This window comes from Caenorhabditis remanei, chromosome X (genome assembly GCF_010183535.1).
Source record: "Caenorhabditis remanei strain PX506 chromosome X, whole genome shotgun sequence".
NCBI lineage: Eukaryota > Metazoa > Nematoda > Chromadorea > Rhabditida > Rhabditidae > Caenorhabditis > Caenorhabditis remanei.
The window spans coordinates 10161078-10409364 of NC_071333.1; the positions used below are offsets into that span (position 1 = coordinate 10161078).

At 38.1% G+C, this 248287-nt stretch overlaps 61 protein-coding genes across 61 annotated transcripts; 24 read left to right on the forward strand and 37 right to left on the reverse strand.

Moving 5' to 3' along the window:
• Positions 1-8398: 8398 nt before the first annotated feature.
• On the forward strand, positions 8399-12486 carry GCK72_023990 (uncharacterized protein; the record flags this gene model as incomplete). Its single annotated transcript, XM_053735670.1, has 10 exons — positions 8399-8514; positions 8900-8981; positions 9591-9740; positions 9788-10079; positions 10271-10592; positions 10645-10895; positions 11149-11593; positions 11640-11832; positions 11882-12202; positions 12250-12486. The coding sequence occupies 10 exons, from the start codon at positions 8399-8401 to the stop codon at positions 12484-12486; spliced, it is 2409 nt and encodes an 802-aa protein (XP_053579236.1).
• Positions 12487-14970: 2484 nt separating this feature from the next.
• GCK72_023991 (uncharacterized protein) lies at positions 14971-15330 on the forward strand (the record flags this gene model as incomplete). Its single annotated transcript, XM_053735671.1, has 1 exon — positions 14971-15330. The coding sequence occupies one exon, from the start codon at positions 14971-14973 to the stop codon at positions 15328-15330; it is 360 nt and encodes a 119-aa protein (XP_053579237.1).
• Positions 15331-15404: 74 nt separating this feature from the next.
• Positions 15405-16641, forward strand: GCK72_023992 (uncharacterized protein; the record flags this gene model as incomplete). The annotated part of the gene is made up of 7 exons (XM_053735672.1): positions 15405-15520; positions 15566-15694; positions 15741-15876; positions 15919-15969; positions 16042-16119; positions 16164-16388; positions 16510-16641. 7 exons carry the CDS (start codon positions 15405-15407, stop codon positions 16639-16641), a joined length of 867 nt encoding a protein of 288 aa, XP_053579238.1.
• A 524-nt stretch (positions 16642-17165) lies between these two features.
• GCK72_023993 (uncharacterized protein) lies at positions 17166-19993 on the forward strand (the record flags this gene model as incomplete). Its single annotated transcript, XM_003117887.2, has 10 exons — positions 17166-17235; positions 17289-17491; positions 17535-17717; positions 17760-17957; positions 18034-18115; positions 19075-19205; positions 19251-19386; positions 19434-19597; positions 19650-19767; positions 19812-19993. The coding sequence occupies 10 exons, from the start codon at positions 17166-17168 to the stop codon at positions 19991-19993; spliced, it is 1467 nt and encodes a 488-aa protein (XP_003117935.2).
• A 1589-nt stretch (positions 19994-21582) lies between these two features.
• On the forward strand, positions 21583-22856 carry GCK72_023994 (uncharacterized protein; the record flags this gene model as incomplete). Its single annotated transcript, XM_003117793.2, has 6 exons — positions 21583-21689; positions 21745-21886; positions 21934-22096; positions 22145-22269; positions 22316-22617; positions 22667-22856. The coding sequence occupies 6 exons, from the start codon at positions 21583-21585 to the stop codon at positions 22854-22856; spliced, it is 1029 nt and encodes a 342-aa protein (XP_003117841.1).
• Positions 22857-23549: 693 nt separating this feature from the next.
• Positions 23550-25647, reverse strand: GCK72_023995 (uncharacterized protein; the record flags this gene model as incomplete). Its single annotated transcript, XM_053735673.1, has 9 exons — positions 23550-23726; positions 23781-23917; positions 23968-24078; positions 24128-24278; positions 24431-24548; positions 24596-24734; positions 24779-25172; positions 25219-25338; positions 25528-25647. 9 exons carry the CDS (start codon positions 25645-25647, stop codon positions 23550-23552), a joined length of 1467 nt encoding a protein of 488 aa, XP_053579239.1.
• A 1943-nt stretch (positions 25648-27590) lies between these two features.
• On the reverse strand, positions 27591-28558 carry GCK72_023996 (uncharacterized protein; the record flags this gene model as incomplete). The annotated part of the gene is made up of 3 exons (XM_003118406.2): positions 27591-27740; positions 27812-27881; positions 28416-28558. 3 exons carry the CDS (start codon positions 28556-28558, stop codon positions 27591-27593), a joined length of 363 nt encoding a protein of 120 aa, XP_003118454.2.
• Positions 28559-34879: 6321 nt separating this feature from the next.
• Positions 34880-35407, forward strand: GCK72_023997 (uncharacterized protein; the record flags this gene model as incomplete). The annotated part of the gene is made up of 3 exons (XM_003117674.2): positions 34880-34954; positions 34998-35215; positions 35263-35407. The coding sequence occupies 3 exons, from the start codon at positions 34880-34882 to the stop codon at positions 35405-35407; spliced, it is 438 nt and encodes a 145-aa protein (XP_003117722.2).
• Positions 35408-35666: 259 nt separating this feature from the next.
• GCK72_023998 (uncharacterized protein) lies at positions 35667-36123 on the forward strand (the record flags this gene model as incomplete). The annotated part of the gene is made up of 2 exons (XM_003117698.2): positions 35667-35842; positions 35889-36123. 2 exons carry the CDS (start codon positions 35667-35669, stop codon positions 36121-36123), a joined length of 411 nt encoding a protein of 136 aa, XP_003117746.2.
• A 258-nt stretch (positions 36124-36381) lies between these two features.
• GCK72_023999 (uncharacterized protein) lies at positions 36382-40363 on the reverse strand (the record flags this gene model as incomplete). Its single annotated transcript, XM_053735674.1, has 8 exons — positions 36382-36522; positions 36928-37830; positions 37914-38214; positions 38261-38608; positions 38659-39002; positions 39102-39750; positions 39818-39923; positions 39967-40363. 8 exons carry the CDS (start codon positions 40361-40363, stop codon positions 36382-36384), a joined length of 3189 nt encoding a protein of 1062 aa, XP_053579240.1.
• A 3165-nt stretch (positions 40364-43528) lies between these two features.
• On the reverse strand, positions 43529-46806 carry GCK72_024000 (uncharacterized protein; the record flags this gene model as incomplete). The annotated part of the gene is made up of 10 exons (XM_053735675.1): positions 43529-43633; positions 43680-43775; positions 43853-43961; positions 44072-44248; positions 44294-44389; positions 44441-44524; positions 44974-45130; positions 45179-45284; positions 45341-45481; positions 46648-46806. The coding sequence occupies 10 exons, from the start codon at positions 46804-46806 to the stop codon at positions 43529-43531; spliced, it is 1230 nt and encodes a 409-aa protein (XP_053579241.1).
• Positions 46807-49223: 2417 nt separating this feature from the next.
• GCK72_024001 (uncharacterized protein) lies at positions 49224-49959 on the reverse strand (the record flags this gene model as incomplete). Its single annotated transcript, XM_053735676.1, has 4 exons — positions 49224-49461; positions 49507-49576; positions 49628-49726; positions 49854-49959. 4 exons carry the CDS (start codon positions 49957-49959, stop codon positions 49224-49226), a joined length of 513 nt encoding a protein of 170 aa, XP_053579242.1.
• A 669-nt stretch (positions 49960-50628) lies between these two features.
• GCK72_024002 (uncharacterized protein) lies at positions 50629-51045 on the reverse strand (the record flags this gene model as incomplete). The annotated part of the gene is made up of 3 exons (XM_003117778.2): positions 50629-50732; positions 50778-50875; positions 50945-51045. 3 exons carry the CDS (start codon positions 51043-51045, stop codon positions 50629-50631), a joined length of 303 nt encoding a protein of 100 aa, XP_003117826.2.
• Positions 51046-52188: 1143 nt separating this feature from the next.
• On the reverse strand, positions 52189-52724 carry GCK72_024003 (uncharacterized protein; the record flags this gene model as incomplete). Its single annotated transcript, XM_003117633.2, has 2 exons — positions 52189-52414; positions 52552-52724. The coding sequence occupies 2 exons, from the start codon at positions 52722-52724 to the stop codon at positions 52189-52191; spliced, it is 399 nt and encodes a 132-aa protein (XP_003117681.2).
• A 1675-nt stretch (positions 52725-54399) lies between these two features.
• On the reverse strand, positions 54400-55334 carry GCK72_024004 (uncharacterized protein; the record flags this gene model as incomplete). Its single annotated transcript, XM_003117586.2, has 4 exons — positions 54400-54417; positions 54475-54595; positions 54650-54764; positions 55205-55334. The coding sequence occupies 4 exons, from the start codon at positions 55332-55334 to the stop codon at positions 54400-54402; spliced, it is 384 nt and encodes a 127-aa protein (XP_003117634.2).
• A 2703-nt stretch (positions 55335-58037) lies between these two features.
• On the reverse strand, positions 58038-64354 carry GCK72_024005 (uncharacterized protein; the record flags this gene model as incomplete). Its single annotated transcript, XM_003118259.2, has 8 exons — positions 58038-58187; positions 58235-58291; positions 58634-58711; positions 58775-58902; positions 58954-59106; positions 59157-59270; positions 59323-59404; positions 64139-64354. The coding sequence occupies 8 exons, from the start codon at positions 64352-64354 to the stop codon at positions 58038-58040; spliced, it is 978 nt and encodes a 325-aa protein (XP_003118307.2).
• GCK72_024006 (uncharacterized protein) lies at positions 62785-65777 on the forward strand (the record flags this gene model as incomplete). The annotated part of the gene is made up of 10 exons (XM_003117765.2): positions 62785-62937; positions 63204-63504; positions 63632-63694; positions 64107-64344; positions 64404-64553; positions 64608-65007; positions 65057-65358; positions 65408-65484; positions 65536-65616; positions 65671-65777. 10 exons carry the CDS (start codon positions 62785-62787, stop codon positions 65775-65777), a joined length of 1872 nt encoding a protein of 623 aa, XP_003117813.2.
• A 453-nt stretch (positions 65778-66230) lies between these two features.
• On the reverse strand, positions 66231-66850 carry GCK72_024007 (uncharacterized protein; the record flags this gene model as incomplete). The annotated part of the gene is made up of 4 exons (XM_003118364.2): positions 66231-66308; positions 66376-66480; positions 66526-66582; positions 66632-66850. The coding sequence occupies 4 exons, from the start codon at positions 66848-66850 to the stop codon at positions 66231-66233; spliced, it is 459 nt and encodes a 152-aa protein (XP_003118412.2).
• A 2802-nt stretch (positions 66851-69652) lies between these two features.
• On the forward strand, positions 69653-70882 carry GCK72_024008 (uncharacterized protein; the record flags this gene model as incomplete). Its single annotated transcript, XM_003117935.2, has 4 exons — positions 69653-69778; positions 70527-70583; positions 70636-70740; positions 70787-70882. The coding sequence occupies 4 exons, from the start codon at positions 69653-69655 to the stop codon at positions 70880-70882; spliced, it is 384 nt and encodes a 127-aa protein (XP_003117983.2).
• Positions 70883-73527: 2645 nt separating this feature from the next.
• GCK72_024009 (uncharacterized protein) lies at positions 73528-76246 on the reverse strand (the record flags this gene model as incomplete). The annotated part of the gene is made up of 15 exons (XM_053735677.1): positions 73528-73674; positions 73754-73885; positions 73931-74155; positions 74351-74470; positions 74563-74664; positions 74769-74966; positions 75066-75248; positions 75294-75392; positions 75438-75497; positions 75543-75617; positions 75663-75713; positions 75758-75832; positions 75878-76015; positions 76059-76122; positions 76230-76246. The coding sequence occupies 15 exons, from the start codon at positions 76244-76246 to the stop codon at positions 73528-73530; spliced, it is 1686 nt and encodes a 561-aa protein (XP_053579243.1).
• Positions 76247-80124: 3878 nt separating this feature from the next.
• Positions 80125-80442, reverse strand: GCK72_024010 (uncharacterized protein; the record flags this gene model as incomplete). Its single annotated transcript, XM_003117554.2, has 1 exon — positions 80125-80442. One exon carries the CDS (start codon positions 80440-80442, stop codon positions 80125-80127), a length of 318 nt encoding a protein of 105 aa, XP_003117602.2.
• A 2363-nt stretch (positions 80443-82805) lies between these two features.
• GCK72_024011 (uncharacterized protein) lies at positions 82806-86837 on the reverse strand (the record flags this gene model as incomplete). The annotated part of the gene is made up of 13 exons (XM_003117531.2): positions 82806-83053; positions 83130-83319; positions 83364-83582; positions 83632-83757; positions 83804-84112; positions 84170-84931; positions 84979-85458; positions 85507-86166; positions 86212-86299; positions 86347-86456; positions 86503-86585; positions 86635-86758; positions 86805-86837. 13 exons carry the CDS (start codon positions 86835-86837, stop codon positions 82806-82808), a joined length of 3432 nt encoding a protein of 1143 aa, XP_003117579.2.
• Positions 86838-88104: 1267 nt separating this feature from the next.
• On the reverse strand, positions 88105-89829 carry GCK72_024012 (uncharacterized protein; the record flags this gene model as incomplete). The annotated part of the gene is made up of 7 exons (XM_053735678.1): positions 88105-88659; positions 88710-88931; positions 88980-89036; positions 89079-89186; positions 89231-89305; positions 89349-89523; positions 89759-89829. The coding sequence occupies 7 exons, from the start codon at positions 89827-89829 to the stop codon at positions 88105-88107; spliced, it is 1263 nt and encodes a 420-aa protein (XP_053579244.1).
• Positions 89830-93425: 3596 nt separating this feature from the next.
• GCK72_024013 (uncharacterized protein) lies at positions 93426-93776 on the reverse strand (the record flags this gene model as incomplete). Its single annotated transcript, XM_003117979.2, has 1 exon — positions 93426-93776. One exon carries the CDS (start codon positions 93774-93776, stop codon positions 93426-93428), a length of 351 nt encoding a protein of 116 aa, XP_003118027.2.
• A 4582-nt stretch (positions 93777-98358) lies between these two features.
• Positions 98359-99379, reverse strand: GCK72_024014 (uncharacterized protein; the record flags this gene model as incomplete). The annotated part of the gene is made up of 4 exons (XM_053735679.1): positions 98359-98395; positions 98453-98606; positions 98651-99259; positions 99310-99379. 4 exons carry the CDS (start codon positions 99377-99379, stop codon positions 98359-98361), a joined length of 870 nt encoding a protein of 289 aa, XP_053579245.1.
• A 954-nt stretch (positions 99380-100333) lies between these two features.
• On the reverse strand, positions 100334-102069 carry GCK72_024015 (uncharacterized protein; the record flags this gene model as incomplete). Its single annotated transcript, XM_003117643.2, has 6 exons — positions 100334-100421; positions 100478-100640; positions 100690-100743; positions 100790-100939; positions 101045-101137; positions 101994-102069. 6 exons carry the CDS (start codon positions 102067-102069, stop codon positions 100334-100336), a joined length of 624 nt encoding a protein of 207 aa, XP_003117691.1.
• An 8126-nt stretch (positions 102070-110195) lies between these two features.
• GCK72_024016 (uncharacterized protein) lies at positions 110196-111598 on the forward strand (the record flags this gene model as incomplete). Its single annotated transcript, XM_003117931.2, has 5 exons — positions 110196-110228; positions 110595-110768; positions 110815-111013; positions 111059-111177; positions 111224-111598. 5 exons carry the CDS (start codon positions 110196-110198, stop codon positions 111596-111598), a joined length of 900 nt encoding a protein of 299 aa, XP_003117979.2.
• Positions 111599-113022: 1424 nt separating this feature from the next.
• On the forward strand, positions 113023-114344 carry GCK72_024017 (uncharacterized protein; the record flags this gene model as incomplete). Its single annotated transcript, XM_003118087.2, has 8 exons — positions 113023-113126; positions 113171-113307; positions 113354-113452; positions 113526-113714; positions 113760-113818; positions 113864-113966; positions 114016-114194; positions 114243-114344. The coding sequence occupies 8 exons, from the start codon at positions 113023-113025 to the stop codon at positions 114342-114344; spliced, it is 972 nt and encodes a 323-aa protein (XP_003118135.2).
• A 728-nt stretch (positions 114345-115072) lies between these two features.
• On the reverse strand, positions 115073-120771 carry GCK72_024018 (uncharacterized protein; the record flags this gene model as incomplete). The annotated part of the gene is made up of 14 exons (XM_003117579.2): positions 115073-115228; positions 115601-115664; positions 115709-115821; positions 116134-116415; positions 116479-116646; positions 118097-118279; positions 118359-118525; positions 118575-118869; positions 118923-119010; positions 119072-119394; positions 119630-119774; positions 119820-120005; positions 120052-120233; positions 120691-120771. 14 exons carry the CDS (start codon positions 120769-120771, stop codon positions 115073-115075), a joined length of 2433 nt encoding a protein of 810 aa, XP_003117627.2.
• A 3664-nt stretch (positions 120772-124435) lies between these two features.
• Positions 124436-126588, reverse strand: GCK72_024019 (uncharacterized protein; the record flags this gene model as incomplete). Its single annotated transcript, XM_003118388.2, has 12 exons — positions 124436-124511; positions 124619-124806; positions 124889-125026; positions 125075-125251; positions 125302-125387; positions 125437-125579; positions 125629-125782; positions 125827-125971; positions 126016-126138; positions 126186-126328; positions 126374-126506; positions 126571-126588. The coding sequence occupies 12 exons, from the start codon at positions 126586-126588 to the stop codon at positions 124436-124438; spliced, it is 1524 nt and encodes a 507-aa protein (XP_003118436.2).
• A 1148-nt stretch (positions 126589-127736) lies between these two features.
• GCK72_024020 (uncharacterized protein) lies at positions 127737-130319 on the reverse strand (the record flags this gene model as incomplete). Its single annotated transcript, XM_053735680.1, has 13 exons — positions 127737-127842; positions 127898-127974; positions 128030-128470; positions 128519-128589; positions 128633-128835; positions 128882-128942; positions 128988-129123; positions 129167-129331; positions 129375-129465; positions 129601-129750; positions 129797-129983; positions 130031-130133; positions 130212-130319. 13 exons carry the CDS (start codon positions 130317-130319, stop codon positions 127737-127739), a joined length of 1899 nt encoding a protein of 632 aa, XP_053579246.1.
• Positions 130320-133446: 3127 nt separating this feature from the next.
• On the forward strand, positions 133447-135095 carry GCK72_024021 (uncharacterized protein; the record flags this gene model as incomplete). The annotated part of the gene is made up of 3 exons (XM_003118144.2): positions 133447-133621; positions 133910-134168; positions 134816-135095. 3 exons carry the CDS (start codon positions 133447-133449, stop codon positions 135093-135095), a joined length of 714 nt encoding a protein of 237 aa, XP_003118192.2.
• A 3177-nt stretch (positions 135096-138272) lies between these two features.
• On the reverse strand, positions 138273-139722 carry GCK72_024022 (uncharacterized protein; the record flags this gene model as incomplete). The annotated part of the gene is made up of 3 exons (XM_003118037.2): positions 138273-138621; positions 139002-139272; positions 139542-139722. The coding sequence occupies 3 exons, from the start codon at positions 139720-139722 to the stop codon at positions 138273-138275; spliced, it is 801 nt and encodes a 266-aa protein (XP_003118085.2).
• Positions 139723-144008: 4286 nt separating this feature from the next.
• On the reverse strand, positions 144009-144951 carry GCK72_024023 (uncharacterized protein; the record flags this gene model as incomplete). The annotated part of the gene is made up of 2 exons (XM_003118432.2): positions 144009-144834; positions 144881-144951. 2 exons carry the CDS (start codon positions 144949-144951, stop codon positions 144009-144011), a joined length of 897 nt encoding a protein of 298 aa, XP_003118480.2.
• A 2915-nt stretch (positions 144952-147866) lies between these two features.
• GCK72_024024 (uncharacterized protein) lies at positions 147867-150215 on the forward strand (the record flags this gene model as incomplete). The annotated part of the gene is made up of 12 exons (XM_053735681.1): positions 147867-148112; positions 148272-148360; positions 148404-148471; positions 148523-148665; positions 148713-148775; positions 148820-149060; positions 149110-149200; positions 149258-149369; positions 149420-149571; positions 149620-149894; positions 149945-150053; positions 150098-150215. The coding sequence occupies 12 exons, from the start codon at positions 147867-147869 to the stop codon at positions 150213-150215; spliced, it is 1707 nt and encodes a 568-aa protein (XP_053579247.1).
• A 157-nt stretch (positions 150216-150372) lies between these two features.
• Positions 150373-151549, reverse strand: GCK72_024025 (uncharacterized protein; the record flags this gene model as incomplete). The annotated part of the gene is made up of 5 exons (XM_003117872.2): positions 150373-150810; positions 150857-151051; positions 151103-151255; positions 151299-151399; positions 151447-151549. 5 exons carry the CDS (start codon positions 151547-151549, stop codon positions 150373-150375), a joined length of 990 nt encoding a protein of 329 aa, XP_003117920.2.
• Positions 151550-153687: 2138 nt separating this feature from the next.
• Positions 153688-155450, forward strand: GCK72_024026 (uncharacterized protein; the record flags this gene model as incomplete). The annotated part of the gene is made up of 4 exons (XM_003118230.2): positions 153688-153744; positions 153795-153914; positions 153964-154972; positions 155026-155450. 4 exons carry the CDS (start codon positions 153688-153690, stop codon positions 155448-155450), a joined length of 1611 nt encoding a protein of 536 aa, XP_003118278.1.
• GCK72_024027 (uncharacterized protein) lies at positions 154177-155477 on the reverse strand (the record flags this gene model as incomplete). Its single annotated transcript, XM_053735682.1, has 2 exons — positions 154177-154964; positions 155198-155477. 2 exons carry the CDS (start codon positions 155475-155477, stop codon positions 154177-154179), a joined length of 1068 nt encoding a protein of 355 aa, XP_053579248.1.
• A 279-nt stretch (positions 155478-155756) lies between these two features.
• GCK72_024028 (uncharacterized protein) lies at positions 155757-157521 on the reverse strand (the record flags this gene model as incomplete). The annotated part of the gene is made up of 8 exons (XM_003117810.2): positions 155757-156160; positions 156208-156315; positions 156362-156626; positions 156677-156752; positions 156839-157002; positions 157051-157146; positions 157193-157384; positions 157432-157521. 8 exons carry the CDS (start codon positions 157519-157521, stop codon positions 155757-155759), a joined length of 1395 nt encoding a protein of 464 aa, XP_003117858.2.
• Positions 157522-158293: 772 nt separating this feature from the next.
• Positions 158294-161586, reverse strand: GCK72_024029 (uncharacterized protein; the record flags this gene model as incomplete). Its single annotated transcript, XM_003118111.2, has 13 exons — positions 158294-158545; positions 158597-158695; positions 158762-158886; positions 158937-159198; positions 159245-159371; positions 159421-159778; positions 159828-160074; positions 160178-160349; positions 160437-160609; positions 160661-161038; positions 161085-161183; positions 161275-161402; positions 161457-161586. 13 exons carry the CDS (start codon positions 161584-161586, stop codon positions 158294-158296), a joined length of 2550 nt encoding a protein of 849 aa, XP_003118159.2.
• Positions 161587-162163: 577 nt separating this feature from the next.
• GCK72_024030 (uncharacterized protein) lies at positions 162164-163469 on the reverse strand (the record flags this gene model as incomplete). Its single annotated transcript, XM_003118043.2, has 4 exons — positions 162164-162298; positions 162380-162664; positions 162712-162933; positions 162984-163469. 4 exons carry the CDS (start codon positions 163467-163469, stop codon positions 162164-162166), a joined length of 1128 nt encoding a protein of 375 aa, XP_003118091.2.
• Positions 163470-164754: 1285 nt separating this feature from the next.
• On the reverse strand, positions 164755-166964 carry GCK72_024031 (uncharacterized protein; the record flags this gene model as incomplete). The annotated part of the gene is made up of 6 exons (XM_053735683.1): positions 164755-164805; positions 164854-165124; positions 165201-165391; positions 165443-165640; positions 165733-165902; positions 165947-166964. The coding sequence occupies 6 exons, from the start codon at positions 166962-166964 to the stop codon at positions 164755-164757; spliced, it is 1899 nt and encodes a 632-aa protein (XP_053579249.1).
• A 926-nt stretch (positions 166965-167890) lies between these two features.
• Positions 167891-170874, reverse strand: GCK72_024032 (uncharacterized protein; the record flags this gene model as incomplete). Its single annotated transcript, XM_003117879.2, has 16 exons — positions 167891-168026; positions 168100-168230; positions 168278-168370; positions 168420-168495; positions 168541-168671; positions 168715-168930; positions 168984-169106; positions 169186-169279; positions 169327-169471; positions 169518-169656; positions 169705-169818; positions 169864-169932; positions 170183-170340; positions 170411-170508; positions 170555-170680; positions 170729-170874. 16 exons carry the CDS (start codon positions 170872-170874, stop codon positions 167891-167893), a joined length of 1995 nt encoding a protein of 664 aa, XP_003117927.2.
• A 1485-nt stretch (positions 170875-172359) lies between these two features.
• GCK72_024033 (uncharacterized protein) lies at positions 172360-173480 on the reverse strand (the record flags this gene model as incomplete). The annotated part of the gene is made up of 3 exons (XM_003117517.2): positions 172360-173016; positions 173063-173191; positions 173241-173480. The coding sequence occupies 3 exons, from the start codon at positions 173478-173480 to the stop codon at positions 172360-172362; spliced, it is 1026 nt and encodes a 341-aa protein (XP_003117565.2).
• On the forward strand, positions 173295-173537 carry GCK72_024034 (uncharacterized protein; the record flags this gene model as incomplete). The annotated part of the gene is made up of 1 exon (XM_053735684.1): positions 173295-173537. The coding sequence occupies one exon, from the start codon at positions 173295-173297 to the stop codon at positions 173535-173537; it is 243 nt and encodes an 80-aa protein (XP_053579250.1).
• A 204-nt stretch (positions 173538-173741) lies between these two features.
• Positions 173742-174857, reverse strand: GCK72_024035 (uncharacterized protein; the record flags this gene model as incomplete). The annotated part of the gene is made up of 3 exons (XM_003117614.2): positions 173742-174398; positions 174445-174573; positions 174618-174857. 3 exons carry the CDS (start codon positions 174855-174857, stop codon positions 173742-173744), a joined length of 1026 nt encoding a protein of 341 aa, XP_003117662.2.
• On the forward strand, positions 174627-174863 carry GCK72_024036 (uncharacterized protein; the record flags this gene model as incomplete). Its single annotated transcript, XM_053735685.1, has 1 exon — positions 174627-174863. One exon carries the CDS (start codon positions 174627-174629, stop codon positions 174861-174863), a length of 237 nt encoding a protein of 78 aa, XP_053579251.1.
• Positions 174864-175176: 313 nt separating this feature from the next.
• GCK72_024037 (uncharacterized protein) lies at positions 175177-175750 on the reverse strand (the record flags this gene model as incomplete). Its single annotated transcript, XM_003118139.2, has 2 exons — positions 175177-175239; positions 175541-175750. The coding sequence occupies 2 exons, from the start codon at positions 175748-175750 to the stop codon at positions 175177-175179; spliced, it is 273 nt and encodes a 90-aa protein (XP_003118187.2).
• A 619-nt stretch (positions 175751-176369) lies between these two features.
• GCK72_024038 (uncharacterized protein) lies at positions 176370-176672 on the reverse strand (the record flags this gene model as incomplete). The annotated part of the gene is made up of 1 exon (XM_053735686.1): positions 176370-176672. The coding sequence occupies one exon, from the start codon at positions 176670-176672 to the stop codon at positions 176370-176372; it is 303 nt and encodes a 100-aa protein (XP_053579252.1).
• A 1490-nt stretch (positions 176673-178162) lies between these two features.
• Positions 178163-187336, reverse strand: GCK72_024039 (uncharacterized protein; the record flags this gene model as incomplete). Its single annotated transcript, XM_053735687.1, has 14 exons — positions 178163-178291; positions 178341-178488; positions 178539-178841; positions 178893-179035; positions 179085-179661; positions 179709-182174; positions 182224-182429; positions 182727-182741; positions 182790-182945; positions 182992-184152; positions 184205-185785; positions 185832-185957; positions 186998-187082; positions 187134-187336. 14 exons carry the CDS (start codon positions 187334-187336, stop codon positions 178163-178165), a joined length of 7299 nt encoding a protein of 2432 aa, XP_053579253.1.
• A 5910-nt stretch (positions 187337-193246) lies between these two features.
• On the forward strand, positions 193247-193909 carry GCK72_024040 (uncharacterized protein; the record flags this gene model as incomplete). Its single annotated transcript, XM_003118392.2, has 3 exons — positions 193247-193347; positions 193438-193788; positions 193834-193909. 3 exons carry the CDS (start codon positions 193247-193249, stop codon positions 193907-193909), a joined length of 528 nt encoding a protein of 175 aa, XP_003118440.2.
• Positions 193910-198977: 5068 nt separating this feature from the next.
• GCK72_024041 (uncharacterized protein) lies at positions 198978-199629 on the forward strand (the record flags this gene model as incomplete). The annotated part of the gene is made up of 3 exons (XM_003117858.1): positions 198978-199052; positions 199100-199159; positions 199534-199629. The coding sequence occupies 3 exons, from the start codon at positions 198978-198980 to the stop codon at positions 199627-199629; spliced, it is 231 nt and encodes a 76-aa protein (XP_003117906.1).
• Positions 199630-207896: 8267 nt separating this feature from the next.
• On the forward strand, positions 207897-208675 carry GCK72_024042 (uncharacterized protein; the record flags this gene model as incomplete). Its single annotated transcript, XM_003118431.2, has 3 exons — positions 207897-208021; positions 208073-208448; positions 208505-208675. 3 exons carry the CDS (start codon positions 207897-207899, stop codon positions 208673-208675), a joined length of 672 nt encoding a protein of 223 aa, XP_003118479.1.
• Positions 208676-213523: 4848 nt separating this feature from the next.
• On the reverse strand, positions 213524-214202 carry GCK72_024043 (uncharacterized protein; the record flags this gene model as incomplete). Its single annotated transcript, XM_003117892.1, has 3 exons — positions 213524-213619; positions 213868-214016; positions 214070-214202. The coding sequence occupies 3 exons, from the start codon at positions 214200-214202 to the stop codon at positions 213524-213526; spliced, it is 378 nt and encodes a 125-aa protein (XP_003117940.1).
• A 5420-nt stretch (positions 214203-219622) lies between these two features.
• Positions 219623-222337, forward strand: GCK72_024044 (uncharacterized protein; the record flags this gene model as incomplete). Its single annotated transcript, XM_053735688.1, has 12 exons — positions 219623-219701; positions 219746-219831; positions 219886-219990; positions 220049-220258; positions 220409-220600; positions 220648-220755; positions 220945-221059; positions 221105-221214; positions 221263-221531; positions 221584-221808; positions 221998-222116; positions 222165-222337. 12 exons carry the CDS (start codon positions 219623-219625, stop codon positions 222335-222337), a joined length of 1791 nt encoding a protein of 596 aa, XP_053579254.1.
• Positions 222338-222685: 348 nt separating this feature from the next.
• On the forward strand, positions 222686-223445 carry GCK72_024045 (uncharacterized protein; the record flags this gene model as incomplete). The annotated part of the gene is made up of 3 exons (XM_053735689.1): positions 222686-222778; positions 222827-222933; positions 223262-223445. The coding sequence occupies 3 exons, from the start codon at positions 222686-222688 to the stop codon at positions 223443-223445; spliced, it is 384 nt and encodes a 127-aa protein (XP_053579255.1).
• An 83-nt stretch (positions 223446-223528) lies between these two features.
• GCK72_024046 (uncharacterized protein) lies at positions 223529-223838 on the forward strand (the record flags this gene model as incomplete). Its single annotated transcript, XM_053735690.1, has 2 exons — positions 223529-223703; positions 223765-223838. The coding sequence occupies 2 exons, from the start codon at positions 223529-223531 to the stop codon at positions 223836-223838; spliced, it is 249 nt and encodes an 82-aa protein (XP_053579256.1).
• A 382-nt stretch (positions 223839-224220) lies between these two features.
• On the forward strand, positions 224221-225710 carry GCK72_024047 (uncharacterized protein; the record flags this gene model as incomplete). The annotated part of the gene is made up of 7 exons (XM_053735691.1): positions 224221-224329; positions 224383-224492; positions 224541-224664; positions 224713-225098; positions 225153-225290; positions 225363-225464; positions 225516-225710. 7 exons carry the CDS (start codon positions 224221-224223, stop codon positions 225708-225710), a joined length of 1164 nt encoding a protein of 387 aa, XP_053579257.1.
• A 102-nt stretch (positions 225711-225812) lies between these two features.
• Positions 225813-227415, reverse strand: GCK72_024048 (uncharacterized protein; the record flags this gene model as incomplete). Its single annotated transcript, XM_003118261.2, has 8 exons — positions 225813-226073; positions 226118-226249; positions 226298-226447; positions 226492-226608; positions 226658-226807; positions 226857-227089; positions 227133-227245; positions 227312-227415. The coding sequence occupies 8 exons, from the start codon at positions 227413-227415 to the stop codon at positions 225813-225815; spliced, it is 1260 nt and encodes a 419-aa protein (XP_003118309.2).
• A 1026-nt stretch (positions 227416-228441) lies between these two features.
• Positions 228442-229020, forward strand: GCK72_024049 (uncharacterized protein; the record flags this gene model as incomplete). The annotated part of the gene is made up of 3 exons (XM_003117555.2): positions 228442-228555; positions 228678-228787; positions 228837-229020. 3 exons carry the CDS (start codon positions 228442-228444, stop codon positions 229018-229020), a joined length of 408 nt encoding a protein of 135 aa, XP_003117603.2.
• Positions 229021-230336: 1316 nt separating this feature from the next.
• On the reverse strand, positions 230337-236989 carry GCK72_024050 (uncharacterized protein; the record flags this gene model as incomplete). The annotated part of the gene is made up of 25 exons (XM_053735692.1): positions 230337-230365; positions 230411-230546; positions 230593-230655; positions 230706-230779; positions 231661-231721; positions 231770-231937; positions 231983-232153; positions 232203-232376; positions 232423-232614; positions 232658-232748; positions 232796-233445; positions 233492-233791; positions 233836-234019; positions 234066-234386; positions 234431-234645; positions 234691-235049; positions 235098-235197; positions 235244-235483; positions 235532-235862; positions 235910-236157; positions 236204-236291; positions 236365-236474; positions 236521-236755; positions 236801-236873; positions 236923-236989. 25 exons carry the CDS (start codon positions 236987-236989, stop codon positions 230337-230339), a joined length of 4680 nt encoding a protein of 1559 aa, XP_053579258.1.
• Positions 236990-248287: the final 11298 nt, after the last annotated feature.

The following is a 248287-nucleotide window of genomic DNA, read 5'->3' on the forward strand; positions in this document are numbered from 1 at the left end:
AAGGACGTTGTAGTGACCTTCTGTTTTGCATAAGAAATATGAGAAACCTTTTTCATAATAACATTTTTCTTTTTCTAGTGACGTCAATCCTCCTACCTTTATGAACACTGTTTGATAAACGAACGAAAAAACATTCTCTTGGGATGATTTTCGGTTTAAATGCGTATTATCATTACGAAATCTGTCTCAGGATGATATCTAGTTTCGCTACACCTTTATATGTCACTTGTCAAGTCATAAATCCTTTTAAATCTTCGTAAATTTCCAGTTCCAGTGGTTTCTTTTTGGAGTAGTTACTTACTGAAGAAAAACTATTCGTAGATATAAAATGATAGCTAATAACACTTTTAGACTCTCAAGTTCATTCAGGACAAGAATAGTATCCATTCAATGGAAAATACGAGAAAATAATTGCAGCTTATTTCCCGTTTTTAACAAAGAACTGACATGAATAGGAGCCAATTACATGGATGTGTAAAAGACATGAAGATGCTAATTTAACTCCGTTTTTTGTGCACCCGTCGGTTGACACCATTTGGAAGAAAAAAAACTAGAAATCGATGAGAAGTAGTGTGTCACAAAGATGTGCGAATTGAGGGAGAGGGCACTCAAGAGACCCAGATACATCTAGTGACCACAGCGCATAGACAAAATTTGCCTCTTCTTCTTGTCTCGGCGGCCCCATCTTCGCCCCCATTTTTGCGCTTCTTTTACGTGTAATCGAGGACTTGCCGTAATACGGATGTAATTCGGGACCATTATCCGCCCAGGTTTTTCTTCATCTTTTGTCTTCATTTTCTTTCGGAGACGTGAGTCGATTTGATCCTCCCAAGATTATCATAAATCCCTGTCAAACAAGATTTCTGTCACTTAAATCGCGGCAAGAACCCTTGTTTGACGTGTTTTGTTTATCTTTCCACAATATAATATCATTGATGTTCTTATTTGGTTTTGCAAAACGTTGTCAGCGAACACGCGTCGATGTAGCAACATTCGAAGGCAAAAGTGTGATAAATTACCCGATCTATTGCGTCTCCCCTTCATCTCATTCTGTTAATGATTTTAAACTTCCTGAATCTACTGACTCATTCCTCCTCCATTCAGATCTTACATTTAGTTAACATCAAGACGAATTACATCTCAAACTGTTATTCTCAAGTTTTTCTTTATTTATTTTCAGTTTCTCATCCACTTCTAAGAAAAAAAGACCTAGACATATCACGAAATGTATCGAATTTCAATTCTCCTTCATTTGGTTTCAAATTCAATATTTTCTTCTCCGCAAGAAAAATATCTCTCTTATGAAGTCTCTAACCACAAAACATCACCATCATTGCTATAAATTCGTTGTTCTGTGAGTAACATAACAAAAACTTTCTTAGCTTCTCCAATGAGTGGTAAAAAGAAAACAAAAAGAAAAAAGCATTACTTCTCAAGCAATAATCCGTGTAGTTTGTTAGTTGCCAGTCACAACAGCAGTGAAGTTTTTTTTCAAGTGGGTGCGCTTTCCCCATTTTACTATTTTTTATTTTGATAAGTATTTAGTTCACTTGAAAAACTCTGTAAAAATAGTAGTTTGTAGTTGAATTTGTTCCAACACCATTTTCGTTCACTATAAGTTCTAAATTCCTATCTGGGGAAAATGTTGATTTAGCAATGTGACTCACCTTATATATCTGATTCATATTCCGCCATCGATTCCGATTTGAATTCCAAGCTACTTTTTGGTGTCTGATCGTTAGGTCCCCCTTCTTTATATTCCAAACTTTTATACGACATCATATGAAGCGGAAACACATGTTCTCAACATTGATTCTCTTCAGGAAAAAACTGCGAGTGATCAAATCTGATCTCTCAAGTGCTCCTCTCCTCACTTGACTTTTTCAAGAAAATAAGGGTCCCTTGAAGAAAACATGCGAGGATTTTCGAATCGAATTGAACTTTTCACTGCTTTCTCATCATGTCGCCATTTCCTGCTCCTCCACGACAGTTGTTGTTCGGTCCCTCCCTATCTCATCAGTTTTCTAACTGATATCGTTTGTCTTTTTCGTGATTTTTTTGCTTGTTTTCTCTTTTTTTTCGTGAAAAGATCAAGAATATAAAGACGAAAAAAACATTCGGTCAACTATGCAAATGTTCAATCGCTTGTATTGAAATCCGAACACAATAGAGACCTAACCTTGACACCTTCTGGCGACATTCGTTTTTCCGGCGCTCATAGATAGTAAAAATAGAAATATACCTGATTGACCTATTCCGAAAACTGAAAATTTGGTATTAAAACAGTAGTATATGTTTATGAACTTTGATTTTTCACGTTTTTTGCAAATTTTGGAGCGGTGTTTCGAAATAGACGCATTTGCAGCACACTTCTAAAATTTGACTAATCTGCTCTCGTCATATTCGCTCTTTGTTGCACTATTTTTTTAAACTTGCATCATTTCCAATACTCCAAAATTGAAATTCAATTTCAAAAACAGACAGACAGCCGGACGATTGAATTTTTATTGTACACCAGTTTACCACTACTCCGGCAGCCGTAAATGCCATTTTAATAGCCACCCTGGCATGTCTATGAGCGATAGTCCTATCTGACCTTGGTTTTGGTGCAACGCAACCTTTTCCTCATCCTACTTCCCGATTTATCTACATCGGACCATTATATGTTCTCAAAAAATTCAGTTTCCTGATGACTTTTGCTGTTTTCAGTCTATTTCAAGTCTCATCAGATAATCCACTTAAATCAATCTAACAAATCTATTTTAAAATTCTGAATTCACACTGAAAATTCTTGATCTCTCCCATTCTCACCCTTCACCCCTCTTTTTCGTTTTGTCCTCAATCCACACATTTTGTTTGATTTCTGTTCTGCCACCACATACAATCCAAATAGTATTTGTGACATTCGTGTGGCTGTCCACCCCAAATTTGGAATAAAGCAACCAGTGGTGGTAATTGGAAAACGATTGAACAACCAAACACAAAAAAATATTGCATTTTCTGAAAATATGGCTAGGTTATGACTTGTATCAGATTGCTGTTTTTCACTATTTCTTGCGGTTTTGTTTGCCATTTGCTTCATATTTTTTCTTTATTTTTGCTTCCAAGTAGATTGAGTGTCTATGCCACTGCCCATTTTCCATCAAAGAAAAATCTAATTTCTTCCTACTATGGCAACCTCTCGCTCCCTTATTCACCGCTCGAATGTTTTTCGTCCATTTTGTCGACCAACCACTTCTGCTTCTTTTTCTTTTCCTTCTCAACTTTAAATTCTCGGTTTCGCATTTGGTTTAACGAATTCCATCATGAAATCCTAATTTTCTGTTGGCTCCGGATTTGCAGGAGAAATATCGTGAGAAACTGCCATCTTGGCTTTTTGTGTTTTTCTTTAAATGTCTTTTTTTTTAAGATTTTCAAAATGTTTAGGAAATTTGAGAAGTGAAATTCAAATGAGTAACTCTCAAAACCAGACAGGTCCTTCAGAACCTTTGTTTGATGAGAAATTTCTGTTGGTATTACTTCAAGTGAGTGTCTCTTTTCATGCTCTCTTTCCACTTCATTAAATTAGAGACCATCTTTCAATAAAGAGAAAAAGAGAATAGACGCTTCCACGCAATTGTTTATGTGGCACAGATTCATCAGCTGAAAATTTGATACTTTCGAGTATTTTGCTCCGTCACTTTTTGCGTTTCTCGCGCTTTCTTTTCATTTTGTTCTCTCATTGTTTACTTTTTGTTACTCTCTTCATTCGATTATATTTCTATAAACTGTGTTTTTGCATTGGTCTGCAAATGATGAGCAATAGTTTCCGGCTGTCTCGGAGCTTCCTCTTGCATTGATGGACTTTACTGATCTGAAGTGAATTTTTCTCTTTCCCATAGCATTAGAATCGTTGGCATTTGACAGGTGAATGTTCTTAACTCATAACCACAAGGAATATTTCCAAAACATATTTCCAACATGACTAAGAATTTAACCAAGTTTATGCATCTTCAAATCAAACTTCCTCTTTTCATAGACTAAATTTTAGTCTTCATTCAACAAAACTGAACGCCCGGAGTGCGTTTAATAGTCCTAGACATTGAATGCTGCCCCTTCTCTTGTGAAGACTCAAGGGACCACCTCAACAAGCGTTGCAAATTCATTTCTTTCCGACATCCGGCTCTCAATCCAATAGAGAGAAACTAGGATCCGTCATTTTCAGACTTTTCTTCTTTTTTTGCTTTTCAGTGATTCATCTCTCCATTTATCTCTATTTTTCCATTGTCTCTTGTCGGCTGGTATAAGTTTTTTTCAGTTTGCGAATGAAAACAAAACTATTTTTTGTCTAGTGGAATTTCAAGAATCCTAGAAAACATTAACACTGAGGTTTGAGATTTGAGATTCGAGATTCGAGAATTTGCCAATTAGCGAATTCCCAAATTCGATGCGCTCTTCCTCCGCTTCTCATCTTCCTCCCAGACATCGTTGGATTCTGATGTTTGATTGCGCAGTTTTTTTTTCGTTGTTTGACCGTTTCGGGGAGTATTCTCTCCCACACCCCCAATAACCCCACCCCGTCTCAACAGTTCTCCCCAAGAAAACCGATACCATATGTTTGCCCTCTCGTCACCTTTCCCTCTTTTATTTTTTCTTCTCCTTCTCCTCAATTAACTGTCACTTTGCATGTCCTGGTTATCTTCTCCGTTCATTTTTTCCTCTCCTTTCTTTGGTTGATCTGTTTTCACGTGAAATATATATTTTGAATCCAGTTTCAAACCCTTGTGACTCATTCTCGGTCTGGAAATGCAATAAGGAAGGGTGAAAATAAGTTTTTTCCGTATAATTTTCTAACAATCATTGCCAATTCCTACAATCCCAAAGGCCAACGGTTGTAAATCATGTTCCCCTTCTGCCAACGGCCATCGTCCATTATTCAACCTTACACCTCCTCCTGCAGGCAATCTATCCGGAGAACAGTGTAAAACACACGTGGTCTATAGTAATATTCTTGTATTTCTCTAAAGTTTTTATACTTAAAAATCAAAATCTAGAAATTTAAATTTAAAAAAAATCCTTTTTAGCACAATACTAAAAAACTTTTTTTTTAAAGTATTTCATATTCCACTATGTTGTTTTAGCAACCGGACAGTTGTTTATTTTTTAGTTCGTGATTTTATTTTTTATGATAAAATTGGTCACTGTCCACCAAACTTTTCAATAGTATTTATTTCGAAATTCCGCCTGATTCATAGGTGTGAGTACTCGCGTCATTGAATACGCCAGTGTTATTTCCGATGATATTACTTGTTTTTTTTTTTTTTTGTTGCCTTAACCTGGCTGCTGTTCGCTGGGATTACCATGCAACAATGACTGAATTTTGTCACTCTTCATAGCGGATTATATGACCTAGCCTGAGGCGATTCTTCTCTTCTTTTTTGAATATCTCTTTCTCGACCTTCTTCCTCCGTTTTTTTCTCTGACAAAACGTTAACCTAGAAGCAATATTTCCTAATGTTTCCACCTCACTGAGTTTAGTCTCTTTTTGCCCCCGCAACATCCAACTCAAAAGGAAACGCGACGACAAAGATACAAGAAAAAATTGAGAATAGTCAAAAGACAAGGGAGCGAAAAACTCAAAGTCTACAGGAGTCGCTCAATAATGAATAAATGAGCTTCCACCTCACTACTTTTTCTAGATGTGTTTTTCTGCCAAAGGCTGAGCTCATCTGATGTGCAACAAGACATCAACAAAAGAGTGAGTATGATCGATTCTGTCGGTATAAGTACATTGGGAGACCTCCTTTTCCGCGTAAGTAGCTGCGGTCTTTTCCTCGCTCCGCATTTTCCGCTTTCCTCTTTTGCCACACTTTTTGCAGCTCGCTGAGCATTCATTTGTGCCGCGGATTCTCAATTTTCTTATACCCTATCCCATTTCGGATCGACTTTTTATTTAGTTTTTTTTCACAACTAAAACCTCATTTTGTGAAAAAAAGGTAGTCGTTTTCCCATTACTTCCGCAATCACTAACCGTAGAAGGCATAGATTCCTATGTTGATTAGATTCTTTTTATTTTAGTTTTGTTCCTTGTTTTTCTGAAATTTACTGAGAATTTTCATTTGTTTTGTGGACAGCTTCAGTAATTAGAAAAAATCTGAAAGAATTCTCTTAGGATACGCCTACTGTTGTTTTGAACGTTATTTGAACGGAGCCGGCGACAAGAATTGAGGTTACCAAGAAATAATTAATAGGGTAAAAATAAAAATACAATATCGTGTTTTTCTAGACATGGATTCAAACACCATATAAATAAAATAGAATCTAGAATTGCTTCATAAATTCAGATACCTATTTTTTGTTGAGTTTAAAAATATTTTTTTCAATCTGAACCTATTTTTGAAAAAACAGTTCAAGAAATCAATTTTCTTTCCGCAAAAAACTTACCACTGTGAACATACGGTTTATTCATAATATTCTATTGTTGTGATTCTTATTCGGCAGGTTTGTTTGCCTATACGGCCGCATCAAAAAGCTGAACTCTCTTTTTCTTTCCATTTTCGATTGAACTAAGAATTAAATTGATTTGCTTTTGACCATCACATTGTTTTCATTTTTCCATACATTTTAAAGATTTCTTAGGTTTTCAAAATTCAATGTTCTCTCTTTTCTTTTTTCTTCATTTTCTTTTCTCTTTGTTTCTTTCATTTCCGACGTGTTAGTCGTTGACTCTTTGTGATCGAGGACAAAAAAGAGAACAAAGAATATTCCAGCCAAAAAGTATTCGAGCATACATGTGGTATGGAGTTGAGTGAAGATTCTGTTTTTCTATGCTTTCGTGTTTTTTTGTGTTACTTGTTTGTGGGGGTGTCGACGAAAGAAATCGGAGCGACGCAAAAAAAGAGAGAAATCCATGAATTTTTGAAGCTTTGTAGCAAATCTCGGTCTACTTCAAGAAGTACTTTTAAAAATCGTGAGAGAATATTTTGGTTTCTGGTTTCCGAGTTACTCAAGCAATTACAGTTTTGTTCTGTTTGTGATCTTTTTTTTTCGCTTCTTCATAACCAACAGTGCTGAAAAATCATTATCAACAATTTTAGTTAAAGTAGTGACAAAAACGCTTTTGCATAAAATGAAAAATCATGGTGATGAGTTGTTTTTGAATAGTTTATCTGATTGAATGATTTTCGTGGCATATCACTTTTGATCTTTCCAAATTTTGTGGCTTTTACATCATTCATTTCTATTCTCTAAACAACAAATCTGACCTATTGTTTCTGTGAAATATCAATAGTAAACTTCCACAGCTTCTCACGGTAAATCTTTTTTTAAAGTTTTCGTCCACAGACAAAAGGAAAAAGCAGGAAGAAATCATTGACAAAAAAAGCGCTAAGAAAGTGGGTTCTCACAGTAAATCCATTCGAAACGTGCCTTTTCGGTTCAGTTTTTCGATCGAAATTCCATAAATCTCGTGACCAAATGGCCATCCTCAGCTTCATCCATTTTTTCCGGAAAACCCACAGGACATGTCCCAAGTTTTTTAATGCGCCCTCCGGCCTCCCTAGCTGTTTCCATCCGTTGCTCCCATTTCCCCTTCTTCCGTTTTCTTCTTCTTGTCTCCAGAACTATGACCACCGCTTTTGGCTCCAAACACAACCGCCACAAGCCTTTTTGTCTTAGGCCCAAAGAAGAAGAAAACGAAGCGGAGAAGATGACTGCCATCCAAACAACGGCACCACCACAGAAAACGACAACGAGGAGCGCCTCATCTGTAAGAATTTCATTTTGCATCTCATGACGGATTCTGTTCGGGAATACTCTAGATAAACTGGATCTAGGAGTTGTGCAAACATCTCTTTCATCTCACGTTGAATCGTAAATTTTCTCCTACCACAGTTTTGCACTTTTCAAGCTTTGTTTTCTGTTCTATCTATCAAGAATCTTGGATGACGTGAGCCAGTGACTCTTATCCATAGAAAATCTTTTTATATTTCAGTCTTGACAGACTACGGTAGAACGATCAATTATTTCGCGTTCCTTCCATCGAAGTGATATTTCTGCAAATTCGCATTACAATTTCTTTTTCTGGAATAATTTTCTAGAATAATGAGTTGTTGCTCACTTCTGTCCTCTCGCTATACTTCCGGCCTTTTTCTGTCCTTCGTCACTCCCGGTTTTTCTCGAGTCTTTCTTCTTTTCACCCTTCACTCTTTAAAATTGAACTCATTATCTTTTCTTCTTCTCCCCCTTCGTTTCCTCTCTACTACTTTCAGAAATTAGCATCATGAAAAGTAAAACCCAATTTGCCACCTCTTCTTTGCAAACTCTTACACCCACGATTTCTTGCAAACTTTTCCGTTTTTTTAGATGTATTAAATTTTTATCGGGTCGATAAAACACACAGTGACATTTCATTCAAAAAATGGGTGACCGAAGCGTCGACGAAGCAACAGTCGGTTGCTCAGACGATGCAGAAACACGCTCATGTCCCGGTGATTTGCGATCAGATCATTCATCAAAACCAACGAGGAGTAAATGGTAATTCAATGTTCTGTGAATTTGAAAAATTATGTTTATATTAGAAAAAACCAAACATTCTAAAAGCTATTCTGATTCAAAAGTGTTAAAATCCAAGGTTATGATAGAATTTTATGTTTAGAAAGATACTGATAGTCGAGTATCATATTTCTAAACAGTGAAGTTCGTCGGAAAACTATCAGTTCAGCTTCATTCCACTCCAGAAGGTATTACGGTACTTGTTCACTTTCACAGAAATTCATTTCTGTGTACGCGTACTTTGTTCTCGGGTTAGTGACATCCCAAATAACTCCCACTTCAAATTTTTTGGGGAGGCCAAAATACCCTATCATGTTCTTCAAATCCACTTTTCTCGGATGTTTTATGAACTTTCAAAACTTTTCAGGAGCCACATGCGACAAGCGTCCCAAGGAGTACCACCCCGACATATGGAAAAGGCTCTCCGAAGGAAAGAATTCCAATTGCCAGTAAGTTTTTTTTGTTTATTCTCTCTTTTCCAGAAGAAAATTCGACGAAATTCTGTCGAGCAAAGGTCTTCTTCCTCGAGAACAGTATTTTTTCTCTTTTTTCTGAACCCCCCTCTCCCCCATTTCTAGAGTGAGAGTATCTCATGAAGAGGAAAAAGACCATTTCTTCTTTTCATGCATCTTTTGTGTTTTGTTTATGATGATATCCTTTTGAATAAAAAATAGAATGCTCGCAACATTGGGTTAATTGGTTTTTTCTTCAAATGAGGTTATCGGGGGCACTTTTCTATTTTCTATGGTCCAATAAACAATAATTTATTCTTCATTTTTGGAATTTTTCCTTTTTCCGGAGCATTCTAATTAGTTTTTTGATCGAATATTTTTAGGTTAGGTTGTTATTCACTTCTCATTTATAATAATTATTCCAAAAGTTATGAGAATGTTTCTACAGTTTGTATGTTTAGTATGATTCTAAATTTTGTAAGATGTGTCATACATTCACTGAAAATATGTAGGCGGGAGTTATTTTCATCTATTCATTTCTCCCCTCATGTTGACCTCCCGTTCATCATGTATCTTCCTTTATACTATTTTTTTTGTATATTTCAGCCTCAACAACACGAAATTATCGAACGAGAAATGACGGTTCTCACTGAAGAATCTCAATGTGGAATTGGCAAGTACCGACCGCGATGGTTACAATGGCTTGGAAAACAGTTTCCGATGATTGTCTTGCTCTGTGTATACTGTAGTATACAGGTATAAACTAATATTGAGGAAGCGAATTCAAGTATATTCTATTTCAGGGTCTGATTGTCAACGGCTTGGTTCCATCTGCCATTTCCTCAATAGAACGACGTTTCAAGTTCAGTACAAGTCACATGGGAAGAATTGTGCAGTTCTACGATTTTGGCTACGTGCTGTTCTGCATCCCTGTGTCTTATTTCGGAGGTCGTCACAGTAAACCGGCAGTTCTAGCCGCCGGACTTGCCTGCATGGCATTAGGATCTCTAATCTTTTCTCTTCCCCATGTCATGTCAGATTCGTACTCAGCTTCCCAATCCAATATGTCCTACGGCACATGTTCAATTGAAAGTTGTAAGTTATGTTTTGATGGGTTTGACGTTTCAATTCGTCGAGTATTCAAGTATTGTACAAACACATCAACTAAAAAAAGTTGTCCATTGTGACTCATCAGATTTGTTTGATGTTCGAGAAGTTGTTATAAAATGGTTTACAAACATTTCTGGAAGTAGCAATGAGTCACAAACCAGATTACAATTTTACAGTCCTTCAAAATGACATGACGTCACCAAAAGCCTTGGCTCAAACCGCATGCCAAAGTGAAAGAGAGATTCAACATGCGGCAACAAACTTCTACTTCTACCTGTTCTGCTTCGCTCATTTCCTTCATGGTATTGGTGCAACTCCACTGTTCACAATCGGTGTCTCCTACATCGATGAGAATGTGGGAACTGCTAAATCATCTCTCTTCGTTGGAATTTTCTATTCATTTGCTGTTTTCGGACCAGCTATCGGATTTCTTGGCGCATCAGTATCCTTACAATACCATACTGATTTTTGGCATCTGCCACCAGAGCAGATTTTGAAGTAAGAAATGACTGAAACGAAGGAGAAAACATATAAATGACCTGATTTCCAGAGTTTCTTCAGGAGAGACTGATCCGACATGGGTTGGAGCATGGTGGTTGTCATTTATAGTGGCTTCATTCGTTGGATTTGTGGCTGTTGTCCCACTTGCTTCACTTCCTAAAGTACTCCCAGCATCATTGAAGTTCCATCGCACTCGTCTTCACGATGCTGCAGTGGCAAACCGACGCAGGACCCCAGAATGTTGTGGAATGCCAGGTTCAAATAAGACTGCTGCAATCAATAGTGATGCTCCACTACCAGGTAATCATCCACCCCCATGAGGCATTTTGACATTTATCATTGAGTCTTACTGCTCTCCGAACACGCGTTCAATATCTAATGTCGCGTATAAAAATTGTATATGAGATGTAGTTAGAAAACGATGAAATTGTACCAATCTAGTGTCTGCGGACAAGATTTACGTACAGAGTTCTTCCTGAACTGTAATGACTGATGTTTTAAATATAACACTTAAAAAAACAAGAATAAACTAACATAAGAATGCTACTTTCAGAACAAGCTTCGTTGCTTTACTCTTCAATCCCAGCACGTGGAAGTGGACCACTGTGGTACAAAATTTGGCTGGATGTCCGCCATATCCCAATTGCCATCTACCGTATCTTGACTAACTGGCTGTTCATGATCATTACTTTAGCTATGGCAATTGATAGTTTGGTTGTCACTGGAGCCTCTTCGTTCATGTCCAAATATCTTGAGAGACAGTTCAGCGTACGTCCAAGCAAAGCCAACTTGTTGATTGGTTGTGTGATGGTTCCAATGGCCGGATTAGGATGTATGGTTACTGGAGGAATAGTGAATCACTTCCGATTGAATAGCAGCAAGATGCTCAAGTTTGCAATTGGCCTCATTTTCCTTTCTCTTCTCTTCTCTCCAATGTATTTGATCTATTGTCCACATGCTCCACTAGTAGGAGTTGATTCCGAGTACCCAGAATTCGAGTGAGTTATTGTTTTTGTAACTGAAAACTAAATCTTCAAATTTCAGTGGATCCATTCCTGACTACCACAATGAAACCTATAGCAAAGACCCTGAACTTGTGAATACATGCAACAAACAATGCACATGTGACCCATCGGAATATAGACCGGTGTGTGCCGAATTGGATGATGGTCGACAGTTTACTTACTATTCTCCGTGTTATGCAGGATGTACTGAGTCGTATTCGGCTTCCCTGAAGGTTTGCTTTTGTGAGATTTTACAATTTATCAAAAAATATATACTTTCAGGAGTACACCCAGTGTACCTGCGTTCCAAATAACACGAAAAACCATCCAAGGATTGTCAAAAAAGGAGTATGCGAACCACAGTGTACTGAACTATTATGGTTCCTCTTGCTGTTTGCACCACTCTCTTTCTGTACCTTCGCCGTTGCCGTACCTATCATCTCAGTCATTCTGAGAACAGTTGACTATAATGAGAGGTCATTTGCCCTGGGTATTCAGTGGATCATGATCAGAGTGATTGGAACCATCCCAGCTCCAGTGGTGTTTGGATGGATGTTCGATGTCTCTTGCATCAAATATCAATCTGATTCTTGTGGAAGCTCGGTAAGCTAGTGCCTACCAATTGTCGGGAAACAAGCTATTTCTTTTAGAGCGGTGGATGCCTAATGTACTCAAACCAGTATCTTGCCAATCTCTTCCTCACTTTCACTATCAGTGGCCAGATCATCACTTTAGCTATCCTCATTGTGGTCTTAATGATTTTCGGAGCGACGCTTAACGATGATGCACATCTTGGAGCACCTCCATTAGAACATCAGTTGGAGGAGGCTAGTCTTGTTGAACGAAAAGAATTGGAGCCGGAAGAAAAAACAAATCTTACGCAGTAATATTCTTCTAATTTCTCTCACCTTAACATTTTTCTCTTCATTTTTGCTTTTCCCCCACTGTTTTGCCATTTTACCCATTTACGTATTTTCTCGAGTTCCCAATCACTTTCTAGGCGCAGAAATGTGTACTTGCCTATCCGAAACCTTCTCTATCCTAATTTTCTTTAATCGTTTTCATACGGGCATTTCCATGCCGTCATATGAGCGACACCATCCTAGTCATGGCGGCTCCAGTTTTGTTTGCCAAAAAACTCTTTACAAAAACGTTGTCATTTTTCTTTGTCGCATTCTTGCTATCTTTTACTCTTTTCTTTTTTTGTTTCGTTTCATGTCACTCATCTTTAGCACTATTTCATATGTTCCCCTTGAAAATCCGTTCTCAAAGGCTGGTATCCTTTCAACAACTTGTTTCATCACTTTTCTCCGGTCCTAGAGTAGATTTCTATCATTTTGTTCAATTTTATATTTTCTCTCATTCATCCAATTCCATCCACCATCCGGTCTTAAGATCTTTTCTTAGTGAGTAAGTTTTTCGATAGCTTTAAAGCTTCGGTGCTGTACGGCAATTCGACGCTTTAAGTTTTCATTTCGAACTGTTTCTCATATCGAAACCCCCCGTTTTTCTTTTCCCATGCTTGATAAATACTGTGACTTTTGAATTGTTGACAAAAAATGATCGGAAATGCACCAACCACTGAAATGCGAACCAAATGAAACATAAACGTTTCAGTACAGGTTTAACGTAATTATTCAAAAACCCAAATCTTGTTATACCGGTTCCAATGGTTTGAGTTCTATGCTTTTATCGGGGTTTGGATGTAATGAAATTCAGTTTAAGAAAAGGATTTCACTAATCTTGAAACCATTTTAAGATTTTTGAACGTCTGTACGACAAAACACGACCAGTCTATTGACGTGGGTATCTTCTGGTATTGTATTTTCGGTGCTCTTCGTGATATGTGAGGTTTATTCTGATGACGCCATCACATTCGTCGACCGTATAATTTGTTTTCCAGATTTTGCCGTCTTCTATTGTACTTTCAGAGCCTTGAAAATACAATAATAGTTAGACAGAAGACTAATGATACAAAACAACTGTTCTGAGTGTCTTGTCGATTGTATTCGTGCGCCTACAAACACGGAACTCGAAGTCTTAGACTTCTGTTAACCTCATTGAGCTTTTAATTTTGATTGATAATCCGAGGGGAACACAAGACTAAGAACGAAGATTATGAACGATTTTGGGGTTGAATAAATTGCAGACACTAAAAAAGTGAGATTATCGAAAATGAACTTGTGAATGCAAAATATTCGCTTGGAAGAATGTCTGAGACTTTGAGACATAAAAGAATGTTCTAGCAAACTAGTGTTCATTATTCACTTCTACAGGTGAACACACTTTTTAGATCTGCAACTGCAGCAAGTACTATTTTCTCTGGAAATTGGCCCCCTATCTCTTTTGAATTATTTTTCTGAAGAGCATGTATTCTTATGTCGTCACATGAATAAAATTCTTGATTCTACAATATTCCAATGCTAAAAGTTCTTCTGCACTATTCTTTGTGTGGCATCAGAACAGAGTGTCCTTTTACCTCTATTTTCGCGGATGATACAATTTAAACATCCACTCTGCCAGCCGACACCGTCGAACACGGCTCCACCCATCTGAAATTCCAAAAGAAGAGGCAGAGCCAGGCACCGAAGTCTGAGTGGGCGGAGTCGGAGCCATCTCAATCCTATCAGCTATTCGTCTTCATTATCTTATTCAGTCCAAGTACTTTTTCCACCCTTTTCGACTTTACTCCTCTTCTCTGTTTTTTTCTCTCTGAAGCTGTTCAATTTCTTTTGTTCTTTTTTAGAGGCTTAATGCCTTTCCAACTTTCTGAGATTCGATTGTTCCGACCAATTGTTTTATTTCTGGACATATACAAATCATAGCTACTACTGTCAAACAAATAACTTTTCTGTTGTAGAAACTTTTTCTGGCGGGTCTCATACCGTATTCTCAAACTCTCCATGTGTGTTTTCTTTATTCTTCTTTTCGCTGTCATTCAAATCATGCAACTGTCTCATAATTATATTTTGTACGGACCATAGCCATTTTAATTCTTTAATTGACTTTACCAGTATTTCATATCATATCATAATTCATATTATGTTATTTTCTCCAAAAGGCGAAGCAGCTCGTTAGTCTCACATTTCAATCAGCACGCTGATTGCCTTTTTATTAAAATCGTGAAGACTACGTTCTCCTTTTCAGTTTATATGTGAAAGTTAAAAGACACCTCCAGAAACTTTAATAAACAATCCGGTCGTATCTTTTAAAAATGCACAAATATCGTCAGGCTGACTTTTCGTTTTTTTTTCTTGAGAAATATTCTTGAAATCTGTTCCCATTCATTCGGAGCACTACTTCCACTCAACTGATTTGTATACCAACCAGACTCAATTTCAGTTTTACCGTATAATAAAATAAGAAAAAAGATGGGTCTAGCATCGTGTAAGCCCGAACGCGACGCGGAGCGCCAGAACCGTCAGATTGAGTCTCAAATCCGGATGGAAAACCAGGCCAACAAACGGAAAGTAAAAATGCTTCTTCTCGGAATTTCTGACTCTGGAAAGAGTACCATAGTCAAACAAATGAGGTTTTTCAAGAACTCGCGTCTAGTAGACAAACAGAACACGTATTGTAGAGTCAATTATCTCGATGGATTCAACGAGACGGAGGTTGTCAATGCTATCTTTGTCATTCGAAACAACATCATTGACGCGTTCAAAAATATTTCTAACATCATACTCCATTCTGACATCAATGTCCATCCAGATGAGAAGGAATGTTTTTAGTTTAGGATTAGCTTAAGAAATTTAAATTTTAGAGTGTCATCAAACTTTTCGCTCATGAGTCCGGGAAAATTGAAATGATGCAAGAAGTGGACGAGCTTAAAATCATCAACACCGTCCGTGACTATACTTGTATCAAGGAGTTCTTCGAGCGTTTTTCTTGTCATCCAGCGGTTCCAGATCATATTCATTAGTATGAAAAAATGTCACCTGATTGTATGATCACTTGGAATTTCAGTTTCTTTCCAAACCTGGACAGAATTGCGGTTGCGAACTACATTCCAACACCGGAAGATCTTATTCACATGAGACAAACTACTCTCGGAGTTCATGAGATATCGTTTGACTATACCAAACATACAATTCGGTTGGTTTGCTGTCTGTAGTACTGTAGCTTTCCGTTTGATTTTCAGTCTCATCGATGTTGGGGGTCAAAAAACCGAACGTCGTAAATGGATTCACTTCTTCGAGGGAGTTACCGCGGTCATGTTCACATGCTCGTTGGCTTCGTTCAACCAAACGACCGAGGAAGAGCCAAAATCTTTTGTGGTAAGCTAGGCTGGGATGCATGTAAAATGAAGAGTTTCTCAGGAGGGAAACGGTCTACGAAAACAGTCGATACCTGCTGTTCTTGTATCATCGGTATGTGTCTCCTTGAGACATTCTGTCTAATCTCTCCTATTCTAGTCCTTAGAGTAAGATTTGTTATTTTAGTGGGAATCGTCACTGAACAAAGTTCAAAACCGAATAATGGTCCGTTCTTCTGGCAAAGCGAGAGTCGAGAAACCAGGGGTAGGGACTTGGAGTAATTTTCAGATGATCAATCGTTATTTCAGATGATCAACCGTCTTGATGAGGCCGTTGAGTTGTTCCGATCGATCCGCGAGAACCATTTCCTCCGCACGTCAACCTTCATGCTTTTTCTCAACAAAGTTGATCTTCTGGCCAAGAAACTTTCGATAATCAGATTCTCGGAATACTTCCCGGACTACAAAAAATGGATCAACGGCGACAATTCGGTGGCGTCTGTTGCTGAGTTCATAGAAAGCATGTTCCGCGAGGTGATTACAAAAATAGGATTCTTACGATAGCACAGAAAATGTAAAAGTCGTGTAAAAGTGCAAACTTCCGTTGCACTTTTGACTCAAAAAATGTCTGCCCAGACTAAATTTGTATTTTCAGGGACTTGAACCGGATCAGAAGATTTACGCACACTTAATCCAGGCTACTGTAACCACCAACGTCGAATTCACCTTTGCCTTGTGCTGTGACGTCATATTTGAGAGGAACCTTGAAGGAACAACTCTTGAATAGTTCTACTGCAGCTCATATTCGAAACTTTCAAATAATCAAATGTAACCTATCTGTCTCCAGCACAGTCCTCTCAATTTTCAATATATATTTTTTAAACCTAATTCTGACTGTGCTCATCGTGTTATTTTATAGTTTCCCGTCTTAATTTTTATCTGGCAATTCAGTTTTCTAATCTTGTCATAATTTTCATTTTCTTCTTGTTGTTAATTCAATCATTTCATGTTCTCCATTTTCCAACCGCGCCCCGTAACTGTTCTTGATGCTCCGCTTTACTCATCCCCATACATCTAATACAGTAACAATTCTCGAAAGTCATTCTCAATTGCCCGAGAAAATCGTCATACTCTCGGTTTGTAGTCAAGTATTTCCCGGACACCAATGAGTGTATGTTCTTGACAAAAGTGTGTCGGCCCGATCAAACGAGGTCATTCAATGAGGGAAAACGGAAAACACGCGTTCTCTCACCTTTTGATGAGTCAAATTTTCTTGCGAAAAACTTGAAGCGTTACCAATTTGACTATGAAATGAAATGCGTTTTTATTCTCCATCTGATCCCCACCTTTATCGTTTATTCTACACATGCCACCGATTATAGTATGTTTCACACTTTCATTTTTTCTTCCAATAAAGTTTTCATCTCTTTACAGTAATCTCGAAGCAAGATTTGAAGCAGTTAGATGAGTGGGAACTCAAAGTTTTGCGAGATTTTGTAAGAGGAAGAGGTCGTCCGATTGTAGAAAGAATTCCATTGGACTTAGAAGATGGTCCCGATTTTGATATGCCTGGGACAGGGTCCGGATTAATAAATCTTAATGATCCGTCGATTGTCAGCCAGGGAGGATTGATTTCAGTATGTTTCAAAATTGTGTTTATAACTTAATTTCCAATTTCAGTCACCAGACAAAAAGAAGGCTGAACCGTTTTTGATGTCTTTAACACCTCCTCAACCGATAACCCAGATTATTACTCCTGCATCCAAGAAGAAACCGAAGCCTTCATCCAAACCACCACAGGTCCAAATAACAGATGATAAACCTTCTGTGGAGGATTACGAGCAACTTGCGAGTATGATTCAAGTAAGTTTCGATACAATATTCCCCGTCCACGGCCTGTTTTAGATGTTCATCGACCGACGATCTCATAAACAAAATGGTGTGAAAACTCAGAAATCATCTAAAACCCATTCAAAAGCTAGGAAGAAATCGGGAGAAGTTATGCAGAAACACCGGGCACCTGTATCTACCCAAAGTGCACTGCCTGATCAAATTATAACAGCATCCAAGGAAAATCAAGATGTGACGTTTGACACGGACTCTGTGAGTTTTATAGTTTTGCACTTTGTGTCTACTTCCCTGTCCGATTTCATACAATATTTTGAGTACCTATTTTCAGAATAACTCAAACAAATGGAAACCGATGCAGAGATTCACTAGCGAAGAAAAAACTGCACCCAAGAAATCAAAAACAAACATCAGTAAGTGTACTACTCAGCGTTTCTGTAAATGAAAACATTCCGATCCCTGCAAGATTTTGATCCATGAAACGGAACAGATCGAAAGATTGAATAGTTTGCCAGAAACATCATTCCGGTTTATACTTGAAAAAAATGAAATAAGATTGCTATCTATTTCGCTTTTTCGTTAGCTGGTTCCCTGTCTGAAACAAATATTTCTCGTCTGGTTCACTCTATTTTAGCGTAAACATTATCTTGAAGCATTTCACTTTTCATTGGCAGAGTCAAGACAAAGAGACGACGGCATTACGCGATTGAGGGCCGTTTTGTAGGGGGTAATCTTTGTTGGCGGGGATAAGAAGATCCAATGAGAAACGAAAAGAAAAAAAGAAAGAGATGAAGAGAAAATAGAGACAACCGATCGCCCGCCGGTTTTCCACAACGCATCCGCATTTCTTCTCCGTTGCTTCAGACGAAACCAGAAGTCCTTCAAATGAAGTCGTCGTCGGCCGACGACGGTCTTCACTATCCATAAAAACTTGCTCTCTTCGAAAAGGCGCATCTCGTGGATGTACGTTGACGTGAAAGAAGATGAGAGGCAAAAGAAAAGAGAAGCTAACGTAAAAAAAAGAGAAAAAGACAGTAAGACTCGTTTTTATATAAAGCAGGAATCATGAGATTGTCTTGCGCAGAGGTGTTTTGAACATGTACGTCACTTTGACGATCATCGAAAATGAATCCCTCGATTTATTACGTAAAGCACAAAGCATGTTGAATATCAACGAAACAGATCTTCGTAAGGAGATCATTTTGGACACTTGATCGGAAAATAGAGTTGCACTTTTATCTGAATAGAAATAGAATATTAAAAAAAAATGTAGGTAAAGGACATTTAGTTGTATCACAGAAAAAAAGTAATCTTGGTTTAGTTTACATGAATAAGACTATTATTCTCTGTCGAGACGGACTACATTTTTCAGATTTGCCGCCAAAATCTCGAGAGGTATATGAGACACGGATGAAAGAATTGAGCACTGAACTTACGAAAATACTCAAACAACTGGAGACATCGAAAAGCGATCAACAACCTCAGATTTTTGTGTTACGAAACGTAAAGATAACACTGTTGCTGACAACGAATGAAATGATAATTTAGGGTTCGGCAGAACAAACCGTTGATGGACAGTATACATTTATTGCAACGATCACATTGGTCAAAGATGGAGTTAAAAGTATTCTTGTGGATACTGGACTGGGAACTAATATCAATGCGAGAACTGAACTAATTCAATGTAAACCACAATAAGGTTTATTCAGTAGCCTCAATTGTTTATTCCAGCGTTAGAATCCCATGGATTAAGCCCTGCATCTGTTGATATTGTGGTAAGCACACATGGTCATCCAGATCATGTTGGAGGTGTTCATGATTTTCCCGATGCTGTTCATTACCATGGATGGTACTCTCATCAGAGAACAAAGTTCAATTTAACTGCGTTGTTTGAGGTAAGTGTATCCTGTTTTGTAAGAGGTAGTTCCATATTTTAAACAATTTTAGAATGATACAATGAGTTTATCTGAAAATGTGATGCTAGTCAAGTGTCGTGGACATACATCAGATGATATTGGAGTTGTTGTTCGAGATGTGAAAGGGCGTGGTGACGTACTTGTATCAGGCTAGTCATTCTGAATACTGTCTGAGAAATATCATTGTTTTTAGGAGATTTATTTATGCGAGAGGAAGATATCGACCACCCAATGATGTGGCAACCATTATCAGCGGATGTTATTGCGCAAAGAGACTCGAGAAGGCGCTACGGCTGCATAGTGGATTGGATTGTTCCGGGCCATGGCACCATTTTTCATGTCACAGAAAATATTAAAAAGGCTTTGAAGTGCTGATAAAATTATTTTATTATATTTTTTCAAATCATCTAATAGTTTATTAATAACATATTAGTTTTACTTTACCTGTTTTTTGTTTCTTTTTCGAAAATTAACACGCTGAAACTTTTTCCAAGAAAAAATGCATTGAACACAATAGGTATGTGAATGAAAAACAGAATCAGAGTAGGACAGATTCAGTCTTCTCAACCGATGTCCTTTTTTCGATTTGTACGCAGAAATCTGGATTGCCACTTGACTTTTGATAAGGGATAAGAAACGAAAAAGACAAAAGGGTGGATGCCACGGATAATGCCATCCGAAACCTGGTGCCTCAGTATAAAAGATCAGCACTAGATTTTATTTTCACCATTTTGTTGCTTTTACGACGTTTTTTCTAAGAATTTTCCTGAGAATAGGGTATCGTAAGTTTTTTTTTTTGATTTTATAGGAGTCTGACGAGACACAGTTTTGAAAAAAAAAGAGTGGCCTGTTAGACTATTAGTCTCTCGACTCTTTACGAATTCGGTGAAAGTTCTGACCCGCATCTCGAATTGATTACCCATTGAAGACTTAGTTTATTACCCGCTGTGGCGTCTTCCTACCCTTGTTTTCATTCTTCCTCTCATTGAACAGAATTTTCGTTGGTTACTTCCATTTATAGCTTTTTCACTGTTTTTAACAGTATTGTTTGTTGATATTATTTATCATTGTAGTGCAAAGTTCGAAGTGAATGCTGTAAGTTTTTAATTGCTGAAAACAAAGTTGAACACAATGCCTTATTCCTAGTGTCACAATTTTTAGAACAGTGGTGACTGGTCCCTGTAGTTCAATCCTAGTTGGATAATCCCCTCATCTAATCAGAAAAAATCTTCTCCGATACCCCATATTTTTCGGTTGAATAATCTTCGAATGCAATCACTATGTATCTAATTGCGCGGTAGTGGCAAAAACTTGATTGTCTGCGCCTTCCACACTATTAGCAAAAAACGTTTCGGCAAGTGATAAGTCGAATCCACTTTTGTGGATGTGGTGACCATCGCCGCCAATGAACCCGCTAGGCAGACAGACAAAATCCAGTTTCGGGGACTTTGCCTCCTAACTTAGGATCTGCCATCATTTGTTTCGTTCCATCCTCATTTATTGCGTTGTTCTTCTCGGCGAAATGTGGTCTACTCATTTCTCAGGTGCTTCTGCTATGGCGCCATTTTTGAAACACAATAATATTTAATGATGCCTTTTGTTTTTTTTTTTTTGAAAGAGACATCACCAAGGCATACATCGAGTTCATAGACTGCGTATACAAAGAAAATTCTTCATTACATGAATTCAAATTGTTGTTATTATTCGCATTGTTTTGAAACGAGATAATTTCTTTCTCAAGATCATTCTCTCATCTAGTAATCTGAAACAAGTTTATATCCACTCTAAATCTCCGTTCTTGTCTCGCGGTCGCCGAGAATCGGCTACATTTGTCGTCATCAATTATATTACCAAACTTCTCCCCACTGTTCACTCTCATTTTGCCTCTAGTCTTCTCTTGACAATGTCGTATTCCATTTGGCACCGCTTAAAACCACATCTCTTCAGATCCGCCGCCAAGTGAGATGGGTTCCGCGTGGGATGAACCAAAGTGCGTTTTGATAACCGGTGGCTGTGGATTTATTGGGTCCAACTACATCAACTTCACTTTCAATAAATGGAAAAACACAAAGTAAACAATGATTTGAAAGAACTTGAGCATTTAACTATTTTTCATATAATTACAGATTTATTAACTATGACAAATTGGCATTTGGAGCTTCCCCATTGCATGTTGAGAAAGAGATCAGAGAATCGCCAAGATACATCTTTGTCGAGGCTAAACTTGAGGATCAACCAACTTTGATCAAAACTCTTCAAGAGAATGAGGTTGGTTCTTATTCTCCAAGTATGAAAAATAATTCTAAAATTTTCAGGTTGATATGGTTATCCACTTTGCTGCCATCACTCACGTCGATGAGTCTTACAGCGACAGAATTGGTACCATTCAGGACAACATAATCTCCACCACCACTCTCCTTGAGAGCATTGTCAACAGCCCATACAAGGGAGTTAAGAAGCTCGTCCATATCAGCACAGGTATCAGAAAATGGAAATTTTGGAACTTCACTAAAAACCAAAATTTAGATGAGGTCTACGGAGATTCATTCGAGGACACTACTCCAAAGTCGGAATCAGCTTCTCTTCCGAACCCAACTAACCCATATGCTGCTAGCAAAGCTGCTTGCGAGATGGTCATTAGATCTTACTGGGTAACCTTTGAAATAGTCACGATAGTCGTCAAAAAGTATTTTTCAGCACTCTTACAAGCTTCCATACGTGATGGTCCGCATGAACAATGTCTACGGACCACGTCAAATCCACACCAAGCTCATTCCAAAGTTCACGAAACTTGCTTTGGATGGACAACCGTACCCACTTATGGGAGATGGACTTCACACCAGAAGCTGGATGTATGTTGAGGACTGCTCTGAGGCTATTACCAGAGTTGCTCTCGAAGGAAAATTAGGAGAAATTTACAATATTGGAACTGATTTCGAAATGACTAACATTGAGCTGACCAAAATGATTCACAGCACTGTCAGCAAACTTTTGAACAGGTAAGCTTCTTATTTTTAAGAATGCATTAACTCACGAGGGATGTTTCAGAGAACCAACGGCTCCAACATTCGCCCCGATTCCGGATAGACCGTATCATGATCGTCGTTATTACATCGATTTCTCCAAGATTCGCAACGCAATGGGATGGCAATGCACCACTCCGTTCAGCGAAGGACTCATGAAGACGATTGAGTATTATGTGAAGTTGCATGTGGCAACAGCTCGCCTCCAGGGTTAAAATCGGACATGTCAATTGTTCCGATCTCACTATCACTGACTTTGTTCATACTGCAAAACAATTGGAATTATTAACCGTCAATTAATATACATTTATTCCGTAGTACTTTCACTTATCTCTATTTTTATTGAAACTGCTCGTTTCCAACCCGTTCCCCAAACCTACAGTTCAATAATCGTCCTATTTATATGTAAGCGCTTTCTGTGATCTTAATTTGCAAGTTGTCTTTCTTTTTTAATTTTGTTTTTCTAACATTTCATACCTCTAACTTATATAATCCTCTACTTTATTCATTAATTTACTTGTCTGAAAGCAGATATTCTGATAATTGGTCCCCTTCTGTGTAATTTCATTAAATTTGAGTGCAATTCATAATTTATTGTCTAAATGAAGTGCGTATAAAAGAGATTTTCTCACAAGCAATACGAGAATAAGTCAAGTAGAATCATTGATTCAAAAAAACCGAAAAGTAGAATTTTGTGACTATGCAACAAAGATTGTCGAAACCGAACAATAATAAAATACGGGGATGGAGACGAGAAAGGGGGATGCGAGAGCCAAAGGAAGTACCCATAAACTGTTAAACTTTTGAGAGAAAGAGCAATAACAACCTAGGAACCCGAAAACTGCACAGGAATTATGTTGGGGTGAGAGAAGGAGAGAAAATTGACTAATAGATGACGAAAAACGTGTCTAATTGTGTTTTTTGGAATGGTGTTTGCAGTTTCCATTGCCGTTTTGTTTCACAGAAACCACTGATTTCTTCCGACTCGGTTCCGACTTGGGTGAGAGCTTTGGATCCTCGGTCTTGGTGAAGAAAATGCGTCGAGGGATTCGGATGTTGATTGGGAGGCTGAACTCGTTCTCAACCTTAAAAGTATATGTTACTAGATTATCTAATTCCAAGATTCAAGTAATACTTACCTTTCCCTGTGATCCGTACTCAAAGAACCATCCAAGGGGGAACCATGTTCGCATACGGTAGTCGGTTGCAGTGATTCCAGCATGGTTGTAGGCGTAGGCATGGTAGTAGAGGAACATACGAGAGCTGATGTAGAATGCTGAAAGAAACATAGCAATTAGCTCAAAAACCAACTCATTTTATTCTTACCAATAAAGACATCAATACTGTAATGCTCATGAGCAGCAAGAATGAGGAAGATTGCAAAGCAGTTAAGAACCCAAGTAAAGGTATGAAGACCAGTCCAATCCGCTGGTGTGTCTGAAATCAAATATGAATTTGTTTTGCAAGCCCCACAGAAATAACTCACATTCGGTTATGAAGTGAGAGATGATGGTGATGACAGTGGTATGGCCGCTGAACATGTAGTCTCCACAACTTCGAACACCATGCAATGACATTCCGAGGTTACTCCAGATATGGAATGCTTTGTGCAGTTTCTCTTGCATTGTAGTGTTGGGCTAAAATATATTTTTAATTCGGTAAATGGTTCAGACAATTTTTTTCAAGGCTATTACGGAAATTAGCTTAGTTATCACAAATATTGCTATTTTGGGCACGAGTGAATCATCATAGCGTCTTACATAAGGTTTCTTGAAACAGTATTACTTACCCTTGCTTCACACTGCAAATGGATACCAGGGACAGATAATGAAGTGATGAGCATGGTGAAACAACGGAGAAGGAAAACTGTGCCAAGTAGTGAGAACATTCGCCGGGCAATGATCACTCTGAAAATCTTCAGGTTTTTTATTTGAACTACTTCTCGAAGTTATACCTCTCTTTGTGAAAGAAGAGCACAGTGAACCAAACGACGGCAAGCACCAATCCAATTGTTTCACACATATCGAAAGCCCATGGAATGTGAGGAACGTTGTCGAGAACAATATCTGGCAGAGGTGGGTACGTCTTCGTATCTGTAAACCAAACATTTGAACTTTCAACGTGATATTTCTTCTACCTGGAACTCTGTCATGAACCAAAACCATAACAAATGACGTGGCAAGGAACGACAACGAGGAGTATGCAAAAGCGATAAGGAGTTTAGCAACCGATTTGAAATACGTATCGGGTCTCTCGACTTGTCGGATTATCTCCTCCCGTGAGATCAGTTGTACCGTGGACGTTCCATCCGACGATTTTGCAAGTGTATCCAACAACGTCTCTTCATCCTGAACAATTTCGGCTCGACGAGTGGTTGTGACGACATCCTCTCCAGAAATTGACAAATGATTTTGTTCGTTGTATTCCACCAACAACCCATCTTTTGAGCCCTTCCACGCTTGTGTGTGTCCGTTTGAAGGAGATGGACGATGATGTGGACGAGAGACCGGAGAACTGCTGATTTCCACAGACTTAAAACACAGTAATTATTGAAAACATTTCAAAATATCTACTCACTTTCTGACTCAGCTTCTCGATTCCAAACAAAATTTTCTTGATATCTCCGAGACAGTTGATCGAAACTGGAGGGTCCTTCAAATCGGTGTCTGTGAGAGCAAGGAGGCATTTGCCGTCGACCTGCAAAATCAATAATTATTCTATTGCGCAGGGCACAAACCAATTTAGGCGAGGAGGGTGAGGGTAATTGGACTTTATTGAGTTTGAAGTTTCGCTTGTTAATTATTTTAAAAACTAGATGATTGGGTCAGTTTAAGATTCTTTAATATTTTCCCGCTTACAGCATTTCTATACAAAGGAAAATCTAACCTTATGTTTAATTGCAATCAAATCAGCATACTTTGCCATTCCAATCTTCCTCAACCAAACTGCCACATCTTCGCATCGCCAATCGCTTGGATCCGCTGGAAGCGGTTTGGCATCCAACATCTGAAAAATAAAAGTTTTATAGGGAATGAATGCGGGTGCATTTTAGAAAATGAAGAGCTTGTGTACGAGAAGACGAAAAGAAGATTAGTTGAAGAAAAAAAGAAGAAAGAAGGGAAAAGAGCATAGGAAACCCTTTTTCCAAGGCGCATAAATAAGAGTAACCGGCCAGTCTGAATAAGGGAAAAATCGGATCGGCTGAATTTGAATAATGCGATGAGAGTGCGGACGGAGTTGTGAGAGACGAATGAAAAGAGAAAAGGGTATCAAATGTACTCTCGACTCGTACAGCATGAGCGCTTGTTTTTTTTGTTGCTTGCTGCAATGCCGTTCTGCTATAAAAAATTTCTTTCGTCCATTTCTCTCTTTTGATTGTCAATATTGAACGACAGCTGTTACCTATTACTACATCAGATTGATAAAGTATCAATAAGAAGGGATACAAGACAGAGATCAGTTGAAGCGAAAAAAATTGAGAATAATTTTTCGAAAAAATAGAAGAAAATAAGAAGTTACTGAGTGACTAACAGAAATATGACTAACTGGTTACCAATCTGCGCAGTAAAACACGCCGCGTACTAGTTTTCTCTCCTTCCTCGGCCACGGCCGTGTGTATGCAACGTGGCCATCACCACTATTTTACGCGCAAACCCTCGTGAGTGCGCCCCTCATTTTATTATTTCATAATGTGAGAAAGGGTTAAAGTTGGAAGAATACTCTACAAATACTTTGATAACTATGCTGATAAGTTGTAATGCATATCGTGATGATAAGACTCTAGCGTGGGCGAAGTGTAACACGGAAAAAAAAAACGAATTAATAATTTGCAGATGCGAGAGGGCAAATGTTGCGTTGTAATGCAAAAGAAGATATGTCGGACTGAGAGTCAGTTTCTTATTTTCTAACCGAATGAAGAAGAAATTGGCTCGATTACACGGAAAAAAAGAATCGTTAGAAGACATAAAGGGACATGTAAATGGAGAAGCAACTAGGGAAACCTCGAGTCGCTTGTTACCATGAGTGACTAAGCCCGGAGAGAAAGAACAAATTTGGATAGGGCTTGCTTCAAACGTAAAGAATAAAGTTTCTGTCAATACACCAAGGTGGCACTTTTGAAACTACGTGTTGTTTCTGTTTGGGAAATGTCAAAGCTTTGTTGGGGGACAACAAAAAAAGTTTGAAAGAAATTGCTCTTGGTTAGACTATATTTTCCTTATGAAAAGTGAAAAGCAAGGTCATTCAACTTGATTTGACATATGATTACTCAAAACTGATAACTTTGATTTTAAAACGCCTCTTCGAAGGGTCTGACATTATTTGTATTGTTTTTTGTTAATGAAGAGATAGTAAGTAAGAAAATTGTTTATTATCTGAGAAATATTTAGAAAAAAAAAGATTATTGAAATAATAAAATAATCACCGGAACCCATAAAAAGATCACAACTAGGAAACATTCAAAGAAAAGAAACTGCTCGTGTCGACAAAGTTATTGGAAGTCGAAGAAATGTAGAAGACTACTTGTTGATACAACAAGACAGAGGCGATAATAGTATTACATTACAGCATGTACTTTCTAACTGATGAATCAAGAAATTACTGGTTTTTTTAACAAGAAAAGAACATTAATGAGGGAAAAGGGAAAGAAAAGGAAATTGACAGGTGCACTTGGTAAAAGTGCATTTTCGATGGGGACTAGAAATGACGGATAATCAATGAGGATTTGTGCTATGTGCTTAGAGAGTAGCTTTAACTGGAAAAGTATATTGAATATTGAATATGAAACAGGTTTTTGAGGTTTTTCATAAGTCTTAAAGTGTGAGTTAGAAAGGATTTCAATCCGGATGTAAGATTGTGAGTATACTATTGCTTAATTAGCTTTTTACTCATAGAATTCACTCATTTTCCCATGAGACTTCAGTTAGAAATGTAGAGGAAGTGCGAAGTGATTAGTAGTCGTTTCGACAGAATCGTTGCATCGCCGACACACAGAAGAACAAAAACAGAAGGGAACCAAATATGACGCAAGGGACAATGATGAGCATTTTTCCTCCGAGCGACGTCTTCTCCTCTTCTTCCACATCGTTCTCGTCTTCTTCCTGAAGAAATAAAAATGAAATTGGTTGGAGAAATGAGGAAATGAGGGAGAAAGGGAGAAGAAAAGTCAAACCTGCAGAGGGCAGTGCCAGCGTGGCATCATTAGGTCTTCTGAATGTTGTTGAGTGCAACCGATGCGGCATCTAAAAAGTAGGAAATTAGGAAGTAACCAATTTTAAATATTGTAGTAGCTCACAAGTATTTATATTTCCATTTTCATAAAGATTATAATTCCTGCTGAAATGTATTTCTGGTAAACACTGAAAGCTTAGCGATGCAAAATTGTGAGGTAAGGAATAATAAGCAATAAATGTCAAAGACTATGTGTTTTACGAAAAATGAGCTATCTGAATAGTTTTAAATCATATTCCAGAGCAACCGTGAAAACGCTACCAGTTCTAACAATTCAAACTAATTTTATAGGCGTTTTTTCACCATTTTGAATTAGAAAAGTACAATGTTTTAAAAATCTCCAATAAGATAGTATTTTCCTTAAAACATGACATTGCTCGCTATATACAAAAGTGCCAGATTCCATAAGTGGAGAATCAGATTGTTCATTAATTTTCACTGGTATTTTCTTCCAATTTTGTGATAACTTATTCGTTGTATGGATGCAGTTTCAGAATTCAATATTTTTTCAATGTTGTCTACGTCTTCCAATCTTTTCTTCTTACCTTGACATGCACATCTCTTTTGTATCAAACGTGTGAACAAATGCCAAATCATGCCGTACTGGATGAACTGCGTTTCTGGTTAAGACAACATCTGAGTTCCAAGCTAAAACCAACATTAAAGCGAGCAGGTGAACGAATTCCATACTGGAGTGATGTCTGGAACAAATTAGAAACCGAATTAGAATTGAAAAATAGACGTTGGGTAATTAGGTATTACGAAAAAAAGAGAGACAGCAAAACCTATATTTTTGACAACTAATCACCAGGTTTATGTTGCTTTTTCTTAGAAAACAATGGAACAAACAAAAAAACGAGAACGGCAAAACGAGTAGTTTCATATCAAAGAAACAGAGTCAGCATAAGAAATAGTGAAACACGAAGAAAACCATTGCAGTGGTGAAAAGCTCCTATCACCAAACTGCTCTATTCACAAAGATTGATGTTCAACCAGAAGAAAAAATTGCTTCGAACATGTGTAGGACCGCAATAAATAATCAAGAAGGATGTACGGCACAGGAGGATGGCCGTAAAAATTGCGGGATAGGGAGGTGCCGTTTGTCAGAGGATCCACCACACCACAATATGACAAATTTTATGGGGCGGTGGAGAATAAAAATTTTGAGAATGAGAAAGAAGGAATATGAAGTTTAAATAGAATTCAATTGTTTTCATCTAGCGTTATTGAGTTTTCAGAGCTAGAAAAGATTGAGCGTTTAATGATCGATTAATAAATTAATTTGATAAATGTTGTTACAGTTATAGGAACATCCGCCTACTCCAAAACGCTAAGCTTGCCCTTACGTGATTTGAGAAGAGGGAGTTTGGTGTTTCATTTCTTGATTTCACAATCTTTAAAATCAGAAGCAGCTTAAAGTGAAAATCCGTCAACAGCTGAAAACTTCAACATTGATAATGTTAGTCCCGATGAGAAAGTGTAGAGTATTTCAGAATAGAACATTGTACAACAAAACGAAGGAAAAGAGAAAAGACAAGTTGCTTTTGAGAAGTGAGTTGCTTTAGTAGAAACCCGGTGAAGCGAGACAAGTTAAGAGAAAAGGCTGAATGGCTATTCGGAATGGTTATGAGGAAAATCCATCAAAATTGCACATATCATCCAGTATCTTCTTTTTTTCACCATATTATTTTTGTTATATGAAAAAAAAAGCGAGAGCAACGACGCTAATCCCGATTAAAAAACGGCTCCGGAAATCATGTCGGAACTTGTGACACTGCTTGATATTCAATACGATGATGAAACTGATATGATAATGAAAGCTGAAACAGACTCAAAAACAGATGGAAAGTGTGTATTCCCCAAAGCTAGAAATTAATTACGAGAATATCCGGTGTGTTGTTGGAAGAAACGGAAATGGAGAGAGTCTAATGTAAGCTTTTCTACTACTGAACTATTTGCTCTCTAATTGAATATTCATTCGTTTATGTTATGTTGGACTAGATATCTCTCTATGAATTTCGTCGTCACTACCTACCCGAGAAGAAACAAAAAAAACGAATGACCATAATGAGAAAAGAGCATTTAAAACATTGGACAAGTGTTGTCGGGGTCATCAGAATGTAGAGAGAGCATCAACGTAATGGTCGATAATTTCGGTAAGATGAGCTCGTGGGAAAAGGAAGAAGGTGAAATGGAATCTGCCTGTTTTCCGGCCACTCACGCACTATTTCTATCGGCACTCTCTCTCTTTCGAAAAAGAGCATCTTCGCCGACGCAAGATGGATCAAATAACGTTTCAAATCTCAACCGTTTCACTTTTCGAAGCGGAACACAGGTTATTGTGTTTATTGTGTCATGTGGGTAGAATAACTTCAGAATGTACGTGTGTTGTACTAAAAAAAAAGGATTAGCTCACATTTAAAAAAAAAACTATCAGATACGTTTTGAAATCAGTAACTGGTTTTTAGCATAGCTTGAAAACAATTCATGTGTTTTTAATACGTTTTCTAACACTGTCAGCACAAAAAGAATGTGCTGATGTTTCAAAAAAAGTTTGACGGAAAATCCGTGAGACACTCAATCACATTTGAAACATTCCATTGTTTTTGGTAAGGACACCCACACTTTTTTGGGCAAAGTGCAACCAAAAACAGGAAAGAGATTGTGGAAATGGGAGGAGTTGGTTCACAGCTTCATGCTCAACCAAATCCTGCTTAGCAATCGATTTCCTTCACCTTTTCCGGTTTCTTCTATTCCATTTCCTATCTATTTTGGTTTAACGGTGCTGGATTATCGGGCTATCGGATTAGCGCATTGATCTGCACATCCCTCTTTGCCACAGCTTTTAGACGCTTTTCTATTTCTCCAAGAACTTTGAATATAAACAACTCAGATATTGATAAAGGGAAGATTAACAATAATTTTATAGTTAATACGGGAAAATATGAACATTAGAAACGGTTTCGGCATGTTTGTTTATACACTACTTTCTTTTTGAGGTATTATCTAGATATCTTCTTATTGTGCTCCCGAGAAGCAGTTTACCGTGTAATTTAATTTTTGAGGCATTCCTTTGAATAGGCTTTCTCAACTTCTTCATCGGAATGTGAGTCTTTTCTGAGAATCGGAATATACTAAAAACGAACATATCATAAGACAGAATTTCAGTATAGGCACGAAAAATTTAACTGTTTTGTGAAAAAAGGACATAAATAGTTTTGCATTTAATCATAAGGATACAAGAATTTTGCTATCGGCACCAGCTCTAGAAATATTTAAGACGGGTGGAGTAGATGGTTTATATATAGTATGACAGTGTCTTACTACAATTCTTGACAGCATCCTACAGTAATCATCTTCAGATCTAAACTGAAGACTTTATGATCAGTATAGTTTCTTGGGCAAACAATCTATGAGAGTGAATAATACTAGACCTTCGGATTTTTCTGAAAACGCATTGCTGGATTGTCAGACAAGTGTTGTGCAGAGAAAGCCCTGAAAAGGTGGAAAGGTGAGCGTTTTGAAAACAAAGTGAATGGGTGAAACGAAAAAGGTTCCAACAAGTTGTGCTCCCCAACATCTGACGGGAAACAATAGAGGTAGCGGTGGCGTGAAAATCGGTGACCCCGTCATCGACGTCTTCTTCTTTGACGGCAGTGCACAAAACAATTGACTGAGACTCCTGAAGGGAAGAAAGCCGCGCCCATCGTGTCGCTCCCTTTCTTCCTGTCAAGCACAAGGAAACCCCTCACTTTTCATCCACACAACGTGAAATTAAAAGTGAAACAGAGCATAGAATCAACGTGTGTGCGGTAGAAAAAAATACGAAAGAAAGAAACGGGAGCAGCTTTTCTTGGAAAACATAAAGTGACAAACGAACGGACGGGGGTTGGTGGGGCCACCCTTCGAAATATGAACGATTAGTTGAGAAGAGGGTAAAAGTGTGTTGTTTAGTGTCCGGAAGAGGAAAAGCAAATCTGGTAGTGTAAAAAAGGGGAAGAAGAAGAAGAAGCGAAGGAAAAATGAAACGCAGAAGAAGAACTCCGGGCATCAGAATTAGATTTACTAATGCCTCCACTCATTTGCCGCAGTATTTTGTTGTTGAGTTCGTCAAAGTGACGATGATCGACTTGGATTTTAGGTACAAGCTTTGTTTGGAATAACGGGAATTTCTCGTGAATATGGTTGAAAAACGGATAAGTGCAAGAAATTGGATAAGTTTATACATGTAGATTAAATATGTTACCTATTGAATACGTGCTGAATTTCATACAAGATTGATTTTGGTCTTTATTTGATCTGAAAATATTTTAATCACACAGAATGCGTTCATACTGAACTAATAATCTAAAAATACAAGGACTTGATCAAAGTAAGGTAACGAACCAATTTTCCATTTTGCAAAAACAAAGACCACAACAAATTTTTTGGAAAAAAGTTGGTTTCGGTTTGATTTTCATGAATTTTAAACTCAGAATTGGGTTTCGGTAAGCAGTCGTTAAATCCGGATGATAGGGAAAGGTTTTTTGAAGTGGTTTAAAAATTGAAAACTTTTGAAATTCCCATCAAACAGAACGGGGTGAGCTAAAAAAACAAAGACTCTTCAGTTTTTGAAAATTAGTTGAAAAACCAGAAAGAAAGAAGCAAAATTGCCACGCGAGACGTTTTGATGTCGCCGAAAGAGTCGAGCCGGAAGATGAAAAGTGAATGAAGTTCGAGTTGTGGTTAGAATTGAAACTCTCGAAAAGTTCTACTAGACTTTGTTTCTTCTTTTGGAAACAAACTAATAGAAAATGTATGGACGATGGCGTTGACTAATGGGATGTTCTTTTTTCAAGAAGAATTCTAGGACACTGTCATTTTGAAAATGAAAACAGAAAAACCCATTCAAGGGGATACAATTTTAACGGAGACAAACGCATTAGGAATTGCTTGAGTGGTCCTAAACTATAATTATTTTTATGCAGGGACCTACTCAATTTGAATGTCGTTATTTTTATATACATGCTCAGCACCGGTGAGCCACCCCATACACCCCCAATTTGAAGACGGGACACCGCTCAGACCTTCACTTTGAATTGCTTCTTCTTTTTTTCGAGCGATGGAAATAAATAGAGGAAATCTCTACTCGTGGCCGACTCAATTTTCATATTACTTGCGTATTGTAGTCATAAAAACATAAAATCATGATTGTAAATCTTACCCTTTCGCCAATCTAAAAGCTCCATGCGGAGAAATAAAATATGATTGGTTGAAAGAAAGAAAAGGGCAAATCTCATGGAGCTTACATGTTTGAAATTAGTGGATGGCACATTTTAGTATGGCTAGTGTGTTGTTGCGGTACTCGTTGGGATGATTGATGATTTCATGCATATATCTCGCAGAGCCTCTTATTTTGCAACATGGGATGAGACAAGAGATTTGAAACGTTTTGACAGGAAAGAGACAAGCCCAAAAGGTCAGATGGAGAAAAATACGCGTGATATGTTTCTAAAAAGGAAAGCGGTATATAGAAAGGACACGTTCGTAGAGCATCAAGAAGAGAAATGTTGAAATCTCAAATTTTTGTTGATTAGAACAAAAAACCAATAGATGTTTTGAGTTTTCTTTGATAATCACATCTAGCTTATGACAGTTATTTTGTCATGAGTAGTTGTCTACAGTAATCTGCCATAAGAGCGACAAATTTCTATACATAGGTTATACACAGTCAATATGTACTATTTCTATCTTAACAGTATCGGTGAATAATTAGACTTTTAAAGTCATTGTTTTAAGGGATTCATAATTTTTTGTTCAAACTTTGAACAAATTGAGAAGAATAGGGTGTGAAAGTTTCTTAAGAAAGCATTGACCACACAAGAAGACGACGACGTTTTGAAGAAAGAAGAAGAAACGGATTAACAAAGAGGAAACCGATGTGAGTTGCAAAGTGGTAGAGGATGAATTGCAACATGTTACTGCACACTGGGATACTAGATAATGCAGAAATGATAGAGTGTGAAGAAGAGTGTCTCTCGAAGAAAAACACCAATGTCCCAAAGGGCACGAAGAAGTCGTTGGTAGTTTTGAAGACATCCCGTCGGCCTTCGGAAGACTTGTTTCTCTCTCGTTGGTCTCGTTTCGAGCTTCTTCATATCCTTCAGAATGCTTTGTCATTTTTTAGAAGAAGAGGCCAAAACCAGCAACGGCTGTATCGGCGCGGCGACGAAAAAACACATAACATGTCTATGATGCGCATATATTCGTTTCCAGCTAATCCCTCATGTCGTTTTTGACGCAATGCCATTGAATTGCTCCAATATGGGAAAAACGAGTCTGGAGAACCGTGGTTTTGTAACTTTTGGGCTGAGAAAAGGGATACGGCAAATGTCAAAAATAGAAGATATGTAAGAACAATGTAACACATTTAGGGATGCGCTGCTCCTATGCTTGGATTAGCTGTCACATTTTCACATTTCCGAAATTTCCCAATGCACTGGCATCTGGCTTAATCTTGTTCCAAATTGTTAGTCCCCCTTTTTAGTTCTGGACTACTATCAGACAAATGTGTGCATCGACATAGTTGAGAAGAAGGAGGGGCAAAAACAAGCGGAAAACATCTCTTGAGAGCAGTTTTAATTGGCAAAATTTTTATTCATCTTGCCTAACTGAACAGAACTTGAGTGTTTTCTCTACATATCTATCTATCCAACTGCGAGTTTTCCGATGTTCCACGCGTCGTGATGAAATTGAACATGCTTCGTTGGGCGGCAAGTTAAAAGAGATAGAAAGAAGAAAAAAAAAACGTATTTGATCACTTTTTATTCTCTACTGCACAGAAACTTTTCAACTGAGCTCGTTGTTCTTGAAATTATATTTACTACTTCCGTCTCATCCATTGGTTCAAATCTTTGTCCCATTCCCAAAAGAAGGAACCACTTTTACTCTATTTCATTCTACTGTCACATCTTCTTGTTTCTGAATAGTGTTGCTGAAATCAAGTTTGTATTACGGATCGTTATTACTAATGACCCGTCTACGAAGTATTGTGGTCTGCACTATTCTTTTTCTCCTATTCCTTATTTATTGCTGGATACTGAAAGTAGGTCAATTATTTTGTTTTACCCTCAATATATATTTTTCAGAACAAACCAATGAGAACCAAATCATTGATTTTCAAAGAAACTAATATTCTGCCCGATTTGACATTTTCAAAACTAGCTGACCTTGAAAACAGAATGGTAATTGAGTTGGATGCTCTTTCCATGGAAGAATACGATAAAATAAAAAACAAGAGCATCAAATCTGAATCTGTGCAAGAATACGGATTGATTCAAATCATTGTATTCATATCTTGTTCTATGTAAGTTTGTACAACTGATTTTTTTCAATTGTTTAATATACTTCTAGAAGTGGAATCATACTTGTTCTCTGCATTGCTCGTCGTTTTTACATTCAAAATGACGACGAATTTGATGCCGAACGAGTATTGAGCACCAGTGTCATAAGCAGCCAGGAAAAATTATTTGGGAGCTATCAAACCAATCAGAACTAATTTAAAATTTTGTTTTCTTTAACTTTATCACTTTCATTTTTTCTAATGAATCTTTTAATGATTCACATTACTCTTCGATGCGTTCATAACTTCTGATGAAATCATTCGAGCAAATATAATTAAAAATAGATACTTTGAGATATGTAGTAACTGGAATTATATGAATGTTTATCTTGTACACCTCCCCGCCCCAACCCTTCTAGATTTGATAAGACTTCCCTCGCAGCACATTGTTGTGCTGTTTGCATTGTTGTTCGCAATGGGAGAGCATCTTCTGATTGCCTCTCTCTTTGTGTTTGCTATTCCAGTCGATTCTGTACATTTTCTTTCGGAAGCCAGCGATATTTCTCCGGAATTGAATTATAGTCGGGATATTCTGAATTTCATTCTAGACACTGTCTCGGTCACCGTCTTGATTTTATTGACACTTGTGCTGTAAGTTGATTTCATTCATCTTATTACGAAACGAAACTATTTTTAGTATAACAATTGGTGTTATCATATTCTTCCACTGTAAATGTTCCCCAAAAGCAACGGCAACCGCTCGCGATGACAATGACTACAGATACTATATTGCTAGTTCCAAGAAGTATAATTTGGCAGTGACGGACTTCAATTGTAACCAACAAAACAGGATGCAGAATTCCAATACAAGGACAGCCAAGAAGCTGTCAGCAATTCTGGAGAATCAATTGGATCCCCCGTTTGTTGTGTGAGTGCAATTTCTAATTCATATCCAATCCATTTCAATACTGTGTTCAACTTTGTATTCTGATTTTGAAACGTGTTCCCAGTTTGTCCAGAATGAATATTTCGGAATATGAAGTTTATTAAATTGGATTAAAGGAAGATTTTTAAAATCGAAGTATTTGGAAACATATTTGGCTTATGAATATAAATTGAAAAACGTAGCCAGAAAAACGTTGTCAAAATAGTAAATAATGCAATAGACTAAATTATTAAGTTTCTCGTTTTTAATCGTGAACTTTTTCCATCTCGAAAATTTGAAGACCATCCACTTTTTTCAGTTCCTTGATTCCTTGTGGGGTAAAAAATATGAATTGGTTTTGCGGGAACAGTTCTGTTGCCATCTCAACAAGAAGGTCCATAACGATCTGAAATAAGAAATATTGAATTAGTACAATTTTTTAAAGTATCAGGTTGCTAAGCCAATTTTTATCAGTATTGAAAGCTATCGTACTCGAAAATATGTGACAGGAATATAATTGTTTTATAATTAGTTAACATGTCAGAAACCAAAGTTCGTTCGGAGAAGAATTGTTCCATTGAACTTGGATCTTCTAATTTGAGATTTCGGAAACGGAAGGTGATCAAGTGAGATTTTAAATTAGAACGGTGTAAATAGAAACCCAGTAGCTTAGCAATAAGTATGATTGTGTTGAGTGAACAGTTTCTTACAGGTCAGAAGAAGAGAAAAAACTGCAAAAATAACAATAAACGTTCGAACAACAACTCGTTCAATTACCATGTTAGCAAACTACCCTTCAATAATTTCTGACCTCAGAAGTTTCTAGCTCTTCATCAGTGTTATCATCGTCCAATTTGTTGAAATCAAGGTCTCTCTCCTTGCAAGATTTCACATCGATTATAAGCTTCTTCGACTCGTGATCAAGGATAAGATTTCCGGCCATGTTTCCTTTTATCGCCAGAATATCTTGGAATTTTGCTCTAACTTTTTCTTCAGTAGCCGTTTTAAGTTTTGGAAAGGTTCTATTGCGTGCATCTAGAGTGATACGGAAAGTAGTCAGCTCATCCTTCAAAGCATCACAATGTTTTTTATTTTTCTTCGTAGTTTCTTTGAAAGCCTCATATGATGCAAGAGTCACTGAAGTGTCGCAGCCCACCGAAATTTCCTTCAAAGTGTTTTCCATTTCCAACAAGATTTCTCCAGCTTTCTTTATTACTGGAAAACCGGTTAGACATGGCGGATCAGTTTCTCCTTTAGGCTTTTCCATTTTCGACTTATATTCTTTCCATTTTTCTTCAGCCTTATCTTTTTCGGTTTTTAATTCAGCTTCCTTGTTGAGAAACTTTTGCTCGTCGTTTTTGATTATAAGCAGTCGTTGTTGGAGAATTTCCGCCTTACTATCTTCTTCATCAAGTACAACTTTCATATGTTTCATTCTTTCTTGTACATCACTGGCTTCTTTTTTCAAATCTTCCACAATTTGTACTTTTTCCTCATGAAATTCAACTAAAACCGTTTTCTCATTGATGATTTCGGCAAGTTCTTTTTGAAATGTTTCGTAATCGTTATCATTTGTTACCAAACGCTTTTGTAAGTCTTCTATTCCAATTTTGATTTCATCCAATTTGTTTTTTGTTGTTATACTCTCGATGTCCGGTGCACTATCACTTAACTCAGACTTCAGTTTGCGTTCTTTTTTACCAATATTCATCAACTTCAATTCAATTGCACACAGTTCTTTTTTAAGATCTCTTTCTTTTCTTTGAGCTACTTCCAGTATTTTTTTGTCTCGTTTACTCTGTATTTGATGTTTTCTTCCAAATTGACTTCTTCCTCCATCTTACATCGTTTTTCACTCAAAGTTTTTTTGTCAGTGTTGGTCGAAGAATTGTCGAACAATCCGTTTCCGACTCCTTTTCTTCCAGCATAGAAACGATACTGTCTATCGCTCTCACCTGGATACACCACATCTCCTTTCAAAGTACATGCCTTCTTAATATTGGTCGGTATCGTGTCGCTGTTCATATCCTTCATTGCCTGGACATGATCTTCTATCAAGATGGTCTGCTCACAAGCAGGTTTATCAATGAGAACATTGCTATAAAACACATAAGTTTTGTCACATTTCGAGAATAACAACTCACTGAACATCATCATCCGAAATCTTTAAAAGCTGATACATTGTCTTATATTGTGAAGGAGGTTCCATGAGATTCGAGTAGCGTTTCCCTGCGAACTTGCTCACAACTATATTTGGTTTTTCCATATTATCTAAGTTCATTGCTATAAAAATGTCACGAAGTTTTTTTGCATCGCTGTGTGTTGAGCAAATATAATTATCATAGTGACGTCGAAGAAACTCTTCCACTGTGAATGCCCACTTCGTATCCGACAAAGTGATGTACTTTCCAATTGGTCCTTTCGGCATTGTTGTGAACAAATGCCGATTTTTCTCTATTTCAATTCCTATTTCCTCTAATTTTGGTCCGAATCTTAAAAAAATATACCCATTAAGTGAAAATCTTCTGTTTGAAAGCCAAACCTGTTGATGCAATTTTTTTTGACTTCCAATGTTTTGATTTCCCATTCGTTCAATCTGATTCTGCGTCTTGAACCAGCTAGCTCATAATCTTGACCATCAAGTTTTTTGACTATTACTTTGATATTTTCTCGAACAGATTCGATTTCCTTCTCTAGGCACTTCTTCTTTTCGTTTTCATTTTCTTGAATTTTTACCACCTCATCAAGTTCAGATTTTGTTGTTCTTTTTCGCTGAACATAATTTGTTTTTCCCTCCTCCACTAGCAATTTTGCGTACTTTTCATCTTGTTCTTCAATAACTTTCTCAGCATCTGCTCGGTTTTTTCGGTTTCTTCTTATTTTACGCTGAATATTTTTTGCTTTCACTTCTAACTTCAGTACTGATATTTTCGCCTCACTTTCCTCTTAGCGAGCATCATCCATCATTGATTTTATCACTTCTACCTCATCAAACATGTCTTGCTTATCTTTCGCTTTCTCAGCTCTATCTTCTCGATTTTTAGTATAGGCATCCTGTGTTTCCTCAAAGAACTTCTTGCAAACTGTTTCTCGTTTTTGATTAATCTCAAGGCTGTCCTCGAGTTCCTGAACTTCACAGAAAGAGAGTTTCCATCGGTAAACGTTGATTTGTTCACGTAGCTTCAACATTCTCTCTTGTTGTTTATGTTGTTCTTCCATTCGAAGTAATTTCATTTTGTCTCGTTTGAAACTTTCTGTTTTATCCTCTGCGACTTTGTTACAATCATCAATGGCAGATGTGGCAGAAGAGTAAGATTCTTCGATTTTGCTCAGATTGGTAGATTCAATGTAGAGCTTGTAAAGGACTGGTGGTTTCAAATTGGAGAGATATGTTCTTGTTCTGTCTTGAGTCATCCAAAAAACTGGATTCTCGCAATGAATATTGAATCGTTTCAGTATTTTATCGATGGAACCTTTAGTACTTCCAATGGTTTTTTCTACGCCGTTGATCACACTTGTCACTTTGTACGCCGACGTTGTTTTATGTATAGTTCGCGAGATTGTAATACATTTTCCAAACTGTGGAAAATTATTGAATCCTTCATTTGTCAGAGTCACGTTGATTCTGGCCGATCTTAAAAAGCTCTGTTGTTTTGCAAAATCAAATGTTTGTGACTTTCGTAGCCTCACAGTGCACGTACCCTTCATCATCTTTGATATATTGTTTCACGTTGTCCCCTCTATTGTTGTCAGATGCTTTACCACCAAGACACAAATGAATCGCAGCAAACAGAGCACTCTTGCCACCTGAATTCGTAACTTGATTAAGAACGAGATTAACCAAACTCACTTCCGTTAGCTCCTCCGATATAAAAACAATTATTGTCTCGGACATTGAACTCAATTAGGAGATGTTTGTGGCACATGAAATTCTCCAATTCCACCTTTGCAATTCGCCCAGCAACCATCACTTTTTCTCCATTTTTCCACGTTTCCGAAATATCCATTTTGCTTGCATCTAACAAATCGAAACTATTTATTTGTTCATTATCCACCAAATCCAAATTGAGTGCTAGTTTGCTATTTGACAACTCAGATGTATCCATTTGACCATCATCATTTGATTTAGCGAGGATTTCTTGACCATGTTCCACTAAGAAGTTTGGAGCAACAAAATCTTCCGAATCACCAAGCCTAGGTCTTTTCGACGGCAAACCAGCCGGGAGGTCTTGTTGTTCTTCCATCATAACCTACTGGATTGCACTACACCATTCGATCAGATCTGGAATAATAAAATTTGTAAAAATTACTGTACTCAAAAAAAAAGAGGCAATATCTTCGAAGATATGAATTAAACAAAATCATGACTGAAGATCGGAGAGAACATTGTCGCTAGAGTTGTGTCACGTGTTCATGCAGATGTTGTAGTATTGATCTAAGAAGCTCGAAAGATATCTGACTGAAATGTAAATGTGAAGACAGGATAAATAGAACACATATGTTACTACTAAATAAAAAATAGGAAAACTTTCAATTTTTTTTGAACTGAAAGTCATTTTCTTCGGAAAAAATGAAAATCCTATTCACACAGCCAAGTCAGAGATGTTCCTAATTTTCGAAAAAACAAAAAATATGTGATAAAAAAATTTTAGGGAAATTATTCAAATTGCTAACGCATACTGATATGTTGATTAACCAGAATGCGGTGCATTGGCGCAAATAGTGTAATGGCACGTAAACAACAATTGAACGACTACAATGAAAGTGTGCTCCACTGTGAACTGGGTAGAAGCGGAAAATTCAAAGAAGAAAGCACAAGCGAATTTACCATATTTTCATGTTTTTCTGCGGGAAAACAGGTTTTTGTGTGAAAAAATGTCTTGTAGGCACAGGGAAACAGATTTCAATTAGTATACAACTGGTTTTTTCTGACTTATGGAAAACTAGGCTGTTTTTAAATGAAAACTTATTAAATTTGAACGATACGTGTCAAATACGATGAAAATTTATGTATTTCTGATATATGATGAATATTTCATAGCATTTCCTGTGAATATATTGTCCAGATTCTTGTTTTTTAAAAATCTCTCTATGACTTTTATTGTTATTCCATGCGTACCGCTTGTTTTTCAACAAAAACTGTCTGAATTAGATAACTGTTCTTTCTCTTTCTTAAAATGGCGTGAATGCAAGTTAAAATAGCATTTTTTATTAGAATAATGATTTAAAAATAAAAGTGGAATGCGAATGTTTAAAAAGTTCTGCGAATGCGAGAAGCGGCACGTTGACGAGCAGTGAATCTAGCTCTATTCTTGGTTGGATAAGTAGTATCTCCTGATCCAGTAGATCCTCCTCCTGCTCCAGCTGGTGCTTCTTCTGCTTTAGTTGGAGAACTTTCTCCTGTAGCTGCTGCCTCGGCTGGGGCAGTTTCTCCACCTCCAGCTCCAGTTGGTGCTCCTTCTCCGGTAGCTTCTCCATCTTTTCCAGCGTACTTTCCAGATTCAGTTCCACCGGCTGGTGCTCCTTCTCCTTCAGATGGAGTTCCTTCAGTTGCTGGGGTTTTCTCAGCTCCTTCAGATGTTGGTTTCTCTTCAGTTGATAGCGCTTCTCCATTTGATGATGCTTCTCCTGATGGGGCTGATTCGGGTGCTGGAGATTCTCCGACTGGGGCTGGAGCTGGAATTTCAGCGGAAGATCCTGCAGTTTCAGCTCCCTGTAAGAATGTTAGTTATGGATGAGAATGTTTTCAAAAGTTACTTACCACTGGAGATCCTTCAAATTCGGTTCCTGTTGGGGCTGCGTATCCGCCACCTCCTCCTCCGGCAACATCTCCCTTTCTTGATGGGCATGGACAGTAAGCAGCATCTTCACCAGCAGTTCCAGCAGCTCCTGGGAGTCCTGGGAAACCATCTGGTCCTTTCTCTCCTGGCGATCCTTGTGGTCCTGTCTCTCCTTGTGCTCCTCCGGTTCCATCCTCTCCACGCTCTCCTGGAAGTCCTTCGTCTCCTGGAAGACCGTCCATTCCAGTTGGTCCCTTTGGTCCTGGTGCTCCTTTAGCAAATCCTTTTCCGTCAGCTCCTGGTGATCCACGTTCTCCTGGTGGTCCCATTGGTCCTGGATGTCCGTGATCTCCTTCTGGTCCATCATCTCCTGGTGCACCGTCACGTCCAGCGTTTCCTGGTCCTCCTTTATCTCCTTTCTCTCCACGAGATCCACGTTTTCCTTTGTAACCGGTAACTCCTGGTGGTCCTGCTGGGCATGCGGTGCAAAGATCTCCAGCACTGCTGGCAGCTTGCTCATTGCTTCCATCAGATCCATCTTTTCCTGGTGTTCCGTCAGTTCCATCAGTTCCTGGCTCTCCAGGAGCTCCAGCTTCTCCTTTTGGTCCAGGTGGGCATGTATTGTCTACAACAACAGTTGGTGCGCCTTCTGGAGCAGTTCCAGCAGCTGGTGCGGTGTCTGTTGGTGCTCCTCCTCCAGCTTCTTTGTCTAAACATTGAACACTTGAATATGCTCTAGGATACTAACTAAAAAAACTTACATGTCTGTCTGGCAACTCGTCGGTGGCTTTCGTTAGTGACCAATTCTTTCCACAAAATATTCGAAGTTTCTTCAAATCCGGTCTTGGCAGATTCCAATTGAGAAGTCATGTCACTCATCGTGTAGAAGAGAACAGGGGTGGCAGTGACCATGATCAGGAAGGCACATCCAGACAGGATGACAGCAAACGAGACGGTTGAAGACGAAGACTCCATGCTCTTGTAACTCATTGTATTAAAACAATGAAAGAGAGAATTGGATGATGGAATTGTAAAACCTTTCTTGTCTTTTATACTAGCATACTTATCTGAAATCTTGATCGGAATGTTCCGGAACTAGTCCAAACCACTTTTGGTTTTTATGATGGTTATCGTATTCACAAATTTCCGTTTTCTCTTTAAAACTTTATAAACATTTATTGCATATGCATGAAAAAGGACTAATACTAGAATGACCCATATTTAGAAGGAATTTTTACCTATTTGAAGAAAAAAAAACGTGTTTTCACTTTAAAACGTGTAAAAGTAAGTTCCGGGAGCAAACGTAACGTCATTAAGAATGAAGTATGTATAAAAACTAGAACAGTGAACTAGTTAAGCATTAAAAAGCTGATTAGTTTTGCAACAACAAGCAGGAGATCTTTAATTCAGATCGATGCTAACAGCGGTTAATATGAATTCGGAGGTTTCAATATAAAAAAAGATGGGAAATTACCAAAAATACTAATCCCCGAGGTAAGAAAGAAAACCAATAACTGGAAAGATACCGCGTTTTTAAAGGATTGTTTGAAGTCCAAAGGAAGTGTTGTAACGTGCGTCAAAAGGTGGATATGCTTCAAAGCTGTGATACTAAACTACTGAAAAAAAACGTTTTTAGATCAATTGTTGGTCCATCATGTGCTGTGTCAATGTTCCATCAAACAGCATTTGGAACTCGTCGTTTGTCGGCACCAAGATATCTGGGTCGGCTGGTTGTGGCTGAAAATTTAGTCATAAGTTTCAGCTTTCCGGTAGATAAACCAACAGTAATCACTCCAGTTTCGATCAGGTTGGTCACTCTATTATGATAACTCATGTGTTGATTGAAGCTTCCTTCGTCGGCGAAAGGTCGGAAGCACTTCTGAAATGGATAAGTTTGAGACACATGCATTTGAATAATCAAACATATTTCAAACCACGGAATTATGTAAGACTAACCTCGCAGAAATAGTCAAGACCATCACGACTGTTCTCATGCTCGATGCTGTGATGACTGATGCAATCCATTCTTGTCATGAATTGCACTTTGCAGATTGGGCAGTCGTGTCTGAAAATATACGTTTGCTCTTTAGCTGTTCATCAAGAAACTCTCAATCAGAAAAAGATACTTTGACTGGGAGATTTTTGGATCCTTCTCTAAAAGTCAAAATTTCTTACGTCTCAAATGCAATTGACTTTGCGATCTCGAATAGGTTGGCCCATCTTTCTAATGCCAAGTTGTTGAAGATCGTGTCTTCCAGTCGGCGAATCTTGTCCTCAAGCTCCACTTGTGGAAGAATATCTCCTCTTCTCAACTTGTCAACCCATTGTTCTGGTTCTCCCAATCCAAGTTTCCTGTAACCAAAATTCATTGTCTCAGATCTTCTCTTAATTCCTCACTTTTTCTTTGGTCTAGCGGGCGGTGTGTAGTAAGGTCCTCCGGCTCCACGTACAATGATGGCGTCATCTGGTATATCAGCTGGCGGTCGTCGATTGCTGAACCGAGAGTTACCCAATATAGGCGTTCGGTTTTTAGTAATATCAAACCTTGCAAACGGCCTCCAAGCAGCCTCCAGCTCTTCCTTTGTCGTAACGTGTGTTCGGAGATGCTTTTTTAGATTTCCTTTTAACCTAAAATGTAAAAGTTTTTTTTCGTTCGTATTTCTCTGTTTCAATTCGCAACAATATTTGTTGCAAAATGTTGATTACTGTCACGAGTGTCTATCTAATCGAGGCGATGCATCTTATCTACGACTTTTCAATTCACCGTATACATACACACTCTCTCGGCAGGAATCGATCTACAGTGTTGCCCTGGCATTACGGTGTCTCTTTTCTCTCTCACTTTTTTTCTCTACCGTATCTCGCAACGTACACTGTATACACCGTATTACGCCCGTACACAAGAGAGTCCACGAGGCAGATGGTGACGATCGTCGCGCAAACGGCCACATTTTTATTACTGTATATACAATGACAGAAGAGCAGAAAACGACGGAAAAAAAGAGAAAAGAGGAAGACCATGCATGAGCCACAGACCGTTAGAAAGACAGACCGCTGACATTTTGATACAGACTCACCGACACGTCTTTCCACAATATGGACATGCATGAGGTGTAAATCCCGTATGAACTGATCGATGTTCAAACAAGTTTGATTTAAATCGAAACGATTTAGAACATATATCACATCTAAAGGGCTTCTGATCTGTGTGTATCACTGCATGTTGTTGTAAACCTAGAAACAAAACATTTTACAAAGAGGTACCCAAAAAATAGCTCTTACCTTTATAAGACACAAATATTTTATTGCAAACATTACACTGATGCACTGCTCGAGGTGTCATCATTCCTTCCACCATTTCATCCTCTTCGGGGTACGCCATTTGGTACTGTAAAAATGAAAATCGGTTTTTAGTAAAGTTCAATCGCAAAAACGGAAACTAACCTGTGTATAATCTTGTTCATCCATCATCAAATCTGATTCGTCCATGTGCGGGTTATGGTGATATACATTTTGATTCGACCCGTGAGTCATCCTCGAATCGTTGAAGTCCGTGACAGACTGTTCCACAGAGTTCCGCTGACTCTGAAATGTTGAGAATGACTACTGTAGGTAAAATGAAAAGAGTGAAAGAAAGGGCGGAGACACTGATTTACACAGAAGTATTAGAGAGATAAGGTAGGAAATGAGATGGGACACTTCGTAGGAACACTATATTTTCAGATTTTTCAGAAAAAAGTTAAATATTTTGGGGTAAAAACTAAAGTTTCCAGTGACAGTAATTGTTCAGTTTTCATGCCGAAACCTGCTGAAAACAGTTAAAACCAACTGAAGACTCTAAAAACAATGTCTAAAAAGCTAAAATTTCAAACCGCGCGCCTTGGCGCCAATTCTTTACAGGTTATGGTAGATGTCAATACGGTAATGAAGGAGACATATGCGAAGACGCGACGCGGCCGCGACGCACGAGACGCAGACACTGCGATTGTGTGTTGACGCAGAGAAAAGTGTACGTTGCTGGTAGAGGTCACCCTTTCCCACCAGCTGGCTGCTTTTCTATTTGTCAAAGAAACATGGTGAAATCACCGACAAACTGTCGCCAAGAATAATTGGGTGGGTTTTCAGAGTTTTTTGGTGGAATGAGGTTAAGAAATGTACAAAAACTGATAGTTTGTTTTTTTTGCTGATAATATTTTCTCTTTTCAAAATTAAATTAGTTAGAAACTTTTTGAAGTTTTTTGTGGCTTTAATGGTGATGAAGTATTCATTCGAATGAAAAAAAACATTGGTTTCCATGCCTAACAATTTCTCAGCAAGATTAACGTAAGTGTGGGACGAAACATCATACTTCAGAAGTGAGTGTCAAAAGTGACATGGGATAATTTACTGAATACAGCTGCTAACAACAAAAAAATAATTTGGGGCTGAAAAATAAAAGCCAAAATGTAAACAAATTTTGTATATTCGATTTTTGCAATATGAAAACAACAGGGTTTCCTCGATTGAAATATTTAATCGGTTGTGGTGAAGAAATTCAAAAATATGAGTATCTACAGTCTCTGTGCAAAATTTCTTTACGTCATCGAAGAAAAGAAGAAAAAACGAAAACATTCGGTGATTTTCGGAATGAAAGGTCACCGACTTGCCAACTCCACGTGAATACATTTACTTCGAATCCGCGCAGAAAGACGAAACAGATGGCTCCGTCCGTCCGCTTGGCCCAACCTCCCCGAAGCTTTATGTCGACTCACCGTGTAACTCCAAGGATATTGCTGGTTGTTGTTGTTGTGTTGAGGATGGTGGTGAAAAGGGTAGTGTTGGAGTCCATTGGAGTTAGAAGGAACGAACGGCGGCGGCGGGTGTTGATGAAAATTGGCCTGCTGTTGAGGGTAATGTTGTACGTTCATCATTCTGAATATGAAGAAGTGATGGTTTGGCAGAACGAAGGTAGAAAGGGAAATTGAAAAAAGAGAGAACATGATTGGCGAAGAAATGAATATCAACAAAAACGTACAAAAAAAGAAGAAGTTCCTAACCAAACAATTGATAAGATTGAGTGAAAAACGTGTTATTCATGAGTATCTCATGAAACAAAAAAAACCAAATATATTTTGCAAGGTTTTTCGAAATTATCAAGGTTGGTTGGTTTTTTGAAACGAAAGCAAGCTCTGCAGATTTTTTTGAAGGAGAACGTTCTCTTAAACAAAAATTATTCAACTCTTTTTATTGAAACTATCTGGAAAATCTGAAATGTTGATACCTATGTTAAAAATGAAAATTAGAACTAATACTTAAAAAATTTCAAAAAAGTATATAAAAAGGCTTAATGAACGCAGATCTTCCGTGAAGGGCACATTCCAAAAAAGAATTGCATTGAAAAAACAAGCTTCTAACCCAAAGTGTTCCTTTTCTTACATGTCATGTTTGCGTTGCGCAAAATCTAGGTACCCGCCAACATGAGACTGATGAAAGTGAGATTACATGTGGGATACGTCGAAGCAGATGTTTATTTCATAAAAAGTGTTTCTTTTCAAATTTTTTCTCTAAGTTTTCTTTTGCTAAACTCAATTTCTAGGAGAAAATGTGGAAAAAAGTAAGCAAACTCCGGTTTCTAGTTATCACTCCTGTTAATGAGTATTCACTAGGGATTACGCTCTGTTGGGTAAAGTCAATGTTTTTGAAAATATAAAAGTTTAGATTTAGCATTGGAAAGTTGTTTGACCATTATCTTATTTTGATAACAAAAGAGCTCGTGAAATTTCTGAACTTTGGTGATGAATGGAACACAAAATACTTTCAAATAGTACATGGGCTCTAATCCTTCCTAGAACACCAATTCTGAATCCAAAATTGAATACAATTGTTTTTGACTTGGAATATGCATATATTCATTGTGGCTCCAAAAAATGTGTACCAACAGACCACACACAGCTGTAATGTATATACCGCTGCAAAGTATGAACAAAGAGTTCCTGAACAAAAATACTTGATAAGAGAGTTTTGAAACTGATTTCAGTTCTCGATTTCTAAAGTTCACATTCAATAGAAATTAGTTTGAAATTGAAATGATAGGGTTTGGTGTTAGTGTGTTCTGCAGCAGTATTCATGTAAGAAGTTAATCCAAGATGTTCAGAAGAAAGTGTGAAAAATGAAGAAGATGCGAAACTCTCTCACCGAGAAAAGAAGTACAATCGGCAAGTTGTTCTGGGAAATTAGATTAAGAGAAACGAGCACAAGTTGAGAAGCTCCTTCACTGAGATACTCGTCGAGCAAAAAAAGGATGGGTGAAAGATACTCGCACCATGAAGGGTGTGAGCTTCTTCTGTTTAAGGAACAGCTGCTCAACTAGACGCTTCCGTTTTAGGTCATCTAACACACAACATTTTCTTATCCGGAAAAGCACACATTCTCGTCATTTAGTAGACTTTTTGAGAATCTTCCGTCCCGCCCATTTATTGAACTGACACAAGAGGCAAAGGATTAACCGGTGGACTCGACTTGTTGCAAAGTACATGGTGTAATTCTTTCACTAGAGGCGTGCGGAACGAAATCACTGCAGTCAGGTATATGAGTGAGAAGGCGTGGCTTCATTTTTCTTGCCTCCATAGAATCGTTGGATTTGATTCTTTGAGCATTGAGTACGAAAACATAAAATGTTTTGAAAGAGTTGGAATCGCCTAACAAGTTAGAAAAGTCCTAGACATCGAAAAAATTAATCAGAAAAACGTTGGCTACTTTAGTGTCTGGTAGGAAGGAGTGAAAAACTAATCAAGTAGTTTTAATAGTTGATAAATGAAGTTAGTAGAGAAGTTTTCTTCTACATAAACCAATACGTGTGTTCAAGATGACAGTTGTTATCAGTTTTAGTCGTCTTCCGAAAAATAAAAAAAGTTTACTTCTAAAATAGTTGTCTTTACTTCTGATTTATCACGCACGAATATCAAAAAAGGACAAAGTTTATTCACAAAGAGCCTGAACGCAAGTGAATATGATGAAATTAGTGGTGAGACTACCGAGTAAGTTTATGAATTCTTTGGTAGAAACTAGGCAAGAACAGAAATAAAATCAAAGCAAACATTACAGGGTGGAAGAAAATTTGTAGATAAGAAAAACCTATGAGGTGATTGATTACGAGTGGAAACCAAGGAGGCCACGAGAAGGACAACGAAGAAGAAGAACAAATTCAAAATTGAATGCAATGGAAACAGAAATCTTTCATAAATTAAAAGTATAGGTTGGAGCGGAGGAATTTCTGAGCAAGACACTCATTCGTCTTGCATGTCCAATGTCGGAGTAAAACTTTTTTGAGAGAAAAACTTTATTTCCTTCATTCATTAACCAGATTGCTTGACACAAGGAAAAATGAGCCTCCTGAAGAAGTTGGATTCAGTTTTTTAGGAGGATCGAGATATTCATCAAGAAAATGAGTATCACTAATAGAAACGGGTGTAAGAGTTGTTGGTTTAGTAGGTTTTCTTGGCGAACTCTTTTTTGGCTTTTCTTCCACTTTGTCCTCTGAAGTGGGTTCGGATTCTGAATCCGAATTAGAGTTCGAGTGCGAATTCCTGCAAGATAAAAATTGAATTTCTAAAAAATTTACAGTAAGATACTTTGAAGTTATACTTGAAGTGTCCGATGGAGTGTGTATAGCTGGTGTTTCGCTTCCATTTATTCTTTCGTCTACAAAAAAGTACAAAGAGGGCTCATTTCGTTTTTATGAGTGTTACCCACCAATTTTCTCAAGATTTCGGTTTCGCTTGTTTAATTGGTTTTCAAATTCTCCGGGCCAAACGACTTTCGGCTTTTTTGGTGGCTCGCTGTCATCTATTTCTGGAATGTATTTTGTATTGAACGGATAATTGAACAAGGAGTGTGGAAAATGGAAATTTACTAGAGTAATGGGAAAATTTTTTTTTAAATTTCGCAATAACAAAAGTTTTGATTGACAAAAACTGACCTGTGCCCAAGTACCGCCGTTTCGTCTCTTCATATTTGTCTCGGTTTCGTTGACGCTTCCGCTCACCTTTCACCCAAACATATCTTTGAAAGGCACCGGCATGCATCAGAAAAGAAAATAGTTTTGCTAAGGGAAAAGTTCAAAATTAAGACACACGTGTCTCGAAGACACGCTATTGTTCGTTCAGAATTCTTGATGACCTAGCAGTGGTCGCTGGCTGTTTGAAGAACAAAAAACGCAAAGAGAATATGTAGAAGATTTAGTAAATGTTACAGAACCACCCGAAATTATTTTAATGGTTTCTAGAAATCAAAAAGAAATGCCTTGATAAAATGCTTGAACCAAAAGAAAACACGAAGGCAAGAAAAGTTTGGAATCACGAGAAATGATGGTTCCAGTGTTTGATTCCTGATAGTTCCTGAAGTTCAGACGTCGGTATTCATGGGGAAGGAACATCTTCATATGGTTCATCTCGTTAATCTCTACGTTTTGCAGTAGTGGTGTTCTGTTGTACTCACTGCAATAAGACAATCTTTTTGATTGTTGATTTCGAGTTTGATAGGTTACCTGAAATCAGGAGACAAATTAATGAAATTGCACTTGTCCATGTTTGAGCAGATGCAAGTGTCTGTAAGGTCTGCCAGCTGAAATCATTCATTGACTTTCAAGAAACCGGAAGTTATCCCAAACCTCGCAGAGAAGTGTTCCGTTTGGATTGCCGCTCTCGTTTGAACTGAAAATCAAACAATTATTTTTATGAAAAAATATGAAAAAACTACTGTTTTTGAGCCAACGCAATAGTTTCCATTTCGGCGGTTGTCAAATTCAAACAACCACTGGTATACATCACTGACGGACGAGCAATCTCTTTGTGAAATCCTAAAATAAAATTTTGTAAAATATGGAAAATTTATATTAACTTACTCATAAAGCACGCATTCCCGTTACAAAGAATTGGCCGGCGTGGTTTGCAACCAAAAAGAGAGATGTGACTACGGTCATAGTCCATACAGTGAACACATCTGAAATCGAAAAAAAATTATTTGAGACTCAAGGTAACAACATAAAGTCTATGTAACACCAAAACTTACTGTATGAAACGATCAACCGCCCAAGTTTTCAATTCTGGAACCAGCACCGATTCGGCAGATAGAACAAATCCGAGAAGTAATAGGAATTGGACCACTCTCATATGCTCACTGCAAATGATTTCCTTCTCAGAATTTCAAAATAGTTAGGAAGGAAAACGTGACGTATATCCAATTGAATTTCTCAGAAATTGGTTAACACCGTATGACAATGAAAAACAACCAACAGAGAGGGGGGGACCAACTCAATAGACTTGATGAATTGAGTCTGGATGGAAATGAGACATACGGGAAAATATGTTCAGATATCATTGGTTCAAAGAAGAAATAATTATTGTACTATTGACCTTTTGGTCGTTTTTTTTCTAATGCACTTTTTAAAAGATGAAGTCATGTCAAATGCTTTTCATGTCGGAATATTTTATCTTTACTCAACTCGCGCGTTTTTTCTCAAGTGAAGGTGTAGTGAGAGAAGAAACAGGAAGAATAACTAATTCCAAAAATGAGGAGAGTACACCTGGCTTAGCTCGAAAACAACTTCAAACAAAGAGAGAAAAATTATATGTAGAATCGCAATGAGAAAGATGAAAGCACGTGTTTATTAAGAGAGACACTCAATGAAATCAAACCACGGGAAGTTATAGACAGACGCTCTAATTGGTTGAGACGCCGCAGAAGCTCTATTGGGAGTTGAAATCATTACGGGACATGTGTACTTTAATTTCTACACTTTACTTCTCTAACAATAAAATAATGAGAAAAAGAGGAGAATGAAAACGGATTGTTTTGATTATCAAGTTTACGATACTATTTTTGCCAAAACTAGAGTGTCTGCTCACTTTTTTCTGTCAGAATGTGAGTTTTTGTGCACTACGCCTCTATACGAATAATGACTGAAGAAAAATCTAATTGATTTTATTGCTTGACCAATTCTTTTCTCGAAAAGAGTGTTGTTTTGTATTGGAAAATGAGGCTGTCAGAAAGCAGTGAAGCTGCTTGGAGCCACCATTTTCAATTTAATTTGCAAATGAACGTTCTCGGAATACGCTAAGAAGCATTTGTGTCAAAAAACCACTATCAATCATTTTCATTGTTTTTATTCAGATATAGAAACTATAATCGTTAAAAAAAATAGTTTGTTAGATTGCAAAGACGATCTTCACATCAGAAATCTTCTTCATCTTCTTCCTCTTTCTTTTCAAATCCTTGTGGACAGCTTGTGCTTTTGGCAAGCATCTGTAAAAGAGCTATTTTATCTTTTTTCTATTAACAAGTACCTCATTGATATAGTTGGAATCATTCTTGTTGCTACATAGCTGAAGCATGCAGATGGCTTGATCGCGAAGTTGAGGGAGCAAGAAGAAGTCAGCTTCCTGAGTGAGCATTGCCAACCTGTCCGGGTCTTTTGGAAGGCAAGCTTCCCAAAGTTGTCCAGCTTTTCGAAGACGGAAGTAGTTTAGGACAATGCCGAATCTAGAAATTGAACACTTTTGTGTTTTCAAATCGGTAAATTGGAAAGAATTCCCTAATGCAGAAAGAGAAATTTTCATTCTTTTGTTTTCAATCAAGGTCGTAATTATCTGGGACTGTCTTTGTTCTGATGCACTTACGAGAATGGGTCCCTGTCGACAAAGTACGCACCATCACGATCGCTTGTGAATGGAGATGCCTTTGTTCGAGAGACAAACCATTTGTGGAAGATGGAATCAACTGGAAACGTTGTCTTCAAGGTGGCCATCGGAGTACCGCCAACATTGAAGCGGATTATTAGAGTGTCGGTCATCCTGAAAATTAAATTACTTTATGGAAGAAAAATATATTGCGAAATATGAATGCATCAAAAAAGGATTTCATAAGACAAAAGAAATAAAATGGGAAAATTCTTGTTTAGATGAAAGAAGTTTTCGAGGGTGCCAAGTGAGTGTCTTCTCATGAAATGTTAAGCACAAATGTCGTTGGACACATCTCTCAAAGGGCACCACCACTTATTCGAATTGATCGAAATGTGTGGCCCCTCTCTTCTGTTTCTGCTACACATTTCAGATTCATAAGCAAACGGGAAAAAGGAACATTTGGTAGAGAGAGACGTAGAAACGAGAACGCGATTTGGGAGAAAAGAAAGGTGGAGGAGCCAATGTGCACATGCAAATAGGCATGAGCCTTACCCCATTCATTTGTCACTCGAAACGTCAAGGTCGATATTGAAGGAATAATTGGAGCTGTTCTTGTGACTAAGATATGAGGAATTAGGGATTCAAGATATTCGTAATCCGATAAGGCAAAGGAGTCTACTCTCAGCTAATAATCTGAAAAATTTTATAACTTGATCAAACGAATTTGTCACTACATGAAAAAATTCCAGTATGCACTAATATGGTTCATTAAAAAAACAGATTTATCAGAACACATTCTTTTACATTTCGCAATGATTTTAGTTGCAAGCTAGCAGAAACATCGGACGCAGGTGATCAAACAGGTCTCTAGGCGTTCTCATCTAGTATTAATGAGTTTCTCGAAACATTGTTGTGAATTCTGAGAAAAAATCCAAAACACGAAAAACCAAAAAAAGAAACCGACCAACCTAAACGGAAAGAAGGATTTGACGTGACACGGGAAACAAACTAAAATAAACCACCTCTCATTTATTTTCTGTCAAACGATGAGAACCAAAAACAAAAGCAGATTGCCCAGAGGGCACCCATAAAATGTCATGAAAGATGGAACTGCATGCATAGATGCTCCAATCTTTTGTTCAAATCAAAAAGAAAAGTGGAAGGGATGCGAGTCTTAGACACTATTGGTGCGCTCTTTTGAGCATTGAAATTTGATACTAGAGAGAGAAAAGAAACACGTCTTTTGTGGAATAACATGAGTGTATCTTCTGAATAACTGAAAGAATCGAGCGAATTGTGAAAGACTGCCAAAATGTGAAAAAGGAAAGCCCTCACCGAGAGGCGCAATTCCAAATTACACCTGACCAGTTTGTATATGCCTTCCACTTCTCTACTACTCTCTATTCGCTAGTCTTTACAATAGACAGCTTTATTAGTATGAATTACGCCATTGTTGTGGATTCCCCTAGATTTTCATAATAGTGCTTAACGGAATGTGTGCTGCGGATTGAAAACCGTGTGAGATATTACTTACCATAATAAGAAATATGGATTCTCGGATTTATATGGCTGCCCTTTACACGTCATTTTTTACTGATCTTCGATAATTTTTATGTTTTATTTTCAAGTATATACAACATATTTTTAACTACATGACAGTTCAAAACCAGTTCAGGAAAACATTCCTTTCTATTAGAAATTTCTAAACAAAAACTGAGATTTAGTCGAGAGAGAGAGAGAGAAAGAGAAAAATGTAGACAGGAACAATATTTTATCTCCAGATTGGAAGTGACAACCGGTAGGAATCAGTGCATAGGCTTAAATACACACTCGTTGGGATACATGTCACAGCAAAACTGATTCCTGAAATTACAGCGCGTGATTGAATGACAGAAAAGGGAAATTGCTAATTTCCGTTACCTCTTTTGAACTGATTTGTGGAGATGACAACTCTACACACGAATCCATTTTGGTTGTCAGGTCGATAGTGAACTCTGTGTATTCCGTTGGCTCCCGTTGTTTAGCAACTTGAGTTAGAGCTCTGAAAAAGGATAGTTGCACTTTAACGAGCAAATGTTGAGACTGAATGACTCACTCTAGCTTGCTTCGGGTCTTCCAGATGCTATTCAAAGCGCAGACAAATATTGCAAAGCAGCAGAATAGAAGTGGTGCAACAACAGATACCAGGAAGAAGACATCAGAAGATTCGTCTGCAACCGCAGTCATTTTTAGGAAGAATATTGGACAGAAGACAAAAAAATAGAAAAAGCCGGCAGTTATTTACAAGATCTTCAAGAGGAATGAATGAAATCATAAAATGACTGCTATCCACGCAAGTGCTAGGTGGATGATTTATTGCATTTCTGACAGAGGCCCATTTATTTTCCTTCCATTAGATATGCAAATCGAAAGTTTTAGAAAAGGCCAAGAGCTGGAGTTGACGTTATTGGTCCCAGAAATGTGTCACATGAAGGAAAACTAGACAGTGTTCTTTTGCATTTTTCCAAGCTCACATATTTCTTTTTTTCTTGTGCTTAAAAGATACTCTAGTAGAATAATTCAACTTGACATCATCCATTTTGCATAAACGGAATGAATTGTTCTAATGTGTTAGTTTAAGTATGTACATGTCTAGGCGTGTTTCACTTACCGAGAAAAGGATTCAATCCGCCAACTTTTTTCTTTGGCCACTCTGTTGTTGTGAGATTCAAATCTTTATCAAAGAGATCAGATGGTGTTGGTGTTACAGTAGACGCCATTGACGATATGGTTAGTTTCATGTGAAATCTGTGCATGGTTTAATTTGAATGCATAAAATGAAGAATAACAGAAGTTAATGCCAGATTGATAAAATGGGGAAGGTAGAAATATTGAGCAAAGAATAAAAGAAAAAAGAGGAAAAGGGAAAGAGATTAGCGGACAGCTGGATGTGATATGCGTTGGATCTCTTAGATAATAACCAATGGAAAAAAAAAATTATTCAAAAAGCCATATCTGTTGAACTATAAAGATTTTTGATGGCTAGACAATCTTATGAAACTAGCGAACATTTTTGAAGATTAGCATGACGTTTTGAGCTAACGAAGTCTTCTAGTAAAACATTATGAAAGATGAGAAAAGGAAACTAAAGATGAGCACACTCCAGCTCACCAATTTATTTTTTAGTCAGCAGACGTTCAAACCTAATTATCATTCAATTTTGGATAAAGAGACGAAATAGCTCTCCGCTCTCATTTTTCTAGAATTGGGGAAAATGACTCTCCTAACCGCTCGAAGCCACTTTAGTGGGATGGATTAGTTCGCATCGGAAGTTGGCTACGGGAATATTTTTTTCGTGATTCTGGTAAGCTTGTCATATACATTTAAAAACTAAAGATGGGTTTTCGGAGCTTAGTCGGACTTTGAAATAAATGCAAAAGTGTTCTAAGCCTAAAAAGGGAAGAGAAATGAAAAAAAAACTGGTCTTCTGTGTTTGTTTACACTGGAATAATATGTCAAGCTTTTTGAGAAATAGGTTTTGGTCGGTTAAGGGGTAATAAAACACTTTTCATCTTGGTTTAATGAGTTCAGTTTTCATTCTTCTCCAATCGGAAAAATGAGTAGAAACGAGCACGAAAAATGACTGAGTAAAGCAATAAATTTAATCGAGCGACCTCCTTCAACCCCACTTTTTCGTTTCTTCATCTATCCCTTTGAGCCTTCACGATTTATTTGCTTTGACAAGAAGAATCGATGAAACAACTGCACGGGGTCGAAAAGAAGAGAGAAAAGTAATTTATAAAACATGTGTTCATGAGAACTTCTGATTGTCTTCTGCATTGCACGGAGATAGACAGAGGCACTCACACACAAACATCCAATTTCTCTAGTCTTCACTTGAACAGAAAAAGAACGGAACATCCCCCACACAGTGTTCCACGAGGAAGTTTATCAAGGAAACTAAGTTTAGATTCTAGAAAGTATTCCATTTTCATTTACCGCTTTTGGGTGAGCCTTATAGGTAGAAAAAAATCTTCAGAGAAGGAAAATAAAAGGAAGTGAAAGTTGAGAGCAAAAGATGGTGGCTTAGGCAAGTGTTCTCGGAATAATAACCGCTCGAATTGGCAAACTTCTGCCGTTTTTTTTTCGTGAGCCACCCCTTGGGACCATGCACTTTTTCTTTTCTTTCAAGGGGGTGGCAAACATTTGAAGAAAAGGAAAACAGACATGATCAACAATCTGGAAATAGAGGAATACAAATGACAACCGTTGGGAATTTGAGATGAAAAATAAAAACATGCATAGTAATACGGAGGGCGTAGGTCTAGAACCCGATAGTAGACGAGATCTTATGAAAAGGAGACGAGCATCAAGAAATTGGAAATAAGAACTTCTGGGCAGGCAGCGAATTAAAAGTCCGGAAATTAGGTGACGCCTTTTTTTCTGAGAAGCACTCAGTTCCCGTATGGAAAAAACAGGAAACGAGTAGGCTGGAATTCTGATAGGCCGACTACCTCTTATCACTTTTCTTATCACATGGATATATAATCCGGTTAGAAAATCCATCTTTTGTTTGAAAAGTTCACGAGCAAGAAAAAGCAAGCATAGACTAATCTGCTCTTATTCAGCCAACAAATCTCAGAATATGCAACAAATGTCACGAATTTATGAAGTACTTGAATAAGCGGGATCACTATCAAAAAAATTTTGAAAAATCATCAGTTCAAACGGAGCAGTTGTTTGCGGAGATCTCGAAATTGGTTAAAATTTGAACCGAACAAATGTCAAAAATGAAATCAGAAGTCCGGTCCACTAGACACTGGGAAAAGATGTCTGTCTTAAGAAAAGAGCTTTCTGTGTCATCTCTTTCAGACAGAACACTCACATTTCAATAGGAAAATCTTAGTTTTGAAAAACAAAAGAAGCCCAGGTGAAATAAAATTAACACCGTCAACCAGTCATTCGCAATGAGTAATGAAAACATGGAACCAAGAAGCAAAATCACATTTTCCACCTTAAAAACTCACAGAAAAACTTGGGATTGTGGACTCACAATAAGAAAACATCATTTTTAGATAATAGCTATAAACGGGCAAGTATATGATTTATATCCGAATGGAGAATCGCTAGTGGGGATAATGGTCGCATAGCTATGCACGTAGACAGATGAGCCCACACATTCTGATCTCCTGACCTTTTCAAAAAGTTTCTGCATTAATGTTCTAGTGAAGAATTTTTGTTACAGGTGAGTTGGCACTCGAACACTATTTTTTCAATTCAAAAAGTAATCTTGAGTACAGAAACGTTGAGGTTTTGACTTAATATTACAAAGTTTATTATGCAACTGAAACAGCGCAAAAATCTCTTACATATTATGAATCAAATTACACTTAACATAGCCATATGAGCGAAAAAAGAAACAAAAATCACTATGAAACCACAGAATGAAAATGAACCAGTGAAAATTTAGAAATGTTGAAGTAAAAACTTGATAGTCGTCAGACTTAGAGTTCCTCCTTCTTGTTCTTCTTGGATTTTTTGTCGTCCTTTTTGTCTTTCTTATCTTTCTTATCTTTTTTGTCCTTCTTATCCTTCTTGTCCTTCTTATCCTCCTTCTTCTTATCCTTCTTCTTATCATCCTTCTTCTTCTCTTCCTAAAAAACGGAATCGTTTTATTTTTCCAAGCACATCTGAAATTTACCTTCTTGTCCTTCTTCTCAGCTTTCTCCTCCTTCTTCTTATCCTTCTTCTCCTCCTTCTGAAAAAGGTATTGTTTATTCTATTCGAATAGGCTAATTCAATGTTTACTAGTGATGTCATTGTTTTCGAATTCCAACTTATTTCCGTTATCTGATTTAATGCCAAAAATAAAACTTGTGAGAGAAGACCAAGGAAACCAGTAAATTTTGAAGAGTAGCCTAATGTGAGAGATGATTTGATAGATGACGTCGTTTAGTTTCAGCGCTATTTTGGACTAAAACTCGCGTGACCGGTGACAATTTTGTCAATATGTCCCTATCCTTGAGAATTAGTTGTTTGTTATTTTCTATCACGCTGCTCTATCCACTCATTAGTTTCTTTTCATCATGACCAGAATTACCTTCTTCTCAACCTTCTCTTCTTTCTTGGTTTCCTCCTTCTTGGCTTCCTCTTTCTTCACTTCTCCCTTGGCTGGCTCCTGCAACATTTTATCTTGTTTATCTTTTCTGACCCCACTTTTTTCAATTCTCAATTCTCTTACCTCTTCACCTCCGAATTCCAAAAGCGCTCTCTCCATTCCATCAATTATTTGAGCTGGAAGTGGGTAGAAATACTTGTTGTTCTTGTACTTTTGCTCGTTGTTGGTCTTCAATGGGTTTCCATCAGTATCTGAAAATAATACTCTCATTATTTTTGTTTTTTTTTGGTTAAATTTTGTACCAAGGAAGAGAATTCTTGGAATGTATCCACCGTCTGGGGAATATTTCGGGTCCTCTGGTTCTTCATCATCCTCAACATTGACCATGACAAATTTGCGAGAAAGAATGATGAGCTCATCGGTTTTTGGAGAGCTCTTTAGTTCACGCTTGAGGTCTGAAATCATTATATTTTTCATTTTTCTAACCAATCCACCATTTTCTTACTTTTGCAAGCTCCACACCAAGTCTTGTGAATGAGGAAGAAGATTGGCTTGTTCAAGTCTTTAGCGATTCCAACAGCCTTATCAAACTCAACCCATTCGATGGCACTTGGGTATCCTATAACAATTCTTTATCAATTTCTTTGTTTTTTGAACCTTTTTCTGCTTACCGTGTGACAAATCCTTGATTTCATCATCTCCCTTTTTGGCAAGAACGGCTACTGCCAGAAGAGCAAGAAGAAGAAACTTCATCTGAAATTAAGAACTTATAAAATTCAGAAAGACTTCGTAGTGAAACTCGAAAAATCGATTCGGTTTCTCGAAAACAAAATAAAGAAACGTAGAATAACAACACCGATAAATGTGAATAGAGGAAGGAAGTTTTCCGCGGAGAGAAAAGGGAAGTGGGTCGGGACGGTGTGGAGGTCACTACCTACAACGGCCACCTCAATCCTTCCAACGTGGAAGGTTTCTTCACGAGAAATTGGAATGATCTCGGTTAGGCAGTGTTAGTGAGGAAGAGAGTATCTGAGACAAGAGAAAGATAGAACAACTAGTGTTCGGTTGGATGTAACATATACGTAAATATGTGTTGGCAATGCAATTTGACTAGTTGATGATTTGTTTTTTTTTGTGAATTCTATATACGAATAAAAAATGAAAATCAATTTTCTAGTCAAAATAATCAGTAAGCACAGAGAGAACTAACAAGAAAACAATAAATTCGAAGTATCTACGAAATAATATAAACCAAGTCACAAAACAAACGTATTATTGCTTCTACTAAATCCTTGAAGTCGTAAAATGGAGGTTTTATTATTCGTAGTTTGCTTTCAGTGATATTTGTATTCGAATCAATCAAAACAACAATCTTTTCAATCTTTTCAAAATCATAACTTAACTCACCAAGATGAAAACAAAAATCTCTTCCGGTTCTCACTTCAAATTCATAACTTTTTTCGTTCCCAAACCTTCAAATTATCCGAACGCCCACTCTTCACACCCGTCACAACGGGAAAAACCTCTCACCCAAAACAATTGGTTCTTGATGTGTTGCAGATGCGAAGTAAACCACGGAGGGCAAGTTATGAAGTCAACCAGAACCAATTGAGAACATGCAAAATTCATGTGAAGGTAAACAAAATTTAGCAAATTATTTGAAAGAAAACAACTTATATAGTTGAAGGAACTGTGAGTGAAAAACGTTTCTGACCATTCTTCGGGTGTGCAACGCTCAGCACAAAGTCACCACTGAGTAAACATTTGAGTTCAGTTTTGTTAGGCTTCCTCATACCCGAGAAGAGCTCTCTTCACATTCATTTGAATTAATTTAAAACATAGCATCACCAACTTTTGCAGTCTTTTTCCTATCTTGTTCTATTTTTTCGATGATCAGATTTTTCTTCTCTTCTTTTATTTTGAATGGAAACACGCCGTCAAATTAGGACAAGTAATAAAAAACGACAGATAGAAGAGAAACGAAACTGTTCGTGTCATCTAATCGAACACAGAAATAAAAGAAAATAATAGAAAAGAGAGCTGAAATGAAAAAAAAATGAAAAAAAAAGTTTCTTTCTTTTTTTCTGATCAATCTAGCTTTGTTTTGAATAGAATGCTATCACGTTGTGGAGATGTGTGATTTCCGGTGCTAAGTGCTGTCACAATGAATAGAAACCACTGATGAGGGAGAAAGGGATTTGGAGAGTGAATGGAGCACCTGGTCTCTTTTTTTCAACTTCAAAGTTCATCTCTCAATGAGAAAAAGGGAGAAGTAGGAAGCTCTCAGAGATCGCGTTTTGGAGTTTTCCCGTCAAATATAACTTTTTTCAATGAATCTTTTGCTTAAAATCAAACCAAGACTGGAATTTGAAAAGAATACAAAATTTACTTCGCCTTTGAAAATACAATTCATTCTGCCCGGATTCTAGCATCTTCATTCAATTCTTCGACACAATTTTTTGTAAACCAAATTTTGCACACTTGAACATTCCTCTTGTTTATTTGCTTATTATATCATAAACCCACAGAAAATGACCGAATCCGCGAAACTGATAACTGACAAGTTTTGTCAACATTATTATCATTCACTTCATTAGATAATAACTGTTGACAATGTTCATTCTTTTCCAGTTCCTTATTCATTGTATATTCTTTACTAGAGAACTCTCTTCCCTTTTTTTTCTTCCGCGCGCAGTCTTGGCAGTTAGTCCAACGTGTTCTCCCCTCTCTTCCGTTACTGCGCAGTTTGGTGCAAACACTGCATTTGACGACATAATGCGGACTGGCAGCTGCTCTCCCGCGCACCGCCGCATGAGTAAACCACGGGAGGTTGACCCCTTCTCCTCAGTCACGTGGCCTCTCTCGCACTGTCATTGGGAAATTGGCCATCCGCCCTTGAGTCGTTTTTTTTTTCTGTGGGGTTGTCTTGTTCCGACACGTGCTGTTTTGTTTTTCTTGCTTTCAAATGCGAATATCAATCTCATTTTTAATTAAACAGGTTCAAAATACCCGCCGAGACAGATTCTTTTGTTAATTTTTCGCAGTTTTCCGTTTGAAACTATTTCAAAATAGCATAGCTGACGTTGCCTTAAAAATTGCCCACACAAATGCAAGCTCAGCATATTTCGAGGCAAACTGTCATTCTCCAATTGATTTACAATGAGCTCACGTTTCATTTACTGTTATATCGTTATCAAAAGATAACAATCACGCTCCGCAGTTCTTGTTTGTACAAGTATGACTTGTTCGCATTCGCAGTAATGGGTTCACGTCGGTTTCGTTCCACTTTTTATATATTTCTCTTGTCGCCGTGCGTTTTCTCCTTTTTCCGCCGTTTTCAACACCCACCAAGAAGTGGTAAACAACTTTGGAAAAACAAAATCAAGACGGCAACTTACCGTTTCTTTTCGGTCTCGACATATTTTTCATGTTTATTCGCTATTTTTTCTTTTTTTTTCTCTACGCGTGATTCTTCAAAGACCAACAGAATGTTTCTCAGGTTACACTTTGGGACAGAAAAAAAACAACTGTTAATTTCAACCTACTCGTTCCACTTGAAGACCAACTGATTTCTTCTTTTATCTTTTCTCTCGTCAGAATGACGTAAAAATGACAGCATTTGCAGTGATGTTCTTTTCTTTCTTCTTTTCGAAATAGGTGCAGGTTGTGAATGAGAAGATAGGTGTTTTCCAGTAAGATCTTAGAAATAGATATTGTGTTTAGTTTGAACAGTAAGATTTTTGGTTAGGTTTTTTCTCCCAATAGTAGACAAGACTCTCGTTAACCTAAAAAGACAATACTTATGTTGTTCATCACCTCTTATTTTGCACTTTTCCGAATAGTTCAAGTGTGTCTAGGTATCTTATCAAGCACGCGGTGTTTTTTGAATGACACTCTTTGAATGCGGGTTTCCAACATACTTTCCGCTTTCTCCTCTCTAAAATGTTACATTTCGCTTTCTCTCTTGCTCCGGTGTCACTGGTAACTTATCGCTGAAACGTTTCATACTTTCAGCGACATTCACTAATACATGCCGTCCTTTCCGTTTACTATTCTCTTTCGAAAGTTATAATTTCATCGTTTCAGAGTCAACCCAAGAGCCGAAATACAAGAAAACAACACAGACTGGCAGTATGCTGGGAATCGAGCACCTGCTCTTTGTATTAACTACATTCGCCTTTCCACCAGTGGCTCTGACTGTTCTGCTATGCATTATCCTCGCCACATTCGGAAAATCACTTGGATTGCGGCAGATGTACGTCGACACTCTCATCAACATTTTCGAGGTGAGTTATGACTTTAGAAAACCTTTACGAAAAATGTATTATAGATATGTTAAAATAGACCATAAATTAGCAAAAAACCACTTCGAGAAAACATCTTATCTTCTTTTGCCAAACATTCCTCTTTTCATCTTTTCTCTAGAAATGGTCTGATGCAGATGGTCTGGTCAGTCACATTGATAAGAGTCACAAAGAAACAACGAAAAGTTATCAAAAGCAAAACACATGTTATACCGGAATGAATGAAGGATGAAATCTTATGTTTTCAGTGGGGAGCCCGTCAAATCAAAACGACTGAAAAGATCAGAAGGAAAGAAAGCGCGGTGAACACTCCATTCTTCTACAACAAGATTGCTGAGCTGGAAGACGATGAAGACGACGAACTGAAAAGTTTGGAGACTCCAAGATTCGAAGCGACTGATGGAATCACGGATGACGATATGGAGATTGAGATGCGTAGTGATACTCGCAGTGAGACGGAAAGTCGCGATTCTGGAGAGGATTTTCCATCAGTTGACTCGGATTACGGTGATGAATCGTGTTTGAAGAGGAAATTTGGATCGACCACCAGTGAGTGTGCCTTACTTAAAATCATTAGTCTTCTTTTGGAATCAAAAATACAAGCAGCATGCTCGCTTATTAAGCATGCTTTATTGATTACATATTGTGTTTTGTCAGGTTGGGTATTTCTTTTCAGGTCTCGCCTCCGTCGGATCATGCTGCAGTCTCAGGAACAGAAAGATGTCGGAAAGCAGCACATGTATGTTGTGTTAGAATAGCCGGTAGAGTTTGTAGGATTAGAATTCATAAGTAAATGTGGATATCAACCGCAGAATAAAACTGGGAAACGAAGATATCTAAATGTGGTACAAAGCAAATTTCGTTTACTTCTATTTTACTTCAAAAAATTAGTTGGTTTTGTTTGGCCGCCCAATCCATATGCTTTTGGTTACGTTTTGCTTTTTTTCAATTTTTCATTTGTTAGGTTCCACACCCAAATTATCTAAATAAAAAACACAGACTGATTCCAATTTTCGAACTATTACCAAATACCCACTACATACCAGTTTTCTACCATTTCCTTCTTTTAGTAATCAGCTAAACAGTACTTGATTTAATTAATCAAGAACAATGCCATTTCCATTAATTCATTTGAATTCCTTTTTTTCCAGTGGGAATCATCAAACGAGAGACACAAATCTACCTTGACGACAACTTTTCTGAAGACATTCCTGATGAGGTGTTTGTCAGAAGTCGAGGATGGGCTGCGATCCGAGATTCCGTGGATTTCGTGAAAGCTGGAATGGAAGCTATCATTGAGGACGAGGTGACCAGTCGATTCGAAGCGGAACAGTTGGTTAGCTGGAACATGTTGACCAGGACCAGCATCAAATTTTATCAGTTTGTCAAGTAAGTGCATTTTAAGACGATTAAAAAATTCAAAGACTACCTAGTAATGTTTTTTTCAGTTGGAAGTTGAGCGCTCTTTGGATCATCGGCTTCCTTTTCCGATACTGTGTCATGCTGCCACTCCGTTTCACCATCTTCTGCATTGGACTCATCTTCCTGATCAGTTCCACGGCTCTCATTGGTCTCGTACCTGTTTTGAGTTGGAAAAAGTGAGTTCAGAAATAATTTAAATCATTATGAATTGACAAACTATTGAATTTCAGAAAACTGAATCACAAGTGTATGCTCATCTGCTATCGCATTCTCTCCAGAAGTCTTACGGCCGTTGTGTACTTCCATGACGAACACTACAAAGCTGAAAAACAAGGAATCTGTGTTGCCAACCACACCTCTCCAATTGATGCTCTCATTCTGTCAATCGACAATGTCTATGCACTTATTGGACAGAAACATGATGGTCTTCTCGGTATTGTTCAAAGAGCTCTTTCTCGTGCATCAAGTCACATTTGGTTCGAGAGAAGTGAGGCAAAAGATCGACACGTTGTGGCTCAAAAACTTCGTGAACACTGCACAGATCCGGATAAACTGCCGATTCTGATCTTCCCGGAAGGAACCTGTATTAACAACACTTCTGTGATGATGTTCAAGAAGGGATCGTTTGAGGTAAGTATTAATGGAACACGAATATCTTATAAATGACTATCTTATTTAGATCGAGACAACCATCTACCCGATTGCAATGAAATACGACTCTCGTTTTGGCGACGCCTTCTGGAACAGTTCCGAACAGTCGTGGTGTGGATACATCATGAGAATGATGACTTCTTGGGCTATCATCTGCAATGTCTGGTACCTGCCACCAATGACTAAAAGAGTCGGAGAAGACGCCGTTGACTTCGCCAATCGTGTCAAAAAGGAGATTGCCAACAAGGGTGGACTAGTTGATTTGGAATGGGATGGAGGTCTGAAAAGGGCTAAAGTTCCTCCAAAAATGGTTGCCAAACAGCAAGAGAGGTTTGTTGTGAAGAATACCAGGAATGTTTTCTAATATCGAAAATTTCAGGTATGCAAACCGTCTCTCAAGGTACACATCTGTGTCGGAAGTTGTCAAGCACGAGGATGTTCAAGTCACTCTTGAAAGTAAGTCAACATAAAGTAGTTTCGAATACACAAACCATCACTTGATTTCAGTGGACAAGACGGTCTCAGGATACGCCTCTCTCGAAGATCTTCCTGAAGATGTTTTCGTTGACGAAGAAGATGAAACCTTTGGTAAGTTTACAAAACCAAATTCCCGTTTTAACCAATTAATTATTTCTGTTTCAGAAGTCGAAGAGGATATTGACGAGAACGACGAGAACGACGAAAACGAGCCGGACTCCACTATTCGCAAGAGGAGACTTGTTGACACAATTCCGCTTGTCAAAATTTGAATTCATTATTTCTCAACTTGTTAAAATGACCTAAATTAACACTGTTTCATATATCACTTTCTATATTGAGGGTTACAATCTTACGGATATGTTCTAACTTTTATTTTCTCACCCCACTAGTTTATCATGTTAAATTAATTGCCTTTTCAGACGACGTTGACGTCATCTTTACTAATTTCTCTCCCAACTCACATCATCAGTCTCTTTATGTGCCTTTTTTCAAATCTAACGCACGTGTTATTGCTCTCCCCAAATTCTTGTCTTGTGTAGCATTATTGCGGTTTATTGCTTTTCTTATCATCACAAGGAAACGTCGTAGTAAGTATAGATGACTAGTTAACTGATTCATTTACGGGTTTTTCTCACTACCGATTCCGTTTTTTGCATTTTCATTGTTGTTAAATGATAAAGTTGTCCTCCACAACTGGAATTAACATTTATTTTTGAACATAATTATTGGCAGAGACTGGAAAAGAATGTTTCCATTCGAATAAGATCGCGCAGGTGCAATGCAATCTTTTCCATCGCAAACTGAAAAAAGAGATGAAAATGCTTATAGTCGGTCTAAAAACAATAGTTCACTTGATAGTTCACTCACCATACACTTGTCTTCTTGACCGATACGGGCCAATGTGTTGTACTCCTGCTTGATGCTCTCGGCGACCATCTTGGCAATCATTTGAGTCGTACTGTTGAAGTTTTTCTAAAAAGATATGATCTCATATAAGCAATTATCACATTTTCTCACCCATCCGCCTTGTTCTACGTAGTCCTTCCACTGAACAGAGCGAGCAATCAAGTCTTTCTGAGAATGTACACGAAATAATTGGATAGATGGATTCATTGGGTCTTACGTAGACAGCCTCCGGTACATTAGTCTCGAAATGACTCTCGTTAGTTACATACAAACAGTTGCGTAGTTGAGCAGACAAGAGAATTCTCGGATCTTGCTCGATTTCCACTTCAGGTGTTAGCTCGATCCCTCCATCCGGAATATCTCCGAAAAAGTACGGATTGTCCGGAGGAGTGACCCCAATTCCATCATCACACGGTTTAGCAACCGGTATAGTCATTACTTACCTGAAAAACAAAATATTTTACTACGAAGAAAACGAAACAAAAAAAGAACGTTTATAAAATCCCATGAAAATGTTAATATCATACACCATCCATATTTCAGTGACGTGGGTTTAGCTTAGAAAAGAACGAATATGCAAATAATGAGAAGAAATATCAAAATGAATGCATACAAAACAGAGAATGGCTCAAAAGAGCACAACCTAATACCATGAAAATGGAACCATTGCAAAAAAGAGTTCAAGTCGTGAAAAACGCGAAATGAGTCGACGAAAAAAGAAAATGCCCACATTCGTTCACTAAAAGAAAGAAATAATTTGTCAGATGGTTTGATTGTTTTCATGACAGAAAACTTCGCCAGAAAAAGAGAGAAAAGAAATGAGCCGTTTCATGACCAGTCGTTTTTGTTTCATCAGGTGCTAATAGTGAATTGAAAAAAGTGAGAAAAAGTAATATGAATTTCAGGTGTATAACTTCAGGAGACTAGAATTTCTCAACTTCAAACCTACGAGGGAAACATTCTAATCTCTTCTAAGACTACGAGTTGAAAAAAAAATTGGAGTTGTAAAAAGAACACACCGATGTTACTTGGAATCGATTCAAAATGCCTCGTTTTATATCATTCCAAAAGTGACATACACATGTGAGTTGAGGTCAACTCCATATCTTCAGAAATCTATATTCACACATGTTAACATATGCATTGTTTGATCAACACTGCCGGCACCGATATCCGGCAAAAGAAGACTTTCCCCGTTTATGGTGTGCTTCTCAGAAAGAACAATTATTCGATATGAGAAACAAACGGAATGGCACCGACCGCCTCGCTGCCGCCATAAAAGTTACCATTCGATCACACATAGACACGCAAATACATACTCTCTACACATGCTTTTCCGTTTTTTTTTGGGATTCCAATCATTCAAACCGCCTATTCCTCGGTATCGCTTCTTTAATTCTTTTTTCATTTCGATTTTCGCGTGTAGTGTTTTATTCTAAAAATCCAATCAGATACCCGATGTACTGACATTTTGTCCCATTATTATTTTTGAAAGAAATACACGTTAGCATTTAGAAGAGCTTTCAATATATGATTTGATTTGTAATGTCCGCTTCTTTTTCTAAAAAATCTATACTCACATTGAGATGCTATACTTCTGCAGAGTAGTATCTTCTCCCGTTTTGTTTTTGTATGTAATATACGAAGTGTGTATGGGAAACCGATTGTAGGATGCTGTTATTTGAACACATAGTATTGTCTTCAGGGAATGGTAAAATCGAAAAACTTGTTCACATTGTGTGGAAATTGCTTTTGGTCTGTATTATAGCTCCCATGTGGAAACCATGCTTATAAAACTAGCTTTTAATTGATCACCTATGTGGTATTGCAGTATGACAATGTTGACTACTTTGTTGACCAAATGTCTCTCATTTGTATTTGAATATAAAGGCATTCATTATGAGATTTAATTAATTTAGCGCAAACTCTCTGAAATTTTAAAGAATAAGTACTCACTTACTCTGGATGCCTATACTAAATAAATGAAACAAGCGCTTCACAAGATAACCTTGCAGGGTCCCTAGTTTGAAATCCTTTCAAATTGCTACAAAAGTTGTGTTTTGTGCTCCTACCAGGCTTGGTCGGAAATTTTTTTTTGGAGAATCGGAGAAGTTCTCCAAAAAAAGTCGGAGAATTATCCGTCGGAGAAATTCTCCGAAAAAAGTCGGAGAATCGGAGAATCGGAGCGGCGTATCCGATTCTCCGACTGCGACCAAGCCTGGCTCCTACTTGCCGCTGAGAAAAGCCGCCTCTCCTTGTAAAAGCCCAAAAAGAGCTTCCAAAACCACGGCGAAGACGGTTTTTCTCAGAGACAAGTGACGAGCACAAAACGATAAATTGGGGTGTGCCTAATCAACCTTAATGCCTAGTACGAATTTGGAACGATTCTAAACTTGCGACCCCCTGAGGTTCTTCTGTCAGTGATATTCAAAAATTTCAATATTACATGCTTTATAAAATGCACTATCATTGTCACTATGGGATAAATCTAAACAGTTTTTGAATAAACCTAAACAGGTGATGGATTAGATAGCAGCCTCTGGTGGTCAATAATCAAGGTTTTGTCTGAGTCTAGAAATTGACTCTTTCTTCCTGTTGAGCTTCTTGTTGAGAAAGAAACTAATACAGATAGTTTTACCTGTACACGTTTTCCAGTATAATGACAATCCAATAAAAGAAATACAGTAACAACTGAAAGGTTGGATTCTCGATTTTTCAAAGAATAATGTTCTTCTTCGAGCGTGAATCTCTATATAATTATGTGCTTCTTGTTGTCAAATTTCATAGAGGGTGTGGATCAAACCTAAAGTTTCCTTTTTTAGTTTACCACCTTTTTTGTACAGGCATTCTATGGAAAATTACAGATTCCACAGGTTTTTGTGCTTCTTAAATTTTTTACTACAGCCATTTTGAAATAGTTATAATTATGACATTTCGTATTTTGGGCTTTGTTGTTTATTGTTCTTGCAATTTTGGTTTTTGCACGTTATATTCGGCCCGCTATAATCAAACATAACCATTTTGATATAAAATTCACAAATTATATTTTTTGTGCCTGAACAAATTCCAACACTCGTTATTCCTAATCAACAGTAAGATTAAACAGTTTTCACTCAACTCTTCTTCGGAATTACTTTTTTTTAAAATTGTTCGTCTTATCTGTTCCTACTTTTTAATATTTTATTATATGTGAAAATTGAAGACACGGTTTTAGATTTGATTTTGATTGCTCAGAACAATGACAGATAAGTCGCCTGATTGTTTGTCCTGCTACGTTTCACAGTTAGAAATGGCGGCTAACAACGTGGGATACACACTGCAACCGTTGATTCCTATCAGAGTAAATCTTCCCCCACAGTATCATGTAAGTTTTTCTTTTCTTTTTCAGAGAAAAGCTTTTACCAGTCAATTTGTATGCAAAGTCTGTGAACATACTTCTTTTATCTTTCAGACCGAAGTATTACAATATTTTTCTCATTGTATCCGAACATTTTTTTTTATTTTAAAAAAATAACTTTTTTGAATCAGCTTTACTTCAGTCTGTTCTATCTGGTTTACCACTCAATTACTCTTTTCTGGTCTTTGATTGTAAAAACTTCACCTAGACGTGAATGTGTATTTACTGGGTACTAATACTGTGTTCAACGGTTGCTTGCTAAGTTTAAGTATGATTTAAAATTTCTCACAAAGTATTGGAACAAACTCGACATTTATCTTCGAGTTATGAACTCTCAAAGTTTGCATTGTATTTAAAAATCTTACAGTTTTTTCTTTCTTTTTCGAATGACCTTGAAGCCAAGATATCTCGAAATTAAAACCTTGGGAACTGTTCATAAGTGAAGAGGTACGAGTTCCTTTAAATTTGATCCAGCTTTGAAAGCGTTCCAATATATTTTTTTTGAAATGATTATTGAAGTGTTCCTCAACTTCCTACCAAAGTTTTAGCAATTCTCAAACTCACCCGCATTTAGGTTCTTTTGTAAAAGCCCCAATTACATGATAAAAGACGGTGACAAGACATTGTGAAATTATACATTACAGTTTGGGAGAGAAAAACGGAACTGAATAAAAAATCACTTGAAATTTGGTAAACATTTCAACTAATTTTTCAGCCCTTCTTCGTTCGGTTGCACATGAACTTCTTAAGTCTTCAAATCGATCGTAAATGGGTATGTCTGAAAACACAGTTTAATAATATTTTTAAGACGAGGTAAATTTTAGGAGTCGCTCCCGGAGATTGATCGCATCCCTTACACAATTGCCATTTTTGCTATTCTCGATGACTTGGAACAACTGTTGGATATCGGAATGAAACCGAATACTGAGGTGAGACTCTTCGCTAGAAGTTGATGTATTGTTTTCTTTATTTCAGAACGGAGTACAAAGAGTCATCAAGCTGATGCGCCGAATCAAAAACCTCATAAGTCTGATGACCAGTGTCGCGGATGATTCTAATTTTAAGTTTTAATGTTGTTTTGGGTTGGGTATTTTTGAGTAATAAGGTAATTGTTTAAAATGTGTTCCTTTACAATGCATATACGTTATCGTGATGTAGTATAATACTACCTCATGTTTGTATTCATGCATCTGTAGATAACATCTTCTGTCCATTTCTACTGGTACTCCCAAACTCCTTCCTAAGCGACGTCTATCCTGAAAAGCAACTAAAATTTTAATATAATTTAGTTCAGTGTTTTGGTGTTTTTGCTAGGTATTATCCTTTAATCCAGCATCATGAAAAACCACAATCACTATCGACCATCGTGACAGATTGTCAGTCTGTTTACACAAAATTTGTAACTTCTTTTGCTTTTTGAGCAAACTATGCATTTTGAAAAATAAACCTTACGAATCGATTGTACGTAGTCGATTTAGTATAGAAAAATGTTGTACTAACTGACTCCACTGAGCCTGAGATACAAAGTCTTAAACAAGCCTGATTGCTCTGCCTAGGAAAAAAAGATGATCGGTGCGTTCTCTATTTATAATTGAAAATTGTAACTAAACTTTATTTTTGTTTAGTAGGTAGTTTGCGTTTTTCAAACTTTCATTCAACTTACGAACATAATCTAAACCATGCAAAATACTATACAACTTGTCTACTCCATTGAAGTTACACTTCGAGAACAACGGACTACAGAGAATCAGAGAAAAAAAGAAATTTGCTTGCCCTGTCCCAATGCGCAACAAGAAATTGGAAGTGCGCAGAAAGACATTGGGAATGCGCAGAAAGACATGGAAAATTCTTCGTTAGTTCCCGCCGTGGCAATCGGACAGGGTTGGATAAATCTCGTTTTTCTCGTTGTCTATCTATGTCTATGTTGCCCACTACCTGCGAATGTCTCTTTTTTGCGATGAAATAGTGGACACTACCTGCTGTTGCAGTGTTATTTTTCATGAAAGACAAGATAGACACACAATGTTAGTAGAGATTATACGTTACCAGTTTTATTTCTACAAACAAGAGAGTAAAACAGCAAAAATTATAACGTGGGGAAGTGAGAGACAGAAGCATGTGTGTTGTGGGATGAGAGAAATAGAGACGAAAGAAAAATTTTTATATATGAAAGTGGGATGCATGTGGAAAATTAGTAAAACTTGGAGTGGAGAATTTTTTTTTGAAAAGAAAAAGTGAATCATTCGATGTGAACGAAGAAAGAATTGATGAACTCCTAAAAAACAAAAATTATGAAAACTGAAAACCAAAATTAGGCCAGAGGCAAAGTAACTGACACGTACGTGAACAACAGAGGCAGAGATAAAAAGCCGAACAATAAAGTTTTTTTTATCGTTAACAAAATTTAAACAGTAAACACTTTGAAATATGGAGGTTTCGAATTTTCAAATGTATCCCCAAAAACTTCTTCACGAACGAAGAGCAAAAGTAAGGAATTAGTAGTTATGGTCAGGGGGTGGGGATCATTAAACGGTTCACGGACAAAATACATTTTGAATAGAGAAAAGGTTTTTGCAAAAAGTAAACATCAGACCAGGGAGGAAAAATCCTTGGAACAGACCGCATTTGTATTTGAGTCGGCACTGCTTGCTGCCTAATTTCTTCTCTGATTGATTGTATTTCATCTGTTCGCGCGAATTCCTTCGTCCTGTAAAACACCATTTTTACTCAATACATCTTGTTTTTGAAGAGTCACTGTCAAAAACAACGCATTTGATTTGTCGTCAATGGGCATTGGATAGTGTTCTTTCGCCTCACGTTCAATGAAAAAGTTGCTTTTTGTTAGTATATATTCAGGTTATAATACCTGCTCCAGGTTCTCAACAACCGCATCGAAGTATTTCGTGAAGCCTTGTCCCACCAAAACGAATTATTTTTCTATATAAATTGAATATCTGTTGAGCGACTGATTCTGAAAACTTACAATTGTAGATTCCATAAGCTTGAGCCAGATTTTTTGGATTGATGTGTTTTTCTGTAATATAAAAAATGACGAATTTCATCTCTTGTTCACTTATTTCTTACTGTCTGAAATGTTTTCTACAGCCTTTCTCCGATTGGTGATTTGACGCCCATTTCAATCTGTTCTTCAAGAGCCTGTAAGTTGTATGGTAAGCAGTAGCATGATGAATTAATCACCTAGAAGAACTTTATTTCGATAAACGAGATAAGAGCATGACAAGTCGGATTCAAAATATATATTCTACAGTAACTGATCTATTACACTGGGAAGATATAATTGCATATAAAGTTGGGGCAGAAAACCCTTTTCATGAAGCAAAAACGAGAACTATGTTGATTTCATACAAAAAATCATTTTTATTTAGACCCTTTTAATGACGGAACATGTTTTAGAGGAAAAAATTGACAGTGTATGATTACAATTAAGAAAATAAGAACCGCAAATTAAGATAACAATTAAAACCAAGTTGGAATGAAATACAAAATTATGGGATGTTTTTGGCGAAAAAGGAAAAGAAAGAGATGAATACAAAACAAATGAGTTGCACCGGTTTCTTTGAAGAAAAAGCACCCAATGTTGAGAAAATGAAGCAGTTTTGTGGGAACTCAATATTTTCAGAACTTGACAAAAGGGGGTGGAGAACAAGAGAAAATTTAACGATAAGTTGAACTCAAGAAGAATCTGTATCATTTGATCAGACCGGCTTATTTCTCTTGGCGAAGTCAGCCAAGAGGTCAACCCCACTATCTTTATATATTTGAAGAATTTGGACCATTGATTCTTCAAAGCGAAGAATGTCTTCCGTCTCTGTTTCTTCGAAACCGACGGATCCAACAGCAAACTGAAAAAGACCATTAGCGGATGCTGATTTTTAAACGAAAATGTTTTGAGTCGGGATATAGTTTATTCCAGTCACTCACTTTCAAATATTCTTGGAGAAGAGCGGCAATATCGGGTCCTCGGTTTTCTGGAGACGTCATTTCTGGGCTCTTTCTCCAATCTGTGAGAAGACACAATGCGGCGTTTTGGGCCGTGTCGGATCCACTTTCATTCTAAAAATAAGGAATAGGACTTTTAAAAAAGTGCACAAAACTCACTTTTCTTTCATTTTCTGATACAGTAGAAACTTTGCTTAGCTGTATCTTCGGGCGGTTTATGTAATTTTTGTAACCACCCAAACCCGCTGATCTCCTTTTGGACGCTGACGCTCTTGAACGCGTTCGATTTGACGATTGGACGATAGCTCGGATGGGTGTAGATGGCATCTGTTCCTCCAATGGAGAGTCGGTTTGGAATAGATTCTCAGGGATGGGAGCTCGTGTCTGAAAAAGTTAGAATTCAAATGAAAATACACTCTCCCTATCGAGTATGTCCATATCACTTTGCCTCTTCACATAATCTTGGAGAGGTGATACAGGACTATTCTCAAATTTTTTTAAATATTAGACAACTATTTCCATCTACTGGAATCTTTTTTGTAAAATTTGGCCAAAAGCATTTATAACCGAGACACGTACCTCTTGTGATTGTCCAATGTGGGAGTCTTTTTTTTCTTCTTCATGCACGGAGTCGGTGAAAGTTTCCAACAGGTTTCCAGTCGACTTTTGAACATTTTGGGCAGTTGGTGCAGAAAGAGTCTGAAACCTTTTCATATCAGAAAACGATTTTCCATCTATTGAAATCTTGTTTTGTATAATTTGACGAAAATATTTATAACCCGAACACGTACTTCGGATTGGCCAATGTGACAGTCCTCTTTTTCTTGTTCACAAACAGAGTCATCGCAAGTTTCCGACATTTGGACATCTTGGGAAGGTGGTGCAGAAACATTCTGAAACTATCATTCAATTTCCACACGAAAGCTAAAGATTATCAAAAACTGATACGACTTGTGATTTTCTCCCATTTGAAAAAAGTCAAACCCAAGTTACTCACCACTGTAACCGGGCAGTGAAGAGCAATTTGTTGTCCGCCATTTGAGGAACGTGGCTTACATTCCTCCAAAGAAGTGTTGGCTTCATCAACAATCGATAAATTTCCCATGGTATTTTGGACATCAGTCTCTTTGTCGTGAACATTGATTCCTGTGGAAAATGATGGTTGAACAACTTGGGTTGGTGGTGCAGAAACGTTCTGAAAATTTTCATCATGGATTGTTTTCTTTGTGATCCTGTGTTCAATTATGAGAAAATTTTCGAACACCGAAAGATTATGACTATTGAAGTTACTCACCACAACGTGATTGTGATAATGCATTTGATTGCCAACATAGTTTGGATGAACATAACTATTTCCATTTGGGAACACAGGTCTTTCCGAATAATACTGATGATATCCTGGTGGAAAATTGTTTGGAGTGTAAAACATCTGACCTGGCACGTGGTACGGCGCGTGGTACGGCACGGTCCCGAAGGTCTGAAAAAAGTTTGCACAATCTTATACTTAGAATAACGAACTCACCTGCCCAACACTTGGAAAAAAAGTTCCATGATGATTGACTATTCCAGGAATGTGAAGACTTGGGGGTGGTCTTGATTGAACCTGTCGGATTTCGTGTTCCTGTAACGAGATATTTGCGTAACTTTTTTCAAACATTTTACATACTGTGACGAAAATCGCAAGTTCTTTGGGTTCCAGCAGAGTATATCTTTCGTTGGTTTTGACCTGAGTTTTAAAACTTTCTGTAGTATTCTAAGTCAAAATGCTTACTCTCTCAAGATATTTTTCAACCTTTTCCAAGTATTCAGAGAATGTTTTGTTTGGGTTGAATAGCATGTCTTCCCTCTGAAAAATTTGATATGGTACAATAATTGTTCAAAAATAACTAACGTTCGTTTTGCTCATAAATTGCAACCAACATTTTTCATAGTGATCCCGTTGCTGAAATAGAAAAATGCACTTATTGTTTTGTAATATACTCATACCGTCTGGATTTGATCCCACAATCCGCCTGGTTGACGAACATCTCCCCATTCTCCGCGGATAGCGTTCGCGAGACGCTGAAAATGAACTTATAGAATACCGTATTCTTGAGTAATATTCACGTTCAAATCATCTGTCTCTTCTTCAGTCAAATAATTTGTCGCGTTGATTTTTCTTTCGGCTTTCTCCAGATTTTTCAATGACGCGTCTGGTTGTCCTGATTCCCTATTCTTGAATGACTTCCAGTGCATGTGATAAATCTGAAAACAACACTTATATATTTAAAACTATTGTAAAACATACATATGTTCGGGCGTGTGTCTCCGGAAACTGTGCGAGATGACGATAGTTTGGCTGGTTCAATTGTCTGAAAACACATTATTAGTGATGTGAAAGACGTTTCTGGAAGCCACCAAAAGAGAGAATCATTCTTTTAATTTCGACTTGTGCATGAAATGTAAGAGAAAAACTTACAGTCTAGCGGCGTTCATCCTGACAGAGTTGTTCTCTTGAAAAATAATTGAAAAAGTTGTTTCAATTGATTTGGTATGAAGACTGATCCTGAATACGAACAGAAATTAGATTTAAGAACAGAGAGCAAGACAACGATATAAAACGTAAAAAGAAAGAAAGCACACGGTCGAAGAGAGCAAATGTAGTCTCAAAAAATCAAAAAGAAAACCATCGAAATAGATCGAAACCGCATTTTTTGTAGTTCTCAGCGGCAGCATTCACCAAAAATGTAAGAAATCGAGGAAATCGAAATAGAAAATATGGGGGAGGAGGCAATGGGAAAGTGATAAAAACAGAAACCAAAACGAATATGCATATTGTTCGTGTTAGAAGAAAATAGCGAGATAGTATGGGAAAGAGAGAGTTGTGGAACATTCGAGATGTCGATGGCTCTGATGACTCATGGTCTAATATGACTGTTACCGTATGGCTTTCAATGATTGGAAACAACGGAGTGGTTGAGTTTTCCAAAAGATAGTCAACTATGGTTTTGTATCCGGCAGGTAGGTTGAAGGTGTTTAAGCAATAAAAACGGATATTATTCCAAAAAATGATTTCACACTTTGCCGGGTTTAAGGGGAGAAGGAATATGAATACTGATCACTACGAAAAAAGAACTGAACAACATGAGAAAGAGAGGGTTATGGCATTAAAGCATAGTAGGAAACGGTATATTCAACCGTACCATGTATCAAATGAGCGTTACCTACATAAAACTGTTTTATTCAAAAAGGCACGAATGCGAGGTGAGAAAGTCGTGCAAATTATGAAATATGTTTAGTTTGGAATGAAGAGAAATATAGAATCACATATAAAATTGAAAACAAATGAAACAAACAAACAATTTTGAATAGTAGGCAAGAAAGGGGAAACATTTTGGAATTAATAGGATAATTTGGTGGCAAAATTATGGAATACGGTAAATCAAAACAAAGTGCTTAGCACACGAACAACAGTGTATACTACGATTTTTTTGAAATATATAAAGCCCATGGTGAGTCTATCCACCCGACCCAATGTCCATATTTTATTATCATTTCCGAAAATAAACAAATTAGAATCAAAAATGTTTTCACGTGGAGTAGAGCGGCAAAACCGCGAGAAAGTGCGAAGACGGCGCGTCAGCCTCATAAGTAAAAAAGCTCTAGGCCAATAAGTAAATCAAAACAACAGTCATTGAACTGTTTAGATCTATTCCCAGCATGAGCAAACCTTCCACCGACTTCGAAATTCAGAATAGTCTTCGCTTTCATTTTTGTCGTATGGTGTTCATTCAAATCTTCGTGTTTATTAACTGGAGCTGCATTCAGTAGGTCGTCTGATTTTGTTAGAGTTGATGATGTTTAGGACCATTCGAAAATGTTGTTTGATCTGAGATTCGGGCATCGCTCGTTCAGTTTCTTCAACTGGAGTTTTTTTGTTCTAGCTGCAAACCGAGCAAATTCAGGTACCAAAACGTCATCATAATCGTGATTTACCATCCTCGGCAACTTATTTCCGTCAATCAACGTCAATCGTTTCGACTTCTTTTAAACAAAACGTTGAATGATGTGAACAAAAAGTAGCGAGTGAGTTCTGAGGAACATCGGATCGTCTTGAATCTGTTGGACTTTGAGTAGAATCTCCATGATGTTGTTCACAAGAAGGGAGACCAAGAATGTTACAAGTGAAGGGTTTCCAGTTATAGCAGAATGTTCTTGGTTCCTGAAGTTGATTGCATGAAACCGGACGACGGTGTCTAAAAGTTCAGCTTAAGTTTTTCAGTGTGCGATTCAAATACATCCACGGGAGATATTGAGTACGAATTCACAAGAACATTGTGGTGACACTCACTTTGTGATGTTTGTTTAAAACGTCTCCATTATTTGCCAATTCTTCCAATCTATCGTTTTCATGGATTACGGTAATAATGATGATGGCATCTGTTGTGACGATTTCCTGAACATGAGAGATTTTTCTATTCTTCCATTATGGAGTGAAACTTGAAAAGTTAATAACAATGACCTGACTTGATAGACAGTAAGCCATGCAAATTTTGGTCGAAAAGTGATTGCACTAGGCTGTGTAAGCTTCGTGTAGCAGAACTAGTTGTAGTTGGACGTTACAAAACCTTACCTCTCGCATCGTTCCGCATCGGAATCGATTGAATTTTGTCTTCCCTCTGCCGAGAGCAGCGTATGCAACCTGTTATTCATATGTTCCTTCCGTCCACTTGATTTTCTCGTCCTTGTTGAAAAATAAACATTTTCTAGATAAATACGGATCGAAATTCAAATTAAAAAGTGGTCCTTAGCACAACAACATAATAATTACAAAAACGAATACATTTTCACCTAAAAGTGTGTGACTTAACAGATGTCTGCTCGAATAACAAAGAGATTTATAAAGAGCATCTAGGGGGGGGGGGGGCAATAAACGTGACGACCGCAAGCGGCAACAAGTTCCGCACCAAAGGTGTCACATAACTCGGAAATAACTCTTCCGTTCTTTGAATAATAACCATAAATACATCTAACAGACTAAAGATTCATAGACTATGAATCTCGAGTCCTTTTTATCAAACATTAAACAAAAAAGGGATTACCAGAACAAAAATTCGTGGTCCATTCCCGTTTTTGCAATCTGCCTAAAGATTTTGATACTCTCAATTCCTTTCTCATACCAAGTACACCAACACCTTCACGTAGAGGTATTCTCATCCAAAAAAGAAGATGTCTGTTGCGCAACAAGACATGACTACAGTGAGCAGAGGTCACACCTGCAAAGGGTGATGAACAGAAACTAGCATACAGGTGTGCATTTGGTCAGATCGAGAGTTACTAAAATGACGCAATACCTATCCGTGACATCATGGAAATCCTCCTGGGGGATATGGTTAGCATATGATCAGTAAAAGTATATATGGGTAACCCGATTTTTTGAGAAAAACCGAGAAAAAAACTAATAAAATGTTATAATGTTATACAAGTGTTCTTAACGTAATCATGATGATATCAGATAAAAGGTTTTCACTCTAAATGTGTTGCCAGAGTTTTGAAAATGTTTGCTACCTCATTACTCAATGTGTCTGCTGAGAAGAATACGTGAAAACAGAGGAAAATCAATTTAACGAAGCGCATGTGTAGATGCGAGACACACTAGATAAACATAAATATCACTATCTTACTTTTAGGCAAAATTATAACACCAAAAGCGTTGGCCAGAAAATTGAATTTTTCACAGCAGATATCATGAGTATTTGATCTATGACGTCATCCATTCACATGATAATAATTTTTCAAAATGTATTTAAAAACCGTTGGGATGTCTGAAAATCGTTTCTAACATTTTAAGCTTGAACTTAACAAAGTTCCCAAAGGATAAAAGGCTGCGATTATATGTCGTTAGATTGAGTGTATATGCATACACAGCTAATGGTACACACTTACGACAAATGACAGACGGTTCCTCCCTTCTGAACGGTTTGAGGAATAGCTGCCTCTGTGTGTACTATGATTACACCTCTGCATCAAGAATTTAGGATTGAACACAGCGCAAAGAAACGCTCGAAGTATGACGTGATAACCTCAGCAACCAAAAAGACTTTGTAGTTTGAGTTTCCAGTTTTATTAGGATTGATTAAGCAAAACTCAGAGAACAAATTGTGAGAAGAAAGAGGAACAGTATGAATATGAAAAAGTTGAAACACTCAAATTTGACTTTCGGCGGAAAAAATGTCCGATAACTTTTGTTGAGGATCAAACATGGCAAAATTGAAAAAAAAACCGAGAAAGAGAACATGTGATCCAGGATTATCAATAAACATTACGAGAACGTAACATTGTGATCAGTTCATATTTATTTTTGAGCATTACCGCTAGGTTTGGTTTGGCTTTGAGATATCGAGTAAACCTTTCACGGCATCCCAGAATCCTTCGTACTCTTCAGCGCCGGCTCGGAGTGGATCACCTTCTCTCAATTGGTAGTGGACTGGAAGTCGACGACCACTTTGAGCTTGCGCATTCTTTTTAACAGTGACCGGTGTTTTCTTTTGAGCAATACGTTGTGGTGGAATGAGTTGCTTAGGGATTCGAACTGATACTTTAACGGGCGTTTGAGGAGAAACGTGAACTGGAGTCGTTTGAAGTTCTAGTTCTTTCTTGACAACGTGACCATTGTTCTTTTTTGGTGGCATATTGACCAACAGAACCTGAAAAAACTTTATTTTCAAAAATTGAATGTATGAAAGACGAAAAAATGAAATCTAAAAGTTCAGAACTCGTGTCTCGATGGGTTTCCCATGAGCACGAGAGTTGCAAGCAGAGTAACATACATTTTTGTTTTAATAGTGTTAGCTGTGAAGATGTGAAAAAGGTAATGGAGGGGCAAGATATCATGCTTGGATTATCTCCTGGCAACAGGAGATTTGTCCTCAGAATGCAACGTATGACAAAACGGAAAGAGCAAAATATGTGTATCTTACACGTTGCATAAGATAATAAAAAATACATGGTGGTAACATGGATAGGAATGAGAAATTAAAAAATGTCAAAAATGATTAAAATAAAATAAAGTAAAACAGTAAAAAATAGAATCAGGCGATATCAACCTCTGAGATTGGTATCATTAGATCGATGCAGCCTTTAAAACCTGCACAACAACACAATGCATATTCAACCAAAAAATTATCTTAATCATACAGAAATCAATTTTTCATGAAATTATATTAAGCGAAATAGGGAAAAAAAAAGATATCACTGTGATTGACTCGGCTTTCAAAATGGCACAAGACACTTTCACATGATCCCGATACATTTTTCGCAATGTATTGTACTCTAAAAGCTCCAGAGACTATGAATGCGACATTTCTCAGCTACAACGAAAGATTTCTCATTTCAAATATCAGGCACGACAATTATTCATTTTCAAAGTGCATATTTTTGAAGCATATATATATATAAATACTGTAACCATCATTTTGCTATTCAAAAACGTTATACTCTATAATTTAAACGAAATATACTCATCTCTAACAAGCTTTTGAATTGATCAATATTATCACTCGTTTGAAGGAGAAATACTCCACAAACGTTTCAGCCCTGGTTGTTGTAATTTAAATGTAAATTGTAATGCTGATCCTTGTTGTGGTTCACGGAAACGAAGCAAGAATACAGGCGGCATTTGGAGTCAAGAAGAAGACAGTTGGAGATTTCGAAGAGAACGGTATACGTCCATTTCTATGAATCTAGTCTTGTGTCATGAATCTTTTTGTTAGTCGGAGAGGATGCAGGTGAATCCCACGAAAACTGGAAATTACAAAGTAGTGGCGCCCTCACTCGTTAAAAAACCTTTTGATTTTTCTGTTTTTCTTTTCTCAACTAGAGACGTGAGCACAACAATGAATGGAGGTAGTAGGAACTTTCTATTCAGTAATATATAGCAACATGATAAAAACAGTCGAAGGGAAGATGTGACAACGCACTCAGACCCGCGATTCATTTGCACTTAATCCTTCAGCGAAAGGTATATCCGAGGGACGTGATATATAATCGTCGTCGCCATCTGCTCAAATTGAAACAAAGAACTTGGTTTTAACTTCATAATTATCGTGAAAGGATGAATTGCTTTTCCAGAAGCATTTAGTTTCTCAATACTGAAGCTATTTTTGTGTTTTATTTTTAAAAGATTTGTCGAGCATTATGACTTGGCGACCATGAATAGTGCCTTTTTTCTCTTGATGTTCTGCTACTAGAAGCTCTCCAATTTTCGGTATTGCTGCCAAAATCGAACCAAGATTTAGATTTCGATCATCTGATCTCCAAAATGGTCTTCCTCCTTTCAGTTCAGCGAGATAAACCTGGCTCTTTTTTGTGATTCTGGTCATACATTTTTTATTCCCAACAAATAGAAAATCTATTATAGATCAAGCTCTTCCATAAAACTTGGTGTTGTAAATATCAATATCCATTTGCAATAAAAGTAAATTAATATATGTATTGTATGTACTTTATTCAGTGTGGGAAAAAATAAAATTCAAAAATATTCAAAAATAAAATAAAAAACATCCTATTCTAACTGTTTTCCTTGAAATTCTGTGGGTTTCCCATACCAACCGTTCTCGGAGCTTTGTTTTTTCTATCCACAGAAAGTCAATAAGTTCAAGTGATTCAGAAGACGATGAATGAGATGAAGCTGCTCCGAAGAAAAAACAACATCCTATAGAATTGATTACACAATTGAATAAATAATCTCTGACTTTCTACTGTTAATATTCTATTAACAATACATATTTTATTTCAAGACAAGCACTTTTGACAATGATTATGTCAGAGAAAAAGATGTTGATGTGTATTAGAAATCAGCTGAAAAAAAACGAAAAAGACTCAATTCATTTCAAAAACTATTTGGAAAAAAGATCAGATTCGGAGATCAAGAATACGTTTTTCAATACTTTACAAGTTAAATAATAAATTGAAAACAAGATAAACTGATTGTTAATTGCCAATACAAATTTAGATAAAATGGCGAGAAAATAACATTATACACGAGAAACAACCATTATATTACATTTTTGCGTCGTTGAGCACAGAGAAACATTATCTTGACTCTATCGTGCTCCTCGTTGTCGGGATCACAATAAGCATCCATGAGTGTGTAGTCGACAGACTCCGGCTCGATATATGCCAGTTGGAAAATCATTTCAGGGGGGATGCGTTTGATTAGAAGACTTTTGCCCTTGCAGTCTGCAGCTCCAGCGATAGCCTTGATGAGTCGAATGATGGCGTTTATGACGGTACAGAGAACACCTGAAGGTTATTCAAATTTATCAAGGCCGTCATATTTCATTCTGATGTCCCAAGCCAATGTCTTGCTCGTTCTCACCTTTTCTTAGAATTTTGAACAACCGATTAACTGTTCGATCCAACAAACTTCGATACAAGTAAATCCATTTCTCTCGATTCTCTGGATCTTCTGATCCTGGTGCCTCAATCTCTCCGTATGGCAGCGGGTCTCTTATTGGAGGACCATTATTCAAGAGACGATCAAGAATCAATTCAGCATACATCATAACCTGATACAACATTTGTATAACTACAAAGGTTATTTTCAACTTACATTAGCTATCAATCTAATAACAGCTGTCAATGCCAGCGAATCGAACCGTCCATCTATTTGAGTAAGCGTAGCGTCTTCACTGAACCAGTGATCCATCAAACTTTCCTGCATTCTAATAATTATATTGACATCATCAGTCATACAAACAGCTAGAATCATGTCGACAGAGTTTTGCATTATTTCACCGCATTGAATTTGAATTGTCTTACTGATGAACATCTGAAAAAAAAACAATGGATAATTAATTGCAACAGTCTCGACAACTCACATGACACCAGCTCTTGAACTCTCTGGCGTGGTTATAATGTTCAAGAATTCTGAGAGCGTGAGGACTTGTCCATTGTTGCTGTCGCATATAAATCCATGCATGCTTCGTTTTAACTTGATCTGGTATCTGAAACAAAAATTGATTATAAGTTAAATTTTTGTATTTTTTTCACCTCGTCTCTATAAACAACTGGACAAAATCTTCGAGCTGTGCTGAAAGCATTGCAAGTGACTTCAGGGAAAACTATGGATTTATCAACGATTTCATTGATCATTTCGAGCACTGTTGATTTGACGAATCTCCATTTAGACAGATTTCTGTCGTCTGCTATCGATGCGATCGATGAATTTATTCGTTTCTCAAGAGCATTCTTTATTGTAATCGCTAGTGCGGTCCGAGCAGCCGAATCTGGCTCGCAGTCAACCCATTGAACAAGGCAGAGAAAGAAACAAGGCATCGAGTCAATTCCGTATATGATACTCTAAAATTAGAAAATAATTTTTCAGCGATAGCTGAAATTTCCTTTCAATTTACTCACCGTCATGTGGTCTTCAACTGTTTTTCTATCCACCCTGTGTGACTTTTTCTCTTGATGTTCTTCTACTAGAAGTTCTCCAATTTTCGGTATTGCTGCCAGTATTGAACCAAGATTTAAATTTCGATCATCTGATCGCCAGAATGGTCTTCCTCCTTTCAGTTGAGCGAGATAAACCCGTGCTCTCTTTTTTGTGATTCTGGGAAAAGGGCAGTGAATTTGACGCCATGTAACTATTGGTTCATTGCTGTCCGTTTTTGTAGACTCTGTTGTTTCGCCAACGACTATTGGAACTTTCGGAATTGTTGGGAAAGCTAATTTATTGACGGGCGCAGAAAAAATTTCCGAAGTATCCATTTTTTCCTCATCGTAATTCTCCTGTGGCTGTCGATGTTCTCCTTCTTCCTCCTTGTCTTCCTCATCCGACATTTCTTCATCATCAACATGCTCAGATGTTCCCGTGGCCGGTTGTTCAGTCTTTTTAGCAGTTAGTTTTTTTGTATCTTGTTTTACGCTGCCTTCTTTGACTTCTGACATTTTTTTCACCTCTTCTTCTTCCTCTTCTTCATCAATTCCAAGTTCTGCATTCAATAGTTGCACCAACATCTCCACTTCTTTTCTCAGCAAAACGAGTTCTTCCTCAGTTTTTTCTTGATCTTTCCTAGTCTTCGGCACTCGTTTCACATACCACATTGACCATTTGAAGAACATCGCTAACTCTGCATCCGTCTTTCCGCGACCACCATTGACAAACAGACCTATTGACTGAAAATAAACAAGATGCATAATTTTTTTAAAGTAAGGATATTTACCAATCCAGGATTCCGGATAATAATTCTTGAAAGTAGAATGAATGTGTCATCAAAAACTCGGATTCGTTCCTCGGCGCTGATAAGCATTGATGATGATTGAGCAAACTTATTTTTCAGTGCAAAAGCTTTCCCAATTTCCAGAAGTTTACCTTCTGATGTTAAAACAGAAGTTACTGCATCGAATTCATCAAATTCACCACGGGTGACTTTGCTAAGAAACAGATTGAGAAAATCATCTCTTCGTCCGGATTGCCAAATCTTTACTTCTTTTATCGCGATTTGCAATTTTGCAACATCGGAACTATCGATTGGTTTGTAATCAGTATCGGAGAACATTACCAGATTTGCAGTAGTTTTCATGTGCTCCCGACGGCGCTGTCGTAATGGATTAGCTGTTTCTTCTCCGATAATAGACACTAATGAATTAAGAAGAGTGAGGTAAGACGCGTTCTGCCAGTTGACGTCGACGGAATCCATTAACTGAAAGAAACAGATTTTATTATTTTCAGGTTCATTTTTGACTTTTACCATTGTCAAGCGGTTAAGCGCTTCCTCCAATCCTTCTTCCAAATCTTCCACCGCGATAATATCTTCATCGATCAAATGATTGATGATAAGAGGGAGGGTTTTGTAGAAGAAAGTTGTCGCATGCCATCGATAGTCTGGACGATTCTTTTTTGGAAGATGTAAAAGATCGATTGTTTCCTCGTACATCAGTAAAACCGAAGCATGTATGAGATCGAACACTACTGATTCACCGGGCAGCCTCATTAGTTCAATGAATGTTTGAATAACGTTAGCCATGTGTTTACTCGATTTGTGGTTTATGAAGCACGAGAATACAGGGACTAACATTCTTATTGATGGATTTTTGAGATCATAGACAGCCAGTCCCTCTGGTTCATATTCATATTCCTTTGGTTGCCTGTTTTCGTCCTGTTTTTCAACAAGAAGTTCTATTAGTGAAGTCCCTTCCTCATCATGCTTTTCAAGTTTTAAAAATGCATCGTGACAGTCTAGAAGTTGTTTCAAAACTTCATCAGAATTTTCCCCCATCGTAAACAGTGCACCACATAAACCATCGTGCATCAAAGCGCTCAAAGCTTCTAGAGGTTTCTGATACGCCCGATTTTCATCGTCGTAGTCGATTTGCATTGTATCCAATTCATCTTCATCATCAAGAAAAGTCTAAAATCATGTTTGCGTCGAATCAAAAGTGTATGTGAGACTCACCAAGATCAAATCTGTTACAAACGTCACAGTTGACATTATCACGGGACTAAGTTCGTCAGCATGTTCCTTACTTTCGAATGATTTGATTCTAAAAATATTAGTTTTCACTATACAATAACTCGTAGAGTAACTCACTGTACAAAACCAATCATATCCTGTATTAGTTCACACATCTGGCCCTTCATATACAAACGATCACAAGTTGTGTTTACGATGCTGTGGAGTACTTGATCCCAGGTTAAGGACTGAAACAAAAAAAAATTAATTTACACTGTATATTTTTAGAGTAACCTCATCTACAACCAGTTCCAGAATATGATCTCGATACGTTTCATCAACACAGCTTCTATCATAGGCAGAGCGAACCAGAATATCTGAAAAATTGCCCGTTTACCACTGTTAAATTAAAATAATGAAACAAACCACATAGCTGTTGTGTTGAAATTCCAGGAAAATTAGATGGTCTCAGTGCTGGAGTGCCACTGTTGAGCTTCTGACGTTTATTTTTGTGTAATCCACGAAATGTTTCAATGTATTCCATAGCTATCTGAACAAATTTTCATAAATAAGTTTTTGAAGAGAAATTTACTCACTTTTGTTGGTTCATCCATTTCCATTAAGTTCATTGTTTAGTTCTGACGTTCTCAAATAATATTAATCTTAAAGTATTACCGATTGAGAAGAAGCAAAACGAGGAAATATAGAAAAGGGTGGAACGAAAAGAGGAAAGACGGCGGAGGAGAAGAACCGTGCGGCATATTGCGAAAACTGTGTGCGCGGGTTGCAATAATATTATTGGGAGGAAGTGGGAGGAAAATTAAAGGAAAATACAGGAGAAAAATGTCAGAAATAAACAGAAAAAAAGGAAAAAACCGGGATAAGAAGTGTGATCGAATCCGAAAAATTGAGGGCAGACGTTTTCGGTCGAACTTAAGAAAATAATCGAAAAATTACTTTTTTTTGAAAAAAAAAAACAGAAATTTCCCAAAATTAAATTAAATTAAAAAATTTTGTACTGAAAACCTGGGCTAAGCGGGTGAATGTTTTTAAATCTGCTCCGCCGGGGATAAACCTGCGAAAAAGGAAATCTCGAGAACGGCAGAAACGAGTGGAGAAGAGGAAAAAAGAGGGAAAGGGGCGGACACAATAAACCGTGCGGCATATTGCGAAAAACGTGCGCGCGGATTGCTATAGCGTAGTATTATCGACACACCGCTACTAAAGAAATCGGAAACATGGAGCGGAAACAAACGAAAATTTGAAAAAAAAAACCGAGCAAAAAATTGTTCGCAAGTTTCACTGACTAGTACAAATGTAATGGATTCGCACAACACTTCAAATCGATTTTTTGGTTCGGACCTTCATTTTCTACCGAAGAAAAACGCGAGAACGCACACACACACACACACGCTCTCTAATCCATTAATGATGGGTACATCCAGCGGACCATCTGCTCAAGTAAAAACGAAGAAATTGGTTTTTTAGATCGGGAAAATCATGCAATTTTTATTTACAGCAAATAGAAAAAATATTACGGAAGTTACGTTGTTGATGAATTTCATAGAGCGCTTAACAAAACCGGAATCAAAATTACAAACAGAACTTTAGAAAGTCACGAAGTCATCAATCGTGGTAGAGAACAGGAAGAGATATTCTCAGGTATTCCGAAGTGGACTAGTTCAGAAATAAAAGATTGATGAGCAAATGCTTTGCAAAAATCAGAATAGATAATGCCTAAAGACTTGTGAACGGAAAGGGGTAATGTGTATTCTGATATGGATTAGATAAGTGAAATAGAGTAAAGTCGTTTAGATAGGAAACTGTGCTCAATTTTGCTTATATTGCGAGAAAGATGAATCTAACATTAATATAATTACATAAGATAATTGTATGCTAATTGAGTCTCTTCAAATACTGAGGATCTTTCAAAGCCAGCAATCCCAGAGCAGCCTCCATTTCCGGATCCATTTCTTCATCGCTTTCGTCTTCGAGATCTTCCTCGTTTTCGGTTTCAAGTTCTTCTTCGTTATCGTCTACAAGTTCTTCATCGTTTTCAAAACCATCTCCGTTTTCTACGTCCAGGAAAACTTCTCCTGCGTTTTGCAGATTCTCTTCTTCTACTACTTCTTCTTCTCTGTGTTCCATATTGTTTCCATTGTCCGCATGGTGTGGAGCCATTTGTTGAACTTCAATTTCGAATTGATCCGCAAGTGATTCTTGTTGAAGAAGGGGAAGATGAACTTCTGCTAGACTGGCCTCAGGGAAGATTTGCGAATTTTTATGCTGCATATTGCTGCTCCCATGATCGACAATTGGGGATGGCAACCCCTCTTGATCCGAATTTGAAGGAAACTGCTCAATGGATGGAATTTCGAAAGCAAGCGGTTGTCCAATACCAAAGCTGCCTTTGCGTTTTTTATTGCAAAAGTCTTTGGAGCAGGTTGACATCTGAAACATAAAAATATGATAGAAGGTTAACTAAAACTTAATAAACTTACTTTTTGTTTTTTTGGAGCTGGCTCTGTGTAATCCATATCAATTTCTGGTTGAGCGATAACATTGGTTTCCATTTCTTTTTCTGGCGTTCCATCAACCGATAAGTCCTCCATCATTGAATGATTGAAAGATTGAATCTCGTGCAGCTGATTTTCAACAGGTAGGCTGTCATCGTGATTCTTCTTTTTTGCTGGCCGCGCATCGGTGTCCACAGATCGTATTTCCTGAACAACAATCATTCGAATGAGAGAGTAAATGAGAAATAAACGTACAAGTAATTTACAGGCAATTTTCCTAGGTTTTTCCCACGACTCAACCGGCCTTTGGGTCTGAAAGAATTTTGTTAATCGGAGTTTTTAATTTATATTTACCATTTTGTACACCGAATTTATACGAGTGGGTAGTTCTGCAATCATGAGTTTGAAAATTTCTCCATTGTTTTGAATATCAGCGCAGCGCCGAACCAGTTTTCCACATATCTGAATTGAAAGCTGGGTTGCGATTTCACCAAAGTTATAATTACCATTTTGAATTCCAGAAGAAAAGTGACCATTTGCATTTTTTTCTCGAATTTTTTTGTAATCTTCTTTAATGCGCTCTGAAAGTTAAATAAATAAATTGAGATATGGAAAAACAATTACCATCAATTTTGTTTGAGCAATTTCATTGTTAGTGATCACGCTTTTCTTTAAAAACTCGATTTCTCCTTGCATTAGATTCCAAGAGCTCTCCGCAGTCAGTCCTGGAAATGCGTTATCGACGCATAGCCACACATTTTTCTTCATCGATTTCTTCTTTTCTTCCTCTTCATCGCTTCTGAAAGTCAATATTTTCATATTTTCAATATCAATTAAACATTTTCAAGCACATGTTTTAATTTAGTTATTTACTCATGAAATTGTTATAAAAATAGATGCGATTGTGATCTTACCAAACCTAGCAGATACAAAACTATGAGATCAAGAACGTTGCAGTTTGATGATGGTTTGTTTTAAATTAAAAGTTTCATGTAAGACTAGGAATGAATGAAAAATTCTGTAAAATCACTCACTCTTTATACTTGATTGTTTTCTTGGCGACGCAACGCCGTGGAGCACGGATCGATAGCTTATCTTTATTCATGGTTGATCTGAAACGTGTTAAAGAAAAATTGCAATAATCATGAACCAGTCAGACTCTGGAGAGAAACATCACATTGAAAGAACAAAGAAGTAAATAAAAATGAATGAACTATATGCTCAGGAGAAATATACCAGCTTTGCTGACTCCGCCCACATTAAAGCTATAATAGTATTGCAAATTTAAATAATGGTTGAAACGAATATCAGAAAAATGCGTTTCAATAAGAGTTTAATTTTCTAAACGGACAGTTACAGAAGCATATTTATATCTGATTCAACTCGAAGTGGTGGTTAATCGAGAGAAGCAAATCGGGTGACTAAACTTACTTTGAATCCATTCTGCAGGGTGAACTAACTATTTCAAAGATGGATGTATTTATAATAGAAACAAGTGAAACCTTGCAATATTACCGTTTTGCTCACTTTTCTTTTTATACAGTACTCCAAACCAAACTTGTCAAATTTCGGCCGGGCCGGGCCGAGATTTCGGTCGGCCCGGTTTCAAGAAAAGGTACATATTTCTTGATCAAATGTTTTGAATTTTTTGAAGTTTTTACATCAAAAAAATCTAATTTCTAGATGCATAGCTAGCTTTTGCTTGAATTCTGAAGTATAGTCAAAAATTCGACATTTTTGGAAAAAAATTCAAAAAAATTCAAAAATTCGTTCAAACATTAGTTTAGTTCAATAAAATTTTGAATTTTGAACCCCGGCTCATGACAAGTTTGCTCCAAACCGTTCAAAACAATTAGAAAAAATAGTGAAATGCTTTCCATTCACAAGCCTGTACGACATAACGTCTTGTCCCGGGAGTGAATCCAATCGGTGACTAGACTAATATCCTCATGCGATGGCATTCTCATCCAAAAAAGAGAAACAGAAGATGACTGTTGCGCAACAAGATATGACTACAGTGAGCAGAGGTCACAAGGTGATGAGCAGAAACTAGCATGCAGGTGTGCATTTGGTCCGATCGAGAGTTACTAAAATGACGCAATAGCTATCCGTGACATCATAGACACCTTCCCGAGGGATACGGTTCACACAGCAAAACAGATCAGAAACACATACTATTGTGAGCAAAGCGACTTTTCAAGTAAAACAAATAGAAAAACTGGTAAAATCTTACAAAAGTTCATTTAACGTAATCATAAATATTAGATTTAAGGTTATCACTTCAAATGTAGTGACGGGATTTCGAAAATATGGTTGCTGACTCATCATCCGATATGACTGCAGAAAAAATACGTGAAAACAAAGGAAAATAAATTGGATGAAACACATACAGTACCGTGCAGTAAGATATACGATACCGGTTAAAATGATATCACATATTGCTTTTTTCATTGAAATTGCCCACCTGTGAGCGTTTCATAGGAAAAGAATTTCTCGCATAAAGTGAATTTTTATAGATAAAACAGATCAAAAGTAGTTATCCGTTTTTGTGGTTATCAACTTTTCTGAACGAACTCTTTCTAGAGAGTTATAGTATTAGGTTGGCAAGAAAGTTTTTGTGCATGTTTTGTTTTGAATGCTGTCAGATAAATTACAAGAATTAAAACCAACTACGCATACCATTTGTTAGATAAACTCTCTGTGATTCTGATAGCAGTCAGAAATTACTTCCGACACTTCTCTTCTGCAAGAGTCATGCCTATCTTTATTCTTGACCGACAACTCTTACAGCAATATTTTTATTTCCGCTTTCCATCTAATACCAAAATTTCTAAATTTGTGCAACCAACAGGAAAAGTTTACAAGGATGAATTCTTCTTTTGGCACACTATGAGTAATGAACTTTCCAACTTTGAGAAATGCGATTTTTCTGTGGTCGAAGTACCACGTACTAAAAGTGCATATGAATAGGATTTGTACATGCTGTGAGCTGTAGAAGGAAAGTTTTTATCTCAATCTTCCTGTGAATTATCTATGATAATCACTACTACTTATAACACAATCGGAAATTTTTTGAAATGTGTCGGCAAGAATAAAAAAAGAAACATTGAAAAGTCATATTTTGGCCTAGATCCGCGTTCAGTGAAGGGTAGACCTGCGGCTTCGAATTCTATCTCCTCTTTCAAACTTCAATCGATCTAACCAATTGGGTATCACTGATAGAGAGTGGGTATTGCACACAAACTACCCCAGGGAAACCCACCGACTTGGCGTTGATCAAACGCTGGTAGACATCATCAAAAGGGAATCATACTCAAAGAAAATAATGACCCTAATGTGGAGGACCCAAAACAACGTATATGATTGGAAAATGTGAAACAATAATCTTCTACTTCTGTTCTTTTTGTGTGCAAAAAATCAAAACTATACGTGAGTCTTCAGTTCCACACGGTCAAAAAGTCTGCCACCTCCATAATGTTGCATATCCGCTAGTTGCATACCCGACAAAATATTTTCTCACCTAATATTGGAAAATAGTTTTTAATCAAGCAAATTAGAGCTCGGACCTTCTTCTAACGAATTACTATAAGTTCGGGGTAATTCAGCGCTCTGCCGCTGAACAGGACTTCGATACTTGAAGTCAAGTCGAAAAATGGGTGGAAGTCTATTTTGCCTCGAAACAACCGGAGCTCTGCCAGGACGGTATCGGGAACATATCCAGTAAATTGGAGACAGTTGTGGATTAAGATGGTTACTATGTTTGGTATTTGGTATGCTTCCTGTTTGAGTAAAAATAACTTGAATCATGCACAAAAACTTTCTTGCCAACCTAATAATTTGAAGTGGATATCTCGAAAATCGCGCTATTTTTCACTGAAGTGTATTGACTTGAGAGAGAAGTTGCTTTTTCGAGATGTAACTTGCTAGGCAACGTTCCTACAAAAACGTTGTCAACTACATAAATAGAGCTCACCATGACACACTCTCAAATTGGTCATTTTCAACTGGAAATGACAAAGTTGTATATTTTATTGCATGGTACTGTAAGTAGATGCGAGACACGTTACACTTTAGAGATTTCATGAGTATTTGATCTATGACGTCATCTAATCATATGACAATAATTTTTCAAAATGTTTTTTAGAACAGTGAGGAAGTCTGAAAATGGAATGTGACATGAGGTGCTTGAGCTGAACAAAGTTCCCAAAGGATAAAAGGCTGCGATTATCTGTCGTCAAATTGAGTGTTTATGCATGCACAGCAAGCTAATGGTACACACTCACGATAAATGACAGACAGCTCCTCCCCTTTGAACGGTTTGAAGCCGGGCTACGCTGTCTCCCTGTCTATGATGATGACTCCTCTGCATCAAAACTTTAGGATTGGATTTTTTGCAAAAAATGCTCGGAGTATAACGTGATATCATCAAACAACAAGTTTGTAGTTTGGGTTCAAAATTTTATTAAGATTGGTTAAGCAAAACACAGAAAATAGATTGTGAGAAGAAACGATGAAATAACTATAAAAAAAGGTGAACCACTTAGATTTTGCTTTCGTCGGAAAAAAACATATTGGGGAATTTTCGTTGGAGATCAAATAGGAAAAAAATCAAGAAAAAACCGAGAAAGAGATCATTTAATAGTTGTATTTCATGATTATAAATTGAAGTTGAGAGAGAGTAACATTATGGTCAATTCATATTTATTTTTGAGCGTTACCGTTTGATTGGTTTGGCTTCGAGATATCAAGCAACCCTTGCACGGCATCCCAAAATCCATCGTACCCTTCCGCGTCGTCTCGGAGAGGATCACCTTCTCTCAATTGGCACTGGACTGGGACTCGACGACCTCTTTGAGCTTGCGCATTCTTGTTAACAGCTTGCGCATTTTTGTTAACCGGTGTTTTCTTTTGAGCAATACGTTGTGGTGGAATGAGTTGCTTAGGGATTCGAGCTGACACTTGAATTGGCGTTTGAGGAGAAACGTGAACTTGAGCTGTTTGAAGTTCTAGTTCCTTCTTGATAACGTGACTATTGTTCTTTTTTGGTGGCATATTAACCAACAGAACCTGAAAAACATTAATTTCAAGTTTGAACGTGTGAAAAATGAAAAAAAGAAATCTAAAAGTTCAGAACTCGTGTCTCGATGGGTTTCCCATGAGCACGAGAGTTGCAAGCTGACTAACATACACTTTTGTTTTATTAGTGTAAGCAGCGAAAATGGGGAAAAGGTAATGGAGGGGCGGGATATCATGCTTGGATTATCTCCTGGCAACAGAAGATTTGTCCTCAGAATGCTACGCATGACAAAACGGAAAGAGCAGGATATGTGTATCTCACACGTTGCTTCAGATTTTAGAAAAAGTACACGGTGATAACATGGATTGGAATGAGAAATAAAGTAAAATAAAACATCAGCAAGAGCCAGGTGGTATCAAGCTCTGAGATTGTCCAAATGGTATCATTAGTACGGCGCTACCCTATTAATGTGGACAACCACAACCTGATCGTTGTACCAAAAAAACCTATCAAAAGTAGAAACGTGATTTTTATTGAAAAAATGAACTGAGAAAAGAGAAAAGTGAAAGAAAAACAGCACATTGATCAACTTGCATCTCAAAATGGCACAAGACTCATTCACATGATCTTGATACATTTTCCGCAATCTATTGTACTCCAAATGCTCAAGAGACTATGAATGCGACATTTCGCAGCTCCAGCAAAAGATTTCATATTTGAAATATCAGACATGACAATTATTCATTTTGAAAGTTCATATTCGTTGAAGCAAGTAAAATCAAAAGACGTGGAATGATTATACATAAGAGACAAGAGAGATTTTCAAGCCATTCAAAAGAAACTTAGGAAAAGAGTCAAGAACATGAGAATGAGTCCATTTCAGAATAACCGAGAATGGGTTTTGTGACATTCAATTAACGCATTTTCGCATGTTTTCCAAAAAGAATATTGTAAAAAATGATATACATAGTTTAGAACAAAATATATGTTTTCAGAAATTACGAAAAATTCCAGTTGAATTGTAATGTAGGTGAAAACTTGAAATATAGTTGATATACGTAAAACTAAATAAATCCTGAAACCATACTTGAAATTGGCTATGCACAACGTTTATTAAAAGTTTATAATATCAAGGACGAGTTTAACTCATCTGAAACCGTTTATTTAAGCTGTTCTAGATTTTCAGTCACTGGTTTGAACATAAATCACTTTTACTTCAGCTCTTAAACTCAAATTTCGTTCTCTTTTTGTCTGTCTACTTATCTACTTGCATTTTGTATTTTATCAATCTGGAAGATGCGTACTTTTGAAAAAGTGTCCGCTGCAAATCAGAAACTTGAATGCTGCGGTTGTTTTAATCTAAGTTGGAATGCTCAACTGACAATTAAAAAAATGCTTGCTTCTGTTCACGGAAACGAAGTAGGTATACAGGCGGTATTTGAAATTAAGTGGACGACATGCAGTTGGAGATTTTCTAGAAGACGATTCGGTTCCTTTTGTTAACTGAGAACTTGTACTCATCGTTTGAGGGTTCAAAACTTCGATTTACATTTTCCTCTGCTTATCTGCAAAAAAAAAACGCAAGTCGGAAACTGGCCCGTTTTATCTGTTCTAACAGCAATACTATATTTAAATAGAGAATTTTATCCTTTTCGTTGTTATATCCAGATGGTTGTTGATGTTGGTTCCTCATTGAAAGAATAATGGTGTACCATTATCCTAATGTAAAAAAATCATCTTCTATCCATTAAACAAGGAGAGGTCACCGGTAGGCTCACAAGCGGCATTTTTTTGGGTTTTGTCCCACGTTGCTTTCAATGACTAGCAATATTCAATCGGCAAAGAAGGCAAGCTCACCGACTGGTACACTAGCGGGCTCGTGCAATCTTCTGAGGAAATTTTGTTATTCGATCTTGAACAGAAAGGTGATGATGATTTGCGCATAATAAACACAAATTTCCGTTCCAGTGATAGTATCTCTGCTTTGACAGGAACTAGACACAAAAAACTGAACGGAATATGAAGTTAATCATCACCTTAGAGCGTAAGGTTGATAAGTTGTTTTTTTAAATTCAGGAAGTTCGAATGTTTATCAATGTTATTACAATAGGGCATTCATCTATCGATGCTTACTTTACCGTACACAATGAACATTGGTTCATCCATTGATCGTATAGTTCCAACACATCATTTTATGCAAAACGAATGTTTTCTGTTGTCCTCTCTTCTTCTCCTTTTTTCAACAATTTCTTACTATTATATTGAGCATAAACAACCCCGCGGAAGACTATCAAAAACGTTTGCACAAGAAAGCTGCAGAGGTTTTGTGTAACTCGATGAAGTGAACACACCAGATGGCGAAACGTTTTGTTGTATGAGCCCATGAATTATATTCCTTCTATTATTTTGTTCATAAAACATCACGAATTTCAGGTTTTGTTATCTTGGTGTTATACTTGATAGAACTTGATGTTTTTATGTTTTTGTTGCACCAAACTATAATTTTCGCAAAAGACTAATGGCCTCGATAAACTTCATTGGTCAGAGCAACACGCAGTCACATAAGTTTCTGAAATGTGTCACTGGTTTTCCTCTGACTAATTGAAGATATCGAGTAAATTTTTTTGTACAAAGATAAGTGTATGTTTTTTTTCATTTTGAAAATAACACACCAATGCATCTCATTTCCTTCATCATTCATTTTCTTCATTTCAGAAACTGCCTGGAGGCACCCTTCCCTCTCCCATTCATTTTCTTCAATGCTATTCGTTTCTACTCGCTTGTCTTAGAATTGGACCATAATTTCCGGCTGGCTCCTTCTGTTCCGTTCTCTCCTTTCATTTGAGGCGCCCGTCTCATCTGCTGCACATGTCCTTAATGAAACGAATGAGATGAATGCGTTTTACGTTCTTTTTTGATGTGACTGGTCACGCCTTTTTCTGTTCAAATCTCTCATTCGTTGACTATTCTGCTCCGGAGACAAAACCGCTCTTTTTTGTCCGTCAGCGCAGAATTTTTTCGCTTACACGAGTAATGTAAACGATGTAAGTGAATATTCTGTGTCGATGGGTATAAAAAGATAATGATGGTTTGATTAATCTGTGTAAGTTTCCAACAACTATTGCTTGTTTTTCCTGATCATGTCGCATCTATTCCGGTGAATTACAAGAGACTTCTCACAAAAATTAGAGCACAAACTACATAGATTTACTACTCCCACGGAATTTGTGTACATCTTACTGTTCTTCTAAAATACTAAATATAATCATTGCAATGACCACAAGTATCTTTTCCCTGAGGATTTTGCAGGTTTTTCCAATTGATGATATCTGAAGTATCAAAGAAAAATTATTGGATAGATGAGTTGATTTTAAAAAAAACTCAAACTGGTTTTTCACCGTTGATTTCAACTTTACTGTCAAATTTCATATCAAATAATTTTGCATTCCGAAACACTACAACTAACATTACTCGTTCAGTCTTTTTGGCTTTACGTTTGCAACCACAGAAACCAAAAAAAGGAACTCTGCACAAGTATTATCTGCAAAGTTTAAGATAAGACAGATTATCGAACGAGGAAGTGAGAAGTTGGGAAAAAAAGTCGTTCTATTATGTAATACATCAGTTCTGGGCTAAATTTACAAAAAATTGAACTTACCTGATCTGATCATAGTGAGTCTTCCTTCAACTAGCAACGCTCAAAAGTCCTGTGACAAAATTTCATATTTGTCGCACAGAAACTTTTGTGCGTTGCTAGTCACGTAGAAAACAAAATAGAAGTAATGAGAGAATAGAAAAAATGGAGAAATGAATAGCAGTGATGTGTGCGACTTGATGCAGTCGGCAAGTTATGATAGTGATAAGAATGGGGAGAATTAGGGAGTGTGTCGTCTAGAGATGTAACAGAAAAAGGTTGATAAGGGCTGTTGATGTTTGATTGTCATTCGACGTTCTTTTATAGCGAACTACGGATAAACTTTGACGTAATCAGGATGGTGTATTAATCTTTTCATTTGATACAGGATTTGGCTAAAACTTGTGATGAAATATGAAAGTGACGGAAGCAATGTATACTGAAAACAAGGATTACCTGTCTTCTGGAACTTTCGCTTAACTGTAATATTCGTGAATGCAGTAATCTAACAGATCAGGAATAGAAAATATGAGTAAAACGGGAAATCTAGCTTCAGTAATCGTTCACCCACCCGACATTTCTGACGTCATAGTTAGGTAAGCCATGTTTATCACACAATTTCAAGAAGTACGTCACAGTTAAAAGTTGGGTTGTCATCTTCAGCTCTTACACTTCACCACCCAACGATTTTTTAGAAAATTCTTCGAGTGTCATCAGTCGTAAGAGTTCTCAAAATCATACGCTTGGTTTTGTCCAATTGCTTGATACCTAAATCTATAATATAAATGACTCCCTTAAATAATTTATTATCAAAAATTGATTGTTAAAATGGAACAAAAAAGTTGGGAAAAAGGATGTTGGTAACACCGGCAGGAAAAACAAAACAACAAATGCAAATGGAGGCAGAAAATTAATATTGTACCAAATGTAAAGATTGTGATTGTACAGATGGAATCGCGAGGGATAGTTACCCTACCAAGGCACTACTGATTCGATAGGTCCTCACTTGGAACTGACTTTCTGAAAATTTGATAGATATAATAAACTCAAAAACGAGTTTAATCACGCTTCACTTACTGCTCATCTATAGATGGTGCGGAAGCTTCGTCCGCCTTCTTCTCCTTTTCTGCCTGCTCAGCATCATCTGCAGATAGATATTTCTCGTTCACTTCACATTTGGAGGCACGACGTGGCTCCTCCAGTACGAGTGGGGACAGCTGAGGAACGTACTCTGCAAAAAATTGCTCAAGAACGAATCTTGTATTACTCACTTACCAACAACATGGGGAAGATCGGACAATTGATAGAAAATCTCCCCATCTTTTACCGATTTGTGGCGAATGCTGAGTCGAGATTTACCAGGTAGTGAGAGTACACCTGTCGGCTGTCTAGCTTTGTAGTCCCCTTTGAAACCAGCCGTGATTTCCAATGGAAACAAGAAGATTTTTGTCTCTTGATTCTGAGACTTTGCCTCCAACAATTTCTGGTATCTTCCTTCAGAAGTCTCTTTTTTGGCTTTCTCATGCACGTTATTCGTAATTTGTTGTGATCTGAGTTTGGCACGTGGCGCTTCTGGAGTGGAGTTAACTGAAGACAATTTATATTCGTTTGGTCGAATAGTGTTTGGATGCTCTGATCCTCCGACCATTCTCTTCGTAACCATCAGATTTTGAATATCTTTGAGTTCTCTTTGAAGAGTTCCAGTTGGTATTTGTTTCGGATTTGTTGCTGATCCTGGACACACATTTACTGTATCATTATGTCTGTCGGAAGAACTCTGGTCGTCTCGGGAGTCTCCTAGTTTCGAAAGATTTTCGATAGTGGCAGAAGCACTAGACTCCAATTTTTGTGGCACACTTGGGCTTTCCAGACAACTTTGTGCATCTGAAAACATACATTTGGGTTTATTTGTCTTGCAAAAATTATTCACTTACCAGACTCCATAATATTCTCTTGTATTGGACTAGATTCGTCCTTTGGACCGTCCAATGGTGGCGTAGACATTGCGAGTGAAGGTGTAATGGTGAGGTCTAGCCGTTAGTTCACCTGAGAATTTTCAAATTTAAAAATGTTCAATAAAAATAATGTTTAGCTATAATCAATGCGAAAAGAACACTGAACAAAACAAGTAAACCAGGGGAGGCTGTCGATGAGAACGGAGAAGACAGGGGCAAGTGAACTAATCGAGTGGGCATATGTACATAGAGGTCCTTGTGTGTACGGGCATTTTTTCGCGCGTTTTTACGGAGAACGTAGGTCAAAAATAAAAGACAGCGCATAACGCCACGTATGCGCATTACATAATAACGATGCACTGTGAGAGGAGGAGACATAGAGATATGTCGTATACTATTTTGCACGGGAGCTAGTTTTGTTCGATACAAAGATATCGCACATGGATTTGAAGCACTTTTTGACAACAGAGTTTAAAATTACTATTTTATTAAGAATTTCCTAGTTTTCACTCCGTTTTCATTCGCTTTTCATCTCAATCTTTCCTTCATTGAAACATCCTGTCTGTTCCAAACGTGACGTTTATCACAACAAAAATCATCATTTAATCCATTGTCGATTCAGTGAATAAGTTTCCGGTGGAACCGAATGCGGAACTAATTGGTCTTTTCATTATCGCTCAGCCAGAAAATCTGCTTTTCAATGGTTGTTCATCACACAACTCCAAGACAATTATATATTATTCTTTTTTTCTGATGAAATGAGTTTGACGTAACAGGAAATGATTCATTTAATCGTATGGAGCTCTAGAGTTGACAACGTATAGTATCATTGTTGAAAAGAGACAAGAGGAAATAGTTAATATTAATTGATTTAAATGAGACGTTCTGAAGAGAGAAAAAAGAGATCATCAAATTGTCGTTGGCGCACTTTTGAAATAAATCGACCATCTGAATAACAAGATTGCGTTTCGACTACCAATTCATTTCTATCCTCACCCATAATTTACTTGCGACCGAAGCGGAGAACACCTGGCACACTTTTCTTGAGCAAGACCCCTGCGTAATGCTCTTCGATAGATCTTTTCCCGAATCTGAAAACAAAAGTCATATGTTATAGTTGTGCGGGGGTGGTCTGATACGAACTAACCTCAAAACTCCGGGAACATCGCGTTTTCCAAATCGAAGAACTCCGGGAACTTCGCTGCGTTTGTCGAACAACTCGTTCATGTAATCTCTCTTTCCGAATCTCAACACTCCTGGGATCTCCCGTTTGTCCATCGGCACGTCACGTTTTCCGAAGCGAAGAACGCCTAGAAAATAATTATTTGGATCAGTTTGAATCTAGATTCTGCTGATTACCTGGAACACTTTTCTTCTCATCGAAATAAGAGCGCTTTCCGAAACGGAGAACTCCTAAAAACGGAAGGTAAATGGGATGTGGATAGACCGTTGTGATTACCTGGAACACTCTTCTTTTCATCGAAGTAAGCACGTTTTCCGAAACGGAGAACTCCCGGCATCTCCTTTTTCTGAACACTGCTCTCCCGTTTCTCCCATGCTCCTCCGCGTTTTCCAAAACGCAACACACCTGGCATCGCCCCATCAAAGTCTGTAATAGTTTTGTTCTGAGAATTTCAAGATACTGATTTATCAGTTAATGATGTGTCCTCTTTTTAGGTCACATAAGCAATTTTGCTTTTTTCTCAATTCTCACCTCGTTTAGAGAACACCCGACCATCTTGTTTCTCATTGCTCCGAGATATCTCCATGTCCTCTGTTGGTATGTCGTCCTCGACGATCTCATAAACTGTAAAACAGATATTTGTTTCGGTGGATCATTTCATTCATTTTTCTTTATGAAATCCAATTCTACCCCTGTAAAACGAGAAAAAAAGAAGTTTTCTTGTTGATTGAAATCGTCCAAATACATCACTTTGGCAGAACGACGGCGTCATTTTTTCTTCGCTTCTCCCGCTGGTGGCCATTGGATGGGTACAGAGCACCATTGAACGAAACATGTCCCAACGGACCGTCAAGAAAGAATAAAAAACTCGACATCCCACTCAACACTATCTCATCCACAAAATACATAGAGCCTCTTCTTTCTTTTCAACTTGTCTTGTTTTCATTGACGCTTTCCAAAAATACTTTTTTCTTCCGATGGGCTACTTCGTTTCATAGAGTTTGAAGGTCAGAAAAACTAAAAAAGAAAAAGAATGAAACATTGATCAAGTCTACGGAGCGTGGGAAAAATGAGGATTTATTGAGATTATTCATAGGTCCTGATGAATGGGAAGAAGGAAATAGTATATCAATACGGATGTCGCATTGAGATGTTTGAACACCACGCAAAAACTTATTTTTACACTGGAAATGTAAATCGTCATCATCCCAGCTTCCCCACAATTTGAACTGACAGGTATTTTGTAGAACAAGAATAAGAACACAAAACACACCACCACGCAATTTGATGATACGGAAACTTTGACCTAACGCAAATCCATTTGGATAGCGTCACAAGCTGACCTCCAGAAGATGTGAGCCCCCCAGATTCAATTAAGAGATTGGATCAACTTTGACAAATGGGAGCAAATCAAGACATTGTCTAACACGAGACTCTTCTTTTTTGCAGATTTATGTCCTTTCTCTTTGACTGAACTTACTTGGTTCGGTATATGCGAGCGCTCCACGAAGCAGACAACATAGCGTAATGAGAAGAACGCCCGACCACCGTTGCATGTCTAACCCTGTAAATGTTTATAATTGAAATGAATTTTAAGAACTATATGTTTTCAAGCAAAGAAAAAAAAGAAAAGAGAAAAAAACAAACTTCTGAAAATGCTATACCCTATGGAATCAGTCTCGAATATAGAAATTCATATCTTTCTAAAATCTTCATCTCTTTCTAGCTACTAACCAAAAACATGTCCTACTTCAATATCTGTCGTCACTATGTGATGCTCACTAAATGTCGAAGGCGAACATTCTGAGTAGGTAAAAGGAGAGAAGAAGGAAGAAGTCACCCGATTCCGGATTCCCCGCCTTTTTTCGTTACCGTAGAAGCAATCAAGAGTGACACGCTGACATCTTGACGTGGCTCGAGCTAAGGCTAAGGATTCGGTGTGGTTTGAGGGTCTCTCGACGAAACTTGTGTACGTTGAGGTAGTCCTCTTTCTTTCCCGGTTCTTATTTGAAAATAGTGTCATCGGTGAGTGGCACATTAATCTAATGAGATTCCGCCCATCAAATTTCGAGAGAGTTTCTGCCTCGGCGGGAAAATTCGGAAATTTGAAAAAACAGAGTGAAGCACCAAGAGGAGTAATGTGAGAAAAAGTGAAGTAATGAGTGAGATGACAGAAGTCAAAGATTCCTTAAAAAATTGGTTTATATAAAGGGAATATTGAATGGGAGTAACTTTTGAGCTATGAAAATAAAAGGATTTGAGAATCAGGGTCATCGATGAAAGACGTCGGAATTTTCCCAGAGGCATTATTATTCAACTATTTGCCAAATTGTGGATCTGGAGAGGATCAGTAAGGAACACTAAGAAACGCTGACTTTTCTTCACTTTATGTTTCGGACCCATTTATATAAGGGGTGGGGTCTCTTCGAACGGACCATTGGGTCGTAGCTCCGCCTCCAACGGGGTCTTAGAAACGACGTCATTCTTTTTTACATGGTGAAAAAAAGAAACTGATGTAACAACGAATTAGAGAGTCGAGAAAATAGGAGCTAGTAAAAAAGACAATACGATTGTGGGCAATTGAGTTGGATTCAGTAAAAGGTTCAATTGGGGAGACGCTGCACAGGTTGGGGGTCGACCCTCTTTTTTTTGGCGGATTGCTAACAGAAAATAGATTTTCTTCCTGAAATTTTGCGACGAAATGCACGTTGTGTCATCAAATCTCATTTCAGGATTGTCAAATAGGTTGGTTTCCACTCAATTTAAAGACAAGGAGGGTGTAGCCCACGCGATTGAGGGGAAACCTAGACCTACTTGAGCCAACTTATATAACGTGAACCAAAATACAAATATTGCTTTGACTCATGGATCTATGAAAGAACGAAAACATCTTGACTTCTGTTCTATGGAATTGAGATCAAAAACGCTTGATCCAAAAAGACAGTTCTGTGAGTTCTGATCAGAAATTAACATTTGATTCATTCCTGAAATAAAATAAGAAAAAGGGAGTTACAGCCTCTTATGATTAAACTCTTTAAAAATGAATTTCATTGATAACCTTGAAACTGCCAGGCGACTAGTGCATTGCAAACATTTTTCATTATTTAATCACTGCATGTTCCTGCCACATGCATGTGCACGAGCAGAAACATGATGGAAATAACTTCCAGGCGTAATTAGTGTTCTGTCCACCCACATTTTGATACTATTTGAATGACGAAACTGCTACTATTTGAAGTCAAGAAAAACTTAAGAGATCCGGTGTGATGACTGTCAGGAAATGAGTCGAAGTTTGATGCGTCGTAGAGTTTTGTGTTGATGTGGATAAGAAAAACAACGAAAAACAACTAAAGTGACAGGAAGTTTATCATTTCAAACTCATTCTTGGTCTACCAGTTCATTTTGTGACACATGTCCCATTTCCAGATGCTTCCTTTTTTCTGGAACATATCAAATTCTTGTTCTGAAAGCAGGGACCTAAACGGATTGCAATACTGCTGAAACCTAAAAATTCATTCCGAACAAGTTGATGTTAAATGCCTCTCGAATTTTCACTAGACTGTCTAACTGCTCTTTTCAATAAACAATCTTAATTTCTTTAGACAGTTTTGAATCCAAAATGGAAACATTATGTCATGTCTAGCGGAGGCAAATATAAATAAGATCAAATTAGACGTGACACCCACGTCCTTGTTCATTGAAATCAGATGTCCTTAACTAAATCATATTCTCGCTCAAACATCATGCCGAGGAATAAATAGCATTCAGTCTCTTATTCCGGTGAAATCTTCTCGTGGGAGAGAAAGTCTCATTTTCCCATTAACAAAGGTTCGAAAAACATGGAACTTGGTGCTCGGAAGTTATGTGAAATTGGAAAAGTTTCACGTGAATTTATCGGTGGATCGTATGCTTTATTTTCAAGTAAATGACGCGAAATTCAGATAAAAATAGATTGAAAACGTAGCAAGGAAGAACCTGTCAACACGTCGTCTCGAAACTAGCAGTTTTCGATGTCTTAGAAGTCAGTGAAATTGTATTAGTTGTTTGAGTACTCCCCAATAGGCTTCTACGTAAGGGTTCCTCCTTTACCTACATCAACGCAATGCCTCTTCTTGTTTAGATTGGGCCAATTCGATTTAGAAAAGACGAGAAGTTTGAAGGAATTTCGAAGAATTTGAGAAACCAAACTGAAGGGAGTGAGACATAAATTATGAACAGGATATGGTACTTGTGGGTTTGAAAATGGCAATTATTCGTTTGGTTCTTTTTTCGAGATCAAAAATGGCTCGTTTTGCGGAACAAGTTTTCAAGGCGAATGAAACGGAAGAATGTGAAGAATCGGGTGCAAGTTTTTGAACTACTTCCCGAACTTTCTTTGAAATGCAGAATAAAAAATATGGAATTTCTGAGACCCGGAACTATTTTTGTTCAGATCCTTAGCATCAAAACTCATGAACTGTGGGAGACCTACAGGTTATAAACTTTCTTACTATTTTTTTTTAATATATGAGTAAAAATCATTTTATTTAGAGAACTGCTAAAATAGTCCCGAAGAAATATAATTTCGAATCACCGCTTGAATTGATAACTGGAAATTTCAGCACATGTTAACATGACCAAATATAAAAATTGTATTATGTATTATGAAAACATTTCAGTCTATGCATATTTGTGTTTGTATACCAGCTATAGCGAAGGTCAAATGACAGATTAGTTCTAGCTCAAAAAGATTGACGACTTGCTTTTCCAACGAACGGCCATATTATATTTTCGGCCGTCCTAGTTTTCACTCTAAGCTCACAACCAATTTTATTTCCCATTGTCCGGGATTTCTACAAAAGGATCCAAAAACACGAGGATTCTAAACTCTAATCGTGCGGTCCTCCCGCAAACCAAACATTAGATAAAGACAAATGTCCTAAAAGAAAAACGTGTTTCATGCTTGGCCGAAATGCTTTTTCGGGGTAGTTTTTCGGCTGCTCAGAAATCTGGATATGAAAACCGGGGGAGATAGAAAATGTTGGGGAAAAAGTTGAAGTGGCAGTTGGGGACTAATTCGGTGAAGGAAAAGAAGATCCTCAGCCCAACGGACAAAGTGCGAAGTTGAGAGCTAGATTTGCCGACTATTCCATTCAAACGAAGAGGTGAGGTACAATTCAATATTCTTTGGTTAGTGGACTTACAATAACTGCGATCAAAATTCAATTCGGGACTCAGGTGACCTTTGAGGCCGAAGTATGAAAATGAAAATTGAGATAAAACGGATATTACGTCTTGATTTCAAGTGTATTCAAGCGAAATTTGGCAACCTTCCTTCCTTCCGTTTTTCAACTTATTTATGGGGTCAAGTTTTGAAGATTGGAAGGGGAAAATAGAAAAGAAAAAATGGGTTGACTTTTCACTCTACGTGCATAACAATGGTTTTCTTGATTCGTAGGTAGCTATTAAATTTACTACGGGCGGACTCGTATATAACCGATAAACATAGGTTTTACATTTTGAACCGGATAATATAAAAATTAAAAAAGGTATACGGTAGATAATTGTTGTGAAAACCAAAACGAGCTCTGCAAACAGCGGTTGCGGGGTATTGTGTGAAAGATGAACATTGAGGGTTGAAACAATTTTGGAAACACTTTGGAGGGCCTCACTAATGAAAAATATGCAAAATTTTGGCCTAGCACTTTGTTGCAGTTAATGAAGTTTTGACGCAAAATGTCAAGTTGACTATTGGGTTCTTCTTGAAACGTCATCTTGGTAAGACCTGGCAATAATCAATAAACTGGAAAGAATTTTTTAAACTGTAATTGACAGTTTGGTTTCTTAAAATGCTATTCATTACGTCATTTGCTGTAAATGAATTCCGTTCAGATTCAGAGATGACTACACTTTAACTTCAAATCTGATGTCTCATATTGTCTATAACTCCATATTATTTTTTTTCCGGCCTGCAGTTAGAAAAACTATTTCCCTTTCCAAAATAATGTTTAGAAGACCAAATCGGCTGTCAAGAAACTGTTGGAGATACTTTCGACATTCCTATTACTCATTTTTTCACAATTTCTCTTATATGAAACCACGTGAACACACCGAAAAGACCTTGAATTCTGTTCTGTTCTTTTCTCGGATTGATTTGATAATGCACGAAGATGATTTACAGTTTCTGGTCACTGCAAGATTCTTTTGGTGATTTTTGAACGTATCTCTTCGACTTGGAGGAAAAAAATTCATATTTCACTTTACAAGTAACAAAACGTTACTTGTCGTTTTTCATTGTAGTGCCCCCACAATGAATAGAAATACACTCTTAACTCTAAGCAAGTTTCATCTGGGACCTCTCGTGGGCGACTTTTCACTGCTTTTGAACTTTCCAAAGCTTTCAATCATTTTTGACGACCCGCGGAGTCCCGTAGGATTTCTCTTTCTACAAATAAATTTTCCAAGAAAGTTTTTCCGCATTATTTTCTATAAGTTAATGGACCAATACTTGATGAACCCATAACCCTGAAAGTTCACCCCTATATAAAATATCAAATTTCGTCAGAAGTAGTCTAACTGATATTTGATCGTTCCATGAGAGAGTTATCTTTCTCATTTCGATTTGGTCTGCATGACCTCGAAATCGTCAAAACTTTCACGAATCATTCGATGCGACAACAAGATGTGATGTTCTCATTGTGGCAGCTAAACGAAAAGAGAAGAAAAATGAAGATGATGCAAACAGAGAACGATTGTTACAACTGACATAGAGCATGTGCTGTGATACTTGTGCAGAGGTCAACCCACGTTGTGGATTTGCTTTTGTGCTGTCGGGTCGATGTTCTTCGAGCAGAAAATAAACTATGAAATGTGATTCTTGATTCAAATTAACGAATTACCAAACTTGCAACATCTTCGAGACTGCAATGTCAATAGGTGCAATAAAACCTCAAATGAAAAGCTCTTTGTCAATTTCTGTAGTCACTGTTCTATTTCAAAACTCGCTATATTTTTCATAAAAACCAAGAAATGTATGTCTGTCTCCCAGCTGCCATCATGAGAACATGATGCAAATTTCTGTCTCCCTAGCCGATTTGAACACATTTCCAAATCTATGTGAGCCCTGTCTCCCTGTTTTTTTTTAGACATTTTTCCTTATCCTCCAAATAAAAATAGCAGAAACATCTTTAAGTCTTCTTTTCATGCCACATTCCACCATCTATTTGAGAAAAGTAGTGAATTTAATCTGCTTGAAAGCTTTTTGAAACACAATACATTGATTGTGCAAAAAACACAAGTAGGAATGCGAATCAAGCTAAATGCCTTCAAGTTCCATCACTTTCGTTTTATCTAGCCGACAAGTTTCTAGAGTTTTAATCGTTTTCCCTATTTCCGAAGAAAAAATCGGAAAGAAGCTGGCTCTGACATGCATTTCGCAATAGTGCACGCCTTCTTCTTTATCCCATGATGCAATTTTTGTCTATAAAAACGTTTTCACAAGCCCCATAACTCTCCGATTTGGTATAGTAAGAGCCGTTAAGCTTTCCTAGTTTCTCATTTGTCCAAATTACTGGACAACCAGCAAAAACATAAACAAAAAGTAAATTCGATCTCTTCACTTTCTGTCTTTGTCTTTGCTTTTTGAGAATTTAAATTCATCACAGCAAAGCTAGGGAATTCCAGGTTGTTTTTTTTCAAACTCTTGTTGTTTTTCGATTAAGATTCAGTTATTCAACATACTCTACTTTCAAACTCCAGAAATGTTTTGATGGATATTTTTTGAATTCTACCAATCACCTCATTTCATTTTCAATATTTTCCTTGAACACGCCCTCAACCAATTTCATTCATTCCACATTCAATCCTCTTCTCGATCTCACTAATGTGTCAATAACATCCAAATTTGTTTCACTCGCGCACTCTCTCTGACAACCTCTGATTTATTCGCTCTTCTGCGCAGTGAAGACGTGCGGAAAAGCAAAATAGGGGGAAAATGTGTGCTCGTTGACAAAAAGAGCACCAGCTGCTGCCGTTGGACTCTTTTGCCGCATATCTTCACGTACACAGCTACTCTCTTCAACTCGATTACTCACAGTCAACTTGACATTTATTCATAGAATTCTTTTGTCGAAAAGATTGAAGCCAAAAACAGAGTGATCGCTCTCTGAGTTACGTGTCTCTTGGGAAAAGTATTTCCATTTCAGATTTTGTTCTCATGGAAACAGACAAGAAAGTAAATCTTATATGTACTTGTGAATATTAAACGATTTCAAGCGAACTTCTTAAAATGCGCGTACTCCTTTGAGTAATGAATGAAATTACGGAAAACTTGATTTTATTTTTGAAAATACTATTACTACAGAGGAACTCCCACCGACTATTTAACACGTAGCATGCGGAAGTGCGAAAAAACTACGACTTTGTTTTTTTTTCTAAAAAAGATTTTGTGTCGAATGGAAACCTTACAATCCTGGATATTAGTGCCTAGGGCGTCAATACTAACCACCGATCTCTGAATTCATACTTAATTTTCTCTATTCCGCTCGGTTAAAATAAGTGCTAAAGTTGATAGTGAAATTCCATTAATTTATTTTCAACTCCATTATAATTAAATTGCATCTGCCACACCATATGTCCGTTATTTCTCTAGTTTTCTCTTCAGCACTTTACTAGTTGACGACTGAACATTCTTTGTATTTTTTTTCCGCTACCTTGCACCTCACACAGGTCGCTTCGGATATGATGACAAGAATAGAAGAGATAGCGGGGGTCGATCGTCACTTCTCACAACTGCTCCCCATATCCTTTCCTTCCCAATCGTCATACACTTCTGTTTCATCTTTTTTCTTTTTTCTCCTCTTCTTCTTCTCATCTTCACATATATACACATATCAAATTTTCCGCAGTGGCTGTCACCTCGTCCATTCTATCTTACCTAAAATCTCAGTTCGCAAACTTTTTTTCTTCTGATTCAAAAACATTGATCAAAGATTTCGGTTTGTTTTGAAGAGGAGAAGTCAGAGATTGGTTAGTTGATAATTCGTCATGAAAAGTGTTATTTTAGATATGATCAGTGCAAGTTGACATCAGTGTTTCCTGTTTGAGCTATTAGCAGTTGGATTATTACATGAGTAACACTGAAAACGTGATTTCCGCTGGAATGTTTTTGATTCTAAAAATCTGAATGCTTTCAGTGTAGTTTTCAAGTGTATGTTCTTCTGACCGTTTCATGAAATACGTGCCAAATGCATTCACCCTCTGAGCTGACATCTCCCATGAGAGTGAATGTTATCCATTCTTTGAAGGGTGAACTATGAACTCTAAGACTGCGCGACTCAATGTTTTTTTCTCTCTTTTTTCTTCCGTTTGAGCTTGTCGGTTTCTGGTCAAATGCAGTGCATTGTGAAGGAACAAATTTGGTGATTGTGAAACAAGCATGATTGGTAGAGCCTGGATAAACTAGTTCTACCAAATTTTATGAGCAAATCGCATGTTGTTTGAAACATTGTATGCTTCCGACTCGATCTTGGTTTCTGTTTCTTCTCGTTAGCCCGAAAAAAGACACGAAACCAAGTTTTGCTTGGGACGCGGGGACGCTATCTGATGCCTTGAAACCAACCGCCCCCATTTTCAATCCTTTCTTGCAGTCAGTTCATAGTTGTGTGTTAGATCTGTCCTCTCCCATCTATCTCTATTCGAAACAATGCCCTCGCAAGGAGTCGCTATCAACGTTCGGGTATGATATTGTGTTGTATAGTGAGAAGACATTAGACAATTGTTGTTGTGTGTTTGTCCTTCCCTTTTTGAAAATGTGTTGGTATTTTGAACAATCTTTGGAGGTTCTTCAAACTTTCCAATATAATTGAAGCCTATGTTCATTTTCCCCCTATAGCTGTCAGTAATAGCAGCCATGAAGTTATACTTCTCACACCCTCCAATTAGTTTCCGCTAAAACTCCGCCCCTCTCCCTGCTTCTTGCGCACTTCTACTCAGTTTCACCTGTCCAAACTCTCCTTCCATCTCTTCAGTTGTCATCAATTCGTTTCAACTTCCCCCCTCTCCCCAGTTCGTCCCCAGACCAATAAATCACATTTCTTTTCAGATGGCCGCCGAACTTGAAAGAACCGAACAGGTTCGCGCTAAGATCCAAATTAAGAACCCATTGTTGAGAAATGCTCTCTCTGAGTTCTTTGGAACTTTTATACTCCTTTTCATCGGAATTGGAATTGTGATGCAGTTCATTCTCTCCAATGAGAAACTCAACACTTGGATCAACGTATGCAAAAACATCGCTATTTTCAGAAAACACCAGTAATTTTCAGATCAACTTGGGATGGGGATTGGCTATCGCCTTCTGTGTCTACTTGTGTTCTAAGACCTCTGGAGGACACTTCAACCCAGCTGTCTCTATTGCTTTCGTTACCCTGGGAAAACTCCCAGTCAAGGATTTCCTTGTCTACTGCGTCGTCCAAACCATTGGAGCCGCTCTTGGATCTCTTGCTGCATTCGGAATCTACTACGGTATTATTTATAGAGATTTGATCTCAGTATAACGGTTTGTTGCAGACCAGTTCAACAAGTTTGCCGGAGGCTACCGTACTATCATTGGAGCCAAGGCCACCGCCGGATGCTTCTGCTCTTACCCAGCTCTTCATGTCTCCAACACCACCGCTTTCTTCGATCAAGTAATATAATTAAAATAATTGAACCTCAATATAATTTACATTTCAGTTTGCCGGAACCGCTCTCCTTGTCCTCTTCGTCTGTGTTGTCATTGATAAGAGAAACGGAATCCCAGCCGCCGCTCACCCACTTCTCTTCGGACTCGTTGTCATGATGATCGGAACTTCCCTAGGAATGAACCTCGGATACCCAATCAACCCAGCTCGTGATCTCGGACCAAGACTTATCAGCTACTTCATCTACGGATCTGGAGTTTTCAGCTACCACTCCTACTACTTCTGGGTCCCAGTTATTGCTCCACTAGTCGGAGCTGTCGCCGGAGCCTGGTCTTACACTTTCTTCGTTGGAGCCCACATCCCAGATCAACGTGAAACCACCTACGTTCTTGTCGATGAAGCCAACCAACCACTCAAGCTTGCGTAAGATTGACGAAAGTGTAATTCAATTTAAACAGGGATTTTTTTCAGTACCGATGCCTAAACTCCAAACAAAGAATCCTCTCCTGAGCTAGCTGCTTCTCATCTCACCCAAAAAACAATATTGATAATAATGATAACCACAAAGAGCATAGTTAAAAGTCCCAGCTCATTCTTTCTTTTTTTGCAGTAGTAATTGTCATCAAAACATTGCTTTGCTTTCATCTTTTGTAATATAACGTTTCTGAATAAAGTTATGAAACCATATGACTGTATCTCTCTTTCAGATCTGAACCACGATGCATTATTAGGATACGATTCATATAGTCAAATGAAATTCATATCCAAAACGAAAACAAAAAAGTTATTCCGTTGCGGGGAATCGAACCCCGGCCTTATGGGTGAGAGCCATAAATCCTAACCACTAGACCACAACGGAGACACTTTGCGTAGCGAGAGAAACAACTTAAAACATGACAAGTGCCGAGAAGTTGAAGCGCGAGAGAAAAGAGAAAAGTCATTTGTTGACTTGCTGTCATCACTCGCCGTGAAAGTGTAGGTCGATGTGCGCGTTCGTGGTGTAATGGTCAGCATGGATGCCTTCCAAGCATTCGACGGGGGTTCGATTCCCCCCGAACGCAGAACTTTTTTTTTGTTTTCTCTTCAGATAAGATTAATAAAAAATGTCATCCAAATGTGCTGGTTGTAATAACTCATCAACTTCTAGCGGTTTTATTTATCTTTTATTTGATATTTTATTTGAGATGGAGGGCAAGAAGTCACTAACACAATCACAATTAAAAAATAAAAGAAAACAAGAGATACTTAAGAAAATCAGGAAGTTTAACATTATTGTTATAACAACGTGAGGAAGGTATAACCGGGAAACATTAACAGGAAGGGAATTGCAACAGGATAATAATCGGTTGGGAGAATACTGAGAGCCAAATTTGGAAATGTGAGACAAAAGATATCTAATGTGGAAAGAGTTGCGTATTAAAGATTTAAGGTTTGACAAGAAGATGCAATGCAGACTTCTAGATTTGAAGGAAGTGATTCAGGCGAACTTTGTCAGCAATTAACATTCTGCAAATTCACTGTGAAAATAGAGCCAATTGAAAATCTTTTGGAAATCACAGAATGTAACCTGTATGTCATTTAACCTGCAAAATACCGACTTTTCCAATTACGAATTTTTATTTTCTTCAAAACTACAAACACAATTTTCCTAAATGTTATCATAATTTGATGCACAATTAGTCAGCGACATTTTCATTTCTGTTAAACCACACGCGATAAACCTCAATCGGAAAGATCAAACTCCTTAATGACGATTTGGAAATTAATATCATCATGCAGGTGCCGATTGCACTCATTGATAACATTTGTATAAAAACCTCCACTACCCTACTGATATCGTATCAAACGAAAATGTCGCCAACTTTAATTTCTGTTTTCCTTCTGGTACTTATTGGTCTTCATTCGTCTGTTTCTGCAGCATCATGTCCGGCTGGGACAAAAATTTACAACTCAAAGTGGGTTTGATCTGATTTATCAGTTCAATCATTTTGGTTTTCAGGTGCTATGCTGCACTTGGTATGGATATGACAAGAGATAACGCTCTGGCTTACTGTAAGAAGACATATGGGTCATACGCTAGACTTACTACACCTCTTACTTACGCTGAAAACAACTTTGTGACGGAACAAGTGCAGTGTAAGAGATATTTTCTGGAGACGGGCAGTTGTATTTCAATTTTCAGTGCACGCTAACTGGCACACCTGGCTCGAATTTGTCGCCGATGGAACCTATATCGTCGGGGATGATGGCAGACCACCAGTCTACACTAATTTCGCAGTCGGTAAGACAAAACAAATTGTTGGACCCAATACCTTCTGGGAGCAAAACCATAATATGTAACTTCACACTTTCAGGAGAACCATTCAGTGTGAGTCTCGGTTACTGTATCACTATTGGAATGAACGGATACTGGTATGCTCAACCATGCACTGATTCGCACAGTGCTCTTTGCGAGTTTGATTTGGTGCCACCGACAGTGAAACCAACTATTGCACCTACTCTTGCTCCAAGTGGATACCCAAGCTGTGTGCAGAAGTATTTGAGTAAGTAGTTTGAAAATTGTTCTCGGTTTTCACGACTATTTCCAGACTTTGTCCCCTGCCTGTCCGGATGGGACTACTACCCGCCGACTTGTTCGTGTTTCAAAGTAAGTAGTAATTTTCAAAGACACCATTTCTACTTCTATTTTCAGATTATTACTAATACTACCTACTATAATGCCATGAATGTCTGCAGAAGTATTGGTGGAACTTTAGCTTCAGTTCATAATGCTGGAGAAGCCGCATTTATTACCAGTAAGTAGTTTCCAATTATGTATTGACTAGCTAAAATTTGAATTTTCAGGACTCGGAGCACAAGCAAACTCATACTGGACTCTCACAGCAACCGCTAGAGATAACATCATCGTTGGACTCACTTACAATTCCGATCGCGGAATCTTCCAATGGGACGACTCCACAGTTTTCGACTACGCTCAAGGTTTTGCTCCAGCTGAGCCAGCTGATTACACCAGTCAGGGACAGGCAAGTATCCTGAGACCAAAGTAAACAGTTAACATAAATTGTTTACAGATCGTTTTGAGTAACCCAATGGGGTATGCAACTTACATGAGAATGGGCAACTGTGCATTCCAAACCTGTCGTTATGCTGCATGCAAACGATATGTATACTAATCATTAGATTTACCATCACTTCTAAATTTTAACTTGAATAATCTCAAATAAAATGTTCAAATTTTGTTTTTCCTAGTATAATATGCGTTTCCTGATCGTGGAACACAGAAATCTCAAAATGACAGATCTAGGTGAGGACAAAGAGCATGAAAAACACGAGGTCAACGAAGATATGTAAATTTTACTCAAAATAAGATTTTCCAATTGTCTATAGAGGACAATAAACCGAACGTCGCGTTTTATTTAATCATCGGTTGATTAGGCTGTCAACAAATGTTCAATAGTTTTATTAGGTTCATTGAACCAATTTCAATTAAGTAGTTAAATGTCATATTTAAGTGAAACAGGTGAAATATTCAGGAGAATGGGGGATGAGTTGATAATTACCGGATGGAGGAATATTGTCACAGAATATACCGGAAAAGTAGCCCGTACCCAAAATGTGTATAAAACAAATAATCTGGGGAAAAAGAGAAAATATACTAACAAGGCTATAGGCAGTGTAAATCTCACTTCTATAGAAGGAATAGTTCAAGAACTGATTGACAAGTCAAGAAAGATGAGGAAAAGAGAATGATCATTATATACGAGTATTGTGCAGTTTCAGACCTTGTATGAGAATATGGAACACGGGAATATACCTATTAACCGGAATGGAATAATTGAATAATTGGATAGCGAGAGAGTAAACTGAAATTAGGAGCTTGTTGAAAAATTAGATGCATTGCCTATTCTTCTTCTTCTTCTTCTTGCTCATCTTCTTCTTCTTCGTGGTCTTCTTTATTGAAACGACACTGCATATTCTTTGGTATTAATTTGACAGTTTCGCCTTCACTGACAGTCCGATGTTTTACACTTCCATTGCGAATTGGTGTTGCAGGATCCTTAAAAGGAAAAATAAATTATTTGCTCTCTTTCTGTTGTTCTTAAGCGTTTGTCACGTCTAGAGGGGAGGTAGCATGGCGTTACAACACTTCAACATAATTTGATGGCAAACCAAAATTTTGTCGCAGATTTTACACACGCAGTAATTCAAATACATATAAGTTTTTGAATTCATAGTCTTAGAAGAAGTACACACGTTTACCTTACCAATTACTGAGACTACACGTATGTGCCTCTACGCTTCCAACGTCCAATTAAATACTTCTAAATTCAGATGTGAGGTCTTGAATAGATTGTTTATACAAGAAAAGAACGGTTTTCATTTTAAACAAACACCAATTTTCTAGTTTTGCAGAGTTTCTGTATCTTACCTTTGGAATTTCTTCAATCAAACTGGTACGAGAATTAGAACGGACCACTTGTACTTTAGAGTTGCTGAAGAAGAATATTTATGAAAGAATCGAAAATTTTAGTCTTACTTTTGCATTATTTGAGACGAATTGAAAGCAAGAAGTAAATCAGATGCACTGAATTCACAGAAGATGCATTCGTACAAAATAACAGTGTCGAAATCTGGCACAAATCCGATTGTCTGAAATATTCAAGTTGCGATCTTTGTTTTATCGTAGAACAGCAGTTTGAAAACAATAATAAATTATTCTTTGGAGTACCAATTTTTTAATTTTGCAATGACTTTCACTAAAAACCAATGAGATCAATTTCATCACTGCACTACAAAATTCGGATCATTGCTTTTATAGTTTGAGTTTTTTTTTGCAGACTTGAAAGGACACTTGGAGCATTGAAACACATTTTTTATGAGCTCGTCGAACCAATAAATTATTCTAACTTCATTTGAATAATTAGTAGTTTTTTTTTCTTTTTTCTAGGAATTGAAACTCACATTGTTGGTGATTTCCGTGTTCAATGACATTGTTGATCTACTAGTAGTTGTTTGAGTTAAGGATCTCTCAATTGCCTCCGCCATTGCATCAAGAACCTCCGTTCCAAAACTATGCCATGCACCCGCTTCCAGCCTCATTTCTTCTTTTCCAATTGTCACAACAGCACGCCCACTCAGAATCATGATGAATTTGTTGCTGAACTCTCCTTTTTTGTAAAGGACGGCTGGCTTCGGTTGGACAAGACCTAGTTCCTTGAGACACGAGAACTGCGTCGTTTCAACCTTAAATGACGATACGAATAGCAATAAGAAAACCAATTGAATGCGAAATTAGACGAGACAAACCTTTTTGCAGTTTTTTCGGATCAACTTCTCGAGAATGGTTGGGAGAATGAAGTTTGGTCCGAATATTCTGTGACACGTACTCATTACTTGAATCGTCACAGCTAACATTTGAATGTTAATGGCACATTTTGCGTGGGCTGTGTTCACAATTTGGCTCATATCATGGTTCTGAAAAGAACAATAGGTTGAGAGTGGGATTACTCGTATACAGAATGCTGAGCATTCATAATTATAGTTTTGGTTACTGATGTGTTATTGGAATGATGTTTTTGTGAGCAAGAAAAACTTGCTCTTGCAAAAATTGTTTTGTGTTAGATCCTTCTTGATATCCGCTTTTCTCTAGTGTGACTCATCCTTTCTTTAATATTCAATTCGATGTCGAGGTCACAAATTTTTTTAACGGCTTCATCCGATACATAGGGAATTCGGTTTCTTTCTTGCTATATCTCCTTTATGTTCACTATAGTCAGATGGAAAAATGGTCCTCGAACTTTCGAAAGCAAAAACTTCTCCTGAGACAAAACAGATAGACTCATAAAAGAAGAAGGGGCGCCGAAATCGGATTTTCTAGAAGACTTGATTCTATCAACTAGATTGGTTCACTATTTTTGTTGGTTGTCCAAACATTCAAACGTCGAGGTGTTAAATATGTTCCCTTTTGGACGGAAAATGGAGAAAAACAAGACTAAGCTTGGGATAAACAGCGATTTCGAAAAAGGTTGACTAGGTGATGTTACGAGAAATATGCAAATCTGAAAATTTGAATTTCTATACCTGATTTGTGAATCATTCAGTGCCCAAGGATTTGATGAATATAGAAATGAACATTCCACTAGAAGTGAGAAATATTAATGTGATAAAAGCCATTAAACAATGACAGTAAGTACTGTCCATCTGCCGAATAGGGGTTCTGGTGTAAGACCCAGCCATAGAGACATCTCGAATGGAATAGCATGACGGTTCCCTTAAACTCCGTGCTCCTGGAGCAGATCCGGGCAGTTGTAGCATAGTGTCTTCTGTGTGAGACTACCTTCTCCGTGAAGTAGAAGAAGAAGATGAAGAAGAATCACACAAGACAATGATGTACGACCGCGTGGCTCCAAGGGGAGGGCCGCCTCGACCAAGGAGGAGAGCACGAGAGAAAAGCAGGCAATGAGGCACACAACGTCTTTCGGACCGCGGGCGCTCAAGGGCAGATATGCCCTCGAGATATATGAACAAATTGTCGACTTGCGATGGATGGTGCGTCGGTGGGCGTCAAACGAAATGCGGTGAGAGTTTCTGGCCAGAAATGGACAGAAAAAGCAATGGACGATGGCAAAACGTTTTTTTTGTTTTCCGAAAGCACTCAACACTCTTTGAAGGGGGATTTGAGAGAGTAAAGCTGTTTTGAGGTTAGAATAAAAATAAAGAGTAAGGAAGTTGCTCGGAAAGAAAACGCAAGTTCGTTTACTTTTAAAAATGTGCTTTTTTCAATTGAACCCATGGATTGTTCTCTGTTCTTTACCAAGTTCATTGTCTTCTTACACTAGGGACTTTCATCTCCAAAAACACTGAACCAGCTGAGAGACTAACGTTATCTCATTAAGGATGTGCTCAATCAAAAAGGTCAACTAACCTTCTTCCGTTGTCTCTTCTTTCTGTGCACATTGTCACACACAGCATCTGTTTCATCGATGATCTCACATTGAATGATTTCCTCTATAATGTCCTCAAGAGTAATCAATCCACACAGCTCATAAATCGGATCTTTATCTTCTTGCTCAACGAGACGCTCCACTAACGCCATGTGATATTCTCCCTAAAAAAAAAGTTAGAACAACTTTCACACCTGGGAATTGAGAAGATATCTTCATCGGAATCTTTTCCCATCCACCTACCCGTTTGAACTCTTCAAGCATTGTGCGAAGAGGCATATCCTCCAAAACACGTCTAACTTCATGGTTATAAATAGATGCTATCTTCATCACATTGTGACTATCAGCTGGATCCAGAAGTGCAAGATCTTTTACGAAAAGGAGAGCAATTACGTTTTTGATGTCATCATCTAAAAATTTCAGATTAATTTTTTTCGATGGATGTTACGATCACAGTACCATTACTTCCCAATCCCTTGTTTTCAAAAATTGGAATTCTAGTGTATCCCATATCCAAAATCTGAGTAACCATATCTGCACTAAGATTCAAAGTATCCGGAAGCATGAAGATATCTTCGTAGCGAGTCATGGCGTGAGCGACTGTTTTATCGTACAATTCCAGAGCACCCAACACAATCTTAAACTCATCGGATTGACCTCCGATGACGCTTTTCTCCGATAATTTCAGCATTTCAACAAGCTTGTTTCGCTCCAATGACCGCGTAAGCTCTTCTTTCAGGAACATGTCGAGAATCTAAAAAAAAAAGGCAATGCTGAACGCTAAACGTCATTTGAATATTAAATCACCTTGGATATGGGCCAGGTCAAAGGCCACATTAAGAAAAGAAGCACTTGTGTTATAGGTATTGTTGTTGCTCCAATTGGTAACCCGAGTCTGTAAAGTATAAGAGTAATCATCCAAAAATTTGAAAAAGACCTGAAATCCAGCAACTTACTTGACACAAACTGCCTGTGGAATAATTTCTCCGAATACAACGATTGCAGCAGTTGCACCAATAAGTACAAATAAACCAGTTCCCACAATGATATCCATCAACATAGAAACTCCGACGTTGACAATGACATTACCAATGAGTAGAGTACACAAAAGTTGGTTTCCTTTTTTTCTGATGGGCAATATCTTAGCAGCGTATCGTTTTTCGTCTTCCGTTCCACTGGCAATATAAAGTTGCAGCTCATATGGTGAGAGTGTCATCAGACCCAAGTTGAGTCCAGAGAACAACCCGGAGAAACCAAGAAGAATCATCAAACAGATAATCTGAAACAGAGATTTTTTGCACATTGATCTTTTCAGATTTTAGAAGCAGCTGTATACCGTGAAAACTGTAATAGAGGCGCACCCTCTATTAGATGCGCCCCTGTAATATAGGCGCACCTGCAAGCGAAGGTTTAAAAATAGAGTAGCATGCGTTTCTATTACAGTTTTTACGGTATTTTGTTCTCAAGCAGAGATATATTCCATCACATTGCTTTCCAAATGATATTTTACTCACCGCCAACCACATGGGCATTGCATTTTCTGTTGGAGGGATCTCAGTGGTTACAGTAGTGAAAGGATCTTCAACGATTGCAAATTGCGGTGCGGAGTAGAACTTTTCCGACACACAAAGTTTGAAAGTTGTGGTCTCTGCTGATGTTCTGAATATAACTAATTGTTTACCAATAACACATTTAACAAGTTACTTTGGGAAAATCATCTCTACTACCAAACGAGTAGTAGTCATTGATGAGAAGTCTGCCTCAAAGAAATGTTCCATGTCTTTACAAGTTCCATCAGCTGTGAAAGTGAGAGCTCCGATATCTTGGAAGTTCATTCCAAACAAAACAACACGTACTTCTTTATTGGGAACGATAACCACATTATGTTTTCTATAAAATATCTAACTGATGGTTTGTTATTAGGATGATAACTCACCTGTTATGTCCCAAGACAATATTTTCTTTGACTCCGACATTTGATTCTAAACGCATACCAGACACTTTGACACTTGATAAATGTACATCTTCAGGTTTTGCTGGTGCATTTGCTGCTGGTTGGGGTAAAGGAGCATCAGATGGTTCGATTTCGGAAACTGATGGTTCAGAAGTGGAGAACACCTGTGAATATGTGAATATGTATTTTTAAATTCAATAGTAGGAAAATTTCAGCTACAAACGAAAACCCTTCGGCAATAAAATCTGAATTAATGCTTTTTCTTTGAAGATTGATATGTTCTACTTCTTCAACCAGTTTGTTTTACTATGTTTTTCTAAAACTTGAGAAACTTCTTCTCAGAAATTTTGTCCTGAATATTTTATGTAGGTTCACACTAATTTCTGTTTTTTGTCAGTTGCTTTTTGTTTGTATTTGATTGTTCTTAACTTTCTCCGAAGCAAACGAAAGCATTTTGGTGCACTTTCACTTTCTTCTTTCTCTCTCTCTCTCTTTTTTCTTGAAACCACATCAAAAAGCAAATAATAATTCAACTTTTGATTACAGTCTCCAACTATTTCGGACAATCATGCGGTACGCAACAATGACGTCATGTCTTGTGAGTTCTTTTATGAAACTTACCGGACGAGATTGCACTGGCATCGACAATGTGCCAAAAAATATCAGGAGGCTTACCGAAGCCGCCCATACTCGATTTGACATTGATTGGATTGAAAAAATGGAGGATTTGATCGGAAGACACTGTAAACAAGATGAACGTTTAGAAGTCAGAGAAAATTACAAAATTTGCGAAAGAAATTCATTTAAAGCGTGGCAGAGAGAAAAGAACAGTAAAATAAACAGGGGAACCACAGTGTTTTTGGAAAAACATCATATGTAACTGTTGAAATATATTCAACGTCTTGACCATAAAAAAAATATAAGACTAAAATATAAGGAAATATGTCCGAACGCTTTATGAACAACTAATGAAAAATCTAGGCTTAAAAAAGTTATTCTGATAAAATAATGAAAAAAAGACCCATCGTAATGCTAATTATCGAATTCAGTCTGGTTTCGCTTTTTATCGTTTTTCTTTTTTCTTCTGATAACAAATATTTTCAATTTTTGATGTACATTTCTCTATACTTTTGCACTGAAAAAATCATCAATCGCCACGACAAATAATCAAATGAACTGAGAACTGCAAAATTTTTAGGTAGTGAAGCCGGTGAAATGGCGAATATGATGGAAGAAAAAATGACTTGGGTTGTCTTTGGCTCAAAGTGCTGGGAGTCCCGAACTCGGCAATTTCATTTCCTTTTAAGGAGGAGATGGGAGTTCAAAAAACGGCTTCCATTCAATCAAGAAGAGTGGAAGTGGAAGAATACTGCACTACAATAGATGACGATTCTTTTCTTATTCCGGATGCAGAATTAGAAAAAAAGGAAAAAAGATGTGAAGTGAAAATAGGAATGTATTTTTGCTTATTCTCGTCGTTTTGTTTTCTGGTTTCATAGCAACATGGTCCTTGTAGAATATGTATCCTTGGTTATTCGTCTAGTGGATTTCACGTCACTCATAGACAATACAAAAATAACATTAATTTTGAGTAAAATGAAAAAATGAAATTTTGAATGAATATGAAATGGATTAAGAAATGTTTTAAAGTACATTAGACTGAGAAATAGAATTAGAACGAATAAAGGGCAAGTGAATGAATGAGAAATGAGAGCTAAATTTTCAGAGCAGAGAGAAAACTACAAACTGAAAGCAGACACCAAAACGGGTTATATGTGGTAGATACCTCGCAGAACCAATCGGCAGAAAATGATTCAGAGTATTGGAGAAATGAAAGCGAGATTATTCTGAGTATTCATTCGGCTGACCTCAAAGGATAGATATAATTTACGACTTGTTTTTTGTAGCGATTTCTCCCAAAGTAAGAATTTTGTGGTATCAGGTGTCGTACATATCGGCACAGGAGCTTACAGATCTCGTGAGAAATTTCAAGATTGAAAATGTGATTGAAAGTAAGAAACAAGAAAAACCGCAACTTTACAGCTAAGAATAAAGAAGAAAAAGCGGAGAATAGAAAAATGACGTGATTGAAACAATTGGGAAAACAAATGTGAGAAAAAATTTCTAAGAACATGACTTTTAGAAAGAAATGAGGAAAAAATTAGAGAGAAACCACAGAACACAGCAGTATCAAGGACCAAAACTTTAGACGAAACGTAAATTGAAACTCTTTTCGATAGTTTCTTTTTTCTAACCAGCTCAGATTACATCTGGATTGCGATGCAAGAAACAGAGGGACGTAGCGAAAAATAAAAATAAAAACTCGTTTTACCACATGAAGTTATAGAAGAATGCCGGTGAAAAATCATAGGCGATTCAATAATCAATCATTATTACATGTATGTATTGATAAAATGCTCCACTACTAGCCAATACTCATTCTGCAAATAGTTCAGAAGAAGCAAAAAGAACAACGTATTTCCTCCGACCAGAGAAAATGATAATTGCACGTTGGTAAAGCGAGTGAAGCAAAAAAGAATTATTCACGAGTTGCGCAACCATTCAAAGAAAGGACAGCTCTTTCTCAAGATATTTGAAATGCGGAAAAAGGAGTTTCCAGTGACTTTTTTTCCTATTTGGAAAAACAAAAGACTCGGAAATCAAAAAATTTAAATTAAAAATAAGGAATATGATAATTCTGTGACAACCTCAAGCCGGAAACGTGCCAAAGACAGGTTCAGAGATAATGCAGTCGGGAAATAAGAAGAGAGAAAAAGGGAAGGAGGAGGATGACCTGAGAATAGGAATCCATTAGGTTCTTGGTAGACAAATCGAGGAATAACGCAATTATGCGTCTTCTAATCAAAAATTAATCAAGAAGAACTCATAAAGATCATCGGATTGAGAAAATAAGAAGAATAATCAAGTCTCGTTATGAAATATGGAAAAAAAGTGCATTGAATACATAACTTTTCAAGAAGAACAGATAGGAGCAACTGACGTTTAGGTACACTGCTTGAGTGCAGAAATGAAAGATAACTAGACCAATGAACGATAGAAAATGAAAAATGGAAAACGAGAAACTGGAGATTTTCTAAAACTGAGAGTATCAAGAACCAATTCCATGATGTGTGAACTTATCCTATAAAATATTTTCCTGTTTATCCAAAGTTTTGCAAATAGTGTCAGTTATGCATGTTCTTCAAAAAGAACCTATGCAATATTATTTGGACACATAAAACGCATCAAATTTTGTACTAACATTTAAAAAACCGAAATGAAAGTCACCAGTGAACAAATATGACCCGGCCCCGTCAGACGGGACGAGCAAATGAAACAAAAAAGCAAAACGTTGGAGGACACTGATGTCATAGAGATGTCATTGAGATAGCCGTGGTGGTCTGAGAAGCGGAAAGTAGAAAAAGTGGCGCCAGCTGATCTGTGGAAAGGTGGGGGTGTATCAGAGCAATCGGGAATTTCCCTATGGATCATTATCAGTCAATTTGGTGTTTTAAAATTTGAATGAACTGTTCTCATTTGACATTTGGTATAAAATAATTTGTTTCAGAACATGCATGAACAAAATTAGACTTGTTTCTTCACATTTTGCTCGTTTTGCATTTCCTTCTTATTTACTTTATACTTATTTTTACAACAAAGGATCAAACATTTTGAAAAAATAATTCCTCTGATGTCAGTCAGCCCACCTAAACTTCTTCAAAATTCCGTTTTTTTTCCCAAACTTCAGAAGAGCTCAAGTAGCCAGCTGCATAGAACAAGTAAATGGTTAGATATTAGAGTTAGAGAAACGAGACGCCCAAGAGAGTGTCCTTGCTGTACTGCAGTGAGCAGCAGAGCAAGCGAATTCAAAATTGACGGAGCTCGATGTGGTGACTAGGGAACAGCTTTTAGCGAAGAGGCGCAGAAAAAGAAAGAGCTCAACGGACGCCGCAAGCTGCTGCCTGACAGAGGAAACGCATGGCAAAATGACAGAGATAGAAAGAGAAGCACGATTTTTGTGAAAAAGGCTTATTGAGCTCCAACCGACTTACGGGGCTCTTCTGTTCGATTATTTTGTGAAATATGTTGAAATGTTCTTTTTTGGGGGTACAAATTGTATATTGAGTTTTTCAAACTGTTGATATTTTTTTCAATTGATGTACTGATAAGAGTTTGATAGGTGCTTGTCCTTAAAATAGAATTTAAAAGAGTATACTAGAAAAGAGTTCCAGTTTTTAGTGGATGTTTATTGCGACTCATATCAAATCATCAGTATGTGAAAAAGGATAAAATGGTTTAATGGAAAACAAAGTAATTAAAGTATAACAAAAAATGTGAACATTTGTTTCTCCTTGTTGTTTCCACCTCACTCAACATCACTTTCCTCTGTTTCTTCGGATTCATTCCGTCGGAACGGAGAGGTGTTGGCGCGTCCTCTTGGTCTGCAATAAAACAATTACTCTTCGATCATCAGGTTACCGTCTCTTATGTGTTTACACATATTGTATACAAAAACAACACGGAAGCTTCATTGTCTCGCAATACCCACCTAAACAGATTCAAATCAAAACCACCAAATGCTCCTAATGTCGGTGCACGTCTTCGTGCTGCCGCAGCTGCATCTTCGTCTTCGTGATGAGCGTCCTGCTCTCGTTTTTTGGCTCGTTTCGCCATCCAAAGGTGGAATCCATCGTGTGCGGGTATATCCGATTCGGTTCTTGTTCGCAATTTAATTTGCTGCAAATAGAGTTAAGGAAATGAGAAACCATTTCGATGAATAGAAAGAAGTGGAGAGAAGACGAAATAGTCGAAAACCTACGTCACTCGTGTTGCTCTCCCGTTTTTTATCTTTTTCTCTTCTGAAGGAGTCGCGAACTACGGTTGCAAATTTGATTCGAGTTTGTGGATGTGACGGAGGGAAGGTACATACTAACATACGAATTACCGGTTCCATATCCTGCAGCAAACAACACACTTTTTTTTGGAAAAAAGTCAGATGACCAACCTGGAACACCCTATAGCCAGGACCTTTGTGACTGGAACTGTGAATTCTATCCAATTTATCTTCAACATTGTTAATTAAACTAAAGAACATCCGGTACAATTGGGCATATATAGATGTATTGACAATTGAAATGAGTGCAAGACCCAAAAGGAAAGCAGCAGCCAGGAACGGCGAATACTGAAAAAAATTACATGCATTCTAAAGCGTGTGATTTTTGAAATACTTACCTGAATATTATAAGGCATAACATCTCCTAACCCAATAGTTGTCAAACTAATGAATGTGAAGTAGAATGCATCAAAAAAGCCAATTCCTGGAATGACACAGTATATATGACTATTCAGTTGACAAATAAATCTCACCAGGTTTATTTCCTTCGTTGTGGTCAAACATTTTAATTGTCAATGTACAAATCAAAATGTACCCCAATACAAGTAATAGAGCAAGCCACATGGGTAGCAATATATCATTCTTTTTCCTCTTGATTGGTTGTTTCCGCAATTGTCTGTAGAAATGAATTATCTATATCAATGGTCCTCGGATATAGGACTTACTTATATTTAAAAAGCAAGTACACATAGCCTCCAGTTAGTATTTTTTGAAACCATTCACCTATATCACCGAGTACAACAAGCATTATTGGTAGACCAAGTGATGCATAAATGATAGATAACAATCGTCCCCAAAATGTTTGGCAAGAAATGGTACCTGTAACAGATAAATGATAAAAACAACTGCTTCCAAATACAAACCGTATCCAATTGTTGAGAATAACGTCATTGAATAGAACGTTGCAGAGGAGAAATACCACATCAAATGCATATCCAGATTTTCCGCTTTATGCCAAACACTTCCATGAAATCTTCCTTCTGCTTCCAACATTGTCTTATAATACCTCTGAATCCGAAATTACTTTGTTTTTTCATTTTGATCTAACTCACTTTTATTAATTTTCCGAGTTTATTATTCCGGTCTGTTCCATTTGTACTCAGTGTGACATTTATGATATCTGATGTTTCTTCCGTAATAATTCCTTGCATTAAAACAATAGTTTCTTTCAGTTCCTACAATATGATTAGGATAGCCAAACAATTCTTTGACTTTGTTATACCTCTAACTCCCTCGGTGACTCCAAATTTTGAAACATAATTCCTCCAAGAAATACATATCCAATCAATAATGAAACCAAAGTAATATGTCGGATTCCAAATTTGTGGTGGTAATATGCAAGCCAAGCAAAAAACCGAGTAATCTCTGAAAATTTTACGGTTCAGAAATTCAAAATTGTAGTCTACAAACTCTGTTTTCGTATCTGCTTTTTCCGTTCCTTATACTTCTTGGCATCGAATTCAAAATGAAAACCAAATGGGGACATGTCTTCCACTTTGCTCATATGAGTATCAATTTTGAGAACGATGCAGTTGTTTCTTTCCTGAGAATAAAATTCATTTAACTATGTACTGGAAGGATACTTCCGGTTAAGTATGAAAACTTACTGTCAAGTGATTTTTCATTATCCTGCTTCGAGCCTGGATCTCGGATTCTTCTTCAATATTTTTGGGTGAAATTCATATACTTCTATTTTAAACTTACTGATGTCTACATCCATTTTCTCTAGTTTCTGTTTTCCCAAAGAGAGTGCACAGTAATAATAATAGAACTAATCAGGGAAACGCGTCGACAGTCTTTCGTCTCCGAACCTAACCTGAACGGAAAACCGGCTGCCTTAAGAAGAATGATAGGCCGGCCCACATATTGTTTTACTGCCATCATTTATGGCTTTCACTCTCTTTTTTTCTCTCGGTCCTCCCACTTGGGGCTCTTATCAGGTATTCCATCGAATATACTTTCCTTCCTGATTTACTACCGTTAAGGGAAATTGAAACTGAAATTGAGTGCAGGAGCTGCTGCGATTGGTGATGCAACTCATCGCGTGCTTTAAAAAGATCGTAAAACGTCGAAATGGTGTGGTGGCTGGCAAACAAGTGTTACCTTTGATTAACAACTTTTACTTCTATTAGTTGTATGCTTTTCCAGCAGTGTGTAGCAACAAAAATAAATCTTATTATCTCTAGCTGATAAGAAAACGGAACTGTTTCTTTTTTCACGCATTCTTAACTCAAATTGAACCCAAGTGTCAGATATCACGTGGTATTGCTATATTGCATGATTTTTTGCTCTCTACTCTTTTTAACGACCATTAAAATGAAGTGGCTTATCATTCATTTACGGCCACTGTGCACTCGATAACTTTTAAGCTGACATTTTCAACGCATTTAACTTTCAAATTCTTGTCACTTCTCAATTTTCGGCGTATACAATACTATGACTACATAAAACTATTTTTGGGTTTATTTTTGAACTTTTCACACCTCCAGGCATCAATTAAATGATGTTTTCACCGGAAACACAACATCAAAGGTTTCCCGGAAAATTTTATTAGGTCATCATAAATAGAGTTTCAGTCGAAAACGTTAGTAAAAAACATGAGTGAATTCTATGTTATCAGTCAACGGAAAGAAAAAAGCAGAAGCCAAATACATGCAGGAAATACTGGAGAAATTATTCTGAGAAGGTGTCAAAACTGGAAAATATTTGAGTTTTAAGATATTGTAATTCAATTGTAATTTGTTGTAATTGTAATTCTGAATTAGACAATAATTTAAGATCCACGGCACTTTGAGAAGCATCCTCCCTTTTTGGCAGCTGCCGGATTCAATACAACACCAGTGGAACGGATTTCAACATCCTCCACGGCCATCAACTCTCTGTAATTTACAACAAAAAAACGAATTCATTTTGAACGGTGCTGTAGTTTTGTACCTTGTAAGGGCTAACATAGCGTTATCAATGTTGCTTCCATCAAGAGCACTTGTTTCCATAAATAGAACTCCCATCGCCTGAAAACCAAAGAACGTAACGAAATGTGGACAAAAACTGTCTGTCAGATCTTACCGCCGCCATGCTTGCCCCATCTGTTTTCGCGACTGCTCCAGGAGTTTGAAAACGCATGTCCACTTTGTTACCAACTAGAATAATCGGAATACTTCTTTCAGTAGACTCCTTGATAGTCTCAATCCAATCACGGACACGAAGGAATGAGTGCTCAGCACAGACATCATATACCAGAATTGCTCCATCTGCTCTACGGAAATAAGACTTGCAGAGTGAACGGAATCTTTCTTGTCCAGCTGTATCCCATAGCTGAAGTGCAACATTTCTTCCATCCACATTTACAGTTTTCACGTGGAAATCGACACCGAGAGTGCTGGGAAGCTGGTTTGTGAACTGACGACGAATGACACGCATGACGAAACTACTCTTTCCCACTGCCGCATCTCCACACATAACGATTCGGAAAGTTCTCTCAGCTGGTCCATTAGCGTCATTCAAACCCTGAAAGTAAAACCGTATTATTTTTCAAATTGAGTCAGTATGATATACCACAAGGCCTTCCGCAATCTCCATTCCATGAAGACTATGAGCGTCATCTAGAATCAATGAAGTCTCCGGCACTGAAATAATTTATTACGATTTTAATCATATACATCTCCTAACTTGGCTCTTCGCTCGGGATTGCATGAAGTGGTACCGATCTGAAAACATTAGTCGAGGTTTGGAAGTTCTCGACTGAGTTGCGATTGGAGCTGAGCAATCCTGGCGAAGGGGTTCTCAGGTTGAATTGTCTGAGAACTGATGCACGACTGTCCAATGCGTCACGGAGACTCTCGTTGGTCTCGTGGAGTTTGCGGTTTGCATCGCTGGAATTCATAATGTCATTTGAAATCGGTTATTTCATAAACATACAAAAGGAGCTGCAACTGTTTTCTAACGGATTCACTCTCCTCGGTTGCATGAGATGCTTGGTCTGGAAAATAACTGATTTATTTCTCTATTTCATTTTTCATTGTACCTCTTCTAGCCGAGAGCTCATCCTGCTTCTGGTCAAAATCAGCTCTGACTTGGGCGAGTTCACTCTTGATCATAGCCAATTCTAAATGATTTTCAGCAAGATTCTGTCGCAAGTCGTTGTTCTCCTCGTTGACTACCTAAAACCATATCAGTTATCGGCTAAACTATCCATTAGTCCACCTTAAGCTTATCGGATAGATCTTTTTGGTGATTGAGTCTCTCATTCTCGCGTTCCAAAACCTTTTCCATTCTGGTCAAACGTTCAATGTTGCTTCTCATTTCGGACATTTCCTCAGTCATTCTTTGACGCATATCCTCCTTTTCTTTAGTGAGACGATCTCTCTCCTGTAAATTCAGTTTCAGGTGAAGATTCAAGTTGTAATCATACTTCCTGACGAGCTTTCATTTCTGTGAGTTCGAGTTGCTGGTCCACCTCACTCTCCATTTCTTCCATACGGCGATTGTACATCTCGCGTTCACTGAAAAGCTATTTTCGAAACAACGTTTATCCCAAAACTAGACTATATCGAAGAATTCTTTCCCATGATTCAAAAACAGTTCCACGTGACAACACGGTTTGCAGCAATTCTCGTCCCTCTTCTCCTCACTCATACCTTGCATAAATACGTTGGAGTCTCTCGTTCTCATGCTTCTTTTCCGAAAGTTCCTTATGAAATGATCCCACCACCCGTTCAAATTTTCTCAATAATGCTGGAACTCCTGATGACTGCAGTTGCTCGTACAAGACCAACACTTCTTCTTGGCTGGAAAAAATGAAAAATCTTTTCTGGACACGTGACGTTTGCTCACCATGGAACACTGAAGTCTATATTAATATTGCTATCCGATTCAGAATGGTAGTGCTCCTCATCGAAAACACGGATCGCTGGTCGAGAGGAAGTAGAGTCACTCTCGCTGTCAAATACTAACTCATCACGACGAAACATTGGTGGATCATCGATGGCAACAGATGCACGGCGTTGCATTCCATTCAATCCTGAACAACGGATGTTGATCCATGTAAATAATTACTATTACCTCTACTCTCCCCTTGTTGTACAGTGTCTTGGAATCCTTGAAGGAATTCTTTTTTTTCAATCCGACCTGATCCATCTTGATCCAACTCTTTAAAGATGAAACGAAGATCCTGGAAAATAGATTTATTATTATATTTTCTTATTTATTCCTGAAAAAAGTTGAAAACCAGTGAAAAAAAGCAACTTACAGTGTCATCAAGTTGCGGACAGACTTTTTTCAGATCTTCCATTGTTAAGAACCCCTTGGATTCAGAGTCGCAGAGAGAAAACAAATTTTCCACGTCGGGGTTCGCCATGATTCGTGGTCTCTGCAATACAGCGAGAGCGGGTGCGAATGATATGCGAGGGCGAAAAACGGAGAAAAACGGCCACGGTGGAACTATAAAAAACAACAGTGTATTGTATCGATCGATGATTTTGGGAAAGCTACCCGTATGACTATCATGGGAGCGCGGACGGGGGCGAGCGAAGAAGCAATGGTTTGTGTTTTATGAAGGAGAAATAAAAAATCGCTCTGGGAAAAAACGAAAAAAGAAAATAGATTGTTCAAAAAGGAAATGTATTATATCTGCAGCCTTTCATTCAAAATTCTCGTATGATCCGATCAGATTTTGAAAGAGAAACATACAAAACGATTCGTTTTTTGTTTATTGTGTACACAATACACTTTCACGTGTACACGAACAGTGGAGAAGCGTGGTGAGATTTTTTATGGTTAAGAAATTTCTGAATCTCTCTCGCATAAAATTTTCCCAAATAAATGGAGAATGAGCGAAATAGCATTTATGTAGAATTCCATAAAAAAGGAAAACATAATAAAAATAGAATAGCTTTTGGCTTTGATGGAAAATGCCAAGTGTATATGTTGGAAATAGAGGAAAGGATGAATCCAGAAGATGAGTGTTCAATGAAAAGATGAAGAGTAGCTATAGTGAGTATACCGAAATTCAATCAGAAATATCAAAATTCAAAAGGTCGCGATGAATGATAGCCATAAAAATATTTAGAACCACTGTTGTCTAGAATTCAGAAGTATTTGTAAACATTTACTGTACTATTTGGACGTAAAATTGAGTTGAATTATCAATCGAACTGTTCTGAAACTCAATTACTAATTCTTAGATTTTCACATTTATGTTTAAGTTTTTTCCTTTATTTCATAGTTGATAAAAAACTTCTCATAAAATTTTGTTTCGGAATTTCCACGGAATTTCTGAATTTTTTAATGTATTAAACATTCAATTCTCCACTCGGTTAATTCTTCACTAATAACCAGAATAATACCACATTTTTTTATTATTTTGAAATAATGAAAATTGTATAATGCCGGGACCGTTTCTGTGCCCCTTTCATCTGACTCAACTCAAAATTAAACCCCGTCAAGTGGTGTCAATAGAATAGACAATGAGTGGTACAGTAATGAATTGCGGTAAAAAAGAATTGGACGAAAAATTACATAGTTTTTGAGGGAATAGTTTGAGAACAAAGGTTTCATGTTCGATCTGCATCGCGGCGGCAACCTCCGTCTCTTTCGATATTGTGTGTATAATGTATGTGTACAGTTTAATCAGCTGGATAGATTGGGAGGAAAAGAATGAGCTGGGAACTATGGTGTGCTGTTTTCACTTGATATTTCATAATATCCGATTGAAAAACATAAAAAGACAGAAGTTAAATACATGATTAGGAAATTGAAACGTGGGAACTGTTTCTGCTCGGATCATTATCTTTTTACCGGGTGATATTTTTTAAATAAGATGTCAATCCGTTAATACTTCCGGCATCCAACTCCTTTTGTGACGTTTAACCTGTGTTGATCGGTAAGAATCCATAGAGTGCTATAAGTCAACATGTCACATAAAAGGGATGTGCACATCAATTGAAAGCCACTGTCGGCTCGTTTTGATATCCACCGCTTCACCCAATTGAAGGAGTCGTTTACCTGTGTCAATTGCTATTGTTTCAAAAAGGAAGCGTTAGTGTTGCGCAACACATTCAACCAACACAGAAACACAATAGAACATCCGCATGTGCCGCTCACGTTGGTGACACCTCACCTGAGGGTCCTCTCATAATTTAATTTATTTATAAGAGAGAACGATAATGAGGAGCTATTCAACGGATATGATGTAATATAACCAAGGTTATTATAGGACACTGAAGGGCGGCATCTTATGTAAGCTCTTTAATATTGTTGTATACCCGGCTTTCTCATATAGCATAGCCTGTTTCTTTTCTTTAGATTTTTTGGCATGTACATATATATTCACAATTAGAAGATGACAATTATCCCTAATGCATTTCCATTTTTCATCTCTCTTCCTACAATTTGTAACTGTATCGTTTTCAAGTCTTCCAATTTCCACCCATCTCCACTTTTTTCTCGCGCAAATATTTCACGCTACGTTGGCTTGGAAGTGTCTTCCCTTTTTGCACCTTATAAACATAGAAGGACGGAACGATTCACTTGTTCGGCACCAGAAGAAAATTAGAATGATTTATGGGAACTATCAAATACTGAGAAATAAGATGACTTTGAAACATGTATATGTACATAGCTGGACGAAAATTAGCTGAACGTCCTTCCATGCCAATTGGAATCGCATGAAGTGAGAAAAAAACCATTTTATTTGTTTTGTAATTGACGGTTAGTATGCAAAATTAATCGGCACTTCACTGCGGATTTCTCTTCGAAATATAAAAATCGGGGATGTTAATTACATGGGGGATTGTCAACCGAATATGGTCGTTTTTGTAGTTTCAAATTATTGGACTCACAAGCGAAAAGTCATTGGTTCAAGGGCGAAAAACCCATGTATAATGGTAATATTTATTAGATTTTTAGAACTCAAACAGTGGTTGGATATAGAACCGAAAACACCACACGGTATCTTTCAATATACATTCTGCCAATAGCCCATATTCATATGTCCCACAGATTTCATTTTGTCATAAATTCATGAATCATCTTTTCCCATTGGACTACCGTTTGTCCGGTTACTCCAATTAGCCATGTGCAGCTATTCCAAACCATCCCTTCCTCTCCATTTCCATCATTTTCCCTCATCATCTCAGATGTGCAAATGAAAGGTCAAGTTATAAATTTCGTGTTATTAAATACAAATAATTGACTCAGCGTCGATGGATCTCGAAAATCGAATGTAATTGTCATGACCATGTTCAGAAGGGGCGGTAGTAGCTGCATCATACCCTCCCAATGTCAATGCACCCTCTTCTCTCACCCAAATTGCCAACCCGTTGCCCCGCCCACTCTCGCACATTTAACTTGTCTTATAGTCAACCTCCCCTCGACCCGACAATAACCAATCATCGTTTCCTCCTTCAACACTTGCTTTCTCAACCACACCGTGCTAAATACTCATTTAACAGTTTTCTACAGTAATCCTGAACGCTGTTCTCAAAATGTCACTGCTCGATCCTCGACAATTTCTATTACCTACCTTCTATCTGGATCCTACTACTCAAGCTTTCTTAGCTCAAGCATCTGCAAACCATAAACTTGGATCTTCATCTTCTTTCCGAATTTCGGATATTCTGGAGCCATCTCCAAATAATTCGACTTATTCCAATGATCTCGGTAAGTGAAGTTCAACGCAACCAATACTCTCAGTTCATTTTCACTTCATTCAAAACGTCAGCCATTAAAAGTTTTGTGTTTGGCGCGTAACCCATCAAAAATTTACTCAACCATGCTCTCGATTTTCTCTACTCAATGGTTGGTGGTGGTCGAAAATGATAGTGTTTAGTGTCTATAGTGTATGTCTAGTGTTGAGAGAGGATTAACGCTTAAATGAACATGTGAATACAGTACCGGGGTCAATCCATTGTTTATGTCTTTTGTGCATTAATAACTATTAACTTTCAGACCCATCCCCACAATCCGTGAAATCCGAGTTGTCCGTCTCTCCAAGAGCAAGCAGTCCTGGAACCGATAGGATGGGAAGTCCAATGAGCAATTCCAAGAAATCTCGGAAAGCAAGAACAATCTTCACCGATAAGCAACTTCAAGAGCTGGAGAACACTTTCGAGAAGCAGAAGTATCTCTCAGTTCAAGACAGAATGGATTTGGCTCATCGAATGGGGCTAACTGACACACAAGTAAAGACGTGGTACCAAAACCGAAGGTTAGTAGTAGAATTCTCGGATATCCGGCGTATTTTGATGCCGGTTAATTATAATAGATGGTCTATTCTCAACATACATATGTACATTCTCAAATTAATAACAAGCATTGCCGCCAAATTTACTGAGCCCACCCTTGTAGATTACCCTCCTCACCACGCTCACATTTCCTAATTATTGTTCAAGGCGGCGGTGTTCAATGTGAATATTTGATGTGATGACTTGTCATGAGAGCATCATTTCTGGAGTCATCATCAAAATTTCACCAGCTTTTAGTATCGGTTTCATTGGTGAGAAAGAATGAAGATTGTCTTTTGAAATGAATTCATGCATTCACAATCTGGAAAACCTTTCAAAACGCCCCCTATTGTTGTTCAGTTATCGTCTAGGGTGGTCTCTTGCTCTTTTCATAATAACGAGGGGCTCACTAAGAGGTAGATCACCTGCCTTTCTTCAGAAGGTGGTCCTCATTCTTTTTGAATTAATCCGAAATATAGTCAAGTGGTGGTTAATACATCTAGTTACGACACAAAAACATCATTATTGCAATAACGGCCACTCAAAAATTAAGGTGTGAGAAGTGAAGACGTCCGGTCTAGTGGAACAAATTATTGCATCGCAAACATATTATATTACGAGTTTTTTTCAGAACAAAATGGAAGCGACAGGCAACTAGCGGAATGGATCTTCTATCGGAACCAGGAAACCTCTCCGCCGTTCAAAATTTGATCAGAAGTAGTCCATATTGGGCGAATTACATTACTGCTCTTCCCACAGGTGTACAAATGCCAATGATGGGTCTTCCAATTCAAATGATTGTACCACCCGCCCAAACTTTCCAACCTTCTTCTTTATCATCATCGAACTCTCCGTCTACTCACAAATCTAGTGAATCCCCCCAACTTGACGTGTCGAGTCATTCAGAATAACTTTATAATTTTATAGTATCTTAGTGTATCACTTTAAAAAAAAATCTTAACCTTTGATCTCAATGGGTCAGAAAAGGAGAAAAGTATAACTTTTTTCACTTTCTCAACACAAACTTCCCTTATTCTGTGCACCTGTATTGCTTTCTTGCTTTATTAGTTATGTGATGTCATTTCCACGTCATTAATATTATTATTATTGTCTTCTACGTAATACACATTTCGAAATCTGATAAGCGAACATAGCATTCAAACATACAATGGACAGCAGAAGTGCCAGAAGCACCAGGTGCGCGTGGCGCAACCGTTCTGATTTTTATCGTGATTGAAAAGAGGGGAGACAGAATACCTGACAAGAAGCGGATGGCGTCGTTAACACCTCACCTGTTCCGATCCTGCCAGACGGTTCCAACCAGTTAGTTTGACCTTTCTGTGAAAATGAATCAGATGGTGTGAAAGATAAGCGTCGAACGTTTATTTGGAGGAGAACTAACAGGTGAGTTGGGCGTTTAGCTGACTAATTATTCGGGAAAGATGACACAAGACGATAGGGATTTGTTAGCATGTAAGCCTGAAAAAAGTTGGTAGAATACATGGCGGAAGCTTTCAAATAATTAAATGCTGATTTAAAATTTCCATCCCTACGATAACTGTTGAAAATTGTTATTCTCTGTCCAGAAAGTTTTCTCCAAATGAACAACATGACTCCCAGAATCAAATTTTTTGCTGTTTACAGTACATTGTTCCCAATGTGCTTTCCAAAGTGTCGTTCATTAGGAAGATTAGGATAATTGGTAATTGGTAGTGTGTTAGCCTAGTGGTATGTTTGTGTAAGCACGCAAGAAGTGTGCATTCTTCCGGTTCAGTGACAACTAACACGCCTAATTCCATGTAACACGCTCCTCTTCTATTATGCTTCCCCTTTTCTTGTTTCTTCCAAAAGCAGTAGTAGCTCATTTAGTGAAATCTCGAGAAAACTCATTTCTCACACCCATCTTCATCGTTTCCCGCCTTCAGACGAAGACGACAAATTGGTCATATACATACATTGCAACCCACTTGACATCTAATTCGAGAATAGAAGAAAGGGGTGAAAAAGAGAGACGAGTACGGTAATCGTCTACCGCCAATAAATAGGATTTTGAAGGAACGGTGTCATTAAGGCAATTGGACAGCGAGAACGGTGACTGGAGTTGAATACATACATCCGCAAAACACGGTTTAGAACCTAACCTTAATACAGAGAATTACTGTCGAATCCGGTGATGGAAATGGGATCGTGGAGAGAGAGGGGTCATAAAAAATATGCGGAGGATAGGGATGTGTTCCCTCATAATTAGTTTAATATTTACTGCATTGGGATAGAGTGAATGATAATCTGTTGATTGTTTTACAATCCCCCGTATTCATTTTCCAATTGGATATTGTTCTTGAACATCGGCCTAGGAGACCATCATGTTCTGTGCAACGGTCCGTGATGTGATCTCCACTTGATTCGGGGGTCCCATAATGTATCATTGACTGCTGCTCTCTCAATAAAAAGATTACAAGGGAATTAGCCACAGACTGGTGTCGTTTGATTCAATTTACACGAAGGCACACAAATACACGTATACACCTGTCGTCTCTTTTGTCCAATGAGCTCCCGGATGAATGACAAATCAGATGATGCTAATTTAGGGAGAGAGAATAAAGGAGGCAAAAGTTGGTATGTGTAGTGGGAGTGATGCTAAAGATTGACAAACAATACGAGAGCATGTTGAGCTCACACAAATAATTGCTCCGAAGAGTGGTTACAAAATTTTTAAGCATACTCGACAGTGTGATTGGTGAGAAGGCGCCAAGGTTACATGGATTCATAAATGTTTCGTTTCAGAGTTTGATGTCCCTTTTTATTAGCTCTCAGACTTTTAGGATGACTTATTTTCTCATCAATTATTCTAATATCACAATTCACACTCATTCATATGTGAGCATTTTTCAAAAACTGGAGCAATTGTAAGACCCTGGCGTGCCCACACTTTCAAAAACGAATTTTAATTTCATAGCATCTTTTCTTTGTCCTCTGAAGACACCGTATCCCTCTCTTGGAATAAGTTATTCAGAAGAAAGACGTAGGGTAAAGTTCTCGGAACAAGTTGTGGTATTTATGGGAGGAAATTGGAAACTAATTAGGACAGAAATGAGTAGTTTCAGATGAATAGTTGATTTTATGACATTGCTAACTCATTGCCTTTCATCTTATAGTTTATATCTTTTTGCCATGAACTTTTTTCATTTTGTCTGCTATAATACGGTAGATGAATGTAGAAGTTTACGAGTTCATGTCAAGTGATGAATGAGTTGAGTTACCACAGTTTTGAACAAAATGTTTGACATTCATTCGAATGCGAAGACCAGTTCAATAAATCATTCTCGCAACGACCCTCTCAAAATGACATGATTGAACAATAATTTGTTAACAAGTCGACTCAATTGCAATAATACACGGCGATATTTTCCTCCATCTTCTCCTCCGTCAATTGTCATCTTTTCTAAACAATTGAAAAAAAGAAGGTTGGTTTGACAAACTGTACTGGCCCAGTCTAACCTCCTTCTTTTCTCAAATTGGGTGGCATCATTGTCGTTGTTCGAAAAGGTGTCGGTATAATTGACGAATTATTAGAAGCGAAGACGGTCTGCGACAGTAAAGGTGTTACGGACAATCTACTCAACTATGAAAAATTGGAGACCCCCTTAGAGTGTTTGGATTCAACGAGAGGTAGTAGAAAAAGGAAATGAAGACTTTTTGCTTCTCAAAATTGTCGATTAATGGGAGGCTAATTGACGCGCTTGGTGAGAAAAGGAATCGCTACCGTAATTCAGAATGCTTTGCAATGTTCTGTTACTTGACTTGGGTAATCGAAAACACTCAACGGAATATATGACTGTATTGCATTTTATTTCATAATAACCAAATAATTCTGAAGACAAATTAGATATTGAAGATTTGAGAAAAAAACGGAACAGATGGAAAATTTTGGAGAGAGAAGAGATCGAACATGGAAATTGGAAAATGACAATTGAGTGTTGGCATTGAATTTTATGAACAGTTACAATGGAATTATAGCATGAAAAAGACAACCGGATGTGTGAAAAACGGTAGACCAAGCAGGAAAATATCAGAAGAGAAAATTGAAACTATTCGTTTTCATTCACTTCGTCCTTATCATTTTTACAATCTGATGATTTCTGAACGGAATCCGGAGACAATGATGGAGAATCTTTAGGGGAGTTCATATCATCTTTCATATTCTGTGCGGCTAGAAATTGAAGCAATGAGATTTGAGAATTACTATTAGAAACCATTGAGCTGGGAACGACTAGTGGATTGAACATCGGACGGTTGGCTCCACCAAACATTGCAGTGTTCTGAGACAGGTAGTTAGCCCAATAGGGATTTGTTCTGAGAAGTTGCTGAACTGCAGCCATGTTTCCAGCGTCATGAAGAAGATCCATTCCAACTGAAGCTTGCCTCTTCCATTTGGTTCTGAAAGTTAGAAAAGGTTTTCTTCATTCAATCATCATACTATTTTGCGCCTCCCGTATAGCTCCAATCTCGAAAATTGGATAATGACAGTGGATGTGTGGAGTCTCGGGGGTGGATGAGTGGAAAGAGGGGCGCGGAAAAAAGATGACACTACTAAATGAAATTGGTGGGCGCACGCGAAGAAATTGAGGAGGAGTGAGAGCTTTGATTAAGATAAATTTCGATGGGCGCTTCCCGCTAATGCACTACAATTAACACAAAGTGGCGTGTTTAGACTCAATTCTTGCCGAGTGCGCGAAAAGCTCCCCGAGCATTGTTTTCAGGATAAGAAATGGACAGAGTGGAAGTGAAGTAAGTTTTTCAAGGAATCTTAGACCAACCTCCGGTTTTGATACCATGTCTTGACTTGGGTATCAGTCAGACCCATACGATGAGCAAGTTCCATTCGATCTTGTACAGACAGATACTTCTGCTTCTCAAATGTGTTTTCCAATTCTTGAAGTTGCTTGTCGGTAAAGATAGTTCTTGCCTTCCGAGCCTTTTTTGACCCTACACAGGTCGGACTCTCGTTGACCGATCTTTCGGTGTTCGGACTGCCGATTCGTGGGGATGATGGTGATTCCGAAGAGTTGTTTGATGTAGGAGATGGATCTTTAATGAAAGAATAATAAAGAAAACAATTTGTAGAGGTAAAGGTGAACAAAGAGAGTAATTGGTTGACCTATTACTATTACTATTACAGATTACCGTCTACGCATCCAGTGGAGCGTTAATCCGTTAAATATCATTTTTCAGGCTAGTTGTACATTCAACATTCTCATAGATGTGTATGTAGATTAAAATGTTAGAGATGGTTGAACGGACATACAATAACTTTTGGAAAATGGTGGCAAAAAGTGGAAAAATGAGTGAGTATTTACCTGGTTCGTTGGTTGAATGAGACGATGGATCGAGTAGGTCAGAAATACGGAATGAGTTAGCAAGGTTTATCTTCCCACCACCTGAGGAGTTTTGAGCAGACACTTGAGCAAGTAATGCTTGAGTTGTGGGATCCAGGTAAAATGCAGGAATAAGGAATTGGCGGGGATCCAGAAGAGACATTATCAAAAAAGTTGTTGAAAATTGATAATTTGATAAAATCTTTCAGATGATCAAGTTGATGAAATTTTAGAGAGCCTGTTAGTCTGAATGAGGGAAGAGTTGAGAAGTTCTTGTTGTCTGCAGTCACTAAACGTCGCAAACTCGTTGATTGGTATAGGCCCGCCCTCTCCGAAGTGGAGGCGGAGTTTTTCGAAGAAGGAATTGTTGGATGACACCACGCGGCTTTGTATTGAAGAAAGTGTGGTCCCTCGCTATCCCACCTTTTGAAGCCAATCAAGTGTGATAATGAGTGGCGATGAAGCTGAAAATGAGCTGCTTTGAGGAAGAATGGAGGAAAAGCAAAAGTTTTGAAAAAGAGGCATTCAGGTGAAGACTGAACGAGTGGGAGAAAAATCTCGACGTTGAAAATGACGAAAGTTTGCAGTTTGAGCTGATTATGAATGCAAAAAAAGTAAAGTTGCAAGAAATCATTTTTACAAGGTGCTTAAATGAATGAGTCTCAGAATGAAATTAAAAGGAAAATCACTTATTTCAGTAGTTTTATTGTTTTTTCTAGCAGCCTAATCGGTAACTGTACAAGAAAAGTCGCTTGTCAAAAGTTGAACGTAAAGTCAGTAAGATTACATGTAAAACCTTTTGTAAACTCAGTTGAGAAATGTTTTGAAACTACCGTTTCTAACAATTCCCATCAACTGAATAAATATAACACTAGATAGTGGACAATGACAACAATATGATATTTTTGACGACGTCTCACAATCGACGGAGGCAGTTCTTTTGTTTGTTATCAACCTCTAACAAATCACTAATACCTCATTTCCTGCAACATTACTTTTCCTGGTTTCCGGTTGTTTTCGTTTGGTACTAGACACCGCATTTTAATTGAGCCCATCTTTGTCTTGCCTCCGTCCGTTCTAAGCAACGATATTTCCGGTCACAAACGTTCGATGAGCAACAATAATATCTTTATAGGAGACAGGCAGATGTAGACACATTACTACCCTTTTTATATGAAAAAGGAACCGCAAAACAGTGAACTGTTATTAGTGCTACCGAACACACTCATCTGGAAAATGCACTAATCGAATGGGCACTGCATTTCAGGGAATGAATGACTAATGACTCTATTAAAGGCCGGTCAACAATCAAATACCGTTATGACCAGACGGGCAAATTTTTTCTGGGTAGTAAAGCAACAGTGCCAATTAATCGGGTCATGATCACAAAGTTCTGTTTTTTTTTCAACTAAATTTGTACAGTACCTTGTCGGAAGACTTTAAATTGAAGTGCGCGAAATCGGTGGAATTCGATTGTTCACTAGTCGCCGCCATACCGCTCAACAAAATACAAGGACAACACCGACACCCAAACGAGAGGAATTTGTCGTGTCCGGATATTTGGCAGCCGTGACAAACGACTGCTTTAGAAACCGCCAATTTCGATGTCACACCTGCAGTTTTATACTTTCTTCAGGTAGTCTCTAATCTTGTGCTGCGCCCAATAAGAAGAACAATTGGTGTTTTTTTTTGGTTAAATGAAGATCATGACAGTATGAAAGAACGCAATCGGAATTTTGGATTTCAGAATACGCGTACCGTTTTATGAAGGGTTTTAGGTTGCAGAGTCAGAACACCCAACGTTTTATTATTTTCGGTTTATCGATATAGCTGAAAGTTAAAGCTATTAAATATTAACAATTGCAATGTGACAATGATGATTATGACGTAACTCATCTATCCCATACAAGATTTGCTTCCACCTGACCACCAACATAAACATTGTCATCAGTCACTTTACCAACGCAACACTTTTAATTGACAATTAACTCATATTCTTATACACTTTGCTATCAAATACCTGTCATTTCCGGGACAACTGACAACATATGGTCACCTCCTGTTTTCAACTTGTAGCTCTTCTTCATTTTCTTGCGCAAAACCAATTATATGCACTTTCTTAGTAGAATCACTTTTGTTTATTAAGAGATGTGGAAAGGTCAATAAGACAATAAGTTGAAAGTTGCCGAATATAAAGGGACCAATGAATTGTTCACTAGTTGTCTATTATCCTTGTTTCTTGTCGGAAGTATTAGGAATATCCTTGAGATCGTTCAATTCCCAACAGTCAGCTGCCTCCTTGCCATCGTCCCGCATCATTTGCTCATTTGTGACTAATAATTGAGGGAAAGGGGTGCGCGGAGAAACAAATCGTCCTTGGCAAGCTGACAGACTAGGAGGATAATGAGGAGTATCAAATCGACAATATTATGGAATCACTCTCTCTTTTGTAAACCGAGGGGTCATTTCTCTTGCCGCAATAAAAAAACAGTGTTTGAGATGAAGATTGAAAATGTAAACGTGTATGAACTGTCTGAATAAAATTCATTACATAAATCATCAATATATGCTTGATGCTGAGACATATTCATTCCAAAAAGTGTAGGAATTAAGTGTAATCGATTGATATAATCACTTTTCACAAAATTTTTAGTCTTCGGATTTTGGCCAAATTAGCATCTTAATTTATCTTGATTTCTACACAATTGTAACCAGAGAGTTGCCAGCTTGGCGAATCTCCACACAATTGTCACATTTGTGAATTCAAAAGAAGGATGCAGTAGAGAATTTCTGCAAAATTATGATTAACATGCTTTACTTGGAAGTCGATATAAATCACTTACAAGATTTCAATTGGGTACTGTTAATGAAATGGTATTTGATATTTTCATCCAGTTCAATGTTTCTGGACTGCAATACATCTGTGAACGCACTTGCTTGGAAGCAAGAAAATAGTTAGTTGGAATCAGTGGAATAGGATCGTCAGGAGCATGTGCATGATGCGTACACTAGAAATAGACCAGAACGTTTTCAATCCATCCCAAATCAAGCATTTCGCGAGATAAAATTCTTCCGTTGTCTTAATTCCCAAGTTGTAGTCTTTCACATAAGACAAGCTGTTGATAAGTTTCAAAAAACAAGATCCATTTCAATTTGTGGTTTTTCTATCACGGGTATAATTCAATTAAAAATATGCTTCATTTTTCAGTGACGTTATAACGCAGTAGTTCATGAGAAGACACAAACGTATCTTTGGGTACACGCATGCTGACTTCCAATAACTTTCCAAGATAAACTTTCACGTTCAAATAAACCTTGATTCCTTAGTACAAGCAAAAGCTTGGTGAGTAAGTGCCATTCTGTAATACTAACACTTTTTACCCTATAAAACAATTTTATACTTGCACTTCCTCCGAACGCATTAGTTGAAATAATATCTGTTTGGGAAAAACTGGTAGTTTTTGTTGTTTGAATTGTTTCAAGCCAATTTTAAACCAATCGCGATGCAAAGACATATCTGGAAAGTGAACGTTCGGGAAAAATTACATTTAGTTGAAGAAAGAAGAAGAAAAAAAGAAGGGAAAAATTGGCGGCGATGTGAGATAAATTTCATGAAATCCGCACGTCAAAAGTATGAATTATGATGTGCAGGTTTCCTCTAAAACTGGCAGTGGAGCGCGTTTTGTAAAGATTTCGTAAAACAGAGCAGCGCGGCAAATTTGAAAACAAAAAGTTGAAGAGAGTTAAAAAGATGAACTGTAACCATTATAAATGTCGGTAAGAGTATATTCTGTAAAATTCTAAAACGAAAAAAAAGACAGGTTGAACATAAATTCATTTATTTCACAAGAAATGCAAATGGGAATGTAATTTCATTGAAAAAAGGAATGTAAAAATTTACAGATGATTATACGGAAACACAGAGATACACAAAGCATTTTCTATAAAAAAGAATCACTCACAGCAACTGGAGGATATTGAGTTTAGATAAAAAATAAATAACACGTTAACATGATAGTGGTAACATAACAGACAAAATTATATAATTCCCCTTCAAAAATTGAATGAGTTCGAATTTGAAGAACGATAAACTTTTCAAAATCCAAGTCTAGCTTTAGCTAACGAATAGTATAAGAACTCTGATCAAAAAACCAGTTTGACTATGTAACTCATAAGAATGTTAATTTTTCCAGATAAAAAAATCGAAAATTTTGGAGCCCAAATAGAAAATGGTTGCAAGTCTTCCGTCACATGATCGACAAATATCTACCGAATGAGTCCAGTGAATTCTAGTTAAACCGGAGGCTAAGGGATGTGGTTTCGTCGATCTGAAAATCTTGAAAATTACTTGAATTGAATTGAATTTATTGAAAGAAGAGCACTTGCGACTTATACTCAAGTTTTATTTCGTCCAACTCAAAATATCTATAATAGAAAGTTTTAAAAAACTTACGTTGGCACGACCTCAATATCATTGAACACCTCATCTGCAAACGTCATCTTGTTTAGTTTTAAACGTAACATCTCCAAGTTGTTGAGTCCTCCATTCATCCATTGTTTTATGATGGCATTCACATCAATTCCATTGAATTCTGAACGGAGCACAGTGACTTGAGAGGATTCGGAATACAGAAGTGAATCCAGTTGAATGAATTCAGAATCTTCAATTGTTACAAATTTCCTTTTCAACGGAGAAGTGTATCCACGTTGATTTTTTGTATTACGGAAGTGAACTACCAGTTTTTCGATTTCTTGTTTTTCTTGGAGCATTTTGAGTTCCTCACTAGCCCGTCCAAGTTCCAAAGATTTCGGTGATGTGAATTCAACCGACGCAAATTTTCCAGCAACTTTCCAGATGAAACAATTGAAAAAATTAATTGATTTTGAGTGGTATGAAGAAACAGAATACTTCTTGATACGTAACATTTCTCGGAGATAATTTGTCACAGCCTCCATCAGTTCCATTTTTGTCGTTCCAGGAGGAATTGACTCCCTGGTTGGCATAGCAACATTCTCATAAAACGGGTTTCTTCGTGTAACTGGTTTGTGTTTCACAATTTCAAATTTCAGAGACCAAGTATCAATAGCTTCTGTTTTCTTTGTTTTTCTGTATCTTGGCAGCCAATCCGGAATATAGAACTTGATAGGATCCAATCCGTCAAACTCGATGCTGATATAAAATCTCTCTTTGAAGTTCCAAGTCAACTTCTCTGCTGGAATTTTTACAAGACTCAGAATGTATCGAAAGTACGGTTCGTCAATTGCCCAGTGAACGCTGAAATCATAAAAGTAGTTTGCAATACATGTGTTGCAATACTTACACTTGATGGGGGTCCAAAAGCGGCATGACCTCTCTATGAAAGGTATACGGTAGGCTTAGGAAGAAAGACATTCGCCTGAAAAGAGATTAAACTAAGTTAACATCAATTGAAAATCATTAGAAACACTGTGTAAGTGAGAAATCGATACGCCGCAGCCTAAACATATCGGGCTGTTGCTGTCTAGCTATGATTGCAAGGGCGTCTGAGAAATGGAATGACTAAGCACCTCGCGAGCAGCGAACAGGCAACGGAGGTCATACAGATGTAACCGAATACATTGATGGTCTCTAAGGAAAAGAGACATGTAGCAAGTGATCAATAAAAACTTTGAACTGAAGTAACTATTACACATAGACCATTATATCATGACAGGGACAAATGACAGATGAAAACTAATTTTGAAGGCATTGCCGACGAGAAGAACTATCACTCGTAAATCGTTTTTGGCGGCTGATTGACTGATCAACATGAGAGAAACCTTGAATCGTGTAGAGAAGAAAAGCGAAATTTGAAAAATTGTTCACGATAAGTTGGAACGTCTTCAAAAAAAGACATTTTCAGTTTTGAAAAAATTTTTCAGATTTATTTTCAGAGTGTTTACAGTTTCCTGTTGGATGCCGTTCAAGTGTGTGTTCAAATCATAATTTCTGTTTAGTTTCTGCCGAGACTCTTTTTCCTGCTCAGTTCAAAATAAAATTTTCAGAGCTCGCACCCATTGGAGACTTCAATTTCATTATTTTCAACACTTCAATTCATAAAATTAATTTGTGTACGCTTTATCCTCAGTCATCCATTCCTTTCTGAGTTTTCCTCTCTTACCCCGACATGTAGGTACAACGTCACTTCACTCGACTTTTCAGAGATCCTGAGCTATAATAAAAATAGAAAGTAAAACCCTATCGCATTTTCAGACATCTAGACAAATCCAATATTTTACGTTCTTGCTTGTTTTTGGATTGAACCAATCCCAAAATTGGCATAAGGTTCCTACATCTTTTTATACAAAAAAATTAGCGAGCTGAAGCTAGACTTCAAGAACTGCAACTATAAAACAAGATGTGCCACGCTGTTTTTCTCCCGGCCTCCTCTAACACATGGGACCAGTATAATGAGGGCGTTTTTTCTTTGGTCCTAAATTTACCACTAAACTTCTGTATACTTTTACCACTCAGACTTTTGCTAGTTGAAATAGATTTTTGCTCTTTTACTGACTCCAGTGAAAATACAAGTGAGAATCCAAAGATTGCTGAACAATAACATTTTCAACTCTAATGTTTATACAGAGTTGTTATACAAATCCTTTAGACAAAAATATGTTCTTCTGTTTTTGTCTCAACCACTAATTTGTATTTCATTTTTCAACTTTTGTCCAGTTACGAATCCAATTTTTTCTTCGTTTTCTCAAAAACTTCAAATCTCTATTTTTACAAGTTTTGGTTGTTTTGATTTTCAATACCTCCATGATAACAAAGTTTGGGCTTGGTGGAATTCCGTTTGTTGTTCTTTTCACCACCAAATGCATTTTCTGATTTTCGCCGTTGTTAACAAGTGAGCATTGATGTTTCAAAGACAAAGCGCGTATCCATTTTGTTATCCATTGTGAACTTTTTTTCAAATTCAAATGTACTATCAAAAACCAGATCGCATCTCTATTTATTCTTGCTCTGAGAAAAAAGAACCTCGTTTGTTTTTTGACTCCACCCTGTCTATAAATCTTTTCTCTCTTTTCTGATACCATCTATCTTTTCTCCGCTTGTAGCTGACGTACTTCTCAATTCTCAATCCATCTTCCAGATAACACAGATGATGTTTATCCTGCAACTGCTTCTCCGATTCCTTCGGCTCAAAAAATGCGAGGTACTTGTTTTTTAAGATTTTTAGCTTGTTTTTCACACTCTCTTTATGGTGAAACATGTGAAATGCAGAAAAACATGTGGGCAAGTGTTCAAGCGGAAAGTCGGAAGATTTCTGAAATGTTTAGTCTGGAATGATTTGGTGAAAGTATACTATTTCTTCTCTCATTATCCTGGCGGTTCCTTGTTCATTTTTTTTCGAAAACTGTTACAAGGACGGCGGTAAACAGGTTTTCACCTGAATTTTTCTTTTCTTAATTTTCATATTTTACAATATCAAGATTTGTTTTACTTCATTTCTATAATTTTTAATTACCAAGACATTTTGTGAGAGTGTAGTCTCACCAAAACTCAGCATGAATTCAATTGATGTGCGTTCCAAACGTATCACCAAATTAATATGGCTTTTTTGTTTTGACGCGAAGAAAGAAGAAAACCAGAAAAATAAAAACCGAGAGAAAAGAGAAGCTGTTATTTCTGCATGAAATTAGGAGAGTCGTAGCCCACCGAGCACCCACAATTCTCCGTTTTTATTTTGTGCTCTGTACATGAATCTCGGGGTTTTTCGTGGTAGAGGGGCACTCACCGCTGAGCCAAACCCAGTGGCGTACTTTAAATGATGTGACACTACCAGTTTTCCGGGGACGGAGTGTCGAGTAGAAGGATTGGCGGCTCAGCTGGTCCTCAGTACCAGTTCAATTACGTTTTGATGTGTGGTCCTCCACATCCAGTTCGCTGATAGCTTTCTAATTTCGGATGTATCGTTACTGCGTTCTACATTCATCATCATCCTTTTGAAAATGTGTTTGTTTTGTTTCTGTTTTCTTCTTGTTTTCCATCAATAAGATTTTTGCATATTCTAATAGGGTACTGTAGAATTATTCTGAAATCAGTTCTTGTCTATTTTGTAGTTTGATCTCACTATTCACTAGTGAGAAAAACAGCAATACTGACCTAGCCAATTTACCAATTAGTATTCAGTTTTTTCGCCATTCTCCAGGAATGGCGAAAAAAATTAAATACGACTGGAGATGCCTGAAAATAATGAAATGCACATTACTTATCCGCCACTCATAAAATTGCCCGTTCCGTCGTTCCAAACATTCATTTCTGTGTTTGTCAGGTCCCATCAGATGCACAATCTACAGAGTAAAAAACAAGCATTCGAGGTCGAGGTTTTCATTCATATCACTTTTGTACCCACTAACTTACAGCCTATGTTCCAGCATGCAAAGCCGTTCACACTACATTGCTCACTTCTTATGCTTGTTCTTCTGTACTCATTTCTTGGCGGATTTGTTTTTGATCGAATTGAGACTGATGCACATGCTGAGATGAAACGTAATGAAAGAACGAACAGAACAGCTTGTGTTTCTCAAGTAAGTGTTGTTTTCCTGTTTCGGTATTCAGATTTTGAGTCATCTTTTATATTATGAGCCGGTTTATAGAACATAATTGAATCATCATTTATAAGAATGTGTGGATTTGTTCTCAGTAATTAGTTTATGGTTGCGTGAGATGTATCGTTCTTTTTTCAGATCCTACATTCCGTCCACAGATGGAACCGAAACCACACACATCAAGAACATATATCGGAAAAAATTGCAGATTGCTTTGAGCCGGAGAAGTGAGGAATCATCTTCATAGATGCAATAAAACGGTTATTTCAGGGACGAAAGGAGCGAATGGAACTTTGTAACCGCTACATTGTATGGCTTTGGTATTGTGACAACACTAGGTAACCGACATCATAAGTCATCTATCTATAAATCATTACACACTTTTTTAGGGTATAACAGAATCGCACCAATAACCTATACGGGAAGAATGTTTTGCATTGTATACGGTATATGTGGAATACCAGTGACTATGATTATCATCGCCAACGTTGGTCAATACCTGAATAATTTTGCTGGAGATTCAAGACGAAAGGTACAACAATAAAATCAACTGTACACATCAACAGTTGGGAATTTCAGATTGAGGCTTACCGACAACAGAGGAGAATGTCGAAAGCGTCGCTCGCAGGAAAAGTTTATAAGGTATCTCTACTATCTAAGAGCTCTTAGGAAAAGTTTGTATTCAGGAGTCTTCAATACAAGTCACGTCATTGGCTTTACTTTGTGTGTTTCTGGTATATGTGGCAGTCGGTGCTTTACTACTGCCCTTACTGAATGGAGAATTAGACTTTTTCAATGGTCTTTATTTCAACTTTTTGTGTCTTACTGCAATAGATTTCGGACAACTAGTTCCGATACGGGTGGAGCTTTTACCCATTACATTTTTATACGTTTGCATCGGTTTGGCTATTACAACTATAGCAATCAGTGAGTTTACCCAATCAAATTACTATACTTCCTAACTCCTTCCTTCTAGATATTGGTTCTGAATACATGAAAAAGTTACACTACTGGGGCAAGAAAATGAAGAATGCGGCGCAAACAAGAATTTGGTTTGGTGGTAAAACGTAAAGACCTTTTCTCCTTTCTTCTCTTTTTTGATAAAGTTTTGTATTTTATTACAGTTTGAAAGTGCGAGATCTTCTTCACGCTGTTGGTAAAAAATGTGGAGTTGAGCCCGGAATGATTGATGCATTGGACTTGGAAAACGTTGTTGAAAGAACTATTGCTATACAGGTGATTGATATCATTCAGACGTCCAAAGTAGAAGTCTCATTCATTTTCAGGAAGGAAGAGAGCCACCAGAAGATTTGAATGATGAGCCACGAGATGAGCCTTCTCCTCGCTCCATTATTCACTCTCCGTGTTCCACAAGGCCATCGAACCCTCCAATGAGTCCACCATCACCACGAGAAGACCACCCATTTATATTCAAGATGTACTAATCATCCAATTTATTTTTGCATTTATAATATACGTCTTCCAGGGATACTCCTGCGCCTCGAAGCCCATTACCACTGCCCACATATGAATTGGATATCAAAAAACCAATTTTTCAAGCGCTATCCAACGAGTTTATGAACCAGTCAGCACAAGAGAAATTGTTCGATGATCTTGATACTTTTCAATGTGAATTGAATACTGAACTAGTTGAAGATAACAAATGTGAAAGTGTGATAATCATTGAACCGCCTGCTACATTCGAAGATATGACCGTACAAAGCAGTCTAAACGTTGAAGACTACGAGAAAGAAGAAAAAGGTTAGCGATCAATCAAAAGTGATTTCTTATCAAATTATCTATGTTTTCAGTTCCGAAACGATTCCGCGAAAAGAAGGAAATGTACGGCCGAGATCCGCGGAAACTGTATGAAACTTATCAAGAAGAATGGGATAGATTGGAGCGGCTGTCAGACAGGAAGTAAGTGCAAATGGCTAATAATTGAACTTCTGATAATATCTCAGGCATGGTCCAAGGAGGAAATCAGTATTAAACCTATCAAGTTGTTCTCCCGAACGAAGTGTCTCTCCGTCGCCTATCAGGCATTCATTGACTGGAGAAGACAATAGGAGGAATTCCTAAATCTGCAAAAGTTGTAAATGTGTAATTGATTCTATTTTCCTTTCACTCATCATAAATGATTTCATCAGGCTTTTATCACCATTATACTTTATTTAGTACAGATCCACCAGGGTATTATCATACACAATTATAAAATAAAATACAGAGAAAATACATATTAGATCTCATCCAATTTGATTTTTGAGACGGCCTCTTTGGAAACAGTGTACAAATTGAAACCATCCAAAATATGATCACCTTCCTCGACGGTTTGTGGCAGCTCAACCCATGTAGCCTTCGAGTTCTCATCAAAAACGTCTCCTTTGAGTGCCCAGACAGATCCATAGAATGCACTTCCAGTCATTCCCTGTTGTACAGAACCGGCGGCAACAATCCACGAGTTTGTGTCTTTATTGACGAATGAACAGCGTGGTCCAGAGAAACAGAATTGTGGAAGTTTGTCATAATCTCCCTCAATATCCACGTGACGAACACTGTTGGATTTCAAGTCGAACACGAAGAGTCTGTTATTCTCCCAGCGGAATCCACATCCATGAACACCGTAACTGATGAGAACTTTGTCTCCGACGACTTCAGCGAGAACCGGCATACCTCTCTGTAATATGAAATACATAGATTTCAGATGCTATAATCTTTTTTACCAATGGGTTAGAGTCAATTGGAATATGAGAAGATCTCTCAATGGTTGCAGAACCACCATTCACGGTGAGTGAATAGAGAAGAATATCACAATTGTCATCTCTGGCAACGATGATTGAAGCACCATTAGAAGTGGTTCCAGATGCCGTGATGATATCGGTTTTCTGTCCTTCGGTAATGGATTTAGGTTCAGGAGCCTGAAAAACCACATGTCATGTGCTTATCCAATTCATTGCAGTTAAACTCACCTTCAAAGTGATCTCGTTAAACGAGTTATTCTCCCATTTGAACAACTTTTTGAACTCAATGCTTCCAAAGTTGACAAAAGTGAGCAAGTAGAGTTTGTCATCTTTGACGAAAAGCGACTCCTCAGCATTCTCATCGCCGACGAGTTCGGGGAACTGAAAAATTATGGTAAAAATTAGTTTAGTAAAACAAGCGTACATCATGTCTTTCCCATTGGTTGGTTTCCTTATCAAGAGTGAGAACATAGGTTCCAGCAAAAGCAACACGATGTCCCCAGTTGTGGGTTGGTTGGTTGACAACTGGAAGTATGAAATTTATATATTACACATGTATTGATATCACTTACACTTGCGTCCAACCAAAGTAAGTTTTCCGTTTTGAACAAACGAGTAGTGGTACTCACAAAGCTCGCCGAGGCTTCCGAATCCGTCAGCAATTTTCTCAGACATCGTATACTGTAAAAAAAAGTAAGTGAAAAAGTTAGTGCAAACATTAGAATAAAAGGTATTCTGTGAACACACTGAAAGGTTTATATACAAACACGATGCATTCGGGAGACGAGGAAGTGAAATGCAAAAAGAGAAGAAAAGATAGTATTCTCGGTTCGAATTTAGAAAAAGAGTTGTTCTTCCTCCACTTTAGAGAAAAGGAAACCGGTTAATGGCCATAGGTCAAACTCAATTTAATTCTTGATACTTTCAAAGAATATTTCAGTTCCTGTTTCGTTTGAGAAGAACGATGGTTCACCGAATCCATGTAGGAAAAAAATTTAATCGTAGAATGACGAAAGTGTACTGGTAAACTGGCAGAGATAGAGTGAAATGAATACCTTGGAAGAATTGCAAAACAAATACCACCTATACTACTTTTTGGGTTCAAGTTTGAGGGTTTCTGGGAAAATTATTGGTTTGACACTTCAGTTTTTATATTTCAACTGGTGGCTTAAAAAAAAAAGAAAAACAAAAAGAAAACTGACGAATCTGAGTTTCCAGTGGGTTCGGAGAATGAAAAAAGACCTGGAGAGCGGTTATTTCTGACGGCTAGTCCGGTTTTATACACGACTATTTGCAATGTGGCGGATGACTCAGTGTGGGAAAACAAACAATATTGCGAAATTTTCTTCATGATTTACATGAATAGAAGTTGGAATATTGCATATGTAATCTCCTGAACATCATTCACCAGTAAACAAGATCTTTTTTTTGCAAAAATAATATTTATGTGTGAAAAAAGTGTTTTGACAGTGGGAAAAGCTGATGAATAGAGTTATTGAAGTTGAATACTGTCCAAAAAGAGTCAATAGATGGGAAAAGTGTTTGTTCGAAATATTATCGGAACTCTTGATGTTTTCTGTGTTTTCAAGTTGTGAATACAGAGTGGTACTAGCGAACAGTTGACGAAAATAGTTCATGTAAATGTTCAACTTGATATAAAATTGAAATTGAGGTTTTCTTCCAGGTTATCATTTCAAAGGAATTCATGCATGCAGCTTAATCAACTTTCATCGCTATCCGTGTCCTATTCTGGTTGATATCTCATAGCAAACCCCTTCTTATTTTTAACACTAAAATCTTAAAACATCACTTTTGTTGTTTTCGTTTATCTTTTCTCAAAAGAACCTTGATGTGTTCAACATGTTTCAATGGAGTCTCAGAAGGTTAGAAAGAGAGAAACGACAATTGTTAGGTCGATCAGACTTGCCGAGTAGTCTGCCAGTAACACAACGGTTTGCACGCACAACGACACTCCGCTACTGGAAGATTCGATCTGGCTCTACGCGCGGGATAATCCGCGCACACAGTCTGTTTCGTTGGTCTCAGTGGTTGAGGGGCGAATTCCTCCTCATTTGTGAGGACCATTCTCGTCTTGGACGGTTCTCTCCTCTTGGTCCTCTCTGCCCCTTATTAATTCTTTTTTTCTCTGCCCCCTCCTCTCCTCACCTTGTCTTTTCGTGTTGTGTTTTTTGGCCACTGCGCAATCGCTCACAAACAAACAAGACGGCCTTTGCCGCATTGAGGCGATGAAAATGCGCTCCATTGCGAATTTTCTGTAGGTTTCAATAAACAAATGCCCTTGCCAATTGAGAAACGAAACAAGAAGAAAACATTTGCGATAACCGATTTGCTTTTCTGCAACTTCAGAGAAGAATCACAACCGATCGATAGGCGGTGGTCATTCCCGTGTTGTGGTCTTATCGGTCGACGACAAACAAGTCGGTTACCCAAATGTTCATATCTCAACATTTCGTCTTTGACTGTTGCTGCTGCTGAGAGAGTTACCTTTTTGAGAAGATGTCGACTTATTTTTTGTTTTGTTGCCTACGTGCTGTCCCTTTGACGTGTCCATCCCTTTTTCCCGTGACCGTGGTGCACTGGCGCATTTTCTCTCGTTTTCTTCTCTCATCCCTTTCTGCGCGCTGCAATCTTCTAAATGTCACGCACACAACGAAGTTGCACTACACTCGGACCCTTTTCGTTTCTCTCTGAGCATTGACCGCTCAGTTTTTCTGTCCTTCTCATTCTTGTCTCTTTGCAACTCCTCAAAAATTCTTATTTTACCAAATCTTTCATTTTTCAGAGCTTTGGGTATGTTGTCCCGCTTCGCTCGTCAACTGGCACTGCCAGTGTTCAACGGTGTCCTCCATGTAAGTTACCAATCTACAGATGACTCTCTCATGAACTGTATTATTTTCAGCCGACCCGTGCAACCAGCTCTATCGCCCATACTATCAAGGTCGCCAAGAAGATCGATGATACCAGAGAGAAAGCTCTTCTCGGTGGTGGAAAGAAACGTGTCGACGCTCAACATGCTCGCGTAAGTAACTTTATCCCCTAAGGTAATTCATCAAATAAACCATTTTCAGGGAAAGCTGACTGCCCGTGAACGTATCGATCTGCTCTTGGACAGAAACACCTTCCGCGAGTACGACATGTTCGCTGAGCACACTTGCAACGACTTCGGTATGCAAAAGGAGAAGTATCCAGGAGACTCTGTTGTTACCGGACGTGGAGAGATCAACGGACGTACCGTCTTTGTCTTCTCCCAGGATTTCACCGTCTTCGGAGGATCATTGTCTTCAATTCATGCCAAGAAGATCGTCAAAATCATGAGAGAGGCTATGCTCGTCGGGGCTCCAGTCATCGGACTCAACGACTCTGGTGGTGCCCGTATTCAAGAGGGAGTTGAGTCTCTTGCCGGATATGCCGACATCTTCCAAGAGAACGTTCTCGCTTCGGGAGTTGTCCCACAAATCTCTATGATCATGGGACCATGTGCCGGAGGTGCCGTCTACTCGCCTGCTCTCACTGACTTCACTTTCATGGTTCGCGACACCAGCTACTTGTTCATCACTGGACCGGATGTTGTCAAGGCCGTCACCAACGAAGAAGTCACTCAGGAAGAGCTCGGAGGAGCCAAGACTCACACTGTCACCTCTGGAGTTGCTCACGGAGCATTCGACAACGACGTCGATGCACTCATGAGCCTCAGAGAGCTCTTCAACTATCTTCCACTTTCCAACACTGACGCTGCTCCAATCCGTGCTGCTGAGGACCCATGGGATAGAACTGTCCCATCCTTGGACACTGTTGTTCCATTGGAATCTACTGCTGCCTACAACATGAAAGACGTCGTCCACGCTCTTGTCGATGAGGGAGACTTCTTCGAAATCATGCCAGACTACGCCAAGAATTTGGTCATTGGTTTCGCAAGAATGAACGGACGTACCGTCGGAATCGTTGGAAACAACCCGAAGTTTGCTGCTGGATGTCTCGACATCAACTCGTCTGTGAAGGGAGCTCGCTTCGTTCGCTTCTGTGATGCCTTCAACATTCCACTCATCACTTTGGTCGACGTTCCCGGATTCTTGCCAGGTAAACTATTTCTATGCAAAGAATCAGAATCATTATAATTTCTCGTCTTTCAGGAACTTCCCAAGAGTACGGAGGTATCATTCGTCACGGAGCCAAGCTTCTCTACGCTTTCGCTGAAGCCACCGTCCCAAAGATCACCATCATCACCCGTAAGGCCTTCGGAGGTGCCTATGATGTCATGTCATCCAAGCATCTTCGTGGAGATATCAACTACGCCTGGCCAACTGCTGAGGTTGCTGTCATGGGAGCCAAGGGAGCTGTCTCCATCCTTTTCCGTAACGATAAGGAGCACGCCGTCCAACACGAGGAGGAGTACACCGAGTTGTTCAGCAACCCCTTCCCAGCTGCTGTCAGAGGATTCGTTGACGACATCATTGTCCCATCGGAGACCAGAAAGAAGGTGTGCGAGGACTTGAACATGCTCGAGAGCAAGAAGTTGAAGAACCCATGGAAGAAGCACGGAAACATTCCACTCTAAATCTCCACCGCCCAACCAACTCATCATTATTTTCTGTTGCCATTTTACCGGCCGGCTTCGTCCGGTATATGACGTGTTTATTTGTGAATTTCCAGCCCCACCACACAAAATGCGCCATTTGCGCATTTTCTTGAGTATTATTTTTTTGTTCCGCCCTCACTACGTTTGTTTTCTATTGTAAAGTCATAATTGAAAATTGTATTTATTACTGTTCTCAGATAAATAGTAGAATTGAGTGTTATTAGTACGAGCTTTTGAAGTCCTAATTGGAGGACGAGTGAAATCATAGATGAGATGAGCGGATATTTAGAGCACTCCAAAGAACTTGGCGACACTTGTCAGAATGGCACGTTGAACTGGTGGGATGACTTGTTCAACATCTTCAACACTTGGAATCTGGAGCTTTGGCAGATCCTCAAGCTTTGGAAGTTTCATTGGTGGAAGGGTTGATACTGGGAGGACGTTAAGTGGCATTTGGGCGGCTGGGAGTTGTGGGACACCAGCGACGACCTGTTGGGTGGCAGCAGTTTCAGTTCCAGCTGCAGTTCCAGCTGCAGTGGCGGCGGCTGGTTGAGCAGCAACTTGTGGCTGTGGGAACATCATCTGCTGAGGGAATGGTGGAAGTGGGGCAAATGCCATTTGTTGCTGTTGCTGCTGTTGTTGTTGCTGTTGTTGTTGTTGTTGCTGTTGAAGTTGTTGGTTGGCAATAGCTGTAATTCATAATATAGATTCTCAGAATCAAATTCCAGTTTTGTACCTTGCTGTTGAAGAAGTTGCTGTTGTTGCTGTTGGATCATAGCAGCAAATGGATCTTGATAATATTGTACCTGTGGTTGTTGTTGAACGTATTGTGGGTATCCCGAATCTAAAAATCTCATATCAGATACATAAATCTTGGCTTAAAACTATACATTGTCCGTTTTGAGCTACTCCGTAAGCTTGTTGAGAGAACTGTCCATAGTTGGTAGTTCCTGTTGGATTAGTGTTAGCAGGGTAAGCCCCCTGGGTGGGTTGTGGTTGCTGAGCATATGGTCGGATATTGAGAGCTGGGACTCCATGAACTTGAGCTTGTTGGTTGATTTGTGGGACTGGTGCGGAAGGTTGGTTTGAAGCAGTGGTGGTAACTGGAGTAGTGGCTTGTTGCTCAACGGCAGCAGCGGCTTCGACAATGGTGTTCTAAAAAATTGGAAAGTTGTCATAATGAATATGTAGTGAAATAGCCCTACTTCTTGTTTCTTTGCTTCCTCTGGTTGGTCCTCATCGAAACAAGGCATTCTCTTGATTGTAGCGACATAGACAACACTGTAATTCAATGATGCATTAATTAATTAGTTGAATGCTAACGAATTGCATGCTAACTACACAAAGATATAATCTTTGCTACTCACGTTCCGTTCTTGGAAACAGTCTTGCTCAAATTGGAGATATAATCAAAGGCAACCAGTTTTCCGTCGTCCAATACTTCTCCTCCAACAACCAATTGTCCCTGCTTGACAACTGCGTTACCTCGATCTTGGGAGTTGATGAGAACTTGATAGCTGCAGCATTTCATCTGAAATAATAAGCTTGAATAGATCCTGATAAGGTTTCACAATCGTACTTCAAGGTTATCGGTGAATGGATCAGATTGTGGAGAAAGTCCTCCAACCCATTCTCCTGCTTCACATGAGTTTGATTTGTAGTCATCGGCGCAAATCTGAAAATATGTTATTCGGTAATATGTTACAAAAAACAAAGCTCACCGCTAGTTGCGGAACAAAGTTTGGATTCTTGCTTGGAGGTTTGATGAACTGGTCAGATCTTCTCAAATATCCATCTTCCTTTCCGGATACTCTATAGAATTGTGCAGTTTCACCAGCTCTTGTTCCGTTAGCAGTCCATCCGAAGCATTTTGGTCTAGCGCAACCAAGTACAGGGAATCCTGACCGGAGTACCTATTAAGAGAAACTATACTTCCGCAGTTCAAATGAACAATTCTTACTTGGAATGTGTATGGGATGGCTGATTCACCACAGTAGGATGCTAAGGCCACCGGCAAAAGAGCCGCAAGGTAGAGAATCGGTGTATACATCCGAGAAACAATTGGCAGGTTGATGTCAATGAGAATAGATTTGAACTACAATGAAAAGCTGCGCGTGGGAGGGACAACGACCGTCTCGACAACGACAAGAAAATAAGGTCATCAAAATGTCTTCTTGCTGCTTTTCCTCCATATCTCCCGTGTTGCTTGCGCGCGGATCGGTTGTCCCTCCTCCAGATTCCTCGAGATAAGACGAGTGAAAGTCAGATACACACCGGGAGTGAAGCGGTAGAAAGTCGGCGGGGAGGAGGCCAAAAGGCATATTCTCGTATCGTATCCTATCAGTGCAACACTTTCACTTGCCGTGTGTTTGTCACCAATAATCCGGATCGTCCGATTCAGTTTTTTCGGCTACCCAATTTTCATCAATCCGATGCTTTTGTCCATCATCAGGATTTTGTGAAACAGAACAATTTTTCGATGGGGATACATTGAATACAATTTGGATAGAAACAATACAAGACATAGGAATAGAACTTCAATAACAGTTTTTTTTTCAAACTGTACCGCAAATGGTCAAGTCAAACATTTATTTAAATGGTATTTTCATTAAGCAGAGCCATTTTTGAGAAAGGGAAAGCACCCGTATAATTATATTACAGAAAATTAACAAAATCAGAATAATCGTTGAACTATTAAAATATATCACAGTATGAAGTAATGCATAAAACATGGGGCCTATTAAATATTTTTCGATAAATTAAGAAAACTTGTAGTTTCGAATTGGCAAATAGTAAATAACCGAATACTTAAAACAATGACATCAGTGTTGTTGAGCGATTTCGGAGAAGAACTGGAGTACATTGTCTGTCGATACTTCCAGTTCAATTTTAGATGCAGGGTAGCAGGTGAGAATCAATTTGTTGTACTCGGCAATCTGTTTGATGAACTGTTCTTGCATATCTCTCCAGACAACTTGAAGAAGGGAAGAGTTGGCAACCAAGTTCTTCTCAATCTTCTTGTACAATTGCTCGAGCCCTTTCTTGACTTCTTTTCCAGGGTGTTGGGAAATGACCTACAAAATAAATGAATAGAGGATTAATAACCCGTTAAATTCTAGTCTTACCTTTTTCAGTTCAATTCTGCTGAATTGTTGCTGATATGAGATTTCCTCCGGACGAATTCCTTTCTTCTCAATGAAGTTGTTCACGTTATCGAAGAATGTCTGCAATTTTTATTTCGAGAGTTATTGAAAGGAAAATATTACTAGTTTTGCATGATAATATGTTACCTGAATTTCTTTCAGTGGTCGGCCCATAAACTCCTTGACATAAGCATCAATATGCTCTTCCTTGAGGGCTTTTGCATCTTTACGCTGTTGTTCAAGGCATGAGATTTTCAACTCGGAGAGAGTAGCTGCAATGAAAAAACTATAAAATTCATAATTGCATTTCATTGCAACTAACACCACAGTTCCTGGTAATTCTCAAACTTGACAACCGATGACGGGGACTTGCTGTAAGGATTTGCAGCTGCTTTCTGAATTCCGTCACAAACTGCACGACACAAGTTGAAATATGCTTTTTCCAAATCGGTACGTCTCTCAGCGTTTTCAAATATGATCTCGGCACGTCGAACAAAGTTCGCAAAGCGAGAAATTGAAGGAAGAATCCCGATTCTTGTTTTCTTCGCAATTCGAACCTCCGAGTATTGGCCACATTCCATTTGCTGCAAATAAACAAAACATTTTTGCATAATTCTGTTTAGAACTTACAATAAACGCATCGAATTGACGCTTGATCAATACCACTAAACTTCCAAAGGTGATTGAAAAGTAAGAACTTGGGTCCTGTGGAAGCAAAACTTTCTTTGACATGATGACGAACAACAGGAGAACATTGCTGAAAACATACAAAATAAGACACTTCTTCTAATTAATTTGTATCTTACCTTGGATTGTGTCTGCAAACTGCTCTACAGAAACTGTCAAGATGGATGTTGAGAGAATCAAACAGATTTCCCATTACATGTCTGACTTGTTCGTTCATATGTTTCTCCATGCTTCGTCCTCCTCCGAGACTCGAGCTATCTCCACTCCCAGTGGAAGTCGTGTCAAATTGAGCAAGGAGTTCAGAGTTGATGTGGAAGAAACGGACAACAAATTTCTGCTCGGCATCAATGACAGCACTCAACTCAGCTAACACGGTCTCAATGAGTTGTGGAAGAACCTCAGTGTCGATTTCACTGGAAGTGCTCAGGAAACTTTGGTTATCGGAGCGAAGAGATGTGTTTGCAGAATCTGATGTTTCTGAAAAAAAACGGAAATTACTTTGACATAGTTTAGTGGAAAGGCATACTTGACTTCTTCTCGGAACCAATTGCCTTTGGCACTTTGCTGATGAGAGTGTCAAAGAAGTTGTCGAACAGTCGTTTGTAGAGGAGGTTAGTGCTGTCAATATACTTTTGTAGGACCAAACTGCATGCTTTTGGACGGTTTGTTTTGAGCCAATTGATCAAATCAGACAGTGGTGAAAGAGCACGAAACCTCTGAGATTGCTTGGGGATGCACAACTCATGCCATTCATGATCCAACGAGAGGTCGTTCTGGAAATTAACAAGTTATTAGAATACTACAACCACGGTGGCCTCTTCTTAGTTAAAAACGGAATGTCATTTTTCATCTGCTTGTATCAAAAAATAGAAGTACCAAGTTTGAGAAAAGTGCAGAGAGATGCGACATAAGCCGGTCCACAAACACATCGATTGCAGTGAGTTCATCGTTTCTGTCCTGATAAGCTTTCATCTGAAGCATCGGCTTAGAGAACCGTCCGTGCCAGAAGTGAGCCACTGCTCGTGCAGCGTCCGTACACCGTTGCACACTGGAAATGTACAATTTTAGTATGTTTTTATCAAGTAAAGCAACAAATTGTGCTTGGTTATAAAGGAAACGAAAATGAAGTACTAACCTCTCTGGGTTACTAAAGTTAGCTTGTTTCAAAGTGTCGATATGTGCATCTGTGACCGCTTCCAATGATTTAACAAACGAAATTACTTCTTCATTGAGACGTTGTTTGTTCTTTCTCTCCACAACTGACAAGCTATCTTTCTCTTCGATGAGCTCGATGCTGTTTCTCACAAACTAAAAAATGTAGATTTATTTTTTGTTTGGCCAACCAAAAAATTTTCTTACCGCAAGAATATCATCACATCGATCCAATTCCTTTTCCACCGATTCCACACCAGTCAACGCTGCGTCAATACTCGAAAGCAATTGGTTTACCGAGTTCTCACTGTCCATCATAGAATTAATGTTGGCTCCATCGAGAGACTGTAACTGTTCAGTCAGCATTTCTGCAAAGACATGGGCATCGCCTATGGTCAGCTCAGCCCGTTCGATCAATTTCCGGAAATCTGCATCTTCTTTGTTGGATACCGGTTGATAGTCACTTTGCATGGCAATATCGTGTTCGGGGAGTTCAATCGGAATGATTGAAGCCTCTGCCTCAAGTTGAGGAAGCGAGAAGTTGCAGAAATCAGGCATTTGCACTGGGAGATATTGGCATGAGAGCTGAAAACAGGATAACAGAATATGAATAGCACTCGAATGAGCTCACCTTGTATAGTTCTCGAATGAAATCATCTTTCTCTTCAGCAGATCCAGCTAGAATGACATATTGACGGTCGCCAATAGTAATATGAAACTCCGGAGAGGGCTGAAAGTTGTGAAATCTTTTTGACAGGAACAATTTCTCGGCAAACTGTCAGGTTTTTGGTTTCTTTTAGTATATTCTCAAGTTAACTCACCTTCTTTGGATTAATACCATCGATTTCTCTCACTTCTCGGAGATTGAAACGGTCCTTCTTTTTGAATGTATCATCTTTCTCTCCTTTCACGAAATACAAACGAACAGCGATTGGGTGCTCGATAGTAACTGAACAATTATTGATTTTTTTAAACTTAAGGATTGAAAATGTGGCTTTCTTACCTGCCAAACAGAGAAGTGTCTGATTTTTCTTTTTCTTTCCATCCAATTTTGATACGTTAACTATAGCTTGAATGCGTTCATCGTCTTTTTGAAAGAGTTGCCGTTGTATTATTTTTCTGATTGCAGACATGGGCTTCTGAAATTATTTTTCAATTAAAAATCGTAATGAAAACAAGCAAAAAGAGAATAAATGAAGTACAACAACAGTAAAAACAAAAATAGCGCAAACGAAAATTCGTCTCACTATTGCGCACAAGAAATGAGTCAGTCAGTCGCTTGGCGCATTCTCGGTGCACTCTCGACCACCCGATTTTCGGTTCACTATTTGGTTTCTGGCAGTGAGAGCAGAACAAAAATCACAGTTTTTGTTATTCAAAAATAAGTTTAACAAGGTTTTCAGCGACCTGCAGTTATTTATTTCGGCAATAAATAGAAAGAGAACGGAATTCCTAGAAGCAGGACACATGAAACGGTACATTTAAAATAGTTTTAGATAGAGAATCTTTGAAATTAAATAGAAGAAAAAAACAAGAAAATTGAAGAAAAAATCCGGTTAAAAAACAACAAAAGCGAAAATAAGTAACGTCGCAGTTTTTTTTTGATATTCAAAAAAATTATAAGTTAAGTAAGAAGATATCAATTACAATGGGTGGAGAAGTGAGTAATGACATGGTGCGAAACAAAAAATCGGGTATTCAATTAGGTCATCACTTGGCGTTGCTACGAACTGGATACAAAGTATAGCTTGGTGGAGCAGTAAGACGTCGAACAGCAGTTGATGCTGGCCTAGTCGGAATGAGCGCGTAGTTGTTGCTGCGTGGAGTTGTTGGAAGATGGAACATCTGGAAATGCGTATTTGGTGGAAAACATATGAATCATTAACAGCTGTATTATTTTCTCTATCAGCGAATTCAGGAACTTACAGTGCGATATTGATTGTTGGAGTACTGAGTGACTCGATATTTCGGGTTTACAGTATATTGTGGACGGGTCCCAGCAATTCTCATGGTCCCTGCACCGACATATCTCCCCGCTGGAGGTTGTTCTGACTGTTGCTTTGATTTGGATGGAATGCTGGTGAATGTCAATGTCTTGTAAACAGTTGTCGGTCCATAGTAGTGATCCAGGGGGACACGTTTGATGAATTTCCCGTAAATGAACATGCTCTTCAAGTAGGAAATGAAATCTTCGTGTTCCGCTGAGTCAATCTGTAATAATGATTCTCAGAGTCAATCTTAAGTATTTAGTTATTTACCGTAGTGAGCAGATCAGTTTTAGCCTGGTTGTAAATAACCAGACCAACATTCATAGGTGAGATTGCTTGAAGCTCACACTTTGCAAGCATGTAGTATGATGCTGTCATGACGGTCTTCTTGCCACGACTGTACAAAAATTCCTTGACAAAGTCTGTTGAGCGTCGGGCTAACGCCTGCATCATATATGGTCCCGGTGGTCTTCGGGTAAAGTCATCTCCCAACTGAAATTCATAATAATCGAAACAACTATTGTTTACGTTTTCAAACTCACCAAAGGCATCTGCCCATCAGAATGAGTCATCATTGAATGATCACTTGCTTGCTGCAAAGTGTCGTAGCGAATGTTGCATTCCGAGCAAAACCAATTGAAGTAGTGTTGATGACATTTGGTTTCATGATATTCCAATGCAAACTGAGAAACGAAATCTTGAGAACACGAACAGCGCAGCATTGCATACTGACGAGTTCTAGTTCTCGGTTCAGTCGGTTTTTCAATTACTGGTAGTGGGGGCTGCAGAACGGCAGGTGATAAATCCGGATAAGGCGGCACTGGCATAAAATTAGGATCCAAGTAGGGGATGTTCTCATCTAGACGCAGTTTCAAAAAGTCGCTGGGCTTCTCTGAGACAGGAGGCTCGTCATCATTCAAATAGTTTTTAATTCCTGAGAATATCTCTTGGAATACTGTATCAAATGATTCCGGCTCCAATCCACTAATCAGTGGATCGTATTCAGTTCTGACCTCTTCGTTGAACATTGCCCGTTTGTAACCCCTTCAAAATCTACAGAATTGATTTGGAAAATAGAAGTGGTGGTCAGAATAATGTATGAGAGATGGGAGGGCAGGAAACAATGAGAAGATAAAAACTAAGACAAAGGCAGAGAAAAAGTGCGGATGTGTTGAAGAAATAAAACTGAGCTGTGAGCAAGCCAACTCAATGATGAAGCGTTTTTCCATTAGACACAATCAAGATGGAACACAAGGTCATGTGTAAAGATTGATTCATCTCTTAAACTTATCAGTTGATAAATAAATTGGAAAGAGTGCAGCATTATCGTTCGACGCAGATACGATAGTGAAGTGGTTTCTGTTGGAAAGTGTTAGCAAAAAGAGGAATGAAAACATAAACATGTTTCTAGGAGATGTGATGAAACACATGCACTTTTCGAATTTGATACACTATGAAGGGCTTCAGAGGAATGAAAAACTAGAAAATGAAGACTACTAACTCTTTGAAGCTTTCTCAACACTCTCATTTAGATATTGTTTCCCTACGTATTCATAATGAAGCTTAGAGGATGTGTGAATAACATACAGAATGTTGGATGATGTTGAGACGAGGTGAACGACAGAACGAGACTACGACTACTGAGCAGAACCTCTCTCTCTCTTTTTTTTCTGCAGTGATGATGGAAAGTAGTGCTCTCTTTCTCTAGTGCGCCTCTCTACTACATTTCTTGTATGACCTATTCAAAGCGTGTGCTATCTCACTTCGGTCCACGTCGGTTATCGCCTTCGCCGTTCATCTCAAAACAATCGTGTGCGGCGGACATTTCGGCCCGATCGATCGACCCAGCAAATAGAGGAAAAAGAGCGAGCTATGCCGTGTTGGCAACGCGTGAGAGAACCGTTCAATGGGTGGTCAGCAGAGAAAAAAAGTAGATGAGACTTGACGCTCAAGGCGAACAATTCACAAGACAGAGGATAATTGAGAAAAAAAATGGCGAGTAGAAGGTCTCAGTTTTATTTCATTGGGGAAAAGAGCGACAGGTCAACAAGGAGGATGAGCAAATGGCGTTAGTAGTTACAATCAATAATGGTCAAATGTTATACATGAAATAAATACAGAATACAGTGTATGTGCATGTTGATAAGAGAGTACAGACGGAATGATTGATGAAAATGGAAAAAAAGGAAGCCACCAGTTTGAAAGTTAAAACATGACAAATGACTAGATTTAAGAATTTGATTTGCAGCGTTTTGATGCTTGAATTTTACATACAATTTGTAACAAGAATGTGTTAAATCAGTTAGAACGAGATCAAGAAAGAGAAGATGGAGAGTAGTCGATGCGACGAACCAATGCTGGCATCTGGAATTAATGTGTTGTGAATTAAGTTTATCCACATGTTGACCTCACCTGCGACTTGACGATTTTTTTCACTTTGAACACTTGTTGCCCCTTGACAGTCCCTTGGTACTTGATTTTCTTGTTACCGGTCAGTGGACGAACGATAGTTGTTGGCATGAAAACGGGAATCTTTTTCTCCTTGATTAAGGCTAAGTTTTGAGATTGCAATGGAGGAAGAGTGTAATCCGTTTTCTTATATGCAGCAGCTTTTGGCGGCGGATGGAAGACTATGGTCTTTTTGGGTGGGAAGACAACCATTGGAACTGTTGGTTTTGATTGCCTGAAAGATGATATATTATGATTGAAATTAAGAATTAGATAGTATTCATTAAAATTAAACTGCCTAAAATACTCACTTGTCTTCTTCAGGTTCAAACATTTCCGGTTCCGAAAAATGAAGAACTTTATCAGCCGGCATGCAGTCAACACGAAGACGACTGATGAATGGTCCGTAGATGTAGGTTATTTTGAGCAGATCGTTAATTGTGGCAGTATCAGCTGGCGATTGATGGCCTGGTGAAGTTTGATTGCAGTTGTCATTGATTGCCTGAAATAAAACAAAAAATATTTTTTATCACGTAAATGAGATAAAGCTCACTTTTGCTGCAGAAGAATGAAACAATGCTCTTGCATGTAGCTTGATAGTTTCCCTATCTTCAACTGCAGTTCCTGTGATTTTTCCGGTTTTCTGAAGATAACTGCTCAGAAAACTCCAGACCATTCCAGAAATACGACGATTTGCGTTTCTCAGATGAGATTCATTGTTCTGGTCATTTCCAAAAATGGCATTGTTCATCTGAAATATCGGAATGACTTATTATAATTAAAGTAAATTACCAATGGTGCTGCATCTGTTTTATGATGTCCGACAAGATGTTTGCTTGCTACTTGAATAGTCGAATAAATCTCATCACAGAGAGTGCATCTGAATGCAAACACGTAAGGGTGTCTTTCGACTTCGTGGAATTCTAAAGCCAGTTTTGTGGTGAATGCCTGTTTGCAATAATTGCATTTGATGAAATTGGATGCAATATCTCTTGGAACAAATGTTGACATTTCTGAAATTAACTGATTGTAAAAATAATAATACGGGATGGCTTACTCCAAAAAGTGTTTGCTTGTTTCAACACACTTCCAACGGTAGACACCGAAACCTCCACTTGGTCGTTATCAAAACCAGTTTTTGCATTTTCTTCGCAGATTGGTTTGTTCTCAGGTTCCGGAACATTTGAATCAGTGTTTTCCAAAGGTTGAGCTTGAGTTCCCTGATTCTGACTTTCCGGAAAGTACAGTGGATTTCGGTTTGCAATCTTCTTTCTCATTTGATCCAAGGACAATACTGGTCGGACAGGTAGCTGTTTCTTGCTCATCACAGGAAGAACTTTGACCGGATACAAAGTTTTAGTTTGACCGTTAGCTGGTATCGTAGGTTTATATGCTGGTTGTTGGTAGGCTACATACGTCGGAGTACTGTAGGGAATTTTCTTCACATTTCTGAATGCAGCAGCTAGTTTTGATGGCTGACTGCTAGAAATTCTGCTGATTTTTGTTGGGATGTTGTTTTTTACTGCTGACTTGCTGATTGTTGTAGTAGTTTTCGCAACAGTTACCGCAGGTGTAGGTGCTGTATGATCTTGTTCAAACTCATAGTTGTTGTTTTCAGCGACTTTTTGATCTTCTTGATGCAATGTTTCAACAGTATCTACAATCTTCTCTGGTACTTCGACACTGGCCACATTTTCAGGTGTAACATTAGTTGATATTCCTGGTTGACTATCGAAAACTGTGTTCATTTGAGAATTCATCCGCTCCTCCGAAAACAGCAAGTCATGTGTAGTCGTACTGAATGGGTCAAAGCTATCAAGCGGGTTGAATCCATAAATTCCAACTGTGTCGTGCAGATTCATGGTGTTGAATAACGAATCTTCTTCCATAAGTTCCACCGTCGGCTCTTCATTTACAATGGGCATCGCATTATTCATTTCTTGATCGAAGAGCAGAGTATCTTTGAACAAATCTTCGAACATGTTATCGTTGTCATGTATGAATGCAACACCACTGATAAATGGATCATCAGGAAAAAGTAGGTCATTACCCAGAGATTCGTTACTGCTCATCATGATTATCTGAAAGAATTAGTTTTGGAGGTGAATGTTAAAAGAAAGACAAAAACAAATTTAAAATCGATTTTTAGACTGAATTAGAAAATGAGGACAAATCCATTAGGAAACCTATGAATTAAAAGCACACCTCAGATTTACGACCGCAATAATTATGGGATTGGATTGAGGGAAATGAGCAGTCAGACAGATGCGCAGATGCGTTAGCTTTGAAAAAGATGAACGAGCAGAAGCCGTGATTCAAATGTGAAAATTTTTATTTTAATAGAAAAAAGTGTTTAAAATTTTTTTTAAGAATTATAAAATGTATATTTGCGGAAAAGTGAAATAATCGATTTTTTTTGTATGCGGAATTGTTCCATATAATCTATTTAATTTTAATGCGGTTATTGATAAAATCAAATATGTATTTATTGATTTTTACTTTTTAGTTTAAAAAAATAGAAAACATGTGAATTTTAATATGAAAAAATTCAAAAACCAACGAAATGCGATTCAAATGCCAAGAACCCCGCCACCGCCACTGTTATCGGATGGCAATGGTGGGTGTTGTCTGTGGAGCGCGTTTGCAAAGGCCACCCAATAACGAGCGAGGCGGATCGACGGGAAACTAATAGAAATGCAAATGAAATGGGCCCTCAGCAAATGCAATTTCAGAATCTCGTCAACAATACTAGCACCTGCTCTGTGGGTTGATTAAAATAACTTGATGAAACAAACAAAAAAGTCGTTCAATTCGTTCAAAACAAGTGTGAGAGAAATCAATAAACATTCATGTGACGGAATCTTACGCATTACGATTCGTGCGGAGAAACAATTATAATGATAATTACAAAGCCAAATAATTTATTTTTTGTGAAAGTGAACACGAAAGTTTATGCAAAGTGAAGAAGCTTGAAAATTCTAATATGTAGTGCGCGGAACGCCTATTCAACGGTGGACATGCATCGGCGAGACATAGAAGGCGAGCGAGAGTTGTGTTGGCTCCGGGCGAATAGAGAACTCCGATTGTGGTTCTCCACAACGAATACATTTTGTGTCACTCCATCTTCCTCACCGATTCTGTAATAGTCATAAGTCAGAAATTTCAAAGAATAATGGAAATATTTGAAAAAATAGGGAAAATATGACCAACCTGTCAAAAATGAGACCATCGACATTCATTTCTTCTTTGAATTGTTTTTGAATATCCTTTGAGTTCAGATCATCTCCCCATACAAATTTCACTAAACCATACTTTTCAGCGATTTCTATTGGATTTCGGTCCTGAAATGAAGAAAATGTAACAGAATATACAACATGATTGAACATACATTCAGCAATTCTTCACTGTGAAAGTTGATTCCAAGAAGTTCGCATCCAGCGGCAAAGTTTGCTGCAATTTTACTACAATCTGACCGAATATCCTGAAATTAATGTTTCACTGTAAATTTCAACTATTTCTAATATAATTACTTGAAATGGCATGTATCTATTAGTAGCTCCTACCACCAAGAAAGATACGGGATATTTGTGTTGTTTTTTGGTTATCCTGAAAATTCACATCATGTATATATCTCATTCCAATTAGTCTTACATTGTGCAAATATCCGGTTCAAAACAGGAAAACACGATTCTTCTCTTTCCGGCGTGCTCGGCTACTTCGGCCAGAATTATATCAACAAATTTGTTCTGCTCAAAGTATCCCTGACATTCGTGACTCCCATCCTAAAATTGTAGTTTTAATCTCTTTCCTCTCCCATCTAGTCACCTTCATATACATAGGATATTTGATTTCAATGTTCAATCCGACATTCTCGTCAACGAGCCGTAGTACTTGTGCCAGGGACGGAAAGGGTACGTGCAATTCATCCGTCTCGTTTTTGCTCGGTGTCACTGAGAGTGAGACGGGCGGCGAGTCCGCGGTGCCATTTGCACGAGAGATATGCTCAAAGTGCAAGAGCTTGAGCTGAGCCAGATTCAAGTCCTGAGAAAAACAAAACAACGAGAGTTTAGAACAGAAGGGAAAAAGAAACGAACTTTGATAGCAATCTCGTGAAGAGATTTGTTTTCACCGCTAGCTGTCGGTGTGTTGTTAGGAGAATCTCTTCCAGCAACAGTTACTAATAAGTGAAAGTCATGATACACAACAGTTTTTAAATCCTGAAACAACATTTGATTTGTGCTGTTTCTCAAAATGGAATGAGTAAGCAATATGAAAAGAATAGAACACAAATCTCACCTTTGTCAATTGTACATCTAATTCTACGTAATCCGCACCTCGCCGAGCTGCTTCGTTCAACGAGAAGACTGTGTTCTCACGTTGGTCAATGTTCCTAAACTAATATTCGAAGAAAACTGAACGCCGGATGTGACTACAAACTTTGTGTATGAGCTTCCCATTCCTCTGTGTCCAATTTGCAACATACGATTCCGCTTTCTCCAATATCTTCCGAATGTTTCTTTCATTGAATCTACTTCAGGGTTTCTTTCAGCATACTGACTTCGTTTTACAATCATGTAGTTGACTACAAACGAAAAAATTATTAACGTAGGAATTATTACAAAATTCACCATTGATGTGACCAACTGGTGCACTACTGAGACCAATGACTGGTGAAACTGTTGCTCCGTGAGTTCCAGACATACTTGATGGAAGCACATAAGACAGTGCACATCGTTTTTCTTTATGGTAGAATTCAATACGGAATGCCTGAATTATCAAAAGTGATATACTAGATAAAATATCACGTGGACTTACTAGGTTTTGCAAAGAAACGGTTCGTGTTCTAAATACCAGGTAGTCCGTGTCATTCCGGAAAACTGATCCATTGAAGTACTGGTCTCCGAAAATCGGATCCTCTCTTGTGAGCACCTGGAATGTATGCATACTCGTATCGAACTATTTCAGATGACTTACAGAAAGGTCTGTGTTTGAGAAACATGGAAGGTCTGGTGTAGGCAAGTTGACAACATCTTCTCCGTCAATCTAGAAATAGACAAACACTTTCTAATTTCACAAAACGAAATACACTAGTTTCATTCCTATAACTAATCTAAACTGAGAAAGCTAAAAAGCGACAATAACAACATCCAACATACAGACATAGAGGCATACACTGAGGAATGCCTCCAAATGCCACGTCGGTCATTTATTTCTCTACGTGTATATGAAAACATCTGCAATTTCTATTATTCGTTTTTGTCAAATAGTTTTCATAAGATGTTGAAAGTCATACCTCGCTATATCGGACATCAAATGGTTCAACCTTGAGACGATATTCCCTGTTTGCGTAACTTTTTGCAAAGAATTTGAGCGCCTCGCCGTGAATGCGAAAATAGACAACACTCTCCTTATCATTCAGTATCCACCCGTCAGATATTTGTTTTCTCCCACCTGAAATTAATGAATAGGAATCTATTTCTGATAATTAGATAAGAAAACCAGTTCATTATTAAGTACTTACCGTAACTTCCAAATTGATCAACTACATTTTGTCTGGCAACACCATCTAGACTTTCAACGCCAATAAGACATGTTCTAGGATTATTCAGTGTTTCCCATCTGAAAATTTTAGTTTGATTTGTTCAAAAAATACAAAATAGCTTACTTCGACAATACCATAATCGGCTCAGAAAGACTGTTTTCAGAAGGGTCCAAGTACATAACACGTAAATATCGGAATTGAAATTCCTTGACAGAGAACGGAACACTGACGATTGCATGGAATGTGTTTCTGGAATAATTTGGTGCTTTTTTCTAGTTTAACAGGCAAAAATCTCACTCTTCATCTTCAGATTTGGTCAGCGGGAATGATTTTCTAGGATTCCACTCGCCAAGGACAGGTAAACTGCCCACGACGTAAATCCTTTCCCATTCTTTGATTTCCGCACAGTGAACTTTAAAATGCGCTCTGTAGTCTTGGTCCATATAAACTTGCTGAAACATCGTCAATTGAAATATCAGATTGGTCGATAAATTAATGGAAGTAGCGAGAAGAAATGAATGTCATTCATTGCAAGGTACACATAGATAAAAAGAGACGTGTCTTATCTATCTAATGATGATTAACGACACAAGGTACACTGAAGGAAATGTCTTTTAGGAAGACAAAAGAATAAGATCATTTGATTCAATTTCTATGTGTGAAGGGAACCTAGTGACTCCTCAAAGTTGAGTGCGTCAAAAGCAACGAACACAATTTATGAGGGCCATCTTTGTTTTCAGAGAGCAAAATAGTGGTGGCAGTTGGGTAGATGTCTTGATGAAAACAGAGTGGAGTCAGTTTCTTTTTGCGGCAAAGAAGTGCTTATAAAATAGATCAAATTTCATTGTAACTTTATTGTGGCTAACTAAATTCTTGTCTTCTTCTCGTTTGTCAGGGGGCACCGAAAGAAAACATTGAGGAAATAGATTAGCGGAGCCCAGTGGTATGTTTCATCTTTTATTTCTTCCTCGCTAAACGTTTTTCTTTATTTTTTCGTTTCGTCACGAGCCAGTTAGTTTTTATTCTTTTTGGATCGATGAAAAGAGAAAATGCAAAGCAAAAAGAGAAGAAATAGAAGAAAAAAGGATGTTGGGCTCAAGGGAATTGGAAGCGCACTCCCAGTAGAAAAGAAAAAAGAAAAAGAAAAAAGAAGAAATAGAAATAGAAAACCGCGTGAAACGGAGAATCCAGCACGCTGTCTGCCTCGTGTATGCTTCATTTTGAATGTACCCGTAGAAGCCAGCAGACTTCGTTAGTGTCATGCGTACATCATTTGCCGCGTTTTGAAATGAGGAGGAAAAAATAACGTCACGAACAACAGGTTGATGGATTTCCGCCACGTGACTTCTCATATCATTCTCAATTTTCATTGTCTTTCAACTGTCATTGAAAAAGATCAACGTGACTAGAAAAGTTGCTGGAACTTGATTCTTTGAATATTTTGAATACGTGAAGAGTGAATTGAATTGCTTTGAATAGTTTAAACTATAGGAAAATGAAAGCTTTCCTACACTTGCAAGTACACACTGCACCCAACATTAAACATTTGAATCAACACTTCTCAACGGCATGCAAGTATCGCAGCAGTTGGTAAACTGGGCACTGACACTTTTCGGGAAGGAACAAAAGATATTAAGGACTCCCAAAGTTGTTCCGACACCAACGCTATTTATCTATAAATAATGTAAAATTTATTGACTTTTGGATAAAAGTTACTCAAGTTTTCGATTATCTTTCGTTTGTTCTGTTCAACAAGTCAGAACTTTCGAAAGTGTTCAAAACTTGATTGGTCAAAACAATTTGGTCATTTGTTGAAGCTATACGATTTATTCTTGGAAAAAAAAGAAAAGATGCGTTACAATCGACGGAGATTTATAAAATTACATTTTTTTGGGTTTGGAAGGTGAGAAAGAGAGTGCATGAGAAGTTTAGGCCTTGGTGGCAATGTAAGAGATGAGGTCGACAACTCTGTTGGAGTATCCAAACTCGTTGTCGTACCATGAGACGAGCTTGACGAAGTTTGGATTGAGGCTGATGGATGCTCCAGCGTCGAAGATCGAAGAGTGGGTGTCTGAGATGAAGTCAGAGGAGACAACCTGGTCCTCGGTGTAGGCGAGAATTCCCTTGAGTGGTCCTTCAGCGGCAGCCTTAACGACCTTCTTGATATCATCGAGAGAAGCTGGCTTCTCAAGACGAGCAGTGAGATCAACAACAGAGACATCTGGGGTTGGGACACGGAAGGCCATTCCGGTGAGTTTTCCGTTGAGTTCTGGGATAACCTTTCCGACGGCCTTGGCGGCTCCAGTGGAGGCTGGGATGATGTTTTGTCCAGCTCCACGTCCGTCTCTCCAGAGCTTTCCGGATGGTCCGTCAACGGTCTTTTGAGTGGCAGTGACGGCGTGGACGGTGGTCATGAGTCCTTCGATGATTCCGAAGTTGTCATTGATAACCTTGGCGAGTGGAGCAAGGCAGTTAGTGGTGCAGGAAGCGTTGGAGATGATGTGGTCGTTGGCGTGATCGTATTTCTCGTGGTTGACTCCAACGACGAACATTGGGGCGTCAGCAGATGGAGCAGAGATGATGACCTGAAACAATCTTTGTAAAACATATATCGAATTTTCTCAAGTTTACCTTCTTGGCTCCTCCCTTCAAATGAGCGTTGGCCTTTTCAATGGTGGTGAAGACTCCAGTGGACTCGACAACGTAGTCGGCTCCAGCGGCTCCCCATTGGATCTCAGCGGGGTCTCTGGCGTTGTAGACCTATAACATGAAATGCGTGAAAAGTATTCTATAGCTACTGTATTCTTACCTTGATCTTGTGCTGGGACTTGCCTTCCTTGGTGACAAGAAGGTGGTCTCCCTCATGGGCAACGGTTCCCTTGAAACGTCCGTGGGTGGAATCGTATTGGAACAAGTAGACCATGTAGTCGATAGAGATGAATGGATCGTTGACGGCAACAACATTGACGCTGTCTTTCTCGACGGCGGCGCGGAGGACGAGACGTCCGATTCTTCCGAATCCGTTGATTCCGACACTTGGCTTCGACATGGCGCAAAAGAGCAGTTTCCTGAACAAGTATTAGATATGAGTAATAGTGAAGAATAGAGAAATTAAGCGTATAAAGGTAAAAATCTCGACTGAACGAGTAGAACGAATAAACATGAAATGAGAAATTCAATATACAACCTTTATTGAGAAGAGACCATTTAAATACTTGTAAGCTTCTATATAGATTTAAGAGACTAGCAACGCAAAGTGCGTGGTAGAGGGAGAAGCATTTAACTATAATTTTGAATTTGAAAGAGAAGTTCAGGCCTTGGTGGCGATGAAAGAGATGAGGTCGACAACTCTGTTGGAGTATCCGAACTCGTTATCGTACCAGGAGATGAGTTTGACAAAGTTGGGGTTAAGAATGATGGATGCTCCGGCATCGAAGATTGAAGAGTGAGTATCAGAAACAAAGTCGGTGGAGACAACTTGGTCCTCGGTGTAACCAAGAATTCCCTTGAGTGGTCCTTCGGCGGCAGCCTTGATAACTCTCTTGATATCATCGAGAGAAGCTGGCTTCTCAAGACGAGCAGTGAGATCAACAACAGAGACATCTGGGGTTGGGACACGGAAGGCCATTCCGGTAAGTTTTCCGTTGAGTTCTGGGATAACCTTTCCGACGGCCTTGGCGGCTCCAGTGGAAGCTGGGATGATGTTTTGTCCAGCTCCACGTCCGTCTCTCCAGAGCTTTCCGGATGGTCCGTCAACGGTCTTTTGGGTGGCAGTGACGGCGTGGACGGTGGTCATGAGTCCTTCAATGATTCCGAAGTTGTCATTGATGACCTTGGCAAGTGGAGCAAGGCAGTTAGTGGTGCAGGAAGCGTTGGAGATGATGTGGTCGTTGGCGTGATCGTATTTCTCGTGGTTGACTCCAACGACGAACATTGGGGCGTCAGCAGATGGAGCAGAGATGATGACCTGGAACAATCTTTGTAAAATATGAATTGCATTTTCTTAAGTTCACCTTCTTAGCTCCTCCCTTCAAGTGAGCGTTGGCTTTCTCGATGGTGGTGAAGACTCCAGTGGACTCGACGACGTAGTCGGCTCCAGCGGATCCCCATTGGATCTCAGCGGGGTCTCTGGCGTTGAAAACCTGGAAAACATCGATACAGTACTTCCCAACAATCGGTTGTATACCTTGATTTTATGCTGGCTCTTTCCATCCTTGGTAACAAGAAGGTGGTCTCCCTCGTGGGCAACGGTTCCCTTGAAACGTCCGTGAGTGGAATCGTATTGGAACAAGTAGACCATGTAGTCGATAGAGATGAATGGATCGTTGACGGCAACGACATTGACGCTGTCCTTCTCGACGGCGGCACGGAGGACGAGACGTCCGATTCTTCCGAATCCGTTGATTCCGACACTTGGCTTCGACATGGCTGAAAAATGCTACTACTACAATCACGTCTAAAGGCACACATAAGAAAGATAAAGTACGATGATCGATGTGCGAATCGAGTAGAGAAGATTATATGAAATGAAATGAAACTATAAAAACATGTTTACTGGTCGAGAAACCATATGAAATAAGCGAAAAAAAAGATGATGCAATAGGCAAGATGAAGAAATGCGTTTGGATGAGAAGGGAGAAGATAGAATAAGCATGCATAAAAAGAAGGGAAAAAAGAAGGAGAAAAAAGGAAGAATTGAAAAAAAGCATGATGCAAAAAACAGAGAGCTTTCGGGAAGTTTCTCTCTATTTCTCTGAATTGTGTCCATTTTCGATTTCCTTCAAACGTTGTTGATGTCGTTCGAGAACCTGCAAAATCGACATGAAAACAGTGAAGAGTGACAAGTGAGATTGTTTGTGAAAACCCATGCGTTTCTATCTTTTCAATAAGCTCTCTATTTCTATCTTTCGCATTGGTCATATCTAACGTATCAAGGTCATTTGTGTAAAATAGATTCGAGAGGAGTCCCCCGGTCTGTTTTGAAGTCAATTCTAGAACACGCCACTTTCGCAGATAAGAGTTTCGGCAGCGTCATGTGACACCAAAGATTACTAAATTGGGTGATAAGAAAACAAATTTAATATTAGTTAACGTATCAATATTGTTTACCTTCTCATGATCCTGAATCTCCTTTTGGCGTTGGGTCATATCAGATTCCAACTTGCTTCTCAAGTTATCCAGCTGCTCCTTCTGCTGTCTGCGGAAGTATTCCTCTTCTCGAGTTGCTCCAAGAGCTCCCAAGGATCCCCCAGCTTCACGAACAGAACCACCAGAGCCTCCGCCGTGTCCAACTCCAATTCCACTTCCCGAGCCAGACATTTTATTTTTTAGTTTTCTGAAAAGTTGTAGTTGGTTATGCATGTCGACTAAAAACACATCGCGAGACGTTGTCATGGTGAGAAATCGGATTACATGTGTGCGACTCTAACAAGATGTCAGCAGGAGTTAGAAGATGTCAACAAGATGGCAAGAGAAAAACTTTTAGAATTGAAGCCGCGCGTTTATTCTATGAAAGAAGCAAAAGAAACGAGTAAGCAAAAAAAAAGGAATTGCGGCTTTCACAAGTTTGTGGCACGTAGAGTAATCTTGAGTGAGAGTGAAGGGCGAAGATGATGCAAACAGGCCCCAAAACAAATTTCACAATGCGAGTGGCGTTTCGATGGCCGGAGACCGAGATTGAGACCGCCCATTGCCAAACGGCGATCGATTTTGTTTTTTACACAAACACATCGACACACACGTCGCTCTCGTGAACCGAACGCACATACTTGTGTGTAAACTCTGACCGAGTGGAAAATAGTGCGCAGAACGGAGAAAAGAAAAGAAGCGGCGCAGTGGAGAGAACTATTGAGGCGCCCGTGAATTCTTATCAACAAACAACTTGAAACTTTGAGAATTGGAGAGAAAAGAGAAACATCAAGAAGAAATATAAAAACGACTAACCTGACATGTCATTGTGTGCAACATTTACTCGTTTCCGGAGGCCTCCTTGAAGTTGTTGCTGCTCGTTGGTTTTCCATTGAAGGCAGTCGAAAGCACGGCAGCGAGTGAGCCTCAGTGACCGCGTTTTCGATTTTTTGAGGGAGCCGTGGCGAGACGAACATAGAGAGTGAAGGGAGCGAGGCGGGTCGTCTCTACTCCTGCATCGAGCGGAAAATGGGCCAACTGCCTGTGCGCCGTTGGCCGGCGCGGCGTAAATCGATGGAAATGCCGACGTCGCCGACACACGATTGCTGGGCATTGGCACGTACACTGCACAGAGAATTGACAGAAAGAAGAAGAAGAAGAATAAGAAGAAGAAGAAGAGATTTGAGCAGCTCTTCTTTTCGGAGCAACTCGTTTTCTTTCACAAAAACTTGATGATAAAAGAAGAAATAACAAGATGATGGAAAGAAGAATACTCGGGTTATCGGAAGATCAAAACTGGTGGCAGGAAAACTGGGAGGGGGGGAAGAGAAGAGAATAATCGGATAGCACAGAGTTTCATTGACATCAAAGAATGTTTGATATCACTAATCACAGATCACACAACCGTTCGAATAGAATTGGAAACATTATTCACTCTTGTATTTTGAGTTTTTCCCGTACTGATTCATAGATTTCATATATACGTGAAAAAAAAAGAGTTTCGAATATTCAGCCCCTAGAGATTAGAAAATCAAGGATTGAGCTTCTGAGTTCAAACAATCAAACAACAAAAGCAGAAAATGTTCATGATTGAAATGCTGCATCAAATTTATCACGTATCACATTACTCTTAGGCAACGTTCTATGAAAATGAGAAATAAATGCATTATAAACATAACAACTTCGAAATGATGTCATTAATAGCCAAAAGGGACTAATTTGAATAATTCAATGTTTTCTTCACCTAAACAGGAAAAAAATCGAGATAGCTGTGCTTACTAAATATTGTCGATCAAATCAGACTTTGTAGAGTTGACGTTTTAGAGATCAAATCTTGAAAAAATAATAAATCAAAAGATCAATCCGTTGAATTCAATGAAAATCAACCGGTTTTCATTTCATTTGATGTTTCACTGACATCAAAGTATAGAAAATAGTGCACAAGGTACACTGCAGACAGCAACAGAAAACACATCACTTATCAATTGTCGGAATCTGATAACAATCGTTGATGTTTCTTTTTTTCTCGATCTCTCTGTCTATCTAATCGATGAAAACAAAATACAAAAACCTTATTTTGGCAGCTATAAATATTCATTCCTTTGTCATTACTTTTTAAATTTTAAAATTGCGAAAGCTTTTACATTAGAGATATCAGCAATTGGGGGGAAAGTACTGGAATAAGCATCTCAAAACAAAATAAATATATTTCTGAATATCTGGTTGGAATGGAAGATAGAGAAAACAATTGACTTTGTTTTAGAGACATGGCAGGATTTGTTCTTGGAGAGAAATGAAATCCATTCATAAAATCAAGGATAGTTCGTAGGGAAACTAACAATATAATGCTATAACGACAGGATTTTTGTGGGAAGAATTGGGTTACAGAATGACAGTAGTAAATAAAATAAAATGGGAGAAATTTTCAAAGCGGTATGGGGCAAATAAGCGTACAATTTAACTTTTCCTTTTGCATTTTTAGTTAAGGGTGTAGAATGTAATTAATTGACAGTTTTAAAGAACAATTTTGGGGTGGAAGAGAGGAACAAGTGACCAGTGAGAGAAAGAAAACGAGAATTCAAAAATATATGACAAGTGGCGTGATTAGCTCTGGAACAAGACATGGACAAATTGTTCGTAGTCGAGTCCTCCTTGGATGGCTCGTCCCGAAATGGTGTCCGTGTAGGGCTTCATTCGCTTTATGCAGAATTCGGCTTGTTCCGGCGTAAGGTTCTGAAAATATATCAATTATGAAATCGCTTTTTCGTGACTTGAGTCTTACCGTGTAGAGCTCCTCTGCCGTGACATATGGTCGGAATTCCTTTGAAAGGGCCCTGAATGCCATTTCAATTTCTTCCGATGATTGAATGTTCTCGGTTTCCTTGCTGATCATGAATGCCATGTACTCTTGCAGGGTCACGTAACCATCTCTGTAATAAATTTGCTGTAATGAGACAAATCCCTTATCTGAATATGTTACCTGTTCGGGTCGACAATATCCAAAATTCTCTGGAACTCTGGTTCTGGTTGACCTTCGTCCACCATCGGCAGATCGTATCCAAGGGCCCGCAGACAGCTCTTGAATTGTTGGTGGTCTAGTCTTCCAGTCTTTTCCTTGTCGAAATGTTTGAACATCATCGAGAATTCTCGAAGGGCTTCTTCCGTGACTCCCGACTGGTTTCTGGCTTGAATCTGTTGTTCCAAGTTGTGCTGCATTCGCATTGCCAACTGATCCAGCTGGTCCCATGCTTGTGCAATTCCGACTGTCGAGTGTTCAGTGTACCTAGAAAATATTGAACTTGTTAGTCTTTGCCAAAGGCAACTGAGTGTTTACCTATTGTCTAGGATAAGGTTTCTCTCTAACATAGCTCCCTTCTCTTCAATTTGCCGCAGTTGAACTTTGTTTGCCTTGATTTCCTTAGCCTTCTTTTCAACTGAATCCAACTGTTCTTCGAGGGTACCTCCTGCTTCCATCATCTGAAATATAGACATTTGTGAACTTATTGTTCTTTTTTGTATCACAAACCTCTTGTCGAGTATTTGTCAACCAGGTGTGGAAAGCATTAGCCAACTTGGCAAACTCGCGTCGCAATTTGTCGTTCTCTTCCTGTCGTTGATGCTCTTTGGCAAGCTCCTGCTCGCGCTCCTTGATGATTCTTTGCAGGTTGCGCCACGTGTCTTCGAGGGCATCCATGGTGAACCATGTGTATGGGTTAGGTCCCACATTGAACGACTTGATCCGACGATCAAGATCTTGGAGTTGGCGGAAGTCCTCTTCAGCGGAGGACAATGAGCGCTGGAACTCAGCATGGGCGTCGCGCAAAGCACGGATCTCTTCCAAAGAGTTGCATCGGACTGGATCAGTCAAGTCTTCCTCAGCGTTCTCGAACCATGAATTGAAAGTGGAAGCCTTTTTGGCAAAAGCAAGATAAAGTTCCTCGATTTGCTTGAATTGCTGTTGCATCTTCAACAACTTCTGGCGGCGAGCCTCGGAATGGGCGAGAAGGTTCTGCCAGCGTTGAATAACGTTGGTGTGACGTTTTTCGATGGCTGGAGACTGTTGATGGATACTGGATACAAGTTGATCCTTGAGCTCGGTAATTCTGAAATGATATTATCAGTAATTGAGGATTTAATTATTCTAACAAACCTTTGAATTCCCTCGTGCTCGAAAGCGTTGAGTCCGGCATCGAAAGCTTCTTGCTTGGTGAGAAGAATTTGGACTGAAGAGAGATCTCTTCCGAAATCTTCGGAGCGGACTTGTTGCTCCTTCTCGGCAATCCAGGACTCGACGACATCGCACTTCCACATGAATTGAAGGTAGGCAGAGTTGTCACGGAGCTTGGCAAGTCGTTTCTCAGCCATGCTCTCAATTTCAACAAGGCGAGCACGAAGTTGGTCGCATCTTTGGCGGATGTGTGGAGCGTGATGGTTTCCGTTGTCAATGAGAGCATCTCCCTTGCTGATCAAGTCAGCAACACGTTGCTTGTGAAGCTCCAAGTCGACCTGGAAGGTGTCGTGCTTCTTAAGAAGTCCTTGAACTCCAGCCATGTTGTCTCCAAAGTTGTCGGATCCCAAGATCTGTTGCTTCTCGTTCATCCATGCTTCCTCCTCTTCAACATCTCCCAAGAATGCTTGGAAGGCCTCAGACTCATCAAGACGTTGGTGACGGTTTCCAGTGAGATCACGGATTTGCCCCCAGCTTTGCTCCAAATCTTCCATACGTTTCTTGATTTGGTCCTCTCCAACTCCAGCTTCAGCAGCGGATCTCAAGAGTTCCTCTCCCTTCAGCTTGACAAGAGAAACTTGTGGTTCGTGGGAAGCGAGCTCGGTGTCGATACGACGATGTTTGCGACGGAGATTCTGGACTCCTGGAAGATCACGTCCGTAGTCATCGGAAGATACAAGAAGTTTCTTCTCCTTAATCCAAGACTCCTCATCATCAATATCACGGAAGAATTGATGAACATTGAGAGCCTTGCTCAACTTGTCACGACGATCAGTAGCCAACTTCTTGACACCATCATAACGATCAGCAATCAACTTTCTTCTCTCAGCAATTTGTTGTCCTTGGAATTGGTCGTTCTCAAGAAGGGAATCAGCTTGCTCGTTCATCTCTCCAACACGGTCTTGGTGGGCAACAATGTCAGCCTCAAGAAGGGAATGCTTCTTGAGAAGATTCTCGACGGAAGCCAAATCTTTTCCATAGTCCTCGGAGTTGAGAAGGATTTCAACTTCTCCAAGCCAGAATTCAAGATCCTTGACGGCAGCCATGAAGCTCTTTTGCTTGTTAGCCTCCTTGAGACGGTAACTCTTCTCGGTAGTAGTCTTGACAAGAAGATCCCATTGGTCGTTGAGAGCCTTCAGACGAGCACTGACAGCAGCCTCACCTCCTCCGCACTTGGCGTTCTCAATGAGATTGTTACCGGCTTGAATGATAGCGGCAATTCTGTCAGAGTTGGCATGGAGTTCAGCTTCAAAGGCTTGTTGTTTCTGGTGCTTCTGTTGAATGTTGGTTGGGTCACGGTAGTTCTCCTCTTGAGCGATCTGGAACTTCTCGGTCATCCAGTTCTCAATCTCATCAGCATCACGACTGAATTGTTGAAGAGTTTGAGACTCTCCAAGCTTGGATCTCTTTTGGATGAGTGCATCCTTAAGTCCGTTCCATCTTTCTAGAATTTGGTCTCTCTTGCGGGTGACAGCTGGAGAATCGTAATGGTTGTTCTTGATTAGTGACTCGGCAAACAGTCTGAGTCCCTTGATCTTCTCCTCCTGAGTGTTGATAGCTTTGTCGAAGTCTTCGTGTTTCTTGATCAATGACTCAACATTGTCTCCAGATGGATCCTCTTGAGCTAAGAAAGCTTCACGAGCAGACATCCAGGTATCAGCTTGTTCACAGTCACGGTAGAAGAGTTGGAGCTCAAGGCATTGGTCAAGAATGTTACGACGGGCAACCCAGGCGTCCTCGAGCCCCTTGCGAGCCTCGTTGACTCCTTGAAGGCGGTTCTCAATGTCTCCAGCAGCGTAGTGGTGGCTGTTGAGAAGTTGGTTTCCGAATTGGTCAAAGGCTTGGAAGGTGGCAGCACGAGAGTCGATCTCGGTGCGGTATTCCTGGTGACGCTCGAGAAGAGCTTCAGCTCCGGTGACGTCGTTGGCAAGCTCCTGGCTGCTGACAAGTTGGTTCATGGAGGCGATCCATTGCATCAAATCACGATAATCAGACAAGAAGCGTTGGTAGTCGTACGAGTCAAGAAGTTTCTCCTTGCGGTTGTTGGCCTTCGAGGTGAGACGATTCCATTGCTCATTGAGCTCACGTTGCAAGTCGTAGATTTGTTCGGCAGCTTCTGGGTGAGATTGACGAAGACGGTTGGCCTTCTCATCCAATGACTTGATCTTGTCTCCAAGAGCAGCCAAATCACGCTCGACTCCCTCGTGCTTGCGTTGAAGAGCTTGAACGGAACGGAGGTCGCGTCCGAAGTCCTCGCTGTCAAGAGCATCATCCTTCTCTTGAATCCAGTCACGGGTCTCATCAACATCACGGTGGAAGCGTTGGACTTCATGAGCAGATCCGAGTTGTTGTTCACGTTGTTCGGTTTGCTCTTCCAATGCTCGCCATCTGAAATATAAATGTTGTTTATGATGTCTCTAGTTGATGAAATTGTTACCTAGCGTTAAGGTCTTCGATTTGTTGACGAATGCGGACAGCGGTCTCAGTTTGTCCAACGGAAGTGAGAGCAGTGGCAATTTGGTTCATCTCTTGGAGACGGACCTCATTAGCCTTGAGATCTCCCTTGAAGTCATCGAACTTCTTTTGGAGAACCTCGACTTGTTCAAGATCAGTTCCAATCTCTTGTTGAGCAGCGACGGCTTCCTGAAATCACAAATGTTGACACTCATTCACAACATAAACGGGCGCCATATCCACAAAGCTTCAATGATACACAAGTCAAAATATTTGACCACAAATTAGGGATGTCCAAAAAAGTTTACAAAGCGCATGATCGTTTCCAAAAAAATCACAAAATAAAGAGAGCCACCAAAATAATTTTACACACCACTGGTTTCCAAATAAATATAAATGATATATGAAAATATCAATGTCCAAGAATAAATGAGGAATACAAAAATGAAAATTCTCGTTCTCATATTTTCCCGCGATTAAACTTACTTCTGCCATGTTAGTCTAAAATCTGATTGGTTAGTTAGGTGTTAGTATATATGATCTACTTACGCGGCTCTTGATCCATTCAGCCAAGTCGTTAGCTTCACGGAGAAGTTGGTATCCTTTGCAGGCTTCCTCGAGCTTTCTCTTTCTGGTCTCTCCGAGCATCATGAGACGTTGGTACTTGTCCTCAATCTCAGATTGTTTTCCTCCGATTGAGTTGACCTGAAATTAAAAATGGGTTACTGCACTAGATTCTAACTATGCATACCTGTTGCTGAGCATGTTGTTGAGCAGTTCCTGGTTCAATTCTCTTGACGTATGCAGCTGGAACGAATCCTTGACGATCATTGACCTCAACCTTCCACCAGTCCTTGTTGCTAGCATTGAGAAGAGTGAGAACATCTCCCTTCTTCATCGAAACCTCACGTGGAGACTTCTCCTGGTAGTCGTAGAGAGCCAAGACGCAGTCACGTCCGAGTTGTCCCATTGGTTGTTCTTGGTACTTGCATTGAGACGCTTGCTTACGAAGATCCTCAATAGTTCCCTTGAACGCCTCCAAATCAGAGAGAAGAGCACGGTGCTTTTTGAGGAGAGCCTCAGCAGAGTCTTCGTCTTTTCCGTAGTCGGTGGACCCAACGATTGGCTCCTTCTCGCTCATCCAGGCATCAGCTTCATTAGCATCAGACAGGTATTGATGAGCTTGAAGAGAATCATCAAGTTCTCCACGTCTCTTCTCAGCCTTGCTCTTTAGAATTCTCCAGTTGTCACGGAGTTGAGCAAGCTTGTCACGGATTTCTGGAGCCAAGAAGTGACCCTGTTGAATCATGTCGTTGGCGGCACTGCTGACACTCTCGATTTGACTGTCGTGGTTGGCAATCTCAGCGATGAGAGCTTGTTGCTTCTTGATAAGATTTTGAACTCCGATCAAGTCACGTCCACGGTTGGTTGATCCGGCAACCTGCTCTTTCTCGCGAATCCATGCCAATTCGTCTTCGATGTCACGGAAGAGTTGGTTTCCTTGAAGGGATTCTCCGAGCTTTTTCTTTCTCTTCTCGAGTGGATCACGGAGGGCATTGTAGCGTTGATGAAGAGCCTCTTGCTTGCGGATGATGACTGGAGCGTTGAAATGTTCTTCATTCTGGAATTGTTGAGCAAGATTCTTGATTCCATCAACACGGTCGTTGTGAGCATTGAAGTCGGACTCGAGAAGTCCAATCTTCTTTTGAAGGTTTTGCACAGACACAAGATCCTTTCCGTAGTCTTCAGAAGCAACTTGTCCTTCAAGTTCACTGAGCCACAACTCAACATCCTCGATGTTACGGTTGAATTGTTGCTCGTTTCCAGCCTCACGGAGTTTAGCTCCCTTCTTGTTGGTGGCATCTACCAAATCGTTCCACAAGTTGTTGACCTGGCGGAGACGGTCTCCAATCTGAAAATTATATGAATGAGTTTGTAAACAGTCACTTTAGAAATAAACTTACATGATCAGCAGCAAAGTGTCCACTGTCGATGATTTGCTCTCCGGTGGAGCGAATGTCGTCAAGACGGTTCTCATTAGCTCTGAGCTCTTGTTCGAAATTGATATGCTTCTGGAGTTTTCCACGGATGTTGGTGGGGTCCAAGTAAGAGTCATCACGAGCGGTAGACAACTTCTCGGTGATCCAGCTGACCATCTCATCGCAATCACGATCGAATGTCTGGCGCTTGTAGCTTTCCTTGAGAGCATTTCCACGTTGGCGAGCTCTATCAAGAAGACGACGACGGCGGTCAAGAAGAGCTTGGCGTCTCTTGGCGACATCTTCAGCAGCGTAGTGTTGTCCTTGGATCAACTTGGTGGCAAACTCGTCAAGAGCATTGATCTTCTCCTCTTGAGCAGCAAGCGACTTCTCGAAATCCTCGTGTTTCTTGATAAGATGCTCGACAGAATCCAAAGAATCTCCCAAGTCGGTGTTGGCAAGGAAGGCTTCTTGTTTGTTCATCCATGTCTCCGCTTGTTCGGTGTCACGATAGAAGAGCTGGAGATCCATGCATTGCTCATAAAGAATGCGACGTTCCTCCCACAATCCAAGAAGAGAAGACTTCTCAGCCTCAAGCTTTTCGAGTTTCTCGTTGACTTCTGGGCTCTCTGGAATTCCCATCTCGACAAGCTTCTGCCCGGCTGCTGCGATTTGGTTGAATGAGTCAGCACGAGCGTCGATCTCTCCCTTGTGTTCTTGATGGGATTCAAGGAGAGCCTCGGCTCCAGCGACATCCTTGGCAAGCTCATCAGCTCCGATAACAGCCTTCATGTCTCCAATCCAACTGATCAAATCACGGTAGTCAGCCAAGAAGCGGTGAAGTTGGAAGCTTCTCTCGAGTCCATCCTTACGACGTTGAGCCTTGTCCTTGAGGTCATTCCACGCGCCTTTGGTGTCATCGTTCTTCTGATGGATAGCTTCAGCACGGTCTGGGTGAGTCTCGGCAAGCTTGAGAGCTTCCTTCTCAAGTTGAAGCATCTTTCCTTCCAAAGCAGCGAGATCACGTTCAGTTCCCTCGTGTTTGCGTTGAAGAGCCTGTACGTTGTTGAGATCTCTTCCATAGTCGTCGCTTGACAAAGCAAGATCTTTCTCTCCAATCCACGCAAGAGTCTCATCAGCATCACGGTTGAATCTCTGGACTTGATGAGCTCCAAAGAGTCCTTCCTTGCGAGTAGCAGCAAGAGTGTTCAAACGATGCCAGGCATCATTGACATCATCACGCTTCTTGTAGATCTGATCGTGTTCAGAGTGTCCTTCCTCGACGAGTTTGTCAGCGGCTTGATTGATCTCATTGATTCGGTATTGATGGTTACCGAGTTCTTTCAAAAAGTCGTCAAATTTGCGTTGAAGAATCTCAACGTGCTCGAGATCCATTCCCATGTCTTCTGCGGTGACATAGGTTTCTTTCTCTCGAATCCAATAGAGAACTTCATCACATTGACGGATAAAATGCAAAAGTTTAAGTGCTTGTTGTAGCTTAATTCCCTTGTCCTTCAGTTTGAAGAAAAGCTTGTCCCAAAGAGCATGCAACTCTTCCAAGCGTTTCTGAAAAATTAAAATTTTTTATTAAATCCCCAATATGTTGTTGTACCTTGATGAACTCGTGGGCGAAATGTTGATGTTGAATCATGGCGTTTCCGGTCTTATCGAGGTTGGCAATGGTCTTAGCGTGAGCCTGAACCTCAGCTTCGAACGCCTCATGTTTCTGGATCTTTGCCTGAAAAATATTAAATTGTCTGTTTGTTTCCACTACTTTAATCCGATTTGCTCTTTTTTATACGTAATTCATAACCAGTTTATGTCAACATCATCATCATCATCCACCAACCCGAATCACTACTTATGTCCTAGTTACAAAAAATAATCGCCTCATCTTTCCGTTTACTACTCCACAATATTACTTATCAATCCAGCAACCCTTCCGCAAACCGAACGGATCAAGAGACAGGTCACATCAGTTCCGATTACGCAGTGTCAAGGACGCTCTCCGAACGTTCTTCTTTTCATGCATTCCGTCTATTACTATACGTATGATTCCCTTTCCCGTTATTCGATCGGAATTTACGATAAAAAAGTCGGTGTGGATTAATTGAGATTCCGCAGAAATTTGTCGGGATGCAATGGGGATACAAACCAACCCACAGAAGGGTTCCACTAGTAATGCATTATGAAACGTGTCACAATTCTCAAATAATATTGTGCTCGTGTGTGTTTCTGGGTCTCAGGACAAGTGGTTCTAACCACCAGTAAGATAATCGAGTTACGCAATGGCTATTCACTAGAAAACAATTGTTTATATACATAAAATGTGGATGTATGTGCACTGCTTCTAGCCCTTCTAATCTTTATGTGAGCAAGTGGTCGGCCCTTTGGCACTGAATCTATTTCGGAAAGAAGACATAGAGAAAAGAGAATAGTGGGACCCTTACCACTCAAATCAATACTTTTTGAGCTGCGCCTCTATCTGTGTCAATGCCCAAAACGGCGGCTGTCTCTGCATTTGCTCCAAACAAGGAAAGAGCCCCGAGTCGCCCACAAAACTCGTCTCAAGGGAAAATAAACGGAGAGGAAGGAATTGCGTAGTTGTCGTCAAAAAAAGAGGAAAAAGGGACCAACAGAGGGGACCAAGAAATTTTCAATTTTCGAGTGTGGTAGTGAATGATGAATGATTTAGTTTGAGAGAAAACCAGAAAAATGAAAAAAAAAGAAGAATAATAGACTGGATTATAAATGCAATGTGACAGAAATGATACTTACCTGAAGATTACTTGGATCTCTGAAGTTCTCTTCTTGGGCTGTCTGGAGTTTTTCAAGAATCCAAACGTTCAACTCATCAGCATCACTGCAATATAAATACTTTTTATTGATTTTACAACACACATTTAGAACATACCGTTTGAAGTATTGTAACTGACGAGCCTCCTCAAGACGTTCTCTCTTTGTCTGAGAATGATCCTTGAAAAGAGAGTAGTGACCAAGAACTTCCTGACGACGTTGTTGAATGTCGTCAGCTGATTCCAAAATACGAATCTCCTGTGGTGGTGGAACTTCCAGCACTGGCTCCGGTGGACCATGAGTATCATTCGAATCGGCCATATTCTTATTTCGCTGAAACACGTACAAGTTTGAATTGAGTTCAATTAAAAAGAAGAGAAGAAAGAGAATAAAAGAATCGAAACAGAAACAAACGAGCAAACAAATGCAGGAATGCCAAAAAACCGCAAGAGCTTTGGAGGATAGATACAACGTGGAAACAAATAATGTGAGAGAGCGGAAAATGACTGCTCAAATTAGATGAGAGCGGAAAGGAAGAAAAAGAAGAAAACAAAAAGGAAAAAAGAGGAAAAGATAGAGAAGGCTTTTATTTATCTCGCCACTTTGCCAAATCACAACCGGTGCATGTAAAACAAAAGGATTGCCAGAAGAGATGCTTCAGCATGAGCCGCCAGAAAAGGAAAATAGTCATTGAGAACTTCCAGAGGTAGCTGGCATTTGAGGGGTTTCCTGCCTACGCACCTGTCAACATTATTCTCCTCTCTTTTTTGATAACAATGTTTGTATGACTCACAGTTGTTGTAAACCGTTTCGAAATTGAACGCACAGCTGTTAGGAAAAAAAAGAACTCTCTAACAGCTTCCAATGCAGCTGCGCGAAATGCGTCTCGTCAACCAAAACGACAAGACTATGTTTCAATTGTTCATAGAAGGAGGGCTTTGCAACTGGTTCAAGTACAAGAAGAGCTGGCAGCTATCGATCGCCCATAGGCCTCCCTCGTCCACAACACCAACACAAAACCGAATGCAGGGAGAAACGAGAGAGTGTGTGGAGAGACGGAGACATCAGGAAAGAGACGACGACTGCAGGCCCCGGGACGCGCTCGCCTCTCTCTTAGCCCGCACACAACCCGCTCGCTCACTGCCTGCCCTCACTCGCTCACCAAAACGCACTGGCCTATTGAATGTGTTTGGGTGTGTCTCTCGAATGCACACAGTCTCTCCGTATTACTCTCACTTTGACTCGCATTTCCGGGAGTCTCCACCACCAACCCCCATCTTTCCTTCATACAACACCACCACCGACGACACTTTTATGTATATATTCGGAGATGGAGTATAGGAGTATGTCCTCCAAATATTTGCAAGTTCCATTGATGTGTTGTCAATAAAGTTGGGTAATCGATTCGGAACGGAGGGAAATGATTTGAAATGAAATAGAAAGTGACAAACAACGGAAAACAAATCCAACTGGAAGAAAAATGAAAATGTGAACTATGGCAAAACAATTTGTCTTTGAAAGATTATAGTGAACATAGCAACATCGAAATCTTAAGTATATCTTAAGCATAACATAAACAATTGATCTGAAACACGAAAAAGAAAAAGACTTGAGTTAGACACTTGAATAATTTAGAACAATAGAGTGCTATGCTACTCAAATCCAGAAACAGCCCACCCAGATAGATATAACAAGCCTCAAATGGAGCATTTTGTGAGAAACATGGTCAAGCTTGGTTCAGAACAAAAAGTGAGCAAACACCGGAAGTGGGAGCCGATCCAAATCTGTCAAGTACCGGATGGTGTCCACCTGTGTTCGTAAAACTTCCTCCGGACACTGAAGGACATTTTTCATCTGGGGAGGGACGAAGAGGACGAGGACAAATGAAAACTATTAGTTTTTCTAGTTCGTCACACTGAATGAAGAAGAAACGAAATTCGATACGAGGGAAACATTTCATGGGGTGAGCATCTTCAAGAAGACTTATTTTACGTCAGTATTTGGCATTCTCTGACATTCGAATTCTGAATATATGGTGGGAAGAGAAAAAGAGAATTCCTAGGATGAGAATGCCAAAAAATGGAAGATATTGAAAACATAACGAGGGATGGAAGATTTATAAAGTCATCTAAAGCTGCTACCAAAAAAAAGTTCAAAATTTCTCAAGTTTCCAAAGTTTGATACAATTTCACACGGTCAAATAGCAGAATGATAGTACACTTAGCCTGTCAGGACCCATCAATCTTTATCACATCTTTACATTTCTCTATCATCTTTCAAATACGTGAAAGTAGGGTGCCGCAAAAAGATGCAAACGGAAGGAGTGAATGAGTGATAATGGAAGGTTACACAACTGTGATAAATGTTCTATTTTAAAAAAATGTTTTAGAATGGGAAAGTGGTTAGATGGAACTGATATTTAAATACGAGAAACTAGAATGATTTTGCTACTGGAAAACTCAGTAGCAAAAAGGAGAAATAGGAAACGTTTTTATTTTAGTGAGGCATGTTAAGTGATCAGCTGTAGTCACCTTCCTGACTTTTCAAAATGTTGATAACTTCCGGCGATAAAACATGGGAGGTGTCCTAGTTAAAACAAGAAATAAACAAAGATGACAAGACTTCAAAAAGAAAAATGAGAACGAGAGCGATAACAATGTGTGAAAGGAAAACAAGAAAGCAATAAATCTGGAGGAAACATATGGTAGCAGTAAATGTGGTTTCTGTGAGAAATTACTTCTTGCAAATGAAGTTTCCAAGTGTCTGGCTCCTCCAATTGCTCGGTGGATCAAAAGACACCGTTTCATTCGAAGGTATGAATCAGAAAAGAAAAAAATGCCGTTGTTGAACATAGTAGTGCATTTCGTAGTATTCGAACGGATCGGAGGCGGCAGGAAAGAGGAAAAGAAAAGAGGAAGATGAGGAGGATATTATCTCGAGGTCATTTGTCGTATCGCATCTCCAATGACACTCACCTTTAGGTTTGAAAAAGAATGCCAGTATTGAGAAGATATGATTCAGAGTTTTGTGAGGGTGTCATTGCTCTGAGTGTTTGTTGAATGCACAAAAACTGCTTATCAAACAAACTTTTCTTTGTGTTTGTATGGTTCTATGAGTGAAAAAGAAATTAGGTTTTACTGGCAGTAAGGAAGATTGCTGTCTGAAAAAAACTATGTGATACTGAGCATTTGTAATTTTTAGTTAGAATTAATAAAAATATGTAATTGAAGCTAAACTTCTGTTGTTTCCGGTAACAGGCAAAATGGAATCTGAAAATCTTATGGTGTTGTTCATCTTTTTCTGACGGAAACGAAAGATGGAATACTTGCAAGGAATGTTGATTCAATAGAACAGATAGAGGGTTAGGCGGCCGAAAATGATGAATGTATACAAATGTCGGTATAAATACCTCAATGAGTCACCGTGAAAATAGAAATGCAGCTGGGGGCAAAAATGAATTCTAAATATGATACAAAGATGACAAGCCAAATTATCATGATATTTTATCAACTTTCAGTCTTGATGATTCCGTAGACAAAATGGCTGAAATCTGAGGAATATTGTCTCCAATCTCTCATATTGGTTTCGCTTTGAATACCTGATGAATGAGGGCTCACGCACAAGATATAATAAAAAGTGGTATAAATACACACGTGAATACCACTCAAATTATTCAGAAAACCACCTTTGAGTAAAATAAAATACTAACTGAAATGTTCCGATACTTAAAAAATGAAACACTACATGTAGATCGTTATATCCTGTTTCATAAGAAAAAGATGAAAAAGAAACTACCGAATACATTCATAATTTCGGACTAACAAAATTAAGAATACAAAAAAAAGTTATTTGTTATCGTCAGCTATAAAAAATCTTTGCACACCTCTTGTATATTTAATTTTAGTACACGGTTACTTTTATCTTTCTTACAGGTCACATTCACGGCGTACATAGGGCACATTGAAAATACAACCAGACGTACTGCAACTGATTATTCATTTTTAAGACATGGAAATTTGACTTTTAAGCCCACTTTCAAGCGATTTTTAACAATTTCTCATAACCTTGGAAACTTACTTGAGAACATAGCAAGTATGCCATTTAGGCAATCAGATAAAAACAGCTAAAACATTTTTTTCAAATTTGAAACAATACGTTTTTCTCAATAACAGTAACATTTCCAAGTTCTCTCAATGTAAACAAACCGTATGAGAATTTTGAGTAGAGGAGGTGACACTATCTGAGGACTATTGGAAAGATCAAGTGATCTAATAACCAATTGTGGGTCAAAATGATCATGAAAGTTTAAAGAATTGAAACATTGTGTTAGTATATTAACTTGTGAACTATAATTAGTAGTACTACTGTACTTTTCAAAATAACTATATCTTCTTCACTGTTTTAAGTGTTTCTCTTTTCTGACACCGATTTTTTCAAAAAATTTGTGTTCTTGTTGTAAATAAATACTCTTTGTGCACATCTTCGCATCAACGCTGTTTTCCCCACTATTAATGAGGAATGTTAAGAAAACCCTATCAGAAACAAAAAAAAGTGAAAACAAGTTTCGTTCAAAACGTGGTAACTGTTCTATATTTTTCATTTGCGGTAGCAGGGTTTTATTACTTGTATCGTACAATACTTACGTTATGGTTGCAAAGCATGGACACTCAAACTCAAAAAATAGAAAATCCAGATGCGAGACAATAAGGATTATCTATGGTTGGAGTCAGCCGGTTCAAAACAAAATAGTTTTGAAACATACTAGACGAGCACATGTGTCGAAGTTCGCATGGAGGATAAAAGTGCACTGGGAGTGATAGATAGACAACGCTACTATAAAAAAATGATTGTAGGAATAGTGTTTACTGGTGTAAAATCATGTTAGTGACCGACAATTTAAAATAAGAGAACCCTCGAGAAGTTTATTGGTATCAAAAATTCAACTGGTTCCATTGAGTTTGAACGCTCCCAAGTAGTTTCACTGCACTCTGTAAGAACTGCGGACTGGATCAAAAACAGAACCAGGTGAAAGTGTTTGTGAATGTTTTAAGAAATTTGGGTTTTTAAATGACAAACATGGGTTTCCAGCGATAAAAGTGTTCAATGTTATTTTGAACGATAATTAGTAATCCCACTGTAATCAAATGTCGATCATTTCATAAAATCAGACGGAGTAGTTATATTTAATCGCGTGTAAATTAAGAAATGTGCTAATAATACAGTTTTCGAGGGCTCATATTAGATATGGCTTATCTGTTTGTTTATAGATCCACCTTTTTTGTTTTTGTACCAAACCTTCCACTAAAAGGGCGTTGAAACCAGTAAATTCTATAATTTTCAAAAGCTGACCTCATTCATCTCACTTTTACTCGGGTGAGTATTACAGATATTCAGCGGAAATATTCTATGTAGCGCAAATCTCCTTTCTGGTTTATTAAAGTTGCAATAAAATAAGTTTAGCACGTGCGTACCTTCATTTCTGATTTTTTTGGCCATGACTCCATTTGTTGCTAGATGGATAATATCGAAAGACTACGACTCTGGCGGCGTGATAAATTGCAAGCTATTGTTTTTTTGATTCTGTTACTGATGGTTTCCCCTCCTTGGGGGCCTTGTTTGACAGTTTCCCGGTGTGTTTTATTGTGTTTGAGCCAATACCAATGAACTGATATTTCCGTCATTTTTCTCATTTACATTACAATATGTGTGGTGGATTTCCTGGTCTTCTATTTTTTTAATCATTGTTTCTTGTGTTCTGACTGTTGTAGATTGGTACTTTTGTACTATTGTGTTCTTTCCGTTTCTACTAAACTCGTATGTCACATAAAAATTTTCCAGATGGAAGCTCATCCAAAACCGGAGTTTTACCAAAAAAAAAATTAACGACGCCAGAAACTCGCTCACACAAATCAAACAACTATTCGAGAGGACAATTTCGCAGCAAAGAAATCGATGTTTTGCTCGAAGAACACTATTGTCCGACTCACCTGATTTCGATTATTTATTGGATCTGCCTAATAATCATGATACATTGCAATCGGTAAGTCGAGATATAAGAATTTTTTGTTTAATCTTGAAAAGTCGATAATTTTATTATTTATTATTTGTTTTCAGGAGAGCTTTACTGAGAGAGGATATCAATCTTTCGAAATGGAAATAAGAACACAAGTCTTAAACTTGGTTAAATCCATTGGATTCGAAGAGGGATTCCCTTTTATTAGAGATATCAAAATGTTAAAAGATCATGTCAAAGCGACGATCGATAAAATAGAGAACATTGAGGTTCCACAATTGCGATCATGCCGTACCCAGCACAGAGCTGAGCAAGAACGGTAAGAGTTTGAGCAACTTCGTGGTGTGATTCATTATTTGTATCTTGAGCAGCAGTAGTGAGAAAATGTTGTTATGAATATTTTTTACAGTGTGGAACAGTCATGGAGAGAGTTTGGCTATTTGAGAGAAGACGTAGTTCAATCCATGGAACAAACACAAAGCGAAGGACAGCATTATCTGAGTATCGTCTACATCTGGTGGCGCGCCCGTGTTCAAAATTTCCTCCCATCTGACGATCTACAAGACAAGTTCATTGAGATTTGTGATGAACTTTATCTAATCAGTTTTGTTCCTCCACGAATTTTAAGACTCCCAAGTTTTCTGGGATTTCAACCAATTCCCATGGAAAAAACAGAACGTTCCCAACTCTCCCAGATTATCCGAAAATTCAAAACTGACTTCAACGAGGAAATTAACGCAATTTTTGCAAACGTCAATCAGTGCGTTTGCTTTTTTCATTAATAAAATTCAAGAACGGTTTTCAGCGTTCTTGCTACTGATTATATAAATAAAGTCAAACGGTTCCGTGAAGACGTAAATGAGATTATAGAAAAAAAATGAATCATTGCAGAACCTGGCAAGTTGTACTTTGATGGAACATTATCAGACTGCTGTTTGGAAAGTTCAAAGATCAATCAGAAACAAAGCGATGACGGATGTTGATGAACTCACGGAGCAGTTTGGATACTTGATAATCTGATTTGCTAGTGGAACAATTAAGCGCATGTTGCTTTTGTATTTTTTTGTACCTTTTCTCTCATTTTATATTATGAGAACTTGTTAAATTCTGTAGATCTGACACTTTTTTCATTTGTTTCTTTCTCCCATGCTGTTATCTTTGCTTCTTGTTATACCTCCTACTAGAGTATTGAGTTTAGATTTCTTGGTCAGAAATTTAAATTTTTGCGATCCAAATGAAATGCTCGCTAAGAACTTCATTTTCTTGAGAAAAAAATCCTGATTTTTATACGCACGGTTCCTTTGAATCTTTTTGTTCTTTTTGTTTCATGTATGACTTCCTATGTCTTTTCTGTTTTGTCACCGCACTTTTCTTATAAATTTTTAAGCGGCGAAAAATTGTTTCAAACCTACTGTATTTTCAGATGAACAATATAACCAGCAAAACGCAGACCAAAATATCTGTTTTTTGGATATTAATGTCATACTTATGTTCTTTATTTATTGAGCGTTCATTTGGGAGAATACGTTGATATTTGGAGTGAACGTATTTCATTGGAAATTGTTTTTCCAGTTGTGTTAAAAAAACAAAAACGAAAATTGAACTGGTGACCTCAAAATAACCATGGCAGCGGTACTGCTCATGGTTTTTAGGTTCCATTGATGATAGTGGTCCTAATCACGTTTATTCAGCCAACAATGATTTGTTTATAAAATGAAAAAAATGTGACTAGATGAAGCATTTTATCAGAAACACATCAGAAATTTGCTACCCTTTATTTTGTGTGATTCACTGTGTGAATGAGATTTATGGCAAATCTTTTCATTGTTGATCTAAACAAGTCTCAAGATTTTTAAAAAGAGAACGGGGAATACTACGGGTCAGAGAGGTTGTTAGTTTTTTGTTGATTAGAGAGCACGTTCGAATCAAATCGTTTGCCTGTATATTAACCGGCATGGTAGTCTAGTCATCTGTAAGATAATTTTGCGTTTCATTTAACATACCAGTGCTACTCGTGTCTTAATGTTCAATTTTTTTCCATGTGAAATCTTCAATAAAATAACTGTTATATCTTTTGGAGATTTGATAGCAGCACTTTTCCTATCAGATCATCACTGATTTGTGAATTTTGGTTAAGGTTGCAATACTGTAGTTATTTCCGATGAAAAAGAGAGTGGTGGTTTGATCTCGAATCACTTAGCGTGGGCAAGGCATGTCATGTACTCTAATCTTGTTAAATAGATTAGGAGTCACAAAAATGTAGAAACGCCGATGTAACTAAACCGGGATCCGTGCTCCTTCATTTTTTAATCTGTTAGACCGAAGAGTACTAATACTTTTGTTTGTCCATGTTAATGCTGAGCGGATCTTTGACGTGCAAAAAGAAATCTCTGAGAAGATATTTTCAGATTCGTTCGATTTACAATACAATGGAAATCTATGAGTAGTGCTGAAAATTCTTCGACGAGGATTGACATTTAACACAATGAAACACCGGATAAAACATATGCTTATCAGTGTCAAATGGCATCCGGATTGCTAACAGGCACGAAATCTTTGGTTCTGCAAATGCGATCGAGCAGATCGGTGACAAACAAATTTAAAATGGATTTCATGGGAGGCAATAATTTATTTGGCATTTAAGAAAAGAACGATAAATCATGTGATCTCTTTTATGCTTGAACTCCTTCCAACTCAGGGGCATGGTGCTTTTCGGATGTTTGCTTTCAAAGTGCTGCTTGTAAGTTTTTGGATCCGGCATCATGCTCTGCAAATAGTCACTTTCCAACTACAGTATCCCGATTACGTGATCATGGATTCAAAGAAGACACAATCTAAATGTATCATTCAACCAAGACACCTTCAGAATCTTCAGACGTCATCATCACCTTTGTTTACAGATACGGGACAGCGGGTGTCTTTCGAGTAATCTCTTCCAACTACATTTTTTATACTCAAAACCCAATCAAACAAAAATCAAAATAAATCAAAGCCAAATGCAAAGTCACCGTATACCGGTGTCGTAAGCACCTTCGTCAGCAAAATCGAAAAGGTTTTCGAAAAAGGAAATGTGATCAATGACTCAGCTGATTTTTAGAAAGGAAATTAAAGAAGTTGCTTTCGATAGGCAACGGGGCATTGTGGCAGCTCTAAGTCACATCCAGTGCAAGTTTCGTTAATTCAAAGGAATACGGATCAAATGTAAAAACTATTTTTAACTATAACATCAGCTTTGATTTAGTTGAATTTTTTCAATGACCGCAAGTGCTTCTAAAGAACAACAGATTCATATAATAGACAAACAAAAAAAACAAGTTGATGGTCACGTCCAGCAACAACCAGGGAAATAAAAATGTGTCCAAGTGGTGACGTATTTTTCAGTATTACTTGGTTATTTGGCGCTGAAAACTTTTCACTAAATTGGTATATAATTTTTAATTTTCTATGTATTCAAAAGAGCATTGAAGATGTGTTTCATGCCGAATCTTGTCACTTTCCAGTACATGCTTCTTTCCCCAATCCACTCATTTGGTGTGACCAATGCAGAGGTTTTCATTGTTTTTTGGTAAGTGTTTCGTATTACTCCCTGACAAAAATAATTTTTTATAAAGAGAATATTTCTTTGCGGTAAACAATTGTTTATTCCGTGATCACTCCGTTTTGAAAAATTTAACTCAATTTTTGTGACAGTTTTTGTCATTACCAAAACAAATGTTGCGTGTCTTCGCATAAGCACACCTAATTAACTTCTTATTTTAACAATACTTCGCAACATTTTTTTGATAGATTAATATTGCATTTTTTAGTAAGAGTTGCCTGACATTGTGTGGTATTCTTGTTTTATTGATGAGATGACCACGAAAAGAACAAAAATGTGCCCAAAATAGAATAGCAACACAGCCAATGAAGCTTATGAATCAGAAGATCAAATTATACATGAGAAAAAATTAAATAAACGAGAAAAGCAACCTGAAGATAAAAATATGCGTACGAAGCTTGGATCGAAAACACTGCATTTCAGGACAATTGAAGAGTCTGTGACAAAAGTAGTTCATGTAAAGACACGGACCATTTTCTTCACAAATACTTGCTTCAATTAAAATCTCCAGATACGAGCAAAAACATATGTTTCAAACCAATATTTCACATATTTGCAAATTTAATTCTCTAGCATTTCTTCATAACACAGAAGTTTGAAAAATTATCTTTCACACATTAAATTTATTTAGTTCTTGATCATCTTCTCACGTGAAAGGTTTTTATTTGAGAGACGGAAATACATTGTTTAATTACAATGTTTTTCCACGAGGTTTCTTTTGATTTCCTTCTCGAAAATTAAAAAAGTGCAAAGTGCTAAAAGCATTGGATGCTAAAGCAGATCTAAAACATCTTCAAAGCAGCGTAATCCGCTTTATTCTTTCCTTTTAGTGCATAATATTGAAAAGCATATACGTATATATTTTCATTTCGTTCTCAAGGATATATTTCTTTTCCAAACCTATAGGACATTAATTAAACATATGTATATGAGTTGCTTCTTCATTTATGTTATCTGGAAATCTAGCCCCCAAATAGTTTTATTCGAGTCTGAAACTTTTTCTGAAACTTCCTTCACTGACTCATTCAAGACAAGTTGTTATTTACTTTGTTTGTTTTTTTCCACCTGTCCCTTCAAATTTATAGTTTCTGCTCTTGTAGCCTCCGTTTATAGAATTGACCAAAACTAGTTACTTCCTGGAAACCACTGTATGTGTTTTTTGGTTGTTGCGAGAACCTGCAAAAAGAGAAACACAGTGACATTTCCTGCTCAGTGAGCAGGGCAAAGAATATGTGTGACTAATAACATAATCTACTGGCTTTGACGTTAGTGCCTCCGTCAGAGGAAAAGGCAGAAATAGATTTTGCACGAAGGAGGCTACACATTCACGAAAGAATAGAAAACTTCGAGTAAAATGCGATGAGTAATCTCAGTGAGTGCTAAAAATGGAAGATAAGGAAGAACAGTAAAGAACAAAAACAAAACAACAGAAGAACAATAACAAAAAATACAACTCTTTTGAAGTCTCCAAAATTAAAAATAAAGGAGATTATGCATTTCTCACTTTGGTTTCTTTTTTGTGTTTTAACAGTATATGACCGTGCCCGAGTTCTAAATGCTCGACTTTTAGAGAGTAAGGCTCATCTTTTGAAGATTCAAACTGTTTACTTTCTAATGAAAATATGTTACTCACACTTCTCAAACTCCACGAATGGTTTACCAAATCTTTTTTTTTTCATTCGACTATGATCATGCTCCAGCATCACGTGTGAATTTCCCTCTTGAGCTTCTCAAAGCCGAATACATACTTATCATGTGGAAAATGATTCAGTTTGGTTTCTTCTATGAATCAAAGTTAGCCGAACCTCAAAAGGAAAAGATATCAAGATTGTCCTATTCGCCTTACGAGTAGATCAGACAGGAAACATTCCGCCGATTTCTCTCATCCAATCCTTTTATTTTTGGTCTTTCTTCGCAAAGACAGTATGCATACGAACATCGCCCGACTAGAATAGATAAAGCAAGACGGGAGAAAAACGGGTTTCCTTAGCGCAAAATGACAGTCGCACTCGCCGTCCAACACTGCCCAATCATTTTTGTTTTGAATCCAAACACAGATTCATGTGACTTAATTTTTGTATATCTAATGAATACATTTTATTCTCTCCGTCATTTGTTCCCTCATTGTTTTAGCAGTATTCAGTGGTTATTGAGAGAAAAGAGATGGTGAAAACTGTCTACTTTTTCAATCAATTTCTCCTTTCGATCTTTCTTCTCTCTTGATTTTCTATTGTCTCCCTCGTTTTTGGACACGTTTTCATTTCCCGATTCGTCGCTGGACACGACCTCCAACTTTCTTTTCTCTCCGTCCTTTTGTTTGGTTTTCATCTAAATTTTTTTGTTGTTTCAGAATGGCTCGCGGTCACCAAAAAGCTTTATCCCAACAAAGAAATGCTGAAAAGACAGCAAAAGCCAAGAAAGCTGTGGTATGACTTTTGACCCTTTTTCAGTCAAAATTGAAAGAAGTTTGCAGGGAAGCGACCAAAAAAATGCAGCAATGAAGTCGTTGCATCATAAATGCACCGTTTGCATGGTACGTGATAAAAAGCAATTTCCTTAGTTTCCATCCCAAGAATAGGTTGAGCCCTTGATCCCATTTCCTTTTTCGAAAACCTTTTCGATTCTGCTGACGAAACTGCTTACGACACCGGTATACGGTAACTTTGTATTCGGTTTTGATTTATTTTTGATTTCCGTTTGATTGGGTTTCGAGTATAAAAAATGTAGTTGGAAGAGATTATTCGAAAGAACCAGACTAAACCCATGTCCCGTATCTGTAAACAAAGGTGATGATGACGTCTGAAGATTCTGAAGGTTTCTTGGTTGAATGATACATTTAGATTGTGTCTTCTTTGAACCCATGATCACGTAATTGGGATACTGTAGTTGGAAAGTAATTTTTTGCAGAGCATGATGCCGGATCCAAAAACTTACAAGCAACACTTTGAAAGCAAACATCCGAAAAGCACCATGCCCCCAGAGTTGGAAGGAGTTCAAGCATAAAAGAGTTCACATGATTTATCGTTCTTTTCTTAAATGCCAAATAAATTATTGCCTCCCATAAAATCTCTTTTAAATCTGTTTGTCACCGATCTGCTCGATCGCATTTGCAGAACCAAAAATTTCATGCCTGTTAGCAATCCGGATGCCATTTGACACTGATTAGTTTATGTTTAATCCGATGTTTCATTGTGTTAAATGTCAATCCTCGTCGAAGAATTTTCAGCACTACTCATAGGTTTCCATTGTATTGTAAATCGAACGAATCTGAAAATATCTTCTCAGAGATTTCGTTTTGCACGTCAAAGATCCGATCAGCATTAACATGCACAAACAAAAGTATTAGTACTCTTCGGTCTAACAGATTAAAAAATGAAGGAGCACGGATCCCGGTTTAGTTACATCGGCGTTTCTACATTTTTGTGATTCCTAATCCATTTAACAAGATTAGAGTACATGAGATGTACTGGATAATCCAAGATCAAACCACCATTCTCTTTTTCTTCGGAAATAACTACCGTAACCCGATTTTCAGATGAGTCATCGACCCCCCGTTATAGTCAATCTTTTGTCCGAAACCATGCAGCTGCACATGAAAAATTCACTTCTTTTTCTTATATCATCCAGCGATTGGGTTCATTGACAATTCATAAAAATGATGTTATAAAAACCAATTAGCATGATGGCCATCGAACCTTATTGGGTTTTTCTGTCTTACTCAAAAGAGATATCGAGATGAGAGTACGTGTGTCCTGTTGGAGAAAAAGAAGAAGATCCAGTTCAATGGCCGATGTTTGCTCTTTCGAAATGATATGAAATGAATTACATGTTAGGCTTGCAGAACAGAGTCTCTTCGTTTTTTGACGATGACAAATCATATGTGAATGAATTGAGTTCAATGCACATTAGTCAACTTCTGATAGATGAAAACTTGCTAAGAAACACTCAGAGAAGCAGAATGACTGAAAAGAAAGAGAACGAAATAAGCAAATTGTGAATTTTTGAGGAATATAACCAATTTGTGAAATCAAGAAGAAACAAGAAAATAAAATTAGACGGTTAAATGATAACTGATTTTTTCATTATAAGTTCCAATGATTTCACAGCGCCGTGTACCCCTTCCAAGTTTCTATTCAATGACTAACAACTTCCAAATCTCTAAGTTCGAGAAAATGTTTTCCAAAGTTCATCACCTATCATTATATTCTCGAAGATACCACAAAATCAAAGATTCACAGCCAACTTTCTGTGATTGTTCACCCTTTTTGAATGTTAGTCTAGAGATATTTTCCAATTTTCAGAAAGGTTTGACAGGTTGTTTACCAAGTTTTGTCTAAAAGTAAATGTTCCTTGTCAAATACCAGAGAACTAAACTTTACACCAGGAAGCAGACTTACCAAAAGGTAAATGTTGCAGATTTCAACAAGAAGTTTGAAATAATAAAAAATTATTAGGTTACTGTAGATATAGATTCTTGTGTTGGGTGCTGTCTTCAGATCTAGGGAATACCGTAACCTCGTTTTTCCGAGTTCTCAAATAAAATTCAATTGCATTATTCATCCCTTCTACACTTAATCTTTTTCCAATGCCGATATTTTTCTGATGTTTCAAAAAGTTTTTCTTCGGTGAAAGATCTTAGTTCGCTTCAAAATCTTTACCCCAACCGAATTGACTCTGTCTCTTCCGGCTCACCGACCTTTCCCGTTACGTCGGCTATCGTCACCGTGTTTGTGTCTTCTTCCAACATCTTAAAAATACAATTGTCAATCGCGAGAAGGATCTTAAAACTACGATTTTCAGCCACGAGAACAATGTTAATCCGAGTCTTATGATTTTTTGTGACAAGATCACAGACAAATGTCATAAACGTGAGGAATCTAGATCTGAACCCAATTTTTGTATGATATAAGTCGATCAGAAGAGGTTGTTTACCCGTACACTTCGTAAGATCATGACCTGAGTATGACACAGATCAAGTCTCAATCAGAAGGCCTCCCAACTTCCGGGTCGAGCGTCAAGGATACTGTAGAAAGTTAGTGTGGGTTGATATAATATCGAATCGTATTTCTTCAGATATATTCGCTTTCTTTAGCTCTCCACCAGCTCCAAAGTTCTGTATAGACTCCAGAAAGTGAATCAGCAGACACCAAATGAAATGATTTGAAAACAAATTTGGATACAATTCTTTGAAATCTACAAACCATCAGAATCCAGACGAGATCAAACTCATATGCCAAATTAAAAGTTTTGTATGATCATTTTTTTTGAAATCATTAAAACTTGAATGTTATTTAAGTTGAATTAAGTCTTAACCACCATCTCAGTAAACGTCTAAAACGATAAATCCCTGTTTTCGTCTTGCTTTTGATATATCACCCACACTAGAATTAATCATAAAACGGGTGAGATTTTGAATGATCTGATTTGGAAGCAAACGGAGTACTGTAGTTGTATATGTTGTTTTCGTATTTTGTCTGAACAGGTTTCAGCTGCTCTATAACACCTGTAGGACACATCTCCAAGGCTTAATTTACCTTTTTGGTATAACAATAAACATCAGCTAAGACCACACTTCAAGCACATGATTTCTTCCAATATTGCAATTCTTGTGAAGTGAATACATGATGAATTCATCTACTGCAAGGTTATCACCTGCTGCCTTTTGTAACTTAAAGAACAAAATCTCAAAGAAGAGTCCTCTTATAATTTTCAGATAATCATCCCCTCGAATCGAATTTCAGCTCTTTCCGGCAAGTTCAATATCTCTCACCTGTTTTCGCAACAATTTAGTATGATAAATCATGCGTTAACCGTCGTTTTTTCAATTTCCTATGCCAACGGTCATTTCCTGTCGAAGTCTGGAATATTCCATTATTTTCGATTTCGAAAAAATAATTGGATAATTTCCGGTGACTGTTGACGTTATGCACGCTATCCGGTGTAGCTATCGTACCCCGGCGATTCCAGACTCTCCTCTTTGAAAAAATGGAGAGTCTGCAAAAATGGAGAGGATAACGCTACGTGATCAGGGTAATTTCCGATCACACGATACCACTTGACGTCTTTGACCAATTGAACTGATGTGCAGAATTTCCGGGAGAAAAATCTCAATTCTCGCACGTCAGGTCTCACTAGTCAGATGAGTGTTGCAAAGTTACATCCGATCCAATAAGTTTGCAAATTGAATGAAAAAAGTGTGACGAAAGGAAGTGGGCTTTAGATGAATATTACTTTGTAGTTTCTGTGACAGAATGTTATGAATCATAAACCGAAAGTTCAGAACAATTAGAAACAAAGATCTATGTTGGGACATCTGATTTTTGCCCACTTAAAATTCAGAGCCGAATATGTGACATTTCCTCAAAGGTTACTCACTTCACTCTGGCAAACTTGAAAAACTACAAATGCAGAAATTATTTTTTTCAATTATCTTCCAAAGTTGATTATCTGAAGTGTAATGTAAGGTGCAGTGAGACGATACATCTATAAAGTTAGACTACAGTAACCCGGATTCAGAACTTTCGTTTTAAACTGTCTTCATAAAATTGTTTAGATCGTCATCATTATATAGAGATGATCTCGTTGATCTTCTGGTCATTTTCTGCAGTATCTCAGCCATCGTCCTAATGAAATAGTTCAATTTCTAAAGATTGTCGGCATCTTCAACCAATTAAAGAGAACGATATGCGAACATATTCTGAGATCTAGAGTAAACATGCTTTATAAATCTGAAGAATATCGGTTGTTTGTGAATTGTTGACATCTGTTGACGATTCCTTGTCTTCTTTTAAGTCTGAGTGGAATACCTCTTATCTTAGTCACAAATGTTTTGTTTACTTTTACGTTTGCAACACTTCTCTTGCCCAAACTCAGATGCTATCAGAGGACTCATCGAACTTGAACAGTTCCGCTAGCCATTCTAGAAACTCTTCATTTTCTTGAGTACGTTTCTGCTTTGTTGCAAGTTTTGCACGAAGTTGTTTATTTCATATTTTTTCCTTCTCCTTTCTTATTTGGATTCCGATGCTCTACATGCTTACTTTTTATCCATCAAAATAATTATATTTATGCATCCGAAATAGTTTTAGATGTAAGACTATCCATCAAAAGTTTATATGAATGGATTGAATAATTTAACATTTTCGGTATACGGTGTTTCTCTATTGACACTAGACGGAGTATTTTGGGATAATCTTTTGATTTCAGTTGTTTACCTTTTCCACCCAATGACTGTGTGCGGCGTCTGTCTGATCTGGTGTAATGCACCACATATCATACCCTAAAATAGCCAACATTTTTAGCCCCGATGTTTCGAGCAAAAGTTACGACAGACTACCAGAAATGTGACGCTCATAAACCGACGACTAATTACAAAACTAGTAAACAACGCTATGTTGGCAGAATTCTAGAAAATGCTAAGCCGCCGTGAATGATGATTTTCGGATAGTCTACCTCCGATAAAAATTTTACGTGAGGCGAAACTGACAGCTAGACAAAGTTGATGACAAGTTAATAATCAAAGAACACCATGATAACTATCAGCATCACAGAAATTTCTGCTATACTGTGTACATCTTAGTCTAGTAGAAGTAAAACACTGTAAAAGACAAAAAAGCGAAAAATCAAAAGTACCCTTTTTTCCTTGAGCAAAATCCTAGTTGGAAAACTTAAGAAGAAAAAAACAGAAAAGTTCCGGATACCTGGATGAATAAATTACTAAAAACTGGCTTCGAACAATGGATCTGGAAAAGTTTTAGGAATAGATGCATTCAATTTTTTTTTCTCAATATTCCAGTGTCCACGTTCTGTCAACGAAAAGTTGCTAATTCTGTTCGTGATTAGTAACTATTCAAACAATTTCCTAATACTGGGGTAGTACTGATGTTGAGAATTAGTGATAGGGAATGTTTGCTATCACTTCCGTTTGATTAGACCATAAATGACCACAATGTCCGAGGAAATTTCCCATCACAATATGGGGACTCCAGAATAAATTTAATGAATTCCATTCGATTCTCATGTTTTAATTTTTTGAAGATGATGCGTGACTGGGTCATTTTGAGGAGACTGATGATCTACTACGCTAACCCGAGTCAAATATTAAGAATTCAGTGGTTCAGACGATCTGTTTTTCTTGTTCTTTTTGTTCCCCGACCTTTCAGAAATTGGAAAAAAGTCTTTCTGCACAACCGACGTGGGTTTTGAGAGATCCGGTTGAGATAAATGTTGTATGTCATTTTGAGATGCGCAATTCAATTTACATGGAAGCCGTTTTCATTTCAAATTGAAAAAGACATGATGCTAGAGACCGGGCAAGTGACTACCGTAGTAATATAATCCAAAGCGACGTTTGATGGATGAACCATATGACTTGCAGATTCATGGAAATGAAATTTTAGAGTTTGTGAAAAAAAACAGTTTTTCATGATCCTATTACGTAGAGCTAAACCTTTTAAATCTGTGGTAAGACGAATAAGTTGATCGCAAAGAATCTGTTTTTCTTTCCACCAGGATGACGTGAACTCATTTTGAACATCCGTAACCATTATTATTGTTGTTTTAACATTTCAATTATAGTTCGGCTTTTAGAAAATCCAGGGTGTGTCTTCTAACCAGACGTTTTCTTCATTCTCGTCAACCCCAATTTGTTCATTAAAAACACCGATTGAACCTGGTGTTAGTCACATATGAAATGACAATTCAGGCTACCAACTTGTGCCAGCCACAAGTGATATCACTGTCTTCCGCGACTAATCATAACAACAATTTTTGAAAGTTGCTAGATTTGTCATAATTAAACGTTGTAAAAACTTGTATTCTAGTTCTAGTGTGAGATTTAGTAAAAGTTTACATGACGAATCGCTAACATTTAAATACTTTCAAAGAATTTCTGAATGTTTGAATGTTTGGATTTGTTGTTTGCCAATTATCTCAAAAACTATTCTAAAATATCAAACTTCAAAAGTTTCCGCAATGAAAACATTTCTGTAATTACAGACAACAGAATTCCAGACAATATTCCCAGACAAACTTTCCATATCAGTTTTTGTAGTGTCTAGAAACACGGAAAGTTTGTCTCGAAGAAATGATTATATTTTCCACGGACATCAAAGGTTATAAATTCACTGAATGAACCGGTTCTAGGTGTGGGAGTTTTTGTCTGAAACATGCTCATTATCATTGAGGACACAAACAAATAGGGATTTCTATGAATTTTACAATACATTTTGATCAGATAAACAATTTTCCACTGTCTAGACATTTTGAATGTATCTTAAAGACAAAAAGATGGAAGAAATAAGCCACGTGCTGAGCCAAGTGCATCAGATTTCAAATCAACACGAAGGAAAAGTAAGAAAGAACAAAAACGGATATTCGTATAGATTGTGAAGACGAACAGTTAAATTCCATTTTGTGCAAAAAATCAAAAGAAGACAATCCCAATTTATTATTAAAGAGACATCCCAAACTTAATTTTAGACTCATGCTCTTCTGAGAATCCATTTCCTCCTTCCAAAACCAGGTACTAAAGTTTCCGGTCCATGTCGCCCTGATTTTCCCATTGCGTACTTCTGAACTTTAGTTGTCCAAGGCGTCATAGTAAAATGTTCAAGCTTTTTTTGGACGCGAGTTGTTTTGGCGACAACATCTCTGTGTTCCCATTCCAGAAACTCATTTTCAACCTTTTCAAAAACCACATCATTAACCTGTGCTTAATATTTTTCAATCCTAGATGAAAAAATCTGCTCTCGTCTTAATCATATTTCAGTCTGTTTTTACATCATCCAATTCAGGGTCAACTAGCGGCACAAAAACTGAATTAAAAGAATGCCATCAGAAAATGACTCCAGACAGGGCACTCATTTTAAATATCATGATGAATATTTAGAAAATAATTTTCCACCCGTTCCGCGTCTCAAGTGCATTCTAGTGTATTTTCATTTTAAAACTGGAACTTTTGCTTTCCCGAGAAGTCTGAGGTCTACACTTATCTTTGCTCAAATTTACATTGAAGACCAATCGCAACAAACGATGGTTGTGTTTACTAATCGTAAAAGTAGTAAGAACTGGGAAGGATTTTAATTTATAGACGGGAATTTTAATTAGAATAGTTGGAAGCAAGATTTTGATTTTTGCTGCTGGTCAACTGGAATAATCGAGGAAGAGTAATATACAGTAGATTGATTCTCAATTATTTTCTTCCGTTTTTTTAAATCGTGAGTAGACTTTAAAGTTCAGTGCCGATTTTTTTTGGGTTTCTTGATCTGTACATCCGTAGTTTTCTGTTCCAATTATCATACTCTTCTTATATTTCTTGTGCTTTTTTATTCAATACATCTCCGTCATGTATGTATGTCTGCCGTTTTTCTATCTTTCTTTTTTCTTCTTAGTATTTGAGATTTCTGAACTTTATCCGTAGTTTCAACCACCGTACCCTTCGAAGCCACGCCCCCTTCAATATTCAGAGCCCAGCTCCCGCCATGATTCCCTGCGCCTTGAAAGGGGAGGAGCATGCTCCTGAGTTCGCCTGGGGGAGGAGACCCTGGAGGCGTGGCTTCCTTCATCTGAAAGAACATATAAATTGGGCTTACTCTAGTTCAAAATTTCAGACGCCGAATTTCGCGTTGATAACCTCCTCTCAATTCAACCCTCCCTCCAATCCTACCTTCTCTTCCTGCTCCAATTGAGCTTGTTCAGCTTCTTCTCACCGGTTTTGGTCACGTCACCGCATCAGCCCAACGAAGTAAGTCAAGCAAATCAGTACACTCATCTTACCCGTACCGATCAGCTCCATCTTAATTTTCATTGAGCTTCATCGTTGTTTGTTTTTTTCAGTAGAATACTTAGCAAACAGCACTTGAGATAGTTTACATCTTGTAGCATAATAAAATTATCTGAATTTTGATTCGATAGCCTGTGAGTAAACGGAAAAATTAGCAGTCTACCAGACTACCGCCTACCATTTTTAGGTATAATATCCACCTGTTTTCTTGGGCATTTCTCATCTTATACACAACGGTAGTCGGCTTTGCCAACCTCAGAATATGTAGTGACTCATGTCGCCAGCTGATTAGTGATAGAGGCTTTACAGTCTCAGCGTCGGATAGAAAAATATCTGTTTGATAAGACGCTTACAATATTGTTTCAAGGAAATAGTAGTCTATCTTGAAAAGTATTAGTCATTCTGTGTGAATTCAAAATAAATACTATAGAGCTGCACCCATTTTATAGAAATTTCGATACCTTTTATAACTATTTTTGATTACAGAATGATCGGCTTCCCAAACCAGCTCTTAGCCATCGTGATCGTCTTCTCGTTCATCTACATCGCAGTCAGCCAGTATTCAAACATGGATGAATACAATAATTTCTTAAACATGGTGGATCAGCAGGAGTAAGTTTTTCTCAAAATCTAAAAAATTCAAAACAAAATGTTTACTTTTAGAATCAACGAACAATCTGAACGGAATCGCAAGTATTACTATGCGGGTGGATCAAACTTGGGCAAATATGGCACCAACCGCCATGGCGCAGAATTCATCAAATGCAGGGATTTCAACTCGAGCCGTTCCGACAAGCCAGTCAACCTCCGGTGCCCCGTCCGACCCGGCAACTACCATGCAGTGTGCCAACTCGTCTACGACTACGAACGCCACGAAGTATTCCAAGGTTGTTTTGACGTTCCTTTTAGGAACGAGGATCTTTGCCGCCGGGGCTGTAACTTGAAGTTCCAAGTCCGGGAGTTTGAAGGGCACCCACACATGAACAAACGGGTCGGATTTTGTTGCTGCAAGGCTAATATGTGCAATACGGACTTAGAGGTAAGACACAACGAATTGATTCAGTTTTGTGAGTATTAATTCTAATTATGTTTCAGTATATCATCGCTACGGGTATCAGGAAGAGTCGTGAGAACATTCCGGAATTCAAACTTCCTCCACATGTCAAGTACCTTCACACCTACCTCGACGACGAAGACAAAGCACTGGCTGCCAAATCAAGACTTCAGTCGTACTTCGAATCTGCCCAAGACTTCTTCTTCAAGTGACTTCCCGCAATTCTGATGTGCCTCCCTCCGATCCCTCCCTCCGATTCCTCCCTCCGATCCTTCCCTCCGACACACTGATTCCTCATCTCTTCATCGCATCCCTTCTTTTTCTTCCACTCTTTTTTCAATCATTCCTGATGGAAATATCCTTCTTGCTGTTGTTTCCCTTCATTAACTCGGCTGTATTGTTGACCAAATTCGAAACATTTAATATGTTCATTTTATATACCTCTTGTTTTGGTAATCATTCCTTAGATATCAACCAATTTTCTCCCTCTCTCAATCAATATCCTAAATTCTCCCTTCAATTCTTCCTCTGTATCAGAATATTTAGGAAGTTTTTGTGATTTTGATTTCTAATGTCACCTCCGTCTCTCTCCTTCCTCTCTAAACTCCCGACCTCCTTCTAATCTACCTTGTAGTACACACAGTTCGGTGTAGTTTCCCTCCTCAGTTACTTCTCTTTTTCAGTTTCCTGTTTCACCATTGTTTCCCTTGTTCACTCTGTACCCATCTATTCCACTTCTCTTCAGATAATATTTGGTGTACTTTAAACAGTGAATAATAAACTGAAAAATTGAGAAATCGGCTTTGAAATTTTTCAGATTTTAGAGAAAGATCTCCCGGGAATTTGATAGAAATTTTGGTGGTGCATCAAGTTAACTGCACGATAATGAATCTCCAGCTGCAATGAATCGCATTCTGAAGAATAACATTTTCCAGAAACATTTTTTTTCAGAGTGCTGACGTACTTCTTCAACCCGGTTTTTAATAAATGAAGAACCTACCGCAATTCTTGCTATCTGACAACTGGATAACACGAGCAAAACTCCTACTTGAAGTTTACATCACTGGACGACTATGATGATTACATCACTGGACGACTCTCATCAGCACATAGAATAATTAGTTTCTAAATTATATAGTTTGTCTTATTTTTTACGGTTTATTTTTTTCTTCATATTTGATCTAGAAATTAATAGACTACTGTCTCCCATACTCTGTATTTTCCAACTCCCACACAATCACCTTTGTCTATGCTTAAATTGTTTTTTAGAATACTTTTAAAAATCGAAGAAATTTTCAGCAATTAGACTGTTTTATAATGCAAACTTTTCTATTCCGAACTGTGTTGTCTATTTTGGCTTGGCGTTCGACAAATCTGAAATGGATCTCCTACATGTAATAAAAACAGTTTTTTAAATTAAAACTAAAATTTAAGACACGAAACTTTTCGAAGAGGGAACTAGCTGATTCAGAAAATCTTGTGAACAGAAATTAAAATCTGCTTGAATCGGTTTATTTTCAAATAGCTTAAAGATAAGATAATAGCAGTTAAGTCGTATTACCCAACAAGAATGATATAATTTTAATGTTTCATTATTGTTTGAAATTGGAATTTGATTGAGGCACTTGTATTACAAAAGTGGTCATCTGCAGGAAACTGGACGGTCCTTTGGAATAGATACGTACTTCAAATAGAATGATTCAACATTATGAAACTATATAGATCAAGCTCGTTTCTTCCATCAAAGTACATTCTCAGACTCGAGTACAAATTTTGTTTTTTGTTGTGCTCAGTTTTGTGATCTCGTTTCTTCTCGATGTTTCGAAACACAAAAGTTTATTGTACACTGAAGTTCGAATCAACAAAAATACCATTTTCAGCATGAAAGAGCATGCTTATTAACCATGGCAATTTTGTTTTTCACATGTCCCTTTCACAAACTCCAAAAAAAGTTTGAACGGGAAATGAATCACATTTACTTTTACCCGGACAGATGAAACAGACAGCTTTTCAGACTTTTAGAAATTCAAGTAGGAACCTTGTAGACATTCACAAAGGTCAAACCGTCTACTTTTCAATTTCAGCCGTTTTTGATAGACCGACATTCCAAGTGTGAAGAAGATCTCTGAAAACATTCTGTCTGCGATATTTTCACATGTTTCTGGTTTTCCGGTTGCCACAGGTGATTTCGAACAGACAGGAATGGAAAGTCGCATACACTTATGCTCCATTTTTAGGTGTCAGTTGTTTTCCTGTTGTGTTCTCTAAACTCTCGACATCGTCTAGACAGATTTAGTGGTCTCGCTTCTTGGCTACACGTCCTGAATTGAAAAACGTCTGTGAACATAGATTAACGTTAGCTCAAAATATGAAGGAAACGTCAAAAATTCAGGAAGTTTGTTTGTGGGGGCTGTTGGTCAGAAACGTAATTAAAACCATGAAGGAGGTCCAACGCTCATAAAACCGGGACCAACAACGAAGAAAAATGACGTGTTCTTACATGATATTTGCTATTTTTCCGGAGGGTCAAAAAGTTAATTAGATGAATTATTTAGGTTTTGTTGCTTTCTTCTCCTTTATTTATCCTCTAGAAAATGATGCAGCATGCAACAATTTTTCGGACAGCATCCACAACAACAAAGACAAAAGAACTGAATCAGGGACTGGTCGAAACGTTTCCGGATAAAGATTACAGACTCTTCACTGCGCTCATGATTGCGTTCTGATTGATTTCATTCATCTTATCAACTAGACATCAATATAAAAACATGAATGAGTTCTTCGGTAGTTATTGAAATGAATGTATATACAGTAGCGAGCATAAGTGAGTACCCCTAAGTACTTTTATGTGTAACTCAGCTGAATCATGTCCGTTTTGCCTAAACTTTTTTTTGAAAGGAAGCCAAAATATTCAGCAATACGAATATAGGTTTTTTGAAAAACTTCCATCACTGATTTTTTCGATAATCGATTTTTCCTGATCTTGATTTGAAAATCCGAAAAAAAACTTTTTATTTTTCTCTTGGAGTTATTGAGTTTTTAATGTCAAAATGATGGAACATGTTCAAATAAACAAAAAATTATGTTGAATTAGGTTTTTAGTTCCTGACCATCGTGCTAGAGCTCCAGAAGTCAAAAGTAGTGCATTCGAAAAAATCTTCATAACTCCTCAAAAAAGGCTTCAAATTAGCCGAAACATGCACCAAAAGACGTGTTTTAAGTTTTTCTACAAACCAACATCAAAAGATTACAGATTAAGAAAAAATAATTTTTCTAATTTTTTCACTAAAATTTTTTTTTAATTCCTATTTTTTCTCAACTTCTGGTATTTTGTGACTACAACACGAACAAGGAACACATAAATGTGTTTTATTATGTGTGATAAAGCATCTTGTATGCAGTATTTGAAAGTTATGTTTGTTTTTCATCCAGAAAATACCAGAAATTGAGAAAAAATGTGAATTAAAAAAATTTTTTAGTGAAAAAATTAGAAAAATGATTTTTTTTTAATCTGTAATTTTTTCATGTTTGTTTGTAGAAAAACTCAAGACACGTCTTTTGGTGCATGTTTCGGCTAATTTGAAGCCTTTTTTGAGGAGTTATGAAGATTTTTTCGAATGCACTACTTTTGACTTCTGGAGCTCTAGCACGATGCTCAGGAGTTGAGAAGCCAATTCAACATAATTTTTTGTTTATTTGAACTTGTTCCATCATTTTGACATCAAAAACTCAATAACTCCAAGAGAAAAATATAAAGTTTTTTTTCGGGTTTTCAAATCATGATCAGGAAAAATCGATTATCGAAAAAATCAGTGATGGAAGTTTTTCAAAAAACCTATATTCGTATTGCTGAATATTTTGGCTTCCTTTCAAAAAAAAGTTTAGGCAAAACGGACTCGATTCAGCTGAGTTACACATAAAAGTACCTAGGGGTACTCACTTTTGCTCGCTACTGTAGGAGTAGATTCTGGATTTTCTCTATTGAATAATGAAGAAAGCATATGTTTGTGTTACGTAATTTTCCGACTTTCCGAATATGTGCAAATCAGAAATCTGGTCATTATCCTCACATTAATCATCCCGTGTAGGTCGAACCTCAGTCTCAAATTTTTGCAAGAACAACGGAGAAACGCACGTATTTTCTTACGAGTAACTAGTAGACCACAGTTTGTAGTAAAAACTTGTGGGAAACTTGTTGAAATATGCCGAAAATCGTAAACAACAAACATTATGAAAACTTACTATGAATAAGAAACTGGGGACTGAACTGTTTCAAATGTAATACTCAAGCTTGTCATATTAACGGATAGAACAGTTGTTTGAACTATAAACGGTTCTGCGTGTTGTTTTTTTTAACACATCCATGTATAGTCGAAGTTTCGAAAACAAGGACGATTAAAAATATAAATAAAGTTTGCATTATTTTTGTGAAAACCCTGAATGTTGTTCTGACTTTTCAAAAAATCATTATGTGACCTGAATACCAATGTTCTGTCTAGACTCAAATTTTCCGAAACAAAATAGGAGTTCCGAATTCTTCTTTTCAAGGGTTCTTATATTTTCCAAAAGAAAAAATCAGAGCCAGTACTGCAATTTTTGTTTATTTCCCGGCTCATAATGTTGTTGTTCCTCTTCTTTTTTCCTGTTCTCTGTTAACAAACTGGTGATCACCGTAAAATCGGAAGTTTATCTTATCATATTAGCACCTGAACAATCAATTAATAACCTTCAAACGTAATCAAAACACTCATTGAACATTCGCGTCATTCGGAACGCATTTCAACTTTATTTCCAAACACATCTGCATTGAATTCAGCGAACAAGCAAAGCTCAGAAAGAGAAAAGGCTAATAGTTAGGTGATTATTTGGAACAGGTGACAGACAAAAAATCATAGTTAATTGAATGAATCACGTCATTTCAGTTGACTATGAGACAGTTGATTTAAAGAAAAAAGTGAAAATAAAACATGATGAGGGGGTGATTAATAGAGAACGACGTTGAATGAAACTTCAAAGGAATATATTAGAATTGTACAAGTTCGTTCGGAAAGTATTCTGGTTTATTCCTTGGTGCGCTTGACAGATTGGACTCTTTCCAGGATGCTGCTCATTTTCTTCTTGAATTCCTCATCTTCCGATTGGTTTTGAGACATGCGCTGAAAATATTGCTCTGTTTCTAGTTTCGAAAGTTTGTATTTTGTGTTCTAGGAGAAGCCGGAAACATGCTTTAGGGTACTTCACACGGATTTAGTAGAACTTTAACTACAAATTTTTGTTAACCAGTACGTGTTTTTGTTTTTGTGCACTCATCCAAACACCTTTTTTGTGAGAAAAAGTAAAAGTACTACTTCTGCATATAACTCTAAGTGGGGGTCTCACTTCCTTTCAAAGTGGATTATCACACCTCGTGGAAGCTGCGACGTCTCTTCTCGCGCTCTTCTTTTTGTTGCTTCAATGTTTCCATCATTCTGTCGTTGTGTGCCTTCAGACGCTCTTCCATCTTAGACATGTAGTCATTAAGATGATCAAGTTGGGTGTCCAACTTGCGGATTTCTACAAAAATACATTAATGTATGGTTGAAATAATCAGACTTGATGGAGCTGACCCTCAGTCTCTTCGGTGACTTCTCCTTCATTAAGGGCCTCAATTCCACGAGCGAGAGCTGAGTGAGCGGCAGCATTGACGTTGCGCTCGCGCATCTTAACAATAGGCTCCTGCTCTTTCTGCTCGACAACCATTGTTCTCAACTGAAAAAAAGAAATGGAAGTGATGAGTTTGGACTTTGTGGGGGCAGTGCATTGACGGTAGAATGCATAAGAAGTCTGACTTATTTAAACGATGATGTACGTAAAGTATACGAATGAAATAAAAACAACACTGTGATAATAGTGGAAGTAGTTCAAGGGAACTAATTTATAGGAAGATGAAATGGGAGAACAAAAAGAGATGAAGGGTAGGTAGGACACGAACATTTTTTTGGGATGCCAAAAGCCGGTCCTGGGGTGGGAGAACCACATCGATTCAATGAGGAAAGACAGGAGGAAAGAGGAAAGTGCGACGCCTAAGAAAATTGTTATCTTTTCGAATTAGAGTCAACGTAAATGCCACACAGTTTTCCTCACTTTTGATTAAGACGTAGGAGTGGAGAAAAGGGGTGAAACTGTACCAAAAACTTTGATGATGATAAGTTGAAATAACTCGAGAAAATCAAATAGATTTTTTGTTGAATTCAGGAAAAAAGAGAAAAAATGCAGAACGAAACTACTTATTTGTATCAACCCACCCAATCCATTTACCAGTATGAGTCAAAATAGACCGGTAGAAGACGGAAGAAAAAAAAACACTCGACAAATACCTGGAGAACGCCTCAACACCAGTTGCGTTCAGAGGGTGACTAACTAAACAGCATGAACAATTAGAATTGAAAGTAGTTGAAAAAGTAGAGAGGAAGTGAAATCGTATAGTTTTGTATGAAAGGATGGCGAAGATTGGACGAAGGCGGCCATCATGCAGTTATCAGCTCAATTACACTTTTATGGTGATTTAAGATAAGGCGTGGTCGTGTCCATGTACTAAAATGACCTGTGTATTGTATGTCTTGCTTTTATAACCCTCTCCGTCTATTTCACAGTGCTTGTTGAGTTTCTGATTGATAAGAACATAGGAATAAGGAAAGTGCTCGCCGAAATAAGAATATCAGGAGAAGAAGAAATTGAAGTTCGACATTTGCTTTAGTGCTAATGGAAAATTTGAAAAATTAGAGAAGATTCATGTGGTGTTAAGCAGATAAAAAGTACAAATAAATTATCACTAGAGTTCATGTTATTAAAGTGCAACTGGGAAGTTTCAAAATGCACTAACTGCAAACAAAGAGTAGTCATCCTAATTTTCTAAGTACAATATTACGAAATGAAAATTTTTAAATTCTAAAATTGCTTTAGAAGTTACTGATTCTGAAACCAGAATGATAACCTGAATGTATTTCTTTTCTGATAAAACCTTGCCATTTCTTCACGCCTGGCCGCTCTAATCTTCTCGTCATTTTGACACTTTTGCAGTCAATTGGTGAATAGCCGGAAGAGCTACAAACCCTTGCATTTTTTTGTTTACATCAGATGAGTTTATTGCTATACTCGGCCGAGACATGACGTTTTGCTTCTAACACACCGGAAACGAATGTGGAGTGCAAATGACGAAGAACACAATGCTAAATGATGTTATGAACATGAGGTGAAAAAGACATAAACATGGTGTTCAATTTGACAATGGGTAAAACCTAGGGATGAATGAACCGGAAAAATCCAGAGGAGCGGCGACACAGGTTCGTACACACTCACAACACACGAAAAAAACGAGACAGGGAGTGTTCGGTGCTTACCGTTCAGCTCATCTTTTGGAGTTGAGAAACAGTGGGGGTGGTGGACTAAGTTGCGCCGACCACACATTGTCTCCGTCATTAGTCACTTTGCCCTTGTTGGCAAATATATGTTTTTTGGATTGATCGCGGCGCCGTCCGCTCAATTCATGATTTCGTAACTAACTTACTGTAGGAGGAACTCAGATCATCAATGAACAACGGAAACAATAAATCAGTGTCAAGTCGATTGGTAAACGAAAAAGGACAGACTGAATTGAATAGGGTGTGGCACTTGAAAATTGAATGGAAGAAGAATATCGCCCCCTACGACTGCATGCCATATATTCTTGACGCCCTAATACTGAATGCTAAATGCCAAGGACAAACCGAAACGAGGACGCGAATAGAAAGAAAAGAGAGAAGGTTCCAGAATCCCCGAAACACTTTAGTCTGGAAAATGACAAGTGAAAGGGAAAAGAGAAAAAAGAAGTTCAATTGAAGTATTAGTTAGTGAAAGCGACGATTTCTGTTCTTTCGGCCTTTACAGTGTACACTAACCAGTTCAATTCTACAGTTCCATCGTTCACATGAACTTTTCATGCAAGTTTCCGAGAATGATTACGTCAGCAATTTTTATTCAAATTTGGAAATTGATAAGAAAATTCACGAAAAGTTTAGAAAACAAAACCACTCGGTTGTTTATCTTTGCGAATCGTATAGTATTCTATGGCCGTTTGTGCAAAATGGTTTGAAAGTTAGAACTACGTCAGCAATCGTACTGTGAAGATAAGCAAGTGCTTTGAATCAATTTTGAATTGCGAAATTTGAATTTCTTTTTCAAAGAAATGATAGGAAACGGAAATGGCTTTTAAAAATCGTATAGTCTTTTTACAGTTAAAAAAATTTGACGGTGAATCAACTGAAACCAAAATACGATGTCGTTAACCTACGTGTTCCCTCCGTCATGTTACAATTCAGATTTGCATAAATCCTCGGTTCATTTGCATATTAGAATCTAATCCTCCAACAACGCATCTCACAAAATCACAGTTTTTGACTGTAAACTTGATTGATTCATCGGAAGGATAGGGATAGTGACAGGAAACGAACGAAAAACAGAAAAGAGGAGAAAACGAACACACGGACGGCGAAACACCCAGAGACAATTTGGGGCGTCAAGATGAAGAGGTAATGAACGAATGACCCACTTTTCATTATATGCAGTTTTTCAACATAGAAAAGAAGAGTGGGTGTTAACTTATCGATGAGTAATCGGAAAAGGGACAGAAAGAAGGAGAGAAAAAAGATTTGATGACTAATAGAGGAAGATAGAAATGGTTACGAGAAGATAAGACAGTTGGGAAACACCCTCAGATGAAAACTTCTGAATGACAAATGGTTCATGAGAAAATGAATTGGGGGATAGGATCATTTCAAATAGATCATCTTCAGATGAATCAATTACACAGAAAACATGTTTCGGTGAATATCAAAAAGGTTTTTTCTTAACTCACGTCTGATTCGTTTTGGAGGGATGTGATCAAAAATCACTTGTTTGAAAAAAGTCCACATGAAACACACTCATAAAGCGTCTGTAACTGTTAGAACAGAATATGTGTTCAAAGTCTAAGGTTATGTTTTGAAACCGCACTAATACACTGGAAACTTTATTTTTTGACTTTTATTTCTGAAAGAAGGAAAAAAAAACTGAAATCAAATGTTAAGTTATTTAGATAATTGTTATGCTTACTGCAATCCTAACAAAAATTATACAAGAAATTGTTCTGATAATCGTAGAAACCTTAAATAAGAAAACTCAAAAAGGGGAACTTTTATACTTAATTTCTTTCATGAATGAATGAATTAGAAAGTGCAGGTCAGATTTTTGCTAACTTTCTATTCAAAAGCAACACCGGTTCTTGTCTTGGATTATTTTTGTCTGCTATACAAAATGATTGGAAGATTCAAAAGTATAGTATTGATTTTAACAGAGGTCAACTGTCATCCTACTGCAAGTACTAAATTTGTGTCTTCACATTATTTTTCCCAAGAATCCACATAAAAGAAAACTTCTGCCAGAATTCCGAAAAAGACTTAATCACCAAACCACATCTGGTCCAGGTGGAAGGTGATGTGTTATTAGGAGCGTGATTTTTGAAAACGCGACACATAAAATGGTCACTGTCCAAATTAAAGTGGAAAAATATAATGCAATGGAAACTTTACTAGGATTAGTTTACAACGGTGGAGGTAGTAAATTATCAAAGACTATGAAAGCAGCTGTTTTCAGGTTTACTTTTATATTATCCTTATAAGTCGACTTCGAACTCTTAAAAATATAGTTTCCGCCCGATAAGAACACCTTAACATTACAACTTCCCCTTAACACTTTAGTAATGATGACACGAATCAACACAAAAATATTTGCATAAGTTTTTACGTCCTCGACGTCAATAAGATCAGTGTCAGGGCGAGAGATCGAATGTATAGTTGACCTACATGAACTACAGTTTTTTGGAAAAACTTTAGTAAAAAGTAATACGAGTCAGTCAAACAATTGAAATATGAAGAACCTACAGCACACAAAAATCGTACTCATTCACCCAAATATAACAAAATGAATCGTATATTGCGCATCGAAATCGTCGTGATGATTCGTTTTCAATTGTTGTTACGCAAACAAAACTAGTACTGATGCCACAATTGTTGTATAATATTTATCTTTTCAGTATGCAACTTGCATCGCACTCACTCAATTTGACAATTGTCCGCAATGATTTTTTTGTATCTATTCAGTAACGGTAACGAGTAGTTGAAACATGTTGGACAGGTCTATTAGAATAAATGGATTAGAAAAATCGGTTATCGCTAGATCTGATTCAAACTGGAAGTTTACAGGAAATAAAAAGAAAACTGGAATGTTTTTAAATTCAAAAAAAAAGGTTTCTTTCACAAATTATTTGGAGTCATTGGTCATTAGAGAATGAATGAGTAAAACATATTTCTCTGGAATCATGATATAAAAAGCCTTTTGTACAAAAAGATTTTTCTCTTACTCATTTTTTTAATTGGGAAAATTTTATATGTATAATGACAGAATGCGATACTCCCCATAAAAACATTATCAACTAAAAGAATAATACAATTTTTAAGGAGATACATGAATAGAAGAAGAGTTGCAAGATGTGCATAAAGCTTCTATGCGTCTATTTTAGTTGCGTAAGAGAAAAGGAGAAAGTGGATGCGAAAAACATTTCTGGTCTTTGGTTTCGAAAAGCAAACACGCAAATAACCGGTTGTAAGTCTTTCTGCACTTTTACAAAAGGTTCCCTAAAATTACATTCTTTTATCAAGCAATGTATCGGAAAGATGTTTTATACAGAATCAGGTTGGAACAGTTAACTTTAGAATGCTATGAAAGTGTTACTACACTACTACAGTATACATTGATTTTTTTTCAAACTTGCCATTGTCAAAGTCAAAGTATGAATCAAATTTCATGCAATATCAAGAACATTAGACGTGTCATTGCTTGAAAGAAACAATCCATGCCAATTTTGGTCCGAACAATGCTCCGAAATGACGCACCCCTCTCTCTTTATCGTAAATCGACACACACTCTCCACTGTGTCCCCACGTTTTGCCATCACTCTAAACCGGTTGTTGCGTGTCTTATTCGCTTAATATCTTGCCATCCGCAAAGAAATGTAACATTGTGGAAGAATTTTTTCGACAGAACTAATGTTATTGATTTTATAGTTTGCATGCAAGTGTTTTTATTTCAGAATAGCAATATCGTCAATGGGTTCCGTTGAAAAATTAACCTCGGATCTACAAGCAGAACGACAGAAACTTGCGTTGTATGAGAAAAATTTGAGAGGTAACTGTTTTATTTGTATCAAGATTCAAATGAACTTTTTTCAGTGGCGGTAGAAAGTTGCAAAGCGTTAAAAGCGGAAAAGGAGAACTTAGCCAATATTATTGCTGGTTTCGCATGTGCAGAAGTCAAAGTATGATTTTTAAATATTAAATCTGATTAATCTCTTATATTTTCAAAATTTCAGCCAGGATCCACCGATGTCAACGATTTGAAACAAAAAACTGCATTACTCACAAAGGAATTCCAAAGTAAAGAGAATGCGTTGGTCCTTGCGAGGAATTCTGTGTTGGTGAGTGGGTCACCTATTGATTTTTGGATGAGTCCGTTCCTGTACTGTCTCCTTGCAGAAAGAAAACCAAGAACTGAAAAAACGGTTGGCTGAAGCAGAAAGTATACCCAATAGTCTATCCACTAAAAATGGCGACAGCAGTTTTCATGTGGCAGAGTTGGAACAGAAACTGCGGAAGGAGATGTTGATGACAAGGAAATATGAACAACGATTGCAACAGTTGGAAAATCAGCTGAAGAGTAATTCTACCAGCGATAATAAAATGGAGGTGAGTATATACTCAACAAGTATTTTCTGAAACATATCATACAAAAAATTTGCGAGTTTTTGTATGAACCCTCAGGGAGAAAGTAAACTTTGACTAATAGATGTAATTTTTACAAACTGCAGTAAATATCACAAATACCACGTTTTTCAGCTGGCCAACAAGCAACTAGAAGCAGAAAGAGAACAGTTCAAGAAGCTATACGAAGATGCTCATGGCCGGTCAATATTCTTGGAACGGAAGTTTGCATCACTTCAATTGGATCAGAAACGAGACGAAGAGGAAGCTCCGAAAAAACTATCTTCAGCGACAATGGAAGACGATGCGAAAATCTCAAAGTTGGAGGTATCGCGTTTATAATTAGTTGCTTTTCATCAAAAACTTGATTGCAGAGTCAAATAATGAGTCTTTCACAACGGTGCGACGCCAAAGAGGAGGAAATCTCAGAGTTGTCCTCAATTATTGCAACACTCAGAGGAGAGAACATGCAGCTCAAAGAGGTAGAGATCTTGCCTTACTGGTAGCTCAATATCATCAACAAAACAAAAGTAATTTTGGAGCGACTAGTTTGAAAATACATCTAGTCATGTAGAATGAAGATTAATGTACGCTAGGAACTATCATGTTCATGAAAAGATTGATTACTCTGTCGCTTTCTCAATAGTTTATACTAATTTTATTCATTTCAGAGTCTTGAGCATGTTGAGAAAAAAAGATCGATGTCACCAGTCGACGAGTTTTGGTTTCGAGATGGAATGAGTGAAGAGTATGAGAAATTCAAAAAAGACAACCAAAATCCTCTCGGTAGGCTGCCATAATCAAAACAAAAATCACCACTTATATTTTCAGAATTCTGCTGTCCGACTCTCCGGGATGATGTTCTTGTACTTATTGAGAAGGCTGTTCAAGACAACGCAAAGTCGGATCAAGTGAAAAACCAGCAGTTACAGATAACAAACGTGAGTTCTAAAAAAATAAATAATATGAAATCGTTTGATTTGTTTCAGTTGGAACGAACAATTCGAGTTCTGAACGACAAAATCAATTGCAACGACTCGTTTCGATCTGACATAGAGAAAAAGTTTGAGAAGATGGAAGAGGATATTTCACAACGTGACAACGAGATATCTATTCAAAAAGAAGAAGTGAGCAGAATCAAGGATAGTTTGAGATTGGAGAAGAGTAAAAGGAATGAGTTGGAGGAGGAAGTACTCCGTCAAAGACGCTGTGCCCAAGAGGAAATTGAATCAAGAGACCAAGAAATTGAGGCGTTTAGGTAAGGGAGTGTCTAAAGAAAGATGCGAGGGAACATAAACGTTCTTTTTCAGAAAAATGCTAGTGACACTGAGACATGAAAAAATGGAAAGATCGCAGAATCCGCGTAAGATCTCAAGACACAATCGTTCTTCAACACACGATGAAGATGCTGCTGCTCGGCGACGGAGCAGAACATTCTCCCAAGACGACACGACAGTTCCAAACGACCCCGACTCAAAGAATGTGTACTACGAGAATCAACTCACAAAGAAGGAGTTCGACATCCAGGAGTTGAGGTAAGTGGGAGAGATTGTCTCATAATCGGAAATGCGAAAACGCCACAGCCAATGATTTTTTGTCGTTGGCTACGTTTCGAGAAGAAGCCATTTCCTGAGAGCGCGTTTCATATGTTGCTAGGACACGTTTCCCGATTTCTCTGCTCCTGAAACACTCGAAGTCTCCCCCGCACAACATTTTTCTTCCAGGAAACAACTGATGGATGTCGAAATACGTCTTCGTGAGAATGAATCGGTATCCATGTCGCGTCAACTGGAATCCGTTGCTCGAAACGAAGAAATGACGGAGAAGGTTCGCGTATTAGAAGGTATACCGTCTGCTCTCTAGTATTGTATCCATATTTTCATTCATTCAGGCAAACTTCAAATGTTATCGTGTACGAGTGAAATCGACTACCTCCGCAATATATTCACCCAGTTTCTCCATTCAATGGGATCGCCAAACGCCGCCAGCAAATCTATACTGAAAGCAATGGGCAGCGTGTTGAAGGTTCCGATGGCCGAGATGAAAGTGATTGATAAGAAATAGAGTAGATTTGTATCAGAAATTCATCTTTTTTTGTGTTGTATATACTTTTTTCTTTTTTATCAAGAAACTGTGAAGCTTCACGGGTTCAGCGTCTGCCTTGGTGTATTAGTATTCTGGTTCATATCAAATTTTGTGGATTTTTCACTTTTTATCGCAGTGATAATTTGGTTTAGTTATTTTATAGCTTTTTGTGTTTAACTCATTTAATATTCAGTGATAAGAAAAATATTTTCATTTTTTGGTTTTGTGTTGAAATTGGTTATTTGAGGTTTCATACCTCCTGTTGTATCTCGTTGACTTTCAGAAACTTCAAAAACCTCATACTCATCAATATTGAGTTTCAGAAACATGAGCAACTACCGATACTCAAAATTAAATGAAGAAGAGATCTCTTTAGATGAAGTGCCCTCATCGGCTGGTCAATTATTATCTAGACAAGAGGTAGGTGTCACTAGAGATTGTATCTGACGTTAATTTTGCTAATTACAGCAAATAATACAAGAACAAGATGAGGAATTGGAACTTGTGGGCAACTCGGTACGGACATTACGAGGGATGACTACAATGATTGGTGATGAATTGGATCAACAGTCAATGTGAGTTCAGAGAAGTGGTTTCCAGAAGCATCGACATTGTGGTGACATACCTCTTATTAGATAACTGTAATGGATTTAAGTTCTGATCCGGATCTTGCTCAGGTCTTGCAATTTCGAATGTTTCTCGAATTATACCGGATGTTGATATAGATCCGATCAAATTTCAGTCAAGTGTTGGTTATGTTTTGATCGGATGACGGCTGAAAAGTAGCACTGATCAAAATCCTCACAACACCCTAACGATACATAGTTCCCGTTGTTACTTCAGTATACATTTCGACTATTACCTACTTGCGCAATCAGTATTTGCTAATGATTCATATTACAGAATGCTCGACGACCTTGGACAAGAGATGGAATACGCGGAGACACGACTGGACACTGCGATGAAGAAAATGGCAAAGCTGACTCACCTGGAAGATGGTAAGGGACAATGCAACAATATGTCTAAAAGCTTCATGTGGCTGTCGGAGCAGTTGTTTTTGATCAAACGGTTGTCTGAGAACATATAAAATTTGAAATTGTCACATAACAAAGCAGAAACAATCGCCACCTTTCATTCCTATCTCCGGATTTTCTAAGATAAACTCTAAAAATGCAACGTTTCTCTTTCGAAGCTCCCAATCCACCTATTCCTTACTATTCCACCCCGAGAACTAACGGTGCCGCTCATTCTGGCATAGATAGAGAAATATTCAGTGCTTGCCATCCACATACTCTCCGTACTGCTCCACTCGCATGCATTCTAAAACAATGTGCACATGACAAAGGTTGCTTAGCCACCGGAAACATTTTCCTCACTTGTCCTCTATTCAAATCTATTCTTTACAGAGTCAAGTCAATGCAAGATGATCATGGTGCTCTCGGCTCTCCTTTTCTTCCTCGTGTTTATTCTCATCATCTAACCTGCTGCTCTCCGTTTACTTTTTGTTTATTCATCATTTGCCTTTTCTTTTTCTCAGCCTCCTCAACGTTCCATTTGTTAGTAAGCTTACCTGTCAGTAGATCATGTCAAGACTCTTGATGTCCGTATCGGGTGTGAAGAATTTTTTTTTTTCTTTCAAATTTCTATTCTTCAAATAAATATATTTTCTGTGTCTTTTTTATTTGTTGGACACGCCATAACAATGTCGTCTCTCGCTTCCGATTATCTTGAAAAGTAATGTTATTATCGATTGAGGTCTCAACTATGCAAACACGTCGAACACGTTTACAACTTTCTCTTATCGCTACATCATTTTGAGAATCGAATTATAACTTTTAGATGGTTATACGAAGGTTGTGATCATGCGTGTTGTACGTGTTTTAGCAGTGTATATATTTTCAACATTTTATTCGGTAGCAACAAAGGATGAAACCGATCCGAAAGGATATGTACTGTTTTGTCCCTGCATGGGTTAGTTTTCACATTGAAAATGAAACTATTTCATAATTCCAAAAGTTTTGCAGGACGATTTGGAAATCAAGTGGATCAGTTCTTAGGAGTTCTTGCGTTCGCCAAATCCTTGGATCGTACTTTGGTTTTACCCAATTTCATTGAATTCAAGCATCCGGAAACCGTAAGTTTTTACACAAAAGATCTTTTTTCTTGAAAGAAAAAATTTCAGAATATGGTCCCGTTTGAAGTGCTTTTTCAAGTTGGCAGCATTGCAAAATACACTCGAGTGGTAACAATGCAGGAGTTCACTAAGAAAATAATGCCGAAAGTTTGGCCACCAGAGAAAAGAAAAGGTATTAGTCTGATTTCAGTGCATTTGAGTATCTTCAAACTATTTTCAGCATTCTGTTGGACTCCCCGCAGAGCCATCTACGACAAAGAAGCGGAACCTGGTTGTCACGCTAAGGAAGGGAATCCATTTGGACCATATTGGGATCACCTTGGTGTCACTTTCGTCGGTGATGAATATTTCGGAGATATTCCTGGTGGTTTCGATTTGAATCAATTGGGAAGCAGGAAGAAATGGGACGAGAAGTTCAGTTCTGAGGAGTTCCCAGTTCTTGCATTTTCAAGTGCTCCAGCGGCGTTCCCATCTAAAGGAAAGGTGTGGAATATTCAGAAGTATCTGAGATGGTCTTCAAGAATAACAGAACAAGCAAAGAAGTATATAGCTAACCATCTTCAACGACCATTTGTTGCAGTACATTTGAGAAATGATGCCGATTGGGTGAGATTTTATTTATTGCAGATGAAATTCAATATTCAAACCTTGAGAATTTAGGTGCGAGTATGTGAACACATTGACGTCGAAAAAAATCGCCCACTATTTGCTTCTGAACAGTGTCTTGGAGAAGGTCATCATCTGGGAAAACTCACAAAGGAGATGTGCATCCCCAACAAACAACAGATTGTGGATCAGGTACATTATATCTGTTAATAGTACTTAAAGGATCAGGTACATTATATCTGTTAATAGTACCAGCAAGTTCAGATTGTGGAGAAAGTGGGATCGATAGGAGCAAAGTCGGTGTTTGTGGCCAGTGATAAAGACCACATGATAGATGAAATCAATGAAGCACTGAAGCCATATGAGGTACTAGTGCCCACTGGTCAATCTCTAATACCTAAATAATTCATTTTTCAGATTGAAGCTCACAGACAAGAACTAGACGACATGTACACTTCACTTGCGATAATGGGACGAGCGGATTTGTTTATTGGCAACTGTGTTTCTACATTTTCACACATTGTCAAGCGAGAACGTGATCACACTGGACAGACCCCCAGACCATCAGCATTCTTTGGAGTCCATGCAGCTAAAAGAAATATAGAATTGTAGTTTTATGTTTATTGATCTCAAAAAAATCAAAATGGTTGTGAAATTGGATTAATAATGAATAACACTGTGATAAATGATTTGAGAAAAACTTGTGATAAAGAACTATTCGATGCAGACCTGCTCCTCAGAGAAGACAACGACACTTTCCTTTTGTTTATTCTCGTTTCTGCGAGTGATCCACCAGACCAAAACGACCGCAACGTGGGCCAAAACAAGAACTCCTACCGAAATCCATAAAAAGCACTCTTGAAGACCATTTGGCGCTTTTGATTTCAGAAGAATGCGGTGCTTGATGATTTCCGGATGAGGTCCATGAAGAGCTTCCAGGTAATTGAGGTCCTCGTTGTTGATTTCGATTAGTTCCTGGAAATTTAAAATGAAATAGATATTGGCTTGAAAATGATTACCGAATCTTGGTTGATAGTTCGCATCTTTGGAAGTTCAGTCGCCTTAGGATTCATAGGAATTTTCACAAAGAGATGCTTGGAATCCACCATATGGAGTGTGCTGTTGTGTCCATAAATGGTGAACTCATGCTCCTGTAATCATATCTACTGTTTTCGAAAAATCATTTACGAAAATATTACTTTCAAATTTGAAGCAACAACTACGAATCCGTTGTCAAAATTTCTGACAAATAACTGGTTCGGAGTTAGTGCAGCAACTTGGTCGCATTTCTCATAGTTGGAAACTGAGCAGGTGTTGTTTCTCGAAACCGTACACTCTTGGAATGTTCCCTGAAAAACATTAATATAAGAAAAATTGTCGTATTATCACTCACGTAATCAAGACAGGAGTCAACCGATATTATCTCATTGCCAACTGCCACAGCCCATTCCGAAATGTTTGTGTACTTGTATATTGTTCCGAGCTCCGTGAAATTTCCGACGGAGAGAATCTAATATCTTACGATAACCTGTATTACTATTATTACATTTAACAATTACAGATTTCCTTGTTCCAAATTTTCGGCCATAATTTCGTCTTCCGCATGCATAAATCTCGGCGTTATTCCGACTGGTACACTGCAGCTTTTTGACTGCCATTGCGGGCCAGGCCTGAGTGATGGACTCATAACCAAAGAATTTCGTCATTTCCTGGAAGATAACAATGTATAGTGTTTTTGTGAGACTTGATGATACATACGGATCCACTCCATTTCAGCAAACGAAGAAAAGAATGTGGTTTAGCGGGGAGACCGTTCAAGAGTGTCAATCTCAATTCAGTTGAATCTTCAAGAAACTTGTTATTTCTTCTTCTAGTAGAGCTGGCATTTGATTTCTTTAGCATTGTCGGAACTTCTTTGATGTCTCCTGGGTGCTGGCCGAAGATCCACTTAAGGACTGGAAACTGATTCAAAAAGCGCTTTGAACGAGTTTCTGAAAAATAAATTATCGAATTCATTTATTCATTCGCACGGACTCAGCGATTGACATGTAGTTGAGATCATTTTGGAGGTGTCATAGTTTTGGTTTGGGCCAGGATGAATGAGAAAGTGCGCGCAGGAGTAGACGGTGTCTTCCGTGTACTCCACTCTGAAAATATCATATTACCATCGTAAAGACCTCTTCTCCCTTTAGATGAACAGATGAATTACTCACGATGCTGGATTGTTGTCCCCAATGATGAACGGCTGGCGAGTAGTTGAGTTGGCTTGACATCCTACGAAAGCAATTAAAAGCGAAAGAAGAACCCAAGTATTCATTCTGAAAATAATGAAGACGTTGACACTTAAAAATGAAGAAATACAAAATTGAATAGGTGAGAAACAATGGGAAACTGTTTGAAATATTTGGCACTGGTTCTACATTCCAATTTTTGTGTAATAGTGTTACTCATGTTTGCAGATGACTAACAGTCTTCCTAACGGCACCAAGATGTTCCCTATAATTTTTAGGAAAATTTAAACAAAAGAAGAGTAGGAGGACCCATCATATCAAAAAAATTAGAGGAAAATTCAATCAATTCGCGAAAAAGCGCTCGTTATTCAAGGCTGTCCTATTTTTTTAAAACTAGAAGCAAAATGTGGAAATTTCAGCATGAAAAATTATTTTGAGTTTTCTTTAGACTCTCCTACGTGAATCTGCTAATTTAACTCCTAAAAAAAGCCTCGAGTTGAACAAACGAAACAACACCGACAGATGATAAAATTCAAATGAAAGATGAAGAGCGTCGATGTTCGAAAATGCGCACCACGATCTCAAAGGAAAGTAATAGCTCTATGAATACCGACTAGTCTCGTGATGTCTGGACTCTCCATCCTCAATCAGTGTTGTGAAGACAACATCTGCCAAAGTCTTTCCGTCGCGTGAACTGTTTCTTTTGAATGAGGAGGTGTTGAACATTGCGAGCAAAGATTTTCATATTAGATAAGCATATGGAAGATTTCAAAGAATACACTTTTACATTCACTTATTACACTCTCTAATTTTGCTAAATGAAAACAAGGTTGTCTGCTGCGGAGTTTAGGATAAAACACAATTTCAAAAACCACGAGACACATTTAAATGTAACGGTGTTTCTTATTCTGAATTTTTAACAGGGCCGAAGATCAAGATTCAGAATATCACTGCGCTCTGTTGAAAACGAATTCTGATAGAATCTACTGGAACACCAATGATATGAGTCACTGCACCAATTTTTGTTTTTGTTCTCGAATCAAGAATACTTGATTTTAATTTTTCATGGAAGCTTTGTTTCATCAAAGCTGAGATACAGTCTTGATTTCAGAATGCGTTCCACTCATGTACCAGATGTTCATGCGATGGCTCTGGCTATGGAAAATGAAGTAGCTGTTGGTGTACCTCAGGATGAACCGGTCATGGGGGGAGACTTCGAAAGACGGGTAAGTTGCATTAGTTCATATTTTAATAGAATTGAAAGATATATTATCAGATGTTATTTTGAAGAAGTTCATTAATTTTTCGTAATTAAAAGCAATATAATAATGACTCTACCTCGTTATAGCGCAGAGCTGGGAGCGTTCACTTAAGACACATCCGTCGGCATGTCCCTGAAGAAGTACATGATGAACTTGTAGAATCGTTGCGAGTTCATGTCGAACAATTCAATCGAGGGTATTTTAAAACACGGAATGGAGCAAAATAAAACATCAAATAATTTCAGATTCGAGGTACAAGTCGGTCTCACCATCTGTCGTATTCTCTACGACTATCCGTACTTAGTTTACGGTTTCAATGACTTCTTGTGGTCGGACATCGAAATCACTCGTGGACTTGTAAATGGCACTCCTCGTTACATCATCTGGAAGGAGGGCCGTGGAATGGTTGTATTTGATTGTATAACTTAATAATTATATATGTCTCTTTTTAGATTGTTCCAATGAGAGAGCAAGAAGATGCGCAAAACAGACAGGAAGAATAATCATGAAGAATCGGACGCTTCTTGATAGATGTTCTTTATCAAACTTGCAGTCAACTCGTTTTTGTAGTTTTTTATATTTTTCTTCTTACTCATTCTTAGAAACTTATCCTAATCATTCCATGACCAAGAACATTACTGGTTCAACGCTTCAATCATTGCCCACCCAAGATTTCCATCCATTTTTGTTGTAAATAAACGAAATTCATTGTGATTTGTGATGCCGAGTACAAAAACTTTTTACTGTAATTGACAGAACTGTGCATATTTTTAGTTCCCATTTTTATCTAGAGGCAAAGTTGCAATAATTATGTAGATTAAAGAGAGAATTTTTTCTTATTCGATATTGTAGAGCAGTTTATATACGAACAGCCATCATAAGGCGTTTCAAACTGCGCTCCATGGCAAACAAGTTATACAGTCGCGTTTGATATCAAATGTTGCCACGTTTGTTTATTTTTCTTGGAATCAAACATCTATAAGAAGCTTTTCTTAGATTTTTTAAATCAAAAGTTTTCGGAAAAAAAAAACATGTTTTTCTTCGGAACCAATTTCAGTGGAATTTTGCACTTTTTAACGTTAAAATATTTTTAATATGTTAAATGTGGGAATTACAAATATACATATCTCATGTAAACTTTTCCAGGTGGTGAATCATATTGTGCCTCTGTCGTTTCTACTGTTGTCTACAGTTTTGCTTATCTGAGGAAATGAAACCGGACAATTTTCTCGATTCAGGTTTTCTTGATCCGCATCTTCTTGATATAAGTTTTCTCGATCCAAATTTTGCTCGTCAAGATATCGCGGTGAATGGTTTCTTAAATCCTCGTTTAATCTTCATAACTTCTGTCGGTTTATACATAGTTATACTGAACATTGTTCTGCGCAAAACATTGAATTGGTTACGTTTTGTTCCTGAAAGTTTTGCAATCAGCACAAGTTTCAAAATTGACTTCTGTTATTTTAGAATCATCAGTTTATTTTATTTGAAGTAGTGGAACAAAGTGTGAATGGTCTAACACCTTCAATGAGTTAGACTAAATTAGTAAAAGCAAATAAAAGAAAAAAAAAACACAGGAATGGAGAAGCAAAGAAAAGTCACAGCCGGTAAAGCAGTTACAATAATAGCAGATAGAAGGAAATAATGTTCATTGTGAATTAATTAAAATGTATCGTGTTGGTTTAGTCAGTTCGTCCCGATTTTAAAGCAAAATAATGTTGACATGTACTATTGAGGCATCGTATTTAGTTGATTTTGAGATCCACCAGGTCACCTGAAAGAAAACTATTGAAAACTGAGCGAGCGGCGGAAAGCTTACCATTTTGCAATTTCTTTGAGGCAAATTGGTTGTTATTTTCTAGTGGAAGGCAGAGCTTAACTCCCATTGACATGCCATTTGCAGATCGGGAAGGGGTACTCTCTTCATTTCCGTTTTTTACATCTTCCGTTGGAGACTGAAAATATTTGAACCTTTTAGGATATTTCAATAAAAATTGATACCATTCTTTTTGCGGCGGAGAAACACATTGTCTCAGGAACTGTTGAAGATCTGGTTGGAGCAGTCTGAGAAATTGAATGTAATGAGGTTTAGTTATCCTTATTTCGATAGTTACCTCAATCTTTAGAGAATTCGTCTCCTCTATGATTCCCGTTAATTTATCGTTGTATGGGCTGATAATGCTTGTCACTGAAAAATTTCAACATTTAGTGAATAGATAAAACCATGAAAACTATTGGAACACATAGTAAATTGAACTTTTCCCTAAAGCTCGAAACATTCTCACGCAGACAATGTTGGGACAAAATTGACTCTAACAGGAATCGGACATTTTCCACTTTTGTTTATTATTCCAAATAACTGGTTATAATAATGTCATTAAATTTGAACCATGGTTTCGTTTTCCATTCTTACCATGCTTGAACATTCAAAAACTGAAAAATAGATGCAAAAACTGAACGTGCAAAGAACATGCAAAAGGAAAGAACTAATAAAAAACTGCAGCTTATCTCTTGGGCACGGAACAAACAAAACCTACACTTTCCAATGCAAAGAGGTTTCAGATTAAGAGATGTAGGTCGCGCTGAAAAGTATGTTAGTGGTTGAAATGGGAGGTGAAGTGAGAAGAGGATAAGAGATATGTGTTATTAGTTATCTATCAGTATTATAGGTTTGATGAATAGATGCAACAAAGACAATCGATATTAGAGTTTTTATTCAATTTCATCGTTGTAAGTTTGGTCTCATTCTAAGAAGCAAGTCTTTTGAAGAAGAAGAATAGAGAATTATGAAGCTTTTCATGCTTTCTGAAACGATCCGCAGTGCAGAAAGTGCATTCAATTGACCTGATTTAAACAGCAATCATCGGTGCAATTCATATCACTTTCTGGGTTTGGATAGAGAGCGGAAAAAATAGAAGTGAGAAGCATTAGTTGTGAGTTTGGTGTGAGGATTTTTGATTGCGTTATCGTTTTTCGGCAAAGGTGAGTTGAAAGGAAACCAAGTTGAAGCGGCGCGTTTCCAGGCGATTGGAAAAACGAGCGGAGAGCGGATAATGAAAATAAACTAACCCATTGAGTTCGATGAAGAAATGCTCATTGGAGTGTCTGATCGTTTTTCCATCCCGTTTATCTGAAATCACATGATTCACTTAACAACTGTGCAACATGCGAGACAAACCTGTCCGGCTGATGAGATCGCATTCGGCAGACTAACTGCTCTGTTCATCCTCAAGGAATGCATTGGAAGCCCAAAATTTTGAATACGTTGTAACCGCTCTTTCTTTGTCAACATGTTGGTAATAGCCACTTCTTGACGGAGTCTATCCAGTTTGAGCATTGACTCGACCTGCAACAACCTATCTATAAATTAGTTCTTGCTTGTTATCCTTACCGCCTGAATGCTTTTAGTATAAGCCTCAATGTAATTGAGTGTCTGTTGTTGATGCTGTGATTCTGTTGAAGACGTTGAGCTACGAGAGGAGCCGCCACCTTGCTCGTCTTGAGAAGTGTCCTTGGCTGCCATCATTGCAAGTGATGAACGGTCTTCCATGTCTTGTGACGACTGTAACAGTAAAAAGTGTATAAGATACAGTATCCTTTGAATAGATTACCTTAGGAATGTGAGCAACAACATCATAATACAAAGATGTCCGATGAATAGTTTCCGTTCCTAACATCTTTTTGAAGAACTTCTCGGTCAGGCTTGGTTTTTTGTAGATTTGTAGACAGATCCGCTTTCGAAGAACAATATGCATCGGGCACGGATGAGACAGACGGACCATAATCTGAAATTGAATAAATAATGTCGAAATCCGATTATTATTCAAATACTTTGACAATAGCATATATTCTGTCATTACTGTTGGTTGGAACGTTCAGAGCTGGAGTGTCATGAACGGAAGAGTCCCAAGAGCAGGTAGCGACGTGGTCTTTGTCATCATATTTATGAATTGGAAGTAGCAATAAGTTTCCTTCTGGCTCCAAAGGAAGCATTGAGTGTAATCCAGCAACTCTTGGCACATTCTGGAAATACTCATAGAATTACTGTTTTTATTTGAGTTATTACCTCATCACTAGTCATTTCACCGGTCATATCATCGGAGTTGAGATCTAGGAAAAGTACTGGGATATGTCTTTCGACGCCTTCTGGGGCAATCCTGTAAACCGTAAATATGTAATTTTTATCTAAAACGTGTGACCATACCAATCACATGGTGCACCTGGAATACATGAGTTTGGCGCTGGGCATTCCACAGCAGTCCTTTCTTCCGTCAACGCCACCCACTGTCCCATCAAGGAATGCTCCCGATCTAATTCTGCTTCTGATTTCCCTGATTTAGCGGACAATGTGTCTAACTGATGTTGCAGATAAAATTGCCTTGATTTCAATGCATGAGACCATTGTTTTCTGATCTTATCTAAATCTTCCTCCTGATAGCTGTCAATTGATTTGGAGTTGTTTGGTTTCACTGCCATAATAGCTCCAATACTAACAGATGTGATGCTGTCAATACTAATTGGAAGTCCATCTGGTGCCGCTACGTTCACTCCAACCACAAGTCGTCTCTGCTGTCCTTGTTTCAACTGATAGATTCCACCAGTCGCCACATCATCAGCACTTCGAACTTCCACACTTGTCCATTCACCATTATCATTCAATTCTCGGACTTCTGTCCACATTTCCAGTCTTCTAGTGACTTCCATCCACCGGTTTTGCAAGGATTTGCATTTCTCATCAGTATCCAGTACACGTTCTTCAGGGTGGCCACAGATTCTATGACCCCAGACTTCAATCGACAGAGCATCGTCTCTCACGTACTCCATGAACTCTTCTGTGACCATTACGTTGAAGTCCTGAATAAAAAAAGTTTACTGTTGAACTTCATTATTTTCAACTAACCCTTTGGTGTTCGAAGATCACAGTAGTAGCACACGAAGAATGGTTGGCTGCCTCGTTAGCTGGTGCAACAACAAGCAGTTCAGAGATGTTGAAGAACGAGTATTGGCAGAAAACAAAGTTTGAAAGCTTTTCCGGAAGTCCAGAAGCACGCTTGATTCGTACTCGGCAAGTGATAGTTTTGCCAAGAAGTGATTCTGGTCCGCTACTAGTCTGATTATCAATCTCTTCTTGAGTCACCACACGGAAGATCTGCACATGGAGACGTCCAGCCACTTCTCCTTGTTGGGAAATTATTGGAACCTTCAAAAATATAACTTCAATGAGCTTCCGCTTAAATAGTTTACCTGATAATCAAGGCGCAGGTCATGGAAAAGCACTTCCAGGAAGACGTTGGCAACTCCGACAAGATTATGATGTTCTTGACTCTCAAAGAATGGGTCAATAACCAAAGAAGAGCATTCGTTCATTGGGATTCCAGCAGTCTTCATTGGTGATGCATTGGGTGTTCCGTTCAATGACTCACTTGCTCTATAAAAAGCATATTTCTCAGAATACTTCAGTAGTTTTAGCTCACCTCGAGTATCCATTCAACATGTCATTGTATGTGTCTCTCATATCCACCAATCGACTTTCTAATTGAGAAACTGTCCAGAACTGACTTCCACTCATTCCTTCCCGGCGGACAACAATGACTGGTTCACAGACAAATTGACCAGCTTTGATTTTAATAGGTCTCAAGTTTGAAGCCGGTATTTGCAATGTGACATCATAGGTCGTTTGACGTTTTGGTTTCTTGTTCAACTCCTTGGAAATCATATTGGCTTCGCGGACCAAAGCATTTGCATGAATCACATCTGCTTTTAGACGTTTCAAGGATTCAGCAAACATTTCTTCTCTGAAACAATAATATAGAAACCAAATTTGCTTTTTTAAACTTACTTTCTCTGCGCCCAATAGAAGAATTTGCTTTTCACAGACTGCTTGGGGTTAGTTGGGAATGGGAATGGCGGTAATCCAGTGGGTGTTGTAATTGGAGTCGGTAACCCAAATCCAGGGGTCATCGGTGTAGACGGGGTAAACCCTCCTGCAGTCAACGACTGAATGTACTTCTCGAATGCTTCGTATTGTTGCTCGAGTGCCGCTTTTTTGTCTTCCTGGAAACAATTAATTGAGGATTATTTCTTGCAGAACAAATCTACCTGATGTTTCAGTGTAACACTCTCCATATACTGATCAACTGCTGAACTGATGGGGTTTGCATCATTGACCTCATGCCAAGCGTCATTGTAATCGAACATGGTGCTGTCCTCCATTATGGACTGTTCCATATCCATCACTTTTGGACAGTTCACTTTGAAAAAGTGATTCATTCCAACCAGCATTCGATTTCCATTCCGGAGAAGAGTCCGATCAGTAATCTGTTTTCCATTAACACAGATTCTACATTCCGAGGACATTGGAGCGACAAACAGACGCATTCTGCCACCATACTCGTCAATGGTCAATTTTGCATGACGTCTCATTATACCAAGACCTCGAAGGACAATGCTTGTTCGCTCTGTAGCACTGTTTCGTACTTCAAAACAAAAATGAACGCTTTGTTTACCTTTCTCATCGTCTTTCTTTGATGAATCATTAGAAGACATAGAAAGTCCAGAATCTCGACTAGTTTCCAGCTCCTCTGAGTTACCAATAATAGCAGAACCCTGAATTTAGATAATTATATCAGAGTGGTGTGAAGAAAATCATTACGTTTATGTAATAAACCAAAAGTTCGTTCAACGATGGATCAGCATTCATGTTGACAAGATAGAACCGATCCTTTTCGACCTTGATTCCACTTGACTCGATTGAAATACCAATTTCCGCTAAATCTTTCTGTCGTTCTTTGTTCAAAGTGTCAGTTTCCTTGAGACGTTCCTCCCATGACTTGTTCATTTGGGCTACGAGACGTTCACTTTCAGCCAGCCTTTCACGCAGTTCTTCAGTCTCCTGAAATTAAAAAGTTCACCTATCAGTCATATTTTGACAGATACAAACCGCATGTTCTTTTTTCGTTTGTGTAATTTGCATGCGAAGAGTCTCCACTTCCTCTCGAAGTTCTCTAATCACTCTGGCATTTGGATCCTCATTGATGATTGCATGATTGACAATCTTCTTAGCGCGGTCGGCATATCTCAGAGTTGACAAAGTCTCCTCATAATTGTCAGCTGCAGGTGACAATGTTGCAATCATGACAGTTCTTGAGTTTCCTCCCAGTGAATCTTTGAGAAGCCATGTCAAAACAGAATCACGATACGGAATGAATTTGTCCTTCTTTGCATTTCTCTCGGCTAATGCTGAGATGACCATTCCCAATGTGGTCAATGATCTGGAATACACCAAATGTTTATTCTTAGTTCAACAAACAACACTTACTTGTTGATGTTTCCTCCTTCTTCCAAACGTTTTCCAACTGCTCCCGTTTTCCCAGCTCTCTCACTTCCAGCCAAATCTACCAATGAAATCTTTGCAACTTTCTCTCCACTGAATCCATTTTCCAAATCATGCAAAGTCTGTGTTACAATCAAGCTGAACACCGCATGAGAACGAGAACTCTCAGCATTCATGTTTGTTGCAGCGACTGTTCTTGACTTGTTACCTTCTTCGAGGAGGTTTGAAATTTGCTAAATAACGACATTTCCTATTTAAGATGTTCATTTTGCGGCAAACCTCAAAAGAATTGACTGCAAGAATAGACAATCCATCAACCATGGGTCCGAGTATTTTATGCTCCCGCACTTTCAATGCTTTGCTTGATCTTCAAAGACGTTTTGTTTTATGTTTTAGTCTTACTCTCTCTTTTTCCATTTCGGAAAGAGAGGATCACTCACTTTTTTGGGTCAAGCAAGTCACGAACTCTTTCATTGTAAATTTCCATGTAGGAGACCTCAATTTTGAATGACAGTGTTGCATTGGAAGTTTCATGAATTCGGGTGAAAATCTAAATGTTCATAAATGAGCCTGTGAATTCTAAAACATTAACTCACATCATTACAGACACGTGGGATGATTCCCGGTTGGTCGGGAGTACCCATCATAGTGTACGATTTTCCGGATCCAGTTTGTCCGTAAGCAAATATGCAAGCATTGTATCCAGAGAAAGCATTTTCAACGACTCCTGACCCCAAATGGTAGCAGACAGTCTCTTGACTTGCAAAATCATAACTTCTTGGATCAGTAGAGCAGAACGAATGGTCGAATGTGAAAGTCTTTGAGTTTTTCCTTGAATACAAGATTCAATATGATAATTGCGTAGAATAGACTTACTCTTCAACTGGGTGGTTAAGTATACATTGCTCCTTATGAATTTTGACAACTGACTTGGTTTTCAGGTCAAGTTCTGGAGAAATTACATCAATTATTACGAAATCTTTGAATAAATATTTTACCTCTTTTATTGAATGGACGAACGCGAATAGCGACTTTGACGGCGCTTTCTTCATCAGGTCCTATCATTTTTCTCAACCAAATTTGAAGATTTCCGGCACCTTAGAACATCTGAAATAGATCTGTTTAGTAAACATTAAAATGCGGGATGATAAAAAAAAGAAGAAGAAAGGTAATCGATAAGGTAGAGAGTATTGTCAATAACGAGGACAAAGGTGACGAGAATAATCAAAAAATTTATGAGGCAATCAGTTATGGAAAACTTTTGACTCGCAACGATGCGATGAAAAAGAAAAGAAAACCCGAACATAATCGGATGGTGGTAGGTAAACGAAAGCGTCATAAAAATGAGAGAAAACTTGGAGAATTTGGATGAGAAAGAATGAAATTGAGAGGGTTTTGTGTGCCTGTTGTTTTTTTGTAAAACTGAAAAAAATAAGATAGAGTGCAATTTCATTGGTGCTGTGCCCGTCTGGTGTGGAGCACATCACTGGCAGAAGAGTCTTCTGTTGGAAGGGGGATTAGTAGTTGTGGGGTCCCCACCAAAAACGGGGCACCAGCGAATCTCTTTTACATGACATATGTATGTAGCGGACACTTTTCCGACGATACTTTGTTCTCAACTATCTAATTCTTGTACAATAAACAAAGAAGTGAAGTAAGAAGAAGAAAAAGAAGAGACAAAACGGGAAATGATGAAGAATGAATAGTGAGAAGTTTAGCTCTTCATGTCAGCTTCAGAAGATGAAGCAATGCTACACGAAACAAACGAAATGAAAAGAAAGCGATTCCAAATGAAATACAATTCTTGTCAAGAAACAGCCAAGTTTACGACACTAATATAACGTGTAGGTGTTTGGTACCAGATGCCCAAAAGATATCTCAGGAGGGCATTGGAAAACTTTTATGGATCCCAAGAGCTTAGAAATGCAGGAACATGACGTAATGGGCAATAAGTCCGAGAGCTCGATCCGGTGAAAAATGATATTCGGAACGCAGCCTCCTATTTTTTCGCTATTGCTGTCCTCCGACTCCCAATCTCCTTCTCTCTGGCGCTCCATTTCTGGCGCCGTTTTCTATCCTCTCCCTCTATTCGTTTGAGCATTCCTTAAAAAAGGGCACGATACGAAACAATTCAGAATGATACATTGGCGTGTGCACCCCGCGCCAATGAACCCGGCCGACCATTAACATTCTCATTTGCAATTGATGAACATCTACTATGCTGATGCGCCGTCGGGACCGCTCCCCTCCCCAACCATTTTTGCCTCTTTCTGGACTCCGCTTGGCTTATTCTTGATAGAAGTGAAAGAACAAGAGCAAAAGATGAGCTGGAACCGGAAGCGCCATCGAACTTGGTTTTTTTCAGTTGTAAAGTTGAATCCAAATCTCAAGTCTGGCTTTGGAACGGCAATTTCCGCGGCATTCAAGAGGGTTAGCAAGTAAAAAATGGGTAAGTGCGATACTTAAGAAAACAACACTATCAAAAAAGCAATTTGGCGCACTTATTTAACAAATATTAGAGACAGTTTTGACAGGAGAAGAGTCACGGAAATTTCTATAAGGTTTAGGCAAGAGGGGTTGACACACTTAAGAGAGAAATGACAGATATAGAAATTCAGTTTAGAATTTAGGCTAAAACTATTTCGGGAACATAATGTTGCCACATATTCAGAAACAACGATGAGTATACACCATGATTTTTGTTAATTAAAGTTTTTGAGCAATGGGAGACTTGCGTCACCTCCATATTGGGATCCTTGGGAATTTAGAAGATGTCACAGATCATCTGATGTGCAATAAATGAAAAGAAAGGGGTCACATCAAATACATGAGTGGGTACATTGACGTGAGCACCCTTCAAAATTGGAAAAAATGTTTACCGGATTTTAAATGGGAAGGGTCAGAGAAGATAGTCTATTTTGAAATAATAAAATAGCGTTACGTATTTTGGGATTTGTTGTCAGAAAAGTGTCAAGGTTCAGAATTGTTATTGACGGTCTAGAATAATGGTAACCAATCATATATTTCTGGAAATTTGGGAATGATCTGTGGTGCGCTAGTCATGGAAAACAAGTCGTACTGGAAAGATAAATAACAAATTAATCATTCATCAATCATAGTACGTTTAATTTTGAAACGTTCCCAAACGAAACCGAAAAAGAGGATAATGTCCTTCCCGCCATAATTACCATAATAGCGAGATGAGCAGATGATGTCACATCAGATGGGAGCCGTCTGCTCCTCGAATATTGTGAGAAAGAATTGTCACATCGGTACTTTTCCGTCTTCAAAAGTATTCAAAGGGACTAGACATATACACGACACACACAAAAAAAGCGCCGCTTCTTCCGCAGTCCAAATGAAATAAAGACGAGAAAGAGGAAAGAAGAAGAAGAAAAAGAAGAGAGGCTCCCTTCATGCGGGTCCCTCTTCGCTGGATCATTGCCTACGGATATGTTTCAATAGTGGATTAGCGCATGGTCTCCATCGCCCTACGAACCCAAATGTGTTGTAGACTTGGGGGTGACTAGTAGGCCGCCAAGTGGGGTAAGAAAAAAAGAGGACGATAACAATTAGCTGGTATGCGTCGTTTCTGTTTTTTTTTCTATTTTCTTAGAAGGATGCTCCCTCCGTTGGTAAAAACGAACCAGCTGATACGTACAAAAAAGAAGAGAAACATCAGAAAAAGAGAAAAAACAACTTCTTCTCAATTTGCATTTATTATATAAGTCTGGATGGAACCAGAAAAATAAATAGAATGAAAAGCAACGATTTTTTTCTTTTTTTCTCAAAACGCGTTTTCTAATCCTTTCCGAAAGGTCATCAAACATTTTTCTAGAAAAAAGGTATAAGAGTTGTAAGAAAAGACGGAGAGAAAACATGACTGATAAGAAATATACTGGTCAAAAATCTAATCAAACAAATTATCGATAACGGAACGGAGAATGGCGTATACACATAGAATAGCAGCACGAGTAAGAATGAAAGAATGAGTAGAGAAATTGTTAACAAGCGGAGAATATTACGTAAGACCAATTGAAATGAATTATTTATAAAAATGTATAATTCAAGAGAATCACAGCGTCTCACATTGTTCAGATATGCTATTTCTAGCAGTCTTTTTTCTCAAAATATGTTTTAAAAAATTCTTGGGGCTTAAGGTACGATCTGGTTTAGAGATGCTGAATCTAGTAAAATGAAAAAAAAGAACTCACAGGATTTTCTGATAATTATATCAGTATGAAAAAAAGCCGATCAGAAATGAAAGGAACAAAAGTTGCTGGAGAAAACACCTCTGGTTTTGTGTAAAAATTCTTTAATGAAAAGCAAAACCAGTGGGCTTCGGATTGCAAGATCTAATCTAAAAACTGCGTGACGTGTATCGATGGCATCTAAGAAGTTTTCATGTTCACAAAAAATAGAGATTCAAACTTTTCCTGGCCAGAATTCGAATGTTTTTTCTGAAAAAAAAACAAGCATATACAATTACATAAAACATTTTACTTCTGGAGTTGGTTTTACAATTGGGCAATAAAATACCTAATTATATCTTTAAATAAGAGTGAGTTCAGTTATAAAATCAAACTATTTATGTTTAATTCGATGTTAAACGATTGAAAAGCTTTGAACATTAAAACTCTGCGGCGGGAATCGCCGCACCCGGCGCGCTATCACGATAATTATCTTGATGAATTGGAAACAAGTGATTTTACACTGGTGGAAAGCTTTTGTGCTCAAAACAAAAGACAGAAATGTGTTTGAGCCCACCGTCAAAGAAATCAAGAAACAGAACAAGAAAGTTTTTTGTGCCGATATTGAATGTATCTCAAAATACAAGTGGAGGGCAGAAAAGAACAATGGAGTCCGAGTGATAAGAATAGATAAATATTGAACAACTAACTGTCAAATAAAGAGATGAGATAAGTAACGAGGAAATGATCACTGAACAGAAAGCAGAAAACACAGAAAAACTCAGGATGTGATGACTCGACCTTCGCTGCCATGTTTTTCAAGTTCAAAACTTCAGTTCTGGGTAACATTTTACGTTTGTCACAACAAAAAAGGGGAACAGAACCAATTGTGTTATTTTCAGATTTTTTTTCTTTTTTTCGGAACTGGCAATCAAATTGTATGCTAGCCGCGAAGACTAGCTAATGGCACCCGTGGGTTGATAAAGTGTAAAAGAATGGCAGGAAGTGAGTGCCCGAGCATGCTTCTCTTTCCCCTCATTCACTCCGCCGTTTTCTTCACTGCTGTTCGGGCAAAAAAGTGATCCGCAAACACATATCATAACAAGATATTGAAACCTTTCTCTTCTCGTTTTCACTACTGAAAGCAAAAAAAGATCGAGTTCATAAGTGCCTCGAGGCGCTAAAGAAACTTTCGGAACTACTATTCCTATTCATACTGTAATATCCATTTATTGGTTTTCTTTGCATATGTGAAATCACTGTAGCTCTGAGCAAAATCCTAGGAAAAAGTATTTCTCCAAAAACAGAAAATAGTACTAGTGCGCTAAAACCAATGAAGCTAATTTTCATACGCAAAAACCAGGTACCTATAATTTTGAACGGGTGGGCTCGTTACCATCAAATAGGCGTGCGCCTAGTCGGTTGAGAATTTTGGTCCGGATGTGATGTTTTATTACCTAGCTCGCGATGATTCATGGACGGAAATAAAGAGAAGGAGAGAAAATTGTCAGTGAAGCTGGAGACCCAAGTTATTTTGTGAAGTAGGGTAAATGCGGGGAAGGTTGGATCGGAAAGAATTTAATTAAAATGCGAAGCTGGACCGAAAACTCCACGTTCTGCCTGCCAATTTGATAGAGCTGCACTTTTACTGTATTGAAGTGTCAGCCTCTTTTCTCTCTTATTTTTTCTCATTATTCTGTTTTTGTGGATATCGAAAAAAAACAGAGACATAAGCAAGAATGGAAATGGGTGAGCGAAAATGAGTATCCGTGAAAACAGCCATAGTCTGGAATGACATTAATTCCATTTTCAGGCGAAAACTGAATCCTCGTCTATGCAAAAATAAGAGGAGAATGGGGGGATGACACTGCCTCGTGAATTCAGAAGAGCCTCATGAGTTCCGTTATCCAAAAGAGAGGGCGTACACCATTGGTATCACATTTGATTGCTTTTTGGAGAAGCAGCTTTGTTTAGGGATTTTGGTTTTGGTTCTCAATATTGACTTTTCTATACTAAATTAGAAAAAAATAATGTGGAGGCAATTAAGTTTTTTTAATTAATCCACATGAACTCATTGAAACATATACACGTTTTTGATGTTCGAACTCTTCTGAAGAATAACGTGAAATTTTATGACCTACGGAACCAATACGTATACTTTGTTGAGTCTTGTCTTTTGAGCCAGTAATCGGGGTAGCGAACTCTTCTGTCATCTGAAATATCAAATTTCAAGACTTATCCTGTGTTCTTGCTCAAAAAATATGTTAAGACACGATAAAATCAAGGAAAAGTGGAAAAGGTTCTTTGAGAAAATAGTTCAAAATGAGAGAAGACAAATCTTAATTTAGTTTTTTTTTCCGAAAAGTACAAAATTCTATCAAACACAACGGGACTAGGAATATATGGAAAATTAAATTTCAAGTCTGGATGAAGAGGTCAAACGTCCTTCAGGAGTTCAACGAAAGGGACGGACACAAAATTACAAATATATTCTGGAATACGAGGGCCTAGTTTTGAAAGGAGGCAAAAAGAAGAGGGAAATGAGAAATGTCATCTATTTCAAAGAAAAAAGGGAAGACACCACAAAACATTGATACACTTTTAGTGCGTGAAAAGGGTAAGATAAGGCGTGTGAGCTCAGAAGGTTTGAGCCTAAAAAGAGCAAAAGAAACATTCATGAAGTGGATACATGACAGATACTTTTTGAGTACATACGAACACACTCTCTCTTGTTTTCATTTTTGTTTTTTTTCCCGGATTTTGAAGTGAAGTGAGGGGGGAAAACAAAGCGGTCAGATTTTGTTCTTTTTTTCTTTTTCATGTTGAAATGTGCGAAACGGAACCTATGACGTGGTTAAAAAGTTAGCTTCAGGAAAAAAATGGAAAATTTGGAAGTGGTATAGAACAAGAGAACGCGCGTGAAATGTCAACAAAGATATTTGTTTTTGAGACCAAAAAATGCAATGTAATTGTGAAGTTACATCGTAATTTATTCACTGAAATGGGCTTTTCCGGTGAAACGGAACGCTGGATGTGTTGTTTGGTTCTTGACAATCATCATCTTTAATGATACCACGTCAAGTGTGGAATTCAGAAGACCATCAATCGAAAGAATCTTTCTTGGAAAATGATACCAAATGGCAACAAAACTAATTAGTTCCCGGAGGAACACTAACTGACCTTTGCAAGAAACAAGCGTCCTGGCCGCCGTTGATTGAAGTACATCCAGTCGGAGGGAAGCGGCAACAAAAAGAAAAAGAAGGAGAGCGAGAGAAGGAAATGAGCGATTGTCCAAAATGGAAATCAGTGTGCATGTGGCGATTCTTCCCGCCCCTCTTTTCTGGAGCCAACTAGCGCACCAATCTTTCGCAAACATCTTAGAAGTTTTCGTGTTCTATTTGAAAAAAATTCCAACTTCTGCGGAATCATCAAAGGGTTTCAGCTGTTCAAAGTTCCTACGGAAGCATATGCTGACCTAGAGTGGTCATCCATCTCATCATTCTTCAAATAAATTCAAGGTGTAGATGACGCGGATAAAACTAATAAAGCTGTCAATTTTAGAAGAATTTCAAAAAAAATGATGTCAGTTGAGCGCATGCGAACAGGTGTGATGAATGTGGTTAAATAAATCTTTCAAATTTCTTGAAATTGTCCCTTAGAGGATTTTGGGTCTTAGATAACCATAGTTTAATACGCCTAGAATTTTCAACCTGACTAAAATATTGTAACTGAGAAACTACGATCAGAGGAACAAACCACACTGTGGGGGCACAAGCTGACCGAACTATTGCACTTCAATCCAGACCCTCGAAAAGTCTCAAAAACTATTTTAAAACATCACTGGAAACACCCTGCTCTCCCGATTTCTTTTCTTCCCGGGGTGAGAGTAAACTCAAAAACTTTCTTGCCTATCACTTCGGTCGTGGGAAACAGTAACAGTAAACAAAATGCTAAAGACAGGAGTCGAGAAAAAAAACGCAACTTGCTTCCTGTTCTGTAGGAAACAAAGAGAAAAAGCAGGAAAAAAGGGAATCGAAAGTGAAACACACAAAAAACGGTATGACAGGCTAGATATCTAACCTCCCGTTTGAGGGGTCGATCTCTCTGTATTTGGGTCTTTTATGTTTGATTAGTGGATTACGGACGGCTCTAATTACCCTTTGATCGAGAAGGCGAGAGACGCACGGGAAATTGTGATGTGGAATGGTGATAACTACCCAGACGGGTGTCTGTTAATCGGAGAAATGAGTGGTCTCAATTCTGCAAGAATTCCAATTTCTTCCAATTTCCTGAGTGCTCACATCAAACACTCAAAACCTTTTCGTTACAGAAGTAGAACTTTTTCTTTTCTTTTCGGTACCTCTGAAAAAAGGTTCATTTCCTTTTCTGAACACAAAAAATGTATAGAGTAAAAGTGAAAGCTGGAATGGAAATGCAATCAACAAGATGAGATTGAACAAGGAACGCCGAAAAAAGTTTTCTTTGTGACGCCTCACATACTGACTAAAACTTCACTCCAAAACTCGCGCTCTCTCAAAATAATTAGCTAGTTCTCTTCTCTTGGAATGTCGTTTTCTTCTGCTTTTTTCATGTTCTCTCTTTCCACTTGTCGTTTCTTTTTTTGGGCTTAGTACGAAAAAATGTTGTGGAAAAAAGGGAACATGATTCATAAACTGACACGAAAGGGGACATAGAATAGGGTTACTGTTCTTGACTAAGAGCAAGAAATAATAACAAAAAGAGAAAGAGTTGCCGAGCAGGAAAGGCAAGAAAGAGAAAACGAGGAAGAAGAAACAAATGCGCACTGTCTTGACGATGATGACCGCAGGCAATATACAAACCGATATGTGTTTGCATATATTGGCACTAGTTTAGGAAGGCTTTTATCACTTTTCAGATGACTCAACAATCCTTACTATATTTGCAAAAATATAATTTCGTAATAGTAAAAAGTGGGGAGAAGAGTACAATAAGTTGCGATTCTTCAAAAAACCTGTTCTATGGAGGGAGTTCTACTGGCAAATAAGTTTCGTAAGTTTAAAACAAATGGAAGGATTAACACGTTGTTGACCTGGGCTGATATTCAAAATACAACAACTCACAGCATGACTTCTCGCAGCTTCTAGCGTCTGAAGGATACACACACCGACGCATATCAAACGTAGACAAGCTACTTGATCAAAAACATCTTGACGAGTAGTTCTTGAGATAAATTGAAAAAAAACTTGGGAAAACCTATTCGAAGGTCATTTGATATGAAACTCAAGGATGCCTTTTCTTTCAATCTCATTCGCGCATTGAATTCAAATAAAAAACAAGGTACTAAAGGTTGTTGCATTCATTCACGAGAATAGAAGGAGGATTGAGTGATAGATGAAGAAACAGTGGCCACCGCACCTCAGCTGGACACCACCGTGTCGGCCGAATGATTTAGGTGGTGTGCACTTAAAGACCCCTAGCAGCCCCCCTCCCTTCTCTCTCTCTTAAGTCCCCTGATGCAATTCATCATCTTATTACACTTACTCGGCAGTCATCCAGCATTTAACCCACTACTACTCTCAATGTTATCCATTATTTTATAACGAGACATTTATCAACTTGAGCGGTTTACAATCTGTGTGGGGAAGTGCTTTGAGGTTGACAATTGTCATGACTATTATCTTGAGACCCAGTGAAAACTAACTGAATTGAACAAAACAATTTGAGCGTTTTTACAAAACAAGTTGACACCATGGTAGCAGACCAAGGGCAACGAAGTAATTCATATCGCATTTGAAATTGGAATTTTTCGCTTCACTTTGAAAATAACGTAGTTCACTTCCAACAAGAACAGAACAGTGACATTTCAGTCATTTGCTCTGGGCGTATTGGCAGTTACTGTAACAATTTCGGAGAGCAAAACAGTTTATGTATGACAGTATGACGAGAGAAACGATTAACGTTTTCGCAACAATCTGAGAAAACAACTTTGTTTATGACACCCTCTCAGAATGGTGCTGAACCACTAATTAGTTGCAATATATCTGATTACAGTATTCATCATAACGCTAGTTAAAAACCGACAAACCATAAACAAGGCGAAATAAACCAACCAAATGATAGGTAATTTTGAAAAGGCACACCTTTTGACAAAGGGACCAAAATGTGAAAGGAAAAGAGAAAGAAAAGCAAATCGTAGTTGTGTTGTTGGTTGTTCAGTTAGGAGATGGTAATCAAATTGACGCGAGAGAGGCTCTCGTCAACTAAGTGATGTGCTCAGCAGATATACTACGTCGTCGAACAAGTTGAACATTCTCTGCTCCTCTCGCACCTTCTCATCTTTTTAGACAACTTCCCTCCTTTTTTGGCGGATACAATTAGAAGAACCAGGAAAAAGTCAGAATCCTATTGTGCCCCAGCCAGTTCTTCTAGGTTAAAGTTCTCCTATTTCAAAGATGACTTGACCTGAAAACAACAGGGAAAAATGGAAACAAAAACTTGGGAAGGAATATCTCAAGAAAAAAAAGAAACTGAATTTTAGTCTCATATGGTTAGATAACGGTGATATAGGTTGAGAACAAGCAGATAAAAAAGGAGGAAAATGGAAAAATTAAACACGAAATAGTGCCTTTCTTCCTTCATTCTTCTTTCACACACAGCACGAGATGCTTCAATTTTCCATGGAAGGTAACTCAATTTCGGGAGGCGGCGTGGAAGATCAGACACGCATTACGAATATTTTGTGAAGGTCCGAGAAGGAGAAGAAGAGGTACATAATGGAATTAGGAGGCGGTAGCGTCAACTTTCATGATTCTTGTGTGGTCGACGTCATGAAGAAAAAAAGAGGAGCAGAACTTCGATGGAAATGCAGATTGTTTTCAAGAAAAGGAAATTAAGAAACTTGAAAAACTACGTGCACTTTAGGAAATTGAGTTGAGGTTTTTCAGACGTTTTCTAGAAGATTCGGAATACGATTTTGTTGAAAAATCTTGGAAGAGAATGCCGCTTTTTTAACAGAACCAACCGAATTCTGTTTTACTTAAAATAATTGAACGGGGAAGTTTGAATTTAAAAAATTCTGAAAAACTAATTTTTTTGAAATTTGTTGGTACACTGTTTTGTGTAATACTCTTGGATTGTTCAACCTAGGTTTAACAACAAAAAAAATCATAAATAACTTCTATTGTAAAAGTTTTTTTGAAAAACATTGACATAGCCTCTCCTACTGCCCCTTACACTCTCCTTCTTTTTCTACTCTCTCCTCATTCAGCTGTCACCAGTAGGTATTTATTTGCCGTCTACTCGTTTCTCTCTCGGCCTGCTTAGTATAGTGGTTAGTACTCCACGTTGTGGCCGTGGCGACGCTGGTTCGATTCCAGCAGCAGGCAACTCCTTTTTGCTTTTCAATGTTCATTTCACACGTTTTGTTTTAGAATTCCAATTAACAATTCGAATAAAGTAAAAGAAAAGAAGAAGAAAACATGTCGGAAAATAAGAAAAAAAACAAAATTGAGATTTTGAAATGTTTTCGAAAACTGAATACATACATTTCTGGATTCAAAATTCTCATGCATCTCGAAATGTTTTTCGATTCACAAGGAATAGAGAATACAGGGATAGCTCGACGTCAAAAATCAGGAGAATAAGAATTTGAGGGATGCGCAGCGAAACATCAAGAGAGCATATGCGATGTGACAAGTGATACGTCCACGCAAAATTGCCTCCGAATTATTTTCTGAAGATTGCCTTCTTCAAGTGCTCTCCGTCGAGAATAAAAAGAGGGTCCGGATAGAATAGCTTGATATGTATTTCCAGAATTTCATGTGACACCAACACACTCCGATGTGCATCGGACGAGGTGACATGTTTTGCTCAAACTTTGATGGACAACTACACACAAAACCACTCGTTTTATCATATTCATGTCTATATTTGACATTAGACCCCAACAAAAAAGAGAAAGGGAAAAGGATGCAGCACTCTTTCTTTTTTCAAGAAGTGTCCATCACTAAGCGAGGGAATTCAAATCAAACTAGTTGACATTTTGAAGCATCTGCTCTTTTTTCAGAAACATCAGGAATATGTTGAATATGTATGCATTTTCTACACGTATTTCACAAAATGCCGCAAGACAAAGTGGGGGATTCGTCATGAAAACAGGATCTGACAGAGACATCTCACGATTCTTGTGTTT